Raw genomic sequence first — 288,358 nt, forward strand, 5'->3', positions numbered from 1 at the left:
TTAAGAAAGCTAGAGCTACTGAAAACGTTATTATGTGGATTTTATTTTTGCAAATAGTTTGCAGTGAGCCAATCGTCCTAATCCTTTGAGATGGAAGAACTAGTTAGATTCCTATAAATGTTTGTGTACACCATGATCCAAATCAAATAGTATATACCTAGTTGCATTAATACTTAATTTGAATTATAATGTAGAGATTTAGCATGTACATACAATTTGCTGTTTTTTGTATTGCACACTAACTACATAAATAGGTTAACATGAGCATTATGATTGCTTTGAATCAAATAATGCAACTGACCCTTTTGTAGCATTTTGTTCTGGAGCTGCTTGGTTTTTACAGCTAATATAGTGAAGCATGTCGAATCTTGGTGCAAGCGCCACAGAGGGTTTTAGATTAGCATTGAAAGATGGCGAGAAATTCCCTAAAGACTTCATTTGTCACTGTCCCCAGCAACAGACTGCTTGCACAACTGAATCTGAAAGGGAGCTGTGTGAAAGGTCATTTCTAATTGCAAAAAACACAGAAGGGTTTTATCACATGAACAAAGAAACATGGGCATCACTGGAACTTGATGTACTGATTCTACATACAGCTGTGCGCCTCTCAAGCATGCTCCTAGCAAATAGCGTCCTGTGTCAGAAATTAGTTTTTTAACCCCCTCGAGAGGCAATCTGTTTTGCAGCATGATTCTTTAATGCGTTTTATACTCTACAAAAAATGTTTGACATAACTTGTTTTGTACACATACCTTTTTAAAAGGTGGTATGTGGCCTTTTCAACATTTCACAAAATGCACTACTTGTTGAACATGAAACCTGTACAGTAATTGCACATCAAGTTACTGGGCCATAAGAGGCAACACTATATGGCACCACATCATAAGACAATGGCAGCTCTAGTAGAGATGTCATCTACCCTTGTTTGTTGTTCCTATTACTTGCAAATCCTGTATATGTTGCTAATTTCTTACTCTACTCAACTCCTGCTCTCTCTTTGTTTTAGAGAAGGGGATGCTATTTTGTGCTGTGCCCAATCCTCAAGCAAGGAAGGAAAGCAGGTGATATGGTATCAAGCCTCTGCCAATGTCAATCTATGACCAGCTGGTAGGAGGTATGCAGGACCATCCTAAATGACTCTTATTTTTCCTCCTCCTTTGTGGGAAAGCATCTGAACCATCCTCTACAGCTCCCATTCAGAGACCTCAATGTTTGGGGGAATCACAAGCTCAGCGAGGGTGGCAGAATGGGGACTGCAATTGGCTCCATTACCCTTAAGAGGGAGAAAGAAAACCAGCCAGGGTTCCCTCTTCTCATTGTTATTCAGTGATCCATGCTAGAAGGTGCCCTTGGGTAGAAACTGGATGAGGACAAGATCAGACTCGGCAGGAATTCTCCCCAAGAATGAATAGCCTGCTGGCACTTTCTAGCTCATGGAATTGAGGGCAAATTATTGACCTCGTTAGGAAATTGGCTGAGTGGCAGGAGACAGAGAGTAGGAATAATGGGCAGGTACGCAAATTGGCAGGATACGATTAGTGGTGTCCCACAGGAATCTGTGTTGGGGCCTCAACTATTCACTGTATTTCTTAATGACTTAGAAAATGGGATAGAGAGCCACATATCCAAGTTTGCCGATGACACAAAAATAGGCAGCATTGTAAGCGGTGTAGATGGAAGCATAAAATTACAGTGAGATATTAATAGATTAAATGAATGGGCAAAACTGTGGCAAATGGATTTCAATATAGACAAGTGTGAGGTCATCCACTTTGGACCTTAAAAGGATAGATCAGAGTACTTTCTAAATAGTGAAAAGCTCGAAACAGTGGAGCTCCAAAGAGACTTAGGGGTCTATGTACTTAGATCATTAAAATGTTATGGACAGGTACAGAAAATAATCAAAAAAGCTAATAGAATGCTGGCCTTTATATCTAGAGGACTAGAATACAAGGGGGTGGAAGTAATGCTACAGCTATACAAAGCCCTGGTTAGACCACAGCTGGAGTACAGTGTTCAGTTCTGGGCACCACACCTTACGAAGAATATATTGGCCTTGGAGGGAGTGCAGCGTAGATTTACTAGAATGATACCTGGCCTCCAGGAGAGAGTACGCACAGGGTTGTATTCCCTGGAATTTAGAAGATTAAGGGGTGATTTGATCGAAGTTTTCAAGATATTAAGGGTAACTGACAGGGTAGATAGAGAGAAACTATTTCCGCTGGTTGGGGAGTCTAGGACTAGGGGACAAAGCCTAAAAATTACAGCCAGGACTTTCAGGAGTGAAGTTAGGAAACATTTCTGCAAAGGGTGGTAGAAGTTTGGAACTCTCTTCTGCAAACTGCAGTTGATGCTAGCTCAACTGTTAATTTTAAACCTGAGATTGATAGATTTTTGTTAACCAAAGGTATTGAGAGATATGGGGCTAACCGGGTATTTGGAGTTAGGTCACAGATCAGTCATGATCTTATTGAATGGCGGAACAGGCTCAAGGGGTTAAATGGCCTACTCCTGTTCCTATGTTCCTATTCAGGTTCACACATGGAAAATGGCCTTTTGGCAGTCTACCAGCAGACACCCAGCATTCGCGGTACTGCAAACAGCAAGAGTTAGCAGAGAAGGCAAGAGAAAATTATTAAATAAAAATGATCCTTTATGAAAATGGAAAATCATGTGCACGGAAAGTAATGGTGGCGCACAAGCTGCCCAGGATTTTTCCTCCGCTGAAATTAATGGCCAATGTGTGATTCTGGCAGACAAGGTTCCTCCACCATCTGCATGTACTTACAAAATTATCCCCTGTGAACATAGCCCAACTCACCAGGCAGAATACTGTCTCTTTCAAATGTGCTGTACAATGCTATCTTTGGTGTCATAACTAGGCCATGTTCTTTTTAGTGCTAAAGCCAATTAAATCCAAACCCCTTCAGCAAAAATGTAATTTGCTTGATAAACCTCATAAATCTCCAAAATATATTAATTGGAAAATAACATAATGATTCTGAGTGAAAATTATACCAAAACAGGTAAAATAGCTGGGTATATAGTTTTGTCGTTACCATAGCGGTCAATTATTGTTGATTAAATTCTGAACTTTGACAATATCAATATAATTTTCAGACCTGTATAAACATGAATATATAGATTCCTCATTGATACAATATTTATATTTATTTTGCCTTGTTTAATTGAAATGTAAGTCTGTCTCAAAATTGACCTTAAAATTTTTTAAAAACTCATGATTATAAAAATAAGAAAATAGTGAGGAAAAAGAACTCTTATCAGTCGTACTGTCTGTGAATGTAATTTTCGTGTTAGGTTTGCAGAAGATAAGACGTGAAAAATGATAATTAGATAGAGATATCTGTGACGACTAGAGGATAGTATACATAATGAGGATCTGCGGAACGTGCTTCCTTTCCCCCTCCCTTCAATTATCTCTCTATTTCTCTCCTGAATCTTTCTGGGTAAAAGTGCCACAGGCAGCTTCAGTCTTGAAGTACTTCTTCCAAGTGTCAATTCTTCATTTCTGAAGCAACCCAGTGAGAATCAGCAGCTTATTTGACTGCAGGGGACATCACAGCCAAGTTAAATCCTGTGCTCGTCCTCACCCAACATCCAGCATGTGTATATTTTCAGTAGGGGTCACTGGACAGCAATCAGGAGCAGGAAATCTGGCTAATTTTTCCTCTTCCTAACCTCAAGGGGAGTCAATCCAAACTGATGTCCTGGCTGAGATAAGGTATCTTATCACAAACCAGGGATTTACAGTGTAGTACTGAATCCTATGAGAGAGGAAGACATAGAACAAGTGTGTTGAAGACGTGCTAGATTTTGAAACATTTCTCGGGACATGCACGGAAAATAAGTACTACCGCATACTGTTAGTCTATATACAGATATAAAAAGAGCAATATCATTTGATTCTTGCCCTTTGAGTGGGCTGATATGGTAAGTCATTGCAGGTGAGTTATTGTCAACGCCATGGGTGGAATATGAGGCTTCATTATGTATTCTGTTTATAAGGCTGATTTTACTATATTGCACTCCCTTGCCCATGGGAAGCACACAATGGGTTTACTCCCCACTTTAATGTCCATCATGCATGGAAAATAGGGGGATCACATCCATCATGTTTTAATATAGAATCCTGATGGGCCAGGCTCCATATTAGGAGCATGCATTTGGAATATCAGCCCTTATACATAAAAGCGTTTATAAAATTTGTTAAGTACCATTATTTTATTAGATGTGTATGGGGCACTATATTCTGTTTTCGACTGCTTCTAGTGATATTATTCTGTGATGAGTGAAATAACTGTTCCAATTTATAAATAATTCCAATAGTAAGAATGTAATATGATAACAAAATGTCCACGATATGTGTAAAATATTTAATGGAGGTGACATAATCACATTAGGTAATCATATATTAATAATTTATTGACCCATTAAGGAGTTTGAGATTGGTGATTCATTATTTTTCAGCACCAGGGTCCTAGAGCACCAGACAATCAATAATTTCTTTAAAATACAGGTACTTGATTTACTAAATCTCTTCTATTTTTACATTACCATGGGGATTTTTACTTTGAATCATTTTCATATTTCTGTCAAGGAAGCCCAAACCATTATTTCTTTGAGCAAGAGCAAAATGATGCTATCAAAATGAGTAAAGCTATTTACTGTTTCTCAATTGTGCAAATGTGTTGCACGAGAAGGATGGCCATAGTTTAAGAAAAAATTGAAAAAATGATTTCCATAATAACACACAAATTGGTAGTGGTGAAATAGGGGGAAATGCGGCCATGTCTGGACCAAGTTGTGATCACATTCATTCTTATAAATTTGTGTACGACACAGATCTGAGTCGTTGCTCTATCCGTTATAATGGGATTTGTTATAAATACAAATACTACCTAAGGCACTTTGCATATTGATTAGATAAAATACTGAAATGCCTCTGTGGTTTTTAAAAGTGTATGAACTGTACGGTTCTCATTTATATTTTAGTTTTAGAACATTTCATGTGATTGGCTTTACTGATAAGAACATCTTAAACTACTTTCCTCGATCCAGTCTTATTATATGCAAATTGTATCTGTCAGAAAATACCCTCCAGAGAAGACATTTTCAGCATTTATCACTCGTGCGTGGCTGGTATCAGCTCAATTTTGCTTCTGTGCAATATGCAAATATGTTACTATATTCGTATTCTGGAATTTAGGTCAGTGGGTTTCCTAACACTAGCAGAATTCAGGAAGGAGTTCCATCATATACTTTAATATAGATACCCAAATCTTCTCAATTCCTAGAATTCCATAGGTTTCTTAAACATTTCTGCAACAAATTTAAATGAGTCTTTCAGCATAAATTGTATATTCTATATCATCAGATTTCAAACTGGGGTCCTCAGACTCTCGGGTCCACGAGGAATCCTAAAGGATCCGTAAAGTTATTGGAATCCTCTCCATCTGTCAACACATTTCAGAATTTTTCTCTATTTGAATTATTAGCAGATTATTACTGTTGCTGTATACTAATAAAGTAACACATTTTCTACAATGACAGCACCATTTTCCTTTAGGTAGCGGGCACTCTTTTAAAAGTTTGGACAGGGAGTTTTCAGGGGTCCCCTGAAGTGTAATAATATTTACAGGGGATTTGAAATACAGAAAAAATTGAAAGCTACACTTTTCCCTCTCTCTCATGAAAGAGAGAGGGGAAAGGAAGTGTGTGTGTATATATATTTTTTTCTTCTTTTCCCAAAAAATTAACTTCCTGCTGTCACAATCTTTGATTAACACTTCTGTCAACATTTCATCTTTTATAATGGGAAGTTCCTATTTATCTCGATCAACTGTCACAATTCAGGCCTCCATCCAGGAGCCAGCATGGTGGCAGGTTCTCTGTCCATCTCCTAGCAGCTATGAATGTCCTCCATTCTGCTGCAGCTTGTGCTGTTAAAATTCATTTTAACATCCATTTTTTACAAGTACCATGAGCAATGTCATGGGAGATTTGCCAGTTAATATAAAGATGGTGTAATTTTCCAAGTGCATGCTGGCAACTGAGAAATTTGCCTGCTGCCAGCGTATAGCGGAAAATCATGGGCACACTGCCCACAAAGGACAGAATGGGCCTTGCCTACTGCGTAATGAAAAGTCATAGGCACACAGTTTCCTGATGTGAGCTGGTGGAGGGTTAGGTTGCCCGCTGTCAGCCTGTACTCTGAAAATTTAGATGCTAGTGTCTGTCACGCTTAGAATCATAGAATGATACAGTACTGAAGGAGGCCATTCAGCCCACCGTGCCTCTTTGAAAGAGCTATCCAATTAGTCCCACTCCCCTGCTCTTACCCCATAGCTCTGCAAATTTTCCCCCTTCAAGTATTTATCCAATTCCCTTTTGAAAGTTATTATTGAATCTGCTTCCACCACCCTTTCAGGTGCATCCCAGATCATAACAACTTGCTGTATAAAATAATTTCTCCTCATGTCGCCTCTGGTTCTTTTGCCTATTATCTTAAATCTGTGTCCTCTGGTTACCAACCCTTCTGCCACTGGAAACGGTTTCTCCTTATTTACTCTATCAAAACCCTTCATGATTTTGAACACCTCTATCGAATATCCCCTTAACCTTCTCTGCTGTAAGGAGAACAACCACCGTTTCTCTAGTCTATCCACGTAACAGAAGTCTTTCATACCTGGTACCATTCAAGTAAATCTCCTTTGCATCCTCTCCAAGGCCTCAATATCTTTCCTAAAGTGTGGTGCCCAGAATTGACCACAATACTCCAGCTGGGGCCTAACCTGTCTAACATACTTCAAGGGCAAGATTTTCTGAGACACCGTTCCATTGGTGAGGCCTTGCATTTAACAACTGGCTCCCTGGAAAACTAGGGGCTCGATTTTCGCACCCCGGCTCCAACCCGCCCACTTCCGGGTTCCCCAGTGACCCGCTGACATGGGTGCGCAGCCCCCGCATGTGGGACACCCGCCGGCAATTAAAGCAGGCGGGGTGCCACTTAAAGTAATCATTAAGGTATTTCAGGTTGTTTAGAGACCTGATTAACATGACATTTTAGGAGGGGTGGGATTTTGCAATGAACGGAGACTGTTTCCCGTACTGGGGGAAACACTCCCAGTTCACAGGCTGGGAGCTGCAAAATGGACTTTTGCAGCTCCCAGCCTGTGGGAGCTGCAAAAGTCCATTTGACAGGTGTGGGGGGAGACCCTCATTCATTGCAGGAGGCCACTCTGTCACTTTGGACAAAGTTTGGCCTCCACCACCCTCCTCCTAACACTACAATTGACAAACTTGGAACGTCAACCTTGGTGTGCGGATACATTTACCTACCTTGTGGACCCCCTCAAACGTACACCTTCCGGATGGGGGCCGCTGTAGTTGCAGTCATGACCTCTTCGGAGGACGAACAGCATCACCAGCCTCGCCTGCGACACCGTCCACCTCTGACACGTGAAGCTCCACAACACAGTGCTGTGACACATCCACCTGCAAATCAGGAGGGAGGGCAACCGCAGAGAGAGATGCGTCGCCGAAGGCACTACCCTCGCCACAGGGTCTACAGACCGAGGCTCAGCTTCCTGGACCTCTCTGAAGAGCAGTGCACACGGAGGCTCAGAGTCAGTCGCCAGGTAGTCGCGGACATCTGCAGCCTCCTTAATGACGAGTTGCTCCCGGATGGACCAAGCAGCATCTTCTTACCTGTCGCTGTCAAAGTCACCACTGCCCTCAACTTCTTCGCCTCCAGATCATTCCAGCGTGCCACCGGGGACATCACCGGGGTCTCTCAGTCGTCTGCAGACAAGTGCATAAGGCAGGCCACCGACGGCTTGTTTCACAGGGCCTCGCACTATATCAACTTCCCCATGGATGACCTCAGCCAGATGGAGAGGTCAGCGGGAAGCCAGCCACAGTGTGTAGGGTGCAGGGTGTAATCGATTGCACCCATACAGCAATATGAGCACCTCCACACGAGCCAGGACTGTTCGTCAACAGGAAGGGCTATCACTCCATGAACACTCAGCTCATCTGTGACCACCGCAAGAGATTCCTTCACGTGTGTGCCAGATACCCTGGCAGCTGCCACGATTCCTTCATCCTCAAGGAGTCCACCGTGCCGCCCCTCTTCCACTCCAACACTCGCAAGGGCTGGCTCCTCGGGGACAAGGGATATCCCCTGCACACGTGGCTTATGACACCTCTGAGGAACCTCACCATCGAGCCACAGCGTCGATATAACTACAGCCACATCGCTACCAGGTCTACAATTGAGCAGGCTATAGGGCTGCTGAAGATGCGCTTCAGGTGCCTTGATCATTCTGGGGGAGCGCTCCAATATGCGCCACACAGAATTGGATGCATTATAGTCGTGTGTTGTGCTCTGCACAACACGGCACAACAGAGAGGGGTGCCCCTGGAGGAGGCCCCATCCACATCTGCCACCCATATTGAGGCCGAGGAGGAGGAGGCCGAGGAGGAGGAACAACCCATGGGCAGAACAGCGGCTCACCTGGCTGCTTGTGAGGCCAAGGAGTCACTGATATGTGAACGGTTCTCCTAACATCAGACTGTGAAGAGTCCAGTCCTCATCAACTGGACAGAGGAGCGACCATACCAGCCCCCTCCCCTGCCCTCTGCACAAAACAGTGGTGCAACTACACCTACACCCACTGTAGAATAACCCAATGGTTGGCATCAAGTGTGCGTGTTCATGGTGAACCCCATGAAAGGGACCTATTCCACAAGCCAGTCAAGAATGGGCAGGACGTGGCAGTAGTGGTGATAATAATAGGATTTATTGTGCATGTGGCAGAAAACAAATTATAAATAAAAAACATGACAAATCGTCAAGCACCCTTGTGCATTCCCTTTGTGCTCACAAAACCTTCGCCTTGCGTTTACGGGAACCCCTACGTGGTGCTACCCCTGTGGCTTCAGCAGAGGTAGTGGCAGGTTGCTCTTGTCCATGCCCTGACCGATGATATGCTTTGCGCGGACGTCCTCTGGGTTTCGGTGCCCGTGAGGGCCCCTCCAAAGAATGCTCCACCTGCACCTGTGCAGGGGCAGACCCGGCCACCTGGACAGGGGGCAGCATTGCGGGTACTGGTTGAGAGGGGGGCAACGGGTGAGACGTGGGAGCGCTTTGAGTGGCGTCCCCACTTCCATGTCCCCTTTCACCATCAACCCTCTCCTGGCCCAGGCTCACATCACTCCTTCCACCCTGCTGGGCGACAGTTTGGAGGACTTGTGTGAAGCCTTGGAAGGCCACTTGTAAAGTATCTGTCAGCCTGTGTAAGGTGGCAGAATGTTGCTCACCCTGAATCCAAACGGCCATTGTCAGGGCCTAAATGGACTCATTGTTGAGCCGTGCTTGACGCTTGATGGAGGCTAGCCTTTCCTCCATCGCAGACATTCCCACACCCACCCGCGACACTATCTCAGAGATGCCTTCACGTCCCTGCGACACTATCTCGGAGATACCCTCCTGTACCTGTGCCACCATTCCCCTTATGCAGGAGTTGGACTCCTCCATCCTCTGCACGATTGTGGAGAGTGCGCGTGGCACCTGTTCCAGCACCTCAGCAATGTGCTGCTGCCCCTCGATGACTCTCCTTTTCACGGCTGGCCCCCAGGGTTCAGCATCTGGGTCCAGCTGAGCAGAGCCTGGAGAAGAGTGCTCCCACCGACGCGGACTCTCCATGGCTGCCCCTGCCACCAGGGTCTACTCCTGCTCATGTGCGTGTTGACTCACCATGTGCAAGCCCAACTAAGTGAGGACGGGGACCCACCGAGGTGTGTGTATCTGCGCTGGTGGATGCATGGCTCAGATGTGACGATGGACCCTCAGAGGCTGGCAGGTCCTCTGAGGAATCGCCCTCCATGGTCACGGCGCTCGCAGATGGGCCTGCAAGAGAACAGAAAGCAATATTAGGCATGTGGACAGATGTTGAGGTGCTGCAGATGCCAAGTGATGCTAAGATCATTCGCTATCATGAGTGCTGAGTGTTAGCTTTCTGTCACCAGCCACTTGTGCAATCCCAGCCTTGGCATCCGCCACGGACAGGCAGTCCAGCGTGCGGCTGATCTCCAATGCCTGCTGCTCCGCGTCTGTTGGTGCCACCTGGTGTGGCGGACCCCCTCCGGTCCTTGCCCTCTCCCGAGTGTTCTGGCATCTCTTCTCCTATCAAGGCAAAACACAGAGGCGTGATTGAGTGATGGTTGCATGGTGACCCGCTGCATGCATTGGTGTGGGTGGGGTTGAGCGTGAGGGAGATGCATGGGAGGGTGCATGTGAGACATAGCCATGAGATTGTATGAGGATTGGGTTGCGTGGTAGTGTTCGAATGGGGACGGGGCGGTGAGTACATGCAGGCAAGGTGAGGATGATAGTTGAGTGGATGTGAGGAGTGATGCGAAAGTGTTGTGGTGGCAGTGCAGAAGGAGTTGTGTGGTGGTGGAGGTGATGTGGAAGACGGTGTGGGAGAATGCGTAAATATACTCACTTTGGCTGACCTGGTTAGGTCATTAAATCTCTTCCTGCACTGTACCCAGGTTCGTGGCACATTGCCACTGCTGGTGACCTCCTCGGCCACCTCCAGCTAGGCCTTCTTCGTGTGGAGGGAGGGCACTTCCTCCCATCGGATGGGAAAAGGATTTCCCTCCTCCTCCTCACCCCATCGAGCAGAACCTGGAGTGAGGAGTCCGAAAACCTTGGGGCAGCCTTTCCTCTGGCCTGCTCCATGGTTCAAAATTGGTTGTTTGCTGCAGGAGGAGCATTGGTGGACTGCCCCTTTAAATAGGTCTCCTCCAGCTGCCAGACTATGCTGCGCATGCTCAGTCCGCCTGCTGCACAGCTTTCCAGCGTGAAACCCGGAAGCAAAGGTAAGTGGCTTCAATTAGCCTGCGATTGCGTGCGGAGCACACTGATTTCACCGGGCGCGCCCAGTCGACCCCCTCGCTACGAACCCGTCACCCTCCTAATATCAGGCCCTAGGTGTCCACTGCTGCAATTTTCTGATAAGCTACCTGCTACATCCCTAAATTAAGACCAGTGTACCCACAATTCTTGGATAAACCGCCCACTGGTGGCGTGCGGTCACCCCGGGTGTCAACTCAAATTTCCATTTCCAATTTCAGAGGTAAATATAAAGAAACTAAGGAACTTCTCAGGACCAAAAATACCACAGCTTCTTAGTTGACCTCTGTATCAATTAATCTACTGTTTATATAACAGCACATTGATCCTTGGCTTTTTCTTCAACATTCTAATCTGTAGATGATGACTTAACAACTTTAGATCTTGATAACTTCAGATCTTAATCTCGGACAGCAGGTGCTGGTAATGGAGGATGGCTGCACCAGAGCCACTGGGAGCGAGGAGGTGTGGGCTGGTGCTTGGTGTAGGGATCGCCTATCAGCACATTGCTGGCGGGGTGGTCCGCACCCCTGGGGTCCACCTGCTTTTCTTCCGCCACGTTCCTGGGCCTCGGCAACCCTCTCCACTTTGCCAGATTTTTCATGCTTCCTCCACCTTTGCTATTCTGTTTTGACCATTTACATCTCCTCTGGAACCATGTTTTGTTTTTTTACTTGTCCCATTATCATCTCCTTTTTACTCGCTTTTTATCATTTAATCACTCCTTCCTTCCACGCTATCTCAGACCTTTCCCTTTTGTTCCTTCCCTGCCCCTCTTTTCTCTACCTCCTGTACTTGCTTAAAAGTTGTTCATCTCTGATATCTTCCAGTTCTGATGAAAGGTCATCGACCTGAAACATTGGGGATGATTTTAAACCCCAAGAACGGGTGGGTTGGGGGCGGGTGGGAGTTAAAAATAGTTGTATTTTTTGGGTCGAAACTGCAAAATCTTTGGACTTGCCATTCCCAGTGGGAAGCCTGTACTTTTACGCACCCAAGTTAAACCCGGAAATAAAGCCAGGTTGCGGTTGTGACCCCAAAAAACAACTATTTTCAACTCCCACCCGCCCCCAACCCACCCGTTCTTGGGGGTTAAAATCACCCCCATTAGCTCTGTTTCTCCGTCTACAAATGCAGATACAGATTTTCTGTTTTTAGTTCAGATTTCCAGCATCTGCAATATTTTGCTTTTTTTCCCCCCTTAAGTACTGTGTCCAGTTCTGGCTATTGAGAAACAAAGAAGAACATAAGAAATAGGAGCAGGAGTAGGCCATACGACCACTCGAGCCCACTCCGCCATTCAATAAGATCCTGGCTGATCTTTTACTTCAACTCCACTTTCCTGCCCAATCCCCATAAGGCCATAAGAGAAGAACCATGAGCCTGATCCTTAGTTTCAGACAAGGAAAGTTATCGGGAAAGATAGTGTAACTTGGGCTTTTCAGCCTGCAAAGGAGGTATTTGAGAGGTGATCTTAGAGGTATATAAGATAATTAAGTGATTGCATGAGGTAAATCTAGAATATTACTTTAAATTAAATTAAATTGTGATAGTATGACAAGGGTACACAAGTCCAAATTAAGAAAGGTTAACTTTAGGATTGAAATTAGAAGGTGTTTCTTCACGCAGAGAGTGATCAACACTTGGAATGGATTCTTGGATAGAGCCATAGGGCATGATTTTGACCTTGAGCCGGGAAGGAGGCGGGGTGGCGGGGGGGGGGTCAAATTGCGGACGGGAAATCCGGCAGTACGGGCTTCCCAGTCGGTTTGCCGTCTGACTGGCCGGCCTGATTGACAGGCTGGTCTCAGTCGGACGGGAGAGCAGCCTGGGAGTGGACGTCATCAGGTAAGTCTTTGATTGTATGGGGTGGGGACAATGATGGGCATGGGTTTCTGATGGGCATGGGGGCACCAGTGGGCATAGGGGTCGGGGAAGTGAGTCATGGGGGAGTGGTGTTGGGATTGGGGTTCAATGCGGGGGTCCACGATCGTTGTGGGGGGGATTGGAGGTTATCGCGGGAGTCCACGATCGTTGGGGGGGGAGCGGGGGTCATCGTGGGGGTCCGTGATGGATTGGGGGAGGAGTCAGAGATCGGGGGGGCCACGATTGTTTGGGGGGGAGCCGGAGACTGGGGGAGTGGGGTCTGTGATCGTTGCGGGCGGTGGGGGGTGGGGCTTCGGAGTTGGGGGAGTCCGCAATCGCTCGGGGGTCATTACAGGTAGGCTTGTTGGGCTTGGGGGAAGCACTCCTGTTCCCGGGGCCCACAAGCTGTGCCAGGAAGGCACTCACCTGCAGTTTTGGGCCTTCTCGCCTCCTGTCACGAGGTGAGGGAGAAGGCCCGGGAATCCCGGTCCCCAGGCTTAAAATTGCAAACTCTGCAAAAATGGAGGCTCGAAGCCTCCTTGAAAGGTTTTAGTGACCAACCCACCTCCTGGGAGCAGGTTGGTTGCCTGCCCCTCGTCCTGCTCTGGTGAAAACCGGAAATGGGTGGGTTGGGGGCGGGTCTGAAATGGTTGCGATTTTGAATGGCCCCCACCCCAACCCACCCATTCCTCAATGTTAAAATTGTGCCCATGGAGTCAAAAATCCTGGAATTATTTAAGAAATAATTAGATGCTGAAATGGGAGGGTCATTCTATAGGGATTAAGATGGCCCCAGTGGCTTTCCACATCTACCATTATCTTGTGAGGTCTCAATCATATAGCAAACTTGGTTTAAATGGTGGAGTTCTTCAGTGAACAGCTTGCAGGCCTCACAGTGCCTGTTTTATACAGGAGTTCAGTGAATCAAGAGCTGCACTGCAAAGATACATGGGGAATACAGAGCGCCTTCACTTACATTAGTTAACATAACTGCTAGATGCAATGAGGCTAGTGCATGCTCAAAGCGCCACCTCAAACCTTCTCTGGCAGAATTGGGAGTTCACCACTGAAGGGGGAATTTTAACTTGGAGCCGGATTTTGGTGTGGGGGAGAGCGCTAAACGTGACCAACGTTGGCAGCGTGAGGCCCGGGCAATTTTAACTCCTCAGCCTCATCTGCATGCCGCCGGTCAGCTGCCCGCTCAAAGCGGGAATAAAGCAGCAGTTGGCCATCATGCAGGAGCAGAGGTTTGAGCCTTCACTCCTGGTCTTCCTGGTCCCACAGGGAAAATAAATAAATGGACCTTAAATGGCCTCTTCTGGTCCCGGATCCTTTTCTCAGTGACTTTCACTTTCACTTGACAGGAAAGCAACAGTGGTTTCTCGCTCAGGCTAGAGTTAAAATTACAGTCGGAGCCCAATGGCGTAATCAGAACGCCGATCTTCCCATTTAAAGAAGGACCGCGCCGTCCTCAGGTGGGTGCTTTTGCCACTTGCTCAGAAGAGCAGGTTAAAATCAGGACCGGCGGGAAGTGGGCGGGTAAATCACCGGGGCATCCTAATTACTCACCTGCCCAGTTTCTGCTGGGTGAGTAGGGTTAAAATCACCCACTGAAGGTACTGAGTCCCATTTGCCCAATTCCACGAGCTGTGCTTGCTGCTGCTGGAGGGGGGCTGAGCCCCCAACACTCCATCATGGAATCAGCCCTCTAATTAAATGTGCCAAATTAAATGGCATGCTTTTGTAATTTGCTGCCTAATTTTAGTTTTAGTATGGTTGTAATCTTGGCATAATACAAGCCTAAAATATGCACACGTCTCGCATTGATGCTTTTATGTAGAATTTTTCCTTCATTATCTCTTCCCCCCTCCCCCCCACCCACCCAGTTGCCTCCATTTGAGAGAGGAAACTAGCTGGACTGCAGAGTTCTTCATGTATCTAAGCCCTGAGTTTACATTTAAGATGCACCATATGGTGGACAAGCTACCAATCTCTACCTGGAATCATACCTTGAGTCGCAATTCCTACAAAATTCATGGACAGAGGTTATTCCTTTTAAGATCTGTCATTTACTTTTTTTTAGCCAATCCAGTTTTCCTGCCAGTCTCCAAAGTGAGAAAATATAAAATGAGACAGAAAGCAAGATGAAAACCAATAACTGTACCATGCTATCAGTCCAGCAAATCAATGCCTGTGGAGATAGCAGAGAGCCCATAGAGATATTATCCCCAGTTGGTTTGGACTGGAAATCACTAACATACTGGAAATTATTCACAATCAGAATTAATTAGCCAATTAAATTGATGAACATAAATAAGTTTGTAAAGATGAAATGAAATTAAGATCTAGCTATAGAAATGAAGAGTGACACACAGAAAGAGCCTTAGAGGTATATATATTTAACTCAAAGAACAGGCAAATTTAAGCTAATATATATTTATGAGGATATTTGTAGAGCTAGTGGCAGTCAGTCATCCATTGTAGGAAAGGACATGCGTAGCTGAGGATTCAGGTTTCCTTTCTTTATTTGTTATGAAAGTTTTATTCATCAAGGTGGGGGATATCATACTAGGGAATTAAAACCTTTCCATATTTACATCCAATAACAGCAGCAGGGTAGATTCTACCACACTGTCCCAACAATATGGCTTCATCCAACAGCAGTAGATTATTCCTTCCTATGGGCATAGGGAGGGAAAGTGGAGTTGAGGTAGGAGATCAGCCATGATCTTATTGAATGGCGGAGCAGGCTCGAGGGGCCGTATGGCCTACTCCTGCTCCTATTTCTTATGTTCTTATGTACCAACTTCATTTAATGTATTGGTGATCTTATGGTTTTTCTGAGCGAGATATGGGGGACAAAAGGAACTAAGTTCTGGTCTCTTGTGCATCTCCAATTCCCTTTGTCTCATCACTGATGGCCGTGCCTTCAGCTATCTAGGCCCTAAGCTCTGGAATTCCCTCCCTAAACCTCTGCCTCTCTATCTCCTCTGTCCTCCTTTATGATGTTTCTTAAAACCTATCTCTTTGACCAAGCTTTTAGTCACCTGTCCTAATATCTCCTTATGTGGCTCGGTGTCAAATTTTGTCTGAAAACCCTCCTGTGAAGCGCCTTGAGACACTTTGCAACGTTAAAAGTGCTATATAAATGCAAGTTTTGGTCATTGTTGAAGTTGGAACTGGTGGTTTGCACAAAATAATCCAGTGAGAGACCCATCTGCATAACTCACGAATGACTCAGTGCAACAAGGTTTATCTAGTGTTCACCCAAACCCTGGTACTTCGCACTTTCAAGCTTGGCCTTAATTATAATTTTAGGAGCATTGAAACTGAAATTAAATAATGAAGGAACAAATTCAGATCTCTTGCTACAGCAGTTCATCTTTGCAATCATTTGTTTAAATGAACCCAGGAAATGGACAAGAAGTTTTACCCTGACTGGCATGCACAACAGGTCACTTGTGAATTTAGGCTAGACTGTAATGGATACGATTCCACATACAAAACAGTTCTACATTAAGAGGTTTAGAGACACAAGGGCCCAAGTAACCCTACAAGTCTTGTGACAACATTCATCTTAATCTAATCCAAGATCTAATTCCGCTATCCTGGGCTCCCTCTAAAGGAGTACAAGTTAGAGTTAGGGTTACAACATTGTAGCCCCAATTCTACGATTCACGCTTCCTACAAAGATGGCTCCCCACTGGAAATTTGGAATCTAATCTAATCTCCTCACCAGTGACTAGCCATCCAGAGGAGAACTTTTTGTCCGTTACCTTGGTTGATTTGAACACCTTGCTACAATTGGTGAAGGGCGGTAGCGATACTGAAAATTTTATGAGATGGCAAAACAAACTGAGTTGTTGTGCTATTGAATCTGGAGGCACTGATAATCAATCTGCTAACACTGTAATGAAGATTAGTGACTGTGGACTTTCTCACTGTGTGTACATTTACATATATTGGCCAGGATTTTCCAATTTGGTGGAATCCCACTGCAACTTCGGCAGAGTGGGAGTTCCAGCCACCATCATGGCCCAGACCAATTTTCCTATGTCAGGGTAATTGACATATCTTTATCGAGTACTTGGCAGGATTCCCACCCACACTGGAGAGTCCAACGAGTGGGAGGGTGGGTGTGGGGGTAAGTAAGAATTGTATGACTGGGGGCCTCCAGCACTGGCCCTGAAATTATATATATTTTTAATTCCCCCCAACCACTTTAGGCTACGCAATCGATTACCCTCCAATCATTTATGTAGACTGCCGTGACCATTTACATTTTAAAATGCTTCTGATCCTAGCAATCTTGGATGCTAAGAATGCAACGGTGTTCCTAACACCCAGTGTTGCTAGGGTGCAAATGACAGGAAGTACGTTGGATGACATATTTCTGTCATTTGCATGTCCTTTGAATATTCTCACATATATTCTATGTTCCCTGTCACTTCTGGCAGAAAATCACACAAGAGATGGGTGAACTGAAAGCTGCTCAAGTGGCCCCCCCTGAAGAATTTCCCGCCTGTGTCTGCAGGACTTACAACAGCTCCCTAGTGTAACTTAAGGGGAAAATCCTCTTCATTGTACTTTTAATATTTGAAATGCTTCTTCACATTGCTATTTGAATTGAAAATAAATATATTAGTTGCTTTAGCCTGTAAACCTCTGACTGTGGTATTATCTGCCGTTACAAAGAGAGTTTGGCAGCATAATACTGGAATATATTAGATGCTCAAAGTAAATTATTGTGAATGAGGTAATTGTTCATCCCTAAGGCATACACGTCTGTAGAAAAGGTACATATCCAAATCCTAATACACAAGTAATGTCTGCTTTTAAACTATTTAATAAAAGTTCAAAATTGCAAACATGTCCAAGTGGTTTACTTTGCTTGCACCATTGCTCCCCATTGTGTGTTCTAGTTATACAAACGCTTCAGTACAACATTATTTTATAATGTTTAATTGATTTCAAATGGACAAGTACCTGAAGATAACTGAAAAAATACTGAAGGCCAAGTATGAATGGTTTTATCTCTGGATTTTAAAGGATTAAATTAAACAGGGGTGAAATTGGTGTTGGGTGATTGTGCAAAATGGACTATAGCGAATCAACAGCCCGTTCTGCATCCAGCCTAATTTTTCTTTTCCATTGTGGAAAAGAAAATCAAGCAGGGTGTAAAACAGGACGCCAATTCGGTAGCGCCTGTTTTGCGCAACCACTAAGACTAGTTTTACCCCCATTGCATTTAGACTGATCAGGCTAGTCTCCAGTCCTAGTGGACTGAGAATTAAATTATCAGCAGATGTAGTTTTCCTAATCCTTCTAAGGGCTAAATTTTTGGGCTGTGCTCCTGGTCTAAAGCCTCCCTGGTAAACGGGCGTGGATCATGAATTTAGGCCGTGATCTCACACACTGGCTTTGCAGTGTTCTGAATATTATAAGGTGCAATTTTGGCGGCCTAAATAAGGTTGTGGTTATTTAAATTTAAGGGCACAACATTAAAATTAGAGCGAGGCCATTTAGGGGTGATATCAGGAAGCACTTCCTCACACAAAGGGTAGTCGAAACCTGGAACTTTCTCCCTCATAAAGCTGCTGAGGCTAGGTCAATTGAAAAATTCAAAACTGGGATAGATAGATTTTTGTAAGGTAAGGATATTAAGGGATCTGGAGCAAAGGCGGGTAAATGGAGTTGAGGTACAGATCAGCCATGATCTAATGGAATGGCGGAATCAGCTCAAGGGGCTGACTGGCCTATTCCTGTTCCTATGTTCCTATAAATGAAGAATGATTTAACTAAGGTCCCATGCTGAATTTCACAACTGCCAGCCAAGATCCACACCTAGTGTGTACCTTCCTCATGACTGTTCCCAACAGAGCGAGTTCCTGACCCTGGCCTTTGCCCACTCTCTCTCTCACATGGGATCATATATGGGGCTGATGGACGTTCCACCTCAGGCAAAGCCCCCCCAGAAACTCCAAGAAAAGGCCAGGACCCGCCTTGTGACTTGAATAACAAGAGGTCGCCACTGGTGCTGTCACATGCTCAAAGGCTGATTACAGTGTAGAAAACTGTTGCATCTTGACAGCACGGTCCATATTACCTCTCTCTATAGTGGTCTCCAATACATCTCTGGTATGAAAACAAGCCCATAGAATCCTGTGTCCCCCTGAAACTAAGAAGCTCCCCACCTTGTATCAATTGATGTCTTATTAACCCCCGCTATTGTTACCCATTTATTGCGAGTACTCAGTGACTCATCTTGTGTTTCTTCTTCAATATCAGTATTAAAATCGGCCATAGTATGTTTGTTTGCTGGTATCTATTTAACATGAGGGTGTTGATGGTTGGCTGGTCTGCTGAGTGATATTCTTTCAGTTCCGGTTGAGGATGCCTGGGTTCTCCTTGCTCTGTGAAGAGAGCAGATGGTACAATATGAGGGTAACTTCCTTCTTAGAGAATCTGTCAAATGGGAGTGAATTTTTTTCTCTCCTTACCTTTTTAGCATCAATCACAGGAATACACTACTTTACTCAGTACTCTCTGTGAGTTTGGCTGTATTATAACCAACACAGCTGAGGAACCAATCAGGACACGCCTGCATTTAATGGTGGTGAATCGCTTATTAACCATCAAAATAGGCACATAACCGGTATAAATAAAACATAGTGGGATTATCCACCTGCAGAGAGTGCAAATTTGAGTGTTCGTAGAGTGAAGGCAGAACATTCAAATAGACCATTTTGTTGATGAGGTTCTGCTGATTATTGTAGACACTGTGAGCATGGCAACTTGCCCTTTTCAGTATATAAGGGCAAACAATTAATAAACAGAGGGTTGAGCAAGCCCTAGTGTAATTGTGCAGGGGGTGCATGCAGTGGCTCCCATTGACTGAGTGTGGAAGAACGCGTGCAAGATGAAGTCTGATTTAAAGTAGCAAAGTAAGCAGTGAGATTGACTGTCAGTTATCTTACATTGTTATATATGGATAGCCAAGGAGATTGCAGGTTGTCAGAAATGTGTTCCAGAAAAGCATAAGAGTGTTGCTGAATCAAATTTATCCAGTAACATGGTGGAAGTAGAGCACTGAGGAGAGATAAAGAGGATGTTTCAGATTTGCTCAAACAGAAATGGAAATATGCAAAGTTGCAGGTGAGAAAGATTGGTGGCTTATCATTATGCACAGATAGAACTGACAGTACAAAAGTAATCACTCTGCTCTTCAAAGTTTGGATAGCAAGGTACTTCAAATGTTACTCTACTATGCCTACCAACAGACATACTATGCTGCAACTTTCCCATGTCTGCTAATTTCATTTCGTGCAATGCATGCCATTCTTTTTTTTGATGAAGAAAAAGGGCCTTCAACAAGTGTTGGTGTCTGAGGAACGGTAGTGGGTCTCACCAAATGAAACTCTTCACAAACTTTGAGGAGGTCATTATAAACATTATAGGCTGGGTGTACAAGGCCTTTGAAATGCAGAAGTTTGTGAAGGTTTGTGCAATGATTTTGACATTCATCAGGATAAAAGCTATGTTGTGGTCTGCCACGAAATGTAGCGTTTACTGCCAGTTCACCAGCAATATACAGAACAATGCCTATGTGCTTATTATATGGGCATTCTTTGATTTTGCACTCCCGGTGGGGATCCTTGCCCACCCAAGTACACATTAGAAATTCGGGTACTCGCTGTTGACGATTTTCCGACCATTTAAAATGAAGGTTGGATAATTGTGTGCAGCATCTGCTCAAATTCCCTATGCGTATTCTCGGTGGGTGTAATTTCCCACTATGAGTGCAAAGTTTGAAAATTACTTCTGATGTGCCATCTGCCCTTTTCCCAGAAAAGTCATGAACCAAGGGGTAAAGACTACAACTGCTGCATCAACACTTGAAGCATGCACCCGACTATTCAGATACATACTTTGGAGGGTATTATTTAATTTGAGGAGAAAACACGGGAAGAATTATAGATCAGGTATCATGATGGAGCAAATGAAGCTTGAAGATGAGCAGACTTTTGGGCAGAAGGTCAAATTGGACCCTCTGCTAAGTTGATTTGTGATTTTGACATTATTGGGCCAGCACTGAAGCAGAGAATAATTCTTGGATATGAATTGTTAAACTAGTCACTTGTTTCCTTGCAAAACTCGATGAAAGCTATAATGAAAACAAAGAATGCTCGAAACACTCAGCAGGTCAGGCAGCCTCAATGGAGAGGGAGGAAGTTAAGGTTAACATTTCAAGTCCTCTCTTCACAGATGCTGCCCGACCTCCTGAGTGTTTCCAATATTTTCTGTTTCCATTTCGGATTTCCAGCACCTGGAGTATTTTACTCAATGAAAGGTGGTCTTGACAGTGTTGCACATACTCCACCCAATTCTGCACAGTAATGGACCAAGGGTTGTCTACTCTGCAGGCTGCCATTGAGCAGCAAGCAACATCAGTAGCATCTCCATGGAAGACTTCAAGCATGCAGGCATTAGCACAATTGGAACATATCTTAGGAATGATCCCACTGATGATTTTGAAGAGTTTGTAAGGATCGTTAAAGTTGGGTTTTACGAATAAATTCCCAATTTTTTTTCGGTTGGTGGATAGTAACTGATCCCCTTCTGATTCTGATCTGTGTCGGTACAGCCTTTTTTATGCATATATCTAATAACACATACTTTTCTTCATGTCCATTTATGTTCTGTGGTGCTACTTTACAGTACTATCCATGCCTTACTTTCAGCTATTTTAAGCTGTTCAGCGTCTTTCGGACCTCTCACAAGGTCCTCAGAGTCACTGACACTGCATTGACCCTATTTGTAACTTCCTGGTACGCTTGTCACCTTTGCCTTGTTAGGTGCCAATCTCTCAAAAAGATTTGCTGATGCCACTCCACTACAGCAGTTACCAGTGCCTCTACGGCATAGTCTGTAAAACCAGCTTTTAAAATTCGCTCATCCATTTCTTATGCTTTGCACTCCACAGCTGGATGAAAATAACAGATCAATTTTCTGTACTTTTTCCATTAATAATTTTTCTAGGTTGAAGAGCACCATCACTACTTCACATTATGATAAGATTTCCCTCTTGAAACTGTTGAAACATTTACTGTAAAACTCACAGATAACCCAATATGTAGGCCTTCTTCTTCGATTTTATTAGATTGGTTCCTCTGTGATACTCAAGCTACCCCAAATAACACGTACAGTATATTTCTGGTCGCCACAACTGAGCAATTATATCAGACATAAAGAAAGAACCTGCATTTATGTAGCACCTTTCATGACCTCAGGGCATCCAAAAGCACTACAGAGCCATTTAAGTACTTTATAGTGTAGTCACATAGGGAAACATGGCAGCCAATTTGTGCACAGCAAGGTCGCATAAACAGCAATGTGACAAATGACCAGTTAAGGTGTTTTTTAGTGATGTTGGTTGAGGGATAAATATTGCCCAGGTCACAAACGTGTGGTTACTCACTTGAGACTGCTGTAACCAGAAAAGCAAGTTTAGCATTCTGGCCTCTTGTGTATCCTCGATTTTCTTTGCTCCACCATTGGTGGCCGTTCCATTAGCTGCCTAGGCCCTGAGCTCTGGAATTCTCTCCCTAAACCTCTCAGCCTCTCTACTTCTCTCTCCTCCTTTAAGACGCTCCTTAATGCCTACCTCATCTGTCCTAATATTTCCTTATGTAGCTCGGTGTCAAATTCTGTTTGATAATTGCTCCTGTGAAGCGTCTTGGGATGTTTTACTACATTAAAGACACTATATAAATTCAAGTTGTTGTTGTTGAAGAACAGTTATTCTACACGCATAATATATTCATATTGCAACTAATTGTTACATCTGTCTTATAAATGTACAATTGTGTCACCACTAGATGTCACTATTTTACTTACACAATACCTACAAGTAGGTCCCCTTGTTATAATTTGTTTTTATGAATTATGACCTGCGCATGATTTTTAAAACCTATATGTACAATGTAACGCTAGGAGTACTTGCATCATTTACTCCACTCGGAAGTAAGCTAGCTAAGGGCTAAACATTAATGTACATGTACTACAGTGGATTGCCAGGAACCCCGGATATAACTGGAATAATCTGAGAATTTACTTTAATTGTCTTTTTTCCCAATTTCACCATTGTGATAGTAGACTGAATAATCTTACTAGTTTATATGCAATTTCACTGTCCGTGTATGCTATACTTTATACGTTACCAGTATGTTGGATGTTTAATTTTATAATGAGCAATTGATATCCTGTAGGATTGCACACGGACCAAAAAATTGTGTCTCTCTTCATGTAAGGGTCTCTCTGTTTCCTCTCAGTCTCTAGTCCTTTGTCAGTTCCCCTCCCTCGTTTTCTTCCGCTTTTTCTCTTACACATTTTTCTCATTATGGTTTTTGTAACTCTGTAGAGCTAAAAACCTGCAGTGGCTGCATTCCTGCTTAAGTGCTGATATGTGCTTTTTGGGAACCTCCGCTGCTGACCCCAGCAGGCCATAAAGGCTACATCTGGTCCCCCTCTAAAGGAGGCTGCAAACTGAGGAGTTGGTTGCCAAGTCTGGTGGGAGTGCCAGGTCCCCCTCCAGGGGGAAGGAGGACAGAAGTGTCGCCTTTGTAATGGTGCCAAAATATTTTGTACAAATTTGGCTCCTCCTTGGGAATCCAGGCCAGGACCAGCAGATGGGCCCCACTTCTGCAACTTGGTGGGCTGGCACATCAGGCCTCTCCCAGTGTTCCAGCCACTGATGAGCCACCCGGTTACTAAGAGGCTGAGGACGTGGGAGTTCCTTCCTATGCCACTGACTTTGTTTGGGGTGGGCAGAGGATCCATCCCTTAAAAGGCCCCACAAAATCTCCACATAAGGCCAGACCCATGGATTTTTGGTTCTTCTGAGTCTGGTCCTTTTTCTATCTCTTACTTTTGATGAAGTCAGGACACACAAGATGGTAGCCAATGTGTACTGGTGGGAGGTAGATTCCAGGTTCAGGCAGGGAGAGGGTAGCAGGAGCACCCACAGTTATACAGGCAGCTCTGTGTGCAACGTTAAAAGTCTTGAGTACACTCAGATTGAATTCTTGAATCTTTTGCTAGCAATAAAATTTTTTATGGAGTGGGCATATTTACCGATGATTCCACAGTGTTTAGCTCCATTTACAACTCCTCTGACAATCAGCCCCTGCCATCTTACAACATCCATAGAACATTCACATCGCATAACTACCAGGTAATGACCATCTCCAACAAGAAAAGACTCAGTCACCTTCCCTGAACTTCAACAGCACCACCACTGTCGAGTCCCGCACTATCAACATCCAGGGGGGTGATCCATTGACTAGAAGATTAATTGGATCAGCGACAACAATGACATGGCTACATAGCAGGACAGATCCTGGGTACACTGCGACGAGTGGCTTCTGACCCCTCAAAGCCTCACCACCATCTATAAGGCTCAGGTCAGGACTGTGATGGAATACTCACCATTTGCTTGGATGGGTGCAGCTTCAACAACAACTTGACATTATTCTGGACAAAGAAGTCTGCTTGATCAGCACTGTAACTGAACTTAATATCCACTCCTCCACCACTGGAGAACTGTGGCAGCAATTTATCAATCTTACTTTCACAACACCTCCCAAACCCACAACCTCTGCCATTAAGAAGGACAACACCATTATCTCCATATTGCCTTTTGAATCACACACCATTCTGACTTGGACATATAACACCGTTCCTACATCATCACTGGGTCAAAATCTTGGAATTCCCTACCTTGCACCATCCTGGGAGCACTATCACCACAAGGATGCAGCAATTCAAGGAGAAAGCCCACCACCACTACCTCCTCAGAGCAACTAGGAATGGGCAATAAATACAGCATTATCAGTGTTGCCCACATTGTAAGAACAATTAATTTTTAAAAAACTGTGCTCTGACCACCTCTCTCCCAGGGCCAGGACATAGCAGAAACACCATGCTGACTAATTTGAAATCAATACTCTTTGCAAGCTAAACTTTGAATTGCTATGTGCCAGTTTACTGTGCCCCAGTGCAATTGTGCCCTCCACCTTCTGTTGTATGAAAGAGTGATGTGAGAAAGCATCTGCATACTATCTCCCAGAGAGTGCAAGGTAGAAATATTGACAGTGGTGCCATGCCTTCTGTCGAAGAAGAGTAAGCACGTATAAAAAGTCGAGTATATTTCCTTAGTACTTTTCCTGATAACAGCAAACTTCTTTCTTATTTTCCCCAAGCTTTGATAGACCTGGCAGACTGCATTGACTCACTCCATGACCTTCACCCATGAGGTTTGAACCTTTGCTTTAGTAGGTGGGTGGTCTTGACTCCAAAGAGGGCCAACCTCCTTCACTGCACCTTTTGCAGCAGGACCTCCAATGATTCAGGGCTACATACCCACAGCCACATATTTTTGCAAGGAATGCTTGATCTCCAACCAACTTTTGCACTCATGAACTTTTCTATAATGACGATTACTAGCCCTCCATGTGCTACTGACTCATTCAGTTTTGTACTTTACAGACAACTGGAATGCAGCTTACCTCCCTGCACATGTGTTCCATATGCTAGGAACCCTTTCAAATGGAGAGGAGAAACTTGCCTCACAAAACTTAATAACGTTGCCTGTTTGGAGGGACCCACACTATGGGTTTGGGAAAACCCAATTTTGCTGCACTTGAAAAATTATAAAATACAGCGTTTTGTTTTAAGAAATCAAGAGCTATTGCTTATTTTAGGATAACATACATATTTTTTTTGCTTTTATCCTGCTGTAAAACTTTTGCTTTCTAAAATAATAACCAAAATGTTATCATTTATATGAATTTCTGTGATTTTTACCATGTACCAGGATGACAGTTTTATCCTGTACTCAATGGAAATTCTAAAGACCAGGACACATCTATGGCTCACTCACATGCAAACATACCCACTCTTCTAATCAAGACAATGGAACTGGTGATTATTGATGTGCAGACTATGTGATATATATCTATATATATATTTGCCTCAAATTAGGAAAGAACTTGTATTTAGATAGTGCCTTTCATGTCCTCAAGACACTACAAAGTGCTTCACAGCCAGTGAATAACTTAGAATTCAGCTGGGGTCATGTTACAGAAGGACAACAATTGTGTGTCCCTAAGTCAGGGAGAGAAAAATCAGCCCTCTATGTTGACCCCTTCATTGGTAACATATTCCAGAATGAGCAACTATCAATGTAAGATTGACACTGATGCTCAAAATTCCAAATTGTTATGAGCAATGTTTGATGTGTAAGAGTACATTTATTAAGGAATATTTCTTTAATGTTTTAAGAACATAAGAAATAGGAGCAGGATTAGGACATATGGCCCCTCGAGCCATTCAATAAGATCATGACTGATCTTCGACCTCAACTCCACTTTCCCGCCCAATCCCCATATCCCTTGATTCCCCTAGAGTCCAAAATTCTATCGATCTCAGCCTTGAACATATTCAACAACTCAGCATCCACAGTCCTCTGGGGTAGAGAATTCCAAAGATTTACAACCCTCTGAGTGAAAAGATTCCTCCTCGTCTCAGTCTTAAATGGCCGACCCCTTATCCTGAGACTATGCCCCATAAGCACATAAAGAAATAGGAGCAGGACTAGGCCACATGGCCCCACGACTTGGCCATACGCCCCTCGGCTCCTAATGTTTTAGATTAATTTGATGATATTAGCTAGTAGCTGTACAATCTGCACTTCCTAAAATACTCATAAAATCACTGGAACTGTCAGATCTACAAAATATTCTTATTCAGTTTTGCAAACCTTCTTAAAAATAATTTGACCCTAATTACACTATAATGAGAGCTGTCTCATCCAGATATTTCTGTTTGACATTTAAAAATGGCATCAATGATTGACCTGGTCACCACTATGATGTGACTATGTCAATCTCCAAAATTGTAGGCTTCCATTGTAAAATAGTGTTTAGAGTGTAGTCATCCAAACAGAGGCCAAATCTTTTCAATGTGCCCTACTTCCAAAACGAATGGGGGATATGGGTGGTACTGGGGTAGAAGGTAAGAAATTTTTTTAAAGGGTGTAGAGCAGGTAGTTAGGATATGATCGAAATCACAAATTAGAATGAAACAAAATAAGAGATAGGGAAAAGACATAGCAAGCAGAAGTACCTTTTTGGCTTTTAGTTGTTCAACATTATTATAGTAATAAAATATTGCTTATAGAATAAATAGATTTATGACTGTGACAGGGGTTTGTTCCAGCATAGTTGTGCAGGCGAGAAGCAAAGCATAAGGAGAAGCACCTGGTCTAAGGAGAATGATATTTCTCCGGAGTTGCCAGGAAGGATTTTGAAGGCAAACAAAATGATCTTGTCACGGTAAAAGCAAGCCACTTTTTTTGATAGATTGTAAAAAAAAATTAATAACATGTGAACTGAACTAAAAATAAAAACAAAGTATTTGGTTCATCGGATTCTACTCGTTTTGGAAAAATAAACAAAATACACAATAGGAGATGACACAAGTCCATAAAAAAAGACGCTACCAACACCAATCGTTTGCAACACTTGGGTATTGTTTGAAAGCTCCGCCCGCAGCGTGACCGTCGATGGTTAAAGACGGTGTGACATGTGTGGCTGGTGAAGCCCAGTATTGCGGCACATCACGGGGGGGAAACACACAGCAAAGGAAGCAGCAGAACTACAAACGGGGTACAATGTAAGTCAGCTTCCTTCCGGATCACAAAGCGTTATTTGCTGAATGAGAGTAACAGCAAACGGTTCTTTAAAAAAAATCATATGCATGAACGTTTCCTGTTTGTAACGCTTTCCGGATCCGACGTTTTGGGCTAAAATGACAGTTATTAGGGAAATGGGAAATAACGTGCAGGAAACGCAACGTAGCCTGGCCTTTTGTGTAGTGACTCTCTGGATCCTAGTGCTACTGAAGTAAAGGGTCTAATTTAGAGCAACAATACCATTTATACGTATGTAATATACTCGCACTGGAAATAGGTAATAGGTGTGTGTGTGTATGTATATATATGTATTTGTATTTATATATCTATATATATATATATATATTCCTACATTACAACAATGACTACACTTCAAAAGTACTTAATTGGCTGTAAAGTGCTTTGGGAGGTCCCGAGGTCATGAAAGGTACTATATACATACAAGTCTTTCTGTATTTATATATACATACATGATTTTTGAATCAAATATTAAGTACATCTGAAAAGTAGGATTAATTTGACTGCAAAATCAATAATTTGTAAGAGGCTTGCATGTTTCTGTGTGTCTGTATTAACATAAAAAGAACACAGAAATTATAACTCCTTTGGTCTTTTAATCTTTATTACTTTACTTCAGAATATATATGGTAGAATGCATGTCAGGGATGGGTAGTTTATTCAGAGTAAATCACTGAGTAGTGACAACTGTGTAACTACTGAATGCTGAAGGCATGATGCCAGTGATTTATTTTAAATAAACCACCATTCCCTTACTATGTTTTCTGTCTATACAATAGATTGGGATTTATTATTTTTCCTCTACACTTAGCCTAACATTTCACTCATTTTAATTTAAAAAACTTTTTCAGGGGGACTTTGTGGTGCTTATGTAGTTAGAAACTGTAGTATGGCGCACATTATGATGTTGAGTGCCACAGACCTAAGCATTTCTGGAGTTGTGTTGCCAGTTGAGACTGGAACTTGAGGAGTGAAATCATATAATAAGTTTCATTAAAATATTGCCAGTAATTATTTTACTTTTCTCATTTTTATGCCAGTTTAATACTTAAAGATAAAATAAATACAATAATAAAATAAATTATAATTAAAATATTTGTTGTGGTAAAGATTTAGCATTGCATTTCTTATGTGGCATGATTGCTATTTGCATGTAGCTTAATGCATTCATAAACCATCACAATTAATCTACAGCAACAATTGGACAATTAGTGGGAAATCATTCTTAATTGTTAAAATTAGTAAACTTATTGTGCATAAGTTATGAAAATACAAGTAAAGGTTTATTTGAGGAGCGCTGACATGCCATTGGCATGTATTCCTTTACGGTTAAATCATATAGGAAATTGTTTATTAAGATGGAGTTAAGACATTATAAGCTGCATTTGTATGATAATTCAGGAGTAAGTCTGAATGGAGTTCAATAACTTCACTTCATTGTGGTTTTTCACTTGCATTACTTCAAGAACAGGAGGTTCAAGTTTATATTAACATTGTGACCTTAATTTGTCATTCATGCAGAGGCCATGCTGAATCTTAAAGAGAATATTTAAGATTGTATTATAAGCATACTCCAGTAATGTAATAGGTGTAGACTGGTTTTAGTAGAGAAATGGTCTGATTATAAGTTAGGTTATCACAGATTAGTAAATGTAGGTTACAACTAAAAGTAGTGTCAGTACTGAGTGATTTCTTATAGATGTGTGGTTATCCCGTTCCAGGTTGTATTGCTGATTTATGTTGAATCAGTGATATATCTGGTATGAAAGTTATCTAAGAAATGTCCAGAACCAATTATATTTGCAGTTGAACTGTAAAAATACTAAAGACTACTGTTGCATTGGATAGACCATTCTAATCTAGGCAATTTGAAAGCAAAATGTATGTGGTAAAATGTGATTCAGGAGACTAAGCAGAACAAAAATATTTTAAATACTTCTTCTCCAACATTTTTTTTGCAGTTGAAATATCCTGAAGTAAATTACAACCCCTAAACACACAAGGAACAGTATATACAGTAATAATTAAGTTGTTTTCAGTGACATTTTACTTGGCCAATAATTGCAAACCTTTTATGTAGGATGCACTCTCACCAAACCTGAGGTAGACGCAATGATTACTCTTATGGGTCTAAAGTCGATTTAAATTCTGGTAAAGCACCATTTTGTACATAATTAGTTGATCTTATCTGATGTTGTACATGGAGAGTCAAGATTTGTAAAGGGTAAGTCATGTCTAACGAACCTAGTTGAATTTTTTGAGGAGGTAACTAACATGGTAGATAAGGGAGTGTATGTGGGTGTTATTTATATGGACTTTCAGAAGGCATTTGATAAGGTTCCACATAAGAGACTGTTAATACAAATGGGAACGCGTGGAATTGGAGGCAACCTATTGGCTTGGATAAGGAATTGTTAGGAAGCAGAAAGGGATAATGGGTATGTACTCAAATTGGCAGGATGTGACTAGTGGTGTCCTCCAGGAATCTGTACTGGGGCCACAGCTTTTCACTATATTTTTAAATGACTTGGATGAAGGAATAGAGAGCCTTATATCTAAGTTTCCTGATGGCATTAAGTTAGCTGGCACAGTAAATAGCATAGATGTGAGCAGAAAGTTGTAAAGGGACATATATAGATTAATTGAGTGGGCAAAACCGTGGCAGATGGAGTTCAATGTGGGAAAGTGTGAGGTCATGCACTTTGGACCCAAGAAAGATAGATCAGAGTATTTTCTAATTGACAAGAAGCTAGGAACTGTAGATGAGCAGAGAGGTTTAGGGGTCCAATACAGAAATCACTAAAAGCTAGTGGACAGGTACAAAAAATAATTAAAAAGGCTAATTGAATGTTGGCCTTTATCTCCAACATAAAGAAGGCTGGAATACAAAGGGGTGGAAGTTATGTTATAGCTGTACAGAGCTCTGATTAGACCCCCATCTGGAGTATTGCATTCACTTCTGGGCACCGCACCCCAGGAAGGATATATTGACCTTGGAGGGGATGCAATGCAGATTCACCATAATTATACCGGGACTAAAAGGGTTAAATTATGAGGACAGGTTGCATAGACTAGGCTTATATTCCCTTGAATATAGAAGATTTAGGGGTGATCCAATTGAAGTGTTTAAGTTGATTAAAGGATTTGATAGGGTAGATAGAGACAAACTATTTCTTCTGGTGGGAGAGTCCAGAACAAGGGGGCGTAACCTTAAAATTAGAGTTAGGCCGTTCAGGGGTGATGTCAGAAAGCACTTCTTCACATAAAGGGTAATGGAAATCTGGAACTCTCTTCCCCCAAAAAGCTGTTGTGGCTAGGCCAATTGAAAATTGCAAAACTGAGATTGACAGATTTATGTTAGACAAGAGTATTAAGGGTTACAGAACCAAGACTGGTAGATGGAGTTAAGGTACAGATCAGCCATGATCTAATTGAATGGCGGAACAGGCTCGAGGGGCTGAATGGCTTACTCCTGTTCCTATATTCCTAAAACCAGGTGTAGTGTATAGATGAAGCGGGATTAGAGGGATAACTGGTCCAGGAAGCGTAGATATAATTTAGTCCCTATTTTAAAGTCATATATTTTGCCCTTTTTCTAATGTATTGCTTTGGTTTTATATTTTATAGTTAAATAGTAAAATGTAACAGACTCTGGGGGCTAAATGCCACTGCCACTTGCTGCCTCCTGTTATGCGCCACCTTCTCCTGCAAGAAAGTGGAACGTGTGTCTGAATGATGTGCCTGTCATGAGTGAGTAGCTGCCAGTGTGTGTGAAACCTGTGAGTTGTGGATGGGCGGCTTGCAACAGTGTAATGTGTGAGGGTGAGAGGAAGCATCTGATTGGAAGAATTGAGTGCTGATGGAAAGAGTTTGTTGGTATGTGGGTGATGGGGGGTGTAGTGCGTGGAGCAGTGGATGTGGCTAGTGGTGCAGTCGATAGGAGACGCCACTTGACAATTGACCTCACTCACCTTGACCACTCGTGTCAAAGCATTGAACTTCTTCCTGCACTGCATCCATGTCCGTGGTGCTGTCCGTCTGGCATGACTTCGTCCCCCGCTGCCTCCCACTGCCTTTTGGGCATATGTCTGGAAGGTCTCTTGCCCTTCCCCCCCCCCCCCACCCCCCCCCCCCCCCCCCCCCGCGGATATAGGATGTCCCTCCTTCTGTCTACCTCTTGCACCAAGGCCTCTAGTGTATCATCTGAGAACCTTGGTGCATGCACACTTGTAGGCCTGGTACCAACTCAGATCGGCAGATTGGTGAGATCTGGCATGCAGATCGGAGGATATGGGATTTACTGGCAAATAAAGTTAAGGAAAACCCAAAAATGTTTTATAAATACATAAAGAGCAAGAGGATAACTGAGAAAAGAGTAAGGGCCTATTAGAGACCAAAAAGGAAACCTATGTGTGGAGACAGAAGATATGGGTATGGTTCTTAATGAATACTTGCGTCAGTCTTCACAAAAGAGGGGGACGATGCAGAGATTGTGGTTAAGTTGGAGAAGGAGTGTAAAATATTAGATGGGATAAACATAGTGAGAGAGGAAGTATTAAGGGGTTTAGCATCTTTGAAAGTAGATAAATCGCCAGGCCCAGATGAAATGTATCTCAGGCTGTTAAGAGAAGCAAGAGAGGAAATAGCGGAGGCTCTGACCATCATTTTCCAATCCTCTCCGGCTACAGGTGTGGTGCCAGAGGATTGGAAGACTGCTAACGTTGTACCGTTGTTTAAAAAGGGAGAAAGAGATAGACCGAGTAATTATAGGCCAGTCCGTCTAACCTCGGTGGTGGACAAATTATTGGAATCAATTCTGAGGGACAGCACAAATCGTCATTAGAAAGGCACGGGTTAATCAAGGACAGTCAGCATGGATTTGTTAAGGGAAGGTCGTGCCTGACTAACTTGATTGAATTTTTTGAGGCGGTAACAAGGAGGGTCGATGAGGGTAACACGTTTGATGTAGTGTACATGGATTTTTAGCAAGGCTTTTGACAAGGTCCCACAAAAAAGTAAAAGCCCATGGGATCCAAGGGAAAGTGGCTAGTTGGATCCAAAATTGGCTCAGTGGCAGGAAGCAAAAGGTAATGGTTGACAGGTGTTTTTGCGACTGGAAGGCTGTTTCCAATGCGGTTCCACAAGGCTCAGTAGTAGGTCCCTTGCTTTTTGTGGTATATATTAATGATTTGGACTTGAATGGGGGGGGGGCTTGATCAAGAAGTTTGCAGATGATACAAAAATTGGCCGTGTGGTTGATAGTGGGGAGGAAAGCTGTAGATTGCAGGAAGATATCAATGGACTGGGTCAGGTGGGCAGATACTTGGCAAATGGAATTCAATCCAGAGAAGTGTGAGGTAATGCATTTCGGGAGGGCAAACAAGGCAAGAGAGTACACAATAAATGGGGGGATAGTGAAAGCTGTAGAGGAACAAAGGGACCTTGGAATGCATGTCCACAGATCCCTGAAGGTAGCAGAACAGGTAGACAAGGTGGTTAGAAAGGCATTCGGGATACTTTCAGTTGAGGCATAGACTATAAGAGCAGGGAGATAATGCTAGAACTGTATAAAATATTGGTTAGACCACAGCTTGAGTACTGCGTACAGTTCTGGTCACCACCTTACAGGAAAGATGTGATTGCACTAGAGAGAGTACAGAGGAGATTTATGAGGATGTTGCCAGGGCTGGAGAATTTTAGCTATGAGAAAAGATTGGATAGGCTGGGGTTGTTTTCTTTGGAACAAAAGAGGCTGAGGGGAGATTTAATTGAGGTATATAAAATTATGACAGGACTAGATAGAGTGGATAGGGAGGACCTATTTCCATTAGCAGAGATATCAGTGACCAGGGGGCATAGATTTAAAGCAATTAGTAGAAGGATTAGAGGGAGCTGAGGAGAATTATTTTTCACCCAGAGGGTGGTGGGGGTCTGGAACTCAGGGTGATAGAGGCAGAAACCCTCAACTCATTTAGAAAGTGCTTGGATGTGCACTTGAAGTGTCATAACCTACGTAACCTGGGCTACGGACCAAGTGCTGGAAAGTGGGATAAAGCTGGATAGCTCTTTTTCGGCTGGCATGGCCACGATGGGACGAATGGCCTCCTTCTGTGCAGTAACTTTCTATGATTCTATGACTTAGTAGTGCTCAACCTTTATTCAATGTTTTAACATAACACATCAGTGTCTAAATATCTGTGCTTTATGTGTGCGATGTCTGATCTCCGTTCAGACTCCGTGCAGACAGCAGACTGTTATTTTTAGCAAATAACAGGTACCGGCTACTTTTTAAGAGATTTTAAGCGACATCCTCCCTTTAAGAGATTGGGGCTCCCCCTGCTGGTGGAAAGTGCATATTGCACTGAATCCTCGCTTCAATGCTGATTTCCAACGCAGTTTGCAGGTAAGTCCTCAGGCCGCACAAAAGTCTCATCCTGCCTGCACAGGGGCCATTGGGCGCAGGTTAATAGCAGATCACGCTACCTACGCCCAATAATAGGCCTTATCGAATTCTTACCCTTGGATCTCTTACGGTGCTGCTCATGGATTTGAAAATCTGTTAAAAATCTATCATTATATTAAAAATTTTACTTCTATATACACTTCTGGTCTACAAAACCTTACTTCCTGTTGTCATTTTTTTTGCCTAAATCCCTCTGCCTCTCCACTTCTCTTTTCACCTTTAAAAGCATTCTCAAAACTCATCTTTACAAGTCAGCTTTCAATCACCTCTCCTAACTCTCATGCCATGGCTCAGTGTTTTTAAAATTTCTTTTATCTATTTTTCCTATTCTCTTCCCCCCCCCCCCCCACCCATGTAAAATGCTTTCTACATTATAAGTGCTATATAAATAGTACATTATGATACAGCACAGGAGGCCCATCCTATGCCAACTCTTTGAAAGAGCTATCCAATTAGTAGCACTCCCCTGCTCTTTCCCCATAGCTATTGAATCTGCTTCCATCACCCTTTCGGGCAGTGCATTCCAGATCATAACAACTCGCTGCATAAAAAAATGTTTCCTCATGTCGCTTCTGGTTCTTTTGCTAATCACCTTAAATCTGTGTCCCCTGGTTACTGACTCTTCTGCCACTGGAAACAGTTTCTCCTTATTTACTCCATCAAAACCGTTCATGATTTTGAACACTTCTATCAAATCTCCTCTTAACCTTCTCTGCTCTAAGGAGAGCAACCCCAGCTTCTCCATCTCTCCACATAACTGAAGACCCTCATCCCTCGTACCATTCTAGTAAATGTAAGTTATTGTTGTTATTGGTGATGCTGGGTGCCTGTTATCTACCTGGTTGGAACATCGAGATGGAGGGCAGCATGGAGGCTGAGGGTGGTGGAGTGGACAGGTGGCGGGACAGATCTTGTCATTCAGGTCGGGTGGCCAGAGTTGTGGGGAATGCACACACACAGTAGGTGAGGAGCTTTTTAGTGAAGTGTGTTGATTAATGCAACCTCCTATCACCAATCAAAAGGATATTATTTTCTGTGGAATGTGACTGGTCAGGTAGGGAATCACAGTAACATAGCAGGCAGGCTTACTAATGTAATATGATTGGCCATTTTCCCTGGTGGGATATGCAGGTGGGATAACCAAGAAGAAATAAGAAAATGCAGACACTGCACGTAGAAAAACCACAGTCCCTATAAATATATGAAAAAATATTCCCATCCTAAAAAATGGTCCTGCAGTATTAATTTTTACTACCTAAGCGCTACTATACAATTCATTATAAGTAATTAAAAATTTGTGCAATCACTTATCTTCGTGTTGCCTTTGTGGACAGGATTCTATCATATATAAATTATGGCAAACTACACAGCGCTGTTGAGGTATCATTAATCAAATAACAATTTTACTTTGGACTTTTCAGATAGTATACAAAGATCATATGTTTTCTGAAAAGACAAACTTTTTAATGGTCCTTTGCAACTTTAGAGAGAGTTTTAACTGCTTTAGAGATGTGTTATTAAGCTAACCAAGTGTTTTGGAACTCTTCAAAATGCTTTCTATTTATATGTATAAGTAGTGTTATTAGGTTCTAAAATCATAAACTTCCTCCTTTCAAAAAGTCATAGTTCAAAGATTATTCTTGTAGTTATTGCTGTTCATTAGAGTTACATGTGGTACAAAGTTCCACATGTGCATATAATAACCATTAATGAGTAGAAATTAAAAGTAATTTATAAACATAGATGGTCCATATTTTGCCTCTTAAACTGTAGTTAACAGTGAATTTTAAGGTGATGGGAAATTAAACTACATTTACTTGATCATTTAGTGTTATTTATAATCAAGATCTAACACATATTTTACTTTTACATTGTTCTATTTTTATTCTGACAAACAAGCTAACTGGCAATTCACTTTTCACACAATTTTTGCAATAATGGACACTTTACTACAAGGTAATATTGGGGCTTTATCATTAGTACAACATTTTATATTTGCGTATTTTCCTTATTTTTTCAGAACTTCGGAATTTTATTTTTGGTTTCCTTTCCAAGAAAGTCGTTGTCACGAGCCTTCAAATGAATTCCATTCGAAGTTCGGGTCTTGCTCTGTTTCAGATATATTTTGATAAATTGAGGTGTGAAATCTGTACACATGAGAAATAACATTTGGAGAGGAGCGAGGTTAGAGTTTAGATTTTTACATTCTTTTCAGATAGGGCTTACGAGGAAAATGTATCTGTTCAAATAAGTGAAAACGTAAAAAAATGCAAGCATATTATGTAGGGTAAAATGTTAAGTAGCATGTACGTTGTAACTTCATCCGGCGGACTGTAGGACCCAGTGAAAGCCACTGTAGGTTGATAATGCAGAAGGATCAAGCGATCAGCATTTTGCGATCAAAATGATGCAATCAAAGGATTAAATACTTGCAATCCATCACACGGCGTGCATTCTTTGATCTTGCATTCGGTGATTTATTCCCGGGATTTATTTTAGTCTTTTTCTCCCCCCCCCCCCCCTCTTTTGTAGATGGAGGACTATCAACGAGCCACACGATAAACCGCCTTCTTTAGGTCGACAGAATGCAACCATGAGCCTTATCCTGTAGTATTTTTAACGTGCGATCGGAAACTATGCAGCTTTGGAGAAGGGAAGCGCTGAATTAAACATGATGAAGACCGAGACATCATCATCAACGACAACAACAAGCCTAAGGAGTCCTTCTCCCCACCGCAATGCCTACGAAGCGGAGATCCAGGCTCTGCAAAACACAAATGAGAACAACCCCACGGCAAATGGAGAGGAGAAGCAAGCGGAGGATGTGGAGGGGAGAAGGCAGAACCGAGGCAAGAAATATGGATCCAACGTTCACAGGATCAAGAACATGTTTCTGCAAAAAATGGGCACCACCCCTAACGAAGCGACGGGCATCACAGCGAAAGGGAAAGAGAGGTCGGTCCGCCTGTCGTTGCCCAGAGCCAGCAGCCTGAATGAAAATGTGGACCACAGTGCCCTTTTGAAGCTTGGCACCAGCGTTTCGGAGAGAGTGAGTCGTTTTGACACCAAGACTGAAAGACCCTTTTCCAAGCTGCAGGAGACGAGGAAGATTTTTGAGAAGAATATACAGGAGAAAAACGTTTCCAATAGGATTTTGCTCAAAAAGGAGAGGGCTGGGTTTAAGGACAGCAAATTGGATGTGGTGGTTCGATTCAATGGGAGCACTGAGTCACTAGACAGCCTAGAAACAGAGGCCATTTCCCCTACAGTCAGTCAGCTAAGTGCAGTTTTTGAAAGCAGTGCCAATCAGAAAAAAGCTGCAGCCCTTGACAAAACCGCAAAGCAAGGTGTCTGCCCCCTCAATTCAAAACCAGTCTCTAAAAAATCAAAATTAGTTCTTAAAAATCAAAAAGATGCACTTAAAACAGAAAGTGGGAGTAATAGTGATGGAGACCTCTCTCTTGATCTGGCTGAGCCTGGCCAGTTCAGAAAAGAATCCGAGGAACTACAAACTGATAAATCGCTGAGTGGTTCTCCATCTAGAAGTAATTTAGCCAGTAAGTTAGCATCTCTTGTGAAACATGGGGACAGTTTGAAAGAAACGAGACCTGCATCATCTGCACAAAGGTCACAAAAAATTGAGGAGGTCAGAAAAATTAGACCAATGGAGATGGAAGACAATGTAGAGTCGGACCAGGAATCTGGACCTCCAGATGATGGAAAAGATCCAGAACTTGCTCTTAAGGACCCTGAGAATGGGTCCGGCCTCCAGCAGGGAGATGCTATTTTAGAAACTTGTGAGGCTAAATCGGTTGAGACTGAAGCACTGCTCCATGATATTAATTCAGAAAATGGAGATCTTCCCAAAGACTCTTTGGATCATTTCCAGCCCCTGTCTTTGGAATCTGGAGAGGGGATTGTGCATCAGGTAGAGGAGTCCTTGTCCTCTAAAGCAGATTCCTTTGAAGATGGAGAACAGGTTAAAAATGACCTAGATCTGTATGATCATTGCAAAAAAAATGAAGACTTTTCTGAGGCAGATATGGTGGATATTAGCGCCTTTAGTGGGGTAGGTGATGAATCTGAAGCAAGTTGTCTGGATGATGACGAGGATGATGCATTTGAACCTGAAAGTGGCTACTCAGAGATCAATGGATTATCTGATGAAGAGGAACCCATCCCACATAGAAAAATTCGCTTTAGCACAGCATCAATTAAAGTAAGTCTATATTAAAAGAACTTGACCAGTAGTTGCAAATGTCCATTAAAGACTGGAATCATGTCTTGAAATAACTTCATAAAGTTTCAGGAAAGGATAATTTTACAAATGTTATAGTTGTTATTAACATTTAATTTTAAGTATTTGGTGAATAAGAGGGAAGCTTATGATTTTTATATCCAGAATAAATATTCTCAATTGTTCTGCATCGTTGAAGTATGGAGTCATTCATAAATAATACTTATTGCATTTTCTTTGTCATTGTCTGATAATTACATCAGGATTAACCAACTTAATAATAAATTAGTGATTTTAATCAACTTTAGTGGAATACAATTTTATCTAGCCTACGAACTTTATGGACTTAAATTATTTTTATGACCCACTTGTAACTGGCTAGTATGGATTTATAGTCACTTTTTAATGATACTGCAGTCTGAATTTTATTTCACAGCAGTAGATTGACATTTTATAAACCTACCGGTAATTCTTAAAGGCTGTTAACTCCAGGCACCATGTCATCTGGAAATTACTAACTGCAGTCAGCGGTGTTTCTGAGGGTAGGTGGGATGAGCTTGACTGCATTCGCACATATCAGCTGGTACTGTTATTAAGTTAATTCCATATATTGAAAAATGAACATTAAGTTTCAAGGTAAAAATGAAGTTCATTCATATAGTAAATATACTGATTCATATCATTATGTGCAAGTACTGTATGTTTTAAGTAAGTTCATTGTTCATCTAGCACTGTAAATTTAGTCAAACTATTACCTGTGGGGATGCCATTAGCTGCAGTTAGGTATTTAATGGCTAAAGGAACCTGGAGTCAATAAACATTGGCCCAGATTTTGCTATGGCAGGGCATCTAATGGCATCTGCCATTAGTTAGACTTGCCCTTGCACGTTTAGGTTTTTAAATTTTTTGGGTGGCAAGTTGCTGAAAGTGCGAGCAGATCACATCGCAGCAAGGGAAACAGGGCATCTGGGACCTGAGTGAACAGGGCAAGCAACTGTGTATCTCCTTAACAAATCAGATTGAAGGGTTGTGAAATTAACAGCACAGGATTGAGAAGGAAGTGTAAATTAGAGAGGGCGAATTCACTGTCAAATCAGGTACAGAAAGAGAGGGAAAGAAAGATTAGATTAAAAGAGAGAGAAAAAATAGGCAAACGAAAAGTAACATTTTTAAAAAAGTTTACATTTTTAAAATCTCCAACAATTCATACCTGAAGGGATGAGACTCCACACTTAATAGTTAATTTTCAGTACCAGAGAGGTTGTTTGGCAGTAATTAACACTTATCACATCGTTAAAAGCATACTTAGACTGGAATGGACAAGACCTGACTTTCTGTGGCGAGTTTAGTTTGTATCTACCATGGAAATATAGCAACTTCACACCAATGTATTTCAGCGGTGAGGCAGACAGCACAATGCAGTTTTCGCGAAGCTAACGGCGGAACGGCGCATTTCAAACTGCAACATTTGGATATCTGCATTTAACCATGCATCTGCCCCTCGCCTGAAGTTGCTGCACCATTCGTGCATAAATAATGGCAAGCACCATTAGCCTCCCTGTTATTTTGGCAGCAAGATCTGGGTCAGTAAGTTTTTCTTTCATTATATAGGAAGTGACTTAGAAATGTAAACATTTCACAGTCACTGAGTGAAAAAATAAATTAGGTGTTTTTTTTATATATATAAAGCCCATTGGGTGGTTAGGCTTTAGAATTCATGAGCACCTCTTGTGAATTAGTTATTGTGAGATTACCTGGAATTTTTAAGTTTGTGCTCAAGATATTTTTGACTTCTAAGCAGCCAACTGAGAACGGTTGAATATTTGAACTATGGGCATTTGTCAATTTCCCCGCTTTTGTCATTCAGAATCAGTCCAGTAATTGGTCACCACAGAACTTCTTATCTGCAACAGGAAGGGGCATAATAAGACTTCCTGTGTAACAGTTCCAAGTGCAATAGAAAACGGAGTTAAATCTAACAACAGCTTTTGATAACAGTAGCCTTGTTTAGTCAGGAAGTGTACCAAATAAGCAAAGCGGTAACTTTCAGATAATGTGCAATGAATTGGAATATTGTTGACCTTTAAATCCAAAGAAGTTGTTGTTTTATCTACTTTAGCTGTACCTTTACTTTCCTTAGTGAATGTTTATGACGAGATCAAAAGATGGTTATGGTTGAGAAAGGTCAATTGGCCTACCCAAGCTTATCCATCCAGGAAGAACGTGCAGCCCCCCATCACAGCATCCAGTTGTGTCTTAAATAATCCCAGATTTATCCCGAAGTCGAATGCGCATCTGATCACTGTTTGCATTATGCAATTGCATTATAATTGTATATTTTCTGAATTCGGTGTTTGCTTTACAGTTTTAAAAAATTCCAAAAGCTTTAGAGTGAAACTTTTTGTCTGTGGTGTAATCAGTAAATAATAATGAATTGTGTAGATCTTCGTAACAAAAGGTAAAAGCTAAATATGACAATTTATAATACTTGTATTTATACAGTATGTTGTACCTCAAAGAGCGTAACAACGAATGACGTTTGAAGTGCAGTCATTGTTGTATGTAGACAGGATGTGGTGCACTAGTGAAAAAAGTGTCCTTCATTTTCAGTCAACTCATTGAGAACTACAGTAGTCATTTTGTACAACAAAAAACATTGCAAGTAGCAGCAGCAGTATTTTCATGCAATTTTAATATTCTGACATATTTTGTTGACTATGGAAAAACAAAAACAATTATCAATAAATTGAAACTGATTTGTATATTTGCTTTGCTGGTATTTAAATGTAGCTTTAAAAACAAAAACTTAACCTGTCTAACACATCCATCTTCCAGTAAACTTAATATCTGATCTAGTATTTTGAATGTCATATTCAGCCACAGTGATTATTGCAGCTTGCTCATTAAGCTAGTATTATTAGTACTTGATTGATGAAGCTTTTTCTGCTCAGTAATTAGTTCTTTCAGTAGACTATTCTGTCCTATTTTGCACTTAAGAAAAATAGCAAACAAACTAAAATTTGAATCTATGACATAAAGGCTGTCTCCCGAGGGACAGCCTGTTATCAGTGTTGTTTCATTGATGTGAGAGACCTATAATTAAGGCCAGTGATGTGCCATGGAGTGACATTCCACGTCAAATGCAGTGATTTTTATAACCCACAGTGAGGATTGTGATTTTCCCTAAAATATTGTGTTTTTCGTGATTTTAAAGAATGTAATAAAAACAACTTGTATTTATATAGCACCTTTAACATAGCAAAACATCCCAAGATGCTCCACAGGAGTGTAATTAGACCGAGCCATAGAAGGAAATATTAGGAGGAGTGATTAAAAGCTAAAGATGTAGGTTTTAAGGAGGGTCCTAAAAGAGAGCAGAGAGGCAGAGTGATTTAGGGAGGAATTCCAGAGCTTAGGGCCTGGATGGCTGAAGGCATGGCCGCCAATGGTGGGGAGAAGAGAGTGAGGAATGCAGAAGAAGCCAGAGTTGGAGGAACACCAAATTCTTGGAGGATTGTAGGGCTGGAGGAGGTTCCAGAGATATTTGAGGCGTTGGTGGATTGGGAGTCAATGTTTGTCAACGAGCAAAGGGGTGATGGGTGAGCGGGACTTGGTTCGGGCTCGGATATGGGCAGCAAAGTTTTGGATGAGCTCAAATTTATGTAGGGTGGAAAATGGGAGGCTGGCCAGGGGAGCATTAGAATAGTCGAGTCTGGAGGTAACAAAAGCAATGTTGAGGGTTTTAGTCGCAGATGGGCTGAGGCAGGGGTGGAGACGGGTGATGTTAGAGGTGGAAGTAGGTGATTGGGTGATAAGAGATTGGAAGCTCAGATCAAGGACAAATAGGATCAGTCTGATTCAGCCTGAGACAGTGATCAGGGAGGGGGATAGAATTGGTGGCAAGGGAACAGAGTTTGTGGCAGGGGCCGAAGCCAGTGACTTCGGTCTTCCCAAAATAACAGTGTTTCTGGGCAGAATTAGGAGGGAGAAAACATTGCCAGCATCTAATTTGGGGTGCTGATGCAGAGCAGGAATGTTAAGCGGGCACAAAGCTTTGCTAGATGTTGCGACTGGAAGATCAGCTCATTTCCTAGCAATGATCCTGCCTGCTGATTTTTCCACAGAGATTTCTGTTTCTCTGAATTACTTTATAGTCTACAACTTTGTCAAAGAAATTTCAGTGTTAATCTGGGCACTTCAGGTGTTTGAGCGCTCAGAAAGTCAGCTGAGAAAACTTGAAGCAGTGTCAGAGAGAGCAACTATCAGTCATGCACATGCTGTCAGGGTAGGTTGTGAATGAAGGGCTTGAAGAATGATTTTTCCAGTTTTACTTCACTAACGCACAACTTTCAGCAACATGTCCCATGACAGATGACTAGCCATATACGTAATTCATGAATGCCGCAAGGACGTGTTAATTATTCTATATATTTTGGTTGTGTTTCCATGGTACTATTTCGAAGACGAGCCGGAGGCTTCTCTGCACTGTCCTGGCCAATATTTATTCTTCAACCAACTCCACTAAAAACAGATCATCTGGTCATTATTTAATTGCTGTTTGTGGGTCCTCGCTATGTGCAAATTGGCTGCCGTGTTTCCTACATTACAACAGTCACTACACTTCAAAAGTACTTCATTGGCTGTAAAGCGCTTTGGGACGTCCTGAGGTCGTGAAAGGTGCTATATGGATACATATAGCACCTTTCTTTTTTCTTTCTCTCTTTTTTCTCTTTTCTTTTCTGTCTTTCTTCCCCTTTTAAAAAAAAATTGGTTTGTTTTATGCCACATCATAATCCATGTGGAAGTGATATAAATGTGGTGCTTGCATTAGTTAGTGAGACATATGAAGAATAAATCATCGAGCTATTCATAGTGAAGAGTAAGAGCTCCAAATTCAAATAGGTTACTGACCTGAGCCTAGAAATTACTGTTGGCGATATTAGTGGGTGTATGCTTAGTGCGGTCATATAACATTCCTCTTGTCCATTTTAACGGAGGCCTTAACCTATTTAAAAATAAACGGGTTAATACATGAATTAAAATAACTGACAGGGCACTGCGGTTCGCTATAATTTAGAAGAATCCAAGGAATGTGGATTCTTTTCTCTCATCATCAAATGAGTTTTGGTGACCAACGGTTTAAACCTGGAGATCCCTGTAATTCAAGCTGTTTTTATTCCTCTAGCTAGCTGATCTGTCATGGCATTGCTGGCAGGAACGCTGGGCTCTGCAGCACAGTCATGATGTTTGGCTGCTAAAGGTGGAGTATGTTTAATCTGGCCTATTCCTTTAAGGCCACTGCTCAAATACTCCCCACATGCGTACGTCTGTATGAATATAATATATAATACAGACCTCTCATGATGTTGCTCATGGTAAATCAGATGTTATGTTGGTGACGAGTGTTATATCATCCAATGCATAATATTTCAGTGAAGAGGCCTTTGCAGGGTTGACTGGGCTGAGATAGTTTTATCCTGATACAACGCCAATAGGTTTCTTGGGATTGCTTACAACAAGGGTGGCTTGCTAGGCCACTTCAGAGGGCATGAAGAGTCAACCATGTAGTGTGAGACTGGAGTCACATGTAGGCCAGACTGGATAGAGGTGGCAGATTCCCAGCAGTGAAGGACAGTAGTGAACCAGTTAAGTTTTTTAAGACAGTCCAGAAGCTTTCATGGTTATTTTTCTGGTACTACCAGATTTCTTGAATTCAATTTCACAACTTGCCAAGGTGAAATTTGAAATAACAACCTCTGGATTGGTAGTCCAGCACCATAACAACTAGGCTACCGTACCCTATAATTTAGCTTAATTGCTGTCATGCCACGTCAAAATTCTGGCTTTTTTTTTGCTTTTTTAATGTGTGATTGGTAAAATCAATGAAGAGTTACAGCCCTCTATCAATTAAACTATTTTCAATCGCTAGCAAAGTAACTGTTGTTTCTTTGTATATTTTTTTAAAATATGAAGTGTGATTGACAGTAAATGCTTATGGAGGTACCATTTTATTGTATTATAGCAGCTCTGCTGCAGCATTGCTCACAGTAAGCTGGATGATCTGCTGTTTTATAAGGACAGAGACGCTTTGCTGTGTAATGCACAATGTAATCTTCTGCTGGTAAAATGGACCTCTGTCCTTTTTAAGGACACAAAATTTAATTGTTAAGCAAACAAAGTCATGGGTCATATTTGTTGTTTGGTCAAGGAACTTTGCAAATTGGAATATGCTTGCCTTAAGATTGTTTTGCACCTGAAACAAAGTGTGACGTCGGTGATGTGAAGCCTGCATGTGCTAAACATTGCAGCACATCCTTGACGGGGCAGGACCTCCAGGGGAGTTGGGTTGGAAGGGGGACAGTGACTGGCTGTGGTAGGTGTCTGTGCTGCCTTGTGAAGTGGGGAAAAAAGTTTGGAAAATTTAATAAATGGGTCAGCAATTGGTTCTATTGGCTTTTTTGCCCATTTAAATCCTAAGGACCCCTCCACCTCCTACAGTAACGCAAATGATGGGAAATGCATCAGTTGATATGTTTATTCGTTGGCATAGCATTACAATATGCCCGCCTGAATATGGGAAGATCTATTGTGTGCCCTGTAACTCGGCAAGCGGGAAATCCCAAAAGTGAGCGGGGAGCTGGTGGAGTGGCTCCTGAAGAAGCTATCTCCTCCATCCATGAATTAAGGAAGGTTATCTTGTGAAAATATTCTTTCTAGTGTCATCAGTAATCAAGGTTGCAGATGTTTCTCCTGTTGGGCACAGTTTCACAGGTAATGGCATTCCTCTGGTAACCTTGAACAAGGGAGAGCCTAAACAGTGAAAGCTATTTGACTGTGGGAGAACCACAGCTGAGCCTGATCTTATCCTCGCCTAATAGCTATGTAGGCATACTTTACAATAGGTGTCACTGGATAGTGATCAGGAATAAAGGCGAATTTCTTTTTCTTTCCTAGCCTAAGGACACTGAAGAGTATTACAAAGCCCTGGGTAAGATAAGTTAACTCAGCAAAGAATAGGGATGGAACCTGGTACTCAATACAAAAGCATTCACGGTGTGCACTTACTCCAGAGCCAGAAGGTTCCCAAACTGGGGGGCTTGCCTCCCGGGGGGGCAACGAGGTTATCAAAGGGGTGCATGGAGGATGGGCTAGTTTATACTCACAAGTATGAGAGTCACCGATGCAGCCTTGTATAGTCAGAGGAGGTGCACAATGGGGCAGTCTCAGCACCGTGTGGGATGTTTGAATCCCGGCTGATTTGTAGTAGTGGACATCGGATTTATCAGAGCTGCTTGCTATTACACCAAAAGCAGCTGTGATAGGTCCAATATCGGCTTCTACAAATTGATGGGGATTCACACATCCCACCCCATAATGCACCTCCTTTGGCTACTCAAGGCTGCAGCGATAGTGTTCGTATTCACCAGGTATGCAGCATCGTTTGACAATATTATAGCAGTTTGCTTCCAGTCTAGATAGATCCTTGCCTGAATGAAGTGACAGTGCAGATTGAATTAGACTTTATAGTAGAGATATGGGGGTAAAATGCAACTTCAGTGGGGGCGCAAAATGGGGAATAGTGGATCGGCCGGCTAGTATACCCCCCATCCGTTTTTCCATTCCATTGAAGTCAATGTGTATAACGGGTGGTCTATCCGCTACCGTCCATTTGGCAGCCCCGTCAAAGTTATTTATTGTTTTATATATTTTCAGGATATGGGCATCACTGGAAAGGCCAGCATTTATTGCTCGTCCCCAGTTACCCTTTGAGAAGGTGGTGGTGAGCCGCCTTCTTAAACTGCTGCTGTCCGTGTGGTGAAGGTACTCCCGCAGTGCTGTTAAGTAGGGAGTTCCAGGATTTTGACCCAGCGACGATGAAGGAACGGTGATATACGTTCAAGTCAGGATGATGTGTGACTTGAAGGGGAACCTGGAGGTGATGGTGTTCCCATGCACCTACTGCCCTTGTCCTTCTAGCTGGTTGTGGGTTTCGGAGGTGCTGCTGAAGAAGCCTTGGCGAATTGCTGCAGTGCAGCCTGTAGATAGTACACACTGCAGCCACAGTGGGCCAGTGGTGGAGGGAGCGGCTGTTATCCCCTCTCTTACTTTAATAAGCAGGCTCAAAGAAGAGATTGTATCTCATACTTGGAGTCTTGTAGATAAGTATTTTAGTATAACATTAATTAAAATTCAGTAACAACGACGTGTGTTGCAGTTCCAAAGACTGTGAATTCTATTTGAATTTCAGGTACACTTTGACATGTGATCCATTGACAATTCATAGAATTTACAATTTTTCCATAGAAAGCAATTCTGTGCGGTGGTGGGGGAGGAGGAGTCATTTATGCATAACCTCATAAGGGAATTTATCGTGCAATTTCACCTAACTTTTTCATTTGGTGTTACCAGAATTTGGACTACTACTACTACTGTCTGATAAAGGTTGTTTCACTACTTGATTTGCTTGTTCTATTTTCCCTCCCCCACATATAGTTTTTCTTTGCCTCAGCATTTCCTTGGCAGTGTTCCCTCCCTCTCCAGGCAACTCAACCAGAATTGGCAAAACTTAACCTGAAGAATATAAGTTTTAAATGGTAACTGAGGGCTCTCTCTTGGGCTGTTAGTTAGGAGTCTCGTATTCTACTTTAAGTTTCCCCTTAGTAAAACTCAACCAGACCATTGTGGTATTGAAAGTTTTAAGTAATTCCCACATCTGTACTTGAAGAAGTGTTACTGTCCTCTAGTAGATACTGATATTTTTAAAAGAACTTAACTATATTTTGTTTTTTGCTTTCATATATATTTTGATCACTCCATCTATATTTCCTTTGTTGAATACACCTCAGGGAGATTGGCCTTTTTCTTTTCAGCTTCTGGGGGCTTGTTCTGTACTCCCACTTTATCTTCCAGCTTCCAGTTTAGACAACGTGTTAAAATGTTAGAAAAGGGTTAAAACCTGGGATGTTAACCTGCCTTTTCCTCTTTACAGATGCTGGTGTACCTGCTACGTGTTTCCAACATTCTTTGTTTTTATTATTTATATATATTTCAGGTTTCAGTGCAAAACATGGCCATTGAAATGCCACATCTGTTGTTGAGAAGTAAAAGTTGAACATATACAAGGCTGTGCTGATGCCTTGTTTTGCTGATTTGAAAGAAAGCTATTTGGATATATGAAACCATTGCAAAAGCATTGCTACTTTCCAGTTAAGCATGCATCCACCATCATAACCTGTTGACAGGTTTATTCTGAACACATTTTAAAGTGAATCTAGTAGTGTAAATTCTACTTCTTTAATATGATCTACACCATGCAAGTTAATTTTTTGTCAATTTCAAATTAATTGATCATTGGAGTTTTGTCTGAATTAACTGTACTAATTTCCTATTCTTTGACTCATTTTATGGAAAAGAGTCAGAATGTCTAGTTGCTGATGTGAGGGTTTCTCACAGTGGAGAAAATAATGCACTCATTCAGCATACCTGGTTTAGATTTAAATGAAAAGTCTTACTGGATGAGCAGCTATCAGAATTGTATGATAACAGCATTGTCCCAAAATAATTCCACACTTTTTTAACCTTTCTCAATAAAGGATACATTTTGGTGAGGAATTTAAGGCAGACAGATGAGGTAATGAAATGTCCTCAAGAATCAACCAATAATGTTCTAACATTTTGCAACAAATGTATTTCACTTAAAGGATGCACCAATGGGAAGATTCCCTCTTTAAGATGTGACTGTTGTATAATGTTTATTTGGATGAAATATTAGGACAGTTACCTTTTTAAGTGACTAGAAAATAGCACCTAATCTTTGTCAGACTAGATTGTAGTATCTTCTTTCACTTCATTGCCATTGAACGCTGACTCATATCCCAACTCTTTATACTTTCACCAGTCTGCCAGTTGATTCCCTCTTTGTGCTGTGTCTCGTTGCTCACCATCTTCTGCCTCCATTACCCCTACCTAAAACTGCCATTAAGTATGATAGAACAGGAGTTTGTTACATCTAATCAAATAGTTAATTAAAATATCATTAATATGAATTCTTTTTTCTCAATCAATATTGTGTACATTTACATACTTTGAACTCTAGTTGCCTTTGTTATTCATGTGCAAGTATCGGAGGATGATTATTACCTACTGTGCATTTTATTGATAAATATTTAATCCATATGTGTCTATAAATGCTAAAGATAAATTGACATTCACATTAAACTCTTTAAAAACTGTAATTTCTGTATTGGCAATTTCTTAAATTAAATTATCCAGCATCAACACAAATGATTTGGTCCATATCATTAAAAAAGGTTCTTAACATAATCTTGAACTGCAAAATTGAACTGCAGTGCATACTGATTAAAAGGTTACATATTGATATAAGTGAGATCACAATGGTGATGCTTAGTAAATAAATAAATATTATATAATTATCAAATAGTGATGCATCAAGTTTATCATTGGAAAGACAATTCCATTTTATAATTTTCATATGATCATCAGCATTCATATTCAATGTGCACAACACACGTATTTTTTATGTCAGTAATACTAAAATAATAATCTGTTGAAAAATGAAGTAAACAATCCTTGAAGCTGTAAGATTTTAAAATAATAAAAATCCAATTATGTTTTAAGCCTCTCAGAAATGAATAAAAGAGAGCCTACCTTTATACCGAGTACAAGAATAAATCCGTTTATTGAATAGCAGCAGTGTTTACGTATTAAGGAATTTCCTTTCAGCAGTTAAATATTTTGCTTCTTGAATAAGATGGATGTGTATTTGTGCTCATGGAGTGAAAGAAGGTCGTATCATGGATTGGAATAATCACACATTCTTAGCCCAGGTAAAGCATGGGACTATTGAGCTCATAGCTTCCCCTATACGATCCTCATGGTGTGCTTAAGTCAAACTTTAGAAGAGCAGAAGAATGCTTATTCTCATGAAATCTCTGAGATTGCCAATTGTAATTGCAGTTGTGCCCTGCTATTATAGCATTTTTGTGTTGTGTACTTATGTTCCCTTGAGAACTGGATTGAGATTGCCCAAACGACTGATGTTTAACTTAGGCCCCTTAGTCATCAGAGAGAAGAGACTCCATCATATTTCTCTGGAATGGGTTGAACTCAATTCCTGAAGGTAAACAAATATCATCCAGTGAACCACCCAATCTCACAAAGATAAATTATTTTAAATGATGCTATGGTCCTAATGCCAGTTTGTGATTAGTGCCTTGCTGCTGAGCCAGTCAACTTTGAATGAAAATCACACTTACATAACAGTCACACCAAAGGAAGGATGCAGTGAAGTTTATGTGTGTGTCAGGGGTAAAAAATGCAATTTACTCTATAATATAGATCATGAATGGATTTCTGCGACGCAAATAGTGACCTCGCTGCTTAAGAAAGGAGATTAACCATTTGCTCTTATCAGAAGAAAAAAATAAAGTTTCTATTGGTGTATTTTCTTGTCTTGATGGCCAGTGGATTGACAATAAATATCAAATCATTGAAATGATTTCTAGCCCTGTTTTATTAAGGAATGGTGTTTGTGCCAAGTCTGGGGCAAAGAGCCTTTAATTGAATCTCCATGTATTTAAGATTAATGCTAACTTAGACTGTGTCAGACAACATTGCAGTATTTTCTCCCCTCAAATTTAATTCCCTATTGACCATGACCTATTTTTTGGGTCCCCCGACAACTCATTTCTCATGTTGCATGAGTGTGTGGCCTTTTTCTCACCTTGTTTTTCAGCCACTTGACTGCACTACTCCTACCTAAAATTGGGCAGTTGATGTAGCACAATGTTAAAAAAGTAAGCAAATCCACCTGTGAACTGGATGATTTATTTATAACATATTTATACATGCACCTCAGTCAAAGTTCTACTGCTTATTTTTTCGTCTTCTAAACGCAGTTCTGGTTGTAATGTACAAGCGTTCTTTGATGATTAAACTTCTAATAATTGGAGCTATTGTAAGATTTTGAGCCGTTTTAAACTTGGCCAAGGTGGCAATGATGAATAACCTCAAAATGGAGTCCGTAGACTTACCGTCCCATAACACCAATGCTCTGACTGCCGCTATTTTTAAAGGGACCTAACACTTGTGTGGGGGGGCAAAGTGCCGCCTATTTCAGGCTGTAGGCTCTTTTATTATGCAAATTGATGTCTTATGACGAACATAGGACACCGATTGCCATTTTAGGACGGAACTGAGTGGAGCGTGGGCCATGCACTCTCCGACCAGTTTTACCGTCTGTACAGCAGAGGAGACCCCAAAACGGTAAGTTTTAAATTATTTTTGTGGTTGAGTTATTTTAGCAGGGAGAGGAAAATTGGTTGAGCAGAGGGATCCCTTTCTTCCCACTCAAGCTAACCTCTTGATTGGTACTGAGATCATCCATGGAGATATGGAAAAAGTCAAGCTGTTCTGAGCTTCCATCCAAGCAGAATGGGTGGCAAAGGTCACCAACAGGTGTGAAAAAGAATAAAATTATCATATTATTAATATGCACACAATAGGTATCAAACCTGTGTCAGTGCAGTTACAAAGCTTGTATTCATACATAGCCGAGTATCAAATCAGCTAGTTTTATTTAACAACTTTGAAATTAAGATCCCAGGTTATTAAAATTAACTTATATTTTAAAAAAACTGAAGTGGTCTATTAAGTTAATCTGATAGCATGACTAATATCCCACAAGTTACTTACTGTTTACATTTAAAAAGTTATTTGTAATATCATCCAGACCTTGCATGCTTATCTAAAGGATATCAATAGAGCCACTCACTGATGGCCGTTTGGTAACATCAGTAGAATGCCTCTATCTGTGTACGGAGATCTAAAATTGAGGCTCCGTAGGAGAGGTAAGTAAATTAAAACCACCAATATCTCTTGGCAGGTAGGGTTTTAATTTTTTTTCCATAATACCTAATTGGGGGAATATGTGACATTGAAAACATGACCCTTAAAATAATGTTTCTCTTTAGAAGCTTTCCCAGACATACAGCTCGTTTGCTCTTTAGAATTACAGTTATATCATTAAAAACTGATGGATTTTTTGGGTCTTTCTACGTCACATTGATTTTTTTCTATCTTTATTCCATGATTAGAACACATTTGCACTCACTTATTTAGGTCACCTAGGTTGCCATAGCATTTTATTTCCTGTTAGTTTCTCACAGGAACTGCAAGTCTTCAGTGGCGTCATTTATCCATCATTTTTAGCATGAGAAATGTTATAGCAACCCAGGTGAATTAGAAACAGCTGAGCAAAGGAAGAGTGAGTAATGTAATGTGATGAACAGTTTCTCCTCCGGGGCAGAGGTCCCCTTTAAAATTTGGTTCATTCAATACTTTTCAGTTGAGAATGAACATTTTAGATTAGAACAATCTGAGGCATTGGAGGCATTCTGGGATAATTGGGTATCAATTGCTTCTTCCAGTTTTGCCTGTTCTCTTCTGATATTCAGCAGCTGGAAAGGAAGTGGAAACCTGATCATGGAGAGGTTTAGGGGCAACTATTGAAGATGCCATGTCTACTTTTGACCATGTAGATAGAGCAGTTATTTCCTATTCAAAGCATTTTACAGAAACCCTGATGTGAACATATGTTGGCCTCCCTCATGTGATAGAGATTTTGACATCTACAGCTTGAAAATAAACTGATCAATACTGTAATTCTTTCCCTGATTGTGGTCAGCAAAATTGCCACGGTTCAATAAATTGTTCTTTCTAATATAAATTCAAAAATATTTATAACAGTCATAACACATGTAAGGACATAACCTACCTTTGATTGTAAAATGTAGTCTTAGATACTCCTGAAAAAATATCAGTGTTGGTACAACCAATGATGAATAATATTCATGAAATAAGTAATGTTATTTCACTGACCTACTCTGCCCCAGTTCTCAGCTCAGTGCTAAGTCACATTGGAAATCTTCCAAATGAGAAGAAAAATTGAAATATTGGTATTTACAGCCTCAAGTGGCAAGTATTTTCATAATAGGTCATAGTTACATCAAACTTTTAACTTCATGACAAAAAATTATTTTAATATTTACAAAATATATCTTCTGTATGTATACCTTGTATATGTATATCTATAATATATCAGAAACCTTGCATATAATGTGCACTTCCTGTAAGTGTCACTAATTCATGTAATACTTTCCCCATTACGCTTTGTTGTTAACACCACTGTTGTTATAAAAATGCCTATCTTCTACCAACTATGAGCAGTGGGAGATCCACTAGTATAGTTTTATGCCAGTAGGATGTGTGATTGTGGAGAACTTTGTTCATTGGTTTATTTCCACCACGTGGAATTAGTCACATGGTCAGCACTGACCAACAGATACCAAGCAATGTAATACAAACAAGGGGTTTGGATGATTATTGACATTTAATTGCTTTACACTCCTGGTAACACACTGTCAGGAATTTAACTTCCATTGAATTTAACCACATGACAGTCAAGTTTCTTTTAAGTTACTGGCTCATTTTTGTTGTGCAGTTATTCCATGATTCAAGGTCATTGGGAGGAACCTTGGGAGGAACCTTGCTAAGTAGAGGTTGTTCTGGCATTTCCCTGGAGTACATTTTTTACACTATTCAGTGCAAGTGGAGTGGAATAGAAATTAAAATTAGAAAATGAGGTTCAACCAGTATTATGATCAAAGACTGCATCATGTGACTTGTTACTTTCTACAATATTACATTTTTCCCCTACTTGATGCATATATTATCAGATCTTTTGGGATGCTATGGTTTAAAAAGGTGAATATTTTTTCAGCAAGGCATAGCTGATTCATGGCGCAAATTTCAAAAGCAGTTGCAGCAGAAAAATAAAATTGTGCGGCATAATCATTGTAATTATCATCTTGTAACTGTTGCATACATTATAAGAGGATTTCACGTTATGAAGAAGGCATAGATTTTTAAAAATTAATTCTGGGAATATGGGCGTGCATTTATTACCCATCCCTAGTTGCCCTTAAGATGGTGGTGAGATTGATTTGCTGCTAACTACATGCTTAATCACATATTTAAAAAAAATTATGACTTGCATATTCGGGTTATGTGGTGGGCCACTTTTTTCTTTATTCGTTCATGGGATGTGGGCGTCGCTGGCAAAGCCAGCATTTATTGTCCATCCCCAATTGCCCTTGAGAAGGTGGTGGTGAGCCGCCTTCATGAACCGTTGCAGTCCGTAGGGTGAAAGTTCTCCCACAGTGCTGTTAGGTAGGGAATTCCAGGATTTTGACCCAGCGTCGATGAAGGAATGGCGATATATTTCCAAGTCAGGATGTTGTGTGACTTGGAGGGGAACGTGCAGGTGGTGTTACCATCAGCCGATACTTTAGGAAGTTTCTCACACATTTTCATACAATGGTTTCTAATATTAACAAACAGACTCACAGGGTCAGATTTTCTAACTCCCTCCACCTGGCAGAAACGGGGCAGCAGTGGAGTTAAGATGGTGGTGGTAGATTTGCTGCCCCATTCCTGCTCCGCCGCCATTTTTCCTGGGGCTTTCCACTGGGTGGCCGTGGCGCAGGCCGGAATCAGGCGGGAGCCTCATTAATCTTTGCCAATCGGGGTCCTAAGACGTAGGTAGGATCCCAGTGCCATTTTAACTGCCTGCTGGGCAGAGTGTGTGGTGTGGACACTCTGCTCAGTAAAACCTGGCGGTACAGCAGAAGGGGCTCAAAAAGGTAACGTTATATTTGTGGGGTCTGGAGGAGCAGGAGTGACCCTCGGGGCTCCACAAGAATACTGTGACTGCTGTGCTCCGGGTTTCCCCCTCTCCTCAATTGCAATCCTCTCCGTATCTCCCATTTTCTCGACTGGGTCAACCTCGGGACCACCCGATGCTGTGTGTGTCAGAGCCAGCAAGCTGCATCAGGATGGTCATTTGGTGCCCGCAGTATATATGTTAATGAAGCCTGGCCCTTGGAATGGACTGGACCTCGCGCCGGTTCTAATGGTCAACTAGCCCGCGCTCCGCCAGTCGGACATCCCTTAGCTACAATCTACCTCACTGTGTCAGCGTTTCCCTGGTCCTGACTGAAGCAAACATTTCCTGGAGCTCTAATGATTATAGTGTATACATCCGAAGAAAAACTGCCTTCCATTTACAATTATTTTCTTCCATGAAGTGCATTTTGTTGAAACTCTGTTGGAATTTACATTGAAACAAGAACACTAGCAAAATAAGTCCTGTAAAAAGGCCACATTAAGAACACATAGATAAATCCAAACGAGATACCAGAAATGTGTCTTTTGTTGTGTTGTCCAGTTTTTAAAAAAAATCAGCTAACATAATGCCTGAATACAAAGATTCTATCTTGGGATAGGGAAGAATTTGTTAAAGTATAAGATAGCAGCAAAGTGTTTTACTTACCTTAAGATACCTTATTTGACATAGAATTTTCAAGCTCAGACAGAGTAACTAACCATAGTTGCTTTAAGAGCCCACATAATGCTGCCTTTGAAATTCAATCAGCATCCTATGAATACAGGACTTTAACAGGGATTAATAGCTGCTCAGGAGCCAGTCAAACCACATAATGGCAGCAATCTATCTATTGGTGCAATGGTTTGCAAACCTGCAATGCAGTGTCTGATTTGATTTAACTGAGAAAGTGTATCGTGTCTGTACTTTCAAATTGATATACTATAGGTATATATTGGCACCGTGGACCCAGTAAACCCAGACTGCTGCTTGTGAGAGCATGAGCAGCAGGCGAGTATAACGAGGAGAGCTCCCAGCCTGACCAGCTGTGAACAAAGAAGAAGCATACAAGGAATGGGGGGTGAAGAGTTAAGCGTGCACGGGGTGGGGTGGAGTGGGATGCTAAAAAAAAAGTGCAATGGAAAGGTGTGATTCATACAGATGGAGACGGGAAGACCAGCATCTGACCTTTGCTCTACTGGTCAGGTCATTAAACCTCTTCCTACACTGAACCCATGATGTCTTTGGATGATGCTGCAGGTGCTCATGACCTCAGCAAGCTCCTTTCAGGATTGCTGCTGTGTGTGCTTTGGGATCTTGGTACCAACTTTGAGGAAGAGGACCTGCTTTCCTTTGCCGCACTTGCTCCACCAGGACCCCTATTGCGACATCACTGAACCCTAGGAGCTCTAGTCTTTGATAGTAGAACTTTTCTCTTCTCAGGGCCACTGAACCAATGCCAATTGCTCAGAAATCACTACAAATCAGAAGGACACACTTTTGTCTGAGTGACTTTTTAAATAATTCGTTCATGGGATGTGGGCGTCGCTGGCAAGGCCAACATTTATTGCCCATCCCTAATTGCCCTTGAGAAGGTGGTGGTGAGCCGTCGCCTTGAACCGCTGCAGTCCGTGTGGTGAAGGTTCTCCCACAGTTCTGTTAGGAAGGGAGTTCCAGGATTTTGACCAAGTGACGATGAAGGAACAGTGATATATTTCCAAGTCAGGATGGTGTGTGACTTGGAGGGGAACGTGCAGGTAGTGCTTTTCCCATGTGCCTGCTGCCCTTGTCCTTCTAGGTGGTAGAGGTCGCGGGTTTGGGAGGTGCTGTCGAAGAAGCCTTGGCGAGTTGCTGCAGTGCATCCTGTGGTGAAGGGAGTGAATGTTTAGGATGGTGGATAGTGTGCCAATCAAGCGGGCTGCTTTGTCCTGAATGGTGTCGAGCTTCTTGAGTGTTGTTGGAGCTGCACTCATCCAGGCAAGTGCAGAGTATTCCATCACACTCCTGACTTGTGCCTTGAAGATGGTGGAAAGGCTTTGGGGAGTCAGGAGAGAGTCACACGCCGCAGAATACCCAGCCTCTGACCTGCTCTTGTAGCTACAGTATTTATATGACTGGTCCGGTTGAGTTTCTGATGTTGATAATGGGGGATTCGGCGATGGTAATGCCGTTGACTGTCAAGGGGAGATGGTTAGACTCTCTCTTGTTGGAGATGGTCATTGCCTGGCACTTGTCTGGCGTGAATGTTACTTGCCACTTATGAGCCCAAGCCTGGATGTTGTCCAGGTCTTGCTGATACCTCTTTAAGTGGTGCATTCACCCTTTAAATACTGGAGGTCTCAAAATCGTCTGAGCTTTCCATCCACATAATAGGGTGGCTGGAATGATTACTCTGTCCATCCCACTATTTTAGGTAGAGATGCAGTGGAGTCACCTGACAGGAAGAATGTTTTTTTTAAACTGAAACCTCTATATATTACATAAATGTGTCTATTTTAAAAGCTGCACAGCTGTCAGTGTTCAAAGGATTAACAAACCACAAGTAGATAAGTGACAGTTCTCTACAAAACCAAAGTGCAACATCAGACTGTAAAGATGGTGACATTGCTAGCGATTATATGAATTTTTCTGTTGCTACATAGAGTACGTTTAATGTTTCGTTGAAGAAATTTCTAACCTCGGTGAATGATGCCCAGTTATTGCCACTTTTTAGTTGGTGATAGGGGAATTCACTTGTTTCATTTTATTTTCAGTTGTGAATTCTTTTAACATTTGTTCTGTATATACAGTTTATATTTCTAAGAGAATTTACACATAATTAAGTCTTAGTGATATACAAACAGAAAATGCTGGAGAAGCTCAGCAAGTCAGGCAGCATCGGTGGAGAAAGAAACAGAATTAACGTTTTTGGTCGAAGACCTTTTGTCAGAACTGGAAGGTGTTAAAAGAATTAAAGTTTTTAAGCAAGTACAGAGGCAAGGAAAGGGAGGGGAGGAAAGAACAAAAGGGAAGGTCTGTGATAGGGTGGAGGGCAGGAGTGATTAAATAACAAAAGGGATGATGGTACAAGGCAAGGAAGGTGGTAATGAGACAGGTTAAGAAACAAAAGATTGGTCAGGAGTAGCTGTAAATGACAACAGCAGAAGGTGCTGTGGGGAGGCGAGCGGGTGTTGGGGGTGATGGAAGAGTGGACCAGGGTGTCGTGGAGGGAGCAGTCCCTTCGGAATGCTGAAAGGGGAGGGGAGGGGAAGATGTATTTGGTGGTGGGATCACGCTGGAAGTGGTGGAAATGGCGGAGAATGAGGCTTTGAATGTGGAGGCTGGTGGGGTGGAAGGTGAGGACAAGGGGGACCCTATCATGGTTCTGGGAGGTAGGGAAGGGGTGAAGGCAGAAGTGCAGGAACTAGGACGGACACGGTCGAGGGCCCCGTCAACTACAGTGGAGAGGAATCCTTGGTTAAGGAAAATGGAAGACATATCAGAAGCACTGGTGTGGAAGGTGGCATCGTCGGAACAGATGTGACGGAGAAACTGGGAGAAGGGAATAGAGTACTTACTGGAAGCGGGTTGGGAGGAAGTGTAATCAAGGTAGTTATGGGAGTCGGTGGGCTTATAATAGATATTGGTTGACAGCCTATCCCCAGAGATGGAGATAGAGAAGTCGAAGAAGGGAAGGGAAGAGTCGGAGATGGACCATCTGAAGGGGAATGATGAGTGGAAATTGGAAGCAAAGTTGATGAAATTTTCCAGTTCGGGGCGAGAGCAGGAAATGGCACCGATACAGTCATCAATGTACCGGAAAAATAGGTGAGGGGGGATCCGAGTAGGACTGGAACATGGAACGTTCCACGTATCCAACAAAAAGGCAGGCATAGCTGGGACCCATACGAGTTCCCATAGCGACACTTTTTATTTGGAGGAAGTGAGTGGAGTCAAAGGAGAAGATATTCAACGTAAGAGCAAGTTTAGCCAGGCGGAGGAGGGTGCTAGTGGATGGGGACTGGTTGGGCTTCTGTTCAAGGAAGAATCGGAGGGTCTGCAGGTCGTCCTGGTGGGGGATGAAGGTGTAGAGGGACTGGACGTCCACGGTCAAAAGGAGACGGTTAGTGCCGGGGAACTGGAATCTTAAAGTGACGGAGGGCATCAGAAGAGTCGCGGATGTAGGTCGGAAGAGACTGGACAAGGGGAGGAAAAATAGAGTTGAGATAGGAGGAAATAAATTCCGTGGTGCAAGAACAGGCTGAAACGATGGGTTTCCCAGGGCAGTCCTGTTTGTGGATCTTGGGAAGGAGGTAGAAGTGGGCTATGAGGGGGGGAAGATCTCCAGAGGAGATGAGGTAAGTGACGGTCTGGGAAACTATGGCTTGATGTTCGGCGGTGGGGTCATGGTCCAGGGGTAGGCAGGAGGAGGTGTCGGAGAGTTGGCGTTCAGCCTCCGCAAGGTAGAGGTCTGTTCGCTACACAACAACAGCACCGTCCTTGTCAGCAGGTTAAATGAAATTAAAGGGTTGGACCTGAGAGAACGGAGTGCTGCAAGTTCAAAGGGAGGTAGGTTAGAGTGAGTGAGGGGAGTAGAGAAATTGAGATGGCCGATGTCACACCGACAGTTCGCATTGAAAAGATCGAGAGGGTAAGAGGCCAGAGGGAGGGGTCCAGGTGGAACTAGAATTCTGAAGATGGGAGAAAGGGCCCGCTGTGCGGGGGGAAGACTCCTGGCCAAAGAAGGGGCGCAGAGGCGAAGGTGACGGAAGAAGAGCTCAGCATCGTGTCGAGCTTGAAATTCATTGAGGTGGGGGCATAAGGGGATGAAACTTTGCTGAGGACTGATCGTTTGGGGTCAGAGAGGGGAAGGTCAGAGGGGATAGTGAAAACATGATAAAGGATGAGATTGGAGGGAAGTTAGGGGTCAGAGGAAAGTGAAGGGGGAAGAAGGATCAGGAGGGGTGTTGGTATTTAAGAGTTGTTGAAGCTTGTGATCCTCGTCACCTGAAACGAAGAAAAAAAGTTTTTTGTTAAAGCGCCGGATGAGGTGAAGGATGAAATGGAACTGCAGAACAGGACAACTCTGAAATAGAGTGAGTCAGCGCTGCTGGAGAGAGAGGTCGAGAGTGTGCATGTGACAGCGCATGGCATTGAGCGTGGATCTCAGGAAGTGGCGAGAGCTGTGGTTCGAGGAATGCTGAATGTCATGGAGATATCTGTAATCATGGGTAGATCCGAAACGTGAAGGGTGGAATTTAAGTTGGAAACCATGTGGAATAAGTTGGAGCTGGAGACAGCTGTTGAGGAAAGAGATGTGGCTGTGAAAGCGAGTTTTAGAAGAAACCTGATCAAACATGTGAAGGGAAACAGAAAGCAATGAAGGTGAACAAGGTAAAAAAGACAAACCAAATCCCATCAGAGAGAGGAGCAGAACTTCTTCAAGGTGGGACATTCCTGGAAGAGAAGTGGCCGTGAATTAAACACTAAATCAAAAGCAGAATACTGCGGATGCTGGAAATCTGAAATAGAAACAGAAAATGCTAGAGAAGCTCAGCAAGTGAGGCAGCATCTGTGGAGATAGAAACAGAGTTAACGTTTCAGATCGAAGACCGTTCGTCATTTACAGCTACTCTTGACCAATCTTTTGTTTCTTAACCTGTCTCATTACCACCTTCCTTGCCTTGCAGCATGAGGGGGTTATCTTATGAGGATAGGTTGGACAAGTTGGGCCTGTATACATTGGCGTTTAGAAGAATGAGAGGCATTATTGAAACATATAAGATCCTGAGGGGACTTGAAGGGGTAGATGCTGAGAGGACGTTTCCCCTTGTGGGAGAGACTATAACTAGAGCCCACAGTTTAAAAATAAACAGTCTCCCATTTAAGATGCAGATGAGGAGAATTTTTTTCTCTCAGAGGGTCGTGAGTCTATGGAACTCCCTTCCCCAGAGAGCAGTGGAGGCAGGGTCATTGAATATTTTTAAGGCTGAATTAGATAGACTCCTGATTAACAAGGGAGTCAATGGTTATAGTAGGTAGACGGGAAAGTAGAGTTGGGGTCATGATCAGATCAGCCATGATCTTATCAAATGGTCGAGCAGGCTCGAGAGGCCGAACGGCCTAGTCCAGCTCTTAATTCGTATGTTCATATGTATCACTTTTGTCATTTAGTCACTCCTGCCCTCCACCCAATCAGAGACCTTCCTTTTTGTTCTTTCCACCCCCCCCTCCCTCCCTCCCTCCCCCCCCCCCCTTTCCCTGGCTCCCTCCCTCCCCACCCCCCCTTTCCCTGGCTCTGTACTTGCTTAAAAACTAACTCTTTAACATCTTCCAGTTCTGACGATAGGTCATCGACCTGAAACATTAACTCTGTTTCTTTCTCCACAGATGCTGCCTCACTTGCTGAGCTCCTCCCAGCATTTTCTGTTTTTATTTCAGATTCCACCATCTGCAGTATTTTGATTTTGATTAAGTCTTAGTGATGAGCGTGTAAGAATAAATAGAAATGTTCCCTTTCCTATCAGCAAGTCAGCCCAACCTCCAGGATTCCATTTATCTTCCTTCTCCCAGTCCTAAGTCCAGCCAGCCCAACCTGAAATAGGAGGAGAGGTGACACTATATTAGCCCCAGAACCCTGCTGCCCAGGATGATAAGAGCAGTTCTCAAAACCCCCTTTTCACAAAAGCAGACCAGCTGCTTGTGAACTGCCAGACTGCCTTTACTAATTGTGTAACATCCTTTCAATGGACACTGTGGCGTAAATAATGCAACTTGTCATATAACAGTATATCCTGGCAAAGCATTTTATACACCGGATTTATCATGATTGAATTGCTAAATACCTGCCAAATATCTTGATAGCCTGCTGAATGACCTACTTCTTATATTCTAATTCTTCCTAAAATCAGAAAATGCTGGAAACACCCAGCAGGTCAGGCAGCATCTGTGGACAGAGAAACAGAGTTAACGTTTTTGGTCAATGATCTTTCATTAGAAGCAGTACATTGCTCTTTGGCATAGTGGCATAGTTTCCAACTAACAACAGCTTCTACGGCTTTTCTATTTGTATGATGCATCTGTTGCCCAAAGTCATACAGCACTACTTTAGTTACATTACATTAAATACTGTCTTTATGGTTCTTATTGTCTAAGGCTTGAATAAAATCTAATGCTTGTTTAGAAAAACTCCCTTGGTATTGAGCAATGAGCAGACATATATTTGTTAACCAACTTAAGGTGGAGTAGTAGAGAGATTAATATTACAAATTGAAGTCACCAACATAGCTTCAGTTGTAGCATTTTTGTCTCTGAGTCGGAAGATTGTGGGTTGAAGCCCTACTCCAGAGATTTGAGCACATAATCTAGGCTGACACTGCAGTGCAGTATTGAGGGAGTGCTGCATTGTCAGATGTGCTGTCTTTCGAATGGGACATTAAACCAAGGCCCCGTCTACACTCACATGTAATAATACACTGTGGAATATATTATAAGCAGCAGCTCAGGGCAGACTGATATAGTTGCCTATAATGTGTTGTGCATATAACAGGAATGGCTCAACATTAACTGTCGCAACATGGATGTAGGAGTAAAGTGAGAAAGCAACTTGTCATGTTTGTTCCTGAAAAGTGTTAGTGCATCACTAAAGGTGGGCCAGACTCGATGTTAATGTACCGACCTTCAGAGGCACCGCTACTGAATTAAGAACATAAGAACATAAGAACATAAGAACATAAGAAATTGGAGCAGGAGTAGGCCAATCGGCCCCTCGAGCCTGCTCCGCCATTCAATAAGATCATGGCTGATCTGATCCCAACCACAAATCTAAGGAACACAAGAAGTCGGAGCAGGACCCGGCCACATAGCCCCTGGGCCCTCTCCGCCACCCACAGGGCATTGACCGATCCGAACTCAGCTTCATGTCCAATTTCCTGCCCGCTCCCCATAACCCCTAATTCCCTTTACTTCTAGGAAACTGTCTATTTCTGTTTTAAATTTATCTAATGATGTAGCTTCCACAGCTTCCTGAGGCAGCAAATTCCACAGACCTACCACCCTCTGAGTGAAGAAGTTTCTCCTCATCTCAGTTTTGAAAGAGCAGCCCCTTATTCTAAGATTATGCCCCCTAGTTCTAGTTTCACCCATCTTTGGGAACATCCTTACTGCATCCACCCGATCAAGCCCCTTCACAATCTTATATGTTTCAATAAGATCGCCTCTCATTCTTCTGAACTCCAATGAGTAGAGTCCCAATCTACTCAACCTCTCCTCATATGTCCGCCCCCTCATCCCCGGGATTAACCGAGTGAACCTTCTTTGTACTGCCTCGAGAGCAAGTATGTCTTTTCTTAAGTATGGAGACCAAAACTGTATGCAGTATTCCAGGTGCGGTCTCACCAATACCTTATATAACTGCAGCAATACCTCCTTGTTTTTATATTCTATCCCCCTAGCAATAAAAGCCAACATTCCGTTGGCTTTCTTGATCACCTGCTGCACCTGCATACCAACTTTTTGATTTTCTTGCACTAGGACCCCCAGATCCCTTTGTACTGCAGTACTTTCCAGTCTCTCGCCATTAAGAAAATAACTTGCTCTCTGATTTTTCCTGCCAAAGTGCATAACCTCACATTTTCCAATATTATATTGCATCTGCCAAATCTCCGCCCACTCACCCAGCCTGTCTATATCCCCTTGCAGGTTTTTTATGTCCTCCTCACTCTCTACTTTCCCTCCCATCTTTGTATCATCTGCAAATTTTGATATGTTGCACTCAGTCCCCTCCTCCAAATCGTTAATATAGATTGTAAAGAGTTGGGGACCCAGCACCGACCCCTGTGGAACACCACTGGTTACTGGTTGCCAGTCCGAAAATGAACCATTTATCCCAACTCTCTGCTTCCTGTTCGATAACCAATCCTCCACCCATGCCAGAATATTACCCCCAATCCCGTGATTTTTTATCTTAAGTAATAATCTTTTATGTGGCACCTTGTCGAATGCCTTCTGGAAGTCTAAATACACTATGTCCACTGGTTCCCCTTTATCCACCCTATACGTTATATCCTCGAAGAACTCAAGCAAATTTGTCAGACATGACTTCCCCTTCATAAAGCCATGCTGACTTTGTCCTATTAAATTATGCTTATCTAAATGTTCCGTTACTGTCTCCTTAATAATAGACTCCAAAATTTTACCCACCACAGATGTTAAGCTAACTGGCCTATAATTTCCAGCCTTCTGCCTACTACCCTTTTTAAATAACGGTGTTACATTAGCAGTTTTCCAATCTGCCGGGACCTCTCCTGAGTCCAGGGAATTTTGGAAAACTATCACCAAAGCATCCACAATCCCTACTGCCACTTCCCTCAAGACCCTAGGATGGAAGCCATCAGGTCCAGGGGATTTATCCGCCTTGAGTCCCATTATTTTACTGAGTACCATCTCCTGAGTGATTTTAATCGTATTTAGCTCCTCCCCCCCGAGAGTCCCCTGTTTGTCCAGTGTTGGGATATTCTTAGTGTCCTCTACTGTAAAGACTGAAACAAAATATTTGTTCAGCATTTTTGCCATCTCCATGTTTCCCACCATTAATTTCCCGGTCTCATCCTCTAAGGGACCTATGTTTGCCTTAGCCACCCTTTTTCTTTTTATATAACTATAGAAACTCTTGCTATCTGTTTTTATATTTTTTGCTAATTTCTTTTCATAATCTAACTTCCCTTTCTTAATCAATCCTTTAGTTACTTTTTGCTGTCTTTTGAAGAATTCCCAATCTTCTATCCTCCCACTAAATTGTGATGGATTTTATAAGATGGAATGGCCTCAGTTACCTGTGTCAAACATTGCAGCATTTCGGAATGTTGTACAAGTGATGCATTGCCACAATATAGACAATTGACTACAATAAATAATAATTTACCTACATAAGCCTTAATGGTCAGCAGTTTACTGTGGTCTTGATGCTTTGTTAAGCTGTTGCTTCACTAATCCAAAGAGGATATTGTATTTTTCCTGTGTGATGTGAGCTATTTCCTTCTCATGCCTTTATGTAATTCCAGCATGCTAATGCAAATGCATGCTGGAAACACATGACAGTCAGATCATGCATTTTAATTTAACAATGCCTTGCACTGATGGTCAAAATATTTGTTTGAGGGACATAGTATATAAAAATGCGTAGTTGATGCTCCAAAAATGGCAAGATACTGCACGACAGCTTGGAAACAATAAAGACTTCTGGATTGCATTCAGTGCACACTATCACATCAAGGATAAATGTACAGAATTAAAATTCTTCTTAATATTGAAAGTTTAAATGAAAACACTGCATCTTAGCCATTTTCAGTGCTCGAAGAATAGAACGATTCATTTTAAGTTAATTACTCTCAATAATCGTTCCAAAAATCCCTGGGTCACTGCCTGGAATTCTTTATCACTGCTTTCTACTATGATCAAACTACAAGGCCTTACAGGGGATGTGGGCAGAAGCAGGCAGTGAACTGCCCCCCGCACCCCCCCACCCCCGTGAGGCCTGGAAGGTTTTAATTCCTAGGCCTCAATTGTACACCCCAACTCTGACTTCCGCCTGAAGCCGGCGGGAATGACGTCACAGCCGGTGGGCGGGAGGCAAAATTGGTGGGAGTCAGGCCGCCACCAGGGACCCACAGAAATGGTCTTCAGCAAGATAAGTAGGGAGTCGGGGGGGGGGGGGGGCGGCAAGTCAGCGATTTGGGGGAGGGGGGAAACCCAAGGTATCCTTGTTGGGCCAGGAGGAGCACTCCACAAGGATCTTTTAATAATGAAACAAAACGTACCTGGGCCTGAAACCTTGCTGACCCCAGCTTTTGCTGATGGGCCGGAGACCTGTGCAGGCTGTAGTTGGGTCCGCAGTTAAAATGATGTACATACCCTGGTGACATTATGGTGCCATTTAAATTAGATCCCTGCTCCTCTGGGTGGGTGGCCTTCCTGTGCCTGAAGTCAGATAAGTAAAAATGGCGGGGAGGGTTTGGAACGTGTCACAAACTCAAGATCAACAACACAAGATTGCCAGATATACCAACAAGAGTTATTCTGTGAGCCACCTGATCAATACTAAATAGAACAGAAATACTTGCTGCCATCTTGTTTCTAAGTCCACGACGAATATAGCTACCATGTAGAATGATTGATTGAAAGTTTAGAGCTTAATACATTATATGGAATTTTACACTTTCAATCGTATGCAGTGATCATTAATTTTATGAGATCTAGTCCTACACATAATTGATTATGTAAATAAATCCCATCCCAGTATTAACAATCTCTCAGCATTGTGATAATTTGCTTAATTACAGGATACAAACATACTAGCAGAAGAGAAAAATCTTATGCGATTTTAAGCATTAAAATAAAAGTTCACTAATAGCTTAAACTCAAATCAATCTTTTATATGTCTTCTGTGTTCTATGTTTGAAGTATTTGGTGACTAACCTAGGTTAGACTCTTCCTTCCCCACATATGTACTCACACAGAATGCTGTCTCACTCTTTTATTCTCTTCAGAATACTGTAGCAATAAAGATTATGCACACCAGCATTCTGTTAGCCGTACTGGGAATTAGTTCTGTTAAACTTTGCTCCTTTAGATTACCTCCTTTTAATTGCTTTTTTTCTAATTGTCTTTTCAGGACCACTAATCAGGGGAAGTGTTAGTGTTGGCAAGTCAATGGCAATCAGTTAAATAATAAAATGATCAGAGTTTTAACTTGCCTCTCTCATACTTGCCACTGGAGGAAACTCCTACTTGTTTAGCGATATGTAGACTTGTTTTACAAGTCCTACAGTAAGATTGATTTATCTTGTAGATATGCTACTCTAAGCACTTAATCAGTGAAGTAGCATAGGTGTCAAAAGCTGTCTTACCAATGTAGGAGATGATGTTTGATGAACAGCTTGTGGGAAGAGGGAAGTATGTATAAATCATAAGTTCAGAATCTTGTATTTCTATTGAAGCCAATCCATTATTTAGTTATTTAGCCTATTGTATGTTACTAGTTAACAACTAGTAGTATAACTGTCAGCCAGTTCATTTTTGACTTTTAAGCTTGTGCCAACTCACAAAAATAATTCTGTGATGAGCCATTGTGGTATACTTCCTCCTAATATCATAAAGCATAGCTCTTGGCATTTCTCTCCCAAGGAATGATAGATCCTGAATAGCTCTGTCCATATTAAGTAAATGATGAATAAACTGCAGAGAGCAGTGAAATGTAACTATGAGATGGCTCATCACAGAACAGGTAAATGACTGAGTAACAACTGTCTTTCTCATCAGACTTTGCAACATAATGGGGAATGTTCTGGCTTTACAGTAACATTACTGTTTTATCTAGCCATAAGTAAAGCACTGAAAATCATTTCTTGACAGGTAAAGTGTAGTAAGAAATTAGATGCTAAGATTCAGGTTAAAAAAAAGTCAAAGATATGTGAAACATGAAAAGACTGAAAACTAATATCCCTATTGTCTGTCATATTATATATCTAATAAATAGCCAATGTAAATATATATTTACATTATAATGATTTGAATGGAGGCAGCTAGTCTTATATTATAACTTGCAAAACAATGAAATTGTTCTTCATGAACAAACTAGTGATTTTTTAAAATTCATTCATGGGATGTGGACGTCACTGGCAAGGCCAGCATTTATTGCCCATCTCTAATTGCCCTTGAGAAGGTGGTGGTGAGCCGCTTTCTTGAACCACTGCAGTCCGTGTGGTGAAGGTTCTCCCACAGTGCTGTTAGGTAGAGAGCTCCAGGATTTTGACCCAGTGACGATGAAGGAATGGCGATATATTTCCAAGTCAGGATGTTGTGTGACTTGGAGGGGAACATGCAGGTGATGTTCCCATGTGCCTGCTGCCCTTGTCCTTCTAGGTGGTAGAGGTCGCGGGTTTGGGAGGTGCTGTTGAAGAAGCCTTGGCGAGTTGCTGCAGTGTATCTTGTAGATGGTACACACTGCAATCACGGTGCGCCGGTGGTGAAGGGAGTGAATGTTTAGGATGGTGGATGGGGTCCCAATCAAGCGGGCTGCTTTGTCCTGGATGGTGTCGAGCTTCTTGAGTGTTGTTGGAGCTGCACTCATCCAGGCAAGTGGAGAGTATTCCATCACACTCCTGACTTGTTCCTTGTAGATGGTGGAAAGGCTTTGGGGAGTCAGGAGAGAGTCACTCGCCGCAGAATACCCAGCCTCTGACCTGCTTTTCCAGCCACAGTATTTATATCATAGAATCATAGAATCATAGAAGTTTACAACATGGAAACAGGCCCTTCGGCCCAACATGTCCATGTCGCCCAGTTTATACCACTAAGCTAGTCCCAATTGCCTGCACTTGGCCCATATCCCTCTATACCCATCTTACCCATGTAACTGTCCAAATGCTTTTTAAAAGACAAAATTGTACCCGCCTCTACCACTGCCTCTGGCAGCTCGTTCCAGACACTCACCACCCTTTGAGTGAAAAAATTGCCCCTCTGGACCCTTTTGTATCTCTCCCCTCTCACCTTAAATCTATGTCCCCTCGTTATAGACTTCCCTACCTTTGGGAAAAGATTTTGACTATCTACCTTATCTATGCCCCTCATTATTTTATAGACTTCTATAAGATCACCCCTAAACCTCCTACTCTCCAGGGAAAAAAGTCCCAGTCTATCTAACCTCTCCCTATAAGTCAAACCATCAAGTCCCAGTAGCATCCTAGTAAATCTTTTCTGCACTCTTTCTAGTTTAATAATATCCTTTCTATAATAGGGTGACCAGAACTGTACATAGTATATGGCTGGTCCATTTAAGTTTCTGGTCAATGGTGACCCCCAGGATGTTGATGGTGGGGGATTTGGCGATGGTAATGCCGTTGAATGTCAAGGGGAGGTGGTTGGACTCTTGGTGGAGATGTTCATTGCCTGGCACTTGTCTGGCACGAATGTTACTTGCCACTTATGAGCCCAAGCCTGGATGTTGTCCAGGTCTTGCTGCATGCGGGCACGGACTGCTTCATTATCTGAGGGGTTGCGAATGGAACTGAACACTTTGCAATCATCAGCAAACATCCCCATTTCTGACCATACGATGGAGGGAAGGTCATTGATGAAGCAGCTGAAGATGGTTGGGCCTAGGACACTGCCCTGAGAAATTCCTGCAGCAATGTCCTGGGGCTGAGATGATTGGCCTCCAACAACCACTACCATCTTCCTTTGTGCTAGGTATGACTCCAGCCACTGGAGAGTTTTCCCCCTGATTCCCGTTGACTGCAATTTTACTCGGGCTCCTTGGTGCCACACTCGGTCAAATGCTGCCTTGATGTCAAGGGCAGTCACTCTCACCTCACCTGTGGAATTCAGCTCTTTTGTCCATGTTTGGACCAAGGCTGTAATGAGGTCTGGAGCCGAGTGGTCCTGTCGAAACCCAAACTGAGCATCGGTAAGCAGGTTATTGGTGAGTAAGTGCTGCTTGATAGCACTGTCGACAACACCTTCCATCACTTTGCTGATGATCGAGAGTGGACTGATGGGACGGTAATTGGCCGGATTGTATTTGTCCTGCTTTTTGTGGACAGGACATACCTGGGCAATTTTCCACATTGTAGTAGAGAAAATACTGTAGAAAAAGTAGTTAACATGATTTGGAAATGGGGAGGTGCTGGATGACTAACCTGCTTGACCTTTTTGAGGAAGTCACATTCCAAGTGACTTCCTCAAAAAAGCCAAGGGTGCTTCGGGAAGTGTACTGAGTGGAGAGTTCACAGGGCAGTGCTTGTCTGCCCACTGTTGATAATCTACATAAACGACCAAAGTGCCATTTAGTCAAATTCACAGGTGACACTCGGTTGACAATACAGCCAATGATCAATGGAAGTACCTGGACAAAATTTGCAAGTGGACAGAATGATGATGGATGAAATTATATATGGATAAATGTACATTGGAAGAAAGAATGGGAGTCACACTTACTAAATGAATGTCGTTGAATTAGCTGAAAGGGACCTTGTAGGCTGATTATAGACTTAATTTTTCTCATGTTCAGTCATTGTAGGGTAGAAATCAATAAAAGTAACAGAATGCTGAGCTATCTTGTCAAAACAGTGGAGTACAAGTTTGAAACTTGTCAAGCGACACCTCCTGTACTGAGTTCAGTTCTAGTCACTGGGACACAAGGGAAACATCCAACCCCGAGAGGTGGTGCAGAGAAGGGCCTCGGGGCTGATCCCTTGTGTCAGCTAACTTAGTTATGAGTTTAGGCTAGACACTCGCCAGAAATTTCCTGGAGCCTTCTCCCACTCTACCACAATAACTTTGGCAGAAAATTCGTTTGAGCACTTAAATGGGCTTTCTGACGAACTTCCGCCGAAATTACAGCAGCGCAGCAGGAGAAGCTGCGAGGAAATTCCCAGGGACTGAAGCCCACACGTTTTACATTATGTGGAGATTATGGTCTACTTGCCATTGAATTTATCACCACTAAGCCTGCTTATCAGTAGATTGTATCCAATTTGGAGTGCTTGTTGTAATTTGTTCCAGCTTAAACGACAACCACTATTAATGTGAATGTAACATGAATACACCTGTCCCTTTCACAGCTTTGCTAGGTGCGAATGATCCCGTCAATAGCTTTATAAATAATATGCACTTTTATATTTGAAAAATAGGTTGTTCTGTTGAAAATTTCGAAACTGAGATTAATAGATTTTTGTTAGGCAAGGGTATTAAGGGTTACGGAACTAAGGTGGGTAGATGGAGTTAAGATACTGATCAGCCATGATCTAATTGAATGGCGGAACAGGCTCGAGGGTCTGAATGGCCTACTCCTGTTCCTATGTTCCTGTTTGTCTTGGTTGCTATTGCTCGAGAATCCTACGTATTTACATGGCAGTGTGGATTTCAGAGCAGTGGTGGAAAAAGTTGAACTTTGCTTGTCTACAAGTGTTTAAAAGCTGCAATCGTGATTTTTGTGTTCTGGCCACAGATTCCCACTGGCTGGAAAAGGCCCGTACAATGCGTAAACAGCATTGCCGCTCTCCGCACTCTGCCACCGGCGGCTAGATAAAATGGTGGCCAGCAGCTATAGTGTAAATACAGAATTTGTGAAGAGAGCAGCACATGACTTGAATTGATCCTTTTGGGCGTAGGAATTTACATCATGCTTTTTGGACATGAGTGTTAATAAATATGGCTGAAATTGTTACTCAACTTTTGCTGATCAGAGTTAAATATCAGCCAAGTTCTCCTCCCCCCACACTGCTTCACACAGACACAAATAGCGGGTGCTCATTTATAAGATAAAGTTAGTCAGAAATGAAAATCAGTAAATATCAAGTGACATTAAAAAAGAAATCAGCCATACTGCTTCTCTAAATTCCCTCCTCTCCTTCCTCTGCCTTGAAACAGGAGTCTGCCGACCACAGTGTTGCCAATGCCTCTGTATGTTTTCACAGATAACCGGTTGCTGGTTAATGACATCCTATCATTTCCCATATTGGGCTACGGAGTGTGCACTTGTAAGCCATACTTTGCATATTGTGCAAAATTTTCTGCTGGCTATCTCAAAACTTGTATTTACATGCTCACACTGAGCAACACATTGTTTCTACTCCTGTGTCATTTTCAGATGGGTGTTTACTCTGCTTTGTGACTTGCGATAATGATGTCTAGAAGTATACGGGGCAAGATAAAGCAGAAAAAGAAAGCTTATGACTGTCACAGAAAACTAAATACTGCAGAATGCCTAGAGGAGTATAGAAAGTACAGGGATGATGTAAAAAAGGAAATAAGGAAAGTAAAGAGAGGGCATGAAAATATATTAGCTAGTAAGATTAAAGAAAACCCAAAGATGTTTTATCAGTACATTAAGAACAAGAGGATAGCTAAGGAAAAGGTGGGACCTATCAGGGATGATAAGGGTAACTTGTGTGTAGAAGCAGAGGATGTGGGTAGGGTTTTAAATGAATATTTTGTCTCCGTATTCACAAAGGAAAGGGATGATCCGGACGTAGTAGTTAATGAGGAGAAGTGTGAAATATTGGATAGGGTAAACGTAACGAGAGGGGACGTACTAGAGGGACTGGAATTCTTGTAAGTTGATAAGTCACCAGGACCGGATGGATTGTTTCCTAGGCTATTGAAGGAAGTCAGGGAGGAAATAGCAGATGCTCTGAGGATCATTTTCCAATCCTCACTAGATACAGGGGAGGTACTGGAGGACTGGAAGACTGCAAATGTAGTACCATTGTTTAAAAAGGGTACGAGGGAAAGGCCGAACAATTATAGGCCGGTCAGTCTTACCTCGGTGGTGGGAAAACTATTAGAATCAATACTGAGAGATAGGATAAACTGTCACTTGGAAAGGCATGGTTTAATCAGGGATAGTCAGCATGGATTTGTTCAGGGAAGGTCATGCCTTACAAATCTGATTGAATTCTTTGAGGAAGTGACAAGGAGGATTGATGAGGGTAGTGCAGTGGATGTTGTCAACATGGATTTTAGTAAGGCATTTGACAAGGTCCCACATGGCAGACTGGTCAGAAAGGTAAAAGCCCATGGGATACAGGGAAATGTGGTGAATTGGATCCAAAATTGGCTCAGTAATAGGAAACAAAGGATAAAAGTCGAAGGGTGTCTTTGCGAATGGAAATCCATTTCCAGTAGTGTGCCACAGGGCTCAGTGTTGGGTCCCTTGCTGTTTGTGGTATATATTAATGATTTGGACTTGAATGTAGGGGGCATGATTGGCAAATTTGCAGACGACACAAAAATTGGCCGTATAGTTGATAGTGAAGAGGAAAGCTGTGTACTCCAAGAAGATATCAATGGGTTGGTGGAGTGGGCGGAAAAGTGGCAAATGGAGTTCAACCTGGAGAAGTGTGAGGTAATGCACTTAGGGAGGGCAAACAGTAAAAGGGAATACGCAGTAAACAGGAATATATTGAGAGGGGTAGAGGAAGTGAGAGACCTTGTAGTGCATGTTTACAGGTCCCTGAATGTGGCAGTGCAGGTAGATAAGGTTGTGAAGAAGGCAAATGGAATGCTCTCCATTATTAGCCGAGGTATGGAATACAAAAGCAGGGATGTAATGATGGCAAAAGCAGGCATAAAACGCTGGTAAGGCCACAACTGGAGTATTGTGCGCAGTTCTGGTCACCACATTACAGGAAGGACGTAATTGTTCTGGAGAGAGTGCAGAGAAGATTTACAAGAATGTTGCCAGGGCTTGAAAACTGCAGCTACGAGGAGAGATTGGATAGGTTGGGTTTTTTCCCTTGGAGCAGAGGAGGCTGAGGGGTGACTTGATTGAGGTGTACAAAATTATGAGGGGCGCAGATAGAGTAGATAGGAAGGACCTGTTTCCCCCAGCGGAGAGTTCAAGAACTAGAGGACATAAATTTAAGCTGATTGGCGGAAGGATTAGAGGGGACATGAGGAAAAACTTTTTCACCCAGAGGGTGGTGGGTGTATGGAATTCGCTGCCCGAATTGGTGGTAGAGGCAAGGACCCTCAACTCTTTTTTTTAAAAAAAGAACTTGACCTGCACCTTAAGTGCTATAAGCTGCAGGGCTACGGACTGGGTGCTGGAAGGTGGATTGGAATGGGCACCTGGTTGTTCTTCGAGCCGGCGTGGACACGATGGACCGAATGGCCCCCTTCTGTGCTGTATCTTTTCAATGGTTCTATGTGCCTCAGCCACAAAGTCTACACATGTAAACATATTGCCAGCAGCCACAAATTTGTCTGTGGGTGTGTCAGTATAGCTACTAACCATGATGCATGATGTAGAAAAATTTAGAGGATAGATTGTGAATCCATTGACAGCTGTTTAAAGGGTTGTATGTCACATAGATGACATGCAAGTGCAGGTCGTATTTATGAAGCGTAAGGAAGGAGAATGGGCAGGTCTATTGCAGATGCTCCAAAGATTGTGTGCTCTATGACTTGCAGCTGGCCAATTTTGTTACTCTAGTTATTGTTACCATGGAGATCGTATAAGAAAGAGTAGAACACTGGCTTGCTATGAACTAATTGATTGAGTGCCAAAATCGAATTGAAGAAAACCTGTTCAGAGTCATGTTTTTTATGGATCAGCTCATACTATCTGTGAACTTGTAATACAAGAGTTATCTGATAAGCATCAGTGTCGAGATATTTATCATATTATATTCCGATCATGACTTACCCTTTATAACAGTAGGAATTTTAGCAAAATTATTTCAGACTATAGCTTAGAAATTACTGTTTGCAATATTATTGGATGTGAGTGGTACAACTAGTTAATATGCCATCTTTTGACCTTTCTGGACTTGGGCTGCAGTCTAGACCAGACTGATGTGAGGATGATTTCCATGTGCGACTTTTGAGGGTCCTATATGGAATAAGTTTGAACAGATTCAATCCAAATTCCCATGGGCACATACTATATGGGTATAAAATATCTCTGAATTGCCGGTGTCATTTAGAATGACTATAAAAATGGTAATTGTGAGAAATAGAAGAAAATCACACTGATGAAACAGTCCTGTGCTAAGGTTGGGGGTTAACACAGATTAGAAGAATCTTTGTCTGACTGCTACACATGACCTGGGAATGCTTATGGTAAAAGTGTTCAGTTTATTATGACTGACATCATTTAGTTAGATATACATAAACTAACATAAATTGCACCAAAAAATGCATAGCAAAATCCAGGACCCAGTGCAGATGTGTTTTTACACAATCACAGCTGATTGGTGAAAGACTAAAAACAGATACAACTTGCACTTATAACTAAATGTCCCAAGGCGTTTTACATGAGGGAGAGAAGTTTGGTAGAGGGCCAGAAGTACGGTCGGAAAGGTAGGTTTAGTGGAGGATTTTGAAGGTTGGGAGAGAGCTTGTAAGGTTGAGTGGTTTAGGAAGAAATTTCCACAGTCCAGGGGTACGATGAAAGCTCTGCAGCCAAAGGTGGAGCAGGGGGTGGGGGGAACACAGTAGACCAGAATGGAGGGTGCATGCTGTGACATAAGTTTGGAGATGTCCAAACGTTCATAAGTACGGAGGAGCAAGGCTATGGAGGAATTTGAAAATAACAATGTTAAAGATAGTGCTCAGGAGGGGACAAGGAGTACATTGGAGAAATCAAACTTACAGATGATGAAGACGTAGTTGAGAGTTTCAATGGTGGTGGGGGTGAGATAGGTGTCAGAGGCAGGCAGATATTGTGAAGTAGGCAGTCTTGGTAACGGGCTTGATGTGGGTATTGAAGCTCAGCTCAAGGTCAAGCACAACACCAAGGTTGGGCACCATTAAGGTCAACCTCAGCGAGTTGCCAGGAAGAGGAACTGAATCTGCACTTGAGGTGGCCAGTTTCTAGTGGGAGATGAACAGGATGGCTTCAGTCTTGCTGATGCTGAGCTGGGGAAAGTTCTAACTCATCCACGATTCGATGTCAGAAAGGCAGTCAGCCAGCACAGTTAAAATTATGGTGTGGTGGCAGAGGGAGAAGTTAGGTGTTGTCAACATATATATGGAAATTAACCCTGTGCTGTCGCTGCGTTGAATCGTGGCACAAGGGCAGCATTTAAATGTGGTTCTGCTTTAAGAAAACTCCAGTTGTTGACTATTTCTCACACTGTTCTCATTGTCTTAATCTCACAGGCCATGGTAAATTTCTAGTAAAGTACTTTTTGCCAGAGTATCTAATTGCTAATTGACAGAGTAGGTAGTAAAGGCCAAGTAGCAAAGGGAGACAGTTCCTGTGACGAGGGTAAAATAGTTCTAATGGGACCAAGTCCTTAAATTGGATCACTAATATTCAATTATTTTATAATAAACTTTAGTTATCCATTAAGGTTAATTAGAAAAAATCAAAATGAGTCAGAAACTTGAAGGTTGAATTCTTCTACAATTCGTTTCTTTAACCTTTTAAACTGAATATTCACAGCAGCTTTTCACATAACAGCTGCAGATTTGGTGCTTTGTAACACAATAATTGTTATGTAAAATTACAGTAGAATGTACTTCACTAAGAACATGTTTCAATTAGCTGTAATGTTGAACAAATAAAAGTATTTAATCTCGTTCTGTGTATACCATACTGTTATCGTATTTGTTCGTATTGGTTCGTGGTGGGCCGAATGGCCTATTTCTGTGTTGTAAATTCTATGTAAAATTCTAATGTTATATTTATATCAAGGTGTTATGCCTCCCTAAGTTATTTGCAGACAATTACTTTTCACCTCAATAACGTAAAAGACTGAGTATCGAACATACGGAAAACTAAAATTAAAAATGAAGCTTCAACATAAACAGTTTTGTAGTTTTGCCCTGAGTGATTTCCCATTCCTGCTCTTCAATGTCCTCCACTAGCCAGTAGAACAAAACAGTCTCAGATCATCAATGCAGTCAACTGGCAGGAAGAATGATTTAAACTGGGAGAGCTCAATAATGTCATCTTTTGCCCTCCCCTAGGATGGAGTGCTTCATTTTCACATGATGCTCCATTTAGTGTTCAGGCTGATGAACTGATTAAACTCATTCAACTGAAGCACTTGAGCTGAAGTGACAGGGTGCCCAGGAACTTGAACAGGAAACGTCTAATCAACTTTACATAAAACGTGTTACAGTAACTACTTCACTGCGGGGAAGAGGGTGGAAGAGGAAAAACAGTGCAATGAAAGATCACTCGAGTAAAGATGGTTGCTCCCACCAATTGTTTTTCAGTGTTATCTTTAGTGTCATTCTTTACAAACCTCAGTGGATTTACGCTAAATTGAATGAGTACTTTTTTGTGGACTCTTTTTAAAAAGAATCACTTCATTAAAATTCATGACGGCCATGTTAATTTTTAGTACCACTTTAAGAACGTGATCAGTCTTTTTGAGATTTACACAAATTCAGCATGCAGACAGATATCTCTCTGGGCATTTTTCCCCTAAATTCATCATGGCAATATTTACCATACTAATTTTCAATTTCACCCGAGTATCATGGTAGGTACAGCACAGGAGGAGGCCATTTGGTCCATCATGCCTGTGCCAGCTCTTTGAAAGAGTTATCCAATTAGCCCCATTCTCCTGCTCTTTTCCCATAGCCCTGTAATTTTTTTCCCTTCAAGTATTTATCTAATTCCCTTTTGAAAGTTATTATTGAATCTGTTTCCACCGCCCTTTCAGGCAGCGCATTCCAGATCATAACAGCTCACTGCATAAAAAATATTTCCTCATCTCCCCTCTGGTTCTTTTGCCAATCACCTTAAATCTGTGTCCTCTGTTTAACGACCCTTCTGCCACTGGAAATAGTTTCTCCTTATTTACTCTACGAAAAACCCCTCATGATTTTGAACACCTTGATCAAATCTCCCCTTAACCTTCTCTGCTCTAAGGAGAACAATCCCAGCTTCTCCAGTCTCTCTACAGAACTGAAGTCCCTCATCCCTGGTACCATTCTAGTAAATCTCTTCTGCACCCTCTCTAAGGCCTTGACATCCTTCCTAAAGTGTGGTGCCCAGAATTGAACACAATACTCCAGCTGAGGCCTAACCAGTGTTTTATAAAGGTTTGGCGTAACTTTCTTGCTTTTGTACTCTATGCCTCTATTAATAAAGCCCAGGATCCCATATGCTTTTTTAACAGCCTTCTCAACTTGTCCGGCCACCTTCAAAGATTTGTGTACATACACCCCCAGGTCTCTCTGTTCCTGCACCCCCTTTAAAATTGTACCATTTAGTTTATATTGCCTCTCCTTATGTGTCACTTCACACTTCTCTGCATTGAATTGCATCTGCCATGTGTCTGCCCATTTCACGAGTCTGTCTGTGTCCTCCTGAAGTCTGTTACTATCCTCCACATTGTCCTCCTCAGTGTTAACCACACCCCCCAATTAGGTGTCGTCCGCAAATTTTGAAATTGTACTTCCGATTCCCGAGTCCAAATCATTTATGTAAATGGTGAACAACAGTGGTCCCAGCACCGATCCCTGTGGAACACCACTTCCCACCTTTTGATAGTCTGAGGAACTACCTTTGACCCCTACTCCCTGTTTTCTGTTTTGTAGCCAGCTTGTTATCCATTCTCTACCTGTCCTCTGACTCCACATAGAATCATGACAGCACGAAAGGAGGCCATTCAGCCCATCGACCCCGTGCCGGCTCTTTACAAGAGCAATCCAGTTCATCTCATTCCCACTCTTTCCCTGTAGCCCTGCAAATATTTTTCCTTCAAGTATTTATCCAATTCCCTTTTGAAAGCCACGATTGAATCTGCTTCCACCAACCCCTCGGGGAGTGCATTCCAGATCGTAATTACTCGCTGTGTAAAAAAGTTTTTCCTCATGTCGCCTTTGGTTCTTTTGCCATTCACCTTAAATCTGTGTCCTCTGGTTCTCGACCCTTCCGCCAATGGGAACAGTTTCTCTTTGTTTACTTTATCTAAACCCTTCATGATTTTGAACACTTCTATCAAATCTCCTCTCAACCTTCTCTGTTCTAAGGAGAACAACCCCAGCTTCTCCAGTCTATCGACGTAACTGAAGTCCCTCATCCCTGGGACCAAAGATTTGTCCACATATACCCCCAGATCTCTCTGTCCCTGCATCCCCTTTAGAATTGTACCATTTCGTTTATATTGCCTCTCTTCGTTTTGCCCACCAAAATGTATCACTTCGCACTTCTCTGCGTTAAATTTCATCTGCCATGAGTCCGCCCGTCTAGCCTGTCTATATCCTCTTGAAGTCCATCACTATCCTCCTCACTGTTCACTACCCTTCCAAGTTTTGTATCATCTGCAAATTTTGAAATTGTGCCCTGTACACCCAAGTCCAAGTACCTTGATAAAGCATTGTCTGATTTTTACTATCTTCAGTTACTAGTGAATCCCCTGCGGTGTTGACTATATTGAGCCTTGTGTATCTGTGATTTTTGTGGCTGATTTCTTATGTTAGTCGAGATCTCTGGTTGTGTGCGAGTCATATCCTGTGAATGTATGTCTTTAGTGCTGATGTTTGTTTCTGACTGGGATCTGTGCATGCGATGTTTCCTTATGTCCAATATCTGACTATGTGCGTAATCTCTTTCTTAGTCATGATATTTCTGTTGTGTATGTGCATCTGTGTCTCTACCGATGTGCGATCTGATATGCTCATTGATACTATCTGATTTGTAATCAGTTTGATGCGATGTGTGACTGTGGTTATTTGTGGTTTACTTACAATATAATTGTTTTCTGACTGTGATATTTGTGGGTTTTTTGCACTGACTTGTGTTTGTGGTATTTTTCTCTGTAATAACGGGCTCGATATTAGCACCCGCTATCAGGTGCGTTCCTGGCGGGGGGGCTCCAAAAATCGGGGAATCCCGGAGAGGGTCGGGAGCCCGGCTCCAACCCGCCCACTTCCGGGTTCCCCACAGACGCGCTGACGTGCGCGCGCAGCCCCCGCATGTGGGACTCCCGCAGGCAATTAAAGCCGGCGGGGTGCCACTTAAAAGTATTTATTCTGGTATTTCAGGTCGTTAACAGACCTGATTAAGGAGATATTTCAGGAGGGGTGGGATTTTACAAACAACTGGGACTGTTTCCCGTACTGGGGGAAACGCTCCCAGTTGAAATGGACGTGTTGCAGCCATCAGCCTGTGGCAGCTGCAAAGGTCCATTTGACAGGTGGGGGGGGGGAGACCCTCACTCATTGCAGGAGGCCACTCTGTCACTTTGGACAAAGTTTGGCCTCCACCACCCTCCTCTTAACAATCAAATTCACCAACTTGCACACTTACCCCGGTGTCCAGACACATGTACCTACCTTGCGGACCCCCTCAGATGTACATCTTCCGGATGGGGGCTGCCGTAGCCGTAGTCATGACCTCCTCGGAGGGCGAACAGCATCACCAGCCTCGCCGGCCACGCCGTCCACCTCTGACACGTGGAGCTCCACAACACAGTGCTGTGACACATCCACCTGCACAGCAGGAGGGAGGGCAAAGGCAGAGAGAGATGCATCGCAGAGGGCACTACCCTCGCCACAGGGTCCACAGACCGAGGCTCAGCTTCCTGGACCTCTCTGAGCAGCAGTCGTGGACATCTGCCGCCTCCTTCATGCCGAGCTGCTCCCGGCTGGCCTGAGCACCATCTTCTTACCTGTCGCTGTCAAAGTCACCACTGCCCTCAACAACTTCTCCTCCGCATCCTTCCAGGGTGCCACCGGGGACATCGCCGACGTCTCTCAGTCGTCTGCACAAAAGAGCTCTGCAAATACAACTACACCCACTGTGCAGTGACACAGTGGGTGGCATCAGGTGTGGGTCTTCATTGTGATCCTTAGGAAAGAGCATTATTGCACAAACCAGACAAGATTCGCAAAGACATGGCAGTAGTGGTGACAATATAATATGTGATGTGAGTTACTCAGAAATTAAATATAAGTAAAAACCATGACAAACCCTCAAACACCCTTGTGCATCCCCTTCATGCTCACGACACGTTTGCCTTACGCTGCCTTCTGCACGTTTGTGATGCATGTCCTGTGGCTGCAGCACAGGTAGTGGCAGGTTGAGTGAGGCTGACCGTTCAAGAGATGCATGAGAGGAAGAACAGGTAAGTGGATCCAATTAGCCTGCAATCGCGCGGGGGGCAGACTGATTTCACCAGGCGCGTTTCCCACGCGCCCAATAGACCCCCGCCGCCTTGGTAATATCGAGCCCAATGTGTGTTTGTGCGGAATGCAATAGCTATTTGTGTGCTTTAATTTTGTAGCTTAATGTATTGGTTAGTACCTGTGCTGGACATATCTATGATCCCAATATGCAGCAATGTTATTTAGGAAGACTTTTTTTCTTTGTTTTGCAGCGATATGTTACAACCATTTGTGTATCTAAAGTGCTATAGTTGGATATGTTGGTTTGTGTCCAAAGGACAGAAAGAACTTGCATTTATATAGCGCCTTTCACATTCTTGGGACCCAATGAATTACTTTTGAAGTCGAGTCATTATTCTCATGTAGGCAAATGTATGTAGTCCATCTGTTATGGTTCCCTTTCCTCGGGTACTGCCCCCCTCCCTTTCAAAACTGTGGTCATCCTCCTCCTCAAAAAACCTACCCTTAATTCTTCTGTCCTTGTAAACTACCGCTCCATTTCCAATCTCCCTTTACTCTTAAGTCCTTGAACATATTGTCTCTCAAATCTGTGCTCATCGTTCTTGCAACTGCATGTTTGAATCAATCCAATCAGGTTTCTGCCCCTGCTACAGCACTGAAATGGCCAGGAACATAGGAACAGGAATAGGCCATTCAGCCCCTCGTGCCTGCTCCGCCATTTGATAAGATCATGGCTGATCTGTGATCTAACTCCATATACCTGCCTTTGGCCCATATCCCTTAATACCTTTGATTGCCAAAAAGCTATCTATCTCAGATTTAAATTTAGCAATTGAGCTAGTATCAATTGCTGTTTGCGGAAGATAGTTCCAAACTTCTACCACATTTTGTGTGTAGAAATGTTTTCTAATCTCGCTCCTGAAAGGTCTGGCTCTAATTTTTAGACTGTGCCTCCTACTCCTAGAATCCCCAACCAGCGGAAATAGTTTCTCTCTATCCACCCTATCCCTTCCCCTTAATATCTTATAAACTTCGATCAGATCACCCCTTAACCTTCGAAACTCCAGAGAATACAACCCCAATTTGTGTAATCAAAGTTACAAATGATATCCTTCGTGATTGTGGTGTATTTTCTCTCCTCCTACTCCTTGACCTCTGCAGCCTTTGACTCAGTCAACCACACCATCTACCTCTAACGCCTAGTTCACTGAATGAGACGGTCCAGGCTTGGTTCCACTCTTGGTTCCACCTATCCGATCGTAGCCAGAGAATCCTCAGTAAAGGCTTCTATTCCCATCTGCCCCAATCAGAGAATCATAACAGCACAGAAGGAGGCCATTCAGCCCGTCGAGCCCATGCCGGCTCTCTGCAAAAGCAATCCAGTTAGTCCGACTCCCCCGCCCTTTCCCCGTAGCCCTGCAGATTTTTTCCCTTTGAGTACTTATACATTTCCCTTTTGAAAGCCACGATTGAATCTGCTTCCGCCACCCTTTCAGGCATTGCATTCCAGATCATAACCACTCGCTGCATAAAAAAGTTTTCTCTCACGTTGCCTTTGGTTCTTTTGCCAATTACCGTAAAATGTTAGCTCCCAATGTTATCTCTGGATCCCAAAGGATTTATCCTTGGCCCCCTCCTCATCCTCATCTATGTTCTGTCCCTTGACAACATCATCCACAGACATGGGGTCAGCTTCCACATGTACACTGATGACACCCAGGTCTATCTTTCCACCACCTGTCTTGACTCCGCCACTGCCTCTCTGTTGTCAGATTTCTTGCTTGACATCCAGTCATGGATGAGCCACAATTTCCTCCAGTTATAGAAAGGAGTCATGCAAAAGTCAGGTGTTTTCTCAAAAGAGAAAAGGGAAAATGTGAAGGAAATCATGGAACCCCTTAGTGATAGTTACCTGGGGGCAAGTTACTTGGCTCACTTCTCAGCTGAGTTTGATGCAAGGCAGGAAAGCAATAAAGAGGGAACGAGGAGGTAGAAATACCTTAAGATGTAAATGGAAAAAAAAAGGAAGTTATTGTGAATAATCCATTCAGTACTGAGCTAAAAGTTACACGGTCTCATAATTTGTGGGACTGCAGCTACTTAAAGATGCAAAACAACATCCTTCAAACTTGTCTGCCAAGTCAGCTTGTAAAGGGTTTTAGTGGCTTTTGTGCCAAAATGTACTGTACTTGGTTTCAAGGAATCCTAAGTGGCACTTAGTGAGTTAGCTGACTTTGCACCAATACTGTAATAATCTTTACCGAATATACGACCAGAAATGTACATTTCCTGTGGTGCTTCTCCCGTGTAGTGGAAAAAGGGGCAGAGCTGAGTTAATTTTCAGCTGAACCACGGTTGTGCCTTAAAAAAGCTAAAAGAAACAAAAAAGAATGGCAAAGAAATTCAAAAGTTTTTCTTATAAAAATGTTTTTTTAGAGAATCGTGAATAAAATGCATCTTAAAAAAAACTTTACGTAGGAGAACAACTTTAGATCAAATTAGTTCTCTGTGTCTATAGCTCCTAGGTTTTCTCTTGGAATTTCTGCAGTTCTGTCTGAAAATTGCCTGTGCTGTTGAATAGTAGAATTTGGAGCTTCTGTATCATACTTGGTTATCACAATTTATTTATCTGTCAGGCACATTGAACATCCTTTCATCCCCATTTTATTAATAGGACCACAGTAAATTGTTGCTGAGACCAAAAGAGGCCTATTTTCCCAAGGAATTTTCTTACCTCCTTGACATTTAGGTGTGCATTGTTTAAGGGTACTCCTGCAAAATTGTCTTATTTTTCATTCACTTTTTATTGAGCTAAAATCTTTACTTCTTGCAAAACGGGAACAACTATTACAAAAAAGCTTGAAGTTTCAGCCACTCTTTATAATGAAATTTCTTTTGTTCATCATTGAGTTTGTCATTTATGTTTGAATGAAATTCCTTTGTTCGCTGTTTTAATGGGGGTGTTAATTGTATTCCAGCAAAACAAATCTCTGAAAATCCGTCCCTGTGATATTTCCTCAAGTACCCGAATATTGACCCTTAAAAAGAGAAAATTGATCACATGACAAACACATAGAAATTTTAGCAAAAAGTCAGAATCTTATTCGGAAATTTGTTCCACAACTCCTCCCTCAACCCCGCCTGTAAACCAGCAAGACTACAATTCATAGGAGCCACCACATGATCAGGATTCCAACATGTACACAAACTGGCACGCTGACTCTTGACGTTCCGAGGCCTAACAAGGTTCCCAATGCACTCGATTGAATTCTGAACTGTGTGGTTGAGGGAAATGAATGGAAAGCAGAGTATAATAGTAACCAAGTCAGAAGAGGTACAAATGAAAAGCAAATCAAGTTAGAATCCAGCTGTGAAGTGGAAAAGAGGAACTATATGAATTAAAATGAATAATGAGAGAAAGAAAGAAGCAGAGAATAGGCTCAGAGAGAGAGAGGGTCAGCGGCACGGGGAGTAAACTGGGATAGCAAAGATTTCACTACAGATTGTGATATACTGAGCACCTCTACCTGTAGCAGTGGAGTGAGGTAAGAGTCCAATCTGTGCAAACCATGAGCAACACCATGAGAGGTCAACTAATTGCAATAAATAATTGATCTCACAAAAGTAGCTCCAGACTTTGAGTAGCCAAAGTTAAGTGCTGGTGTTTATTTTCTGGATATTTCAGTGTATATTCATTATTCTGGAATAACAGTCCACAAATACTAGTATGTGACATTTATCCTCTTTAGTCTTCTCACACATCACACACCAGCCAAGGCTGCAACCTGTTATTAGGCCTTTGCTAATACTGTTACATAACCAGCCACTAGGGTTTTTTCTCTAGACAACATGCCACTCTGTTCACTATTTTTAATGATTTGGTTAGCACACTTGGATGAAATTCCTCTCTTCACTATTTTCAGAAAGTCATTAACCAACTTAAAACAAACAGGGTACTTAAAATAGTGAACAGAGGAATTTCACTGAATGTTTTAACCAATTTGTTAAAAATAGTGGATGGGAGAATTTCTACTTCCTTGTGCCCCTACCTCCCTGTCAGGATGTCAACATCCTCCCCCTGATAAATTTCTCTGAATACTCAATCCTAAAAGGACATATGAACTGCTGAATTATGTAAAAAGTTAATAGCTTAACAAGACCAATTATCAAAATCCATTGTTTTTTTTTAGATGGTATATTTCAGTCACTGTTATATTTTCCAAACTGTTTCCAGACCAGAGAGCTCTGAACTTTCTCTAAAGGAACTTGGTCGCAATATTTAATTTTATTCATTATAGTGGATACAAAATACCTTTTGATAAAATCCTGTGGGCCACTTCATTGTTATTAATAGGCTGATTGCACTGCAGAATGTCTTCATATAACCTATTAGATTTTACGTCAGACGGCAACAGTTAATGGTAAGTTATTGGCACATTTTATTTTGGAATAATGTTCTTGTTAAAGAAAAAATTCAATCTCCAAAGTATATTTAATACATAGGACATTCCTTGACCCAGTAGTATGTAGTAAGAATGATGCAAAGTGTGTATTAACTGCTTTGGAAGCTCATCAGCCCCATTATGTTGATGATGTCATAGTGCTGGGTAAAATACACAAGGAGCTAAAACTGTCAGGATAAGTGGATCGATTTTAATTAGATTTCATAAAAAGTTTTATTTGAGCTGAAAATGAATTAGATAAGAAGTTTGTTCTTGTATCCTTATACTCTTATGAAGGGCGAGGGGGAATAAAACCATTTTCGCGCCACAATGGCGGAGGGTTAGCTGCATTGTATGGTGTGGTCCTGAGCTATTCAGATCATTGAGGTCCCACATTGACTCCTGGGCTGTGCAGGATTAGCTGATCTCAGTAGTGGAGGTGATAGGATCATCATAATTGGCCTCAGCATCTACAGGGGTAGAAACTTATTTAGAGAACAGCTCTACTTTTCATCGTGGTGAAGAGGAATGATGCATGTTTTAGTGAGATACAGAAAATTGCATCTAAATAGCTTGAGGAATATTTTGTAGTTCTATGAATATAGACTAGCGTTGTTTAAAAAGAGAAAAAAGAAAACTGAATCTCTAATGTTTCTCACAATATAATGTGTAACTGATTTCCATCATTTACATACATCATGTTTGCAACTCTATATTTTTCAAGTTATTTTTACCAGCTGCTTATATTTAGGGCAAGAAAATCAGGGTGTGTGATCCGCTTCCAGCTTCCATGAACACTGCTCCTGGCTTAGCAGGATCTCACTGATTTTCCCTGATGCAAAAGTTCCTGGCCTCCACTCTACACCTCCCCAGACCTCAGATCAGGAAATTGCCAGACTGCTGGACTGCAAGCACATACTCACATTCCAACACTGCACGCTGCCATATGTTGAATCTCTAGAAGGGAGTGCAACCTTGCAATAACCCTTGAATGTTGATTACTCCAGTAAGTCATTGGCTACACTGGAATTAGAAAATCAGTGGGTCTAGGATAGATTCTTGAACAACCTCACACTAAACATCTTTGAGTGCAGTCAGACAGGTACAGTTAACTCTAAGTAAGTACATAGCTGATTTAAGTACAACATTCCAATCTAATAAACCACTCCTATATACAGTCTCCTGATAATTCAAAATATTTTTTGCACTAAAAAAATCTTTGATTCGTCCAATAATTTGAATTGAGCTATGTAAGTTACAGAGCAAAGTGGGAATTTAGTGCTAAAAATAAATGATCAAATAATTTGAATTAAGCAACTTTAAACTAGGAGCAATGGACTGTACTATTTCACAGAATTCTTCATCCAAATACATAATGCATTAAATATTACATTCTATTCCAAGAACTTATTTGGTGTTGAATTTTATCTAGAGACAATGACATATTTGAGAAGTCTAATCACTTCTGTGTAAAGTGCACAGAATGAAATGTTGAATGAGTTATGATATTAAGATTAACAAATTTGCTGATTAAATCAGAAGTCCTCATCCAAGCACTGCTTGGCAAACTAGTTAAGCATTTATCAAGATTCAGCTCCACCTTACTTTCAAGACCTGGCTCTTGTCCATGAAGTAGCTGCAGAAGCACTTTATGGTGATGCAGTCAAAACAGTATCACCACTTGGCAAGAAGTATATTACACACTCAGCAAACCTTGCTGTAGGCGATCAAATCCATATATCCATCTTTTTAAACCTTTAGTAAACAACATTTATCATTAACCCCAGCTGATTATCATTCTCTACTAATTTGTATTTCTAATTAAATTTTCAAGGTCACTAGACTGGAAAGACAGGAGAAGATCCAGTATGTTTGCCAGTGTAGAGTCACTTTTACAAACAGAGTTGATTAAGTTGTCATTCTCAGACATGTGAAACGCTGTAGGTAGTTATAGTGTATGTTAGGCAATTTACTAAAATATATGTTCAAATATGGAGGTAGAAGAAAATTTAATTGGCCAGTATTCCTTTTTTTCTATAGGTTGCTGGCACAATTATTATTTTCTGCCAGTTCAGAATTATACATAGACATGTTTATATGTGATTATATATATATATATATATATATATATATATTTAAAAGTATTACTAACAGTTCGGCGGTGGCGATGCTCCTGGTGAGTTGGAAATTGCTGCTTTATAACAATCGGGGTATTATGCTGTGACTTGGGCAATGTAGTATTATCAGGTCCACTGACTCGTTTTCTTGGATCTTTACTGGTGTTTTGAGGATCAAGTTCCTCAATTTTATTTTTCCATAAAACTGTAAATCATTGGATTTGATTATTATATGTCACTTTACCTATGCTGCCAAATTTTATTTCTTACCTTTTTTAACACACAAGATACACAGCAAAATGATAGGTGCGATGCACCAGGTTGGAAGTAGATGCCTGGAATTCAGGAGCACAAAAGTCATTTAATTTAGCAGCACTGTGAAGGGTTAGATTTTGCTGGCAGTGAGGATGGAGGGGATGCTGGAGTTTGGCAGAACTGGAATGGAGGAGTTGGGGTTTGACCACATTGCAGTGGGATTCCTGCATTTTTGTAGCACTGGGGAGGGTCTTAGGATTTGGTAGTACCGTACAGGGAGAAACTGGACTCTGGTAGAACTGGAAGTTGGAATGTGGGGTTTGATTCACTCTGAGGTTCTTGCGATATGGAAGAATTGGGTGGGGGCAGCCTTGAGGTATGAGGTCGGGGCTGTGACAGGGAAGTCCCGGATTCTGGCAGGATTGGATTGGCTCTTCGGGTTCGAAGAATCAGGGTGGGAGATCCTGGGGCCTAGCAGGATGGGTGCAAGGGGCCTGTGAAAATTGGATCGTGGGGTCTGACATCACCTAGGGCCTGGCAGCACTAGAGTAGCCTGGCAGAGATTCACTGTACTACCTTGCTGTTCTCATACCCACCCAGTTCTGGTATCTCCTTGGAACTAACTTCTGCCAGTTTCCCTCTACTCTCATCGATCCACCTACTTCTAATATCCCATCCAATCTCCAGCCTTCATCATTATCCTTCTATGCCGAGCACTGGATGGACGGACCACTGGCATTGGTGAATGGCGAGTGGGTTGGGAGGAAGGTGGACAGAGTGGGAGGTCAGAGGGTAGATAAGGGTAGAAGGGGAGATGAGGCTGGGAGTCTGGCAGAAGTAGGTTGAGAGGGAGGGCTGGGGCTGGGTGGGTAGATGAGACTAGAGGAATGGGAGAAGTAGAATCTGCCAGTATCGTGAGGGATGGATGGAAGTCAGAAAAGTGGGACAATTGAGCCTGAAGGACATGGATGTGACAGGAAATTGTTACAGGAAGTAAGTGTTTCATTTATGGGAAGAGTGTACATGTGTAATACTTTTAACATTTTGCATGAATGTTTACTGTTTGATGCAGTGATTAAAGTCAATGGTTGAAGGGGATTTTGCATACGAGACCCTTCTGTAGCGCATGCAAGATAATTTAGGATTGTTCTCAGAAAGCTAAAGACATAACCTTTTGTGTCTATAGTAATCAACCCTCCAATTACAAAAGGTCTTCTATTAACCCAGCTAGCAACACTTCTTGCTGTACCACTATTTCTTGTTGCCATTGATACAATGAGTGTGCACAGAGGACTTTCTGAGCATGAAGGGAACTTGAAATCCACACCAAATCTATGGTGGACCCAGTGCTATATTGTACAATATAAGTAATGTTTTAATCCTGGTAGCAATATTGACTAGTGTTATATTGACAGTGTTTTAAACAAACTTTTCAAGCATTTCATTGAATGAGGATCTGACTTCTTGAGCTGGTCCTCATCTACTTTATGGACTTACTTTAATAACTAACTGCAACTGGGATAAACAAATTGTAACGTGAGGGAATATTACATTTGTCCTTTACCTGGATGCTGCAACTTTATCTTTGCCTTTATTTCTCATGAGTACCTATGAGTTCACTGATATTTCCAAATAATTATTAACTACTAAAACTAATTTAGAAAGCAGTTTTAAAAAAATGTTTAGTGCATTAATGACCACAAGACTGGCAGCTTATGTTTCTGAATGCTTAACCCTCAATCAAAAGATAATGAGCTCAAGCCCCAGGGCTTTAGCTCATTTGTCTTAATTGGGTAAGTTTAGTCAATTTTTGTCTAGGCTACCGCTTTGGAAAGCAGTGTGCAAATTTGGTGTTCATTTGGAAGTTATGGGAGTCAGAAACTGAGATTGTCCAGTTTGCACTGTTTGAATTGTACATACTGCTAAATGATCATGGATGGTGATAGTTATGGAGTAGTGCAAACCAGGTTGCCCCACCTTCCTGGCACAGAAACATATCGCAATCCAAATGATCTGCAATTTCATGTTTCCATTCCCAATTGAAATCCAAAGTAATTGGTAACAAAGCTAATTAATCATACATACATTGTTCAGGCTGGCTGCTATATCCTCTAAGGACTAACATAACTGAGCAAGAAACCAATCCCTGCAAGAAGATGTTCCTTAAGCAATGTACCATCAAGTATTATGTGAGTCAACACTACTAATGTCCCCACATTGTTTTTGTCTGACTGTTTATGTGCTTAACCAAGACATCAGAAGATGGGAAAAGTGAGGGACAGCCTGTTGGAAAATATACGAACTAAATGTGAAATTCATTGGTCAACGCGTTCCACTCAATGATGCTTTGACACAGTGCTATTTTTTGGCTAGATTATTACCAAATGTAAACATACTTTGCCACATAATGCCACGTTAGCAGGTTTTTTTTTATTCGTTCATGGGATGTAGGTGTCGCTGGCGAGGCCAGCATTTATTGCCCATCCCTAATTGCCCTTGAGAAGGTGGTGGTGAGCCGCCTTCTTGAACCGCTGCAGTCCATGTTGTTCTCCCACAGTGCTGTTAGGAAGGGAGTTCCAGGATTTTGACCCTGCGACGATGAAGGAACGGCGATATATTTCCAAGTCGGGATGGTGTGTGACTTGGAGGGGAACGTGCAGGTGATGTTGTTCTCATGTGCCTGCTGCTCTTGTCCTTCTAGGTGGTAGAGGTCGCGGGTTTGGGAGGTGCTGTCGAAGAAGCCTCGGCGAGTTGCTGCAGTGCATCCTGTGGATGGTACACAGTGCAGCCACAGTGCGCCGGTGGTGAAGGGAGTGAATGTTTAGGGTGGTGGATGGGGTGCCAATCAAGCGGGCTGCTTTGTCCTGGATGGTGTCGAGTTTCTTGAGTGTTGTTGGAGCTGCACTCATCCAGGCACACTCCTGACTTGTGCCATGTAGATGGTGGAAAGGCTTTGGGGAGTCAGGAGGTGAGTCACTCGCCGCAGAATAGCCAGCCTCTGACCTGCTCTTGTAGCCACAGTATTTATATGGCTGGTCCAGTTAAGTTTCTGGTCAATGGTGACCCATTGATGGTGGGGGATTCTGCGATGGTAATGCCGTTGAATGTCAAGGGGAGGTGGTCATTGCCTGGCATTTGTCTGGAGCGAATGTTACTTGCCACTTATCAGCCCTAGCCTGGATGTTGCCCAGGTCTTGCTGCAAGCGGGCACGGACTGCTTCATTATCTGAGGGGTTGCGAATGGAACTGAACAAATAAGTGTCTCATGGCACAGCAGAGTTAGTACCTCCCGATCATGTATTCTTTTTTGAGGTCATGACTCAGCTAATAAATACATACTTCACTATTAAGTTACAATGACAAATAGTATCATTGTGTATCCCACATTAGGAAATAGGACATTTCAGGAAATTGTACCCCAGGAGCCGGAAAAGTGACATGTTTTGAATATATATCCCTTGTGTGAATGCCATTTTTGTCCAGCCTTTCTAAAGCTGCAGTGACCATTGATTAGTATTTTGCAGTGCAAATAAAAAAGCTTATCTGGTACAAGTCGTGTTTCAATCACAATCTGTTTCGGTTAGCGATTGTACTTATTTTGTGCAGTAGTAATTAAAATGAGGAACCACTTGGTTTGTGAACATATGGTGTTGACCTCATACTCATCATCTTAGCTCCTGCAAATGGAGGAGCCAGAATTAGGGAACTGTATTTGTTAACAGTCCTTTTGAGTCATGATCTTAGTCATTGCTGTTAAAACAAAAGGAATTTGTTTCCTGAGGGGGTGTAATCGGGAAGTTACACCCGAAATAACACTCATTCGTGTGCCATTTTGCCGATGTCTATTCACACCCAAATTTCCTGCCAACTCATTAACATTTGCTGGAATGTAAAAGTAGGTGTAAACAAGTAGAAATCAGTGTAAACAATTGGGATCGAGGAATGTGCTGAACTCATATTCCTTTTTAAGCATGAAATTAGTTTCAAGCCATCTATCTATCATTCGTGCACATTAGCCACAGCATGCTTAACATGCAAGCATGGAAGCTTTTCAGTTTTTAATGTGACTTAAACTGTTGCCATAAAAATGCATTAAAAGAAACAGAAAATACGGTGCTGGTCTCAGTGAGGATAAATTAAAAAAAATCACTCAGAATTTGGCAATAAAACACCAGAAAAATGATTTTGTTTCCTGCTGTACCTAAAATTCTGGGTTTAATTTTATACCCGTTTTGAACCAGTGTAATTGCAGGAAATTTGCATGTACGGCTCTTTAGCCTGGGGGGCGGAACTAATGAGCTGAGATGTCTTCAGGGGCAGGGATCAATAGACTGACGTAAAACAGCGAGGAAGTTCGGGCGTAGCGTAATTTTGCGCATGACACGTGTGAGCCCTAGTTTACTCAATCTTTTACGCTGGGTATTTGGTTTACGCCGGATTACATGTGTCTCTGGGTGTAAATACACAGGAAATTCCACCCAAAAAATCTTTTCAAAATGGAATGGGCTTACAAATATGTATTAGGTTGGCAATTATATCCTCCAAGTGCACACAACTCATCCACTTGTGTTTGTTTATTTCTTTAATTGATTTGTAGATAAATCTGTTTAAGTTAATTTTTTAGCATTGGAATATATTAACTGATGGAATGCTGCATCTTTAACACTCATTGTGCTGAGTTTAATATATGGTTTTTCCCTCCACTTTTCTCCCTTTTGTACTGTTCCTTTCCTGAGGGCACTGATCCTTGGTGGGGCCTTGAAGTTGACTATTTAGCTACAGCAGTATCAGTGGTTGTTCTTCCCTCTCCCCATTAATAATGGCTCCCACTGAAACCAGCAGTTTCAAAGTTCTTATTTGGAGGCTTTTGTGACTGCTAAAATGGACTGGATGAACCCCATAGTTGCTGCAGCAAAACCAGTTCCATTAATTTTAGATTGGCCAGCATTGTGACCCAGTCCAAGTTCTCTGTTTCCTATGAATGGAAAACATTGTGTTGTAAATTGTAGCGTGTGACATTCTGATCCAGTGCACAGAAGGCATGTTTGAGTGCAGCCAAATGCTTCTTTTTATTGCCTGTTTGAACTTACTTCGTACCAGAAGATATAATCATTTATTTTGTATGTGCTTGTTTTACTAAAGCCCCATGTTCAATGAAAGAGGTTATTTTGGGGTGGGATGGGGGTGGGGAGGAGGGTTGGAGAATTGAACAACTTTGAAATGCATTGTATTAAGTTCCCCTTAAAAGAGAGGTTTTATTTGTTCAAAGTACTTTAGATTTCCCTTTCCCTTTTAGCATTCCCTTTTACTGCCCAAGTGTTTTTATTGGGAATTGATCCGTGTAGGGAATTGTGTCCAACAATAATGCTATGATTGGCTGTTACTGTTTTATACAGTATTATAAAAACACTTTATTAATGTTTCAAAACAAATAAGTAATTTAAATCAAATACTGTTAGCAAGCCAGTTACTAAGAAGGGAATTAGTTTTGACATTTTATGCGGCTGCTTTCCAACAATAACTTTCCATCAGTTGACTCCCAACAGTGTTACCATATTTTCCAACTACCTTTCTACCTGGATGAGCTTGAAACTTCCTTCAGTTCTATTTATTCAAACCAAAGCAATCTCTTTTGGCTTCCACCAGCACGTACAAATCTAGTGACACCACCCCATCAACCTCTCTGACTGCCTTCTCATGCCAAATCTGATTGTGCACAACCTTGGCATCCTGCTCCACTCCTAGCTAAGTTTTGATTTATCACAAGACTGTATATTTCCACCTCTCCCTCACTGAAGCCAAAACTCAAACCCCCTCCTTCCATGTTTCCACCCTTCAAAAACTTCAGCAAATCCAGAATTCTGCAGTCTGTGTCCTCTTCCACAAACCCCTCATCTGCATTCTGTCCACCTACCTCCTGCATTCTTTACCCCCTTCCCTCTCCTTAGGACCTGTCCCCCTACCTTTCAAAACCATTGTCATCTCCCTCCTCAAAATAAACACCCTCGACTCCTCTGTCCTCACTAACTTCTGTCCCATCTCCAAACTTCCAATCCCTCCAATAAAGTTTCCGTCCCCCACCCACCCACAGCATCAAAATGGTCATAACCAAAGGCACAAATTACATTCTCTGTGACTGTGACCATGATGCATTATCCCTTCTTGTTCTTCTTGATCTCTCTCTAGCTTTTTCCACAGTTGATCACACAGTGCTCCGCCATTATATCTCCTTCATTTGTCTAGCTCCGTGGGACTGGCCTTGCTTGGTTCCACTCTTACTTATCCGATCATAGCCAGAGCATCTCTTCCCACGTCCGCTCCGTCCCATCACCAATTGAGTCACCCAAAGTCCCATCCTTGGGCCCCTCCACTTCATCTACATGCTACCCTTGCGACATCATCTAAACCATGGGATCAGACTCCAGATATACACCGATGACACCAAGCTCTAACTCTTCTCCAACTCTCTTGACCCCTCCACTGCCTTTGTGCTTTCAGACTGCTTGTCTGACATCCAGTTTTGACAGAGCTGTTATGTTTTCCAGCCAAACATTGAGAAGACCAAAGCCATCATTGTTGGCCTCTGCCACAAAATCCATACCCTCGTCATTAACTCCGTGCCCATCCTTAGTGTATTGTTTGATCCCGTGCTGAGTTTCCAGCACATATCCTCTCCATTACGCAGACCACCTACTTCCACTTCTGTAACATCATCTGCCACTGCTCCTACCTCAGTCCATCTGCCTTATCAACCCTCAGCCAAGCCTTTGTCACCTCCAGCCTCTATTACTCCAATGCACTCCTGGCTGGCTACCCAACCTCTACCCTCCATAAACATAAGCTCATCCAAAGCTCTGCTGCCCATATCCCATCCCACAGCAAATCATGCTTGCCAATTACACTGCTCTTCAATGACCTATATTTGTTCCCGATCTCCCAATGCCTCAGATTTAAAATGCTCATTTGTTTAAATCCCTCCATGGCCTTGTCCCTTCCAGCCTTCACCACACGGACTGCAGCGGTTCAAGAAAGCGGCTCACCACCATCTTCTTGAGGGCAATCAGGGATGGCCAATAAATGCTGGCTTTGCCAGTGACGCCCACATCCCATGAACGAATAAAAAAAAAGCCACTGTAACCTCCTCCAGCCCTACAATTGCCTCCCGACCCCCTCCTGAACTCATCATTCCTCTAAATCCAACCTCCTTATGCATCCTGTCCTCCCTTCATCCCACCATTGGCGGCTGTGCTTTCTTTTACCAAATTTTTGGATACCTTTCCTAATCGCTCTTTCTTTGGCTCAGCATCCATTTTTCTTACTCCTCTATGATGCTTTTCTGTGTTAAAGGTGCTGTATAAATTCAAGTACATCTTGTTACCACCACTGCTGAGCTCCATTAGCTTCCTGTGCCCCAGTGAATTGACTTCAGGATCTTTCTCATCATCTTCAATGCTGTGTGGAAATTTTTCCAGAATGTTTCACTGACTGCCTTGAGTATTTTTCAGCTTCTGACTGGGTTCTAATAGACTGTCCGCTTCAGATTGGCAGCTAAAAGTATATTGAATCGATGTATTTGCTGAATAAAAATGCACCACATTCAAAAGGAAAATAAGTTCCATAGTCAACAACTTACGATTGGGGGTTCTGTTATATCACAAGTATGGTGGTTTCTGTAGTGAAACAAAATAAATTCTTCGTTTGGTTTTGTTTAATACATGGTTTTGTTTGAACTATTCTTTGCGGATTTCAAGAGCGATCAGGCAGAAAGACATGATGTCAAGGTGAAAGGATCACTTTGAGAGAATATGTTTTGAATTTGTAAGGTGACAATTTACTGCTATAAGTAGGGGGTTCATGAATTGAAAACTAAGCACAAAACAAGGCTTTCACTGGGCCTGAGATCATTGTTAATTTCAGACAGAGAAGATGTTTATTAGTTTGCACACAAAGAGTTTTATTGGTGGAGACATTCTGGTTTTACCTGACTGGCTGGAAATTTATGCAAATATGAGAGAGTTAAATCGAAACTCCGTGATTACGCATTTGCGCTGTAAATATTATAGAAAGCTAGTGAGAAGCTGAGGTAGTGAGTTGAAATATCCTGAAAGAATTTTCACGGAGCACGGAAGAGAGGAATAAGCTGCAAACGCAATTTACCACTGTACTGGGAAACTTTCCATGTGTGCACCTGCGTGTTAAATGTAAATATGCGTAGACATACATACATGCCAGGTTCATATCACCCACATCATAGCATGGTCCCTGGCAGCAAAGCAATTTATGTATTATTTAAGTCCAAATTCTTAACACGTGCGTATCAAATTCCTCAATCTGCTATTTTAATGGAGATGACAATCTTTTTCAAAATAAAATTACATTAAAATAGCAGTTTAATATGAACTCTTAAGCATTTGTACGATATCGCATGGCACAATACTCAGGCAATAATGAAGTGCATGTTTTAGTCAGTGTTGTAGAACATAGTAGTAAATGTAAAATAAATTGGGCATGAAGATCCAGTAGTTCTATAACCAAGTTAATGTTTACTGAAAATCTTATGATGGGGAAATATAAACTATATATAATATATACATATATCATATAACCATTTCATAACCTGTGCATATTCTTCATGAGTCTGTGGAGAACCGGCAACTACAAACTGCTACAAATTCCACAACTCACTGTGCAGCCAGTTTCCTGTTCATTCTTGTGGGCTGAAATTTGGCAGTGCAATATTAATGACAAATATATTAACACATTTGTATGAGATTCCTTTGCTATTTTAAAATAGGCTTAAAAGGAGTTGACATGTTTATTTTAAAGGGGGTTAATGCCACCAATAAAATAGCAGATAGAGCAGTTTTATGCAAATGTATTAACATGTTGGTTCCTAATATTACCCAGTGTCATTTTACTCCATTAAAGACATGCTGATCCGACGTCTATGGAATCCAAAAAAAAATGTATATAGTTGTGGTACATTTTGTAATCCCAGGATTCTTCAATTACTGATGGGAACTGACTGTGGTGGCAGCATAAAAAAATTAGCTTCTTGCATGAATTAAGTAACTATCAAAATTGTACTGCACAACACCCTGTATATTGCAGAAATTGGTAGAACAATATAATTATTTATGTCATTGAGAGATTTTCCAGGACAGGAATCCATTATAATAGTGTCTCCCATACTTTGTTACATTTAATGATGTAGCACCTTAATGCACTTTCCTGTTAATTGTGATGTGTTTCATTTCACTGAAACTTTTCTGCTTACTGTAAATTACAGAAATTGCCTCAGTCACTCAGTGTTCTTGCTACAAACATTTTTGCTGTTAAATTAGATAAAAATCTTTCCATACCAAAAACCCAGCAGAGCATGTTATATACTACAGTGTGTCTTGTACAACAGTGTGACGGAAATTGAAAATGTCCATTAATAGTACTCTGTCCAGTCACTGAGAGATTCTTTCTGCTATAATGACGTAATTGAGCCTGGAAAATGTATCTTTAGTGAGATATGAAAGGACTCAACTTGAATGCTCTGGACCTTCTGTGTGCAGATGTGTCAGTAATTGAAGTGGATGACAGCTGTAATTTCTCTTTTACCTCAATAAATTGGGTTGAATAGTGAGAATTAACTCCTCTCCAAAAAAAACAGTTTGAATTTCAGAAAATTTATTAGTGCAGTCAAGACAGAACTTTGTAAAACATTTAGATTTTCAGTCCCAGATTTTTTGATTGTATACCATCTGGCAAGCAACATACCATTTCTCAGCTGAGAGGCAGGTGAGGTGTTTTGAATCTTTGAGCTGGTCTCTAATTTTTCCTAACTGCAAAACGAAATACTTCTGGGCATCTAAACAATGTATTTGCTTTAGGATTTTATGGGGGTAATTTTAACCTCCAAGGAGGGGTGGGTTGGGGGCAGGTGGGAGGTTAAAATAATAACTTTTTGAAGTGGTGCACAACAGACACCAGGAAGTCCTGCCCCCACTTAGAGCCGGCGGGCTGATACTTAAAGGGGCATTGTATCTCATTGAAATACTTGAGGTACATAATATTTTGTGTATTACAAAAGTAAAATGAATTTAACTGTACCTGTTCGAGTTTCCCTTTGCTTCCAATTTGCATCAGATGAAAGCAGGCGGAAGGGCTGGGTCCATGAGGTGAGTGCCTTTATTGCACTGCTTGTGGGCCCGGAGGAGCAGGAGGAGCTTCATCCAGGCCCAACAAGCTCACCTGGCCGACAGGACGCCTATGACTGGCCGAAACCCCCCTCCCCCACCCCGATCCCCATTGCTGGTTGGCCACCCAATGTCGTTCACAACCCCCAAACCTCCCCACTCTCTGATTTTTTGCAGTGCCGATGATTTCTCTCTCCCTCCCACCCCCTCTCTGATTTGCAGCTCCTTTCACTGCCGACAGGCAACCAGCCTGTCAATCTGGCTGCCTGGCATGTGGGAAACCTGGAAGCACAAATGCTTACCTTTGATTGAGTTGCAATCGCAGATTGCGACGCACTCAGTTCACTTCCGGGTTCCCCACATGAATATCTGCGGACATGTGGGGTACCCGGTTCAGATTGAAAATTATGCCCTATATGTCTACCCTCTAGTCCTACCATCCTTACCACTCTCTATCCAACTTATCTCACCACACTGTATCCAATCATTTTAAAAATCTCAATCATCTCCTAAGCCTGTGTTTCTGTAAAGTAAGTAGCCTTAACTCTTAGGGCTCAATTTTAAAAGGATGGCAGGATGGCAGCGGCGGGGGTGGGGGGTCAATGGGCGTGTGGCAAACCCGAAAAATAAAAACTTACCTTTCCCCACCCGATCGTGAGGTAATTGATACTCATTAATCTTGTTTCCGGGTTTTGGGCTGACAGGCTGGCTGCTGACAGGAGCTGCAACATCGAGGGGGTAGGGGGGGGCGGAGAGAGAGAGAGAGACATCATCCGGCGCTGCAAGAGAGAGTGGGGGGATGTACAAAGATCGGGGGGGGGGGGTCATCGAACATTGGAGCATGGGGGGTGCAGGTGACACCATTTCAAAGGTAGGTTTGTTTATTTTTTTATGTTGTGAAATGTTTTTTTATTTCATTTATTTACTTTATTTTTGACTGATCCGGCCCTGGTTTCACGAGACGTGAATCGGAAGCTGTGGGAAAGCCGCCCGGGGAAGTTGAAAATCGTTTTAACCGCCTAATATGTAAGAAATCAAGTACCTAAAGTACCGAGGTACATTTGCTTTTTTTAAATATCATCCCGCCGGCTTTAATTGCCGATGGGACTTCCGGGTTCAGGAACGGCGCGTGCACCCAGATGCGTCTGTGTGAAACTCAGAAGTCGGTGGGGTGGGTTGGAGCCAGGTTCGTTTCCCCGATTTTCGTAGCCCCCCAACGCACCCGCACTTCCATTTTAAAATTGAGCCCTCGGAGTCTATCCTGGAAACCAGGAGGCCTGAGGTCAGGTATCGATACGGTTGCCCACCTCTGCACCTTCTCCAGTATCTTGATATCTTTTCCCATGTAGGGAGACCAAATCTGGACACTTATAGTCTAAGTGCAGATGTACCAAAACCTTGTATAGTCTTAAGTGTCATATTCAGTGGTCCTCATAATATACCCTAAAACCGTATTTGCTTTTCCTATAATTATCTCACACTTTGTGCATTTTTAACAAGTTATTATCCCCCCCGCCCTGCACCCCCACCTCGGATCTTTTTCTTGATCTATGTGCTTTAGTGGGTACCCCTCTATGGTATAAAAATGCCTGGAGTTTTCCCACATGAAATGTACATCACTGCATGTGTCCATATTGAAAGACATCTGATACAATTGGACCCATTCCCCAAACTTAACTAAATCAGCCTGCAGTTTATTAATTTGGTCCAAATTGTTTACCTCTACGTGCACATTTAAGTGGCATCAGCAAATTTACGCATGGTTCCATTCCAATACTCTCCATTGAAGTCAATCGAGAGTATAATCAAACAGGGCTAAAGTCTTAATTCAGGTACATTTGTGTGTGTGTGAAAAATGACTAATGTTTCCCTGCCTGTTGTAGCTTTTGTTTTGGTGTTCTATAAACTTCAGAAAGTGCAGTAAGCTCAGAGAGAGATAATGGGGTGAAATTGGATAGCGCCAGCCTGCCGGAACAATCCCTGTGCCAGAACGGGCAGGCCTGAGACACATTCGATATTGGGCCTTGGGCTTCATTTAAATTAGACCAGCGAGGTGCAGACTTCTGCTGCGAGTTGCTAGGCAGCTCGCCGACAAAGTGATTTTTAATTTCGGGCCTGATGGGCCGCTCCCATCAGGTAGATCCTGGTGGGGGGTAATTGGGAGGGGGCTGAGAGGGGGCCGGCAATAGTCTTCGGGACTGCAGTGGAGTCAGGAGTACTTAGTTTTAGAATTTCAGCCTCAGTGAATTGACAGAGTATTTTTTTTTTGGAGATATAGGAATCAAACCATTTAAACCAAAATGAATGAGACTTGATGGGTTTGTATCTGTTACCTGTCGTCTAAACGGGTAAGAATTTTCAACGCGGTATAAGGAAAACCGCATGTGAAGAAACAGTTTTAACTCTGGGAGTAATATGAACTTGGTTTTAGTGACCTTGCTGATAGAACTCATCACACACGTGGCTGGCAGATATCAGCATCAGGACTCCCACTGTGATTTTGAAGTGCACTTGTCTTAAATTCTGTTCAACTAGATTATTAATGAAAATGTCTGTTCAAATTCATGGGGACTCAATGTAATCTATAGTAGGATATAGCATTAGTATTCTATAAAGGCCTGAATGAGATGGCCACTTAGTAATCAAGGAACCTCAGTATCCACCAGCTAAACGAATAATATACAATGCAAGAACAATCCAATTCCGTGACGTGTTTTTCATGAACATTAACAGATCTAGCTGATCAGATTTGCCCATTTATATGTGCATATGGAAGAATACTACTGGCAGGGATGGCATTTTTAACTCAGAGTACTGAAGGACTTCTTTCAGGGGGTTCTTTTTTATTGTGCAGCTCTTTTTCGTTTCACAAAGCACTGACAAGAAAATTACTTTATGTTCTAAAATGGATTTAGAAAAATGTACAGAGACAAAGAACATTGACTGAACAAAGGGCACTTCTAGAGTTTCCTTCCTCTTTGGACTAGACTTGGTTATTTTGCAAAACACATTGGGTTGGAACACAAAGGTGTGTGTAATGATATCATTGGTGACACATGTCAGATTACACCTGCTCCAAAAAATTGATAAACCTTAATCAAAAACCAACAAAACAACAAAAGAGTTCAGGTTTTTGCAGCGGCAGAAGACTCACTCTGGCAGAAAAGTAGACAAAGACTGCTGATTGGTTGAATGATTTTTTTTGGGTCCTCAAACGTGACTATCTTCCATGATCGATATAATACAGGAACTAATCTTATTTTATTTCTGAGTTTAGTGCTTAAATTATACTGTAGTCAAATGGTTTTAAGTTAGAATAGTGGATCCGAAGATTAAGTGAGTGACCGGTATGTTGAGTTGTGCCTAAGCAGTCTGATTTCATCATCTAGGAATCAAGAGCTTGACAGAAGAATATAGATTTTTACATCAGGAAGGAAACTCGAGCACCATCCAGTCTCCTGTGTTCTTATTTGATCAATTGCTGGTGGATAATGGGAAAGGTAGGGAACGTTAGCTTAGAAAACAGGGTAGTCTGTTTCTGGCAAGATAGCGTGGCATTGGAGAATTTCCTGTTTTTTTAGAGAGGCTGTTCAAGTGATCTATCCTACTGTTTTACGGTGTAGCTAAGCATATAGGTTTAGTAATCTTTTCATTTATTTGCCCCTCTCCTCCACTCATTTTTCAGTTGTGATGGTCTGGCTGCAAACCTCTGTATGTTAATGCCACTTCATCACTGGCTGACAGAAGTGGTCCACTACACTGCAGGATCCGGGGAGGAGTACTCCCCTGCCAGGCAGTGATTCATCTAGCAAGCTGACTAATACTGGTGAGACTACCTTAATAGATGCAGGTGAACTTGAATGGCAGGCATGATAGATTCAAACTGGTTGCTGTGGATTGGGAATTCTGTAGAGCACAAATTAACTGAAAACTCCAGATGCATGCACAATTTGTTATTCAGTGGGTAATTTTCCAATGAAACAGAAACAGTATTGTGTTTTTTTACACATTGGTATTGAACTGGCACTGCTTACACTTTATGGATTTGTTTCAGATAATGAAATCCTTAAGCAATTTTATTTTTGAACACTAGTTTTGGGAGTGCAGTTCTAAACGGGATTCTCTGCTTACGACCTTCACCGATGCTGTTCTCCCATCAGGCACTGGACAAAAGCAGAGCAGGAGGATTTTCGGCAGTTCTTGAGACCCCACGGAAAAGTAGGCCAATCCTACCAGCAGAATAAAGGAAGTTGGCACGTTTACATTGCTAACTGCAGCTGGTGGAGAGACATGCACGTGTTTGCCACCAGCTGCAGTTTTTAAATGTTAAAGTGCCCAGAGATTGCTCTTAACACTGGGTGGAAAAAGAAAAACAGGAAAAAATAAACCTAGAGAACCTGTGGAAAGTAGAGTTACCAACATGCCTGATTAGTGATGTGCTACAGAAATGCCAGTAACGAAACAGAAAATAGCTTTTGCTTTTGACAGGACTTGTCAGGGAAAGGTAAATTAATTCTTCAGAATCTCAGTAACATTTTTCCTTCAAATTAAAAATGCACCACAAGGTCTACATCTGTATGTTCAGTTTAAAATATTTTGTTTGAATATCACAAGCAGTTTCATTACACATTAAATTGAGATGCACATATTGGGATGAAAAGAATGCATTCTTGTGTTAAAATATATTTGTTTAAATTTCTAATTTGCTATCTAAATAAGTTGATTTCACCAGGTACTCCTGTCCTCCTTTGTTCCTTTTCGCTTTTGGACTAAAATAATTCAAGTAATTCCTGTCTTGCATTCAGGTTTGATGTAACATTATCACAAGTTATATTATTTCAGAGAGGGAGTTTTTCACAAGGAGTTTAACACTGAACGGAAAGGAAGATTCACCGTTTCTGTTTGCTGTTTCTCACGGTTTTCATATGATAACCTCGGGTAATTCCAGGCAACAGGCATTGAGAGGCAGGTAGGAACCTGCAGGTAGTAACCCTCCATTAACTAGCATTAGGGGCCTCAAGAAAAGCTGTTTACCACTGAGATCATTTAACTTGTGAAGAAATATTATGAAATAAGCTGTGGACTATTTTGTTTGATAACACTCCTGTGAAGCGCTTTGGGACGTTTTACTATGTTAAAGGCGCTATATAAATGTACGTTGTTGTACTAATTCCATCCCCAATTTTAAAAGATTATGAAGAAAATATTTTCTAATATCGCTATGTTATTGTTAGGAAAATAAGAGGTTATATAATGTGCAAGAAATAGGACAGTTTATCAGACTACTATATACATTTCTTTCAATTAAAAAGCACAGATTCTAATTTTTCACTCTTGTAATCAAGCTGCTAATAACAGTTCTCGGCAAATTCCATTACCGAAATGGCTGCTCTGTTATTTCAACTGAGATGAAGGCTCATAGCGCATGTTTGCACTGGTCTTTCTACATAAAACCACTTTGCTGTGCCCTTCTAGTCATTTTTTGGAACACGCTTTCATGCTGTGAACCACAGAACCTACTTTTCCTGTTGTCAACACTTTAATCATCATTGTAAGATTTTCAGAGACGAAGTTGTCAAATTAAAGAGTGCAGTCTGCCTTTAAGCTGTGTAATAGTATCCAAGGAGCACTGGGCTCTGGGTAACCTGATATTAATTTGCTTACATCTTCTAACATCTGTTAATTTTAGGCTACTCCGAGGTGGAGGATAATTAACAAGACTGGCATCTTAGCTAACCTTATCTACTCCTCCTTCAAGAATCCTGGTTCCTCCATAGATTTTTGAAGATGAAGCAGTCCACTTCTTCAGAGTAGTTACCACTTCTTCAGAGTAGTTAACACAGATTATTTTATTTTATATTCTATTTCTCTTTAGAGATTAATGTGTTGTTCTGCACTCTAATTTTTATTAAGAGGCGTAACACCCTAAGGGAGAAAGGTTCAATTCTTTTGGGTGTTTAAAAATGCAAAACATGTCTATGATGACATAAGAGCGTAAAAATACGGCTCCATGTTAGAACAAATGCAAATATTATGCAAAACAGTGGCAGGAAGTTAGAAAAGTCATGAACTCAATGTCTTAATGCACTAGATTTCTAATTATCTTAAATTCCAATTGTGAAAGCCACTTGTTAACCTATGTACTGTTCATTTGCTCCACGGTAATTCCAGTCCAGCTTTTCTTCACTGCTACATTGACAATTATTGAAGTGCAAGTCTGGGAGCAGAGTAATACATTTTTAATACAGTGAAGCTTGCAAACATTAATTTTGTATGTTCTGTTATCCGTTCCTTCACTCCAGTGAGAGAATGTAAACAAAGGGTCTATTGAATACACACATCTCCTACAGAGACCATTTTGTTAAATAAGTTTAAATTGGCCATGTGTTTTACCCTGCTGTGGTTGACTGATTGTGTTTCAGCAATAGCTTACAGTTGAACGCGCAAGTTACAGTACTGAATTTAGTCAATTTGGCCAGACTTCCTGTTGGCACAGTGTGCCAGTGATGTTAAAGCATTCCTCTTTGGAAGAAGGACATTGCACTTAATGAATTTCATTTCCTTGCAAAACTGTCGATAATCAACAGAACAAGTGATTTATAGTGACAAGTGATTTGCTGACACTCAGAAACTGATATTTTTACTGCACCTGAGAATTTTTTTTATGTGGGCGTCGCTGGCGAGGCCGGCATTTATTGCCCATCCCTAATTGCCCTTGAGAAGGTGGTGATGAGCCGCCTTCTTGCACCGCTGCAGTCCATGTGGTGAAGGTTCTCCCACAGTGCTGTTAGGGAGGGAGTTCCAGGATTTTGACCCAGCGACGATGAAGGAACGGCGATATATTTCCAAGTCGGGATTGTGTGTGACTTGGAGGGGAACATGCAGGTGGTGTTGTTCCCATGTACCTGCTGCTCTGGTCCTTCTAGGTGGTAGAGGTTGCGGGTTCGGGAGGTGCTGTCGAAGAAGCCTTGGCGAGTTGCTGCAGTTGCATCCTGTGGATGGTACACACTGCAGCCACTGGGCGCCGGTGGGGAAGAGAGTGAATGTTTAGGGTGGTGGATGGGGTGACAATCAAGCGGGCTGCTTTGTCCTGGATGGTGCCGAGCTTCTTGAGTGTTGTTGGAGCTGCACTCATCCAGGCAAGTGGAGAGTATTCCATCACACTTCTGACTTGTGCCTTGTAGATGGTGGAAAGGCTTTGGGGAGTCAGGAGGTGAGTCACTCGCCGCAGAATACCCAGCCTCTGACCTGCTCTTGTAGCCACAGTATTTATATGGCTGGTCCAGTTAAGTTTCTGGTCAGTGGTGACCCCCAGGATGTTGATGGTGGGGGATTCGGTGATGGTAATGCCGTTGAATGTCAAGGGGAGGTGATTAGACTCTCTCTTGTTGGAGATGGTAATTGCCTGGCACTTGTCTGGCGCGAATGTTACTTGCCACTTATGAGCCCAAGCCTGGATGTTGTCCAGGTCTTGCTGCATGCGGGTACGGACTGCTTCATTATCTGAGGGGTTGTGAATGCAACTGAACACTGTGCAATCATCAGCGAACATCCCCATGTCTGACCTTATGATGGAGGGAAGGTCATTGATGAAGCAGCTGAAGATGGTTGGGCCTAGGACACTGCCTTGAGGAAGTCCTGCAGCAATGCCCTGGGGCTCAGATGATTGGCCTCCAACAACCACTACCAACTTCCTTTGTGCTAGGTATGACTCCAGCCACTGGAGAGTTTTCCCCCTGATTCCCATTGACTTCAATTTTACTAGGGCTCCTTGGTGCCACACTCGGTCAAAGGCTGCCTTGATGTCAAGGGCAGTCACTCTCACCTCAACTCTGGAATTCAGCTCTTTTGTCCATGTTTGGACCAAGGCTGTAATGAGGCCTGGAATCGAGTGGTCCTGGCGGAACCCAAACTGAGCATCGGTGAGCAGGTTATTGGTGAGTAAGTGCCACTTGATAGCACTGTCGACGACACCTTCCATCACTTTGCTGATGATTGAGAGTAGGCTAATGGGGCGGTAATTGGCCAGATTGGATTTGTCCTCAGGTGGATGTAAAAGATTCCATGACAGTATTCGAAGAAGAGCAGGGGTGTTTTCCCCAGTGTCCTGGCCAACATTTAACCCTCAACTAAAACATTTAAATAGATTATATGTCATTTATTTCATTCTTATATGTGAGACCTTGTGTACAAATTGGCTGCCGAGTTTATTTATGTAGCAACAGTGACTACACTTCAAAAGTGTGAGAACATGAACGGAGCTATATAAATGCAAGTTCTTGCTTTGATATTTTTGAGGTCCGTACGGCCTGCTTCCTCAACTTTCAGTAGACCTGTAAAGGGTAAGATAACAAATTCAGGAATCTACTAAATGCAATAAAACTGAAACATTTAGCAGGAATACTCCTATCAAATCCACAGTACTACTGTGGGCCACTGCCAATCCGTGCTCAACTGGCCCGTGTTTTACTCCGCACCCCCTCACAGGACTTACCCAAAAGCCGCTGCTGGCGAGGCAGCAGTCCCAAATTCAATCACTGTTGTCGGGCGAGCTGCCTCTGGACGCATCACCTCTATTACTAAAATGAGGCCCGAGACCCAGTTTCGGGTGAGCCTTAGGCCTCCGGCATCTGGCGCGCATTTGTAGCGTGTCGCCTATTTTAGGCCAGAAAACGGACCCAAGCAGAGTTACACCCCAGTGCCTTTGGAGGTGCCAATGGACTAGACTGTCCTGTTCTTCCAAATGGACTATTTATTATATGTAAAAAAAAGCATATTTTATCCAGTTCTAATACAGATAGGAAGCACAATTCAGTAGAAACCTCAGCAAGGTCACTTGTTCTGCAATAAAGAAACCATGTGATCAAGAAGCCAATATTTTGTATTGATTACAATAGAAAGAATAGTTTAATGGAGATAAAATGAGTTGTCCCATGAGCGAGCTTCCATAAAAGCTGTTCATGCCACTGGATAGACACCTTCAGCCTGTATCTTGGCAACTTTCCAGCACACTCAATTTTTGTGATCTGATACGCTCATGAATAATGAATAACAATTAAGTGCAGATGAATGCTGATGAATGCAAATTAGTTTGTCAAGAAATGTTATCTTATGTTGAATTAGGATTAGGCATTGATCAGGATTTCCATGGAAATTTTAGGTAAAACAGCCAATTTGTAAATGTTTCTGCCATAATCCATTTAAACTGGATAGATCTTATCCTCCACTGTCTTTCATTTGCCACATTGCTTAACCGACACCTGGATGAGCAAAAATTTTCTCCAATTAAATATTGGGAAGACCGAAGCCGTTGGGCTCGATTTTCGGACCCCCGAGCTGGCGGGTTCGTGGCGGGGGGGATCCAAAAATCTAGGATTCCTGGGGCGGGTCCGGAGCCCGGCTCCAACCCACCCACTTCCGGGTTCCCCAGTGACGCGCTGACATGCGCGCGCAGCCCCCGCATGCGGGACTCCCGCCGGCAATTAAAGCCGGCGGGGTGCCAATTAAGGTAATTATTTTGATAGTTCAGGTCATTAGCAAACCTGATTGACATGATATTTTAGGAGGGGTTGGATTTTCATCTCAACTGAGACTGTTTCCCGTACTGGGGGAAACACTCCCAGTTGAAATGGATGTGTTGCAGCCATCAGCCTGTGGCAGCTGCAAAGGTCCATTTGACAGGTGGTGGGGGCGGGGGGGGGGAGACCTCATTCATTGCAGGAGGCCACTCTGTCACTTTGGACAAAATTTGGCCTCTGCCACCCTCCTTAACAAAAAAATTCACAAACTTGCACACTTACCCCGGTGTGCAGACACATTTACCTACCTTGCGGACCCCCTCAGATGTACATCTTCCGGATGGGGGCCGCCGTAGCTGCAGTCATGACCTCCTCGGAGGACGAACAGCATCACCAGCCGGCCGCACCGTCCACCTCTGACACGTGGAGCTCCACAACACAGTGCTGTGACACATCCACCTGCACAGCAGGAGGGAGGTCAACAGCAGAGAGAGATGCATCGCAGAAGGCACTATCCTTGCCACAGGGTCAACAGACCGAGGCTCAGCTTCCTGGACCTCTCTGAGCAGCAGTGCACACGAAGGCTCAGAGTCACTCGACATGTAGTCATGGACATCTGCATCCTCCTTCATGCCGAGCTGCTCCCGGCTGGCCCGAGCACCATCTTCTTACCTGTCGCTGTCAAAGTCACCACTGCCCTCAACAACTTCCCCTTCGCACCCATCCAGGGTGCCACTGGGGACATCGCCGACGTCTCTCAGTCGTCTGCACAAAAGAGCCCGGCGCATACACCTACACCCACTCTGCAGTGACACAATGGGTGGCATCAGGTGTGGGTCTTCATAGTGATCCTCAGGAAAGGGCATTATCGTACAAACCAGACAAGATTCCAAAGACGTGGCAGTAGTAGTGACAATATAATATGTTATGTGCGTTGATCAGAAATCAAATATAATTAAAAACCATGACAAACCCTCAAACACCCTTGTGCATCCCCTTCATGCTCACGACACGTTTGCCTTACGCTGCCTACTGCACATATGTGATGCATGCCCTGTGGCTGCAGCACAGGTAGTGGCAGGTTGAGTGAGGCTGACAGTGAAAGAGATGTATGAGAGGGTGAGTATGAAACAGAGCCATGAGATTGTATGAGGATTGGGTTGAGTGGTAGTGGTGGGATGAGTACTGGCGAGGTGAGTAAGTGCAGGTAAGATGAGGATGAGCTTTGAGTGGGTGTGAGGTATGATGTGATAGAGTAGTGTTGGCAGTGCAGAAGAAGATGTGGGGTGGGGGCGGTGATATGGCAGACGGAGTGTAGGGAAATGAGTAAGTGTACTCACTTCGGCTGACCTACTTAGGTCATTGGAGCGCCTCCTGCACTGTATGCAGGTGGGCGATATGTTGGTGGTGCAGGTGACATCCTCTGCCACCACGAGCCAGGCCTCCGTGGTGGCAGAGGCAGGCCACTTCCTCCCGCCTGCCGGGGAGAAGATCTCTGTCCTCCCCCTCCTCCTCACCCCATCCAATGAGACTGGAGTGAGGCATCATTAAACTTGGGAGCAGCCTTCCCCCTAGGCTGCTCCATGCTGTAATTTTGCCTATTTTCTATAGCATCAGCCAGTGGAGGACTGCCCCTTTAAATAGAGCTCCTCCAGCTGACAGCCTATGATGCGCCTGCGCAGTCCGCCCACTGCGCAGCTTTCCAGCGCGAAACCCGGAAGCAAAGGTAAGTACCTTCAATCAAGCTGCGATTGCGTGCGGAGCACCCTGATTTCACTGGGCGCATTACCCACGCGCTCAGTCGCCCCCCACCACCGCCCTCCTAATATCGGGCTCATTGTCTTTGGTTCCCGCTGCAAACTCTGTTCCCTAGCCACCGACTCCATCCCTCTCCCTGGCCACTGTCTGAGGCTGAACCAGACCATTCGCGACCTTGGCGTCCTATTTGACCCTGAGATGAGCTTCCGACCACATATCCGCACCATCACCAAGACCCCCTACTTCCACCTCCGTAACATCGCCCGACTCCACCTCTGTCTCAGCTCATCATCTGCTGCTGAAACCGTCATCCATGCCATTGTTACCTCCAGGCTGGATTATTCCAATGCTCTCCTGGCTGGCCTCCCATCTTCCACCCTCCATAAACTTCAGCTCATCCAAAACTGTGCTCCCCTACCTTTGGGAAAAGATTTTGACTATCTACCTTATCTATGCCCCTCATTATTTTATAGACTCCTATAACATCACCCCTAAACCTCCTACTCTCCAGGGAAAAAAGTCTCAGTCTATCCAACCTCTCCCTATAAGTCAAACCATCAAGTCCCGGTAACATCCCAGTAAATCTTTTCTGCACTCTTTCTAGTTTAATAATATCCTTTCTATAATAGGGTGACCAGAACTGTACACAGTATTCCAAGTGTGGCCTTACTAATGTCTTGTACAACTTCAACAAGATATCCCAACTCCTGTATTCAATGTTCTGACCAATGAAACCAAGCATGCTGAATGCCTTCTTCACCACCCTATCCACCTGTGACTCCACTTTCAAGGAGCTATGAACCTGTACTCCTAGATCTCTTTGTTCTATAACTCTCCCCAACGCCCTACCATTAACGGAGTAGGTCCTGGCCCGATTCGATCTCCCAAAATGCATCACCTCACATTTATCTAAATTAAACTCCATCTGCCATTCATCGGCCCACTGGCCCAATTTATCAAGATCCCGTTGCAATCCTAGATAACCTTCTTCACTGTCCACAATGCCACCAATCTTGGTGTCATCTGCAAACTTACTAACCTTGCCTCCTAAATTCTCATCCAAATCATTAATATAAATAACAAATAACAGCGGACCCAGCACCGATCCCTGAGGCACACCGCTGGTCACAGGCCTCCAGTTTGAAAAACAACCCTCTACAACCACCCTCTGTCTTCTGTCGTCAATCCAATTTTGTATCCAATTGGCCACCTCACCTTGGATCCCGTGAGATTTAACCTTATGTAACAATCTACCATGCGGTACCTTGTCAAAGGCTTTGCTAAAGTCCATGTAGACCACATCTACTGCACAGCCCTCATCTATCTTCTTGGTTACCCTTTCAAAAAACTCAATCAAATTCGTGAGACATGATTTTCCTCTCACAAAACCATGCTGACTGTTCCTAATCAATCCCTGCCTCTCCAAATGCCTGTAGATCCTGTCTCTCAGAATACCCTCTAACAACTTAGCCACTACAGATGTCAGGCTCACCGGTCTGTAGTTCCCAGGCTTTTCCCTGCCGCCCTTCTTAAACAAAGGCACAACATTTGCTACCCTCCAATCTTCACCTGTAGCTGTTGATGATTCAAATATCTCTGCTAGGGGACCCGCAATTTCCTCCCTAACCTCCCATAACGTCCTGGGAGATTTATCTACCTTGATGCGCGTTAAGACTTCCAGCACCTCCCTCTCTGTAATATGTACACTCCTCAAGACATCACTATTTATTTCCCCAAGTTCCCTAACATCCATGCCTTTCTCAACCGTAAATACCGATGTGAAATATTCATTTAGGATCTCACCCATCTCTTGTGGTTCCGCACATAGATGACCTTGTTGATCCTTAAAAGGCCCTACTCTCTCCCTAGTTACTCTTTTGCCCTTTATGTATTTGTAGAAGCTCTTTGGATTCTCCTTTGCCTTATCTGCCAAAGCAATGTCATGTCCCCTTTTTGCCCTCCTGATTTCTCTCTTAACTCTACTCTACTCCGGCAATCTCTATGCTCTTCAAGGGATCCACTTGATCCCAGCTGCCTATGCATGTCATATGCCTCCTTTTTGACTAGGGCCTCAATCTCCCCAGTCATCCAAGGCTATAATGATAGCTACAGGGGTCTCCCATGGAACTCTTTGTTCATCCATATCAGAGGACCAGTTCCGAGGTGATGCTAGATGAAGTGATACCCTTTCAATGTATCTGACCATAATCACTGGTATCAATAGGATTGGAAAATTGAGAGGTTGATCCTCAGACCGTTTCTTTATTCAGTTCACTCCCATGCCCAGAACTTGCTAAAGTTTAGTCTGTACTCAAGAGAAATTGCAATCACAAAAGTGAGAGATCGGACTCGAATGAGACACATTTTGTTGACACATTGCAAAAGGAACTCGTTGCCCAACTACATTTTAGCATGGCCAGTTGCCTTCATTCTGTAGTCTTCACTTACTGTAGGAATATAGTTAGCTTGATGGATTTTGGGGAAATCAGGAAATCATGTTGCGGAGAGGCACTGCTGAATGTGGCCTCCTGCACCCATGTCATATAAAGCCTGAGGACTTAGGCCATTTCATTTTCCCCAGCTAAAAGTTCTTTGCTGATTTCATTGGTTCTCTTACCACCAAAGGTTTGAGATATCCCACCCAAGGGGCAAGAAAATAGACAAAGGCCTATTGCTACAGTCTCACCCCAATCCCAATTTTCCTCTACCCCCACCTCCCCCCCCCCCACCCCCCCCCAACCAGAAAGGCTGCCAGCTACCTCTTCCTTTTCTGTCGCATGTAAATACTGGTGGAGAGCCAGGGCCCAGCAAGCCTAGACATTTCCTTTCCTTCTGCCGTCGATCCCACTGGCTCCAGGGACCATCAGGAGAGAGGTAGCAGTAGTCACGGAGGCATTAGCAGAAGGCCCGTTGATGCCTCTTTTGGAGGGAGAGTACCCATTACTGGATACCTACCTCCGCTGAAGCCCCAAGGGCTCATCTTTTAGATGTTAGCTCTGGCTCAGTGTTAACATTCTCGCCTCTGAGTCAGATGGTTATTGGTTCAAGCCCCACTTCAGTGCAGTACTGAGGGAGTGCTGCCTTGTTGAAGGTGCCACCTTTTGGATGAGATGTTAAACCGAGGCCCTGTCTGCCCTCTCAGGTGGTCATAAAAGATCCCATGGTACTATCCTGATAAAATTTACCCCTCAACCAACATCACTAAAACAGATTATCTAGTTATTATCACATTGCTGTGTGTGGGACCTTGTGCTCCATTTGGTTGCCACGTTTCTTTACATTACAACAGTGACTACACTTCAAAAAGTACTTCTTTGGCTGTAAAGCACTTTGGGACGTCCTGAAGTAATGAAAGACGTTTTATAAATGCATGTCTTTCTTTCCTTCATTCTTTCTTTCTTTTTTCTATTAAATAATGTTTCTATGATCTTAAGAGTTATTCTGATCCCTCTAAGTGGCTTCCTTTGCATCAAATGCTTCAGCTGCACCCAACTTTTCCAGCTTTCAGTGATTCGCCTCTCTCTTGGGAGTCTGCCGTGCATATGTAATGACCTTCGACACAGGAAATTGGGTTGGGGTCATGGCAGGGCCAGGGAGGCGGGCAGAAATTCTGCCCCATGGCAATACCACCGATGGGAGGAGAATGCAACCCAAAATCTCTAAACTAACGCCAGGAATAGACTAAGTTAGTAAGGCACTAGAATATAAAACATTCTGTTAACTTATCCATCCTTTCTGAATTTTTGTGCTTTTTCAGTTTTCCTAAGAGACTAATGTGTCAACACCATTTGTACTGGGTGGTGAACCTTCTGTAAATACCATTTTTCAAGACAAGCATACAAATTAAAGAAATGTTATGTTGTTTGGTGACCAATCTTGTGCTGTACAGGCAGCCAAACAAAGAGCAAATAAAGTAGGCAAACAACAAACAAGAGCATTAGAAAGAAAGAACTTGAATTTATATAGCATGTAAGGGCTAAGGCAGTGCCCCAGTTGTGCTGTGGTTGTATGCACTGACCCGTGAAGTACATTGCATGCATCAAAACAAACTAATTGCCTCCACCCTTGGGTCACGAAGACTGCACTAGCATCTGTTAAAGGCTTTAAGTACTGTGCAAAATACAATAGTCCATTCACAATTGATGCTGTTCATGATTGATGCACAAAATACTTATTGCCAAACTTGCCAAATTTGTCTGAAGTTCACAAAATGCATTTACAAGGAACAGCGGCACCATGTTTCTCAGACCAGTCAGAACAAAATAAACAAGCAGTTAGCCTAAGAAATCTCGGTTTTGGACCTCACATCATAGTCACATGAGGACAGTGTACTATAAGGAACCTTCTTTGACAGCCTCCAACACAATTAATAGTGGTAACAGGCATGTCCCTGATAAGATGAGGTGCCCACCTACAATGGAACTGAGCTCATCGCCAGTGGATGATAGAACAGTCCACATAGTATATCAGTCAATTGGAACTAAGGGCAGTAAGGTTGGCTCTGGGAACATTTCTAGACACACATACACTGGTCTGCTACATAACAAGGCCCGAGAACTCACTCCTACTCTTGTCAAATTGCAGTCTGGTGTTTGGGTCACACGATTACTTTTTTGGCTCAGCATTTATCCAGGGAAGATACATAGTGCCACATGCTCTCCGTTATCTTACAGTTTGCTGTTGTGAATGAAGGATTCAGCCAAAGTTATTTCAGGACACCTTCAGTGGTTGAGAAATCTGGCAAGAGACCCATTTACCTCATAAGATACCGATCAGCTCGCATTTTTCTGTTCAACGTCAGAGGCCATGTCATCCTATAGGCTGGACAGTCGCTTTTTTTCCAGGACATGTAGGGTTAGACTTTCCGCAAGAGTTTCCCTGATTGTCCACCCTAACTGTGGCAGAAGATCTGCAGAAGTCCCGGAGGAATGGTGTAAACAGTGCTCATGCTGTTTCTCCAAGCTTTCCATGGATCTTCTGCCGAAGTTACAGTGGACGATCGGGAGATGCCCCACAGAAATTAATGGCGAGAGTTTTCTATAATGAAGTACCCATTCTCTGGGTAGTTCATAGATACAATCAAACATAATGAAAATTATATTGATTATCCTTTATTAAGCTGCAAACTGTATCTTAGAATCATAGAATGGTTACAGCACAGAAGGAGGCCATTCGGCCCATCGAGCCTGTGTCGGCTCTTTGTAAGAGCAATCCAGTTAGTCCTATTCCCCTGCTCTTTCCCCTTAGCCCTGCAAATTTTTTCCCTTCAAGTATTTATCCAATTCCTTTTTGAAAGCCACGGTTGAATCTGCTTCCACCACCCTTTCAGGCAGCACATTCCAGATCATAACTACTCGCTGCGTAAAAAAGTTTTTCCTCATGTCGCCTTTGGTTCTTTTGCCAATCACCTTAAGTCTGTGTCCTCTGGTTCTCAACCCTTCCGCCAATGAGAACAATTTCTCTTTATTTGCTTTATCTAAACCCTTCATGATTTTGAGCACTTCTATCAAATCTCCACTTAATCTTTTCTGCTCTAAGGAGAACAACCCCAGCTTCACCAGTCTATCTACGTAACTTGGTTCCACCGATGTGGAAATTCTTCTAGTTATTACCACTGCTGCAGGCTGCTCAGCAGCAGCTGGATTTCTGCCCGTTTCTGGTGCAAAGCACTGCCAAGAGATGGGCCTCTACCTGAGTGTAATGGGTCGAGGCAACTCATCAATACGGTCAGATCAGGCGGAGTTCACTTAAGGAGCGCTCCACCTGACCTTGGCGGCGGGGGGGGGGGGGGGGGGGGGCGTGGAAATTGGCTTTTAAGTTTCTTACTTAGTGAACTACAAGCCCTTATAGATCGGGCGTATTTGACTTGGCATTTTGTCAGGCTGACCGTTAATACTCACTTTTCTTAAAGGTTGTTTTACATTTTCATTGTTTTATCTGCTGCCTTGCAAGTCAAACTGGAACATTGCTTGCATTATGAAGAGCTCACAGAAACCTAAATTATAATGCATGTCATACAGAGCAATAAGCAGTCTTGATAACTATTTATTTCCTATGGTGCAAGGTCCAAAGCCAAGCCAGTGATTATGCAGCAGATAAGCAATTAGATGATTCAGTGCACCCTACGCTGTTACCGTTTTGCATGGAAGAAACCCAGGGGACATGGTTGTTTCTTGGGTCTCTCTCAAACAGTTTCCGTTGATAGGATATGCAAGGCTACCACATGGAGTATTCCAAGGTTAAGACATTTACCCAACATTATATTTGGATTTAACTGAAGCATATAGCAATACCTGATAGCTGGTGTTATTGTTTCTATGCAGGAGTCTCTCCTGTCTAAATTTATGCTACTTTGAGTTCTTTGAATGATACGCATCCTCCACACACCGCCATCCCAACTATCCATCCCCATAAGCTCTGCCGGAGTATAGTTTTGGCGAGGCTTCATATAAAGTGATTGCTTTGACTTAATGTTAAACTAAAACTAAAGTGACACAATGGCACAGGTCCTGGGATTTTCTATGACACGGGAGAAAGAGAACAGAATCATCGAATTTTACTGCATAGAAGAAGCCATTTGGCCCATCACATCTCTTCCCAGCTTCCTGAAAGAGGAATCGATTTAGGCCAATTCGGAATGGAGTCACAGCTAATAACAGTCTTCCTAAAACCCACTCTAAAAGTCTTGATTTAAGCCTGCATTTTGAAATAGAACATTTTAGTGCTTTGTTGCGGAGGTACGTTGTAAAGAAGCAAAGATTCAAATCAGTTTAATCTTTTCTTACGTTTTATATATTTCTGGGTGTTCACTATAAAACCCAATAGGGAGGTGAGAGAGATTTCAGAATTCAGTACCAGATATGCACTGCCTAGTGCTAGTCCAATACTGAGATTTTTGATATTTTGCTTATATCATAAAGGAGCAAAAAAGGATGCCAATCACTTGCTGACAAAGCTCCTGATTCCATCAGCTGTGCAGAGTTTAAGATCCAGGATGGCAGGTCTTTACCTCACCATGGGGAAAAGATTAAAACAAATTTTGTTAAAGGATGGCAGTTTTGAAAATAAACGTTCTAATTGTATGAGAAGAATATTTTACATTGATTTCCCCTACACTTCTCCCTTAAATGGAGGCCTGGAGTTTGAGCACTGCCCTTTGTTAACTGCAGTGCTATAGGGACAGCTACTCAAATGAATCAGAGCACTTGCGCAATACATTCAGTCTTGCAACTAAATTGCTTTTATTAAAAACCCAATGTCTCTTTGACCAAATAAACATGTCAACCCATTAGTCTTCTCACATAGTTTTTTTGAGTGCTCAAGGTAACAACTGAAGCTCTGCCCTGAGTAATGCAAATGGGCTTTCAGAGGAAATGCAGTAGCCTTTTGAGACAAGGTTCCGCATAGAGGCACCTTGTTACCATAGGCATTGAACAGATTGGTTATTAGTGATACAGCAATCAATTTCTTTAATGATGGCCAAAGTCATATTCAACAAATTGAGCCATTTTTATCAATTAGTTTGGTTGTTACACTTTCAGCCATCAATTTGTCATGTTTCCTATCCCTTGTATTTTATGAAAATGACATTGTGGTAAGTTGGGATGCCCTCAATGTATGCAGTCATTTTTAAGCTTGGAGTTAGTAGAAATGGAAATGTTTATAGACCTAAATAGGACAGAATAGAACCATTGGGTTTGTCAAAATTATGTATTTGAACAGGATTTCAACAAACCTCTTTGCAACTTCTTTTCTGGGATTGGTACTGAAAGGCCTGAGGATATGTACTTTTTCTCTTTACATTTCTGGTGAATTTTGTACATAATTAAGGAAAGATGAAACATAATGCGTTTGACACCCAGTATCATCAAGTGTCCCTCACAGGCCAGATGTAAAGAGAGATTATCTCTACTATGCCTCAGGAAATAATCTGTCGTTAATGAATGTGAAATTCTGTCTCCTATTATAACTTTGTAACTCACTAAATAGGACACTGTCGAAAACCCTTATGCCACTCACATGATCAGTATCTTGGATTTGCTTGTGCCAAACTGGCTTGTGTCTTGAATTTCCCATTGCCTAAACAATAGGGTTAAAAGTATGCCACCTGTGTTGTTTTGCAGTGCATGCATCTACTGAAAAATTAGCCCATTGGGGAAATGGTTTGCTCTAGTTGTGTTCTTTTATAACAGAGCCCAAGATGCACCTATAGTTGTGCACGTGACTGTGGCCCCATGCAAATGAGGTGCCCTTCCACTGATCTGCAGTCTCCAGCGGTGGAGAGCGCTGGTGAGTGTGATCCCAGTTTAATTGACTGATTGTGGCTTGTAGATTTCAGGCCCCTATGTAAGAATAATCCAGCTAGGTCGCTGCTCCTTTTACCTTGCTCCTTGTGGGTTAAGTGCTGGTCTCTGCACACATCATGAGAGGCGCTTCACTAGTGAATTTGAAATTCAGCTCATTTAGTAGCTCTTAATTATAATCACAAGAAATGGATACAAGGAGCAGACTATGCTGCTGACCCATTTATCTGATTACTGTGTTTTTATTGTATCATTAGTATTCCAACACCTGTGTAATTGCTGATTGTGTTTAAACAAGCTCCATTTACACTACTGGTTTATTTTAGTAGTCGTTCAGGAACATGATCTTTCATGCTACATTCATTTTCTCAACCTTTCTTGTAGCCCCATGACATTTAAACAGAACTATGGTCAGATGAATGGTGTGTTTACTTGTTGTTGACATTATTGTGCAGGAGCTGCGTTGCCCATTCCAGAAATTGGAGCTCCTCCCACTTGCATTGCAAGTGTGTTTTTTCTGTTTCAAAAAAGAAAGCGTAGCCTAGAGACCACAGAATGTGTGAAGGACAATCACAGCAAGTGGGCACTCTAGTAATGGTGCACATTGTTTTACTAACTCATTGCATCACAAATTAATAAGGCACAAGTTTGGTCTCGTAATCCACCTGCATGAACCCATATTACATCTGAAGTGTTACAGAGACTTCCAGAAGAGGTGAGGCACTTTCGTCTGATGTCAGAGGGAACATCAGAGGGCATGTTGAGTCTAGCCATTCTTATGTACTTCCTAATTGTAGATTGTTGAGCAGCAGTTGCCTAGTCTTGAGAGAAAGTCACTCAACTGCCTTCTTAGTCCAGGGATGGAGTGTAGCACAGGAGAGTGCAAAAGAAAGGAATTAAAACAAACAAGAAATTTGTGGGCAGGGAAGTTATACCATTGGCACCTTGAAATAATTGTGTCCCAAAAGTTGTAGGGATCTTGGTTCCTTTATGTTTCTAGTGGTCTGTTCGGAAGATTGAGGCATAATTTTAAGTGTAGATTCAGAAATGAAGAAAATGCTTAGATTCTTAGGCAACGTAAATTGTTTGTTTCAAACATGTTTTTTGTCTTCTGTTCCTATGAATTATTTGCTTTTCTAATTTATAGCATTTCCTTTAGAAGCAACATTAAAAATGTGTTCTGACGAAAGGTCTTCGATCTGAAACTTTATCTCTTTCTTTCTCCACAGATGCTGCCTGACTTGCTGAGCTTCTCCAGCATTTTCTGGTTTTATTTTATATTAAAAATAGAGAATGCTGAAGAAATCATTCAGCCCATAATGACATTGTGGCAAGAGTAATTATGCATCGTGCTTTTTTTCTATCAGCAAGATAAAGTTACCGTTGCCTTCATAACACCACACTCATTACAGGACTTGGCCATACAGCTCATTCTGCTGTTTGTAACAAGTAGGACTAAGTGGAATGTTGAACCAGACTCGTCAAAGGTAATTATCAATATAAAACATACCAGATTTGCATTTATTTGGTTGGTTACCTGCGTCATGGCTGACACTTGGGCAACTTGCCCACAGTAGTTAGCACCAATGTCCATCAAGCCTAGTCTCTCCTGGAATTCCAGAAGAGCTGACTTAAGTGAAAGATCTAATTTTGCCCTGTCAGAATTGGTATGCAGTTAATAAGCAGGCATTCCATTCTTGTAGTGTTACAATGGACCATCTGCATTAATCAAGCGAGCGCGGCTATTTGATATTGTGTAACATGGAAATGTATTTCTGCTTTAAATCCTTTGGGTACTGAGCAGTCTCACCAGATTTCTGTTGTATGAGCATTAAATGGTTTTACATACATTCTAAATGCACAATATAAAAATTTGGGTAGGGTACGAAACTCTAGAGCATTCCCTTTTTAAACTATCATTTTGAGCTTGATTCTCCCTCCGTTCCTTTTCGTCACCTCCTTGCAACTAATCATTTCCCAGCAGAATGGGAAGTAGCTTGGGCCTCTGCCATTTTCATTTTTGCTCCGGCACTAGGAAGCACATGACAGCTGCTCAGGAACCTGGACTTCTCTCCACACATTTCCTCCAAAGAAACAACCAAGCTTAGAAACTTGTGGGCTCACATTAGAGCTTCTTTCCATCCAGAATGTCATAAAATCTTACAGCTCAGAAGGAGGCCATTCGGCCCATCATGCCTGTGCCGGCTCTTTGAAAAAGCTGTCCAATTAGTCCCACTCCCCTACTATAGAATCCTGAATTATTTTTGTAAAAAAGGGTTTCTTTGCTTTGTTGCAGGAAGATAACTGTAGTCCTTAAACAGCTATAGACCCCAGCATAACAGGCAACAGGAAAACAGGAACCTGTGTTGTATCAGGTTTCATGACTTGCCGCCCGGGATCATTTGTGAGTCTGGTCAGCATTTCATAGCACTCAACTGTCGAGGCCACTTGGACAAGGTTACCAGAGGACTGCTGGTTTGATGCTGGTGGAGGAGGAGGAGAAAAAAGACAAAAGTGATAGGACGGAAAGAATGACGGAAGTATTCGTATCCCTGGATAGATCCCTATATGTCTTATAAGGGCATAAAATGAGCAAGGATTTGCCCTGCAGACTGGATTTTCAGAATGAAGCTAATTGATTTTATAATTTCCAAATGAATTAAAAGTGAATTAGAAAAATACTACACCATTAATATACGAGGTGTAATAGAAGCTGTTAATAAATGAGCTTTTGTGTGAAGTAGATGCTTGGTTCATTTTAAAAACAAATCCTGAGAATCTGTCAGATAAATTAATGCAGAATTTTGGTGTATAAAAATGACTAATAAGTGCAAACACAAGCAGGATAAAAGGTAGTTTTTAATTACCAAAATCATGAATCAATATATCCATAAAAATAAAATTGTGATCAAAATTAATACACACCATTAATAATGCAGTTCTTGGTGCCAAAAAGTAGAATTAAGGCCCAGTGATTGTGTCAATATTCTCAAACCCATGAAAATTAAATCCACAAAATGAAATGATTTTATAGTGCCTTTTACTGCACGTCATTACAAATTGTAGTATGGTTTCACATTGTTGTTTTCCTTCTGATTTACTTTGCTATTGTAAATTGCTCTTATTAGAGAATTAAGCTCCAGCTATTGTTTTTTTTCCAAAAGACCATGAGGTGGGTTCCTGGGGAGTTGTGTGGGGGAGGGGGTAGAAAGAGGGGGTGTTGAAAGAGCACTACCGTAGTATTTAGATTTGCAAAGCATTTCAGCGTAGAGCTTTATTAACAAGTGTAGCAAGTTTTCAGCGGTGTTGCAAGAAGAAGCTGTGTGGTAGTGGAATGATGCCATCTCAACCCCATAAAGACAGCTTCATGTTTAAATGGATTTGTGATCTGACTCATTCTTTTTGGACAGATATCTTGCTCGTAATATTTGCCCAATGTTAATGGCTCTGCACACACCAATTCCCAGTTGAGAGACCGAGTGGACAGATAGTCTGGTGCGACGCCTCTTCCAAATCTGCTCTGCAGCTAGTCATGAGGAGGTGGATGGGAATGGCCTCACCATTTACCATCCCGCTTTCCATCACCCTGACTGTCTGCCTGAATATGAGCACTGATTCACCATGTGGGGATTTGTGGCCACAAACACGCATTCTATTACTGCATGGTGCAGTACATTAGAACACCAAAACATTACTCTGCTAGTCCACCTCACTTCGGATGCAAATCAATAGCCACAGTAAAGCTAATGACCATAGTACTTTCTGTCTCCTAACTAAGTGAGGAAGTGAGATGGAGAGAACTCACACAAGAGAAAAGTATGAATCAGTGTCAAAAAAGCACATGAATGCCAGAAGTGCCATCTGAATGTATAAGGGCATCAGATATCGAAAGCGCATTTTCAAAAATGATTGCCTTTTCTATTGTATTTACATATATAAAATATTCTTAAATTTGCCAGTGCTTTGCCTCTATTTCAATGCACTGCAGCATTCTAAATTAGTTTAATTGGAAATTATTTTATATGGGCTGTACCCTGAGGAAGGGATGTACATAACCTGAAGACGCTTTTGGGTCGATTCCCAACTTGTCACCTAGGCATAAAACGAGCGTTTGCATACCGCGATGGAAAATAAAATTGAGCGCGGTGTAAAACGGACTACTGATTCGCAATGAATTTATTTCGTGCTACTGATGAAGACCATTCTGTTGGCCAGTCAGAATGTGTAGGTTGCCAGTAGATTGGCCTCCAGTGTTTGATGCCAGCTTTTTGAATACTAAGCTGCCCACCTCAAAAGGGTGGTAGCCATTTTGGGAGCAGCAGTGGGAAGAATATCAGAGCTGGCAGAACAGCAAGAAAAGTGGGATTTAACCAAAAGCTGCAACAGAGGTTCACAATGGCGTCAGTTGGCCTTCTGGCTGCATAATGACTACCTCTTGCCTGTATTATATAGCACAAAATAATGGTTGATGATGGGTGTTTTACAGACAAAAAATTAGGTTCTTCTTTGGACATAACTAATATGTGTACAATATTGACCCAGAACCAACTTATTTCTGCCCACCACTATCACCTCCCACCTGACTCACATATCAACACATACATGTTGATCTCCTGGCTGTTGGTTATTTAATATGTCTCAGAGGACCACTTATTTCCTTATTAACTATGTTGCTGTTTATCATGAGTACAAATGCACATCAATAAATCCATAAAAGAAATATTTCTTCATGCCTGTGGCAAATTAGATAATGCCAAGACCAGGAAAGCGCTTAAATTGTAACGATGGCCTAGAATTTGCAGTGCAGTTAAATCCTTCTCTGCTCATTTTTGTAATTTCTCTTTTTAAGTCTTTATTTCTGCAGTTTTCTCCCCTTCTGATGTATGGCTATACAGATATTGGTACTGTCTGGTACCTCAGTGAAATTGTCATTTTTAAATGTGTGAGCTTAGATAATCATGGGGGGACGAATTTTCCTGCACAATCCTGTAAATGGCTGGGATCATGGCGGAAATGGTGGGGAAATGGTGTGTTGAGGCCCACTGCTACCTCATCTCTCTGACTGCAGGTTTCCTCTTGACAGCTGGAATCTTGCCAGGGACCCCCCCCCCCCCATGCAACCTTTTTGAGCCCCAATCCAATGAACGGGGCTGGGGCGGATACGGAGGGGCGAATAGAAGTTCCCCCACACCGAAACTCTGTCCCAAAGAGAAGAATGCCCCTCGAGTGTCCATGCACCTGTACTTTCCAGCAGGGGTCACGTTATAGGATTAAGGAATAGGAACCCAGCCTGATCTTCCTTTCCCGATGCTGGACCGCTTCACCCAATTGCAGCATCCCCAACTGCTGCCCCGGTTGAGATCAGTTAATTCAGCACAGATCAGGAGTCAAACCTGTGACTGTGACATTTGTGCTGCTTGGTTTCACATTGAGGCACCAGGGGAAGCTGATATTTTCCAATACTCTTGGTAACTGCCATGCTTGCCATATAGCTGACCTGTGATAGTGTGGTAATCATATTGCAGTCACTGCCAGTGAACTGGAGAGGTGAGTGGGTGGAAAGTTGCAGCAGATGAAATAAAATTTGAATGCATGGCTGGAGTCCCACCTGCTGTGGCTAGGACTTCACTTGTTCCCGGTAGAAGCAGGGTTCTTTTTGTTAACAAAAGATGGTGGCAATAAGAGAACCCTTAACTGACCTTATCTCCTGTGACATTTAGAAAAGGAATTGGGTAACTTGCTGGTAATCCTTTGAATCCAGGCCTTATAATTTTTGAACAGCTGGCATCTTGGAAATGCCATGTCAAGGAGACAAACCAGTAATGGATTTAATAGATTAGATGGGTACTCTGGATTATTGCTTTATTTACTTGGGATGGGGGAAAAGGGAGAAACTATGTTGAGCCTTTTTCTCAGGATATAAAATGCTTGGGTAGAATTAGTTGTACACGGTGTGTGGCGGGAATGAAGCTGACAATTAAATAGCCTCTTATAATTCAGTGCTTTCTTATGTTTTAATGATGTTACCAGTGGATCATTGCTCTTGGTAAATCAGAGGATATACTGTTTTATAAGAACAGAAGTATCATACCATTGAACACACATTGCATTATTCTGCTGCTAAGATGCAACTGGCCAGTCCCTTTAAGGCCACAACATCTAATTTCACATCCCGAGATGAATTAGATGGCAATTCCTCCTTCTGAATGTCAGTTTGGAGGGTATTTGTTTCGCTGTTGGTTAGCAGCATGAAAAAATGATCGTTTTTGCATCTGTAGCGATATGTGACACTTTGAAGTGTGATATCTAAGGTATGATGGATTCTAAATTTTTTAGGCAGATAAATAATTAAATAAATAGAGGTAGATAGACAGTCAAGACAGGAAGGCATGGTGCTTTCTCTGGTAGCCACATAGTGTTGCCTTCAGAAGTAGAGGCAAGAATTATTCTAAATTGGGCCAGGACCTACTCCGTTAATGGTAGGGCGTTGGGGAGAGTTATAGAACAAAGAGATCTAGGAGTACAGGTTCATAGCTCCTTGAAAGTGGAGTCACAGGTGGATAGGGTGGTGAAGAAGGCATTCAGCATGCTTGGTTTCATTGGTCAGAACATTGAATACAGGAGTTGGGATGTCTTGTTGAAGTTGTACAAGACATTAGTAAGCCCACACTTGGAATACTGTGTACAGTTCTGGTCACCCTATTATAGAAAGGATATTATTAAACTAGAAAGAGTGCAGAAAAGATTTACTAGGATGCTACCGGGACTTGATGGTTTGACTTATAGGGAGAGGTTAGATAGACTGGGACTTTTTTCCCTGGAGAGTAGGAGGTTAAGGGGTGATCTTATAGAAGTCTATAAAATAATGAGGGGCATAGATAAGGTAGATAGTCAAAATCTTTTCCCAAAGGTAGGGGAGTCTATAACGAGGGGACATAGATTTAAGGTGAGAGGAGAGAGATACAAAAGGGTCCAGAGGGGCAATTTTTTCACTCAAAGGGTGGTGAGTGTCTGGAACGAGCTGCCAGAGGCAGTAGTAGAGGCGGGTACAATTTTGTCTTTTAAAAAGCATTTGGACAGTTACATGGGTAAGATGAGTATAGAGGGATATGGGCCAAGTGCAGGCAATTGGGACTAGCTTAGTGGTATAAACTGGGCGACATGGACATGTTGGGCCGAAGGGCCTGTTTCCATGTTGTAACTTCTATGATTCTATGATTCTATAAATAGCAGTAGTGGATGTCAGCAAATTAAAAAGCATTTCAAAATTTTCTATTAACAACAAGAGGGTAATGTGGGCTAAACTGAATAAATGAATTGAATGACTATTGAAAATGATTTTTATTGAGGAATGTTAATAACAACATTGCGGCAAAATCACTGATTTTGAGAACCCGTTACAAAAGCAAAGCATTTTAAAACACTTCCACTGTTTCACAACAAAATTGAGGTCAAGGTGTTTTGTACCATCATAATGGCACGTTAGAAAGACAGTATTTTATTTATTTTTAGCACTATATTCAAGTTAAAATGGCTGGTAGCTTCACTTTTGTATTTTGAAAATGTATACAGTCTATTCCTAACTCAAAGTCACTTAATTCAAACTATCTGATAATACTAATTTCTTCAGTATTAAATGGCCACTTTGTTCTGTTATTTATATTGCTTAATCCAAATGATTGGATAACTCAACATTCTTTTTGTACAAGATGTGACTTTGAATTATCTGGAGTACGCTATTCCCCCCTGTGCTGTTATGCAGAATTTAAATGTACTTCAAAAAGGTCAACCTGGGAAAGCTTCATTTAATGGACAATTTAGAATTTTATCGTAACATTTTTTTTTCATTTGAATTTAATTTGAACTGTGATCCTACAGTGTTGGTATTTTTAAATATGCTTTATACTGCGATCTGGCTGGGACACGATGACTGGGACATGTGTGGGTGGTACAGTGCTAAAAGTAGATTAGATAGGAAAAATACTTCACATTGAAGTGGACACTTCCCATAGTAATTGTGTAGTTTATGTTCCAGTACTTTCTGTGTAGCATTGTTCTTGCTTAACAACAGACTTGTTGGAGTATCAAACTGAAATGTAAATTATAATCATTAACCTAAGACAAAGAGCCAGAAAAGATACAGTGAGGCTGACAGGGAATCCATTCATTATTACGCATATACTTTTCTGACAATGAATGAATCCTGAATAAGTGCAACTGCACATTAAACAGCGTTGGCTGAGGAGATGGTTCAGACAAGCAACTGGAAATATCAAGAAATGCTCATCAGGAAGCAAAATTGTCTGTTATAGTGTGGATAGGGTACTACGGTTTTAACTTTTGGGATCAAACTGGTCACTTAAATTAAACCTCGGTTTACACTTTCGCTTTTTTAGATCTAGAAAAATTGTGCAACATTAAGGTTTCAAATAAAATTATTTCATAACGATAATGGGGGTAAAATTCAACTTTGGCAGGGGCGCAAATGGGGCGGTAGTGGATTGGCTGCCCGTTAGACACCCCGGCCGATTCTCTTTTCCATTGAAGTCGGCCAATTTTCTGCCCTCCAATTTGCACCCCTGCCAGAGGTGAATTTTGCTTCCTATTTTTCTATTTTCTTACTGATTGTAGCAGCAGTTCATTGTCAAGAAAAAGACTACCCTGCATTAATAATTACTCTATTAGGCAGTTTTACATGCTTAATATAATAAGCAAAACTTGCCAGCCACCCAGGTTAATTTAGTGGAACAACCAGATACAATGGGCTCGATTTTCAAGCCGAAGTGCGGGTGCGTTGGGGGCGGGGGGGGCTTCGAAAATTGGGGAAATCCCGAGCGGATGAGGAAGCCGGCTCCAACCTGCCGACTTCCAGGTTCCCCACAGACGCGTCTGTATGCATGGGCGCCTCATGAATGTGGAAATCCCACCGGTAATTAAAGCCGGCGGGATGATAGTTAACACAGTTATTTAGATACTTTAAGTATTTGAAGTAGTTAATTTCATGGTGATTGAGGCAGGGGACCGATTTTCATTCAGCCTCAGTGTGTTTCCCATGCTGTGGGAAACACTCCATGTTTTAGGAGACATGTTTCAGCCAGCAGCCAGTTGAACATTGAAATGCTTGTTTGACAGATGGGGATAAAAGGTGAGTTATTGCAGCAGGGCACTCTGTTCTTTCACACAAACTTTTGGCTGGGAGATCTTTGTGTTTACGCTGAAAATTCTTAGTTTCCACCCAGAATTGTTCTGTTGACACATTTACCAACTTTTCGGACCCCCTCAAACTGACACCATCAGGATGGGGGGGGCGCCCTGGCTGCATTCACCACTGCATCCGAGGACGAGCAACATCACTAGCCTCGCCAGGCATGTTGTGCACTTCTGCCACTTGGAGCTCCACAACACAGTGCTGTGCCACAGGCACCTGCACAAGAGCATAGAGGGCAACAACAGAGGGAGCGACGTCGCAGGAGGGACTACTCTCGCCGGAGGGTCTACATACCAAGGCTCAGCTTCCTGGACCTCTTTGAGGAGCAGTGCATACGGAGGCTGAGATTGAGTTGCCAGGTGGTCGCAGATATCTGCAGCTTCCTTCATGCCAAACTGCTCCCGGCTGGGCCTGGCGGCATCTCATTACCCATCGCTGTTAAAGTCACCACTGCCCTCAACTTCTTCGCCTCTGGATCATTCCAGGGTGCCACCGGTGACATCGCCAGGGTCTCTCAGTCGTCTGCACACAAGTGCATAAGACAGGTCACCGACGGCTTGTTTCGCAGGGCCTCGTAATACGTCAACTTCCCCATGGACGACCTCAGCCAGACGGAGAGGACAGTGGGATTCCACTCTGTAGCTGGCTTCCCACGTGTACAGGGTGCAATCGATTGCATGCATATAGCAATCTGAGCACCTCCACACGAGCCAGGAGTGTTCATCAACAGAAAGGGGTATCGCTCCATCAATGCTCAGCTCGTTTGTGACCACCGCAAAAGATTTCTTCACGTGTGCACCAGATTCCCTGGCAGCTGCCACGATTCTTTCATTCTGAGGGAATCCAACATCCTGGGGTTCTTCCATGCACCGAACACCCTTAAGGGCCGGTTCCTCAGGAACAAGGGATACCCCTGCACACGTGGCTCATGACATCTCTGTGGAACCCCATCAGCGAGCAACAGCGTCGATACGACAGCCATATCGCCACCAAGTCTGTAATTGAACATGTGATAGGGCTTCTGAAGATGTGATTTCGGTGCCTCGATCGTTCTGTGGGAGCTCTTCAATATGCACCAACTAGAGTGGGTCGCATTATAGTAGTGTGTTGTGTCCTGCACAACATGGCACAACAGAGAGGGTTACTGGTTGAGGAGGCCCCAGGCCCTCATCCACCATCCACATATGCCATCCACATTGAGGAGGAGCAGGAGGAGGAGGAGGAGGAGGATGACGGACCCATGGGCAGAGCAGCGGCTCGCCTGGCTGCTCGTGAGGCCAGGGAATCACTCATTTGTGAATGATTCTCATAAGACCAGAAAGTGAGAAGAGCCCAGTCCTCACAACACCTGGAAATACCAGCGCCAACACCAGCCCCCCGGCCCCCCCCCCACCACCCTCCACAAAACAGTTCTGCAACTACACATACACCCACTGTAAAGTGACCCACTGGGTGGCATCAAGTGTCGCCGTTCATGGTGAAGCACGTGAAAGGGCGCTATCACAAAAGCCAGTCAAGAATGGGCAAGACTTGGCAGTAGTGGTGAGAATGATAACATTTAATGTGACTTTAACAGAAACCAAATATAAATGAAAAACATGAAGTCTGTCAGACACCCTTGTGCATACCCTTCGTGATCACAAATCCTTAGCCTTTCTCTTCCTACCGCTTCTACGTGGTGCATCCCTTGTGGCTGCAGCAGAGGTAGTGGCAGGTTGCTCATGTCCATTGCCGGCCTGCTTAGATGCTTTCAGCCTATGCCCTCTGGGTTTTGGAGCTCATGAGGGCCCCTCCAAAGACTGCTCCACCTGCACCTGTGCAGGGGCAGACTCGACCACCTGGAGAGGAGGCAGCATTGCGGGTACTGGTTCAGAGGGGGACAATGGGTGAGACATGGGAGCGCTTTGGGTGGCGTCCCCACTTCCATGTCCCCTTTCGCCATCATCCCTCTCCTGGACACTGCTAGACAACAGTTTGGAGGACATGTATGATGCCTTGGAAGCCCAGTTATAAAGTTCCTGTCTGCCTGTTTAAGGCAGCAGAATGTTGTTCACCATGAGTCCGAACGGTCATTGTCAGGGCCTGAATGGACTCATTTGTGAGCCATGCTTGAAGCTCAACGGAGGCTAGCCTTCTCTCCATCACAGACATTCCTGCACTTACCTGCAACACTATCTCAGACATTTCCTCACGTCCCTGTGACACTATCTCAGAGATTCCCTCATGTACCTGTGCCACCATTGCACCTACTGCAGGAGTTGGACTCCTCCATCCTCTGTGCTATTGTGGAGAGCGTACATGGTACCTGTTCCAGTACCTTCGCAAATATGCTGCTGTCCCTTGATCATTCTCCTTTTAAAGGATGGCCCCCGGGGTTCAGCATCTGCGTCCAGCTGAGCAGAGCCTGGAGAGGAGTGCGCCCATTGACGCGGACTCTCCACAGCTGCACCTGCCACCAACGTCTGATCGTGCTCACTTGCGTGAGGTGACTCACCAGGTGCCAACCCAACTAACTGACTAGTAGGACCCACCGATGTGTCAGTATCTGTGCTGGTGGATGGCTCGCCAAGATGTGACGGTGCACCCTCAGACGCTGGCAGGTCCTCTGAGGAATCACCCTCTACAGTCACTGAGGTTGTTGAGGTGCCTGTAAGAGAACAGAAGGCAATATTAAGCTTCATCACAGATGTGTCATGTTGCGATGAGCATACTGAGGTGCCCAACATGCCAAGCAGTGTTAATATCAATTCATATTGTGTGTGATGAATGTTAAAGTTGTGTCATCAGATGTTTGTGGGTTGCCAGTCTCGGCGTCCTCGACGAACAGGCATTGAGGGTGCGGCTGATCTGCAGGGCCTCCTCCCCTGCATCTGTAAGGACCACTATTTGTTGTGGCCCCCCTCCAGTCCTCGCCCTCTCGCATGCATTTTGCGCTCTCTCCTCCTAGAAGGGGAGAAAGCACAGAAGTGTGAGTGAGTGATGGTGAAGTGGCCAACCAATGAATGCATTGCTTTGGGTGAGGCTGACCATGAAAGAGGTGCATCAGAGGGTGAGTATCAGACAGAGACATCACATTGGATCAGGATTGGGGTGAGTGGTAGTGGTGGGGTCACAAATGGGGAGGTGAGGAAGTGCTCAGGAAGTGAAGGTAAGTTGAGGATGAGCCTTAAGTGGGTGTGATGAGTGATGTGATGGAGTAGTCTTGGCAGTGCAGAATGAGTTGGGGGGGGGGGTGGGTGGGTGATGTGCAACACGGAATGCAGGAGAATCAGTAAGTGTACTCACTTTTGCTGACCTAGTTAGGTCATTGAAATGCTTCCTGCACTGGACCCAGGTGTGGAATATGTTGCTCCTGCTCGTGACCTCCTCTGCCACCTCAAGCCAGGCCTTCTTGGTGGTAGAGGCAGAGTGCTTCCTCCTGTCGGCCGGGTAAAATAGTTCCCTCCTCCTCCTCAGCCTGGCCAGTAGCAGCTGAAGTGAGGCATCACTGAATCTTGGAGCAGCCTTGCCCCTGTGCTGCTCATTGTGTCTTCTTGCTCTTTGCTCCAGCAAAATCTATTGGAGCAATGGCCCTTTAAATACAGACCCTCTAGCTGACAGCCTGTCATGTGGGTGCACAGTCCGCCCACTGCGCAGCTTTCAGACGGCAAACCCGGAAACAAGATTAATGGCCACCAATCAAGTTGTGATCGGGTGGGGAACAGTAAGTTTTTATTATTCGGGTTTTCCGCGCGCCCACTGACCGCTCCCGCTGCCATCCTGCCACCCTTTTAAAATCGAGTCCAATAATGCAAAATTGCTGTTCATTAAAAGATAAATTCAATGAACCCACATTCCCAACGGCGAGCTGCACTCAAAGAGATGACTGGGGAAAAGGCAACAACACTCTAGCACTGGTTCTCCACCCGAACTTCCTTTGAACACAACTCCCTGCAGTGATCATGGGATGATCATTTGAGGTTGGAGTGTCTGTATTGATAGCAGTGTCATTTTGGAGTGTCTTTGTTAAAAGCAGCGTGAAATGCAGTGTCTGCATATAAGAATGTTTTGATTCTCATTAGTTATTGAGTTTCAGTTCAATCTAGCATCCAAGGCTTTGTGATTATCAAAGTGATTTGTTAAAAAGATTAAAATCGATCAATAAAACTGAGAAAATCGGATAGCGTACAGAAATTCCTGAATAGAAGAGGAACAATAGGGGGAGAATGTGTGTTAGGAAGATCTTGTGGCATCTGTGACCAGCTTGGTTACAACAACTGACTGCAATTGTTTTGTCAAATGACATTCTAGTCTAAAAATTAAACATAGGAACTGCTAGACGAATAAAGACCAAGGTCAATTTGGTTCACCTTCTACCATCCAGGTGGTTGCAGGATACAGTGATAATGTATCCTGCATTGTTGTTGACTAATGATAGCAATCGATCTCTATCAATTAGTCCACAACAGACCCAGACATGAGGCGAGGAAAGCCACATTGGTGGAGAGCTTTGGGAACCATGGGTCCAAAGTCACCTTTTTCCTCCCAAGCCTGTTACACTTACCACATGTCATGTCTCAAATTACTCATATACTGTATCCCAAAATGTTATTTTCTGAAATAAAATCTATCTAATTTGCATTTGAATGAATCAGTACTAACTGCTTCCACCGTCTCCCTAGGGAGCCTGTTCTAGAGATTGACCACTCTCTCACTGAAATATTGTTTCCACAGATTAGATTTGAATTTACCCCCCTTCAAGCACAGGCCATGTCCTTTGGTTCTACTGTTCTGGACAAGGTGAAATAGCTTGTCATGATCTACGTTATCTAGTCTCTTACAAATCCTATTAATAGCAGTCATATCACCTCTCCAACTTCTCTTTTCTCATTGAGAACATTCCTAATTTACATAATAACTATTTCAATATTAATTTGAAATAGATTTGCATGTAATGAGAAATTGTTGTTGTTAATTAGGTTGATTTGCATTTATATAGGCCTAGAAATTCGACTGCACGGTGTCTGTTTTTCAGGCGCTAAATGGCCTCCAATATGGCGGGCAGGAAGCGCACGCTCAATATAAGCCAGAAGCGCGGTGCCCACCATATTGGTAAAGGCTAAAAAAGTTGGCATGCACTGCCCACACCTGAAACAGGCATTAAGTCCATTTGCATATGCAAATAAGGGCCTAACGCATGTTTGAGGACAAGTTTGTAAGTTTGGTTTGCCTTGAGGCAGCCAGCGCCAGTGCCAGCTGCAGTCAGGAAATCAAGGTTTAAAGAGATGGTCCTTAATGGGAGGAGTGCTACACACGACCCCACAGTCAAAGAACGTGGGCTGCTGCTGGTCACCACTCCCCCCCCACCCCCTCACCATCCCCCACCACCCCCCTCCACCCCCGGCACTGCTACGTCCTGACCCATTCGGCCACCGCTACCTTCCAATCCGATCACCCGCCTTTCCTTCCCGGTCGCCCACTTTCCTCCTTTAATCACTTATCTGAGCGTTGCTGCCGTGTCACATTTTGCTTCATCGGGGAACTGCCTCTTAGTGTTGGCAACTCACCAGCTCAATGGTAATGAGGTCCAATATCGGGTGCGCCTTGGACCTCACCATTCATGCGCAAAGATTGGAATTTCTAGGCCATAGTGTCTTATCATATCACTCAGAATGTCCCAAAGTTTATCATATTCAATAAAGTGCAGCAACTGTTGTTGTATAGATAAATGTTGCAGCTATTTTGTGCCAAGCAAGATCCTACAAACAGCACTGAGATGAATGACCCATTAATTTGTTTTCTGGCAGTGTTGAAGCAGGAATGTGGGCCAGGACAGTGGTGGAACTCCTTGTTTTTCTTCAAATAGTTCATGGGATCATAAAAATCCACCTGAACCACTGGGACTGCCATACAGGGCCTTGGTTTATATCTCACCTGAAGGATGGCATCTCTGACAATTGAATACTCAGCTAGTTCAGTGCTGAGAATCAGCCTAGAGCATGGACATCCAACGTAAAGTCCTTAGGGCCACATGTGGCCCCTCGGATCATTTCAATCTGACCCTAACACCTAGTCTATTCAGTCCTATTTGCACTTATATTTCTTACGTGGTGATTGCCCCGTTTGAATTTTGTGGGCCTAGAGCTTTGGAAATAACGATGTTTAGTGCTGTTGCTTAATTAGTGGAAAAATCAACACTATGATGCCAGCTACTTGAGATATATGTAAATTAATGGAAACATGGAGTTAAACTTTATATATGACCCCAGAAGCTCCATTTAACACAGCCAAGCAGCCCACAAAGACAAAAGCTTGGACATTCCTGGGCTAGATTGTGCTCAAATCCTGGAATGGGGCTTGAACAAGCACCAACATAGTCCAAATCTTTAAAACCATAAGAATATACTAATTTTAGCCCTATAATTTATTTTGCTACAAAATAATGTACTTATTATACTCAGTTGTGAATTATACATTAGTATATCTGACTGAATGTTAGCAATACTACTGGCTATGAAACTGCGCACAAATCTATGGTAAAAGCCTGAATTCCTAGAATAAGCTCTACCGGAGCAGCTCAGTAGCTGGTTACTGGTTATCAGAATGAGTGATCCCACTACGTTACGGACTGCTCTCTGTCCCTTATTCCAGCATAATTCATTACCGACATCATCATATTATTCTGAAGCTATCACCGTTCTCTCTCCCAATTTTCAATCAATCTAATTTCAACCCTTTGTTCATCCATCATTAGCATCGGGGCTGCAAATTAATGCTGGCTCACCATTTAAGACCAGCAATTTTTCAAATGGTCCACCACGGTATCAGTAATCACTAGATGTAACCATGGTAACTTTCTCACCACGACTACTCCTAAGCATTATGCAACAGCAACAGTGCAGGAGAAAATACAGTCATTGCTGCTATGCGACTAACGCATCTAAACACTTGCAACAAACGTTTGCAAATACTACCTAAATAAAATCATAGAATGGTACAGCATGGAAGGAGGTCATTCGGCCCATCGAGTTGTGCCAACTCTCTGCAAGAGCAATCCAGCTAATCCCACTACCCCATCCTTTCCCCGTAGCCCTGCAAATTTTTTCCCTTCAAGTACTTATGCAATTCCCTTTTGAAAGCCATTATTGAATCTGCCTCCGTATAGAAACAAACAGATATCTCCATCCAGATAAGGTGGCCAACTGCTCTTTAGTTTAACAAGGAAGCCATTGTATTTAGCCACCAGTTAAAATTATTAACCAGTAACCAACCGCAATTTCCAAAACTTTGCTGGGTTGATGAAATACTGTCCAGGTGGCAACCATACATTCAGGTAAAATCTTAATAATCAGCACACATACATGGTCATCCTACTGCCTCCTTGTTTAATGATCAAACATCAATGTATGATGATGACCAATATCACAGTTACTCCTAAAAATTCGGAGGCAGTAAGATATGCTACATCTGCATCAGAAAAACTATTATAATGGAACAAAATGAATCAATCATACCATGCAAGTTTATTTTCAGATTTTGTACCACATAATAGTAATATGTACACATAATTCAAATTAAATACTGTATATGAAGTTGCTGAAACACGTTATTTATTTCACTCCTGAAGGGATCTATATCACTCGATGATTGGTTTCAGGAATCTCGAGTTGTGTTGTTTCTTTAAATCATGAAATACAACTCTTGCTCAACACTTTCCTTTTTTGTGACCTCCGATAACTTGGTAAAAGATGATTAGCATTCCAGCAGTAATAAGCTTTCACCGTAAGAATTTGCATCACTACAATATGATATCACATTTATGTCTGTACAGTAACAAGGTGATTGAGAGCCGATATATGAGCCGCAGGCTAATGAGGGCCCTGATACTAGAGTAAGGGTATTGCCCCTTTAAGAACCTCGCCTTTAAGAGGTAATTGCTACTAGAGTGGGTGGAGACCGTCCCCATCCAGGTGAGCATAAAAGGGCGAGGTTCAACAGAGTAAAGATAACTGGAAGAGGCTGGGAGTTAGAGAGTTTTCTCAGTCCTGCTGAATTGAATGTACTGTGTAATCTTGTTTTGCGTTCTGTAAACTATAAAAAGAGTTTCAAGTATGGATTGTTCCAGGACTACTGTTTGCAGGACAAAGGAGGCTCCAAGACGGTAGTGCCTTGAAACGGTACATATCGATTCTTTTTTTACGGAACATTTCTCATTAAAGATGCCTCAATGCCTTTTCACACCAGCTCGCTCAGTCACTCTCAGGTATCCATTATCTCCATTCAATCCCTCCTAGGTATCTATTATTCTTTGCATATATAGTTATTATCATAGTAGGTACAGCACGGGAGGAGGCCATTTGGCCTAGCATGCCTGTGCCAGCTCTTTGAAAGAGCTATCCAATTTGTCCCATTCTCCTGCTCTTTCCCTGTAGCCCTGTAAATTTTTTTCCCTTCAAGTATTTATCCAGTTCCCTTTTGAAAACCCAGGATCCCATATGCTTTTTAACAGCCTCATCACCTTGTCCTGCCACCTTCAAAGACTTGTGTATGTGCACCCCCAGGTCCCTCTGTTCCTGCACCCCCTTTAAATTTGTACCATTTAATTTATATTGCCTCTCCTCATTCTTCCTACCAAAATGCATCACTTCACCCTTCTCTGTGTTAAATTTCACCTGCCATGTGTCTACCTTTTTCACCATTCTGTCTATATCCTCCTGAAGTCTGTTACTATCCCTCCACATTGTTTACTATATTTCTGAGTTTCGTGTCATCTGCAAACTTTGAAATTACCCTCTATACCCAAGTCTAGGTCATTAATAAATATCAGAGAGCAGTGATCCTAATACTGACCCCTGGGGAACACCACTGTATACTTCCCTCCAGTCTGAAAAACAACCGTTCACCACTACTCTCTGCTTTCTGTCCCCTAGCCAATTTTGTATCCATGCTGCCACTGTCCTTTAATCCCATGGGCTTTAATTTTACTATCAAGTCTATTCTGTGGTACTTTATCAAATGCCTTATTGAAAGTCCATATTCACAACATCAACCGCACTACCCTCATCAACCCTCTCTATTACTTCTTCAAAGAACTCAATCAAGTTAGTCAAACACGATTTTCCTTTCGCAAATCCGTGCTGACATTCATTTATTAGCCCATACTTTTCCAAGTGCCAATTTACTTGTTTCCCCACCACTGACGTTAGGCTGACAGGCTTGTAATTGCTGGGTTTATTCCTCTTCCCTTTTTTGAACGGTGTGTAACATTTGCAATCCTCCAGTCTTCCGGCACCATCCCCATATCTAAGGAGGACTGGAGGATTGTGGCCAGAGCCTCTGCAATTTCCACCTTTATTTTCCTCAGTAACCTGGGATGCATCCCATCTGGACTGGGTAACTTTTCTACTTTGAGTACGGCCAATCTTTTAAGTACCTCCCCTTTATTTTTATCCTATCCAATATCGCTACTACCTCCTCCTTGACTGCTACAGTCCTCTTTAGTGAAGATGAATGCAAAGCATTCATTTAGTGCCTCAGCTATGCCCTCTGCCTCCGCAGGAAGATCTCCTTTTTTGTCCCTAATCAGTGCCACATTTCCTTTGACTACCCTTTTACTATTCATATGTTTATAAAAGACTTTTGGGTTCCCTTTAATGTTAGCTGCTAATCTATTCTCATACTCTCTCTTTGCCCCTTTTATTCCCTTTTTTAGATCTCCTCTGTACTTTCTGTATTCAGCCTGGTTCTCTACTGTATTATGAACCTTACATTCATCATAAACCTCCTTTTTCTGTTTCAATTTAATCTCCATACCTTTAGTTATCCAGGGAGCTCTAGCTTTGGATGCCCTTCTTTTCCCCGTCATGGGATGTGTCTACTCTGTACACAAACCAACTCCTTGAAGGCCTCCCATTGTTCAATTACTGTTTTGCCTATCAATTTTTGATTCTAGTCCACCTGGGCAAGATCCCTTTTTAACTCACTGAAATTTGCCCTCCTCCAGTTAAGTATTTTCGCATTTGATTGTTCCTTGTCCTTTTCCATAACTATTCTAAACCTAATGATATTATGATATATTGTCCCCCAAATGCTCCTCCACTGAAACATGCTCCACCTGCCCCACTTCATTCCCCAGAACTAGAACCAGCACTGTTTCCTTTCTGGTTGGGCTGGAAACACACTGTTCCAGAAAGTTCTCTTGAACACATTTCAGCAATTCCTCCCCCTCTTTGCCCTTTACACTGTTACTGTCCCAATCTATATTGGGATAATTGAAGTCCCCCATTATCGCTACTCTATAGTGCTTTCATCTTTCTGTAATTTGCCTGCAAATGTTCTCTTCCATCTTCCCACTATTCAGTGACAATAGTATACATCAGTAGCATAATAGCTCCTCAATTGTTCCTTAATTCTAACCAGATAAATTCTGTCTTTGACCCCTCAACTACATCATCCCTTTCCAGTGCTATAATAATTTCTTTGATCAATACTGCCCCCCCCTCCTTTCTTTTCTTCCCTATCTTTCCTGAATACCTTGTAGCCAGGAATATTAAGTACCCAATCCTCCCCTTCATTGAGCCAGGACACTGTTATTGCCACTATATCACAGTCCCATGTGGCGACTTGAGCATGTAGCTCACCAACCTTGTTTACTGCGCTATGCGCATTTACACACATGCACGCCAATCTCATCTTAGACTGCCTTACATTTGCCCCCTGTCTGATCCCTCTTATTTCTGAACTGTTCTTTACTGTAGTGCTACTTGTCCCTTCCAGTCCTCTGTACACCTTGGGGGTGATTTTAAACCCCAAGAATGGGTGGGTTGGGGGCGGGTGGGAGTTGAAAACAGTTGTTTTTTGGGTCGCGACCGCAACCCGGCTTTATTTCCGGGTTTAACTTGGGCACGTAAAAGTACAGGTTTCCCACTGGGAATGCAAACAAGGTGGGTTTAAATTTACCCCCCTTGTTTCTCCTCTCTAATCACCCCCCTACTTTCTTTAAACAAAACTAAGGACTGCTTTAGTTCAGAAAATACTTTCCAACAATTCGCAGCCCAATTTGCAAGTATCCGTCAGTCTGCACAATCCTTCTTTGAGGCACTGAAGTGGAAAGTAGCCTTAGATATAAAATGAAAGGCTTGATCTGCAGGAGAATTATGTCATGTTCACACCCAGCCGTCAGTGCCAGTATAATCCATGTTGCTACTTGTTGACTAGAACATCAACAGTTTGAAAAGTCCAGGCTCCAATTGAACATTTGGAGGCTATTTAGTAATTGTTTTAAAACTAAAGCGTTAATATTTTTATGACAGGTTTTCACCACCTACTCAAACGAAGACTATGACAGACGAAATGATGATGTGGATCCTATGGCAGCATCAGCAGAGTATGAACTGGAAAAACGAGTAGAAAGACTGGATCTCTTTCCTGTGGAACTTGAAAAGGGTAATTTATAGCTACAAAGAAATTACAGATCTTTTTTAATGTTTAGTATGTACTGAAAATAATAAGTATTTAGATTTAGCATAATGTTCTGGAGTACTCTGATTTTGGTATCTGGTTATTATGCTGCGAAAATGATTAATAGAAGATGGACTAGACTGGACACATGAAGCTACTAATTTGCTGGCCAGCTACATAAGGGTAGAGATTGAAAAGTTCCATGGTCACCAACTTTAAAAAATATTGGGCCAGAACTTGCGCAGAGAGGAGTGGCAACGCTCACCGCAGCTTCTGCGAATTAAATTAACGAATGTACTTACTGCGGGCTCTGCAGCATCGACTTGCTTGAATTTGAACATTTAAAAATTTGTGCGCTATCAACTCAGCCTCTGAGCAGCGGAAGTTGTTGCGCATGGAACAGTCTGTGAGAATAGAAGACACGCCCACAAAATCCGTCAGGAAGAGAAGTCTCGCCCACAAGCCGGCAAGCAGACTTCATTCATTTAAAGTTAGATTCTGGAATTCATTGTAAATAAAAATTAAGGGAAAAGTTTTTTTTAAAATGTAATTTTTAAATTTAATTTTTTTTTAATGACCAAAAGCTATTAAAATAAAGAGTAATATGAGACTTCACATTTTTAAAATTTAATTTTTAGTTGTTTGGCAGTCATTTAAAACTTAGTTTAGTCCTGGTATTTTTATTGTACCTGTTTGGCGTAATTAGTTACTTTCCAGCTGGGCGGATGAACAAGTTGGCGATTTTTCATTGATTTCAATGATTGCAGCGTGCGATGGTCCTTTAATTCGAAGCTGTCAAATCGCCAGCGAGCAAGTTCACTATTTCCGTGTTTTAATGCGCGTGTGCAAAAGCGGGAACTTGCTCCTTCCATTCACCACTAAAAACGGAGAGCACTATTGAGCTCCTCCATCGTTTCAGGAGCAAATTCTGCCGCATGTTAGTATAAATTAGCAGAAATAGCTGTGGAAATTCACAGTACAATAATGCATTTCAACATTAAATCAGTCATTGGATCATATGTTCACAAAATTTTAGAAAAAGATATCAATATGCTAAGATTTTTCAACAGAAAATTCCAATGAATAAGCAAATATATATATGTGTGTGTGTCTATATATGTGCGTGTGTGTCTATATATATATAGTATGTATACATGTGTGTATGCGTATATATATATATAATATATGTGTGTGTATATAATGGGGTCAATTTTCAAAGGGTGGTGGGATGGCAGCGGGGAGGTGATTTGCGGGCACCAAACCCGAAAGGCAAGTGGGGGGGTGTTGATTGCAACCCTAATGAGGCCAATTGAAGCCTCTTCCGAGTTTGGCGCCCGGCAGCCAGCCTGATTGACAGGCTGGTTGCCGACAGGAGCTGCAACTCCTAGGGGGCTGGGGGGAGAAAGAGAGAGTGAGAGAGACCTCCTTGGCCATTGCAAGAGAGAGTGGCGGTGGGGGAGATAAAGATCGGAGGGTGGGGGGACATTGGATATCGTCGGAGGGGGGGTGGGACATCGGAGAGACATCGTCGGGGGGGGGCATCGGAGAGACAGCGGAGGGGAGAGGACATCGGAGAGACATTGGAGAGACATTGGAGGTGGGGAGAGACATCGGACATCGGAGCAGGGGGGTGCAGGTGAAATCATTTGAAAGTTGGTTTATTTTTTTTACATTGTGCAGTGTTATTTTATTTCATTTATTTACTTTATTTTTCATTGAGCCGGCCCTTCACATCTGGTTTCACCAGGCGTGAATCAGAAGCCGTAGGAAAGCTGCCCGCATAAGTTTAAAATCGTTTTGAGTGGCCAATATGTAAGAAATAAAGAACCTTAAGTACCTCAATGAGGTACATTTGCTTGTTTAAATATCGTCCCACCGGCTTTAATTGCCCCCAGTGCACCCGGACTTGCATTTGAAATGTGTGTGTATATATAATATACGTATGTGTATATAATATACACGTGTATATGTGTGTGAAGATATATGTGTGTATAATATATATATGTGTGCATATATAATATATATATGTATGTCTGTGTGTGTATGTATATATAATGTGTATGAGTCTTCAGGTGCAAGGGGGTTAGAGGGTATGGCATAATTGCACCAGGGCATGTAGATGGAATTCATTCCTCATTTTAAAGTCACATTTTTTGTTCTTTATATTTATACAAAACTTTGACAAAACCTATGGCAATTTGAGAGGCAGTGCAGTAAAGTTGATTGGAGGATCGGAGTTTCTCTGCAGTACAGCGCCACCACTCAACCTCTCTGCGCCATTTTACACCGTTGACCTGAACATCTTCTTTCACTGACTGTCCTCCTTGTATTACCCCATTGTGGATCAACATTTACCCGCCCCACCATAGCCAGCAGATCCCCTGCAGTAGTTTCACTCCTATCCTTGCACTGTCTCTTCCAGCATCATTGGCCCTTCCAATTCATCAACTGATTGCTGCCTCTTGCTGATGCTACCTATAAGCGTGCAATCAACTTCCACATACATGCTGACAAACTCAGCTTTATTTCTCCATGACTGTTGCTGTGCTGTTACTCATTGTCTAAATCAAGTTTGGATGATGCAAAACTTTCTCCAGCTTAACATTGGTAAGATTACAGCTATCCTGTTCAGCTCCTACTAGAAACTCTAATCCCTGATTCTGTCCCCCAACCCAACCACTCGTTCAGGCTGGACCTGACAGTGGATAACCTCAGCATCCTGCTTAACCCTGGGCAGAGCTTCAAATCCCGCACTCTATCTGATATCAATACCCCCTCCATCCATAAGTAACATAGCTCACCTGTGCCTGTACATCACTGCTGAAACTTTCATTCATGCTTTCATCACCTCTAGGCTCAACTTTTCCAATACCCTCCCTCCCAGCCTCCCAAGCTCCATTTTACACAAACTCCAACTCATCCAAAACTCTATCGCATACACCCTATATTGTTGTGCTATCAAAGTCTCTGCTGACCAACACTGGCTCCCCATCCCACAAAACATTGATTTCCAAGTTTTATCCTCATTTACAAATCGCTCCATGGCCTCACCGCATCCTACCCCAGCAACAACCTCCAGCCCTATTCCTTAGCTTGGCATTATCTGCTCTGGTGACTGGCTGACTGTGAGCCCCCTCTCTGTCCACTCCAACAGTGGTGGTAGAATCTTCAACCATCATATCCATATATTCTGGAATTTCTTTCCTCAGCTTTCTGCCTTGCTAGCTCTCCCTCCACCTTCAAAAGCCTCCTCAAAATGTACATATTTGACCATGCCATCAATCATCTTCCCTGACACTTCTCCTAACTCTTGCATGGTGTCAGTTCCTTGCCCCTCCTCCCACTTTATGAAGTACCCACATTATGTTAATAGTGCTGTATAAATGCAAATTATTTCCTAAATTGAAATGTATCTCTTTCCTTACTGTAGATGGTGATGGTCTGGGTATCAGCATCATCGGAATGGGAGCTGGAGCAGATATGGGATTGGAAAAGCTGGGAATATTTGTGAAGACAGTAACTGAAGGGGGAGCAGCTCACAGGGATGGCAGGTATAGATTGATTTGTTTTAACCAATAACATAGTTTTCATAATATTCTAGAATGCTGTGTACCTATGTATCATACCTGTGCATTTTATAGTACAGCATGAAATGCTAATTATTGGCAGTCAATCATGAAGACCAAGTTTGATTCAAAAAGTGAAGGATTGTTTAATTGCCAAATATTAAACAATTTGCTGTGATATTTGTATGCAGCTGAGGAGATGTTAAATATTTTAACAAATACTTAATGAAGGCTGGAAAAAAACCACAAGAGCCTCATGATTAATTTCTAAAAAGATTACTTTTTTAAATGGAGAGGTACTTTACTGAGACTTACTTTTGTACTGTTCACTGGTAGAATGAACTTCTATTTAAATCATAATTGTTTGCTTATTAAAAGGAATAGCCCTCTCATCTATATCTTTGAACATAAAGCATATAACTTGCTAACCTCGCAGGAATCTTATCATGTGATAATTGGATTTAATGGTTCAAATTTCCATCATGCTGTTATTGTAGGCGCTGCTGTATCCTTTACTGATGTTACAATAATTTGCTGATGGTTAGCGAGACTGGATTTGGAAATGAGGAGGGTCCTATGAAAAGAAAAGGTGCAAACCTGCTGACAGATTATCCTTTTATGGAGTATACCAGTAATTATTGGAATAACCAAACAGACAGTAGCCCACAATTTTTTTTTAGTTTGGACTGCAGTGTTATGAATATTTTTCATGAGAAGCTCACAATACTAAATGAAAACAGGTATTCCTCAGGGCAGTAGCTTAGCACTATCGGCTTTAACAGCAGTCACCATTTCCATACCAAAATTAATTTACAAATGTATTTTTTCCAAAAATGGCTAGCAATTTTTGTGAGTTACCTGAGCCTTGAAATATATTTTAATGACATTTCACTAAATCTGAAAGGACAAACCATGGCTGCCTATCAGGGCGAATCGTTGAGCCATTTAGTAGGGAGTTGCAATATTTTTAAAGATATAATGAATAGATAAGATTTTCAATACATTTATCATGGAATATGCATGTGAAAAAGACAAACTGTCTTATGAATAATCTATTGGCACCACAATTTGATTGCTTTTGAACAGGAGAAGCAGTAGGATAAGAAAATGAGTTGTTGATGAAGCCTAATATACTCCAGCATTGTACCTTTAAGACAGAAATATATAGAAATGTTTGTATGCTACAGTTAAAGGGAACTGCCATGCACATGTGTTGTGTCTCAGGATGTGGCTTCAGGACTGTATATTAGAACTTCTCAGTAACCCTGCTTAAGGGAACTGTAAATAAAGAAGTGGATGGCTATAAATAAATTACGGACAGGAAAGGTGAGAATTTCTTGCCCAGTAAAACAAGGATGCTAGATATTTAGAATTTTTTTTAATGTTCTTCATTTTAACTGTGTTCTTTGAACAATTTTTGTCACATTGATTTGAATTCAAATTAAAGGGGTAGGTTTATGAGTAAATGTTAAACTGATCAGTGTTTACCCACATAATGGGCTCTATTTTAGCACCCGCGATCGGGTGCGTTCCTGGCGGGGGGGGCTCCGAAAATCGGGGATTCCCGGGGCGGGTCGGGAGCCCGGCTCCAACCCGTCCACTTCCGGGTTTCCCACAGACGCGCTGAAATGCGCGCGCAGCCCCCGCATGTGGGACTCCCGCCGGCAATTAAAGCCGGTGGGGTGCCACTTAAGCTATTTATTTTGGTATTTCAGGTCGTTTACAGACCTGATTAACGGGATATTTTAGGAGGGGTGGGATTTTACAAACAACTGGGACTGTTTCCCTTACTGGGGGAAACACTCCCAGTTCAAATGGACGTGTTGCAGCCATCAGCCTGTGGCAGCTTCAAAGGTCCATTTGACAGTGGTGGGGGAGACCCTCACTCATTGCAGGAGGCCACTCTGTCACTTTGGACAAAGTTTGGCCTCCACCACCCTCCTCCTAACAATAAAATTCACCAACTTGCACACTTACCCCGGTGTCCAGACACATGTACTGACCTTGCAGGCCCCCTCAGATGTACATCTTCCAGATGGGGGCTGCCGTAGCTGCAGTCATGACCTCCTCGGAGGGCGAACAGCATCACCAGCCTCGCCGGCCACGCCGTCCACCTCTGACATGTGGAGCTCCACAACACAGTGCTGTGACACATCCACCTGCACAGCAGGAGGGTGGGCAACCGCAGAGAGAGATGCGTCGCAGCGGGCACTACCCTCGCCACAGGGTCCACAGACCGAGGCTCAACTTCCTGGACCTCTCTGAGCAGCAGTGCACACGGAAGCTCAGAGTCACTCGACATGTAGTCGTGGACACCTGCAGCCTCTATCATACCAAGCTGCTCCCGGCTGGCCTGAGCACCATCTTCTTACCTGTCGCTGTCAAAGTCACCACTGCCCTCAACAACTTCTCTTTCGCATCCTTCCAGGGTGCCACCGGGGACATCGCCGACGTCTCTCAGTCGTCTGCACAAAAGAGCCCTGCAAATACACCTACACCCACTCTGCGGTGACACAATGGGTGGTATCAGTTGTGGGTCTTCATAGTGATCCTCAGGAAAGGGCATTATTGCACAAACCAGACAAGATTCGCAAGACGTGGCAGTAGTGGTGCTAATATAGTATGTTATGTGAGTTGATCAGAAATTAAATATAAGTAAAAACCATGACAAACCCTCAAACACCCTTGTGCATCCCCTTCATGCTCACGACACGTTTGCCTTACGCTGCCTACTGCACATATGTGATGCATGCCCTGTAGCTGCAGCACAGATAGTGGCAGGTTGAGTGAGGCTGACTGTGAAAGAGATGCATGAGAGGGTGAGTATGAGACGGAGCAATGAGATTGTATCAGGGTTGGGTTGAGTGGTAGTGGCGGGATGAGTACTGGCGAGGTGAGTAAGTGCAGGTAAGATGAGGATGAGGTTTGAGTGGGTGTGAGGGGTGATGTGACAGAGTAGTGTTGGCAGTTCAGAAGGAAGTGTGGGGTGGGGGCAGTGATGTGGCAGACGGAGTGTAGGGGAATGAGTAAGTGTACTCACTTTGGCTGACCTACTTAGGTCATTGGAGCGCCTCCTGCACTGTATGCAGGTGGGCGATATGTTGGTGGTGCTGGTGACCTCCTCTGCCACCTCGAGCCAGGCCTTCTTGGTGGCAGAGGCAGGCCGCTTCCTCCCGCCCGCCGGGGGGAAGATCTCTGTCCTCCCCCTCCTCCTCACTCCATCCAGTAAGAGCTGGAGTGAGGCATCATTAAACCTGGGAGCAGCCTTCCCCCTGGGCTGCTCCATGCTGTAATTTTTCCTATTTTCTGCAGCATCAGTCAGTGGAGTACTGCCCCTTTAAATAGAGCTCCTCCAGCTGACAGACCTTACTGCGCATGTGCAGTCCGCCCACCGCGCAGCTCAGCAGTGGGGAACCCGGAACAAGAGGTAAGTGGATCCAATCAGCCTGTGATTGCGTGCGGGGCAGACTGATTTCACCGGGCGCGTTACCCACGTGCCCAATCGCACCCCCCCCACCGCCGCGAACCCGCCGCCCTGGTAATATCGGGCCCAATACCTCCCAGATCTTGTTCTATTTTTAAAAACATCTCCTATTACAGGACTGATTTCTGGAACTCTGTAATCAGTTGTTTATTAATTTTTTTTGCTTTTTAAGTGTTTATAAAATCCTTTACTATTGCCCTTTATGTAACCTACCACTCTTTCTTTCTTAGTCTTTCTAACCTTTTTTGCTTCTCCTGTATGTTTTGTATAGGTTGCTTTTGTCTTATTCACTTTTTCAATCTCAGCTGAGAATTTACTTATTGTTAATACTGACCAATAGAGTTTACAAGAGGCAAAAGTAACAGTAATGGATAGGAATGAACAGCCAGACTGCAAAAATGCTTTGGAGATAATGTACTGCTGGGACTTTCCTGTGCTCTGTAACTGCAGCATGGCCACTCCACTTGGCTGTATATGATATATCTAAACACACAGCTCTGCAGATGAGCCATTTGGTTAGAGATTTTTTTACGGTAGTTATATAGTTAATTTCTTATCAGTGCTAGTATTTGTGCTCTTCACCGTCCCTCTTTAGTGAAAAATTAGTAGAAGCAAAATCACCACATTTCTAGCCACGTTCTCCTTGAAACATATTTTCAAATTCCTTTCTTAATTTTCATCCATTAGTGAGTTTGGCTAAAAGGAAAATGAAAGTTGATTTTAAAAAAAATTGCCAGCAGTAGTTTGTTACACAACTACTGGAAAGGACACAGTAGTTACTGAAAATACTTACATGTTGTATTTGGTTATTAAAGTATAGCAAAATGATTGCTATCCAGAAAATAGAAATCTCATTTACATTTGTGTTCTAATCTGACCATACTCATGGCTGATTTAATGCAACCAAAGCTGATCATAAAAAGAAGCCTTTGATTTGGAAGTTTGTTCTTTCTTGCAAAAAGGAGAGGTCCTGGCCGTCGACATTGTGCCAGCTGCTCCAGAAATGCAGTTTCCACACACCACCAATGAAAACTCCACCTCCCCTTTAAGAGGTGCAGTCTCGCTTTAAGAAGTGACAGGCTTTCCGGAATTTCCGCCCTCCCAAACGAGCTGCCCATAAGTAGTGTGACTTATGGGCAGCTGCTCGCCACTCTAATTTAAATGCGGCACAACCACAGAAATCAGTCAGGCCTCCTGGCCGATGTCATGGGGCGGGTAGAGTGGACGGAGACTCCGCCTGTCGGCCACCCAGTGCAAACAGCCATCAAAGTTGACTCCACTCAGTCCTCACGGATTAGACTAAGCAGTTCCCATGTCATTCTAGCTGTAGCTTAGTACTGAGAAATAAAATGGGCAAGAGCTGTTGTGTTAATATTTTGTCACCATGATCAAGACCAATGTTCTCTATTATCTCCATTTAATCCCTCCTAGGTATCTATTATTTTTTGTGTATACAGTATAGTTATTATAAATATAATTTGTGATCAGAATAGCAATGCAGCCATTATTTCTATTCGCTGAAACTTACTTGAATGCAAATAATTACATAAAATGTAGAGCACAGAAACAGGCCTATTGGCCCAACAGCTCCATGCCGATGTTTATGCTCCACACGAACCTTCTCCCACCCTTCCTCATCTAACCCTATCAGCACATCCTTCTATTCCTTTCTCCCTCATGCGTTTATCTAGCTTCCCCTTAAATGCATCTGTGCTAGTCGCCTGAACTACTCCTTGTGGCCGTGAGTTCCACTTTCTAACCACTCTCTGGATAAAGAAATTTCTCCTAAATTCCCTATTGGATTTATTTTTATATTTATGGTCCCTAGTTCTGGTCTACCCTGCAAGTGGAAACAACTTCTCTACGTCTACCCTATCAAACCCTTTCCTAATCTCAAAGACCTCTATCAGGTCACCTGTTCGTCTTTTTCCTAGAGAAAAGAGCCCCAGCCTGTTCAATCTTTCCTGATAGGCATAACCTCTCAGTTCTGGTATCATCCTAGTAAATCTTTTTTGCACCTTTTCCAGTACCTCCATATCCTTTTTATATATCCAGAGGGCTGTGGATGCTCAGTCGTTGAGTATATTCAAGGTTGAGATCGATAGATTTTTGGACTCTAAGGGAATCAAGGGCTGTGGGGATAGGGCGGGGAAGTGGAGTTGAGGCCGAAGATCAGCCATGATCTGATTACATGGCGGAGCAGGCTCGAGTGGCCGTATGGCCTACTCCTGCTCCTATTTCTTATGTTTTTATGTTCTTACAATGTGAAGACCAGAACTGTTCACAATACTCCAAGTGTGTCGTAACCAATGATCTATACAAGTTTAACATAACTTCCCTGCTTTTCAATTTTATCCCTCTAGAAAGGAACCCCAGTACTTTGTTTGCTTTTTTATATGGCCTTATTAACCTGCGTCTCTACTTGTAATGATTTGTGTATCCGTATCCCCAGATCCCTCTGCACCTCTACCCCATTTAGACTCTTATTTTCCAAGGAGTATGTGGCCTCCTTATTCTTCCTACTAAGATGTACCACCTCACACTTATCTGTATTGAAATTCATTTGCCAATTACACATCCATTCTGCAAGTTTATTAATGTCTTTCTGTTTGTGACCTGATGTTCATAGTCCATTGGTGACTTTACTGCTCATGAAGTATGGAATCAGGTCAGTTCATGAATATTTTTCATATTCAGTGAATTTCATCTCCTTATGTATTTTAAATATTTAATTTTTGTTTAGCCCTATTCCCTACTGTTTAACAGTATTTATCCTTAATTCTCCTCTGCTCAGTTTATAGGTGTGCTGAAAGAATCATTAAACAATAATATATTTTTCTGAAGTAAGAATTGTCTCTCTCACGACACATTGTTATGTAACAATGAAAGTCAGTCAGTCACTCCATTGATTAAATTGTGCAATGACCAGGGTCATGCCTGAAGTCATACAGAAACATTCACACTGTTTGAACTTAGCACAATGTTACACATACATAATTAAAATACTAATAAATAATAAATAAAGTACTGTTACATTTCAAGGAGACTTGTATGTAAAACTATAATTAACCCTTTCGGTGTTATGCTTAGGTTTTAATCAAATATTGTGCAATATGTAAAATCTATACTTTGGTCTGTACCACTGGCTCCTTTTCCTATTCTCCCCCTTACGTCACAGGCCATAGCTTACATGAGATTAAGCGTGCGGCATGTGTCCACGCCTATTGTAGGCTTGACTGGGCTCTAAGAGGTGAACGAGAGCAGTTAAGGAGGGTATATCATCTAATTTTTCCCTCGTCTGTGAGAAAACACCTGACCTCCAATTAGCAACTTGTCTCTGAGAAAATATTTAAACTTGGGTGCTTTACCTTGCCCTGGATTTCTGGGGCTCTCCCTGGGCAAAGCTGGTGAAGCGTCTGCACCCACAACAGGTGCAGGCATTGTAGTATCATGGAAACAAAGTGGGAAAGGCAAATTGGTACCTCCTAGTTCATTTTCCTCTGGGAATGCCAGTTAGGTACCAGTTCTGAAGGGCTCACAAAGAAGCTGTTGCCAGCCCTTGTATCTGGCGCTACAGATTGGAGGGTCTTAAGCAAGCAACAAATTGAAGAAGGCCTAAAAAAGTAAGTGGCCCATTGGATCCTCAGTACTAGACGCCTTCTGGCTGCTGTTTTCATCCTGGCACTGTCTTCATAAAACTGAGTACGCACAGTCAGGGGGAGGTTCCATCATTTAAACATCAGTGGCAGGTAGCACATCAGGTGCCCGACAATCGGCTCTGGGCCCTTTCTCTCTTCTGGAAAGATCCCATCCATGCCCCATTGACCCCTTTAATATTGTGCCAGCTCTGAGTACCAGCCTCCTGCCCTCTTCTCCCTTCCCCAGTGTGAGACTCTGTACAGTTGGCCCAACCTTTCAGGAACTGATACAAAACTCAGAACTTTATTCTTCTCTCTCTCAGTCTGTTCTCGCAGCCTACCTGGTTGGGGGGTTTGCGATTGCTCCTATTCAGTATTTTTCTTTTCTTTGTCTCTCAATCTTAGTAAAAGAATGCAACGGAGGTATGTCTATTCTACCATCCATAGCCTAAGAGAGAAAAGGCATTTGAACTGTCAAAATTTGATTTACCAACAAAGTCCATGCAAGCAGAAGAAGTGGTTTTATCGCCATTAGAATTGGATCATCTTAGACACTCTAGCACACTTAATCCGTATTTATACATGCTCCCCACTGGACTACCAGTATGTGTGGATACATACCCATCATTGGACCTCCTGTTTATATGAATGCAATTGTGCCATTGGCCTTCCAAGGAAAAACTTGCATTTGTACATTAGACAAGAAAGAATAAAACAAGGATTCAAAAAACCTCAGTTTAGTTGAGGCTGACCCCTAACTGATCCACTGTTCAGGATGATTGGGACTTTTGCAACCAGCATTTTCAAAGAAGAGCTGATCCCCATACTTCATATTTACTGCTATGGTTTACTGTACTGAGTGCAAGGATCATGATCATACTTGGGATGAGAGTTCAAATGGAACCGTGCTTATATCTGACTCCATTGAACAGTTCAGGATTGCACTCACAGACCACTTGCAGCCTTGAAACAGAAAGTTGCAGCTTGCCATCGAGTAACTCTTTGGCCATCAAGATTAGTTGCTGAGCTCTGATTGGTCAGAGGTGTGTGATTGACGTTAGCTGGGATTGCTCGGTCACACACAGTCCTGGGATCCCAGCATTATTTTGTTGGTGGTTGCATCATTGTTGAATTTTCTCTACAGATTTTGTATTTAGCCCTTTAATGCTCCCTCAGATGTCACCACCGCTGGAACATGATTTGAGGTAATCCTGCATCATGTTGAGTGTCAAATGCAATAGTGAATCTGTCACACTAGTTACATGACTTTTCGCGAGACATTATGAAACAAAGGATTGATCTTGTCCCTTTCAGTTTACTTGTGGTACAGTAGTCATAACAATCTGTACTGCTACCAAATCACCTAAGAATTGTTCCCTTAAATGTATATTGTTAGAATTTGAAGCCAAAAGCTTAGTTCCTTTCTATGTAACCACATTCTGTAATGATAAAGCCAGATTTTGTTCATGTGTATAAATTTGTCATCTTTTACATGCAGTCCATTTTACGACAGATTATCAGCTCCTATTCTCAATAGATATTATGATACAAAGATACGTTTATTATCTAAACTCTCATCTTAAATGCACACATTATTCTGGAATATCAGGTATGCAATTAAGGGGGCTGCACTATAATCCCAACTCCACTCAGGTGCATGGCAACCATTCAAAGTAGGCTTTGAATGGAGAGTATTCTGTGATAATTATTTGTCTTGCAATGTCAGTTTTTATTTATGTTGAGGTTTGAGCTAAACAAGCCTCTCGAATTGTTCTTTGCTGCTTGATTGTGATATATTTTAGACTTCAACAGTTATGACTGGGCTGGATTTGGATGAGCTACTGCAGCGATAGAACAAGCTTATTTATATCCAGAAAATGCTGACTTTCCTCATTTTCTTTTATTCAGAATCCAAGTGAATGATCTAATCGTGGAGGTCGATGGAATCAGTCTAGTTGGTGTGACCCAGAGCTTCGCAGCCTCGGTCCTTAGAAATACGAAAGGAACTGTCAGGTAATATACACTCATGGAAAAAGTCCCGGAACAACTGGGTATTAAAAATAAGCACCTGGAATTTCTGCAGAGGTTCTTCCAATCTCCTGCCATAACTTCGACAGAAGCCCCGGAGAAACAGCATAAACTATTGAAGTCACGGTGGGAGATCAGGGAATCCCCACAAAAATTCTACCCCAAGATTTATTTCAAAAATGTTATATTCAGTAACTACTTTCCGAACACATTTATCACAGAGGTAACAGCTACTGTTACTAGTTGGAAGGTTAACAGTTCAATGTTACCTTTTGTGTATAATTCAAGAGGAAGTAGGATTTATATATTATATTACTATTAATAAATGGTTTGGAATGTTATGAAGTTTTATGTAAAGCACTGAGCATGTAATACTCTCTCAAAAGCTGAACGCTATATAATGTTTCTCTCTCGAGTTTTTCTTTACTGTCATCTCAGTATTACAACTCGCACCCTTGTATAAAATTCACTTCTAATTCATAGTTAGCATTTCAGTAAAATGCCTATAAGTTCATATTGAATATGCCATTTCCTCAGCTTCACATGACATTAAAACATTTTACTTGCCCAAAATATTCTTAGCATTCCTTCAACAGCATTTTTCAGTGAACAACCATATAGGCGCTCTCACATATCTGTTGCTACTTATCCAGAGTCATTCAGTCTCAACCCCTCGTACACTGGACTTCTCTCCAGTCGATCCCTTCGCTTCACCTTTGGCAGCCACTCATTCAGAGGAAGTCAGGGCATCTGGTATGCATAGCCACTGTAACCTAGCTGGGAAATAGTTTCCTCTACTCAACACATCAACCGTTGATCCAAACAGTTGGACTTACACTAGTAGGTAATTGTAAATAGCACCATCGATGACTGTGACGATGTGCGATGTTACTTTAGTTCCTATGGTTACACTGATGCTGACACGTGTTAATACAGTGCTATCTTGGCTAAATTTTGGTGGAAGCAATATAGTCAGGAGAGTTATGAAATAGGGAGGAGCCTATAAATAGGGATTTGCACCATATTTACAATTTTAGCAGTTTAAATATAGTGTGAAAGGATTAGCATAGACATTAGGTTTTCTTCCAGTGGAAACATGAAGCATTGTCTTCAAAAGAGAAAGAGATGCCAAAGCGTCTTGTATAGAGGGATGCTTGAAGGAAATCTCTCATTTAAAAAAAAGTCACAACTTCATTTTAGAACTTAATTGTTGAACAAATAAACATGGCTTGCCATAAAGGTAGCTTCCCATGAATTTCAGTGTATAGGGCTCACCTCTGAATATGTTACTCATTAATTTATTTGCCATTTCAATATAACAAATGGTCCTCTGAATTACTGCCCATTTTGAGGTGGATTTGGAGTTGTAAATGGAGTTAAATGGGTTCTTAGAGGCTACTGTGTCGAATCCACTATATTAAAAAAAACTGCACTCGAATAATCCTCCCAAAATCTGCTGGAGCCTTGCAATATAGCCCAGTGACAGTCTGAAGAATTACTGTGGCTTGTTGTGCCCTGCATAATATTACAATGAAGAATGGCATGCTGCTTCCGGAAGCTGAAGGCAATGATGATGAAGAGGGAAGGGAAGGATCTCCCTCTCCACCGCATAAGGAGAGTTAACAGGATGAGGAGGTCGTGGGACTGGACTGCCAGAGAAAAGAGGGCACAGCTGATAGCCTAGTGCTTTCAATAAATAACGGTTCACGGACCAAAACGTAGTCTCTTCACATCTGCCTGTTCCCCGCCCACACCGTCACTCCTTTACCAACAAAAACTTCTGCCAAGTTCCTTCTTAAGACGGAAGTCTACATTTCCCCTGACATCACCCCAACCCTATAAAGCTGAAAGCGTGTGCAGAAATGAATTCAGAACTCAATGTTTACAAGCCTTGTTTACTTCACACAACATATTCTTCAAAAAGTGCCAAAGAATTCCAATCACCCTATCTACAAATACTTCTTAACAACGTGTCTACCCTTTGTGCCAGTCATCTCGCTTGTTATTACAAGGTGCTGCCTGAGTGAGATGAGATTGAGAAGTGGGAGGCGGAGCTGGTCCCCCTGGAACCTTAGAGGCCTGAGGTGGTTTTCGTTTCGGGGATGCAACTCTCCCAGACGGACCAGCTTCCGGCAGCCTTTCTCTTGCAGTGACCAGGGGTTTGTCGGGCCCATGTCTGAAGCTCCCTCGTATAGGCATCGGAAATGGCCTTAAGGTAGCAGGCTCAATGAGCCTCACAGAGACAGTGACATCAGTCCTTGCAGCCCATTGGTGCTGGACGCAGGTTCAGAGGAGCTACTGGTCAGTTTCAGTACAGACCAAATAGACCCAACCAGCTTGGAAGCTCTACGTGAATGTGGCATTCAGGTTGACTCGCAAGGCACCTATTGATAGCTGTTACTTGGAAGCCACCAATGTCCTTAGAAGCTGTTCCTAATGTGTTGTTGTCACATAAATCTCCCATGCTGTCACAGTCTCCAGGGTGCTCTACAGGTCATGCGAAACTTCCTGCAGTGTATTGCAGATGTGGGTAGTTGGCTCCACATTTGTCCTTCATCTCAACCGTGGAAACCGTCTCCACTGCCTGCAAATGGGATCAATGTTTCTTAATAATCGCTGTTTTGAAGGTGGGGACCCTGAGATCTGGGTCCCGAGGCTCCTCAACTGGGAATGGCCATTTCTCCACCCTCCCTTTAGGAATGGCACTTTCTCTCTTCTTCCCAAGATGCTGATGTAGTTGGTGAGGAAGTGGCAGCAGTTGAAGCCATGGATCTGGCAGCTATTTCCCCAGTGGAAGTGACTGGGTGGTCATCATCGTGGCTTGCCTTTTCCTGCAAGGTCACCCCATATGATGTGAAACACAGAAAAGTTGTTTAGTTGCATGCAGTGATATTTCCCTTTGGAGAAATAGTTGCTGAGTGTAAGAACATTGCAATACAATGAGAAAATGTAAAATACTGAGACTACCTATGATAATCATTTGCCAACTTTTACCAACCTGTTGTTGCCACCTCACCCTCTCCTATTTGCCTGTCCACGATTTGCATTGCTCCTTCTCATGTGCGTTCAGGGTTTTCAACACTACTGCTCCTGTATTTCTTTATCTCTTTGTCTTTTTGTTTGGAGGGAAAAGGGGAAGAAGACAACGTTAAGGACCTGTTAGTGGCACGGACACTTTCCTTTCTTCATACGATGCATGCATCCGATGATGATGAGATGTGGAGGTGCTTTGGCCCTTTAAATGAAGTGTCCGTGAAGACTAGCAGTAGTCCTTGTGGCGGACAATGCAAGTTGGCAGGGTAGTTTTGAGAAAATAAGGTGTTTGAGTGCTTGCAGAGATTGCCCTTAGCAGAAGTGAGTTTCCTTGACACCCAGGGGCTAAAGAGAATGAGTATGAGAGGTAAGGAGGTGAGTGAAGGCTTTCCGAGTGGTAGAGGATGCGTGTTGGCAAGAGTACCTAAAATTAGCTTAGCTACCTTTGTGAGGTCATTGAAACTCTTCTGGCACTTCTTCGCATGTTGGAGGTAGCAATGGCTGCCTCTGCCACCTCTTTACAGACATCCTGAACCACCCTTTTATGGGGCTCCCTACCCTCAATGCCCAACAGTTTTTCTCTTCTGTTGCTCTTCTCTCTGTTCCCCCATTCCTCCCCCTCCTCTTCCCTGTTCTTCCCTTCCTTTCACCCAGTACCATCCTCTCCCCCCCACTCCCTGTTATCTTCACGCCTCTCCTCCAGTTCCTCTCTCTGCTCTCCTCTTCCTGCCTCACTGCTCATCCCCCTCTTCTCCTCCCCCTCTCTCCTCCCATCCTCTCGTCCACTCCTCTCACCCTCTATCCCTGCTCCTCTGCTCACCTCTTCTCTCCTATTCCCTGTCTTCCCCTCACTCCTCCTTTCACTCTTTTCCTCCACTCACCGCTCTCCTCCTCTGACTCCTCTTCTCCACTCTCTTCCCCTCTTCTCATCTCCAGCTCGCCTCCTCTCATCTCCCTCTCTTCTCCTCCCCCAACCTCTGTCCTAAAAGTGCCCTTGGTCTTGACTCTCCCTGTGCAATGCATGTGGGATTGACTAGTGAGAAATTGAAACATATGAAAGTGCAGCTTATGCATCAGACTGTACAGAAATATTATAATAGCATTGGAAGCCTCAGAAAACAACCTAGCTTTGCCCTTGATCCCGAAACCTCACATTGTTCCACAGCTTATTATAGCAATGCACAGGAAAACCCAAAGGACCTGTGGTGCATTTAATAGCAAAACACTGCAGGCTGGAGCATGCTTTATATAGAAAACTGTTTTGGATGAAAAACTGCATTTCAGAGGAAACATAAAACAGTTCATGAAAAAATGACATATTGCCCAGGAAATGACTTTAATTAACAGAAAACAGTTTGTGCTTATAATTATAACTGATTTAAAATAATGATCCATTTCTAATGATTAGTTGAAGCAGAGAATATAAGTTACTTATCTATTCAAATTCACTAAATCCAGTTCAGGGACAGGTCTTGTTACAACAACAGCAGTTACAACAACTTGCATTTCTATAGCACCTTTAACACCCTAAAGCATTTCACAGATTTGCAATCAGACAAAAATGGAAACTGAGTCAAAGAAGATATTAGGAGGAGTGACGAGAAGTTTGATCAGAGGTGGTTTTTTAGAAAAGGTCTGGGGGAGGGATGACTGTAGGGCTGAAGGAAGTTACAGAGCTGGGGAAGGGTGAGGCCATGCAGGGATTTAAACACAACAATGAGGATTTTAAATTGGAGGCAACAAGGGGCTCAGCCTAAGGCACAATTGTGCAGCCCTGGTTACAGGATTCCACCTCCTGCCTGGGATCAGGGCAGCGAATGAGGGAAAATTCAGGCAGTGAGGCTTACCGCTGACTCATTGTCCCGACTCTCCCTGCTCCCACCGGAACTGCCACTGGCCACCCCATACATATGGTGATGAGGGAGCGAGGCCCAGATCCCCAGTGGCTTTACCTCATGTCTGCCTCACCTGCCACCACTCCCTGGTGCTGTCTTGCGGTCCCCACCTCCTCATTAGTGGAGGGAAAGGACCTGTAGGTGACGATCCGGATTCTTCCCCCTCAGTCTGGTTCAGTAAAAACTGAAGTCGAATACATTTTAAAGTTCAACACAACTTTAATAGCAGGTCTTAGTCTGTAGCTTCAATTCAGATTCCTGAGAGAATCCGAACGATTCTAACAGAATAAGGAGAGAAAGACAAAGACAAAAACTCATACCTTTATACAGATCGATAGGGGTTGGAACATCATTAACACAAGAGTCAACACCAATCATAAGCCGGGCACAGGTTGCCATGCGAGGTTACATTATTTCCGGCCAATCATAGATAATCATGTGCTGACCATGTTGCTGTTAGACATCAAAGGGGATACTTCCTCACCTTCCAACTTGGAATGTTCTTCCCTGTTCCTTCTGTTCCTTATCTCCCAACCTGGAATATCTTTCAACTTTGGCTAAGCTCGTTACCTATATTGATCTGCCATAAACATGGAGACATTCAGACCAGTCCTTGAATCACATCAAAGACTCTACATTGATAAGACCATGCAAACCTGCTGACTACGCAAACATATGGCCCAGCAGGAGGCCAGGCCACCTGTACCAATCTCAGTTACTAACTAATTAACCCTTTCTAACCATTTTGCATTCTGCTTCTTTGCCACATAGGCATCTTAATATTTTACTGAAAACTGACCACGTAGGGATTCTCATTCCCCCCTTTTATCATTTCATGATAACCAATTATTACGGTGCTCACTGGTTCTGCAGGTTCTGCAGCGCAGCAACATTTAAGTAAGCAATAAACTATAAGAATTATAACAATGAATATGACTAGCCCTTGAACTAGAGAAGTCCCAATAGAACACAGACATGTTTCATCAATACGCCTTTGTACTCTTATCTGTTCTCAGGAACAGACTCCTTCTAAACATCTCTCAAGTAAGCTGCGAATGTCCTTGGTCAGCTAAACCTATTCATGTTAGTTTGAAAAGGCTAACATAGTCAAATATCTCATGGTGCTTTATATTTTGTTTCCAGCCTAACGAGACTGAATGGTACCTTTCAGACCATTTTACACCTGTGAATTGGTGCCCTCCCCATTATATCCCTTAATCCAAATTCTCCCTACAATATCCCGTTAGATGCTGTACCTCAACTTAACCAGATTCCCTTCGTGTTGGCCACCAGTCCGGGTGGAAGAGAGGCAGAGCAGCTGATAATCCTATCAAACTACAATTGTCTTCCCTTTTACATGCACCTTACCCCAGCGGGTGCTACTCCCGGTACCATTAAGATGTGTTCTTAGTTGAAACCACAGAGACAATGGGGACATTCTCACCCAGGCTCTGTTTTACTATCTTTGCCAAACCCTTCATCCTCTGCTTACATTTATTACATGCAATGAAAATCAAGAAGCACATTACAACAAACTGCACTACGACTAATACATATGAAATTAATCTAATCCAAAGATGGATCTGTATATTCAGTCCCAAATTCCAGAGGTCATTTCACCAGGTGGTGACTTTAATTTGGTCAGTGTCATGCTTAATGTTGTTATTGTCCTGTTGTAGGCTATAATAAACCTTCTGGGAGAGGCGTATCTCCATTCGCAATGCTTTCAAGTATTTAGGCAACAGGGGTGTCAGATACCCAAATGTGTCCTGATATGCTTTTAAGTCCTTTCTGACATTCTCAGAAACTTGTACGGTGGTGAGGTTATGCCGGTGTATCTCTACCAGTTCCTCGGGTCCAATCCGAACCAGGACTTCAGAAATGGAGTAGAATTCTGGACTTAAAATATCACAAGTTAGATTGGCATATTTAAACGTTTTCAAATTAGTTGTAACACAATATTCGCCCTCTCCGGCATATGCCACTTAAGTGGGTTTTAGATCCGCCTCGAGGGCCTCCATGGTACAGTTAATATCCGGATTGGTACCGGTATTATTAAACCCACACTGTGCTTCTAGGCTGTGTCCAACACTATGTGGACACACAGTGACAGCATGTCTAGTAACACATCCCTTTAATTTTGTTCCAGCCAATCAGCTTAAATCTACGTCCTCTAGTTCTTGAACCCTCTGCTAGGGGAAACAGGTACTTCCTGTCTACTTTATCTGGGCCCCTCATAATCTTGTAATTTTGTATCCATCGTGCGGATATCTTCTAAATATTGTTTCTCCTAATTTTATTGTTAACTGATGGGAACCTAACCCTGAATTTTGGAAATCCAAATTACTGTGTCCCTCTTTAATTTCAGTCCTTTTGATTGATACCAGTGTTTCCTGACTGTTTCATTAATTAGTTGGTTTCTCTATGGACCATGTGTCAGTGCCTTGTTTAAAAGGATTTCTCACTCGCCTGGACCACATTAACCATTTTCCTGTTGTGCTGTTGTCAAGTAACTGAGCCTGTCTGAGACTCATTCTTCAATGTATCTTCTTCATGTATCTCCGCATACTAGCAGCATCTCATAGGAATGAGCTTAGTGTTCTTGGATATTAACTTTCTGCTGGCCAGTCTCTTCTTCCTCATGGTATTTCCGAACATTTTCCATGGCACACATCATATGTCCTGTAGGATTCAGTCCTGTAAAAGCAACTGGTTTGTTTAAAGAGTGGTTGCAATAGCTCACCAGGCCATAGGCCTTTGTAATCATGTTCTTCATCCTGATCTCCGTTTCAGATGATGGCAACATACATTTGTATCTTTTATGTCCACTGTAGCCATTCTTAGGTTTTCAGGTTATCTTATCAAAAAGATCAGGGGTGTCTAGAGTGCTTATCTCCCCCTGCATGGTCCCGATGTCAGGGTAGTGGCCAGGCTATTGAGTGTAGTTTTCTCATTATTCATTATAGGCAAGGACACAGATATCTCCATGAGAAAGCTATCAATTTACTATTCTCAACTACACTTTCCTGACTTCCACTAGATTGTATATTTATGCCAGATTGATTTTTTTATCATGCCCAATTCAATGACTTTAGAGAAATTCCCATATCTCCCCACCTCGAGCATTCTGTCTCGGAAGACAATAAATAGGTTAAAACAAAACAAATCAAAATGTTTTCAAAAGAAGAGAATCAGGTTGATATCACCACGCTGTGACATTTGGTATCCGCTGATGTCTGCAGCTAAAGTCTTAAATCTTTAACACCACTGGATCGTTTCCTGCACCAAATTTCTCCAGCAAAAGTTGCACCGTAACTTTGTAACTACTCTTGGTAATCCTGCACCATCAACACTCACGTGGTCCAAAAAAAAACCAGGGTCACCTGTTTTAAAAGAAACACAGAAAATCCATTGCGGCTCTTTTTGAGAGCCCAAGTGATTAATTTGGCAAATCTTCATTTATTATTTATTTATCCAAAGGAATAATCCCTTTACCCGAAACAAATTCAGAAAACAAAACAGGAGAAAGAAATTGCCTAGTCTCTCTCTCTCTGAAGCACGCAGCCTGTCTGAAATAAACACCGTCTCTCCCACATACAGATGTACGCAGGGCTGCAGACTGGAATTTCTAACTCCACGTCCTAATCTCTGTGTTTTCAAGATGTAACCACATTAAGCAGATATCATTAGCAGCCGCCTGCTAAGATACGTTATATTCCTCTTTTATTAATTTATTAATGGTTTGGGCATGTGTTTCTAGCACTGTAGCTATCCTTTGCAAATATATGGTCAGCATTTGATCCTCAGACAATTCCTTATCTGTATTTTCATTTATTTTTTAATATATCTTTAATGCGAGACCCTAAATCTCTGACCTTTTGATCTGATGTTGTCAAATCAATGGTGTTAACAACTGAGGCAAAGGCAGTTGCTATATCACTTATCACAGATCTTTACGTCTCCATATTTGCCTATCTCTTTTTACGATGTCCACCTCCATTCCATGTCGCTCTTTGTTTTAACACTTGAGTTAGGAAGTGTTGATCTAATTGTTGAGTTTTCTTAGCATTCTCAATGCGAGTTATATAATTTGTCAGGGAAGGTCTCCCCTCTTTGGTCAGATCTTGTATTCTACTATTAATTTCAAATAAAATTGAATAGCCCCAGAACTTGTCAAAACTTCCTTATCATACTGTGGCAGGGTAAAACTGATAGGCATTTAGTACCCTGTGTCAGTACATAGCTCAAGTAATGGACTTCCAATTGTCTAACCTATGCTTCCTTTTCATATGATTTGTTTTACATTCCTTTCTTATCAATTCTTCACTGTAGCGTGAAAACTTATATCTCAGTCAATTGTAGCCTTTGGCATTTCTGAGTGATTGGGACAATTTTACTAATATAACCTATACCAATTATCACCTCATGTTCACCTGTGTTCTGGGCAAGCCTCAGACAGTTCTCAACGACTGGGTCATTTCTATCTGTTTGAACTGCTCTTGGCATGACAGTCTGGCTTCTTGGGATGGAAGGGGTTAATATTAACTTGCTCTTGTGGTAGGAGTAACTTGATCCTTCTCCCTTTGACATTAAGTTTCCACCTTCAAAATTTCTCTTCACACAGGTTTGACTGATTTTTTACTTCTCACATTTGTGGATTGCTTTATACTATATTTTTGCACACTATTTTTTCACATACTTTTAGTGGATGTGATTATAATCAACGCTCCGAGCTGTTCCAGCTTTCCGACTTTTCCTATCACAGTGATACCAGATAGTTTTTTTAATGTATCCCGTTAATTTATAACCTCTTTTTAAACCACAGCCAATCACAAAATAAACATTCAAAATGCCAATTTTTTTGAAGATCCCATGTCTGGAATTTAACATGCCCACACTTTATAAGAACCAGAATTTAATAGGTCACTTAACCTCAATAACTCCAATTTTAATTCAGCAGTATCAGAATTAAACACACGACAAGACAGATACATTACACAAAGGAAGAAAACACACAAGACACAGTAAGAAGGGGGCGTGGCCCACAACACCGACAAAAAAAACACTGATCAAGACAGGCTTTTTAAAGGGACAGTACACTTAAACAACAGAACCTTTCTTTTTCGGGTCTCTGTCTTTTAAACATTTGTCTAGTCACTTAATTCTATCCATATTTTTTTTTTGACAGTACTGTCTCCATAAAGCAATTAGTTCTTTGACTGTGGTACCTCTGTTATTTTTCCAAATTAATTCCTGAGCCTTTTTGGCGGCATCTAAGTTTTTAGTCAGTGATATTTTGATCACTAGTTCCTGTTTATATCCAATCACCAGGAACTTAAACTCTGACTACCCTCAGTGATATTAACCACTGACCTACCGCTTACAAGTTATTCCCTCAGTGATATTCGACCACTGACCTCTTCCTGCTATTTCTGTGTATTCGCCAGACTGACCTGAATCTTGTAAGGACGTCACACGAGTGTTAGCGATTGGACGATTCGTCGTCAGACTGACGGATTGGAGGAAAACCGACGTAGTAAATTAAGACTACTTACATCGGGGCGCCATTTCCTTCCTCCGTGTCTGAGACAATCCGCCTCTTACTCCGCGAACTCTTGGTGAACGACCGTTAAGATCCCCGTATGGGCCACCAAATGACAATCCGGATTCTTCCCCCTCAGTCTGGTTCAGTAAAAACTGAAGTCGAATACATTTTAAAGTTCAACACAACTTTAATAGCAGGTCTTAGTCTGTAGCTTCAATTCAGATTCCTGAGAGAATCCGAACGATTCTAACAGAATAAGGAGAGAAAGACAAAGACAAAAACTCATACCTTTATACAGATCGATAGGGGTTGGAACATCATTAACACAAGAGTCAACACCAATCATAAGCCGGGCACAGGTTGCCATGCGAGGTTACATTATTTCCGGCCAATCATAGATAATCATGTGCTGACCATGTTGCTGTTAGACATCAAAGGGGATACTTCCTCACCTTCCAACTTGGAATGTTCTTCCCTGTTCCTTCTGTTCCTTATCTCCCAACCTGGAATATCTTTCAACTTTGGCTAAGCTCGTTACCTATATTGATCTGCCATAAACATGGAGACATTCAGACCAGTCCTTGAATCACATCAAAGACTCTACATTGATAAGACCATGCAAACCTGCTGACTACGCAAACATATGGCCCAGCAGGAGGCCAGGCCACCTGTACCAATCTCAGTTACTAACTAATTAACCCTTTCTAACCATTTTGCATTCTGCTTCTTTGCCACGTAGGCATCTTAATATTTTACTGAAAACTGACCACGTAGGGATTCTCATAGGAGCCCCCTTTTTCTCCACTGTGGCCACAGACATCTACATGCTGAAGGCCCTGGTCTCAACCAAGGCTTTAAGTGGGACTGCGATTCCAATCTTCTGCCCCTTTAAGATCTCTCAGCAGCTCCAATGGTGCTATAGCAGTAACCCTGCTGCAGAACCATTGACATTTCCCTCTTAGCATTGGCGGCTTCCCACTTTGCAGTGGGAATCCCGCTGGGAGCCTGCCCTGCATATGGGATGAACCCTGACCCAGGGAAATGGGTCGAGGTTGGACGGATTCAGAGGGGAAGGCAGAGGTCCTGCCTCGCCAGAACTCTGTCCTGCAAAAAACATGTTATTTATATAACTCATGGTTGACATAATGCTAATTTCACATATTATACGTAGTCAGGTCCACACAGCATATAAATCGAGTGTGAACTCACTATCATTGTGTTCCACTAGAACTCATGAGGTGACTGAATAACTCAGATCACATGACACACCTGAAACATGACAATTATTTATTCCAGAAAAGACTGGATATTAAGCGTGTTGATCTTCAATGCTATGTGCCATTCATGTACCTTTGCAGCAAATTTTCCATTCATATTAGCTCTGGTGGCTCCTAATTTAGTGAAGATGTGTTTAAGTTTTGTAATAAGTGCCAAGATATAAATATAGGAATAGTGATAAAATGCATATTTCCATTTAAAACCTCAATTTTAAATTGAGAAAAGATGGCAGTTTCAATTTCAAAATCTGTAGCTCCTATATTAAGAGCATAAAAACAGCTGCTGAAAATTTGTGTGAGACATGGGAGGGAGAGGGGGAGGAGGGATGGAACAACTTATCACAAAGTTATTCTCCAAAATAGTGTATTTGTTATAATACACTTTCGGTGTCACATGAAGTGAGAGGGTCTCCAATTGGTGCCGGTGTGGTGATTTACTTGTGAATCTTTCACAACTACATTTTCTAATTTAAACTTAAAAATACCAGCTTTATAGTAAAGTTCACAGTAACTGGAGAAATAGTTTTTTTTTAATTGGCTGACACATGGAGGTGTACATCTCAATCCAAATAAAATTCTCTACATGACATTACAAAGCAAGAAAAGAGCTGTAGAATAATAGGCTTTGTAAAATCCACTTTGCTAAGTGCAAAATTAATTTTGCCCTTTTCAAAAATTTTGATTTGCTAGCTTTCTGGTATATCTGTACTCTTATATAGACCGATCATTCACAAATATTTCAACCACTATGCATAGCTTTAGGAGGTGCCAAATTATTGAGACAACAGATTGTCAAAATGTAGATAGCCATCAACTGTAGCAGGACTACCTATACTTTAATGTACCATAATGGGAAAAGGAACGATGATAGGCACCCAAAAATCGAGCAAATTTTCATCATCTGGGTGCTGCAGTGTTTGCTTCATGCAGAATGTTATCAAGATGCATGATTATTGAATAACAAAACTGCCTAAAACTGATTCAATTATCACAAATGAGCCTGCCTAGAATACTCCTATAGAATATTTATAAAACCTGTCCTATATCTAAAGCAAGAATTTTGTACGTGCTAAAAATAAGGAAAGACCTAATACAGAAGCAATTAAACTGCTTTTATAATTAAAGATTTATTTGTTCAATGTTTGTGCTTTACTATTGCTACATTATTAGTAGTTTTAAGTTGTAGGACACACAGGCAAACATAATATACAGTGAGGTAAATTTTAACCCCCAAGAACGGGTGGGTTGGGGGCAGGTGGGCAGTGAAAATGCTAAGTTTTCGGAGCGGGACTGCATCCCTGCTCCAACACGTCCACTTCTGTGTTAGACCCAGGCACATTTTTCTGCCTGTGGAGAGCAGACACCAGGAACTCTGCCACTTAAAGCCGGCGGGCCGATACTTAAAAGATACTTGAGGTACTTAATATTTTGTGTATTGCACAACTAAAATGAATTTAACTGTACCTGTTTGGGTTTCCCAATCGCCTCTGATTCACGTCAGGTGAAAGCAGGTGGGAAAGGCCGGACCCATGAGGTGAGTGCCTTTATTGCACTGCTTATGGGCCCGGAGGAGCAGGAGTGCTTCATCCAGGCCCATCAAGTTCACCCGGCCAATAAGACCCCCGCGATCGGCTGACTCCCCCCATCCCAATGCTGGACCTGATCTCTGATGCTTGCTGAGCCCCCCGATCCATGATGGTGGCTGAGCCCCCCCGATGCTTGCTAACCCCCCCGATCCCCGATGCTGGCTGACCCACCCCCGATCCACAATGGTGGCTGAGCCCCTGATGTCGTCCACGTCCCCCCACCTTCCCCCCACCTCTGTTTTTTTCTAAGCCTGATGATCTCTCTCTCTCCTTCCCACCCTCCCTCCCTGATGTGTAGCTCTTTTCACTGTCAACAGCCAGCCAGCCCCGCTACCATTCTTGTTGGAAGTTAAAATTTACCCCATTGTCTCTGTTAAAAAAAAAAATAAAGGAAGACTTACATTTATATAAACCAATCACAATCTTAGGATGTCCCAAAGCGCGTCACAGCCTATTAAGGACTTCTGAAGTGTAGTCACTGTTGTAACGTAGGAAACAGGGTCTCCACCCTAATTGAAAGTTTGACTGAGATGTCCTGACACAACTCTTGCTGGCTGGTTACAGAGCAGCATGGTCAGGGACCTAGGAGTAAGTCATCTGCCCATGATGCCAGCTATGGAATAGTGCACAGAGACAGGGGGCTTAAGTGGAGTTGGAAGAACAAGAAATGGGAAAGAAAGGATGTAATCCTGGATGTCGTGGTTGTAGAGGGGAGCCATGCTCGCAGGGATCATGTGTCAGAGAATCAGGGCTACATTGATGTAGTCCTATCTCCATCCCACGCCGCCTCCAAGCATGGCTCCTTGCTGGAAGTGCTATGCTGTGCAATTATCTCTAGAATGAATAATATTTGCATCTAATCCAATGTGATTGATATAATTGTGAACATTTTTTTTCTTGTTAAAAGATTTTCCTCCACAATTCTGTCTGACTTTTGTCAGAATAGAAATAAAAGCAAGGAAAACAAGTGGACTTTTTTTCCTAATCAATCAACTTAATCCTATTGTCAACCAGAAAACTATACTTATATTAGTTAATTCCATTCATCCATGTGACAGTATAATAGCTTAATTTCATGTAATGTGCATTTAAAATTAAATGTTAAAGTTTCCAGTTACAACTAGGAGTAGTGAAGCATTTTTATTACTCTGTAGTAATAAGTCATTAGTCTGCAGATTGTGATTCTATTTCCAGAGGAAGAATAGAAATGTCATTTAAACAAATGCTGTACACAACGAACAACTATCTTTCCACTTATTTATTATTAAAATCAGTCACATCTGAATTAGGACTCTGCAATGGTTCAGTCCCAGAATTGTTGTGGCTTAAAATAGGACTTGCAAATAATTGATGGCAAGTTGTTAAATGAATGTGGATGGCATACATGCCTGTGGCTCCAGAGAACAGGTGCCAAGAAGTTTCAGTTCATCTTGTTGAATGGTTGGTTGTTTTCTGCATTCACTCACAGTTCCCAGCCTTTAAAGGGACAGGGTAGCTACACTCCATAGTGAATATGGAGCCAACACCATGTAAACAGATGTGCAAAGTTACTCCAGGAAATACAGACATTATCAAAATAACATGACGACACGTCAGCCCCGAATTTAACTTGGGGCAGGAATCGTGCGGGTGAGGACCGTGGCAGGCGGCAAACCGTCCTGACCTCGGCAGCCTGAGGCCCAGGAGATTATAACTCCTGGGACCTCATCTGCAGGCCCCACAAAAAAAGTAAAAAAAAAAGCAAAAGGACTTGCCTTTATGGGCCTTCTGGCCTCAACTCCTCTTCCCGCTAGGTTGTCCTGGCTGGAAAGCCACAACCGCTTCCCCACTTCCGCTTCCTTCAGGCCCATGGTTAAAATGGCAATAGAGCCCCGATGACGTCATTACAGCCTGATCTGTATATTTAAAGAAGGACCAGGTATCCGCCGAATGCCCTTCTCCAAAATAACAAAAAAACAAGATTCCAAAATTCTCTATATTCTAGAACAGTCCCAGCGGATTGGAAGGTAGCAAATGTAACACCGCTATTCAAGAAAGGAGGGAAGGAGAAAACCGGGAACTCCAGGCCAGTTAGCCTGACATCAGTTGTCGGGAAAATGCTGGAATCCATTATTAAGGAAGTTGTAACAGGGCACTTAGAAAATCATAATATGATTAGGCAGAATCAACATGGTTTTATGAAAGGGAAATCGTGTTTAACAAATTTATTAGAGGTCTTTGAGGACGTAACTAACAGGGTAGATAAAGGGGAACCAGTGGATGTATATTTGGATTTCCAAAAGGCATTTGATAAGGTGCCACATAAAAGATTGCTACACAAGACAAGGGCTCATGGGGTTGGGGGTAATATATTAACATGGATAGAGGATTGGTTAATAGACAGAAAACAGAGAGTAGGGATAAACGGGTCATTTGCAGGTTGGCAGGCTGTAACTAGTGGGGTGCCGCAAGGATCAGTGCTGGGGCCTCAGCTATTTACAATCTATATTAATGACTTAGATGAAGGGACTGAGTGTAATGTATCCAAGTTTGGTGACGATACAAAGGTAGGTGGGAAAGTAAGCTGAGAGGAGGACAAAAAGAGTCTGCAAAGGGATATAGACAGGTTAAGTGAGTGGGCAAGAAGGTGGCAGATGGAGTATAATGTGGGGAAATGTGAGGTTATTCACTTTTGTAGGAAGAATAGAAAAACAGAATATTTTTTAAATGGTGAGAAACTATTAAATATTGGTGTTCAATCTGGGTGTCCTCGTACAAGAAACGAGAGAGATCTGGGTGTCCTCGTACAAGAAACACAAAAAGTTAACATGCAGATACAGCAAGCAATTAGAAAGGCAAATGGCATGTTGTCCTTTATTGCAAGGGGTTTGGAGTACAAGAGCAAGGAAGTTTTGCTACAGTTGTGTAGGGCTTTGGTGAGACCCCATAAGGGGATCGGGCGAGAAAGTGGAGTTGAGGTGGACCTTCAGCCATGATCTGATTGAATGGGGCTCGAGGGGCCGTATGGCCTACTTTTGCTCCTATTTCTTATGTTCACACCTGGAGTACTGTGTACAGTTTTGGTCTCCTTATTTAAGGAAGGATATACTGGCCTTGGAGGAGGTGCAATGAAGATTCACTAGTTTGATTCCTGGGATGAGAGGGTTGTCCTGTGAGGAGAGTTTAAGTAGAATGGGCCTATACTGTCTGGAGTTTAGAAGAATGAGAGGTGATCTCATTGAAACATATAAGATTCTGAGGGGGCTTGACAGGGTAGTTACTGAGAGGTTGTTTCCCCTGACCGGCGAGTCTGGAACAAGGGCGAATAGTCTCAGGATAAGGGGTCGGCCATTTAAGACTGAGATGAGGAGGAATTTCTTCACTCAGAGGGTTGTGAATCTTTGTAATTCTCTACCCCAGAGGCCTGTGGATGCAGAGTCATTGAATATGTTCAAGGCTGAGATAGATAGATTTTTAGACTCAAGGGAATCAAGGGATATGGGGATCGGGCGGGAAAGTGGAGTTAAGGCCAAAGATCAGCCATGATCTTATTGAGCGACTGGTTAGGATCTGGAATGCACTGCCTGAGGGAGTGGTAGAGGCAGATTCAATCATGGCCTTCAAAAGGGAACTGGATAAGTACTTGAAAGGAAAAAATTTGCAGCGTTACAGGGAAAGGGCGGGAGACTGAGACTAGCTGGATTGCTCTTGCATAGAGCTGGCGCGGACTCGATGGGCCGAATGGCCTCCTTCCGTGCTGTAACTTTTCTATGATTCTGTGAATGACGGGGCAGGCTTGAGGGGCCGTATGGCCTACTCCTGCTCTTATTTCTTATGTTCTTTTGTTCCCCTGCTCAGAAGAGCAAGTTAAAATCGCCCCTTTGGTTGATGTTTGTTTCTGTCCACTCCCTTGACATCTCTGTTGGCTGGCAGTGATGTCTCTGTTGGCCCCAGATAGTGCAAACAAAAGGAAATCCAAGGTGCTGTCCTATTAAAGTCAGGTGAGGTATGATTAGCAGACAGTAAAGGTCAGGTTACGAGTGGGGATTCCAATAGTCGAGATGGAGATGTTTGGGGAGTGAAATGGTGAGGTGATGAGCCAGTGAAGGGTCAGGGTTGGGTCATTAGCAAAGATCCAGTGGCAGGTACAGAACCAAGTGAAAGGTTGGGATTGGGACATCTGGTTGGGAATTCCAAAAACATTTAAAAATTGAATTAGGGAACAAGTGTGACTATTCTACAGATATTAAACAGTCAGATAAAAAAGAACGTCAAGAAGGTGGGATTCCAAGATTCAGCAAACATTTCACATGGGCAGCCAGTGACATCTCATTGAACATTCTGTGGAAAGAATCTGTGTCCCCACTGATCAGTAAGCTGGTCAGATCCTTAAAACCCTGAGAGCTAGCAGCCTACATCCTGGCCACAATACGTGGGTACTGTCTATTCTGTCCCCTACTGCCACCAGAGCTCCAGTCTGTGCTTCTGTGGAGGAGTAGGTACCGACTGGCCCCTGGCTGCTTATCTGAGATGTGCTGCAGATTCCAATGAAGCTGCTACACACTCTGTTTATGTCTTCAACAAAGAATAAGCTTCTCTGATGTTGCCCCAAATGAGGGCTGTGGACTTTAGGGTCACAGCTGTCAGTTGCCATACATCTGGAGTGATCAGTGTGTTACCTTATCTACTCTGGTTAGGTCATTGATCTTCTTGCAGCACTGAGCTGCAGTTCTGGCACGAGAGACATTTTTTGGAGGTATCCTCCTATGCAGATCCAGCAGTCTGTCTCTTCTGTGTTCACACTTCTCGAGAAAGGTTTGAAGGTCAGTTCCTCCTTCCAGTTCCCTTGTCCCTTTTTCGACTATGCCTGATCGTCCAGTGGAATTCTTGAAAAGTGGGATAAAAAGAGCGACTGAGTCATCGAGTGCAACTTCCTGACAGCCCAATGATCTGAACACTTTCCTACCCACCTGCTGCTCCCCAACCCCCTGCTGCAATCTTTAGCCAGACTGCACTCTAATTTCCAAGCATCCTAGCATATTACTCCTGTTTTACACGAGATTTGCACTGAAGATCCTCTAATGAAAATGCAAATTAGCTGACACATGAAATTCTGGCAGATTCAGTTCTATAGAGAGTTGATAGGTATAACTCCAAATGGATTGATGCAAATCTGGTACATCTCACTAGATGGAATTTTGGGGTTATAGAAACTATGATTCATTGAGAACCATTTTGTTTCACAATATGGGTCTCAAATAGAAACATTGGCCCAGAAATCTGTTAAGGCCCATTTTCAGTCTGAAATGGTCAGCATGCGCCAGAGGCCCGAGGCTTCCCTGAAACTGGCCTCGGGCCTCATCGGCATGTTTGAGCTGAGTTGCAGGCATGTGTCACGCCATCAGAGGACCAATTTGTGTCAGCTGCTCCAATTTAGAAGCGAGGTCCTGAAACATATGCAAGGGGCCTAATGCGTGTTTTAGGCCACCACAGGCTTTTTTGGCCTGAGTATTGCCTGATCCAACATGCGGTCAGACCCTATTTCAGGCATCTTTTGGCACGGAACAAAGCCTCGCAAAATTGGTCATTTTTCCTTCCATTTTACGCCCGATAAACAGGTGAAAGGGGGTTCAATTTCCTGGCAACTCAGTCCAGCAAGAGTCTACACAAATAGCAAGTGCACACTGGCTACTCATTTTGTTTAAAAACTTTCCCATTGTAAAATGTGTCTTATTAAGGATCAGACTTTATCCAGATAACATAGGTTGATTGCACAGTGTTCAGTTCCATTCGCAACCCCTCAAATAATGAAGCAGTCCGAGCCCGCATGCAGCAAGACCTGGACAACATCCAGGCTTGGGCTGATAAGTGGCAAATAACATTCGCGCTAGACAAATGCCAGGCAATGACCATCTCCAACAAGGGAGAGTCTAACCACCTTCCCTTGACATTCAACGGCATTACCATCGCCGAATCCCCCACCATCAACATCCTGGGGGTCACCATTGACCAGAAACTTAACTGGACCAGCCATATAAATACTGTGGCTACAAGAGCAGGTCAGAGGCTGGGTATTCTGCGACGAGTGACTCACCTCCTGACTCCCCAAAGCCTTTCCACTATCTACAAGGCACAAGTCAGGAGTGTGATGGAATACTCTCCACTTGCCTGGATGAGTGCAGCTCCAACAACACTCAAGAAGCTCGACACCATCCAGGACAAAGCAGCTCGCTTGATTGGCACCCCATCCACCACCCTAAACATTCACTCCCTTCACCACTGGTGCACTATGGCTGCAGTGTGTACCATCCACAGGATGCACTGCAGCAACTCGCCAAGGCTTCTTTGACAGCACCTCCCAAACCCACGACCTCTACCACCTAGAAGGACAAGAGCAGCAGGCACATGGGAACAACACCACCTGTACGTTCCCCTCCAAGTCACGCACCATCCCGACTTGGAAATATATCGTTGCAGGGTTAAAATCCTGGAACTCCCTTCCTAACAGCACTGTGGGAGAACATTCACCACACGGACTGCAGCGGTTCAAGAAGGCGGCTCACTACCACCTTCTCAAGGGCAATTAGGGATGGGCAATAAATGCCGGCCTCACCAGCGACGCCCACATCCCATGAATGAATAAAAAAAAAGGTTCATCTAAATAAAATCCATCACTTTTTTTTAATTAAAAAAAGATTTTAACTTTTTAATTAAAAAAAGTTGGCTATGTCCCTCTGTTAGTAGTGTTGCAGGATTTCATAGGATCATATGATTGTAAGATTTGTAGAATTTCTGCACTCTGCCTCAGGGAAGGTGCTAGGATACGAAAATCCACATTATTGCAGCACAAAAAACATTGGCCAAGAAAATTTGTTACTACTTCAGCATCACATAAGCTCAATCGGTGCTGCTATTCCTGCTGCTGAAACCATCTAAATGGTGGCAGAGACCAATAACCATGTATAAAAAGGCTAAAGTCCAAATGGATCAGAAGGCCATCTCAGTCTCTGGAGCATTGGTGAAATGGCCCTGGACTTATCAGTGCTATTTGCAGCCATTGTTCCCAAGCCATATAAATGTGCCATGGCATGTTAGTTTAGAATCTGCATTCCATATGAATGCTGAATGCCCCCTCTCCAAAAACCATTGGTTGGTATTTTACTGAAGGATTTCATTGTAAAATCAGCATGTTAATTCTAAGTGCAATTGATTTGGGAAACAAGGGTTAGTAGAAAAATTCAAACCTATGTTTGAAATCAGAACTGATAATGATAGGTGATGTAAAATAGGATAAAACAATATGTTACAGTTATATTCCACAAATAGACTTCCCTTAGGCATGGATCTACAGACATTTCTACAAATAGGTCATATGTTCCTTAGATGGACTGTAAAAGCTATTTGTAGGAGTTGGGAACAGACCCTCAACATTTAAACAAGATTTTCTTGCTCACAGTCATGGTGCTACTGTCTGATTTTTTAAAAATTCAATTGCATTTGTGAAGGCAAATTCTGATAGTAATAAAACTGCTGAGCTGTCTGTCTGCATAATCCCTGTATTTATAAAATGAGGTAATAAAATAAACAGAAAAATGCAACTAGATAATGGCCACTCTGTTACTGAAATGTTTGCTTAAGGCAGAGCATCTGCTGAACCATGAATTCATTCCCTGTACATTTGCTTAGTTTGCTTAAATGACTGGATGAAGAAAGTGTTGCTCGCTGCATAGACTTCCTCTTAAGAAAGTTCTAATTGTATGTATTTTGCGCTTCTGTAATCAGTATGTTTTTCTCTTTGTTTCTTCCCCAGTGGAGATGCTCATCAGTGCACCACCACTTCCTGCTGGTTGAGCAGGTGGTAGAGTGCAGGATGCAGATTAGAGTCAGCATTTCTCCCAGTCAGCTGGCAGGCCCCACACTTTATGCCAAGTAATTTGGGTTTTAACCTCCTCTTCCCAAGGAGGAATGCCATGTTGCTGCAAAGTGGCCCAGCTAGGAACTGATAAATTTCCCCAAAACCAAAGTAAAGGAGTACGGGAATCAGGATTCTCTGGAATGTCATGTCTTGTCATGTTGGTTGTCAAGTGTTGAACCACCATCATACTGTATGGGAGCCAAAAGAATGAGAGATAGGCAAGAGATGCTTATAGTTTTAAAAAAAACAGTGAGGTTGTTGTTGGCATACTCAAAACAGTCATAGCCCAGGAATTACCGTTGTGATATTGAAATGTGTTTGTGTGAAATTATTTTGTCTGCAATTTTATTGGAGGAAGTTAACCCACTTAACACCCTTGTTAAAGTAGCAAGGTAATTTCATACAAAGCCATTAACCATTCGCCCACTAGTATCACTCACTGTCATTTTTAGGCTTAAAGTATTGGAACAGCCATCAAGATTTGAGATATTTGTTATGTGAAAGTAATGTCTGCAAGAATGTGTTTTAACTAGAATAGTTTGAAATCCCTTCGTCAGTTGGAATTGTTAGCTAGGCCAATAAGAGGCAATTCTGGAGGAGTCAAACGGGGCTAGCCACACATACAAAAGTGAGATCACAGACCATGCTTCAGGAGCCGTGGCTCAAACGCAAGCCATGAAAATTCAACCTATCCGACCTCTGCTAGGTACTTACCTGTGTCAGTTGATGAAATAATTGTGCAGAAAATTGAAGATACACTGTTTACTTTCAATGTTTGAGAAAGGAGACAATTTCACTTACCAAATTAAGGATGTAAATGAATGGCTGGCCACCTGGTGTCAAAGCAACAATGCTACCTTCACAAATAACTGGGAACGTCATCAAAATAAAAAGGACTGGTCCAGGAAAGATGGGCTGCACTGTGATCAAGTAGGAATAAAGCAGTTTACAAGGAACATTGAAGCAGCAATTGAAAATCATTTAAACAAGATAGATTGGAGGAGGGCAGTGAGATAACCAGATCCCAGATGGGATGAACCATAGAGTAGAAATAGTCAACATGTGGGTATTAATGCCGTAACCCTGAGCTCAGGAAAAGCTAACACTGGGGACATGAAAGAACTCTACATTAAGATGTTTATATATGAAGGCCAGAAGCATTAGAAATAAGATTGGAGGCTGTTGTGGCAGTAGGAAACTATGATGTGATGGGAATATCAAACATGACTAAACCCAAAGGATGGAAATCAATTTAATATTCAAATGTGTAGAGTGTTGAAAAGGACAGAAAAGCAGGTGGTATTGCCATATGTCAGAGACTTCTGAGAGGTAAATGAAGCTGATCCTCTGGGAGGTGGTAAGTTATAGCAAGAACTACTCTTAGTATAAATCTCTAATGTTAGAAAATCCAGTCTAACATTAGGGGTATGTTACAGACCACCAGGTCATCACGAGAAGGAGGACAGTTTGCTCTGCGAAGAGATAAGAAGGGTGTGTGAGAACAGGAAAGTTATTTTAATGGGAGATTTCAATCAACCCAATACAAATTGGGCACACCCAAGTGTTTAGAGTCAGAGTTGGTAAATGTAATGGATGACTCAGTGCATAGGGAAGCCACAAGAGGCAGTGCTCATCTTGACCTGGTATTTGTCAATGACCCAGGCAATGTACAGGAAATGGAAGTCATAGCGCCACTGGGCACTGTTACCACAGTATGATTAAGCTTAACGTGATCTAGGACTCAGTTACACCACAAACCAGTAACCATGTTTATAACTTTAAAAGGCTAAATTTAAAGACGTGAGCAAAAAATTAAATGAAATATCTTGGAGGAGGATGTTTGTCAACATTTTGGGAGAAGACAAATAAAACCCCTTTAAAAGAATAATGCTGGGCATGCAGAACATGTCCCTATCTAAGATCAGTAAGCTCACTAGCAAGACCTTAAATGATTAACAAACAAATAAAAATGAAACAAAGAGGAAAAATTGCCTGTGCAAATTCTGCATGGAGAATGGGGAAGGGCTCACTAGGATAAATATAGAATCACGCAGAAACAAGTTCAAAGGGGATCAGATGAGCAAAGATGGACTTGGAAAGAAGCAAAACATAATAGAAAAATCTGTCAGGACTATAGCAGCACAAGGGCTCAGAGAAGAGGTGAAAATGTTAAAAGATGTAAATAGGCTTGAAACTGAATGATTATTTCCTCAAAGAATTCACAAAGGAAGACATGAAAAACATGTCCTCCTCAAAAAAAGAGCACCAAGGCAAAATTCAAGACTTCAATAGAAATGAGATGGAAGTCCTGGACAAGCTGAAATGGCTTAAAACCAATAAATCTCTGGGGTTAGATAGTCTCTATCCTAGAAATAATTAAATGCAGCAGTGGGGGAATGTTGGGTCTTTCTGGATGGATGAATTAAAATAGGCCAAATGGCCTTCCTCATCCTTGAGGATTTTGTGAAATACTGGAGCTCGCTAATTGTAATGGCACACATTATGAATATGTAATATGCCAAGAATCCCAAAATATGTGTTAAATTTAGCTCTGTCCAACAGCATCTACGCATACGCTTTGGTATTTTGATAGAAATACAATAGAAACGATGGAACTTATGGACAGCCATGGTTTGTCAATGTGTCTAAAGGGCCTCATTTAAAACATAAACAAACTTCAGTGTTCTACTGGCAAATGTTCTAATTTCTGTTGTGAGGCAAGTTGCAAGGTTTCCATGCTGCTCTACCAGTTTGCAGTCTGGGAGCACCATTGAGCTCATCGCTACATTGGAAACTTGTGCCTTTTGATCAGAATCTGGTCCAAACCCCTACTATATTCCGTTTGTCTTTTTGAGACGAGTTATTCAAATGAATCTGGTTTTGGAACTAGTTTGAAGTAAAAATGGCTATTAAAAGTAAGCTTTGTAATATTAGTGAATGGATTACAAATAAATATATTTACGATATATGGCATTGGTTTTAGGTTTCTGATTGGACGGGAGAAACCTGGAGAAACCAGTGAAGTGGCTCAGCTGATTCGTCAAACCCTAGAACAGGAGAGATGGCAGAGGGAAATGATGGAACAGCATTATGGGCAATATGTCGATGATGATGAGGAGGTAAGAAATCTCAGAAATATAATACAGTCTTAAACATGCCTTAAAGGGGGATCATTTTCAGTTCTCATTTCATTGGCACTGGAACTTCCACAATGTATCATATTAAAGAAGTAACGTTCTTTGTTCTGCATGCTTCACACACTGTATGACTAAAGCCTAGCTTGATAGGTTCTGGGCAAGTAATATGTTGAGCGTGCACATGAAAATGTTGTCATGATGTTGCAGATAGTCTGTTAGTCGCGCATTGTATAAAACCCCAAGACCTGCACCCTTGTGTCCGTTCAGTGTTCCCCAGCAAAAGGTTTCTTTCGTCAAACTTCTTGTCACCAACAAGTTTTCGACAAAGGGATTGAATTTCCTCGTGCGTTCTCCCCATTGGCCAACTTAACTCTGGAAGATTTGCGGAACCAGTAAAGAAAGGTTATAAATGCCGTCTACACCATTTCTCCGGGGTTTCCGCAAAACTTCCACTGAAGTTACGATGGCCAATCGGGAGAACTCCCGCAGGTATTCACCTCCAAACTCTCTAATTGTTCTACAGCAGTTGCTTAGATTAAACAGACAGAGTATCAAACATCCTGTCAATTAGTGCAGTCTTTTCAGGTTATGTTTCCTTTTTCAAGTTTCCCTGTAGCCTAAGATATTGACACTGGGTGACAAGCCTCCAGAAACTATCACACTTGTCCTTTTTGGTCAAGTACACAAAAGAAAGAAAAGCTATTCTCTTTGGGTTGTATGGTAACACCAATTACCCAACTTATGTTCATGACATGGCCATGTAGAAGGGAAATCAAGCAGTCAAAACTAAACAAGAGCATTTAGCATACAAGAGGCTAAGGCACAAATGGAATTTAACGCTCGTCACAGTGTATTCCAGCAGGACTGTTGTCATATGGTATAGGGTCAGGACTGACCCACGCAATGCATCTCTTGCATCTAAATTTATCATAATTGGGTCTGCATTTGCCAGAGGCCTTAAGTACTGTGCAGAATGCAGTAGCCAATCATGATCGCTGATGCTCACAATTCACCTAAACATGACGTGGGGTTCACAAAATACACCCGTAAGGATCTGTTGTCCAGTGGTTCCCACATTGCTGCAAATAAGCTGGACAAACAAAATAAGCCGAAGAAATCATTACATTCATTTTTTCTTTGATAAACACACCAATCAATGTTGAGAAAACACTGGCATCACTCCAGTGTCGAGGACTCAATCTAAGGTCACCTCCTACTTTCATTTGGACGAAGAAATTATTTCTCCATTGTTTTATCCAACACCACAAAAATTATGGCTAGAACATCATTCTCACTGTGTAGAAGTCCATGGAGTTCTATTATGTATCTTGCACCGGGTAATCTAGGCATCTCAACAGTTATTTGTTTCCCATAGTGCAAAGACGTATGGCAAACCAGTGACAAAATAGAAGAGATCAAAATGGATGGCCGATTGCATCATACATTGCTGCCACCTTACAGTAAAGAAACCCAGGGGACATTCCACCCACTCAGTGGCTGCTTCCTGGGCATCTCTCCATTAAGTTCCAATTGATACCATATACATGGCTTCACAGGGAAATTCTCATACATTTGTTTAATGTTACTTTCAAGATTTATTTACAGCATATAACAACATCAGTCCTGACAGTTAATGTTATGGCTTCTGTGCAGGGGTCTCCTCTTCCTACGTTTGTCCCTATACTTTGGATGCAGAATGAAGAAAAAAGATAATGTGCATCCTCTACACAACAGTCCCATCCATCCATCCATCCCTGCAGATCCTGCAGGAGTATAGCTATGAAGGGCAGGGTTTAGCTTTAAGTGGTTTGTTCGGTTTCTGTTCAGCTTCAGGTCAAAATCAGCTAGGCAATGGTGTAGGTCCTGGGGCTTTACATGATGACATTTTCAAATGCATGCCCAGCCCAGAGCTTTCCAAGCTAGGCTATACTCCTAAGGCGTGTGGAGGCTGCAAATCATTCGAAGAATGAAGACCCTACCAGGCAAATAATCTATCTTACTTATCATAAAAATTGAGTAAAAGTCTTGACAGTGATGTTGCTTGCCAAGTCAAGAATCAATGTGAGTGCATCTCAAAGAATGCTTTTCAATTTTTATGCTAACTCTAAACAGTACAAATTCTTGTTTAGTTGGCTGCTCGTTGTCAGCCCTGCATCCTCTGGTTTTGGATTTAAACTCTACTTAAAGACTGGGAAACTATACATTCTATCTAATACTGGGAGCTGGGCCATAAATAAAACGTGGCGCCCATCTCATCTGCTGCGCTTGCCTAAATAACGCTACTGGGCCAATGGCATTTATCATAAAGATGATTGCAACCTGTCCTAAAAATGCCCTCAAAGGTATCTGGTTCATTACAAGTATTCACTGTAATGTCCTCAAAATAGTTTAAAACATCCTGTAGAGTCACAATCCACATTCACCTGAGGAAGGAGGAAGCCTCCGAAAGCTTGTGGATTTTAAAATAAAATTGTTGGACTATAACTTGGTGTTGTAAAATTGTTTACAATTGTCAACCCCAGTCTATCACTGGCATCTCCACATCATAAGAAAGTGAAGCTGTTATATTTGAGAGTTTGCCTTTGCTGAAAATAGAAAACGGTGTGAAAGATTAACCAAACCTCTTGATCCTTTGAGGTCTTTGTCAGTCTTCGGTAAAATATTATAGACAAATTTACATGAGGTTATATTTGTCAATACGGTAATGCTGAATAGTACAAAACACAAGTCTCTTAAACCAGTGGATAGTTAGATTGGGTATATGTCTGTAACATTCAGCTGGCTTTTGACTCTATGAAATTAAAAACCTATAGATTTTTCTGTAAACGACCACAGACATCAAACAATTTTGCTTTTGGCTGTGAACACAATAAAAACCTTTACCTCTGTGACTGCACAGTCCTGCAACCATTTTAAAACGTAGATTAAAAAATCAGTTCCATGTTTTGCTTCAAAAGACAGAGGGGGTGAAATTGGTCTCGGGCGGTAGTGTAAAACGAGTGATAGCGAATCGGCAACTCCTTTTGCACCCTGCCCGATTTACTTTTCCATTAAGTGAAAGCAGTAGCAGAATTTACAATGTTTGCTGGTCACAGATCCAACAAAATGCAATGAAATTATCTCCACTTTTGGGACTATAATATGATGTGGAGATGCCGGTGATGGACTGGGGTTGACAATTGTAAACAATTTTACAACACCAAGTTATAGTCCAGCAATTTTATTTTAAATTCACAAGCTTTCGGAGATTTCCTCCTTCCTCAGGCAAATGTTTTAATAGTTCACGCAAATGAAATCAAGTGTAGTTTTGCGTTCATGTTTGTTTTTAACTTGTATTATAAATCGAGTTCTCAGTGAGTAACTGTGGGACGGTATTCTGATTGTGAAACTACTTACTGACTCATGAACATGTTAATTCTGAGACATGCAATCTCCCTCACTCTTGGTATCCCACATTCACTCAGTGAGTTCCCATCATGTATTTATAGTGGAGATTAAGAATGGAAATCAGCTTATTTTTGGACGTAATGTCACAAATACTAATGCAACCCTCAAAGGATTATTGAAATTCAAAATTTAAAATGATTTTGTTCTTTTTAAAAACAAAGTATGGCTAGGATTATGTGCATACAAAGGGGTTGATTTATTCATGTGTGTGTATTTCCTCTTAAAAGTTCGGTAGTTGAGGCTCCGGCGAAGGCTCATCCAGTGAGTAACTGAGCCAGATGGACCAGAAAAGTTCCAGATTTGATCACTGGTTCAATCACTACTCTGAAACCCCTTTTGTGCTGAGTTAGTTGCTAACAGTGGTAAACGTGTTACAGTTGTGCTCAGCACCCCCTTGGTCGAGGAGGCGAAGTCAGGCAGAGTTTCAGCTCCTAATCACTATTTGGCAACCCCTGCTGGAAGTGACCATCAGGTGAGGCCAGGATCCATCTTGGCTGGGATGCTCCCCCATAGTCAGTCGCCCGCCGACACCCACTGTCTAGGCTCACACGTGAATAGTGACCACTTGGACGAGGTACCAGAAAGCAACTGGCGTCTATGGCAAGCTGTCAGTGGCTTCAGGAGAGGAGAGGACAAAATCATCAAGAAAAAGGGAGGAAATCCAATAGTAAATTAAAGTATATTAATGAAAATAAGTGGGAGAAAATATTACAGGAGGGTGGGGAACAGGTGAAGTGATGCTTTTGGAATTTTGCTACTGCTTTTATGCCAACGAAAGTGTGAGTTCCCTAAGATCACGCATGTCTGGTATTATATCATGTCAGATATGGCATACCATTTGAAAATTCACCTGATCCAGATTGATTTTCAGTGTGTCATTATCTTTCTGTGCATAATAGTGAGCCCATTCTTTCCATCGTGGAATGGGTGGTCACCTCCATCAACACACCTGTGGAACACCCCATGATGCAGCATCTGATGGCCGATGTTGCGGCTTCCATTGCAGCACAAACCGACGTCATCAAAGATCTGCAAGTTATGATTGCAGCTCAGACTGCTGCAATGGAAGCTCAGACTGCTGCTTTCTCGACTCTGGGGATCTAGCAGTCTGTTCTCCAGCTGATCACCAGGATTGCTGAGACGCCGCCACGGTAGAGTGGCAGCGGCGCCATGGCAGTCGGACCTGCTGTCCTCTCTCAGGACCGTAATGAAGGGATAGCCCTTGTCGTCCAGTAGCCAGCCTTTGACTTGCCGAAGCAGGTGAAAGATAGCTGGCATGTTGGACTGCCGCATGACGAAGGCATCGTGACTGCTCCCAGGGTAGCGAGCATCGTCCTCCATGATTCGATGCGTGTGGTCGCACACCAGCTACACGTTCAGGGAGTGGAAGCCCTTTCGGTTGACAAAGACGGCCAAGTTGATATGTGTGTGCAGTCAATGGCACCCTGCACCATGAGGAAGCCAGCAATGCGAGCAAATCCCCGTGCTTACTGGTTCTGCTTGTCGCTGTCAAGAGGGAAGGTGATGTACCTGTTCCTCATCTGGTACAGTGCCTCTGTGACCTCCCTTATGCAGCAGTGCACTGCATACTGCGAGATGTTGCACATGTCGCCAGCAGAGGCCTGAAATGATCGTGAGCTGTAGAAATTCAGCACCATGGTGACCATCACAGCCACAGGCAGTGCTGTCCTTGCCCTGCTCTGAGGCTGCAGTTGTGGCCGCACCAGTTGACAGATCTCAGTCACGGCTTCCTTGGTGAACCTCAGGCACCGGATGCAATCCTCCTCAGTCATGTTGAGGTAAGAGAATTGATCCCGGAAGACCCTCATTGGATACAGCCTCCTGCTCATTGCCCTGCACCTCCTCATCCTTCCTCTCCTCGCAGCTTAATCTACTATGTGTGGCCTCTCTGCATGCTCCCAGTTGCACTCAGTGCCCAGCGGGAGCCCAGCAGACCACCCATGGTTGCCAGGAACGTTGTTCAACCACAGTTGTAATTTTCCGAACCATAAGGCAGTACCTGCCAAACCACTCTCAAATGTACTCTAGGAGCTCTCAGTAAGTATAGGGAGCTTCAAAAAACACTTCCTATTCCACCAGCAGCCAGAAGCAATAATCCAACAACTAACCTGCAACACCTGCATGGTCCCTTTAAATAGTGCTGGTGGGGGGTCCTGCAGGCAATCTAAGACACGTTCAGGTGGTCGCGGTTTAGACTGTGCGTTGAGTTGAGCGTTAAGTGCCAAAATGGCGTCTATCACTTTAAATCAGCGTTGCACACTGATTGCATGCATTTTCTCCCTACTTTACATGCTTCCGGCGTTCGGTATTTGCACATGCGCTAACTCTTGTACCAAGATGGCATCCAGCGCACATCATGCTGGAAACATGCATGTGCAGCCAAGACGCCATCTTGGATGTTGGAGACACGTGTAGCATTGAAACAACGCCCGCTGCTTGGCCCAATTTAGCACCCATTGTATTCTAATGCAATAGGTATTGAATATACAAATTGAGATGTAATGGTGAATCTATATAAAATCTTAGTAAGACCCCAGTTGGAGGTCTATGTGCAGTTTTGGGCTCCACAGTGCAGAAAGGATGTTAAAGCAATAGAGAGGGCTCAGTGCAGATTCATTAGGATGCTGCCTGGTACGAGGGAATACAAGAAACACTGGGACTGTTTTCATTAGAACGGGGGATTATCAGATGATTTGATAGAGATTTTGAAAATTATGAAGAGATGGGACAGAGTATAAAAAGAGACTGCTTCCAGTGATTGAGGGGTCTAGAATGAGGGAACATAGATATAAGATTGAATGTAAGAGATTTAGGACAGAGAGGAGCAGAAACTTTTTTACACGAAATTTAGTGAGGCTGTGGACTGCACTACCAGTTAGTGATTAAAGCAGAGACCATGTCAACATTCAAGAATATGTTGGATAGATGGTGGAAGGAAAAGGGGAAGAGAGCAGGCACATGAGATTAGGGCTACTGCTCATGTGGAGAATAAACATCAACACAGACTGGTTGGGCCAAATGGCCTTTTTCCGTGTTATAATTTCTATGCAACTTATTGAGTGTACACATTGCAGTGTATGGAATTCCTAAAAAAAAGACCACTGCATTGAGAGGCCAGATTATTAAGTAACAGCAAAAGAAAATCCCAGAAGCTCAAATTTATTAAAAGATCAAACATAATAAGACAATAACAAAAATGCCTTCAGTACAGAATACAGTCCAAGTCATACTTCGTGCAATGATATGTTCCACTGCTTCCATGCTTTCTCGTTTGCCGTATCAAGCCACATAACTGATAATTGCATTTTCTGTTCTGAACTGTATTGTAGGATGTAGAACTATTTTCATATGGCACGAGCAGCACAGCCAGTGACTTCTTCAACAGCAATAACAATAATAGCAACAGCTGTCTATTTGTAAAGGTTTGTTACAATGGAGTGGTTTTGGATTTGAAACCAGTGCATGGTGTGGTCTCTGCATTGCCTTGCTTTGGCCAGCTCTTTCTCTCTTGTGCCTTCTTTCCTATAGACATTAAAGGCTAGATTTTCCACTTTGGTGGAAGAACAGTGGAAAGTCAGCATGGCGGACAATATGCCTGCCCAATGTCTCCGTCAGTGACCCCACTGAATTTCCTGGGATCAGCCTAATTAACATCATTTTGATGAGCTCCAACCAGGATTCCTACCTGCACTAAGGAACCTGCCTCTGGGAGGGGGGAGGAAAATGGCTGCCCTTGGCCTAGAACACCCGTGGCAGCAAAACAGGTCTGGCTTCCTCCAGGGCAGCTGACGAGGAGGACCAGACTGATTAAAATTCACGGGGTTGGGGAGTGCTTCTGTGTTCCCCACAGTTGGTTGCACGCCTTTATTGAGCTTACTAAATTTTAAATGCCTTCCACCCCTGCTTTGGCAGCACTGGACTCCAGGAACATGCTGCCATTCCTTGCATCCAGTGTTGCTACTAGCAAAATGGGATGTAAGATATCACTCTCTCATTACTGCCCCCTTTGAATACGGTAATCCGTCTTTGAGAAGACATATTCAACGTTTGTCAACACCTTTGGTAGAAAGTCCCAATGACAGGAAGCAATGGGACATTCCCCAACCAATTCCCTCCACCCACCACCACGGAACTGCCTGAGATCAGGTGGAAAGGCAGCAGAAAATCTAGCCTTAAAAGTCTTTTTTTTGTGTAAATTTGTAAATCAATCATTAAGTTTGCAGCAGAAACCTTAGAGAAAGACTTCACCATCAGGAACCCTTTTTTAAAAAGGCTGAAACAGGTAATTGTGGTTAACTTGCTGCTGATATGTCTTTTTTTTTACTATTTGCCAGTAAACTGCAAGTGCTGATGTCTTTATCAGGGAAATTCTCTTGGAAGAATTACTGTTCAGTCTTCAAATTTATATATATTTTGGGTAATGAATGTCAGTTTTGTGGAACAGAACACAATTCCTCTTTTAGGAAACTGTCAACATCATACATCAAACACTTCTAGGTCACATTTAATGTAGGTCAGATACCGAGTAAAGCTCTTCCTGTTTCCCAGTAGTGACCAAAATTAAGCACAAGTTTTTTCCATTTCCTACTCCAGACGTTGATTGCTAATTTAATGCCTATTCTGGACAGTTTTGAACTTTATTAAGAACCAGATTGAGACTGCCAAACTTATTTCAGTTCCATCATTACAGCTGGCAAAGGGAGAGAGAAATACAGGCTGTGCTGGCTTCACACATGTGTCCAAGAGGTGAAAGATCACCTCTCCACTCCATCATGTCATTTGTCATCTTGCAGGAAGTAGTAGGGCCGTTTTTTCTCTCCCAACCCCCCCCCCTCCCCCGCCCTGCCAGGAGCACCATACCTGAGGTGCATTGTGACTGTTAAGGGAGCTGTGGACAAATTTCCTGGCCCGGTGCCGGGCAGAGCCTAATGATGGAAATGGTGGGGGGAGAAAGAGGAGCACAACTGCAGGCTTCATAGGCTTGCAGGTGTGCTCTTGGCCACTGGCTTCGGTGCCAGAAGATCCTGCTTTAGAAGGAAGAAGAGGACCTCTCCTTTAGCCCGGCTTCATCTTTAGAGTGCTCCCCAGGACACCAGTCGACTCTCTGGTTTGCAGAGGGTCCAAGCTCAAGCCCTACCACTGGCTTTTTACGGAGCTCCTCCGTTTGGGCGCCCCACGTGTGGCCGCAGTGGAAAGTGAAGCAAGAGGCTGGGAATGCTCCTTCCAGCCTCATTTGAAAACTAATGCTGGGCCTTCACCTATTGCAGGTGCCGGGCCAGTTCCACTCAGTTGAGGTTGCCAGGAATTCCTGAGGCAATATAGTAGGGGAGGGGTGTGGAGACCAGATGTAACGGGTCTCTCTGCCTCCTTTTCTTCTTTGCTGCAGCTGGTAACTCAGTCTTCCCCAGGCGCAGCAAAGAAGAAAATCTCCCCCAGTGAGAGAGCTGAATTCATACAGATAGTTGAGATAACGCTGGGATAATAATTGAATCAATCAATGTTAATGCAGCTCCCTCACGCAGTCAGACTCAGAGTGGCCCAGATTTTCTGCTTGTCTGCTTGCCACCCCATAATATCCCCCATTCATTGTAATCAACAGGAAAATCACGAGCTGGCGGCATAGCAGGAAACCCAGGCCAGTAACTCCTTCACACAAGTTGTCCCAAAGGTCATCAGCATTCTCTTCAGAAAAAGTATTCAGAAAATGAATAGAATTAAAACAAAAGTATGCTGAATTTAAAAGAAAAGAAAATCCTTTGGTGACGCTGAAACATTGTTTAGAAATGCCAATAGATGAACAGTTTTGAACAACAAGTAGTCACTTGATGATTATATCCCATCCACACCGAACTGTTTGGACATGTAACCCACCATAATAACTCCTTTGTCTACCAAATGTTTTGCTGTATTTGTTGGTTCACCACTTTGAATTAAATTGATTTTACTCAACCATATTCACTGAAATCTTTTCCGAATCAGAGTAGAGCTGCACAGCTTCAAAACGTGGCCCTTTTCTTAAAATAATGAACAACATTTTGTGTTTGGAAATTTTAAAATATTCCAGACAGTGTGTTAGTGTAGTGCATCGTAACACCAACAGATGGTGCCACAGAATGGTGTGACTGAGTATGTGCCTGTAATCCCACTAACAGACTTCCCGACTGCAAGTGTGTCTTTACAGTGACGCACCAAATGGAGGTCAGACACTTCCCCAAAACAGGAGGGGGGAATCAGAGGGAGAGTCATCACCAGATTGTTCTCTCAAACTTCCCAGCAGTTAGTTCAGAAGGGCACAGGCTGAGGCCTAAAAGCAGGCCTCTGCACTAGGATGGATGCATGGTTTGAAGAAGAAATAGAGGAAGTTTTTTTTCAAATTAAACACATGAATACAATTAAATCGCAATTTGTTAATAGTTGTTCTCACCGCACAAAAGAAATTCTATCTTTACGGATGGCAGACTTTAGTTGTTTTACACTAGACACTCCTCAATAAGTTTAAAATTGATTCTGTATATATTGCTTTCCCTTCCTTACACATCTCTAAACTGCAACTTTGCAGCAATGAACTGTAAAGGTCTTTTCTATATCACTTAGACTGCCACTACTTCCCTACCACTTCTGCACTGACGCAAAATTGACAGTATGATCTAGATAGCAGATCAGCAGTATTGGCCCAAGCACTAAAAATCACCTCAGAAGGTGGTTTCACACCCATCTGTCTTCGCATTTGGTGTCATAACTCAATTCCAGTGCAAAGTCACTTTTAAAAAGTGTTCAAGTGGACTGAAGCAATGATTTCAATGTTATGAGGTTGTGAACACTCCCGCACATGCTTTCAAGACATTGTGGGGGTGAAATTCGGCCATTTAGCACCTGTTTTTTAGGCACTACACAGCCAACTAAGCCTCGAAAATGGGATTTAAAGGGACTGCTGCTATCCTGGAACGCCACACTCCGTCCAACGCACTGTCTTAACCTCGCATAGCTGAATATGACTTAAAGGACATGAAGGACCCCCAACCAGCACTATTTAAAGGGATCATGCAGGAGCTACAGGTTAGTAGCTGGATTACTTCTTCTGGCTGCTGGTGCATTTGTACGTATTTTTGGAGGTTCCCTATACTTGGATAAAGTTTCATTACTCTACAGGGAGTGGGCTGGCTGGCTGACAGGCAACAGCAAGGGCACTGGCAGAGTGGCAGGGGTGGGAGCAGGAATGCTGTCATCCTGAGAGAGGACAGCAGATTCGTGTTCCATGGAACCACTGCTACTTGCTGCTTCCTGTTACTCCCCACCTTCTGCAAGAAAGAGGGAAGTGTGTCATTGAGTGTCCTGCAAAATGTTTGGGTGATGGCTGTTCTGGTTGAATAGCTACCAGTGTGGGTGAACTGTTGAGTTGTGGGTGTGAGGCTTGTAACAGTGCTAAGTGTGTGAGGGTGAGATATAGCATATGATTTGAATGGTTGAGTACTGACCGAAAGAAATTGTTGGTAGGTGGGTGATGGGGGTGTAGTGAATTGAGCAGTGGATGAGGCTAGTGGTGCAGTTGGTACGATATGCCACTTGAAACTTGAACTCACTCACCTTAACAACTTGTGTTAAATCATTGAACTTCTTCCCGCACTGCATCCATGTTCTCGGAGCTATGCTACTGGCATTTACCTCCTCTGCTGCTTCCTCCCACTGCCTCTTCATCATTTGTCTGGAGGGCCTCCTGCCCCCCTGCGGATACAGGATGCCCCTCCTTCTCTCCACTCTTGCACCAAGGCCTCCAATGCATCATCAGAGAAACTTGGTGCACACTCTCCACTCTCTCCCAGGTGTAGCCATTCTTCAAACTATTACATCACAGATTCAGTTTTGAAACGACCCCCACCACTTCTTGCAGCCACAGTGCGCCTTCCATCTAAGAGGTGCAGGCTGCCTTTAAGAAGCGCGAGCCACTCGCAATATCGGGGTGCCCTGCTGATGCGTGCAGCCAATCAACAGTGCAGGTAGTGCTGGCTACACGCAACAATCATTTAAAACAACAGGCAGCACGAATGTAACATGCTGCCTGCATCGCAACAACCGAGCATGAGTTATTCGCGAACAGCGATCCCAGCACCTGTTTTCAGGGGTTATCCAATTTAACTCCCTAAAAATTTATTGGGAAGGGAGTGCAGCGCTGCGCATACATCTAAGTGAACATGCATGGAGCTTCCTCCTGCTAGCCTCAGGGGAAGGCCTGATGGCATGCACCTTGTAGCATAACTGTGATCTGTGGGATATACATCACAATCTACCTAACAGGGATAGGGATTCAGAACTCTACATTCAGATTTGGGGGATCCAAAATGCAAGTCCTGAAAATCTAAAATTTTACACAAAGGCTTTAGATGAGTGGGGAAGAGACTGCACCAGTTGGTCCTTGCAGATATGCCCATCACTTTATTGCACACACACATTCTGAAAGCACAACAAATTCAGTGGTATGAAAAATGTATACATTTTTAAGGCCTCACTACCAGTATGAGAGACCATCATTATACCAACTAATTTGAGTCAATCACATGCAAATTGGACCCACACCGAAGCCTGCAATTTTTCTCAGTTGTTTTGCTCCATTCGCGCTACTGACCCATACATATGGGCTCCTGAGAAATTTGACAGTCTGGCCTTTAGAAGTTGGCTTCTTAAAGGTACGTTGGAATTGTTATTATAAGCTCAACTGCAGCATCATGGCAATTCCTTTGGCACTCCTAGATTTGGAGGAGGTCGAGGAGTTTCTATGGAAGGAAGAAAGGGAGATGCTATTACATCTGAGGTGTTTGTCACCAATTCACTCTCTCCCCAGGAGCTGTTTGTTAAGGCCCATACATAACTACCCAGGTATGTCAAAAGAAGCACTGCCTTTGGTGCCTATGCTTCACCAGGGAGACAGTCAATGAATCATGCTGTCTCCTTGAGTTTGACCTCAGACTACTCCCACCACAAGTGACAGCTCTGCCCATGACTGGAAAGGTGACCACAGCTTTAAATTTCTATGCCACTGGATCCTTCCGGCCACTACCAGGAAAGTTTGCCAAAGAAGTAAGTTATCTGTACACTGATGCATCAAACAAATGACAGAAGCCTTGTTTGCCGGGGAAACAATTTCATCACTTTCCCCATGTGAAGGAGGTGGCAGCACAAGATGGCACAGCACTTTTTTCCAGATTGCAGATTTCTCAAAAGTACACAAATTTGTAGATGGCACAAATATCGCCAACCCCATGCCCTGCTTGAATGAGCAAGGGTTCTATTCCAGTAATGTCCAGGAAGTGTCAGGCCACAGAAACTGAATCAAGCAAGTGAATGCCCGATATTTTGATAGCAGTCACAATGCCTTTATGTTGTGCCAATCCGCCATCCCAACATTTGAAGAAAAATGGCACCCTCCAGAGTTCTGGCTGATGACCCCTTTTGAGAAACTCATGCACTGCTGCAGAATACAGATACAATGAGGCTCATGTCTAACAGAATTCTGATGGAACATACCATTGACATGCTCAAGGAGAGATTTTGCTTTTTGGAAAGATCATGGGGGTCCTTCTGCAAAGCACTGTCAAGGTCTCTAAAATTAAAGCCATTTGCTACAACTTGCACAATTTCAAGGACGCTATGCTTGAATGATTCAGCAGCCCTCAGTGTATTCATGATTAATGTGAAAGCCCAAAGTGATGTAGGGAATGTACATCTGTGGAGGCCAGCTCATTGCTGTACCATTGCATGCTTGCATTCTCGTACGGCATTCCCAATGGGACTTTTTCCAGGATCACCAAATCACCCTGTATACCCATCACTAGATAGCCCATGAGAAGGCATTTGTCTGATACTAGATTACTAAATACAACATGTGTATCCCCATCAGATTCCAAGGACTAATGCACATCCGTCATTCAATTAAAGCTACATGATTAAAGCCCTCTGTATTAGTTAGTATTACCTTAATATAAGTCACATGATTTCTTAGTTGTGCAGTAAATGTATTTCAATCTCACTAAAAGGACAGCAGGTCCAATCCTAATGTGGCACCGTCTTGTCTCTGCTCAGATTTGTTGCTAACATCATTCTTCCTATCACTCCCAGCCAGCAATAGAAAACCAAAGTCTAAAGGAATACTTTTATACATAATATAAATATATATTTTAGCAAAAATGATAGAAACAAAAGCAGGTGACAAACTAATATGACACTTAAGTGCTTAAAATCACCAAAGCAAGAGAAAGCCATTGAGTAATTTGTGCTGTTACATGTTATTTTTAGCTATATTGCTGGCTATGACTTTTTTCATTATGCTATATATTTTAGACATACTTCAAGGATGAGCCAACCTTTGTGATATTTTCACTGACTTCGAAAGTACTTTATACTCATGATTTAAATGCCTCACTTCAGTTATCAAGTGTACCTGGATTTCAAAATTTTATCCCAAAGCACTGTATAATCTTTTGCTGGCACCTAGTGGTAAAATAAGGAAAGTTCTTCAATATTCATTATGCCTAACGTGGTTCTATTGGGAACATTTTATTGTTCTTAAAAAAAAACCTACGGAGCAGGGGTAGCCAATCAGTCACTCAACAACTAGAAAAAGAAACTGTATACCAATGTAAAGCTGCAAGTTTCAAATGTAGCACATTGACAGTCTCACTGCAACCACAACCAGCAGAAGCATACTACGCACTGGCTGCATATACATCAAATTTGTGTTATTGATTTCTGAGCAAATCTTTTGCTGAATTCACACCGTAGTATAAACAGAACAGATTTGGCAACGTAGGAACCAAGTTATATTGTGTGCTTTCAATAACATAATATTATAAAGGGGATATATAGACCTGGAATGACATCAGCCATGATCCTATCAAATGGCGGAGCAGGCACGAGGGGCTGAATGGCCTAGTCCTGCTCCTATGTTCCTATGACATTAGGGAGATGCAAAAAAATTTTTTTAACTAAAAACAGAAAATGCTGGAAAACACTCAGCAGGTCCGGCAGCATCTGTGGAGAGAGAAACAGTTAACATTTCAGTTTTTTTAAATTATCCAGTTGATGGGAGAATACTTACCCTACATTGTGCTTTAAAATGGAACGCTTTTGACAGTATAGAAAATTGAAGGAGTATAGGAAAAACCAGAAGGAAGAAGCTAACCCTGCCTTTTGCTAATTGTCTTTTTGGTTTGCTTAAAGTGTATTCAGCATATATCACCTATTGGGAGGTTACAGTAGTAGTGTTGAATACAAGCATTTGGAAGATGTGTGACGCTTCTTATATGCAGATCATTGTAAACAAAAGTCACATGAGTTCGGCGTAAAAGAAAAAGAACTGCTAGAGATTGTGGGGCAAAAAATTCTTTTACATTTTTTTCAATGGCTGAAAACTAAGAAAAGAAATACATGTTACTTCTGAGCACAATATTTCAAGTATGAATAAAACTGGTGAGAATCTTTAAATTTTCTGGTTGTTATCTGCTTCATGTAATATCCTATTCGAGGAAATAGCTTCATTGGACTGACTGGCCTTTTATCATTTGTGATTTTCCTTATGTTCTTATCTTGTCTGAGAAAGAGAGCCATAATGGTGGTTCTTTCTACTTGCCTGTCTCCCTTTCTGCGCCAAAAGGACAAAAATTAAATAGCTCAAGAATTAATTCATCAGCTTTTACAGAACTAGCTACCTGAAGGGTAAGCTTTTTAAATTGATATTTTGCTAGATGTTTGGCAAGGTGGAGCAACATGGTAGATAGTTTTGTAACACCAGGTGGGGGATTTGTGGGTGTTACGTTTAAAGGCACTATATACATGCAAGTTATAGTTGTTATGGTCACTTTTGGTTTAATTTGCAGCAATTTCATCATGTCAAAATTATTAAATTATTTTAGAAGAAGCAGGATGCTGCATCTTCTAAAATAATAAAAAGACAAATGGTGTTGATGTTGCAAAAACAGCACAGCACTTAAGAAAATGGAATTCAAACCTGTGTACACGGTAGCAATTTATAAAACCTTAAACAGTGGAAAGTCTTTCATTAATATTATCTATAAGATTGCAACTTCAGGCAAAGTCCAGTTTGGCACAGTAGAGTAAAATATGTCACTTTGAGGTCTACTTTTAGTTATAATAAATTGTTGGGAATGCATATAGTAGTTTCCTTGGTGGTAGATATCTTCAGGAGAAATAGAATGAGCTACAAACTACTCAGTAGTCACCTAGCTAAAGAAAATCACATATTTAACAGATTAAAATTAAAATCTGAGCAGCAAAATAAGAAAATGCACTAAAAGTATTTGATGTATTGAAGTAGCTCTTAACAGATTTACTAGTAAAATGTCTGTCTATTCTTTTTCTGCATGAAAAGCATGTGTGTGAAATATTCAACACAATCCCTGGCTACACAACAATGCGTACGTGTTACGGTGGTGGTAATTTTGAAACTAGCACCGTGTAGTTTGTGGAACAAAATAGGCAGGAGTTGTCCACCCTTCATGGCAATGTCACCAGACTTCACCAGACCAGCATCTCTCAGTGCACTTCCGAGTTAATGAGTACCACAGATTCAAGCAATTTCAATCAATGTATTTCCTTTCAGTTACAAAATATCTTACAAATATCATTGTTTCCATTGGTGCACTTTCATTTACATGGGTATGGAGGAAATACACGGAGAAAGAAATAAAGAAGCACAGGAATAATGTGTGCAGTATTCAGAAAGATTCTAATCATATCCTCTTGCATTGTGTGCTTTGTTCTCATTCTTTCCCTTCCCATTATCAAATGCATTCATCTTAAATAGGCATTGGGTTAGAGTTAATATGTGCTTTGGACAAAGCTTTCCACGTCTAATGTATGCAGACTGACATTAGCGCTGTTTCCCTGTAATCTTCCACTGTTCTTTTGACTGATTTTGTAGATAGGTGAAAAAAACACTGCTCATAAAATGTCTAATGTCACCACCAGACCGGAGAATATGCAACAGATGAAGAAGAGGAAGAGATGAGCCCTATGTTCGCTAACAATGACATGGCAATTGAAGTTTTTGATCTAGCAGAGAATGAAGATATGCTTTCACCGGTAGAAATGGATCCTGAAAAGCTGGTGCATAAGTTCAAGGAGGTACGAAAGATTTATTAATTCCCTAAGCATTTAGCATTCTGTTAAATGCATCTTTATATTGGTAATTTGTTTCCTTTTCCTTTTCTCCCCTCTGCCACTTCTTTGTGTCTCCCCACAGCTATCTTTAAGCCTCTGCTGATGCCATTCTGTAGCCAGCCCCTGGAAGGTGTAGAAGAGCAGTCTAGGATTGCTGGCTGTCCAGTTTTTCCTCCCTGTGGAGAAGTGCTTGGCCTCCACATGGTGCCACCCCTGAGTGGCAAGATTGAGATCAAGAACCCATTGCAGACGTAGACCATGTTTTTCCATTTTGCTGCAGCATGTTGGAGTTCCTGTGCACTGTGCCATCTTGGTGTACTTAATCAGCTATTTGTAAGATAGTAGATGACATAATTGCACTATATCTTGTTAGTCTACATCATGACAATTGTTGGAGGAATCAAGTGTGTGAGGGGAATGATCTTTGATGATGGACTAGTACCATAAAAGGAAAATCTACTCGCTTTGGCAGTAGCTCAGAGAGTTTATCCAACGAATCGCCGATCTCAGCCAGAATGACAGATGCTACAATTGGCCTCAGTGCCACTCGTTTAGGGAGGGGGAAATTGGCCAGGATTCCCACTCCTCAATACTGCTTAGTGACCTCTGTTGGTGTGTGTTAGTTAGCTGAGGACAGGATCGAGCTCAACTTTATTGCCTGCTGAGGTTAAATAGCCTGCCAACACTCCGTCAACATCTTCAGGAGAGGAGGAGAATGGAGAAAATAATAGTAATAAAGAGAAAATCCACATTTTGTCAGGGAGCAAAGTTGCTCCACAGACAGGAATGTGACCTTTTACCTTGTTTGGTATTGAGTTATTATTTTCCCAATTGTCGCTCAGCTACTACTGAGATATCTTAGAAGAAGCTGAAAAAGTAAGAAAACATCTTTCTCAGCTGTACAAAACAAATGGCTACTCTGATTATATAAAGATAGGAAAGATGGTTGTGGGGATATTCGCGCTGGGTAAGGATCACATGAGGCTCAACCGTGAAGCTTCCATTGTTGAATAACCTGCTAAGACTAAAGCTTAGATTTTTTTATTATTCATTCTTGGGATATAGGTGTCACTGGCAAGATCACCATTATTGTCCTTGAGAAGGTGATGGTGGGCCTCCTTCTTGAACGCTGCAGTCCGTGTAGTGACGGTGCTTCCATGATGTTGTTCGGTAGGAAGTTCCAGGATTTTGATCCAGTGACAATGGGGGAACGCCGATATATGTCCAAATCAGAATGGTGTGTGACTTGGAAGGGAACTTGGAGATGATGGTGTTCCCATGTGCCTGCTGCCCTTGACCTAGGTGGTGGAAGTCGTAGGATTGCAAGGTGCTGTCGAAGAAGCCCTGACAAATTGATGTAGTGCATCCTGTAGTTAGTACACACTGCAGCCACAATACGCTGGTGGTGAAGGAGTTGGATGTTTAGATTATTGGATGAGACGCCAATCAAGTAGACTGCTTTGTCCTGGATGGTGTTGAGCTTCTTGAGTGTTGTTGCAGCTGCACCCATCCAGGCAAGTGGAGAGTATTCCATCACACTCCAGACTTATGCCTTGTAGGTGGGGACAGAGGCTTTGGGGAATCAGAAAATGAGGCAATCTGCAGAAGACCCAACCTTGCACCTTCTCCAAAAGCCACGGCGTTTTTGTGGCTGGTCCAGTTGAGTTTCTATTCAATGGTGGCCCCCAGGATGTTGATGGTGGGTGACACAGTGATGATAATGCCATTGAATGTCATGGGGAGGTAGTTAGATTCTCTCTTGTTGGAGATGGTCATTGTCTGGCACCTGCGTGGCGCAAATATTACTTGCCACTTATCAGCCCAAGCCTGGATCCTGTCCAGGTTTTGCTGCATACGGGCACGGTCTGCTTCATCATCTGAGGAATTGTGAATGAAGCTGAACACTGTGCAATCATCAGCAAACAATCCCACTTCCGACCTTATGATGATGGGAAGGTCATTGATGAAGCAGCTAAAGATAATTGGGCCTGGCATGATGCCCTGTGGAACTCTTGCATTGATGTCCTGGGGCTGTAAATCAAGTAACTCTAGTTGGAAAGTGCGGTAGAGATCCGTTACACCAGACCACTACTAACTTTTGCAGCCACCCTATTTTCTGTCATAATTTCTGGTAGCTGCAGAAAGCACCCACATATTTTGGGCAGTTCCATGCAAATGAGGTGGAAATATCATCTTATTTCCTATTTTCCATTATGTCCACCTGATTTGCTTTGTTCCCCCTTCTATAAAACAGGCATACAGGGTTGCTAGGTGCTGTGGAATAGGTCCAACCAAGTTTGAATAGCCTCGCTTCTACATTCATAACAGCGGTATAGGTGCAGCCACAGCCTGAGCAGGATATAGAGGGCAACTCGTTGTGTTACTGTGGAGCCTTCTGGGACTAAGTTGGGACTCGTCTCGAGTCCTGAGATGAGCCTGATGTAGATTGCTGCTCTTATGCTTTTGCCACATGTGCAAGCATCGAGGGAGCATACGCTGCCATGCTGAGATACAGCATCATCATCTGTCCCCATTCCTGCCATGTCACTAGTACTACACACTGGCTCTGCATGCCCACTGATCTGCATATAAGCAGATCTAACAGTCCTAATGAGCCCTATGTGATGCCTGTCTCCAATCTAGCCCCAATCGTTTGGCGGCCAGAAAAGACAGCCCACTCCAATGTGGCTCTCCATACTTCTGGTAGCAGTATGAGCATCCATAGAAGAAGCACAGACTGCTGTTAAGATCTCCATCATGGGAGCCTCCACTGCAGATGTCCCTGGAGCACCCACACGTTTCATCGTGGACTGCATAGTTGCATATCCATCCTCGAATATACTGCTCATGCTGCTGAAGAACTTCTCCAAATGAGCTAACATCTACAGCACACTGACGGGCCACCACCGACATTATTCTTTTGAAAGCGGGACTGCGAGCTCCAGATAGCCGTGCTCATAAGCCAAGAGAGATTTGAGTTTTGTGGGTCTCCTCCTGTTATAGCTTTCTCTAATGTGTTATGGGCTAATTTGTAATTGAAAATGAAGTAAAAAGTGAGACTTACCTTTTGTTATCATGACATGCAATAAGACCCAGTTAGCATACAGCTCATAATCATAGAATCATATTTTATAGCACAGAAGGTGGCCATTTGGCCTATCATGCCTGTGTCAGCTCTTTGAAAGAGTTATCCAATTAGTCCCCCTCACCTGCTCTTTCCCCATAGCCCTGCAGATATTTCCTTTTCAAGTATATAGCCAATTCCCTTCTGAAAGTTACTATTGAATCTGGTTCCATCACCCTTTCAGGTAGTGAATTCCAGATCATAACAACATAATGATCAAAAGCAAAATACTGCGGATGCTGGAAATCTGAAATAAAAACAGAAAATGCTGGAGAAGCTCAGCAAGTCAGGCAGCATCTGTGGAGAAAGAATCAGAGTTAACGTTTCAGGTCTAAGACCTTTCATCAGAACTGGAAGATGTTAAAAGAGTTAAAGTTTTTAAGCAAGTACAGAGCCAGGGAAAGCGGGGGTGGGAGGGGAGGGAAGGAAAGAACAAAAGGGAAGGTCTCTGATAAGGTGGAGGGCACGAGTGATTAAATGACAAAAGGGATGATGGTGCAAGGCAAGGAAGGTGGTAATGGGACAGGTTAAGAAACAAAAGATTGATCAGGAGTAACTTTTGCAATCTTTTGTTTCTTAACCTGTCCGATTACCACTCTCCTTGCCTTGTAACATCATCCCTTTTATCATTTAATCACTCCTGCCCTCCATCCTATCACAGACCTTCCCTTTTATTCTTTTATCCCCTCCCTCCCCCATTTCCCTGGCTCTGTATTTGTTCAAAAACTTTGATTCTTATAACATCTTCCAGTTCTGATGAAATGTCTTCAACCTGAAAAGTTAACTCTGATTCTTTCTCCACAGATGCTGCCTGACTTGCTGAGCTTTTCCAGCATTTTCTGTATTTATAATCGACGTGATGACCGGTGTTTGGAACAAACAATTACTTTCCATGCAAGGCTTTCTCGTGTTAAATGAATTTAAGGATGTGAGTGATGGCTGGTAGTGTAAGGGCAATATGCTGCCTCCTGGACAATGATAGTAAGCAATTATAGTACTTTTCACACTGTGAGGGGAGATCATTGTATATGGCAGACATGTTAGTACAATGCTTTGTTGAAAGATGTGACTGGCTTCTCTTACTTTCCCTGAGCTGGCAAAGTCATTAAACGTCTTCCTGCACTGTGTGCCATGTGTAGGGTGGTGGAGTCAGCACACACTGACCAAGCTACCTCCCATTACACCAGGGCAACTCTCTTTGGGGCTCTCCTGTGCAGTGCAAAAGAGCATTTCCCTCCTCTGCTTCACTCTGCAACACTCCTACTGCTCCATCTGAGAATGTGAGGGTGGGAACTCTCTGTCCTCTTGCAGACATTCTTTATTGACTGTACTTTCTAGAGCCTTTGCTCAACGGTAGCACTCTTGTCTCTGAGTCAGAAGGTTGTGGGTTTGGTCCCCAGTCCAGAAAGCACATAATCTAGGCTGACACTTCAGTGCAGTCCTGAGGAAGTGCTGCACGGTCAGAGGTGCCGTCTCTCAGATAAGACATTAAACCAAGGCCCTCTCTGACCTCTCAGGTGGGCAGAAAGGATCCTATGGAACTATTTGAAGACGAGCAGGGGAGTTCTCTCTGTTTCCTGGCCAACATTTATCCATCAACAACATTACTAAAACAGATTATCTGGTCATTTATCCTATTGTTGTTTGTTGGACCTTGCTGTGCAGAAATTAGCTGCCATGTTTGCCGACATGACAGAAGTGACTATGCTTCAAAAGTAATTCATTGGCTGTGAAGTGCTATGCGATGTCCTGAGGTTGTGAAAGGTGCTATATAAATGCAAGTTCTTCTTTCTTGACCAAAAACAATTGTCTCATTAAGCTGTTGCAGTCCTTTAAATCTTGCAGCAGCCTGTGCCTGTAGGTGAGCTCTAAATCAAAGGTGTCGCTGATGCCTGAAACTCACCAAAAATTATAGAGATGACTCCAGAATTAAAGTATGGTCAGCTGTAATTATGTCTTGCAGATTTGAATTGTAATCCGCCCAACTTCTGGTCTGAAATTCGAGAACAATTTACCATATTAGTAAATACTGAAGTATATGCATACGCAAATAAGGGGTCTGATAGCTATTTCAGGACCCCTAACTGAAATTGAGCTGCACAGATTGCAGCTGACCCCATTCAGAATAACCAAATCTAAATGGGGCCCAACCGGCAGTCTTTAAGGAGACCGCTTGAGGCCACCACCAAAAAGGTACGTTTTTAAAAAATGCTTGCCTGAATGTGTAGCAGGAGTGCTCCTGCCGACTCCACAGCAGTCCCAAAGACAGTTGCCAGCCCCTGCTCAGTTCCCTCCCGATCACCTCCTCCTGATCGCCTTCCCCTCTCCCGACCGCCTACCCCCCCCACCCGATCACCTCCCCCACCCCTCCTCTCTCCTGATCGCCTCCCCTAATCGCCTTCCCCCCCATCCCGGGACCTACTTCTGCCGGCAAGCTCCCTGGGGACACGCAGGCATCCACAGCTCGTCGGTCTAATTTAAATGTGGCCCAATATCAAGTGTGCCTTGGGCCTACTCATTCAGCGCAGGGATTGTTCCCTGCACCCAGCTCACTCCTGGCAAGCCAGCACTACCTAATCTCACCCCATGGTGTCTGAAATGGAAAAATATTCCATTCCTTAATGCTAACATTCCCTCATATTGATTGACACAAAAAAATTGCACTGCCGCCCAAGCTTTAGTATTGGTATTAAGTAACTTGACAAATCATATTATCTAATGTCTAGAAGATTAATGAATAAACAGAAAATGCAGATGTGTGATATCAATGATAATGTTGTTTTTTTGATTGTCAGCTTCAAATAAAACATGCTGTAACTGAAGCAGAGATTCAGCAACTGAAAAGAAAGGTATGTTTTCTGGCTTTCCAGTGACATTTGTATCCACAAGCAGAGATTAGAATATTTGATTTTAACCTTTGCTGTTAAAGCAATGGCTAGCACATAAAACCACATTCTGCACTTGATGGGTTTTAGTGAGCATTCCAGATATCTATATAATACATTAACATGTACTTGCATATGCTCTGCAATTAGCCTGAAGGTTATTAAAAAGAGTTCCATTTCACTACGACGGTAGAGCTCTGCATTTTTGGATGTTGTCATTGCTGATTTAAAGAATTCGGCATTTTCAGACTGTAATATATTTCAAATGCAGCAAAATGTAACTTGTAGAACGATTACATATAACTACCCACCTCAGAACTAACTTTATTGCCACAATTCACACGTACAGTACAAAATTATCTATTGTTTTAATCAATACAGTGACATTGCTGAGAACCAGACATTTCTTTATCGGAAATCTGACTTCATTGGTTATCTGTCCTTACTGTGATCCTAATGGGATTATTATATATAATGGCCTAGAAATTTAATCATGCTGCTCCCATTTTTCAGGCGCTAAATGGGCACCTAAGCCTCCATTATGGCGGACAGGAAGCATGTGCACATTTCGAGCCGGAAGCGCACTGCCCATCATATTGGATCAGGCTTCACCGTAGGTGTCCAGAGCGCATGCCAGAACTATAGAAAGCACTGAAAAACTTATTCAAATTAGGGTCCTGCGCTTCTTGGGAGACCCTTTTCCGATTTTGGGCTGCCCCAGTGCCTGACTCGCCATGTGCTAAACTCGCCCAGCAACTTGTGGTTATAACAGGCAGACAGGAAGGACTCTTCACCAGCGCTATTTAAAGGGATCATGCAGTTCTTAAAAGTTAGTTGTTGGTTTGACACTTCAGGCTGCTGGTAAACTTCTGAGCGTTCTTTTGATGTGTTTTCAGACTCTGGAAAGTTAAGTTTGATTGCTGAGATGAAGATTTTGCTGGTGTTGCATTGTTGTTGGCTGCCTTCTAAACAGTTTGACTGTAGTTTTGGGGGGTCTGGTAGGGCTGCCTTAGGGGCTAGAGGAGGAGGAGGAGGAGTAGCAGCAAGGAAGATAACAGAGCAGGAGCAGCTGCAACAAGAGGGAGGAGGAGGAGGAGGGCATTGCGCAGGAGGCCATATCTACAGCAGGTATTCAGGGAGTACTTCTCCTGCAAGAACTTTACTGAGGAGCAATGTTTGTGGTGCTTTCATTTCATAAAGAAGGCTGTCACTGAGCTATGCCACCTGTTGCAGGCATGTAGCTATCAAGGTCAGGAGAGGCTCCATGACAGCGGGCATCACTGTCGTGTTGATGGAGCTGCCCCCTCAGTCCATGCTGGAGAGAATGGACTCAATGCTCTGTGCAAAGCATTGACACAAGTTAGAGCTGGACTCCTCCATGCTCTGTCACATTGTGTGGAAGTTCACTAGCAAACTGTCCAGTGCACCTACCATTTCCTGGTAAATGCCCATCAGCCTTTTTTGGTAGGCTGGGCCATCAAAGTTAGCCTCTGAGTCCTTTGCAGCAGAGCTAGTATGGGACCTCGCCCTCTGGCAAGCTGACGCATGTGTTGTCCTATCCCCACTTCCCTAGCTCCTGCACACTTGTACCCAGTGATTCACCATGTGAAGACCCCTCCTCTAAAGTACCTGTGGGGTAGTGTCTGAGCTGGTGTTTGCGATGGTGAGATAAAGGGGGTGATTTTAAACCCTAAGATCGGGTGGGTTGGGGGCGGGTGGGAGTTTAAAATAGTTGTTTTTTGGGTCGCGACCACAACCCGGCTTTATTTCTGGGTTTAACGTCTGCGCAGAAAAGTACAGGTTTCCCACTGGGAATGCAAAGTTCGAAAATTTTGCGGTTGCAACCCAAAGAAACAACTATTTTCAACTCCCACCTGCCCCCAGCCCACCCATTCTTGGGGTTTAAAATCACCCCCAAAGTGTCGCTGCATCTTCAGGAAGGCTGACCTCCTCTTCCTCCACTGGCAGGGACAAGGGTTAGCTTTTAGTGTAAAGGGAGAGCAGAGAGAGACTAGTGGCTGGTTAAAGCATCTGCAGTTTTGTCATGCAGAGTGTGTAGAGTGAGACAGAAGTAAAAAGGGAAGAATAGAAGATGGTGTGAAGAAACCCTGCGTGACGTCTCCTCCAGAATTGCCAGTCGCCATGACCATGGCTCTGCCCCGCCAATGTTGGTTAGCTCGCTTTCTTCGAGAGGGGAGAGGGTGTGCAGGCAGGTTCGTCCTTCCCCACTGGCAGTGTGCTGTCTGGAGTTATGGGCGACCTTCTCCCGCAAGAAAGACGGGAGTGTGTTAGTAACAGTCTTGTAAGGTGTTTCGAGAATATGGTTTATCATGGTGGAATAGTTGGTATGCAGTGTGTCGTATGTGAGGTGTGGGGAAATGAGGGTTGCAATAGTGGTGAGTGTGTGAGTGATTGTAGAAGAGTGAAGGGAAGCGGGGAGGGAGTATTGTGAGTAGTGAGGCTGGAGGTGGTGGAGTTGTAAACAGTGCATGAGAGAGCAGTATTCTTACCTTGACAGCTCTGGTGAGATTATTAAACTTTTTCTGGCATTGCAGCCATGTCCTTGGAGCCAAGGTCCTGGTGTTGACCTCCTAAGTGACATCTTCCTTTTGGCAGTGGAGTTGTTGCTCGGAGGGCTTTCTGCCCCCTGGCGTGAAGAGAATCTTCCCCCCTGCTGTCCACCGCCTGGACCAGGGCCTCTAAGACAGCATCTGAGAACCTTGGTGCCCTCTCAGTGCTTGCTGCAGCCGTTTCTCCATTCACAAGTCATTCCCTGGTGTCTGCAGCCAGAGGTGCTAGCTGCCTTTAAGTGGCGTCAGAGACATCACTATCCAGCCCCCCCCCCAAGCAGATGTGCAGCCAATGAATAGCCACCAGGTAATGGTGGCTGCTCCTTTGAGTTATAACAATGAGCAGGCACATGAATATTTCATGCTGCCTGGGACAACACTAACAGGCATGTGTAGTGTGTGCCCTGGCCCGTGCGCTCATTTTTGGGCGCGATCGAATTTCTGGGCCAATGCCTCCACTTTACACTCAATTGCACTGGGCAATCACAAAATACAGATAACTTTAAACAAAAATTACTTTGGCCCGTTTAGGCCTCAGGAGGAATCTGCTCTACCATAGAAAGGCAGATTAGCTCTGATTGAGGCACCCCTGCTGATGTGCCCTTGCTTGGGCCAGCGAGCCAGCCCGGCTATGCAATAACATCATCCCCGGAATTTGAGGCAGGGTCTCTAGTCTTGGGTGCAGATGGGCAGGAGTTCTACTCCGCTGCACTTATGCCGGCAGAGCTTGACCCCAGGAAATTTCAGGTCATAATCTTTTTCTTTGTATCTCTATCGACTTGTTAGTTTCCCATACCTCCATCTGTCCCATTGCCTTTCCGCAGCTCAACTCTATTACACAGGATCCTGGATCTCTGAGAGACTAAATAGAGCCAGGGAAGGCATGCAATCAAACAAAAACCTTAAGCTTACACCAAATCCTACTTGCGACATCTGGTTGTCACAGGGGGTTCCACGTGGCCTTGCTGCATAACATGTTTTACTGAAATCAATTTCTGATTGTATGTGGCAGAACTCCCCCTCCTTCAGGCACAATTGTAAGCCTGTGCCTAATTTAGTGTGGTGAATACTGATTGAATTATTTCTGCATACTGAGAGGCCAAAAGCCTCCATCAGACAATTTTGTGCACAGCCCTCTCTCTTCTCAAATTGCAAGAATTAGCTTACAGAGTTCTTTCATCTTTGTCATTGGTATCAAAGTATACCAAAGCAAAATCCATTCCTATGCAAATCTGCTGAATGCAAAACCCATTAACTGGAATTTACATGACGTTCCAATCTTCACTTGCTCATCCCTATATTATTTGCAATTGTTTACATGCAGGTCTGTGTAAACAAATCTCACTTGCATGCAAATGAAAAGATTAGGAACAACTAAGCTCGTGTTTAAAATCTGCTTCTATATAAATGAAAAGTGAGGCTAACATCTACTCCTGTTTGTGCCCTTGAAATGAGCTAAGCACTTATGCAATTCGTATGTGCCAGGAGTGAGGTGGGATTCTACGATTTGTGCATTTGCTCCTTCTTTCAAAGACAGACTATGGGGGGAGAAAAAGCTATTCAGCATAGAGCTAAACATACTACACTATATATTCTGTTACATAGAATCATAGAGTGTGACGGCACAGTAACAGGTCTATGGTCCATCAATGAAATTAGTGGACAGTAAATCACAGGCACCTGTAGTTTTCCAAAAAGACCCCTGCTGCGTGGAGGACCCTGCCTGTGACTTGGGGGTCACAGAAAATTTCATCCTGTGTGTAAAGTTAAAAGCATAATAATTTTATTAAACTGTCATTGTAAACCACTTTTCACACACTGAGTGGCCCCATGATCAGTGTGATTTCCCACCTAATGGGGCAGTAATGAACCATAGCAACATAATATAGCAATGCCAGGAATCCGACCTCGTCATTAGGTTCTGTCAGGTACCACAGCACTTCCACCAAATTAATGGGCCAGATTTTGCTATAACAGGCCATCTAACAGTGTCTGTTGTTTGTTAGACTTGCCCCTGCAACCTTCAGCTCAAAAAATATTTGCCCACTAAGTTGCTGAAAGTGCGAGCTGATAACGGGGCAGTGAGGGAAACAGGGCATCTGGGATCTGAGTAAACAGGGCAACCAGCAGGGTATTTCCTTTACCATGAGATTTAAGGATTGGGAAATAAACAGCGGAAGGACTGAGAAGGAGGGTGAATTGAAGGGGGTGAATTCAATGTCAAATCAGGTACAGAAAGAGAATTAAAGAGAGGGAAAGAAAGATTGGATTGAGAGAGAAAAAAGAGACAGAAAGGAAAAGTAAAAAAAAAAAAATTTGATGTATTTAAAAGCTCCTAAAACAATTCATAACCTGAAGGAATGAGACTCCACACTTATAATAGTTAATTTTCGGAGTCAGGGAAGTTGATTGGCCGTCATTAACACTTATCACGTTGTTAAAAGGGTACTTACACTACCAGTTACTAGCCCTAAATATCTGCAATGGGTTTAGTTCATATCTACCGCACAAATACATCAACTTCTCAATGTAATTCGGACATGTGTCCTGGGATAATATGGTTATTATGAATGTTGCTGTATATCTTATACTGGGGAACAGGGAGCTGATTAAAGGGCTGTGCTGCACCTCATGCTTTAATTATCTCTTTGCCCCTCTTCTAGCATAAAAATACCAGAATACTCAGTATAACTATTAGCAATAAGATAAGACAAAAGTAGTAATTGGACAGTAGTTCTCAGTTCAGAACTCTCTTGGTCTGCTGAGTTTGTTCTAAGAATTCACAATTTTAATGTACATTAATGCTGCATTCCTTGCCCAGTCAGAGTTGTTGGAATTCCTCTGTGTGCTGTTTTACCCTTACTGATTAATGCATTTGTGTCAAAATTTATTTCTAACATAATTATTTATTGGTTTATTTTAAATGATTAATGGCTTTATCAAACTAGCTCAACTCAAACATGTTAACCAGTGTTCAAAAATTCATTGAGCAACTTCAATTCCACATTGATTTCTCCATATGCTAACTTTATGTAAATGATTGAATACTGGGCACAAATAATGTATATTGACTCTCCATTTGTATTTTATGTGAATATGAGAACAGCTTTATTCAGTAGTTACTGTACTTTATGGTGCTTCTGACTAAACTGCATGTTTTTCCTCCCTTTTTTTGTCTCTGTTCAGCTTCATTCAACAGAGCAGGAAAAAATGCGTTGGCGAATGGAAAAGGCTCAGCTTGAACAAAGCGTTGAGGAAAACAAAGAGCGTATGGAGAAGCTGGAGAGTTACTGGATGGAAGCCCAAACTCTCTGCCAAGCAGTGGATGAACATCTGAAAGAGACACAGGCTCAGTACCAAGCCTTAGAGAGAAAATACAGCAAAGCAAAGCGCTTGATTAAGGAATACCAGCAGAAGTAAGAAACGCCCCCTCCCGTATGTTCACATTGGGTTCGATTTTCATCTTCACCACCTGGGTGGTGATCTGCTGGAGTGGATTACCTGCCCATTGTAAAATCCGTCTGATTTTCATTCCAGTAAATGGAAAGAAAATCAAGTGGGTTCTTCATTGAGTGGATGGTGATCCGCTCCACCAGATTACTGCCCAGGAGGTGAAGACAAAAATCTAATCCATTAGCTCGCTTATGCATCCAACAGAGAGAGCACTATAGTAATCAAAAGGATGAAATTTGTTCTTAGTGCTTGGGGAGTGCATTAAATGAAAGTAAATATATTCCTTTTTTTTAAGCACACTTACAGGGAAACGCAATTTTACTCTGTGTGCTTTCCATGAGATCACATGCTTTACAACAATTGCTCCAATGAAGATCTAATCTGAACAGACATGCAACAGTACTTCTGAGCTGCTTCTAAGCTGCTAACCACTCAACTAATGAGCTCAAACCCACAAAGGTTGGCTAATGCTGCTTGTGGATTGTGCATCTCTGCAATGCTTTTTGTTCTGATTGGCTCGAGTAAAAGTGGTGTTGGAAAACGTACCCCGCCTTAGCTCGTGCCCAAAATGCCGGCATTCTGCTTTTTACATATAAAACTTTAGCTTATGGTGGTGAAACAGTGATTTACAGGAGCACCCCTTGCTGTCCATTCTCATATGCTTTATTAACAGCTACAAAATACATATGGCACAAGTCGGTAATTTTCAAAACTTAGCGAATGAAATTATTTAACAGGCCTCAATCAAAGTCATGTGTAGGGGTGTAAAATGTTATTCTATCATACTCAGAGAATGATAGTTACATGATTGAAAGCAAAACTGCAATTGTTGGAAATCTTAAATAAAAAAAAGAAAATGATGGAAATACACAGCAGGTGAGTCTTAGGGGTCGGTTTTAGGATGGCTGAGCGGGTGCAGGGGGGGCTTGTAAAATCGGGGAATCCCGGAGCGGGTCCGGAGCCCGGCTCCAACCCGCCCACTTCCGGGTTCCCCAGTGACGCGTTCGGGTGCGCGGCAGCTCCCGCATGCGGGACTCCCACTGGCAATTAAAGCCGGCGAGATGACAATTTAAATATTTACTTACCTAGTTGAGGTCCTTGACAGACCTCATTGACTGGAGATTTTGGCAGGGGTGGAATTTTCAAGTCTTCTCAGCATGTTTCCCGTGCTGTGGAAACACTCCCTGTTGGAGCAGACGTGTTTCAGGCAGCAGCCAGTGGGAGATGCAAAGGTATAATTGACAGGTGGGGGGACAGCCTCATTTATTGCAGCAGGGCACTCTGTCACTTCAGACAAAGTTTTGGCTGCAATACCTTTGTCTTTCCACTGAAAATTATTAATTTATACCCTAAACTCTGCTGTGCAAACACATTTACCTACTTTGCGGACCCCCTCAAACTCACACCGTCAGCATGGGGGGGGGGGGGGCGCCATGGCTGCATTCATCACTTCATCTAAGGATGAGCAACATCACCAGCCTCGCCAGACACGCCGCCCACCTCCGCCACGTGGAGCTCCACAACACAGTGCTGGGCCACAGGCACCTGCACAAAATAGTCGTGCAACAACACATACACCCACTGTAGGGTGACCCAATGGGTGGCATCAAGTGTGGGTGTTCATGGTGAGCCTCATGAAAGGGACTTATTACACAAGCCAGTCAAGAATGGGCAAGACGTGGCAGTAGTGGTGATAGTAACAAGATTTATTGTAAATGGAAAACAAAACAAATATAAATAAAAAAACATGACAAAGCACCAAACACCCTTGTGCATCCCCTTTATGCTCACAAAACCTTTGGCTTAAGCTTCCTACTACTCCTACGTGGTGCTTCCCCTGTGGCTGCAGCAGCCGTGACCGATTAGATGCTTTGGGCCGACGCCCTCCGGGTTTCGGTGCCCATCAGGGCCCCTCCAAAGACTGCTCCACCTGCACCTGTGTAGGGGCAGACTCGACCACCTGGAGTGGAGGCAGCATTGTGGGTACTGGTTGAGAGGGGAGTAACGGGTGAGACGTGGAAGCACTTTGAGTGGCATCCCCACTTCCATGACCCCTTTCGCCTTCATCCCTCTACTGGGCAAGGCCCACATCACTCCTACCACTCTGCTGGACGACAGTTTGGAGGACATGTGTGATGCCTTGTAAGGCCAGCGCTTGTGTATCTGCCTGCCTGTTTAAGACGGCAAAAAGTTGCTCACCCTGAATCCGAACGGCCGTTGTCAGGGCCGCAATGGCCTCATTGTTGAGCCGTGCTTGAAGCTCGATGGAGGCTAGCCTTCCCTCCATCACAGACATTCCCCTGCTGCCCCTCGATCATTCTCCTTTTGATGGATGGCCCCCAGGGTTCAGCATCTGTGCATAGCCTGGAGAAGAATGCTCCCACCGACGCGGACTCTCCACAGCTGCCCTTGCCATCAGTGTCTGCTCGTGCTCACTTGCGTGTGGTGACTCACCATGTGCAACCCCAATTAAGTGATGATGGGAACCCACCGAGGTGCGTGTATCTGTGCTGGTGGATGGCTCGCTCAGATGTGACGGTGCCCACTTAGAGGTCGGCAGGTCCTCTGAGGAATCGCCCTCCGCTGTCACGGCAGTCGCTCAAGGCCCTGTAAGAGAACAGAAGGCAATATTAAGCATGATGACAGATGTTGAGGTGCTGAAGATGGCAGGGCGTATTAACATCATTTGCTATTGTGAGTGCTGAATGTTAAAGTTCTGTCACCAGCCGTTTGTCGGGTGCCAGTCTCGGCGTCCCCCACGGACAGGCACTCAAGGGTGCGGCTCAGTTCGAGAGCCTCCTGCTCCGCGTCCGTGAGGACCACCAGATGTTGTGGCCCCCCTTCCGGTCTTCGCCCTCTCCTGTGCATTCTGGGCTCTCTACTCCTATAAGGAGAGAAAGTAGAGAGGCGTGAGTGAATGATGGTGACGTGGCCAACCGCTGAATGCATTGGTTTGGGTGAGGGTGACCGTGAAAGAGATGCATCAGAGGGTGAGTACGAGACAGAGCCATGAGATTGTATGCGGATTGGGTTGAGTGGTAGTGGTGGGATGAGTACTGGGGAGATGAGTAAGTGCAGGTAAGTTGAGGATGAGGTTTGAGTGGGTGTGAGGAAAGACGTGATAGGGTAGTGTTGGCAGTGCAGAAGGAGTTGTGGGGTGGGGGCGGTGATGTGGAAGACGGAGTGTAGGAGAATGAGTAAGTGTACTCTGGCTGACCTCGTTGGGTCATTGAAATGCTTCCTGCACTGTATCCACGTGCGCGAGATGTTGCTGCTGCTGCTGACCTCCTCTGCCACCTCGAGCCAGGCCTTCTTGGTGGCAGAGGGAGGACACTTCCTCCCATCGGCCGGATAGAGGATGTCCCTCCTTCTCCTCACCCCATCCAGTAAGACCTGGAGTGAGGCATCACTAAACCTGGGAGCAGCCTTTCCCCTGGGCTGCTCCATGATGCTGTTTTGGTTCTTGGCTCCAGGAGCAGCATTGGAGGACTGCCCCTTTAAATAAGGCTCCTTCAGCTGACTGCCTGTGATGCGGGTGTGCAGTCCGCCCAGTGCGCAGGTTTCCTGGAAGCCAAGGTAAGTGGCATCAATTTACTTGCAGTCGCTTGGGGAACCCACTGATTTTACTGGGCGGGTTACCCACGCACCAAGTCGACCCCCGCTGCCAACCTGCCTCCCTGGTAATATCGGGGCGTTAATGTCTAAAGAGAAAAGATCAATTCTAATGAAGGCTGAGCAATTGAGGGTGCAGGGACCATGTTTTTGATCAAAAGCTCATTGACACCTCAGCTTTGCTAAAAATGTAGGGCTCGATTTTAGGGTCGGGTTTCCAGCGGGGGGGCCCCTAAAATCCCGATATGAGGTCACGTGACCGGGTCGCGCCGCGATCCCGACCACTTCCGGGTTCCCCGATGACATGCGGGGCTGCATGCGTGGCCCCCGCTGGTGGGAATCCCGCAGGCAATTAAAGCCAGCGGGGTTCCACTTGAGAGTACTTACCTTGCTTGTTGAGGTCAGTTAATGAGCTGAATCAGCTGTCAAAAGAGGAAGTGTGGGATTTTACCTGCATCGCAGACTGTTTCACACACTGGGGGAAACAGTCTCTCTCCAACCAGGCGTGTTGCAGCCAGCAGCCTGTGGCAGCTGCCAAGGTGCACTCCACGGGGGAGAGCCCTCACCCACGCAGGAGGCCACCGCGTCACATAGGGCAACCCCTGCCCCCCACCACCCCCCGCCAAGCCAGAGGACAGACCGACACGAAACCGCAGCCCCAGTCCGAGGAACCACCCACCTACCCTGCACAACCCCTCAGACCAACACCTGCCAGATGGGTGGTGCGTGGACACCCTCGGAGGACGAACAGCATGACCAGCCCCAGCAGCCTCGCAGTCCACGCGGTCCGCCGCAGAGACGTGGAGCCCCCCAACACGGTGTTGTTGCACGCCCACCTGCACAGCAGGACGGAGGGCTACCGCAGAGAGAGACGCATCGCAGAGGGCACTACCCTCGCCACATGGTCCACAGACCGAGGCGAAGCTCCCGGACCTCTCCGAGCAGCAGTGCACACGGAGGCGCAGATTCGCTCGACATGTAGTCGTGGAGATCTGCAGGCTCTTTCATGCCGAGCTGCTCCTGGCTGGCCCCAGCACCAAGTGCTTACCTGTCGCTGCCAAAGTCACCACTGCCCTCCACAACTTCTCCTCCGCATCCTTCCAGGGTGCAGCCGGCTACACCGCCGATGTCTCTCAGTGGTCTGCGCGGAAGAGCCCTGCAAATACACCTGCACCTACTCTGCAGTAACACGATGGGTGGCATCAGTGGTGGGTCCTCATAGTGATACCCAGGAGCGGGCATTATTGGACACAACAGACAGGATTCGCGGAGACATGGCAGTGGTGGTGCCAATATAATGTGTGCTGTTTGTTGCTCTGAAATTCAATATAGGTAACACCCATGGCAAACCCTCGGACACCCTTGTGCACCCCCTTCATGCTCACGAAACATTTGCCTTACGCTGCCTACTGCACATATGTGATGCATGCCCTGTGGCTGCAGCACAGGTGGTGGCAGGTTGAGTGAGGCTGGCTGTGAGGGAGATGCACAAGAGGGTGAGTATGGGATAGAGCCATGAGATTGTATGAGGATTGGGTCGCGTGTTAGTGGCAGGATGAGTACTGGCGAGGTGAGTAGGTTGAGGTAAGATGAGGATGGGGTTTGAGTGGGTATGAGGGGTGATGTGACAGAGTAGTGTTGGCGGTGCCAAAGGAGATGTGTGGTTGGGGCAGTGTTGTGGCAGATGGAGTGTAGGGGAAAGACTTCGTGTTCTCACTGTGGCTGACCTACTGAGGTCATTGCAGCGCCTCCTGCACTGTATGAAGGTGGGCGATATGTTGGTTGTGCAGGTGACTCCCTCTGCCACCTCGAGCCAGGCCTTCTTGGTGGCAGAGGCTGGCCGCTTCCTCCCGCCCGCCGGGTGGAAGATCTCTGTCTTCGCCCTCCTCCTCACCCCATCTGATGATACCTGGGGTGAGGCATCATTAAACTGGGAGCAGCCTTCCCCCTGGGCTGCTCCATGCTGAAATTTGTTCCATTGGTTGCAGCATCTGTCAGTGGAGGACTGCCCCTTTAACTAGAGAGCCTCCAGCTGACAGATCGTACTGCGCATGCGCAGCCCGTCCGACGCGCAGACCAGCAGCGCGGACCCCGGAGGAGCAGGTAATTGATTCCTATTAGTGTGTTGCCTGCTACGATCGCGCGGGCAACCCACTAATTTCACCGAGCGTGTTGACCACGCTCCCGAAACCCAACCCGCCGGAAACCCGCAGGCCTGGTAAAATCGAGCCCGTACTGTTTGGCATTAATCCCCTTTTATGAACACTTACAAATGTATTGAATCCACATACTATGGGAATACAATTTAGCGTGCTAGGTTCTTGGGAAATCAGATGCTGAGCAGACTCATGAAAGTACTGTGACAACATAGCAGATAGGTAGTGCCGCGCATGAGCATAGAGCTATTGGGGTTATAAGCAGACAAATGCTTAACACATTCCTCTGTCCACTATTTTAGCAGAGGTGCTAATTTGTTAAATGCATTGTGTTAATCTGCTAATGTTGCCAAGAGTAATTTCTAGGTTATGATCTTCGACACCTCTGCCAAATAAAGCCCCAGGACCCGCGCTGTCGCTTTAGTTTATCCCCAGCTAAAGCTCTTTGCTCCTTACGTTGCACTTCTTGTTGCCGGACCAGCTGCTGAGTGGATGCACCAGCTTGCTGCTCCTGCCAGGAATTTCAGAGCTACTTTTCAGAGCTCTTTAGATTTTGTAGTAGCACCAGCAACCAATCTTTGGTTCCAAGACTGCAGTATAGGGGGAGAATTTTCTTTTTACCCTATATATATCAAATTCATTTCTGATTTTACTGCATATAGTGCACAGAGGAAATCTTCCCCTACAGGCAGCAAATAAAGCAAGCACAAACAAATGGTGAATTAGCATACAAGGGGCTGAGACACAAATTGGGTTTTATTCTGAGTATGGAGAGCTTGTCCCGACTGGCTATGCTCATATGGTACGCCCTTTGGCACCGACCCATGCAGTAACTTCACTTGCATCGAAACAAGTGAAGTGCCATCATAGTTAGCTAGGGTAGCATGTTTGCACCGACATCTACCAAAGGGTTTAAATATTGTGCAAAATGTAATTGTCCATTTACAATTGCTGACACACTGATCATTGCATAAAATGCTACCTAAATAAGATACCTTAGCTTGCCAAATTTGCTTCAGGTTTGCAAAACATACCCACAGGGAACAGATATGCCATGTTTTTGACATTACTCAGAAGAAGACAGACCAAAATAAATCTAAAGAATCCATTAGTCGGGTGACCCTGAATACACATCAGCAGCAATCAATGGCAGACACTCTGAATCATCTCACAGTTCACTCTTATTATTGCAACTGGATTTTTGGAAGTGGGTCGTTCCAGAGGTGGACTTGTTCACCTCTCCCGACAGCCATCCATTCCAGTGTTTCTCCTCGAGGGAGAGGCTATGTTAGTGTGGAACACAAGGCTTTCTGTATCTGTTTCATCCGATCCAATGAGACGTTCAGAAGATAAATTCAACGGGAACAAAGTTAAACTGATGATGACCCTTTATTGGCCCAATACATTGTGGCTGTCAGGCATCATGGCGACGAGTAGAGGCAGGATCCCATTGCATTGTGGGAGGGAAGCCCTTCCACAGTTTGGGGGATGGGAGGGGGGAATATTGGAACCAAACGTGTATACATAGACAATGATTGTTATATGAGGATCTCCGGTCCCCAATGTCAGGCACCTTCTTTAGTTCACACAGAACATTCACTAATGGAACTAATATACCAAATACTGTAAATACTTTTTTTTAGTGGTGTTCTACTAAGTCATTTAGTTCTATCTCATATGATGTCCCACATATTCCAAAGTCATTCCAGGATCTGTTCAATATTAGTTTAAAACCCAGCTCTATTCGGGTTTGTGTTGTGTCTATTTCAGATTGTCATGTACGCTAGATATTCTCTCTGGTTAAGTAGACCCTGCAACTCCTACGATCAGGAGTTTACTTTTACTGCCCAATATCTAGTCATAAAGATAGCATGATCCATCATAACAATGAAAACCCTTATTATGCAAACTAGTTAATATAATCTCACACATGCCCTCACATTCATTTCTCCTATACAATGGAAGGCAGACTGATAAACACTGCAGTGAGGAGAGGCCAGTTGTAAACTGATAAACTGGATTATTTTATTAGTAATATATGAATGAACAGACTGTAGCTTTCAGTGAAATTAAATTTAATCATCTTTGGTCCCTGCCACAAACTTAGTACCCTGGCCATCGATTCTGTCCCCTTCTCCGGATACTGTCTCAGGCAGAACCAGGCTGACCACAGCCTCAGTACCCGATTTGACCCCGAGCTGAGCTTGTGAGCCCATATCCTCTCTATTACAAAGACTGCTTATTTCCACCTCCATCACATTGCCTGCCTCTCCCTTACTTCAGTCCATCTGCTGCTGAAACCTTCATCTATGCCTTTGTCACTTTCAGACTCGACCATTCCAATGCTTTCCTGGCCGGCCCCAATCCAGCACCCTCCATAAATGTCAGTTCAACCAAATCTCTGCTGCCCATATCCTATCTCGCACTAAGTCCCACTCACCCATTAACCGTGTCCTCGCTGACATACATTGGCTCCCATACAATTCATAAATTTAAATATCATCCCTTCATGGCCTCCCTCGTCCCTACCTCTGTAACCTCCTCCAGCCATACAACCTCTCCCCCCACAAACCTTCTGTTCCTCTGACTCTGATCTCTTGTGTATCCTAACCCCCCCCCCCCCTCTTTCACCCCAACATTGTGCCTTCAGCCACGTAAGTCCCAAGCTCTGGAATTCCCTCCCTAAGCCCGTAGCCTCTCCACCTCCCTCCCCTCCTTTAAGGCCCTGTTTAAAATCCACCTATTTAACCAAACTTTTTGCCATCATTGCTAAAATCGGTGTCCTTTTTTTTTGTTTAACCTTCGTGGCGCAGCCTGAGATCCCACCGCAGCCACAATTTCTAGCACTGCTTATTTTTTTGTGCAGGAAAATGGCGTTGAGGAAGAAGATCAGCCATGATCTTGTTGAATGGCGGAGCAGGCTCAAGGGGCCGGATGGCCCACTCCTGCTCCTATTTCTTATGTTCTTATGAGATGTTTTTCTACGTTAAAACCACTCTATAAATGGGAACTTGTGTTGTTTTAATCCCTATCGCTCCTTATAACATCAAAAATAACACATTGCGCACTCTTAGCCCGTGATACAGGCCTAACTTCACTTTTACAAGTCAGTAGTCGTGGAACTGACTGGCTGTAAGCTTAATAAGAAGAGAGTTCTCTGCCTCCCTTACTGTCTTCACATCAAATTTCTGCAGACTGAGTCATGACCAGCTAGACAAGAAACCAAACACTTGAGCTCTCCATAGCGCTCCATGCCTGGGGATTGACCAGTTGAGCTGTCAATCAAGCCAGCTACTCCCCACTAGGCTCAAATGAACTAAGGCGTTCCAACATGTTAGCTGTTAATGCCATTAGAATGTCTTAACAAACACCATTGTTTCAAACTGATATGGTACTGAAGAAAGACCATCCTGGACAGGTATTTCATTTGGATTTAATTTGCATTCCCAGAAGCAGACCGTATTGTGTGGATTTAATCCTTTGTGAGCTGCATTTAATTTAATAGCATAGTTTTAATATAAATTAATCCGAAATCCCTCATATGCCAAATGGTCAAAAATTCCAAAATGTGAAAAGTGACCTATTTGCATTTCGATCATTAGGGATCATTTGTTTAGTGCAAACTATTTGGTAATTGGACACAAGATTCTCACTGGTTCCCATTTGGGATCTTTGCTTAGTTGCTCACAAGCTAAAATACCATCACTTGATCCTCTGAATAAGTGAGTTTAAGGGCTCGATGTTAGCAGGGCTGCGGGTTTGCGGTGGGGGGGGCTATTGGGCGCTTGGGTAACGCGCCCGGTGAAATTAGTCAACCACCCGCGTGATCGCAGCCCAATTGGATCCACTTACCTTGTCTTCCGGGTTCCCCACTGCTGATCTGCGCGTCAGGCGGACTGCGCATGCGCAGTAAGATCTGTCAGCTGGAGGAGCTCTATTTAAAGGGGCAGTCCTCCACTGACAGACGCTGCAACAAATAGAAAAAATTACAGCATGGAGCAGCCCAGGGGGAAGGCTGCTCCCAGTTTAATGATGCCTCACTCCAGGTATCAATAGATGGGGGGAGGAGGAGGGGGAGGACAGAGATCTTCCCCCCCCCGGCGGGCGGGAGGAAGCGGCCTGCTTCTGCCACCAGGAAGGCCTGGCTCGAGGTGGCAGAGGAGGTCACCTGCACCACCAACATATCGCCCACCTGCATACAGTGCAGGAGGCACTCCAATGACCTCAGTAGGTCGGCCAAAGTGAGTACAATTACTCATTCCCCTACACTCCATCTGCGACATCACCGCCCCCACCCCACACCTCCTTCTGCACTGCCAACACTACTCTGTCATATCACTCCTCACACCCACTCAAACCTCATCCTCATCTTACCTGCACTTACTCACCTCGCCAGTACTCATCCCGCCACTACCACTCACCCAATCCTCATACAATCTCATGGCTCTATCTCATACTCACCCTCTCGTGCATCTCTTTCACGGTCAGCCTCACTCAATCTGCCACTACCTGTGCTGCAGCCACAGGGCATGCATCACATATGTGCAGTAGGCAGCGTAAGGCAAACGTGTCGTGAGCATGAAGGGGATGCACAAGGGTGTTTGCCATGTCTTTGCGAATCTTGTCTGGTTTGTGCAATAATGCCCTTTCCTGAGGATCACTATGAAGACCCACAACTGATGCCACCCATTGTGTCACTGCAGAGTGGGTGTAGGTGTATTTGCAGGGCTCTTTTGTACAGACGACTGAGAGACGTCGGCGATGTCCCCGGTGGCACCCTGGAAGGATGCGGAAGAGAAGTTGTTGAGGGCAGTGGTGACTTTGACAGCGACAGGTAAGAAGATGGTGCTCGGGCCAGCCAGGAGCAGCTCGACATGAAGGAGGCTGCAGATGTCCACGACTACATGTCGAGTGACTCTGAGCCTCCGTGTGCACTGCTGCTCAGAGAGATCCAGGAAGCTGAGCCTCGGTCTGTGGACCCTGTGGCGAGGGTAGTGCCTTCTGCGACGCATCTCTCTCTGCGGTAGCCCTCCCTCCTGCTGTACAGGTGGATGTGTCACAGCACTGTGTTGTGGAGCTCCACGTGTCAGAGGTGGACGGTGTGGATGGTGAGGTTGGTGATGCTGTACGCCCTCTGAGGAGGTCATGACTGCAGCTACGGCGGCCCCCATCCGCAAGATGTACATCTGAGGGGGTCCGCAAGGTAGGTACATGTCTCTGGACCCCGGGGTAAGAGTGCAAGTTGGTGACTTTGATTGTCAGGAGGAGGGTGGTGGAGGCCAAACTTTGTCCCAAGTGACAGAGTGGCCTCCTCCAATGAGTGAGGGTCTCCGCCCCCCCCCCCCCCACCTGTCAAATGGACCTTTGCAGCTGCCACAGGCTGACAGCTGCAACACGTCCATTTCAACTGGGAGTGTTTCCCCCAGTACGGGAAACAGTCCCAGTTTTCTATAAAATCCCACCCCTCCTCACATAATCCCTTAATCAGGTCAGTTAATGACCTGAACAAGCAAGATAAATACTTTCAAGTGGCATCCCGGTGGCTTTAATTGCCTGTGGGATTCCCACCAGCGGGGGCTGCGCGCGCACGCCGTCGCGTCAGTGGGGAACCCGGAAGTGGGCGGGTTGGAGCCGGGCTCCGGTCCCGCTCCGGGATTCTCCGATTTTCAGAGCCCCCCCTGCCAGGAACGCACCCGATAGCAGGTGCTAAAATGATGCCCTAAGTTTCTTACATGGTAACCTGTGCTATTATTTATATTAGTTTCAGTGAACTGCAAATTCTTATTGTAAATCAGTCATAATTGATTTAACCTTCAGGCTGGGTGGTCCTTAGGAATCACCTTTAGGTTTTACCTAATGTCATTCCCCAGTTTTATTTGAGGCCGGCAATTGTTGTCCCGTTGTTTTATTTGTCATCACACAAGTCAGTAGTGGAATGATGATTTCACTATGTAGATGCTTGCAGAATCCTAAGGTATAATGTCTCCCACAAAGAGCAATCTAGACAAACCCAAGGGAAGCCAATGGCTCAGCAGTGGATAAGCAAGTGGATGGTTGAGTCCATCTCAGTGTTATGGTCCTACAGGAAAGGAACCCAGCTAGTATAAGCGTCATTCCACCTGATCAATCCTGCTTCCCAGGCATGTTTCAATTAGGTTCTAATTGGTAATTTTGTCAAAGCCAATCGGGTATGCCGTCTTCATTCTTTCCCATGTTGTTAGATGGGGGTCCAGTTCAAATGTGATCCTGTCTAATATTGTGTGCACTGACAGGATTTAGCTACATTAAAACAGTGTAATCCCTACATTACAACAGTGACTACACTTCAAACGTAAAGCGCTTTGGGAAGTCCTGAGCTTGTGAAAGGCATAATATAAGTGCAAGTCTTTTTTTCTTTTTTAGCTGTAATACATTAACTGTCAGTAAAATCTCTGAAAATTCTTGGAACAGGTACAAATGAACACCAAAGTTAAATCTGCAGCACCCTTTGTTGGGTTCAATCTGTTTGTTGATTTTAGGCTAGTTTCAGACTTCAGTATTACTAAAAACCTGCCAGTCTCTAATCCCTGTATATGTGCATGGAATTTGCTACAGGACCTTTACCGAATAAGTAATTGCATACAACTTACAGCAAATATTCTAACTCAGGCAATTATTTGAGCTTGTGCAATAATGGGCATTTATTATGGCATTTCTGTTGAAGAATATTAAAAGGAATATCATATGGACAGATACTAGGAAAAGACTTTTAATTGGCGAAGTTTGCATACAAACATTTAATGCACTCAAACTACGTTCCTGTGTGCACTATTTTTATGTAGGCATTAAATAGATTAACACCTACACAACAGTAGAACACACTGGAATGTAATATGAGCACATTAAAAGTTTGTATGTGAACTTTGCCAATCGGGATAAAAGAAACTCATACTTTGTCTGGGAATCTCAAGTTGGAGTTTTTAATTTCTGTTTCATGGCTTTTTAAACTTTCTTTTAGGGAAATAGAATTTCTGAAAAAAGAAACAGCTCAAAGGAGAACATTAGAAGAAACTGAAAATTCACATAAGGAAGACATTGAGAAACTTCAGAGCAAGGTATGGCTACAGACTGAGCATGTTCTAAACTTCTGCAGAATATTACTAGTGACATTTGTAACAGATCTAATTAAACAAGTCTCATTATGAATGCATCATTTGTATACCTTAAATAATATTGTCTGCCTCAATATTGTATACCTCAAATAATCCTTTTAGGAAGTTCTAATTAATTTTAAAATACATTCACTCTTTGGGGTAGAAATTCATCCTGGGCAGTAGATGCATAACAGGTGTTATCACATAGGCCACCTATTATACGCCCCGCTTGATATTCAGTTCTAGGGCACAGCATGTCAGGGCTCTAAGATGCACAATCCATCGTACGTGTTTTGAAACTAATTAAAGAAAGGATACTGATGGTGAAGCTGACTCTTAACCTATAAAGGGAATGCATGGTTTTGGGAAAGCATGTCCACTGGAGGGCACTCTTACCTATGAGATACAATTACTGTTCACGCAGCTGTATGCTTCTTTTTGGATCTTACATATTCCATTCATCTGCTTTGCTACAGTAGCGTCTTTTAATTACAATTCAAAAGTACTTCCCTAGACACCTAGAAAGCACAGACCATATGGTTGTAAATGATAAACAGATGATGCAAACAAATAAAATGAGTTGTCTGACAATGTGCAAACTGTTCACTGGTGTAATGCTGCAAACCCACTCTCAGCTGAACAATACTTTATGTTTGGGTAACTTCTGAAGATTATCCCTTTCAGAACTGAAAGACACTTATTCAGCATTCAAGATACACGCACACCTGTGTATGTCACCGTACACATTTAATACTGGCAACTTCAGCAAAAGCAGTATACAGAACCATAAACATTTAACTTCTAACACCCTGAAATGGTTCAGCGCTGTTCAAATTCTGAAACAGAAAGTTTTCTACTTCCAAAATAATATGAGTCAAAATATACATACAGTATAGATAAGTTCTGCAAGGCTGTGCTCCCAGCACGGGTTCTGGCACTTTCTACACCAATTTTCTTTATAATATGTACATTAATAATTTTCCAAAACAGTGAATTAAATGCTCAACAATAGAAAACTTGTACAGATTTTGAAACTTCAAAGGTCATTTGGATCTCGGGAGTGTTACAGTGTTTGTGTCACCATTCAGTGATTGCTATATATATATATATACACACATAAACTATCTAGCAGACAGAACCTTCCCCTTTTGACAAAGAGAAAGGAAATTGTGCTCCAGGGATTTGCACAGATGAAAGGATATTAATCTAGAATTTACTGCTGGTAATATTAGCGGATGGGCAGTTAATACATTTGTGTGACATTCCTTTGCTATTTTGGCGGAAGGATTGAACCATTTAAAATAAATGGTTTAACAGCTGCATTAAACTAGCGGAGGAATGTCATGTGAATGTTCTAAGCATTCATCCACTAATATTGGCAACATTAATTTCTAGGCTATGAATTATTAGAAAGACACAAACACACCAAGGTTGTATTTTCCTCTTCACTAATTTCAGCAAAATGTTGATATGAGTAAACAGCGATGCAAATACAAGTTCTAGGATGGGCAACGGGCTTCAGCTAAACCAGCCTAGTACCTTTGTCCTGCTCTTCTAGCCGTAGTGTTGATATAACTGGATCAGCCACTCGTTATACACCCCAACCAATTTTTCTTTTCCATTATTGGAAACATATTAGAACTGGGGAAGGGGTAGAGTGAAAATTTACTGGAATAACACCAGGAGTGAAAGTTTATAGTTATGAAGAAAAACTGGAACAGAGAAGGTTAAGCAGGGATCTAATAGAGATTTCAAAATTATGAAAGGTTTTTACAGGGTAAACAGTGAAAGATTGGTTCCACTAGTTGGCAAAGCAGCAACAAAGTGGCATAGGGCCTGGAAAGCTGCAGGGTGCCTCTCTCGGGATAAATTCTGTGTAACGTTACTGTGTTATTGTGTTAAATAAACAAGGAAACACGCTGTCCATTCCAGGGGACCAACGGTGCTTTCCCATAATTAGTGTTTTTTTAAGTTTCAAATTACAAAACATGCAAAATCAAACCTATTTTATATTTGTGGAGAAGGGGTCGTTTCTGAGGCTCCAGCATTACTGCAGAGCATCACTAGATCCAAGTACAGATTCAGGATGGGACTATAATATTACAGCTCTGATTCTCCAACCCATACTTGTCATTAGCAAGGTTACATACATACTGTATGTTGTATATTTAAATACCGTTTTGTCAATATCCATCCAGCACTGGAACCTCACAAAATTACTCCTCGAATCTCTGTGCAAAAGGCTCAGTGCTACTCTCTGTGATTGCTTTTATTATTACTACTAATTTTTAATGCCAGAGGTACAGATCCAATCCCTCCCGCAGCTGCTGAGTTACAAGCCCTTTGCAGCTATTCAATTTTTGAAAAAGGTTACAGTTGAAGAAAATTGATTGTGCAACAGAATAAACCAATATTGGATCTTTTGTTAGGGGACAATGAATACAGTTTCAAAAAAATATGGGTTTCAATTCCCAGGAACTGAGAGGGACATACTGCAAGGGAAAATATCTACCATCCATATAATTCCAGATCACAGCGTTCATCCATTGTCTGCAGTATTATATATACAGTACTTCCCCAGAGTACATTCGGAGAAAAAGATTTACAATGAGATATCTACCTGAGCCATTTACCTCAGTGGCACGAGATAATATAAATCCGAGCGATTAGGATATGCAAAAATTATAAAATATTTGAACAAGTAAATTTTATATACGCTTCTTCATAAATATATATTGACATAAAGATGTTTAAATATGTACGCCTGGAATTTCGGTGGGGGTCCTCCCAATTGTCCACCATTTGGTTAGTAAGTTTGCAGATGACACCAAGATTGGTGGCATTGTGGACAGTGAAGAAGGTTATCTAGGATTGCAACGGGATCTTGATAAATTGGGCCAGTGGGCCGATGAATGGCAGATGGAGTTTAATTTAGATAAATGTGAGGTGATGCATTTTGGTAGATCGAATCGGGCCAGGACCTACTCCGTTAATGGTAGGGCGTTGGGGAGAGTTATAGAACAAAGAGATCTAGGAGTACAGGTTCATAGCTCCTTGAAAGTGGAGTCACAGGTGGATAGGGTGGTGAAGAAGGCATTCAGCATGCTTGGTTTCATTGGTCAGAACATTGAATACAGGAGTTGGGATATCTTGTTGAAGTTGTACAGGACATTAGTAAGGCCACACTTGGAATACTGTGTACAGTTCTGGTCACCCTATTATAGAAAGGATATTATTAAACTAGAAAGAGTGCAGAAAAGATTTACTAGGATGCTACCGGGACTTGATGGTTTGACTTATAGGGAGAGGTTGGATAGACTGAGACTTTTTTCCCTGGAGAGTAGGAGGTTAAGGGGTGATCTTATAGAAGGTAGGGGAGTCCATAACGAGGGGGCATAGATTTAAGGTGAGAGGGGCAATTTTTTCACTCAAAGGGTGGTGAGTGTCTGGAACGAGCTGCCAGAGGCAGTAGTGGAGGCGGGTACAATTTTGTCTTTTGGACAGTTACATGGGTAAGATGGGTATAGAGGGATATGGGCCAAGTGCAGGCAATTGGGACTAGCTTAGTGGTATAAACTGGGCGACATGGACATGTTGGGCCGAAGGGCCTGTTTCCGTGTTGTAAACTTCTATGATTCTATAATTTCGGTGGAAGATCTGCAGAAACTCCAGAGAAACAGCTGTTTAATCTATTTCACTGGGTTTTCCACTGAAGTTAGGACAGACAACCAGGAAAACTCTCACAAGATATAAATGTCAGCTTGTAATAAATTTATTTCTGTGGGAGTTCAGATTCCTTTCCTAAATAGGCAATGTATAACCAGAACCAGCTGTCATTAGATTTTTTAAAAAGTGATCACAGTTCTAATCTGAGGAAAAACTTACGTTAAAACTAATTAAAGTTATTTAATTAATCATTTAACATTTTCAATTGTTATTTAATTTAACTTGCAAACTTTCGCTGATACAGATTTTATTTTCTGTTATTTTTCAGTTGGGGGATGGTGTTTTCTGTTCCTTTTTATTCTATACAAAGGCTAATTGGAATGGTTGCTTGTAAACTGGGATTTGACCAGTTATACAAATTGGCATGAAAATCCGCAACTGGTCTGTCGGAATTGCTAGAAACTGGGCCGGGACCCGATTCTGGCATTACACTAATGTTCCCTGTATGGCCTTGTAGAGGTGGAGCCTCTCCTCACCCCTATGAGGCTATCAAATTAAAGGGTTGGACAAGGAGTTCCCACACTATGGCCCTCAGTCTGGTCCTGGCGTATGGTCTGTGCAGGTACGCCTGGTCTCACCAGGCATACCTCGCCAACAGGGGCAGTGGGACTTTCCAGCCGTTTCGGTGTGGAGATGCCCAGATGTGACCTCAATCCACCAGAGCCCTGCTATTTGTCGCCTCTCGCTACAAATTTCGGGCGGGGTCATGGTAGAGGTTGCAGGCAGGAGCATCCTGACACTTGTGCCAGGATGCGACCCCTCCCCATGCCCTGCAGATTTTCAGGACTAATGTATTTGTGAGGTGTATAACACCCCTCCCCCTTTGATACACAAAGATACCAGCACTTCACCTAAAGTCAATAATTTAAGCCTTTTGACAAACTTGGAATTATCTGAATAATTTGGGGTGATTACAATCTATATTTACTATTTTATTTGTCTCTCACATGGGCTTTCAACAGAGACAGAGCTGACAATGCACATGCAGGGTCTCATGGTAAAATGGGGGTTTTCAAAATCACGATTCAGCCATCACACAAAAATTGCATAATCTACTGCATTAACTATCTTTCCAACATTTTAGCTGCTTGAGAAGTGGTGAAGGATCCTTATTACAGGTGCTCTTTTTATATTCACTCCCGCCCAGAAAACACATCCTCATTTCAAAACCATGCAATCCCACAATTTTGTCAGCAGATCAAAAATAACTATGAGAAAAGGGGCATTCAACTTGTTTTTCAATGAAGAAAGCAAAATATGGCATTAAGGGATATTATGTGCAGTACCATGTAAATTTATTTTCTTTCTTCAAATATGAACATACTGAGTCAGTGTTTTGTTTATACGGTGACGCAGTGCAGAGGTTACAGCTCAGACAGAGATATTAATTGTATGTTCCTGTCTCCTGGTCATCTTTTGAGTCGGGACTTGGGGAGGATCTAGCAGCTGCTGTGGATCATCACCGTACTTTCTCTGCCACAGAATATTATATGTTCCAATGGGACATATGCCTGATATATGTTTAATCCTTTTATAGTGTTCTCCCATTTCTGCATCATGTCCACTGTGAGGGTCTTGAATATTTTTCATCTGGTATGATATAGCCTTTGTTTCCAAACACCAGAAATCCCTTGGTCCTGGGAAAATATGTCTAGTCCCTTTTGTGCCTACTGGCACAATACCTTACCCATCTTCTTTGGTACATGTTCCTCATGATCATCTAGTGCTTATCTGGCACCATGCTCTGTGATTAGCATTACATTGTATCAGTGCCTACCTGGTACCTACCTTCGGTGCCCGCCTTTTCTGAACTGACAACTAATTAGTTTTCCCCTTTCCTCTTTGAGTTAGGCTTTGACTCCCTTGCACATAAATGAATTTGAATTGTCCAGCTTAATAATATAATTAACTATTACTTCAGTCCTGATAAGACTTGGAATTCAACCCACTGAATTAATTTCTCAGAGCCTTTCAATTTCTGTTGATTCAGTTGATTCCCTCAGGCTTGGCCCCTAAGTAAGGTGTTTACTATCGGCACATTATCTTTCAGACATACCCTTCAGTAATTCAGACCATTTAATCACAACCTTTGCATGTTGTAATATGTGTCTGAATGGTAAAAGATCAGCTCAGCCAAGTTAAAAATTTGAGATGTAAATGAAATTTCTGATTTATTTATTCTGTTTATATACCAATTCTAAATGGAAATAAAATATAGCACTTCTTAAGGGATTTATCCTCTTACGGGGTTCGACACCATGAGAGAGGCAGGTAGCGAGTCAGTACAGCTCTGACCATATCAATGTACACCTCAGTAATCACAGGCCTACATCTTGGTGGTGACCAGCACATTCCAATCTGCTAAAAGATAGGTCATTTTTCTGCCAGCTACTAGGAAGTTGAAATACAGCAATAGCCACAAGTAAAATCTGCTTAGACAAGTATGTGAATGGATACAAGCTGGTTGGTTGCAAATGGGCTGATTCAGGCAACGTGTACAATTGGAACAATTCTTATTGTTCTTATGCAGTTCATTGGAAAGAAAACTTACTTCATAACTAAAATTACAGTTGTTGGATTAACATCACAATGTTATTTGTTTCTTTTATCCCTGGGAAATAATTTCATTTCTGATTTCATTTCCAGGTACAAAAAATAATCAAAAAGGCTAATGGAATGTTAGCCTTTTTCTCAAGGGACCCGGAATACAAAGGGGTGGAATTTATGCTAGTGTTGTATAAAGCTTTGTTTAGACGAAATTTAGAGTACTGTGTTCCGTTCTGGGCACCGCATCTCAGGAAGGATATGTTGGCGTTGGAGGGGGTGCTTCCCAGGCTAACCAGAATGAAGCTAAAAGGGTTAAATTATGAGGACAGGTTGCATAGATTAGGCTTGTATTCCCTTGAGTACAGAAGATTTAGGGGGTGACCCAATTGAGGTGTTTAAATGATTGAAGGATTTCATAGAGTCGATAGAGAGAAACTATTTCCAGAACAAGGGGGCATATCCTTAAAATTAGAGCTGGGCCATTCAGGGATGAAGTCAGGAAGCACTCCTTCACACAAAGGGTAATGGAAATCTGGTAAGGGTATTAATGGAACCAAGGTGGGCAAATTGAGTTAAGATACGGATCAACCATGATCTAATTGAATGGTGGAACAGGCTTGAGGGGCTGAATGGCCTACCTATGTTCTTATTTCTGTCAACAAGTGAAAAACAAAATATCCAGCATCAGCATGTGTGTACCCCCCCTAACAGCCAGTTAGAGGATGGCATACGGAAAGGACTGGGATCAGGTCACCTAGATATTTAAAAGAATTTTTGTATATATTTATTTGCATATTCTTACCATTGCCCTTATGTGAATGTTTTCCAATTCATGCCTTTTTCACAGGTTACAGAACTGGAGACAAGGCTAGAATCACTGAAAAATTCCAATGCAATTTAGATGAGAAGATGGCTTTACACCACCTGTACTTTAAACAAAACCTTCATTTAGGAGCAACAGGCCTTGAAATATTGACATTTTCCTGTTTGTTTTCCTCTGGAAGGTTTGTACCAGTTGCACTCAGTGCAAGAGATTGTGTTTAAGGGAATTTTTGCATTATTGTCTTACATATAACAATTTGCCAAGTCACTTTCAAACAGATGGCCAAATCAGAGTTGTTCAGTAAAGTAGGAATGGGCTGCAATGAACTGGTCTGCACTAGATTGGACTTGCTTCTCAAGCCACAGAACTAGTAATTTCCCATTCGGTTTATTTAGTTTATTAAAAAATATCAAAAGGCTCTAACAAATGAATGTTCACCGAGGGCATCATCATTACAAAAATAAATTGCAAGATTTCTGTTAGTCACAAGACATTAGTGACCTATTACTTTGAGAATACCAAGAGGTGTAACCTGCCATTATGTCATGAGTGAGAAGGGCCATTTAATGCACAAGTCTTTCTTATGATTGAAATCAAAGGCAGGTTAAACCAGCAGTGTGTTTTTCCTTATTACATGTGTGATTTCTTTTCACAAATCAAAGTAAACCATAGTTCTTTTGTTTATTCATTTTAATTTTTTTCATTCTGTAATGAAATGCATTAAGACAGCAACAATGATCTTTTCACTTCAGTGATGGTGTCATTTTTTTCTGCATAGTGTGAAGGTACCAGTATCTGTCTTAACAAAGATTGTTATTAGAGATATAATTTTTAAAAATAAACCAAATTTCATTAATTTGTTACTGAACAAGTGAATATGAAGTGGAATTAAACAACATGTATAGTAAACTTGGAATGTAAAGTTGAATAGGGGTCACTGTAATGGACTAATGAAGTAGATGGTTGCTAAGTTAAGGATACTGAAAATATTGCATTAATGGTATATGGCTTTTTTTTAATGTATCTGCTTCTTTATACCACGCTTTATCTACTTGGGTCTACCAAGCTTTTCATTCATTCCTATCGTTATTCATTGTGCCATATTTGGTAGATCTTCCCACTTATTGTCATTACATGTGTACAGAAACGAAGCTGGGTGTTTGTGTAGATGTATAGCTGAAGTCCATGTAATTTGTAGTATAAAATGTAAGAAGAACAAAAAAAAAAGATGCACTGTAAAAGAGGATGTTACATGGTCGGATCAGTTTCTAGAGCTGTGTATTACACTAAAGAGTCTGATATTGTGATTGAATGATTTCTCCACAGGGTGGAGGATGGTAGTGCAAGGAATATACTTATTAAACCATTCCGGCATAGAATATTTTTTAGAATGAAGTTTACCTCGCTCTGCCCTTTATCGTCATAGGTTTATGCCCTAGAGAAAACCTATTCTCCATCTTACCTGTCATGTGCTAAACGAATATAGCCATTTGTTTAACAAGTTCAAATGGGGTAGGGGTGTCTCCATAACCCAGTCAAAAACTAATGGCTTGAGTCACATAAATTTGCGTTTGGAAAAGGGAGAGAAATGCATGTCTCTTCAGAGAGCTTAATAACACTCAGACGTGTGGAGGAGTCCACAGTTCTGTTTCCTGTCTGTCACCATTCCAGCAAGAGTGAAGATAAGTGTACACATTGTAATTAATTTAACACTGGAGTGTGTATAGCATGGTGTGGAGGTGATTGCTGCTTTGTATGGGCCATTTGTACAGTTGCTATACCTATCTGTCTAGCATTTCAGACGGGTACCATTCCATCCATTACCAACACAGCTTGTCCCAATCTCAGTACCAGCTACTGTGATATGATGGACATTCAGCTTGCCCAGCCTACAAAATACATTTAGGAGCTGACACATAGACACTATCTACATGTTGTTAGCACCACCAGATGCACATGGATGGTCCCATTACCCAACAAGTACTGTACATAGTTGAGTTCCATATCAATTATTGATAATAAAACTGTTGAGTGCCTGCAGCAAACGCTCAGCAATCAATCTTCTTATACTCAACTGTGTACTGTATTTATTTGTTCTTTTTTTTAAAATGAGGTGTCGTCACTGAATGCAACAACTGAAAGTGGCGAGTGCTAACAAGGAACTGTTTTTAAAAGGGTTCCTAAATGGATAAAAATTGAAATAACATCGCAAATATTTTTTTGTATATGACTAGATTGAAAGGATTTTGCAGAAATTGCTACGGTCATTTAAGTGAAAAAAGTTAGTATCAAACCGGATAACCTTGCACTTAACAAGATATTGGGGCCGAAAATCTGATAGCAAACCACCTGCTCCCTTTATTATTGGGCATGAAGGCCTGAGGCTTACAATACCCCCGAGGCACCCAGCGAACCCTAGTACAGGTGGCCAGCATAAAGAGTGCTTGTGAGCCTGCACACAAGCTGTGCACAAGATTCATTAAGCCCCAAAAAGTATCCAAATTAGGCATCCGCCCCATTTAGAATGAGCACTGAAGGGGATGCCACCATTTCTTTTAAAGACGCTGATATCCCCCAAATGCCACCTAGCCCCCATGCCCATCAGCTCTGTCCCCTCTCCATCTATGCCACAAAATCGTCCATACGGCACAGCCCTTCATTGGCTGCTGGTGGCCTAAATTCGGGCCCTGGCACTCCCAGCACATCGTAAGCACCATGCTCAGAGTCTCAGAAGATTACGTAAATGACCTCATGTTATCCGGCAAGGTCAGCATATTGGGGCCATACTATTGGTCCCATGGTGTTTGCTATCCTTCGAGACCAGTTGAAACTTTAGAACAAAAAGGCAGAATGTACATCGTGGGGTAGAGCACTGGACACCTATCAAAAACCCAAATTCAAATCACAGTCTTCCCTGTCAGAGGATTGCTCTTATTTTAATTTTGTTACGCTCAATGATTAAGTTTTCCAGATGGTCAGCTGAGCCTCTGGAGGAAGCACTTTGCAGTCTGTTAATAGTCCTCAGCGAAGGAAAGCTAGCAAGACTGGTTCAACCCCAATCTGCTTGATCCTCCAAGACAAAGAAGGCAGCTTGCCAGCGGGTGGCAGATCAAGAGGAGCTGGGAAAAAATTTTTTTTTTTAAACAGAAAATAAATAAAGCGCTGTTACTTACAAATGTAGATTTTCCATCTGCACTGAGGCAGTCAATAATATTTTAGAAGGGGCTGGGTGGTACACTGCGATAACACACTATCCTTTCACCTCAGGAACCTGGTCTTGAATCTTGCCCAGCCTGATGGAGTGAAAATCTCCTTTCCCTGCCTCTTAGGGTCTAAAATGAGATGACTTTGGGCATTCTGAGCCCATTTCCTGATCAGCATGAGCCAATAGCACAAAATTTGCTATTTTTCAGCAATAATTAAGATTAAATTACAAATCACACTCAGCGAGAGGTCATAGGATAGCTGATGTAGAAAATGAGAGCATGGTTAAGGGACATTATGGGAATGGTGTAGAGGAAGCTTTACTCTGCATCTTATTCACATCCTGGGAGTGCTTAATGTTATTACATGGGTGCAAAAAGTAGTAAAATATTCCACATCCCTGGCACCGACATCCCTCACCTTGATGAGCACAAAAATGTCTCTTAATTTTACTGGATATGACAACGAACATTTGCAGACAAACGTTTGAAATATCGAGCTTGAGCAGCAAAGCTACGTGTCTAACTCAATACAGATTCTTGTTGAGACCTGCCAGTTACTCCTTCAGTTGGGGGGAGCGGTAGAAAACAATGAGCCATATTTGGCTTTCGATAAATGCGTACACAGATGCTTTTTGCTGCTGATTGTTACAGTTTAGAGGTTTCAGCAGCCAACTGGTTTGCATGAGCCTTGTGCCCACTGTTTGAGATTGTATTGCGATTGATTGATTTCACTTGTGTATATGTGATAATTGTATTTGGTGAAATGTATACAACTTCAGAAAAGTTAAATTGTTTCTTTTATGGGTTTCAACCATGTTAGCTGTATGTTGATTAAATTTCCTGTTAAAAGGTATTATCTAGCTTATATGAAATTATTAACCTTCTGTTTCTTTTTAATATGATTAAACTTTGTCCAATAGATTATTACGTAGTATAGCAAGGATCATATAAAGTTTGTTTCAAGAATATGATAGGAACTAATGAGTTTTTAATGTTTGTAGGATGTTTGCTAATGATAGGTAGGCTCCTCAAGATGTTCCGCCCTGTGTTGAAATTGAATGTCATCTCTCAAATCTTACTTTTTTTGAATGTATATTGAACATATCTGAACTCATTTTATCATATCTTCTAATGAAGTGTAGCATGAATTCAAACAACACAGAATAAAGTTGACAATACCACTTTTGTAGGATGTGCCCTTTTAAGTTTATATATATTTTTTGTCCTTATTCAGGTTTCATTATTTACAGGAAGTGACGTATTATCACTTTCAGTAAAGTCATTGTACTAATGTTAAGACCTGGATTTTTAAATTATTTTTGCACCAAGGACATTAAACAAAAATGTAAAGGAGCTGCAAATCCCCACACAGTGTCGACTAAGTCATAGGGGAGGCACTGAACAGAGCTCAAGGGATGCACTGACTTAAGGAGGGGAAAACTGAGGCAAACTCATCTTCCCTTAATCTAGTGCCTGTCCACAAGGTCTGCTGAAGAGCGGTATTGGGAGAGACCTACAAGTAGATCAGCGGCTCGTCCTTCAGTCAGCAAATGGCATGTGGTATGGGGAATGGGGAACCCAAAGAAGGACCCAAAAAAAAAAGGAACAGCAAAAATGAAGTCAAGAAGCTTCCCTAATGACTCATTGTGTAAATGAGCTACACAGATTGGGAAAATTCCAGGGTTCGATGCTGGGTCTGTACTGAGCTGATCTCAGCCAGCAATGGGGTAAGTGCACTGTAATTGGCTACAGTACCACTGGGCTAGGAAGGAGAGAAAAAATCAGTCAGGGTTTCCTGCTCCTGTGAGAATGACTTTCTCTTGTCTTTATGTGTAGCAACTTCATAGACAAATATAAGACTTTGGGGGTGATATTAGTGTACACCAATGGCTGATAGAGAATCGGCAGCTCAATTTTCTTTTCCAATGGGCGCGGTTTAAAACGGACTGCGGATTCACTATCAGCCCATTTGTGCTATCAGTGTTCACCCCTATTTCTGGTGGCGAATTTGTAGCAAAATCATAAATCCATTCATAAATGATTTATGATTTAACTAAACGTGGCTGCCAGAGGAAATCCTCCCACATGTGCTTATAATGCCAATACACTTAGAAATTAGAAAAAGTCATGCTACAAATCACTATCCAGCGACTTTTACACGAAAGTGCGTCTATGAGGATATCCAGTGAGGACAGGATCAGGCTTGGATGTGCTGCCTCCGTGGAAAAAATAGCCGGACAATACTCATTGTTCAGGCTAACACTAAAAGAATGGCCACTTGAGCTACGTACTGATGGGCTGCTGCCCCCATAGAAACATACCCCAGCATTAGTCAACAACTTCAGGAAAAGAGGCTTGAAAACAGGAGAAAATCAGGTTGAAAAGGTCAATAATTAATAAACACAAAGAAACGTAGCGTTGTTTCTCCAAAACATAATTCAAATCCTTGGTTTAAATGGAGTGGTATTGCTTTTCCTCATTCTAAGAAATTCACATTGACAGACCTCCCCTGCCTATTTCTTGTTGGACACTTAATCCGTTAACTTTAAGGACTTAGATTACTGTTTTTGCAGCAAGATTAGACGATGCCAAGAAGATTTCAACTGTTAGTGAAGTCTGTGAATGGAGCCAGTGAATAAATGGGCTGCATTTTTGTACCTTTGGATGAAACTTATTTACTATAACAATGTAGAAATATTAAAAGACAACATTTTGCATATTTCAAAAACTGGAAATAGAGCTTCTGGATGGGTTCAACATCATTGGAGATTCATCAGTATTTAGTTCCCTTTTTCTCACTACAGTTTGTGAAGTATCAAGACACAAAATGGAGCCTTAAACCAGAAATATTGTGTAATTGTAAGTATTTTATATCAATTTGTGATACTGTATACTTGAACTAACCACATCTTGGAGTTATCGATTGTTTTGAGGATCAAAGTGCTGAAAGGATGGGAAATTGACTGGTTCAAATGGAATAAAAATCAGGTAAAGATATTACTGATAATGTTAGCAACAGTAGCGGAAAACACTTAATTATGACAAAGTACTTGACAAAATAACTGATAAAATTCTAGGAAGCACTACCCTGTAAATATGCATGTCAATAATGCAGTTTGCATATGAAGCCAGCTAGAGTTTATATTTAATCAATGTGATCATTAAACAAGCTAGCCTAGACTCAAGTTACAGTGGAGCCTGACTACTTCATTGAGCCAATGATGTTCCAATTTACATAAGTTATTCTTGCTGTTTGACATTCCTAATTGATCATTTAATGGTGCTAAGTAAATAATAATATTAATTAATCATTATGTGTTCCTAAACAAAATATGACGTTATAGCTCCATCTTTTATTGTTGCTATTGTACATATGACATCGCAGTAAAATTTAAAACTGTGGACATGCATGACACCCATTTTAAAGTTTGATTGTTCCCAAGATCATAATTAGCTGAAGTTCAAACTCAGCTTTTTGTCTGTATTAATCTAACGTGTCAATTTAATGAACATAGATGAGATATTCCATAATTATCAGTCACTGATGCACTTACAGCCAGGTAAGGGTAGTATGGTGATGAGTGCTTTTGGACCTCATTAAAACAAAAGTTAAATGAGTTAGGGGGAATCTCAGTTAAATTATTAGTAAGTATAAACAATTGCAGCAAAATCCTGACTTCAAATTTGGCAACAATGTTATAATTTCGTTCCAAGAGGCTCTATGGACACAAAACAGTAAATGGAAATGTGTTCCTGTGGTAGTCGAAGCTGCTGGCTCGATCTTGTGATTGAAGTACATTTTCTGAGTGATGCAGGGCATCTCACTGTTACGCCAGGCTTAGGAATACTTTATATGGCCAGAGTATTCAAACTGTTTCTATCCATTACCTTCAAAAAAGCCCGCACCCCACCAACTGACACTTATTTGAAACTACTTTTTGTTGTGCTGATATGTGGAGTAGATATGCTTATGCCTCTGTTGAATAAAGAGTCTATTCTGGGAAAAAGGTCAGTTTTACACTTGTAATCTTGCTACTATACTGTAGTTCTAAAGTTATAATTCTTCCTGGTTTATTACAGGATTTATTTCTATAAATTTTACATGAATATTTATTTTTTTAAACCCCAATATATAGAACCAATAGAACTTTTAAATAAGATTTCCGACAAAATACCTTAGTGAGTAGAATATAAGCTGGTGGAGCTGAGTGCAAATGGAACTTCACCGTATTACATGTGATAACGGGATGCTGTAGTGTAATTCTCAAGAGCCTCAGTGTTATGCACTTGGTTTCACGTTCAGATCAAGTTTACTGAGCGGAGTAGACCAGTAGCTCAAGTAATTGGATATTTTCTCACCCTTAGGCCCTGAGCTGCTTGTTATTTGTGTGCACCTGCATCAGTTGAGTGAGTTTTCTTATGTTCTCAGCTCGACCACAAGAGGGAGCAGTACCTTAATGCAGAAGAAAAGTAGACATTCCCTGAATCATGTTTAGCCAGCCACGTCAACGGTATTCATATAGACAACCTTCACCCCATGGCCTGAACCACTTTCCCAGCTTGGGTCACTTACATTATTTCTGGGAGACATCAACCACTCCCCCCCCCCCCCCTTCATATCATAGAATCATAGAAGTTACAACATGGAAACAGGCCCTTCGGCCCAACATGTCCATGTCGCCCAGTTTATACCACTAAGCTAGTCCCAATTGCCTGCACTTGGCCCATATCCCTCTATACCCATCTTACCCATGTAACTGTCCAAATGCTTTTTAAAAGACAAAATTGTACCCGCCTCTACTACTGCCTCTGGCAGCTTGTTCCAGACACTCACCACCCTTTGAGTGAAAAAATTGCCCCTCTGGACCCTTTTGTATCTCTCCCCTCTCACCTTAAATCTATGTCCCCTTGTTATAGACTCCCCTACCTTTGGGAAAAGATTTTGACTATCTACCTTATCTATGCCCCTCATTATTTTATAGACTTCTATAAGATCACCCCTTAACCTCCTACTCTCCAGGGAAAAAAGTCCCAGTCTATCCAACCTCTCCCTATAAGTCAAACCATCAAGTCCCGGTAGCATCCTAGTAAATCTTTTCTGCACTCTTTCTAGTTTAATAATATCCTTTCTATAATAGGGTGACCAGAACTGTACACAGTATTCCAAGTGTGGCCTTACTAATGTCCTGTACAACTTCAACAAGATATCCCAACTCCCGTATTCAATGTTCTGACCAATGAAACCAAGCATGCTGAATGCCTTCTTCACCACCCTATCCACCTGTGACTCCACTTTCAAGGAGCTATGAACCTGTACTCCTAGATCTCTTTGTTCTATAACTCTCCCCAACGCCCTACCATTAACGGAGTAGGTCCTGGCCCGATTCGATCTACCAAAATGCATCACCTCACATTTATCTAAATTAAACTCCATCTGCCATTCATCGGCCCACTGGTCCAATTTATCAAGGTCCCGTTGCAATCCTAGATAACCTTCTTCACTGTCCACAATGCCACCAATCTTGGTGTCATCTGCAAACTTACTAACCATGCCTCCTAAATTCTCATCCAAATCGTTAATATAAATAACATATCGTGTCATCTGTTTCATAAGTGAATCTGCAGTTTTTACCCCCACTCCTCTACCTGGAAGACTATTCCAAGAATTGATTACTGCATCAAGAAATTCTTCCTGACATCTGTTCTAAATTGTCCTTTTACCAGTTTTAAACTATACCCCTCTGTTCTTGTACCTTGGCATACCTTGAATGAGTGCCCTATCTCTATCTTATCTGCCGTTTAACATCATTTCCACCTCTTTAGGCTCCTCAGTCATTTCCTTTTAAGAGTAAAAAGCCCCAGTTTCTCCAATCTTTCGTCATAGCTCAACCCTTTGACATCGGGGATCAGGCGTTTGGCTCTTCCCTGCAACTCTTCCCTGGCTTGGACATTTTTCTTATGTCTTGGTGACCAAAACTGAACAAAGTACTCAAGGTGTGGTCTGACCAGAGAATTCTATATTTTTAGCATGAGATCATCTTGCCTATATTCAGCTGACCTGGCAACACAATTTAGTATTCTGTTCACTTTGTTTATTGCTGCACAGCAGTGATTTGACATGTTAAGTGCTGAATGTATTATCACCCCCAAATCACTTTTCACTTCACCTTTAGCTATTTTGATTTGTGGGCTCAATTTTTCTTTCCAATGTGTTTTTCCTTGTTATGGGCCCCTTGCTGCTTCCTCCAACTTAAATGTTGCCCGCTCCATCCCAGTTTTGTATGATCTGCACATTTGACCATTTTGCATTGGGTTCCTGAATCCAAGTCAATGTAGAGAGAACTGTAGGGCCCCAGCGCTGATTCCTGGAGCACTCCGCTTAATACTTCATGCCCCACCTTGACATCACTCTCCTAACAACACCTACTACTGCCTTTCCGTCAGCCCATTCTTTATCCCTATCTAGATTTCATCTTGAATTTCTACTGCTTTCCGTTTCAGTAGCAGCCTTTTTGTGACAAAGTATATCAAATTTTAGAAACCTACTACACCAAATTATATGGTTTTCCATTATCCACTTGTGATTTCACTAATGCAAAAAAAGTGAAGGAGGTTAATTGGCAGAATTTTTCCCTTCTGTAGCCATCTTGGTTGATTATTCTCCAAACAGGTAGATCTCAATTGATAATTCCAGTATTTTACGAGATATTGATGGGTGTCCTCTCGTGAATCTGAGTACTGCATTAGCTTGTTTCCAATTTAATGGGACCTCCCATTATTTAGTGACTCCCTCGTGGGAATTGCTGACATTTCACAAATTTCATCCCTTGTCTCTGTTTCCCTTGGGTACATGCCATCGATTTTGTTGATGTCAAAGGTTATAGGAATTGCTAGATGAAAAAAGACTAAGGTCTAGTTCATCTTTTACCATCTTTGTAGTCGCGTGATACCACAATAATGGAGTTGTTGACTAATCGAGGCAATAAATCCCTAACGATTAGTCTATAACAGACCTAGACATGAGGCGACAAAAACCCCCAGTGGTGGAAAGCTTTGGGAACCTTAGGTCCAAAGTCACCTGATACTCCAAGTATGCTATACTTAACATCTATCATGTCTCAAATTACTCATATACTGTATTCCAAAATATTTTCATTTGCACCTTCTCTCCAGGGAGCCTGCACCATAGATTTGTGTCTCACATTTGTCACCATTCGCTCACACAAATGGGCATGGGTTATTTTCATTAATGCAGTTCATGTTACTGTAGACTTGTGAATACTTCAAGAAAATATTCACTATATTGACTATTCTCCACTCTTTCTCAGTTTAATTTTCAATAGCATTTTTTAAGGGATTCACTTCTTCCCTTACTGCCCTCATGAAGTTACAGCGCCAGAAGGATTTATTTCTGTTACATTTACTGTCTGCGGTGATACTAATTTCCAATTCTCTTTTTTCCTTTCTGATTGCCCTTTTGACATTCCTCTGAAATTTCTTGTAATCTTCCCAGTGATCTCCACCCCATTCCCTCTACTGGCTTTGAAAAGATCATTTTTCTTGAATATTTCAATTCTGATTGTCTTGTCCATCCATTTGAAGTCATGTTTTCTGAGTCTATACTTGCTAAGCTTGGATATGTATTTGTCATAGGCTTTATTTCATAAACCATTAAATTCATTCCTAGTCATTTATTCCCTATTTTAATTGTGTAGAAAGCACTCTTTATGTTACAAAGATCCTGTGGTTTTCAAGTAAAATAGCCTACAGCTGAGATATGTGCATTATAGACATGATTATGCATAATCCACATTTCTTTTTAAAGGAGATTGTTCATTATACCATGCACAAAAGTTTTCTCAATGATTTATTTCCTTTAAATATTTTGGTGAGAGTGCAACTGTTTTCATCAGCACTGTGTTCCTGATTTCTACCTATTTAACCCAAGTAGAGGTTGTCTGGTTCAGGGAAATGGTTCTGTAATGCACAGACATAGTCAGTCATGGATGATAGCCGTATTGTCACTGTACCATAATCTGGGATGTAAAATGTTCTATTTGTGAAAGTAAATGCAAAATGGCTTAAGTGGACTTCATTTTAAAGTAGAATTTCTGCCTTTTCTGGGGAGGGAGATGTCACACACAAGCAATACTACAATATTTTCACAATACAATGATGTATTTTGACATGAGTTACACCACTAAATTGTATGTTTGGCTAATAAAAAGAAAAGGTTTGTTGCTTTCCAATAACGATGAGGTCCCTTTAAGAATCTGAATTTAGAAGTAATGTATTTTATTTCCTTATTCATTTAGCTCTCCAAAACCCCTGAACATTCCTATTCTTTTAGCCTTGTGAAACATATCTAGTACTACAAATCTAATTGTGCTTCATTGTTGCAATTTAAAGGTATTAACTGTTACAAAATTTGATAAATAATTAACACCTTTTTTAACCTGGCAAAACAAAAAGTACTTTACGTTTCTTTAACATTAATTAATTCATTACTGAGCATTGGGTGAAAAGGTTGATTTTGGAATTGCAAGACAATTACTTTGGAAATTTCTCCAGAACAAGGGATCTGGTAGTCCAGCAGGAAGGCATGTGATCCAGGGTTCCACTGGCCACAGATACAAGTCTTGGTAGAAGGACTTCAAGCTGCCAAATATGTGTTACTGAGCTTCTGTGCTGGATTACTGTGAAAATATGGAAGGAATCTAGATCACATCAATTTTGGGAGAGCAAGACATGCACCTTTTAACAGACAACACACATGGGCATACCAGCACTGAAGCTCTTTGACATTTCCTAGCTGGTAGGGGGAAGGCAAGACTTAAATAAATAAAAAGATTGATAAAACAATTCGAATTTAAGCAACAATAAGTTGAAGCTCATCAAACCCTTTTCTCTAATTAATAAAATGTTTGTATGTTAACTGTGTTAGAGAAGGTGCTACAAGAAGTACCGAAGTGAAGATAGTCTCACACTCACTAGATTTTGCTTTAAACTTTTTGTCAGTAGTAACTGTCCCATCAAAAAGATTTGAAATGTTTCAGCAATTTTATGGATTGTTTTGGAAATGTAATGATGCAGAGCACTACATTGTTGTGCCTTCAAGACAGCACTGATTTGTTACCTCACTGTCCGATAATGTGCACATCCCGCACAAGATATAGTGGGCGTATTTAAAGGTGAATAGTACACTTATGTAGCATACAACGCATTTGCACAAAAGGAAATTTGCTAACATCTGAAAGTTTCATCTTTCTCTGTAGCTTAAGCATTGTGCTGCCAGGTTCATGGTGATTGCACTGTTTCCAAAAGCTTTCACTTCTTGGCCAGCTAGCTGACTTCTCAGATATCCTCTTCATATTTGCCAACTCAATTTTGTAAAAAATGGATGTAGGTTTGACTCCTTCGTCCATTACAGTTTGGATGATTATTTTCAGTATAAAGGAATAAAATTACTAAGATCATATTGCTTCCCCGAGCTTAACCCTTTGAGATCTATAGTAAAATTTATAATTCAGTGTATTTGAAACATATCAATGAAGACATGTATATCTCCAGAGCTCGTTAATAATATTAATCATTAAAAATCTATGATAAAAGAACCTGCTTTGCCTATACATATATACTGTATTACTAATTGTGTCTATTTCCAAATCTGCATGGGAAATGGTAGTACTCAAAGGGTTAACCCTTTAATTAGTCAGTCTGTCATTTGATATATTCCTTAGTGGGTGAGTGATGAAATGTAACTTGCTTTATTTTACTGGAAGCGGAAAAGTCAAATATCAATAGTTATCGAAAAGTAAAAGTCCGCAACATAAAATGCAAGAATTCATTAATCCAGCACCAAACACTTAAAGCAAACATTTAAAGAAATTATGAATAATAATGAAATGACTCTGGACCTAGCAGCAAAATAACCCTACAAGTCATGGTGGTGTGGTCTACACAATAGGTTTGTCTCCAAACTATAATAACTTGCAATTTAGCAAATCACAATTTGCAGCTGGCCTGCAATTTTGTGTGTGTGTGTGTGTGTAAATTTGCATTTTACAGCAAAATTGCTAATGTATGGATACTCTTTTTGACCATTGTATCCTCTGTAGTTTTATGTGCATTTGTTTAAGCTGGTTGTACTGAATTTTATGTGTCTGTAGAAACTTAATTTAATAATTTGCTTTCCAGTTTGAATTTCTGGAATAAGGAAGTACCTTAAATGTCCATTGTTGTTATGGGGAAATATTACGCTGTGTTTATCACTCAGTGTAGCTCTATATCCTGGATTTTTTTCAGTGTTTATTCTTTGAAACAGCAGCTCAGTCTTTAACTGCAATTTTATTTTTATTGAACAGTCGAGCATGCTTTAAATTAATTCAGTGCTATCCTGACCTATCTTGTCATTTGGTTTATTGGTAGAGAAGATTAAATGGGTTGAAGGGCCTTATTTATCTGAATTTATCTTGTGACCTTCACTTGAATTGGTGGTCAAGTAAAGAGATGACAAAATAAATGTATTCCTTGTAACGACTTTGGCAATTTTGTGTGAACATTTTTTTTTCATTTCGAAAGTACCGTGAGCAGATTTTTTTGTTTCTTCATGGGACATAGAAGGAAAGTGTCCTCTGATTGCTATGTGTTAATGACATCATAAACATAGTGGAAGGATTTCCTCTGGTCATTATTATTAGTGGAAATGCAAGCCTATTTTTAGAATACTTTTGATTTCTCTAGAAATGGCAAACTGTTCATGATGTTGCTAACACATAACGATGAGAGAAAATTTTCACCTACGGTATTTTGGCTGATAATAGTATTTTCATTGCCACGTCTAGTCTACAGTCTCTGATTCCAGCCTTCTATTGAGTACCACAGATTGGAAATACACTGATCAGCTCCAAATGTTACGTTCTTTTCTCTCCCTATGGCTTTTGAAAGGCCTTCACAGAAACCTCTATTGCTGTATGGGGGTACATGGCTTGCTTTTTGAAATGCTTGAATAGTTTAACGCCTTTGATAAAAATATTGTGTCAGTTATATTTTTACTAGTCCTTGTGTTTGTAATTAAACCTCAGAAGCACACTGGCTGTTTGATTTTCAATAATGCCTGTGAAAGCTACTAAAATGCAGTTCTTAAAGGCCAGTAATATCCTTCTGTTGTAAAATTTGTCACAGCGCTTCTAACATCAAACAATACTCCCAATGAGCAGAGGTGACTGGAAAATGCACTCTCACCCGAAGAGCGTTCGCTTTCTGTACCAATTACTGTTAACATCTGGACTTTTTTTTCAAATTGTTATAGTGGTATCTTTACATTAGGAGGCACCTTTCTTGAATTGATCCTGTGCACCAGCAGACGAGGTTTACAACTCGCTGTTGCAAAGCAGCAGAGCAGTCGCTACAAAGGGCACTTCACAGAGTTGAGGAAAAGTGTTCCCATGTACTGCCTTACAGTCATGCAGTGTGCATTCAGCAACACAGGTCTGCAGATTTAAGTGAAATCCTGGAAACTTGATCAATTCCGGTTTCACAATGTGAACTGTTTCTCTTTAAATACTGTTCTGCTTTATATTTTTGACAGTTTGCGAAAAGAGAATCTTTTTTCTCTCGCATTCTTCCCCAAACTGCAATATTGTTGAAGGTACATCCTTATAACATTACTGTAAATGCAAACATTCTATGTTACATTGTTTTACTCTTTAATCCGTTGCTCTCCAATCCATGTGCTGTATATATATTTGGGCTTCCATTGTTAAATTCATATTCACTACTAATGATGCTAAAGCATTTTAACACTTGACGGTATTGTACAATCTTTGTGGAAAATAAGCATTGCTGTAGCTGTGGGTGGTGATAGCATGTTAATTAATAACGTTTTTTCTCTGTTGCAACTCTGTATATTGTAATTTGTGTTGGCGTCTAATATAAAATGATAACATTTGATTGATCTGGGTTTTGTGCTTAATCCGCACTGCAGAAGCCCCTAGTTTGTGAGTGGAAAAGGTCAACAGAAGCTTTGTAGCAAATCTGAATAAAATATAATTCATAAACCTAGTGTCCTTGTATTTGGATATCTTCTGCTCATTAATGTAATCCCTTTCACCACCACTTAGCTCCATGCAGAATCACTTTAGCAAGGAAATGCAAGCAGATGAATCATGGGTTTTATTGTGGCTTCTTAGAAAGTAATACAGCGGTTCTAGAATGTCCATTTCCACTGACTGTGGGAGACTACCGCCTAGGATCAGACTGCCTCCCAAGTTTCAAGAGGACAAAACTTTATTATCCTTGCTAATAGTACCAACACCAAACAAATGAGAAATGGGTGGGGGCTGCTCGGAGCACTTGCTTACTCGACTTCCCAATTCCTAGGTTTAACGTGTTATTTTTTGTTCCTTTTTGATGTTCTCTCCTCACCTGACGGGTGCTCGCACTGGCTGGGGTGCAGTTCTCTTGGTACCAGTTGTTTTCCTGTATCTCACCCAAGTGACCATTATTTATTGAGCATCAGCAGGCTAGTCACTGTCAGAGTATCACAGCCAAGCCCAATTCAATCCTCACCCAACTTCCACACACACACACTTGCAACAGGGGTCACTGGATACCGATCAGCAACGGGGACATTGGCTGATTTCTTCACCTTTCCAGCCCAGCAGTACTGAGGCCAATTGTAACACCCATACCACCAACCCTGCAAAGATCGGCTGATTCTACAGAGACTAGGGATCGAATCGGGGACTTTTCTGGAAATGTTTGGTTCAGATACATACTGGATAAACCCACTGAGCCATTGTGGACTCTTGGTAATGTATTTTTATAACTATCACTGGAAAAAGCACAATTATATCCATAATATATTCCAGATTTGGTGTATGATCACATATTTCCTCTCAACGTTTGCGAATGACACCAAAACACCAGGGGTGGTTAATACAGTGGAAGTATTGTGTGCAGTTCTGGAATCCTCACTATAGGAAGGATATAGCTGAGCTGAAAAGGATGCAGAGAAGAGCTGCTTGAATGATTAGGAGACTAGAGAATAAACACGAAGATCAACTCAGAACTTGGACTCTTATTGGAGTGGAGAAGACTGGAGGGAATATTCAAATTAATGTGGCTGAAGGATTTAGGGGCTCATTCAAGGATATTTGATGTGGTAAGGATAGCAGAGCAAGAGGACACAAGAATAAGCTAAAAAGCAATGGATTCAGGCAGTATGTAAGAACGCATCAGTTCACTCGGAGGTTATATTCTGGAATAGTTTACCTAGGAAGGTTGTAGGGGCAAGTAGCTTAGATCTTCTCAAGATTATATTGAACAAGAGTCTTGAAGAAAAACACACCATCGGGTTCAATTGTTAGGATAACAGTAGGGTGGACCAGATGGACCTGTGGTCTTTTCCAGCCTTGAGATTTTCTATGTTTCTATTTTACCTAAATTTAATTCTAAATTTTAAGGAGCACTACATATATTTATAGTTAATATCATTTATTCCCATAATCCTTTCTGTGCATTCCTAGGCAGTTACCAAGTCACGCACCAATTGGTTGTTGCAGATACTTGGATAGGGTGATGTCCCAGGTCAGGCTGGAGAGAAATAGTTGACAGAGTATTCTTTACCTTCACACTTTGTGCAAAACTCAAAGTGTCACTATGCAGTTGATGGCTAGCATCTATATGACACCTTCTCCCCAGCTGCTCACGACAGCACTCTCGTATTGTTACTTGTATTGTAAGATGCACCGCTTAAGACCCATTCACTAATACAGGTGGAAAGGCGTATTACAATAACGTGTAAACGCAATTGTTATTTTTTTTGTCACGTGCACTCCTGACTGCAAGTCATCACTTTCAGACTGGCTTGAATGTCAATCGACAGGTGCCAATTCCAGAAACTGCACATTTAGTACTGACTGAGTGCACAGTCATGGATCCAGTTGGACTGTTAACCATTACCCTGAAATTCCCGGAAAGTGGGGGGGTGCTACAGATTAAGTGTGGAGTGCAACTTCCATCTGCATACTGTAAATGACCCTGACCCCATCGGAAATCCTGGGGTCAGGGTCAATTAACATACTTGGGGAGGGGGAAGGCGGTGCCTGCTCCATTTCCAGCATCGGGGGTGGGGGGAAATCCATGAGACTGGAAAACCGTCACAGAATAATTTCAAAAATTGTGGCTGTCTTCTCGTTTTGGCAATGCAATCGATCAATTGCATTGGAAGCCCAGAATTTTAAATTTTGGACCCAAAGCAGCCCTGGCAATGCTGAACTCCAGGGACTCTCAGGTGTTAGTTACCCTGACGTCCATCGTTGCTACGTGTGTCGTATGATGTAGTTTCCTCATTTAACATGTTATTGCAATATGTGGGCAGTGTATTATGGGTCTGCACTGCCGGGATTTCTGAGTGGGTGAAAAGGATGGAACTCTAGCGATCTGGGTTGCGCCTGAAATTCCGGCCCCTCCACATGCGACCACCCTCCTCAGCCCCAGGAATCGCTGTATTTTCAGAGAGATGTTGAATATCTTCAGCAGCTCTTTTTGCGATGTGCACATCTTGTCATAACACCTCCATGTCCCTGTCATTGTGGCGTCTGGCTTCGTTAGTTAGGGCGGTGTTGTGACAAAATAGTACCAAGGGTTGTATTTCCCTTTGTCATGTACGAAGGTAAATTACAGTGCAACCTCGATTGCAGAGTACCATGAGCTATCCGTAAGAAAAATATCAATGTAACAACCACCGCAATTGTGAAAGACTTTACTATTTTAAGCAGAGGTATTTTGTTGATTTTAATATATTTTGAATTTGCATATTTTTTTCCATTTTATGTATGTGGGCGCACGAGTGGCATCCCATGTTATCTTCTGATACCCTGGACGTGTTCAAGAATGTTTTTCATCCTCAGGCGCCAGAGGCAAAAGGTGGACAGTGTAAATCAACACGCAAGTACAATGTTTATTTCCTAGACTTAAAATCCAGTCTTTCAGTGGAAGCAACTCTGCTGTATTTCTCAAGTGAGAAAAGAATGTAAACCTAACGAGCAACTACAGTCACGAATGAGCTATTTTAAGCTTTCTCGCAAATTAAACATTTAATGAGAAATACGAACGATTCCCTCTAGTTTGAAAACATCAATATCAGAATTTGTAACTAAAATCAAAGTCTCCAACAAATATAAAAGAGTATGCATTCATTACTGTTATTTTCTTGATTCCTACCAGTAGTATTTGATAGTGAAAATAAAAGTATTACATACATGAGAAAGCATTTTTTCTCTAGCGTCACATGCTGCACTCTCCACACGACCCGCTAACATTATTAAAGTGGCTGTGCAATGGGCGACTTTTACGAAGATGATTTATTAGCCTTGAGCAGTTTTTTTTCTGAGCATGACAAACCTTCTAGCCACTAAGAAGAAAAGGTACACAAACGCTAGAGCCTAATCCAGACACAGCTCAGAAGCAGTAAACAACACGCTGCGATTAAAGAGGGAGAATGGCCCAGTTTTCTTCTCAGTGACAATGAATACTCAATTTTTTTTTCCAGACATTTACACAGTAATGAGCATGTAATCAAAGAGAAGGTTGCACCAGTAGCATTTCATTACTGGGTTTGCCTTACCTTGAAGAAAACCCTTATAGTTTACACCAGCAGGTAGAACTAATGATGTACAGACTTTCACATTAAAATAATGCATCTCAATTAATGCATTTATGTATTATCAGTATAGTTTCATGAAAAGATATCTTTTCACATAATAATAAGAGCGAAATACTTTGTTATATATATCACTGATCTAAACCCAATAACTGATGAAACACTCATTAACCATTCAAATATCGTAACAGTGCGTTTAATCACAGGTATTCCACAAAGGGAGTCCAGGGCGGCCTGGCCACTGGCTGTACAAACGTATCCCACGTACCATCTATCATGTTTAACACACTGTTTAATTGACTGAGGGTGTCCAACGTTAGATGTATTGTTCCCACATTAGGGGAGCGATGGTCTGCTGCCCTTCAATCGCACCAAACACACATGGAACTGTTTTGTAACAAAGCTGTTGGCCTTCCGGTTGAAGTTTGGAATGACACTTTACAGCCCAAAGGCTTGAAAATAGAAGATTATAGTATATTTATTCAAGCCAATGTGTGCTGCATTCTCTATTAGCGTTTGTTTATTGTGCTTTGCAGCAGATGTTAGCAGGCTGTAACATCAGAACATGACAGGGCTCTCTTTCCCTGTGCTACATACATGGCTTCTTCCTGGAACGTGCTTGCTGAAGTTATCCATAAATGCACCAAAGGAGATTTTTTTTTTGCTCCATTTAAAAAATAACACATGATTTTGGAACATGACCTAACTCGACACTCCTGATGACTCTTGGGCCCTTGTCAATGTTTCTGCAGTGCAAGTTCTTGTCTCTGTTTAGAACATTTTTTTAATAAGTTTTTTCTGATGAAGTGAACCAGAATGTTATTCCGTTGACTTATCACTCAGATGGTCATGGGATTCAGACCTCAGAGCTAGGACAAGTAGCTAGACAGATGAAATGACTCAAATAATGTGGCATTTACCCTTCGGATGGGTGGGAAATGAGCTCTTGTCATGAATTGCTTCCTATAAGGCAATGTTTGTGGCTTCAACCACTTTGCCATCCTAATTAATCGGGACGCACGTCTGGTGCCCTACAGCTTGTCGGCCCGATGTAAATGAGACCAGGGCCTCAACATCGCAACCACCTCTTTGCTTCGAGTACGGGCGACCGTCCGGTGTGACCAAAAGTCAAAATTAACCCCTATGAGTCACTCTTTGAACATTCTATGGCAGATATGGTGCACAATCCGAAAGGGCATTCCTAGGGAGGAATTCATTTCCGCTTCCTCGGCTCAGTCGGGCCCTGGCGTAGAACTAGAGGTCAATACATCGAGTCAGATGAGGCATACAGAAAACTGGCATTGGGCCCAATAGGGGTGGGCAGCAAGAAAACGACCTGGACCTCCGAAGTATTTGTGATCTTTTTCATATACTTTTGATCAATCCTCTTGCTCAACGGGCTGAAGGGGAGATGTTTGGAATCTCGGAGGGGTGAGTGGTGGAGCCTGAGCAACACCCCTCAATGGAAGGCAGGCGTCTGATTTTCCAGCAGCATAGGATGCCGGAGATGTGCCCATTATGGCGCATGCATCTGCCGGCCCCATGCAAACTCTTGCGGGATCAGCGCTGGAAGGCACCAGCTGAAACATAAATAAAGGCATTATTCCCAATGACTTAAAAAAAAGTAAAGCGTAAAATGGCCTCTTCTTATCCTTTGCCCTATTGCTGGGTTATAAGGAATATGTGATGAGTATCATCTTGGGTTCATGACTTATGATTATACTGGAATTTTTCACTTGATGCTACTATATCAAACTCTGTTTATATTACAGCCCCATGTCCAGATGCAGGAAACTCTACCTCATGAAGTAGTTTTGTTTCCTGTAGCAAAGTGTTGGCAGTAGCAAAAGTAATGGCTGGTGACAGGACCACTTGCCATTTTATTCTGATTGTGAGTGAAGAGAGCTCTCAGCTTCCTTCCCCTTTCACTTAATCCCTTTTGGCCCAACACTGTGATTTTGACTCTTGGCCTACACAGACCTCTGTCTAACATCTGGGAGGATGCACAGTCAGAATGGTGAAGACACAAACACAACTTTTGAGCAACTATACATACATAATATTTGTACAAGTGCTGATTTCAGACCCCAAATCTGCCCACTTTATAAACAGCAGTAAAAATAGTGGATTTTTGGAGTGGGACCATTGCCTGGCTCCAACGTGCCCACTTTCAGGTTTAACCCAGGTGTGTTTGGATGCACGTGCACAATAGAAACCTGGAAGTCCCATCCCAACTTAAAGCCGGTGGGCCGATACTTAAAAGAGCAATGTACCTCATTGCGATAGTTGAGGCACTTAATTTTTTGTGTATTAGAAATGTCAAATTACCTGTTTGGGTTTCCCATCGCTTCTAATTCACATCAGGTGCAAGAAGGGCCAGATCCATGAGGTGAGTGCCTTTATTGCACTGATTGTGGGCCAGGAGAAGCAGGAGCGCTTCAGCCAGGCCCAACAAGCTCACTTGGCGTGATCGAACCCCTGCAATCGGCCAACCCCCCCCCCACCCCCCACCCCCCACCCTCCACCCCCCACCCCCCACCTGACGAAGGAGGAAAGCTCCGAAAGCTTGTGATTTAAAACTGTTGGACTATAACCTGGTGTTGTGCAAGTCCTTACATTTGTCCACCCCAGTCCATCACCGGCATCTCCACATCTTGTTTATCAAAGTCAGAGATTGATGTGTTGGAGAATTGTTTTTTTCTCTACATCTTGATGTCTACTCAGTAACAGCGCTGAGCACTCCCAGGTTAGGCACAGCATACAGAACATACAATTTTGATTTCTGACATTCTTTATCCTCTCATTGTGACTGCCATTTGATGTTGGTAGTGTTATGTGTTTCTGTGTACTGTGAACTTATGTCCAGAGGGAACTGGATTGTCAATGCCGGGTTCTATTGAAAAGCAGCTGTCTTCATTCCTTTTGTCTCGAATCATTTGAAACTGAGGTTGAAAGGTAAAAATAAAAATGCAGTTTTCTAACACAATAAACCACTGGCACAGAATTCCCTGCTGCATTTTTACAGATGTAATTTTTGTTGTGCTAATTTTAAGAGATAAGCGAGCTTGTATTAACAGCAAATGTGCTGCTTTAGTCACACATCACTGACCTGGGGCAGCAAATGCTGACTTTCCCAAACTCTCAACGAGGCAATGGTGGGAGGCATGTAAATGATTGGTTTCCTTTCAATAATGATGATATCCAGTAACTTTTAAACTTCTATTTTTTTAAAAACTCCATATCAGGGTTAAAACTTAATATCAGCCCAAGGCCACTTACAGCCCACTCACTGGAATGAGTGAAATAATCATTATCCATAAGTGGGTAAAGGAAGAGATCGCACCGCCAGTGAAATCCTGAAGTTCCATTCTCTGCAGATGCCTGGTTGCACTACCTCTACCAAAAAAAAACTATATGTAAAAATGGCAACTATCAGCTACTCCAGTCCAGAATTTAACCATTGCTAATACATATAACTTCATAATAAATGTGAATGTCACTCAATGCTTCAGTGCAAAATTTTTGCAACAGAAGTTGAGGTTCTTCTTCTGAACCCTAATGCTCAGACAAAGATGCAAGGGCTGGAAAATGGTGATATCTACATATCGGTATAGATGTAACCGATATCCACACAGATCACTGGTGCTTAATATCAGCATTACTGCCACATCCACCTATGCTTCCTTCTTCTCCAGCAAGGTCTCGTCTCCTTTTCAGAACACATTCTATAGCCTCACTTCCCTACACTAGATAAGGGTTTCCAAATGTCCGGTTTTGAATCAGATATCCACTTTTATACTGGAAATTTTTTAAATGTAAAACTAAATGCCAATTGCTGGATTTTTCTTAATCTGCCTCAACAGGGTCAGGGCAGGACTTCTGCCTGCCCCTCACACCCCATTTTCCTGTGTCAGGGGTCATTCTACATGCAAGACAGGCTCCTGATGAGATTCCCACCACACAGAGGGAACTCACCACTGCAATTCAGGAAGCTCCTGGTGGTGCTACGATGGGACTGCTGCTGCTGCATCTGAAGAGGAAGGAAAGAAGTAAAGAATGAAAGAACTTGCATTTATATAGTGCCATGCACAAGATCAGGATGTCACAAAATGCTTTACAGCCAATGAGGTACTTTTTTTGACATGTGGTCACTGTTGTAATGCAGGAGGAACTCAAAGGGCTGAAGAGCCCGAAAAAAATTTAGCTAAAGTTTTTGTCGATCTTAAGCAAGTCCAAGGCCTACAAAGGTAAGTGTTTGGGGCCAAATTGGAGGCAGAGGAGGCACTCTTCCTTTATCTTGTAACTTCAGGGACTTCCTACTGCTACCACACAGAATATCCTCAGGCTTCTCCCTGCCATCCCAGAGTGTAGCAGTAAAAGCAGCAGATGGGAGGCAATTGGGCCTGGAACCTGGGCCTCTCCTCCCTGTTGGATTTTGCATGTGGCGGGCAGGGTTATGGCCTGGTGGAGGGGAGGAAAATTAAGATCAACGGCAGTAGGCCTCACTACCCAATTTTCCTTGCTGTTTTGGGGCAGGATAGTAGAGGAAATTCCAGGCTCAAAAGTCTGTTATATAGAAGCCATTTTTTTCTGTTTTGCCTCTGAGGCATTCCATTTGGTACGTGGAATTCCTATTTGGCATTGTATAAAATAAACTGTTCCAGCACTTCATAATTTCTTTACGAAGAGCTTTAAAGAATTTCCTGTTTAAAAGCAAAGTTAAAAAGTAAATCCTCATTAGATAAAGGGGCGGTCACACTACTAGGAGTGTAGTATAGACCCCCGAATAGTGAAAGGGAGATAGAAGAACAAATATGTAGGCAAATTTCTGATTGCAAAAATAAGAGGGCAATAATAGTAGGGGATTTCAACTACCCGAACATCAACTGGGATTCAAACAGCATGAGGGGCACAGAGGGCGCAAAATTCTTGATCGGTGTCCAGGAGAACTTTTTTAGCCAGTACGTGACAAGCCCAACAAGAAGGGACACAATTCTAGATTTGGTCCTGGGAAATGAAGATGGGCAAGTGGGTGACCTTATTGGGCAGACCTGGCAGGTAACACCTGTCTGTCTGCACACTGATTGCCTTGGCAACGGGCAGTTGAAAAAACTGTCTGTACTCACCAAGCATTGTTCTGTGAATTATAAATGCGATTTCATTTCGAGGATCTCATTTCACATCGTTCACCTGACGAAGGGGGAAGCCTCCGAAAGCTTGTGAATTTAAAATAAAATTGCTGGACTATAACTTGGTGTTGTAAAATTGTTTACAATTGTCAACCCCAGTCCATCACCGGCATCTCCACATCATGACCTTATTGGGGATAGTGGCCACAATTCAGTTAGTTTTAGCATTATTATAGAAAAGGACAGAGTTAAATCAGGAGTTAATGTTTTAAATTGGGGGAAGGCAAATTTTACAGAACTAAGAGGTGATTTGGCAGAAGTCGATTGGACACAACTACTTGAGGAGAAATCAGTGGCAAGCCAGTGGGAGGCACTAAAAAGTGAAATTCTACGGGTACAATGCAGACACGTCCCCTCAAAGAAAAAGGGTGGCACTGCCAAATTTAGAGCCCCCTGGTTGTCTAGAAGTATACGGGGCAAGATAAAGCAGAAAAAGAAAGCTTATGACTGTCAACAGAAAACTAAATACTGCAGAAAGCCTAGAGGAGCATAGAAAGTACAGGGATGATGTAAAAAAGGAAATAAGGAAAGCAAAGAGAGGGCATGGTAAAATATTAGCTAGTAAGATTAAAGAAAACCCAAAGATGTTTTATCAGTACATTAAGAACAAGAGGATAGCTAAGGAAAAGGTGGGACCTATCAGGGATGATAAGGGTAACTTGTGTGTAGAAGCAGAGGATGTGGGTAGGGTTTTAAATGAATATTTTGTCTCCGTATTCACAAAGGAAAGGGATGATCCGGACGTAGTAGTTAAAGAGGAGAGATGTGAAATATTGGATAAAGTAAACATAACGAGAGAGGAAGTACTAGAGAAACTGGAATCCTTGAAAGTTGATAAGTCACCAGGGCCGGATGGATTGTTTCCTAGGCTATTGAAGGAAGCCAGGGAGGAAATACCGGATGCTCTGAGGATCATTTTCCAATCCTCACTAGATACAGGGGAGGTACCGGAGGGCTGGAAGACTGCAAACGTAGTACCTTTATTTAAAAAGGATACCAGGGAAAGGCCGAACAATTATAGGCCGGTCAGTCTTACCTTGGTGGTGGGAAAACTATTAGAATCAATACTGAGAGATAGGATAAACTGTCACTTGGAAAGGCATGGTTTAATCAGGGATAGTCAGCATGGATTTGTTCAGGGAAGGTCATGCCTTACAAATCTGATTGAATTCTTTGAGGAAGTGACAAGGAGGATTGATGAGGGTAGTGCAGTGGATGTTGTCTACATGGATTTTAGTAAGGCATTTGACAAGGTCCCACATGGCAGACTGGTCAGAAAGGTAAAAGCCCATGGGATACAGGGAAATGTGGTGAATTGGATCCAAAATTGGCTCACTAACAGGAAACAAAGGGTAAAAGTCGATGGATGTCTTTGCGAATGGAAATCCATTTCCAGTGGTGTACCACAGGACTCAGTGTTGGGTCCCTTGCTGTTTGTGGTATATATTAATGATTTGGACTTGAATGTAGGGGGCATGATTGGCAAATTTGCAGATGACACAAAAATTGGCCATGTAGTTGATAGTGAAGAGGATAGCTGTAGACTCTAAGAAGATATCAATAGGTTTGTGGAGTGAACGGAAAAGTGGCAAATGGAGTTCAACCCAGAGAAGTGTGAGGTAATGCACTTAGGGAGGGCAAACAGTAAAAGGGAATACACAGTAAACGGGAATATATTGAGAGGGGTAGAGGAAGTGAGAGACCTTGGAGTGCATGTTTACAGGTCCCTGAAAGTAGCAGTACAGATAGATAAGGTTGTGAAGAAGGCATACGGAATGCTCTCCGTTATTAGCCGAGGTATGGAATACAAAAGCAGGGATGTAATGACGAAACTGTATAAAACGCTGGTAAGGCCACAGCTGAAGTATTGTGCTCAGTTCTGGTCACCACATTATAGGAAGGACATAATTGCTCTGGAGAGAGTGCAGAGAAGATTTACAAGAATGTTGCCAGGGCTTGAAAATTGCAGCTACAAGGAGAGATTGGATAGGCTGGGGTTGTTTTCCTTGGAGCAGAGGAGGCTGAGGGGAGACTTGATTGAGGTGTACAAAATTATGAAGGGCCTAGATAGAGTAGACAGGAAGTACCTGTTTCCCCTAGTGGAGAGTTCAAGAACTAGAGGACATAGATTTAAACTGATTGGCGGAAGGATTAGAGGGGACATGAGGAAAAACTTTTTTACCCAGAGGGTCGTGGGTGTATGGAATTCGCTGCCCGAATTAGTGGTAGAGACAGGGACCCTCAACTCTTTTAAAAAGTACCTGGACCTGCACCTAAAATGCTGTAAGCTGCAGGGCTATGGTCCGGGTGCTGGAAGGTGGGATTAGAATGGGCACCTGGTGGTTCTTCGAGTCAACACGGACACAATGGGCCGAATGGCCCCCTTCTGTGCTGTATCTTTTCTGGTTTTCTGGTTCTAAAAGTAGGTCTGTTAGTATATTCCAACAACAAAAAAATTAAGGCGGCAGCAATGCAAACATGAAAACTCAAATCATGAACCCACCCTTGCCTTTCCCTTACCATGTGCCCTATCTAATTTTGGATTTAGCAAAAAGTAGCACCTCTAGTACTAGTTGCAAACACTCATTACTGACGGTAAGTAATGTAACACTTAGGAGCTTTATAAGATTTTTCTAAGTCATCTTAAAGCTCTTGAAATAAATAATAAATAAATTGTAAACTTATTCTGAACCTTCAAAAGGCATTTGGCCAGCTCCTGGTTCTTTGATTCACTGTTGAATTAATAATCATATTTGATTATACCTTACCAGCAATCGTTAGCATCACTTGCCTTTTGCGCATCCCTGATTTTAATCGCTCCACCATTGGCGGCCTTGCCTTCAGCTGCCTAGGCCCTAAGCTCTGGAAATCCCTCTCTAAACCTCTCTACTGCTCTCTCCTCCTTTAAGACACTCCTTAAAACCTACCTCTTTGACCAAGGTTTTGGTCACCTGTCCTAATATCTCCTTATTTGGCTCGGTATTAAATTTTGTTTGAAAATCGCTCCTGTGAAGCACCTTGGGATGTTTTACTACATTAAAGGTGCTATATAAATGCAAGTTGTTGTTATCGTTAAGAGATAGTACACTACTCCAGTTGGTTTGCACTATTTTACTTGTTTGACTTCCTTTTATTAGTCCTTTAATCAATCATGATAAATATCATAAAACTGCACAGAACATAGAATTACATAGAATTTTGCAGCTCAGAAACAAGCCATTCGGCCCAATGGGCCTATGCCAGTGTTTATGCTTCACATAAGCTTCCTCCCACCTTGCTTCATCTCACCTTATCAACATATCCTTCTATTCCTTTCTCCCTCATGTACTTATCTAGCTTCCCCTTGAATGTGCCTGTGCTATTTGCCTCAACTACTCCATGTGGTAGCAAGTTCTGCATTCTAACCACTCTGAGTAAAGAAGTTTCTCCTGAATTCCTTATTGGATTTATTAGTGACTATCTTACATTTATGGCCCATAGTTTTGGACTCCCCCACACAGTAAAGCAAACTGCATAGAGTTAGACCATCATGAGACCATCGATGTACTTGTATGCTTGCACACCAGTCTCTTTCTTATCCCTCCAGAGCTAAGACATAAACTCACTTCACTGCTGCTTAATGTAATCTTCTATTTAAAACTTCACTTGATTGCAATTATGCTCTGCATTTATTCCATTTTAAAATGTATTTTCCTCTATCTAATCAACAAAGACAAGTGGCAATCAACAGGAACCTTGCATTTACCGTTCATTCAGATTCTTCATTTTAGCCAATACAGAGTTAAGAGATAGTTAGCTTTGTTGATTAAGTCAACATTTAACATAGAGACATCTACAATAAATATTAATAGCAGTACAGAAATTACCAATATTTTTATTTATCAATTTGTAAGTAACCCCATTACAGTAAAGACTAAAATCTGTCTCCAATGCTTTTGATAGTTTTAGGACCCCTTATGGTAATTAATTATCATAATCAATAAATCAACAATATTTTGTACTCATGTCATACCCAGAATAACAGTTTATTTGTGTGTACTTCATACTGATCATCCAATGAAGCTCAAGGTAAGCTCGAGGAACAGCACCTCATCTTTCATTCAGGCACTTTACAACCTTCCGTACCCGACATTGATTTCAATAACTTCAGATCATCACCACTGCTCCCATTTTTTCACACAGCAGGTGCTGGTAATTGTTCTGCTATTGCCATTCACAGCTACTCTAGACCGATCTTTTGTTTCTTTACTTGTCCCATTACCACCTTTCTTGCCTTGCACCATCATCCCTTTTGTTATTTAATCACTCTTGCCCTCTACCTTATCACAGACCTTCCCTTTTGTTCTTTCCTCCCGTGCCCACTTGCTTAAAAACTTTAATATCTTCCAGTTCTGACGAAAGGTCTTCGATCTGAAATGTTAACTCTGCTTCTTTCTTCACAGATGCTGCCTGACTTGCTGAGCTTTTCCAGCATTTTCTGTTTTTATTTCAGTTAGAGAGCAATATGTTTTAGTTTTCATTTGTTCTTGGGACATGGGCAACACTGGCAGGGCAGTATTTCTTGCCCATCCCTAGTTGCCCTGAGGGCATTAAGAGTCAATGATGTAGTGTGGGCCTGGAGTCACATGTAGGCCAAACCAGGTAGGAGTGGCAGGTCATGAAAGAATTAGTGAATCAGTTGGGCTTTTATAACGGTGAAGCAGCATTCAAGATCAATTTAGCACACTAATTACCAGATTTATTGATTTCAATTTTCACAACTTGCCAAGGTGGAATTTGAATTTATGAGCTCTGGGTTGCTGTTCCAGTACCACAACCACTAGACAAACATTCCCTTATTATACTACAGATACCATTTTAAGATCAGCACCTATTTAGAGTGATGAACTGCTGAACCTGAGTTATACCCTTTGACCAGGAAAAATTGAACTTTTGTGCAAGTAGAGCAAGTGGGCGGTCAGCACTGTGTTAACATTGCATTGGTTTAAATGACATTTAAAAGGTTCCCAGGCTTTCAACTTTTTAGTAAAAATAGTATCTGTAATGCATTAAAACTTAACATTTTAGTGTATTTTTCTACATTGCGCTTGGAAAGTTGTAAAGCACTCTTGTCTATTATCCATAAATCACTGGAAGGAGAAATTATAGCTTAATGTTCACAGCTCAATCTCACTGCACCATAGGAAATGGATATTTTCTGGCAGGTAATGTACTAAATAGGAAGATTTAAAAATATGCCAGGGTTCTCCTTTAAGATAAGGGAGTTGAATCTGGATTATACTTTTACAAGGCAGAAATACAGTGCTTATAAATCTTAGGTCCCAAAATGAGGAGTGTGTTGAGGTTATCAGGGGGACACGAGGATGAAGGGCTGGTCAAGAACAAGAGCCACCGATACAGCCTCGCATAGTCGGAAGAGATGAATGTGCTGAGATCGCCCCATAATGCACCTCTTCTGCCCATCCAAGGCTACATCAGTTAAGATGAAAGACATTTCTGTGGCATCTCCTGGTTGCTGCATAAAAGTAGAGATCCTTAAAGTAGTTGGCTATTTGAGGCACACAATCCCTACATGACTGAAGGCAGGGTGAACATTTTGAACGATCTCAATTTTGTCCCAGTTTTTGAAACCAATCTATCAAAGCCATCTTCAAAATATTGTTTCTGAGAGAAAAGTGGGGGGTGGGGTGTGAATGGGATATTAATCTCCAAAGGAAGGCTCAGCAAAAATAGTTTGGGAACCTCAGGTATGGTATATTTATTATAGTGTTATACAGTAATATATGCCGTCTCCACTTGATTTAGTCCAGTATATGGCAAAATCCTCACGAACACAGCTAAATTGCAAGGAAAATTAGAATATATCTGCAATTCTTTCCATAATCAGCTGTTATTTTGTATAATGATTACCAGGAACTTACGCTTTGCTTCTTTGCTTACAGACATAAAAAAAATTGCCTGTGCAAATTAAGTGAGTTGAACATATGGGAGAAGGGAGTGGGAAGGAAATAATGAACAATGGATGATGTCTAAATGTACTATGATTTACAAAGAACTGTTAACTTCAAAATTTGCAGGAAGAGGTAAAAATATGCAGACTCCTAGGATATAACTTCCGGAACATACAAGGGGATTAAGTATGTTGAACATTTCATCAATAATACATTGTCATATGAATAATATATCTTTCATCTTAAGAGGTGAACTGTGGGCATCTCTAACAACTCAGCAAATTTGCCTACTGAGTAGTTGAGTCATACAGACCAGGACGGTTCTGAGTTCGATTTCTGGTCTGTCCTCAGTTAGCAAATGTCAACCAAAGTGGTGATGAGGAGATGCTACAACTGGCCTCAGCACTGGGCAGTGGAAAAGTGACCAAACTGCCAACTACTATCAAGTGACCCTTTACTAGAAGTGTGCTGTGTGGACGTCAGATGAGGACAGGAATTAACTATGATCTCTCGCCTGCATGGCCAAATAGCCTGCTGACACTTGCAGTCAAGGCTCTCTCATGAAAAATGGTTGTTGGCAAGGTACAAGAGGGCAATTGGCATCTGTAGAATTCTACCCCAGCAAAGAGTCAATGCCTTAAAAATGTGAGGGGAGAAAATTAACAGAAGGGAAAAAAGGAAGGTGGCCTGAATGATCATCAAAGTCAAGAAACAATTCATAGAATCATAGCAAAGTTACAGCATGGAAGGAGGCCATTCGGCCCATTGAGTCCATGGCGGCTCTATGCAAGAGCAATCCAGCTAGTCCCACTCCCCCACCCTTTCCCCGTAGCTCTGCAATTTTTTTCCTTTCAAGTACTTATCCAGTTTTCTTTTAAAGGCCATGATTGAATCTGCCTCCACCGCCCCCCTTGGGCAGTGCATTCCAGATCCTAACTACTCGCTGTGTAAAGAAGTTTTTCCTCATGTCACCTTTAGTTCATTTGCAAATCACCTTAAATCTATGTCCTCTGGTTCTTGACCCTTCCACCAATGGGAACAGTTTCTCTCTATATACTCTGTCTAGACCCTTCATGATTTTGAATACCTCTATCAAATCTCCTCACAAGGAGAATGTTGTTCCAAGGAGAACAACCCCAGCTTCTCCAGTCTATCCACGTAACTAAAGTCCCTCATCCCTAGAATCATTCCTGTAAATCTCTTCTGCACCCTCTCTCAGGCCTTCACATCTTTCCTAAAGTGCAGTGCTCAGAACGGACACAATACTCTAGTTGTGGCCAAACCAGTGTTTTATAAAGGTACATCATGACTTCCATACTTTTGTACTCTATGCCTCTATTTATAAAGCCCAGGATCCCGTATGCTTTTTTAACCGCTTTCTCAACCTGCCCTGCCACCTTCAACGATTTGTGCACACATACCCCCAAATCTCTCTGTTCCTGTACCCCTTTTAGAGTTGTGCCCTCCAGTATGTGTTGCCTCTCCTTGTTCTTCCTACCGAAATGTATCACTTCGCATTTTTCTGCCATGTGTCCACCCATGCCACCAGCCTGTCTATATCCTCTTGAAGTCTATCACTATCCTCCTCACTGTTTACTACCCTTCCAAGTTTTGTGTCATCTGCAAATTTTGAAATTGTGCCCTGTACACCCAAGTCCAAATCATTAATATATATCAAGAAAAGCAGTGGTCCCAGCACTGACCCCTGGGGAACACCACTGTACACCTCCTTCCAGTCCGAAAAACAACTGTTCACCACTACTCTCTGTTTCCTGTCCCTTAGCTAATTCTGTATCCATGTTGCTACTGCTCCCTTTATTCCATGGGCTGCAATCTTGATGATAAGCCTACCATGCGGCACTTTATCAATTCGGGTATTTGTGAGACACGTTTTACCTTATCAGTTATCAAATGAAAATTCTGTGCAGTCATAAAATTATTACTTTTCCTGGTATCTGGCTAATAATCAATTCTGAACATCAATTATTAAAATAATATACTTAGCATGGCTCTATTATTGCTTTCTCGCTGTAGATGTTAATTACCGATAACAGATAAATCAATTGTGACCCATCATGATCCTGTTGTCGAAAGCCTGCAAAAAGCCAGTTAGAGCTGAGAATTCACAGTACCATGTGCTGCTTTGAGCACCAAGCACATGTTATTGGGAAGCAGAAGAGAACTGTCAGACAAGGGTAGGGGGAATGGAATAGGTCAAGGCAAAATCTTTCAATCTAAATTAACTGGATAATAAATGACAACCATCATTGCATCTTCCACTATCTTAGTCATTCAGTAAAAATGTTAAGTGCTGACTTGTGACAAAATATTGCAAATAGGAGCAGGCAAACATAATCACAGATATACAATATTTCATATTTCAGTAAAATAAAAATAACTAAGATACACAATATATAGAATATAAATCATTTATCTGTTTTCTATGTCTATCGTTCATTTCTATTTCTATCTCGTTTCTTATTATTGTTCATTCTACTTAGCACATAAAATAATGAATAAGAAAAGTCCATTTGCCCTATCAAACCCACTTCTCCCATAGACCATGTACAAAATAGCCTATTATGGACAACTCAACTTATTAAACACTTGAGGAAAACAAGTATAAATATCCGTGATCATCAAATGATAACGCTTCACCCACTATGCCCCTGTGTGTAACAACATCCTTCAGTGTCTCCACCTTGCTACCTTTCTCACTGTTTCAAAAAGCCTTCTTAAGATGTTTCTCTTCGACTATGCTGTTACCTCTTACTGGCCCTCTTCCTTTTCTCCATCCCACTTATAGTCCACTATCCACAGCTCTGTAAAGTAATCTGAATGCAATGAGCGCTATGGAAATAACTCTATATTATCTATTTACTCCAATTCAATTATTCAGCACTGAGCCTGCAGCCCTCATAAATGACACCCCCACTCCACAAAGAACAAGAACCATTGTATCCTGTGGAATATTTGATCATCTCAATCTATTATTTAGTTCTATAATTTTCAATCCCAATCCTAACCAGGTATTCATTATCTGTCTAGCTCGTTCCACCCTCCCTGAATTTTTCTGCCTTTTTCCCTTCCTCTCCTGAAGGTGGTGACTCTTGCTGGGGTACTATTCCATGGGCATCTCACCCATGTAATCAATTTTAACGTGTGAGCTTAGAATAATGAGTGTTTTCAAGCTCATTCAACCGTGGTGGGGATCACAGCAAGCCAATTATGCCCTCATTCAATGTCTGCACATTTATTTTTCCAGCAGGAGAGAGAGAGAAAAAGAAAAGGGAAGGAAGGAAGAAGAAAGAAAAGACAGACAGACAGACAGACACTGGCTGATTTTTTTGTGCCACCTTTCTAGCCCAGGGGCACTGAAGCCAATTGTAGGACTCAAACTGTAGCTCCTTTCAGACTTTTGCGAGTGACATATTTGATTTAAAAAGTTCTCACTTTCAGGGGAGGGAGAGTGGTAACATCAACACAACCCGAGAGATATACGAGTGCTTTGCTGTGATTTTATCAGTGTGACTCCACAATTAATAATTTTGCGGATGCTTCTGTATGTGAGGCAGGATTAATCCTTGTTTTATTAGCGTGTATTTAGTTTATCTCTGTGAATGTTCATGTTTACAATTTAGCAGTACAAGCTGGGACAGTGCATTCCCTGTTGTGTAAGGTTGATTTCAAACAATGCGGCATGCAGGGCAAAATAAAATAATGACACCTCCCTCAGGAAGGGAGCAGCTGCTGGTAAACTGTTTTCAGGTGAAGTCAGCCCCAGAGTTCAAAGCAGTGGAATTGTTCCATTGGCTCAGATTGGCAGTACGGGAGAGATATGCTGATCCCTCTCTTGCAGTTCGAGAGAATCCTTGTAGGGATGAAGCAGAGAGTTATAACCACCACCTTCATTGGTCTGCAGGTGGGAATTTGTTGATTGTGTAAAATAAATGTGTGTTTGATATGATCAAAAGTTGGGTCTGTTAAGAAGAAGCCTGTTCTTCCTGTCCTCAATGATGTGGTAAAGCTGTGCATTCTTATCTTTGCCTGAACTGGAGTTATGTTTAAGAAATTCCTATGTGGTGTTATAAATAAATCAGGTTCAGTTGCGTTAAGAAAGTCTACATTTAACTACTGTCACTTGCTTTGCACCTTCTTAAATTTAAGACCTTGGGTGAAGCTGGCCCCCTAATTATACTCCCAATAAACAGACCTCCCTCCCCTTGCACGTATTTCAGCTCCATTCTGAATAAGAGTTTGGAATTAAAATAGTGTAGAAAATGCTGGAAATGTGCGGCAGATTAGTCAGCATCTGTAAAGAGAAGAGACAAGTTAATGTTTGGGGTCTTGGCCTTTGTTGGATACTCGCTGTTCTGTGTATTGCCAGCATTTGCAGGTTTTACATTTTAATTTTTCACATCATAATGTATACAGACTCACACCCACACGGGTTAAAGCTCCATTATGGAATTATACACCTCAGCAGCACAGGTTCAATTGGTCTTTATGGACAGTAGGTTTAAGGTGGTCTTTAGAAATAGTTAATTGTTAAACACAGGTCCAAGTCTTATTTATTTATTGTTAAGGCTGATGTTACCTGATCATTGTAGACAGTATTTTTTTAAAAAAGAGGAATTTTGTGCTCAAGACAAGGGATGTAAATGCTGGGTAGTAGAGTATTTTCCTATTTCAGGCACCAGAATCAGGACCAACTGCAGATCAGGTACAGCACCACCAGCTATCACTGACCTGTCTTATGAGCTCACCCTCAGAAAACCAACATATACTGCACTTGAACAGCATTTCCATTTTCCATCATCCAATGCTGTGGTGTTTCTGAGTGAGGTGCCAATTTAATATCAAATTGTGGGCCATTTTGTGCTGTTCTTCATGCTTATTACCATGTCAGTTCATAATGTCCAACCTTGTTTAATGTAGGACCTTTATAAATAATCTAATTGACTGGGCTGGATCTAAATCCTGGTCCCAGGGGTGAAACAACATTGTACTATCACAAGGTGCCATCCAGTCCTCAAACAGTTGGGACCAGATTTTGCTGTCAACAGTAAGGCTAATGGTGCTCACCGTTATTTATGCGCAAATCGTACAGCAACTTCATGTGAATATCCAAAAGTTGCTGTCCCAGATGCACCACCCCACCGTTAGCTTTGCGAAAACAGTATCCCGCTGTCTGCCTCACCATTGAAATGCAATGAATGGCTTGACGTTGCTGTATTTGCCCAGTAGATACAAACTAAAATTGCTACAGAAAGTTAAGTCTTGTCCATTCCAGTCTAAGTTCTCTTTTAATTACTGTCAATAAAACTCTCTGGCACTGAAAATTAACTATTACAAGTCTGGAATCTCATTCCTTCAGGTATTAATTGTTGTTGGAGATCTTAAAAATGTAAAATTTTAAATTTTAATTTTTTTCTACTTTTCCTTTCTGTCTTTTTTTCTCTCCCTCTTAATCCAATTTTTCTTTCCCTCTCTTTATGTACCTGATTTGACATTGAATTCCTCCTCAGTCCTTGCACTGTTAATTTCTCAATCCTTCAATCTGATTGTTTAAGGAGGTACACAGTTCCGTGTCCTGTTCACTCGGGTCCCAGATGCCAGCTCGCACTTTCAGCAACTGGCCATGCAAAAAATTAAAAACCTAAACATGCACAGGCAAGTCTAACGACAGACGCCATTAGATGCCCTGCTACAGCAAATTATGGCCCCTACCATTGGCCCAGAAATTGCTTAAAAAGCTCAACAGTGCTCACCGTTCTTAGTGGCAAAATCGAGGAGCAAGTTCTGTCATTCGCAGATGCGCAATCAAATGCAGAAATCCAGAACTTGCTTTTCCTGGTTCACTGGCGATATGACAGCTTTAAACTAAAGGGATAGCGCCGGTTAGAATCAGTGGAATCAACGGACCAGCGCCAACTTGCTATTCTGCCCAGCTGGAAAGTATCTAATATTGCCACAAAACAGGTACACTAAAAATACCAGGTCTAAACTAAGTTTGAACAGCGTGGTAAGTCTTAATGATTGCCAAACAACCAAAAATGTGGAGTCTCATTACTTCTTATTTTAATAGTTTTTGATCATTAAATTTTTTTTAAAATTAAATCATTTTTTTACTTTTTCCTTCTGTCTCTTTTATTTAATTCAGTTATTTCTTACCCTCTTTTTTTCACCGTTTATAACTGTTTTTACAAATGATTTTAGTTTTGTACCTTTCACTTCCTGGATTTTACGTTCCAGCCTGCAGAAATCGTTTGCAGCTTGTCAAAAGGGCTCTTCTCAGCTTCCTATTAGAGGAAGTGCCCGCAGTAAAGACCGTGGTAAGTTAGTGGATTAGTATAAGCGGGGAGCATTATTGGTTTGCTGGTCCAAGCAATTTCTGGGCAAGTGTAAACAAACAGCTATCTGCTTAAAAAGTGCACATTGTGCTTAGATCTACACATGCATTTCTATGAAAAGTCTCAGAGAACATACTTGGTAACTTTTTTTAAACCGACACAGTCTTAGAATTTCTGGAATTTGGCCAGTTTAAAAACTAAAAACACTTTGCAAAAATATCAAGCATTAGAAAAATTAAACCCATACCTTGGTGCTTTTGGGTCATTGTTAGGGAATCTATTCTGAAGTCTCATTTATAGGATGGTCTCTGGGCAGACCAGTTCCTAGTAGAGTAAACATGCATTGGAATATTGATGATCTGATTAAAATTTAGTTTAATTTACATTTTTAAAAAATCTGTGTGGCAGTCAGAATACAAAATAATAGTTATCAACCAGACAGGTGATTTATATTATTTTGTGATTTTTAGACAAATTAACAAATCATCCCACTGTGTGAGAATGAATACTTACTGTATGCCACAGGCAATTTGTTATTTAACTGAAAAGCTGTACCTTTAAGATCACTGAGCAATGATGGACTCTAATTTCAATGATTTTACTAAACCTTCACTTGCACACGTGGTAGAGTTTGTATACAGTGCCATGAAAGTGCATTCTACTCAGTGAGGAGTGGGGCTGTACTGAAACTCTCCGAGGAAGTAAAAACAAATGAATGGAAAGAGATTAAATCAACAAGCAAAATATGAAAACAGTAATTAGACTGCTTAAAAAGGTGATTTTGTGCTCCAGATGTGGAACATAAATAGAATGAACAGATGGTCTCCATGGTAACTGAAATTTACGACTGATTACTAAAACCTCATTTCCAGCTTAGTGATGAGGTCAGGTTGTGTCACTTGGAATCACACATTGCGATTAACTGTCATGTAGTATCCGTTAGTCATGAAATACTGAGTTCCTCTTGAGGTCACTTTATTGGCAGACTGAAGATACTGTAATTTTATCAGGATTTTGCCTTTAATGTTAAACAAATACCATAGATGATTTTTTTAATTGTCTAAAAATAACAAAAGTTACAAAAATTATATTATTTAAAATATTAGAATCATAAAATGGTTACAGCACAGAAGGAGGCCATTCGGCCCATCGAGCTCTTTGTAAGAGCAATCCAGTCAGTCCCATTCCCCGCTCTTTCCCCATAGCCCTGCAAATTTTTTACCTTCAAGTGTTTATTCAATTCCTTTATGAAAGCCACAATTGAATCTGCTTCCACCATCCTTTCAGGCAGCGCATTCCAGGTCGTAATTACTCGCTGTATAAAGAAGTTTTTCCTCACGTCGCCTTTGGTTCTTTTGCCAATCACCTTAAATCTGTGTCCTCTGGTTCTTGATCCTTCCACCAATGGGAACAGTTTTTCTTTATTTACGTTAACTAAACCCTTCATGATTTTGAACATTTCTATCAAATCTCCTCTCAGCCTCCTCTGCTTTATGGAGAACAATCCCAGCTTCTCTAGTCTATCTACGTAACTGAAGTCCCTCATCCCTGAAACCATTCTAGTAAATCTTTTCTGCACTCTCTCTAAGGTCTTCATATCCTTCCTAAAGTGCGGTGCCCAGAATTGGACACAATACTCCAGTTGTTGCCGAACCAGTATTTTATAAAGGTTCAACATAACTTCCTTGTTTTTGTACTCTATGCCTCTATTTATAAAGCTCAGGATCTCGTATGCTTTTTTAACCGCTTAATCAACCTGTCCTGCCACCTTCAGAGTATTTGTGCACATATACTCCCACGTCTCTCTGTTCCTGCACCCCGTTTAGAATTGTACCATTCAGTTTATATTGCCTCTCCTGCCAAAATGTATCACTTCACACTTCTCTGCGTTAAATTTCATCTGCCATGTGTCTGTCCATTCCACCAGCCTGTCTATGTCCTTTTGAGGTCTATTATTAGCCTCCTCATTGTTTACTACACTTCCAAGTTTTGTATCATTTGCAAATTTTGAAATTGTGTCCTGTACATCCAAGTCCAAGTTATTAATATATAGTAAGAAAAGCAGAGGTCCTACTACCGACCTGTGGGGAACATCACTGCCTACCTTCCTCCAGTCTGAAAAACAACCATTCACCACTATTCTCTGTTTCCTGTCACTTAGCCAATTTCGTATCGGTGCTGCCACTGCCTCTTTTATTCCATGGGCTTTAATTTTGCTGACAAGCCTATTATGTGGCACTTTATCAATCGCCTTTTGAAAGTCCATATACACAACATCAACCACATTGCCCTCATCAACCCTCTCTGTTACCTCATCAAAAAACTCAATCAAGTTAGTTAAACATGATTTGCCTTTAACAAATCTGTGCTGGCTTTCCTTTATTAATCCACTCTTGTCCAAGTGACTATAATTTTGTCCCAGATTACTGTTTCTAAACTGACTGGCCTGTAACATTTGCAATTCTCCTGTCCTCTGGCACCACTCCTGTATCTAAGGAGGATTGGAAGATTATGGCCAGCACCTCTGCAATTTCCACCCTTACTTCCCTCAGCAACCTAGGTTGCATCCCATCTAGACCAGGTGACTTATCTACTTTAAGTATAGCCAGCCTTTCTAGTACCTCCTCTTTATCAATTTTTAGCCCATCCAGTACCTTAACTACCTCCTCTTTTACTGTGACTTTGGCAGCAACTTCTTCCTTGGTAAAGAAAGATGCAAAGTACTCAGTTAGTATCTCAGCTATGCCCTCTGCCTCCATGCCTTGATCACCTTTTTGGTCCCTAATCGGCCCCACCACTCCTCTTACTACCTGTTTACTATTTATATGCCTATAGAAGAGTTTTGAATTGCCTTTTATGTTAATCGCCAGTCTATTCTCATACTCTCTCTTTGCCCCTCTTATTTTCTTTTTCACTTCTCCTCTGTACTTTCTATATTCAGCCTGGTTCTCACAAGACGGAACAGTTCACTTGATAGGCATCCCTGTCACCAATGTACTACAGCTGCACTATGTATGATCTGCAAGATGCAATGCGATGTACTCACCAAGGTTACTTTGACAACACCTCCCTCCCCTGTGACCTTTACCACTGAGAAGGGCAAGAGCAGCAATTTTGTGGGAACACCATCATCTCCAAGTGCCTCTTCAAATCACGCTCCATCCTGGCTTGGACTTATATTGCCACTCCTTTGTCGTCGCTGCGCCAATATCCTGGAATTTACTACCAAACACCATTGTAGGGATGCCATCATCATGAGAACTGCAGTGGTTCAAGGAGAAGGCCCACCAACACCTTCTCCGAACAACTAAAAGAAAAAGCTATTCTCGACAAAACCATGCATTCCACCCATTTTGATTTGAGTTTGTTTCAGATAGAAAAAAACAATGAACACTTCATTTTTTGAAAGAGAAAAATATAGGCAAAAGTGAGATTGCTAACTTAGTGCCAAGTTAGGGGCAATTTTATGCTGTGCATCTGCATCTCATAGGAACTGCCCAAAATCATTTCACAAAAGGGTCTTTACAGCCAGTAAATCAAACTTTCATCTCATCAATTTGGCCTAGATTTTAACCCAGACCCTAGAGGTGAATAAGTCACTATGTCACCCATTCCTCCAGTTTGTGTGATTTTACATTTACTAAATATTTCTGCATTAAGGATAATCTGACATTACACTGTGTGATTAATTTCAACCTTCTCTTTTTGAGAACCCTCTCCTCCATCCAGCACTCTCCAGCTCAGGTAGCATGCACTTTGACCTTCTCCAAGGCATTTGCCAATCCCACTCTTGAAAAAGCATAAATCTCATAGGTTGGTTTACTTTCTTTCTTTCCTTCTCTTTCTGTCCTCCTTTCTTTCTCTCTCTCTCACTTTTTCGCTCTCTTAAAAGTCTTTTGGTGCCTCCCCAATGACCTCACAATATCAGGAGCTGTATACAGGAAATCATGGTTGTGAACTGACATCATATCACTATGTGGCGTAATATTTTGTAGCATCAACACATTAATCTCATGATCACCCTAATTACATTCCTTTTGCTGAGAATTACACTTTTAATAAAGTAATCCCAATGTAAACATCTTAAATAAATAATAAACAAGAACCTCTCATATCTCAAGTGTTATAATAGTTAATATTATAGAACATTTTGTAGGGCTGTTGTGGCTTGGATCATATGAATAATTAATATCACATTTTGAGCTTGGTGATTTGATTATTGAAGCTATGTCATACCCTTCTATGGCATCACACTGTACAGATGATTAATGCTATATTGTTTTCCCAAGCTACATACAGATGAGAAAGACCATTTGGCCCATCTTAGCTTGTGGATATAAATATGAAGATAAGCTTTGAGCCCCCATCACATCATCCAACTGAATGTTGAACAAATCCTAAGTTTTTGCCTCTCAGTCCATATGTTGATTTCAAAGTATTCTGTTACATTAAAGTATACATATAGGATACCACTACAGTGTTTTACAAGGTGATAACTTATAGCGGGCGTAAGATGACATTAGAAATTACAGCAAAAAAGTTGGAGCAGCTTACAGCATCATCTGAACCCCAGAAGTATATTCTTGAAGCACACTCAAATCTGTGTCCTTCTTTATAACGTATACAAGGGGAGCAGTTTTATTCTATTTCAGATTATTTCCCTTTGAAAAGATTTCTGTATTTATTTTTATGACTTTAGATAGACAAGGTAAATATATTTTAAAAATTGGCTTAGCCACCTATATCTCTAAGAAGAGCTCATTATATCTGTAGAAAAAGGGTTTCTTTGGGCTGAATCCCAGTCACCTTTGAATTCAATGTAATCAAGTTACTTGCAGGAAAATTGGCATTTTATATGTTAACTCCAGCTCATGCCAATCAGACAAAAATTGTGATTTCAATTACTATCAGTTGTTCAAAAGCAAACAGTCTATTAGACGGACAAGGGGCTATAGGTTACATCTTATCTGTTTAAGTTTTAAAAATGGTTAACATTTTAATTGCTTGACCATTGAGAAGAAAACATTTTGATCATCAAATGGGCTTTCTTCAGTGATATAATTGAGGAACATCTTGTGGTCCTTAGAATCCTACTTTGCACTGTCTCAGCCACATGAAGTGGCTAGCAGGGCCCCTTGACTGAATGCATCTTCTATGTAATGTCTATCAGAAGTTGAATTGGAAGCTACCTGGAAGAACTAAGAAGATTTCCTGTCTCTTTTATTTTGTACTTTTAGTATCTCACTACATAATGTGACATCTGCACATTCTACTTGTGAATAAATCTATGTTTTAACTATGTGTATTGGTTTGAAGGTATGCCATTTACCACCTTTTGGAGAAGATTAGAGAATGTGGTGGGTATTCCACATGGTCTCCATGCATCAAGAGATCATTGATAGGCCCACGTTATCCCACTCTTGGCACATATACAGGTATAGCTTTCAGTTCATAGGCAAGTTGACCTGCTGATGGAAACTACTTTTCTGCGGTGGGCACAAGACAAATGTGTTGCGAGAAAGCCCAAACCGTAAAGTGCTTCTTGTTGTGGGAAAGCAGTAGTGTTCATCATAAGTAGGGAGGCTGTACAGTAATTCAGTCACATGATTTAAATTAAGGTCCTGTCAGGTTGTATTGAACTATATGCTATTGATAAATTGCATATATTATAATCAAATCAAAGTTATCCAAAGGGGTGTATATTACCATATTCAAATGAACAACCAAACTATTGATTGTGTAGTCCACTATAGCAGCAGTATTAGATTGTCATCTGCAATTACTTTGTTACTTTTAAAAAAATCAAAATCAAATAGTAGATTTGCATTTACAACCCTCATTTCACATGAGCTGTACTAAAAATTGTACAGTTAATAAGCTGTCTGAATTAGACACTCAGGTCCTTTTAATTTCAGTTTGAAATAAGAATTTAAAAAGCTATTTGAAAATGTCATTGCAATACAACAGCATCTATAAAAACCAATTAATAGTCCAAAGTGTCACGTGAAACAGACATCTCATTTATCTGAAGCAGTATTAATTCAGATTTTAGAAAGATAACACTCACAGTGTCTACAGACCAGAGCAAGTTTATAGCTGAAAGTGTAAATCTAATAAATTAGGTGTCAGATGTACATAAATATTTGTTATTTATATTTTTCCACTTTCCACTTTCCCCTCCCCATTTCTTCTGCTTCTAACATTTGTGCTCGCCTATTCAGCTCAAAAGAAGACACAGATTTTTCAGTCGCTGCTAATGCCCGTGAAAGAGCTACATTTGGGTAGAATGTTTCAGACAATCTTTTTCTCCATTATGAAATGAAGATTGCTGCTAGACAAGGTGCCATTTAGACTCTCTTGGCTCAGTCGGTAGCATTTTCACCTCAGAGTCAGAAGATTGCGGGTTCAAGTCCGACTCCAGAGACTTGAGCACGTAATCCAGGCTGACACTTCAATGCAGTACCGACGGACAGTACTGATGCTACACTGTTGGAGGCACCGTCTTTCGGATGAGACGTTAAACCGAGGCTCCATTTGCCCTCTCAGGTGGACATAAATGATCCCACGGCCCTATTTCGAAGAGCAGGGGAATGCTTCCTGGTGTCCTGGCCAATATTTATCCCTCAATCAACATCACTAAAACAGATAATCTGGTCATTAACTCATTGCTGTTTGTGAGGCCTTGCTTTGTGGAAATTGGCCGCTGCGTTTCCTACATTACAACAGTGACTACACTTCAAAAGTGCTTCATTATCTGTAAAGTGCTTTGGGACATCCTGAGGTCGTGAAAGGCGCTATATAAATGCAAGTTCTTCCTTTCTTTCTTGCTGCGATCTGGGGATGGTCCAACATTCTGTGCCATGCAATGCTAGGAAGCAGTTTGATGCCTGAAATTTCTCCCCATGTTAACCCTGGAGTCTCAGCTGTACAGTCAGACAGATGTGGTAAACAGAAGTCAGCCACTTACCTACAGGGAAAGAAGGGGGGTGAAAAGTAGGCATGTTATCCTTGACAACCCTGAGAGAAGTATAGATAGGAGAAGTGTGAGGAAGTTAATAGCTTCATTCAATTGGACAATTCTGTGGAGATGTGCAGAGAGAGGAAAACGATAAAAAACACAATCCACTTAAAAATGTTGGGGAGGAACAAATAAAATATATACATAAATAATTTATTAGTTCCTTGCAAGTTTGTAATAATGAAGTTTGATCATATAAGCAAATTGTGGGTTTTTTTGCATCTAAAAAAACAAGGTCATAGAATTTAATTTGTTGCACTTTATTGCAGCAATAAAGTAAAGAACACCAACGGCCAGAAAACCTATAAAATCAAACCTTATATACTAAAATTCCATTTGTTGAGCACTGCTGTTCGCTGTATAATGTCTTCATATGAACAAATTCAGCCAATGCTTTACCATGATAGCCAAAAAGTTCACTTACAAAAAAAAGGTGAAATTATACTGTGGAACCAGTGCAAAGTAACTGGGACTGTAAGTCTTATCATCAGGGCTACCTTTTTAAAAAATAGTTGACTATCATTAGTTTTAATTCTCTTTTTGCTACTTTTCCGGCCTACTTTCCTGAAGCTGCTGACTGTTCCTGGGATATAGTTCCAAAGGTGCCAGGGTTCTCCAATACCTTGCCCAGGTGGCCAGTCTTCATGTGTGAGCCATTGTTTTTCAGCAGACTATTTAACTATAGAGGGCATCGCAGCCAAGCTCAATCCTGACCTCGTGACATCTGGAAGTGCACATCCCAGCAGGAGTCATTGTAAAGCAATCAAGAGCAGGAACCTTGGCTGATGTTTCCACTTCCTTGCCTATGGGAACTGAGATCAATTGCGGCACACCAACCTCCAGCACTGGCTGAGATCAACTAATTTAGCTCAGATCAGGAATCAAATCGGGAACCTTTTTGGTTTATAAGTGGTACACTTATCCACTAAGCTATCAGGGCAGCTTTCTTACTCTTAATCATTGGCCATTAGTGAATGTCCAAGAATACAGAAAAGGCTATTCTTTCTTTGAGTTTCTCATTTTCCCTGTTAGAAGCAGTTGTCTCGTCCTTCCGCTGGCATCAGGCAGCTCCTCACAACAGCACAGCCAATATTGGACTCTCACTTTTTTGGGAATCACAACCACAGATCCACATCCTGCCAGTCCATGGCCTAACGTGATGGAGTTCCAGCATCCTGTGCCACTGCACTGTCTGGTCCACTTTGTGCACATTTTTTGTTCAAAGGGGCACTATGTTCAAACAAATGTGTTTAGTAAGCTTTCCCTTAATTGTATAGAAACACACAATGCAATAATGAAAAATTAGTTGAAATATATCATTGTGGTACTTCTGCGTGGGATCACAATGTTCACCTGAGGAAGGAGGAAGCCTCCGAAAGCTTGTGAATTTAAAATAAAATTGCTGGACTATAACTTGGTGTTGTAAAATTGTTTACAAGTACTTCTGCGTGACATTATTCTGGTGACTTGTGCTTCTAACATTTTTACATGGAAACAAAGTTCCTTTTTAAGCAGTGACTGTGAATGGCATCATCAGAGGACCAGACTGGAAGGAGTTATTAAGGTTGATGGAGTGGGGGAGGAGAATTGACAACTGACATTAGCAACCAAGCCAGGAAGGAAGTGATGCTGGTTCAGCTTGAACAGTGTGTTAATTAAGCGCCTTTGGCCTGAGGGTTTATAACATCCTCAAACTGGACCTCTTGATGATGTTATCAGCACTCAAATGATTAGCAAATTCTATTTTTTTTTAAAAATCAACTCAAAAACATAAAATTAAAAAGGATGTGTAACTTAATAATTCTTTGTTCCCGATTGTTAAAAATGGGCACCGATGGGTGCATTCAATCACTAAACACGTGCAATAAATCCCTATATTGTCACCCAGTGTGACAAATTACAGATTTAAAAAATTTGGTTGTTGTTTTTATTGAGCATCTGCCAGACGAGTTGTTGATCTGTATAGTGCTTGAAGGGGTTAAACTGAATTTGCCTGGAATCCAGGAGCCGTGAAGCCATCCAATTGCAATTATGATCTACTGTGTGAACAAGCTGCCATTCTGGGAAGCCAGACATCAAACGCATAGAAGTGAGTCTGTCAGCCTCCCAGAAATGCCTGCTTCTTTTCAAATGTGGCTTTGAGTACATCATGCACTGTGGAGCACAGGCTGAAAGCTTCTTGCATAATCTCCACGTAATAATATTGTGATTTTATTCTTTTTTAAAAACAAGCTCCTGCAATACCGACTTCCATAGGTCACAGTGCTGTATCATCTTCCCCTGTTCAGTGACAAAATAATGCATCACCGAAAACTGAATGACTCTTAGTGGCACTCGAGGGACCACTGCATCCATAATGTGACAGTCGGAGAGCAGCAGTGTTCATTAATGACTTACCACAGCAAAAGAGCAGGCTCTTCCGGGTACTTACAGACCTCCTCCCATCTGGACCCTGGACCCATCCCATTCTGGATGTATCGAAGCACGGACCTCACTTCATATCAACAGCTCCCTCGCTGAGGTCCCCTTGCCCGAATGAATCACAGACATCCCCTGAATATTGCTGATGAAAGGAATCTTGCTGGAGGAGAATCATTAAAAGCCCTGCTAACCCACAGAGTACAGTTGTTGGGCGATGCTGTGATTATCATGCCGTGAATCTGCCACAGGTAAGTTCTGATTAATTATTATGGGTATTTTTTTCCCCAGTAAGAGCTCACAGTTTGCATGCCAGCCTCTGTTGCTCCACTGGAGTAGAGTTGTACTGATTATTTTAGTTGGCCCTGTATGTTAGGCCAGAAATAAAGCCCCTTATCTGATGGCCTGCTTTTCTTATCCACAGTCCCAGCTGCAACATGTCTACCACAAAAGCAGGTGATACGGATGAGGTTTTTGGTGAGTAGATGCTGGGGTATTTTTCAACTGAGCATGTTAACCATTTATAGAAAGCTCAGCAGGACAAATTCTTACTAAGAGGCTTGTTTCAGCTCTTGCAACCTGACTGATGGCAATTTGCTCTTATCCACTTAATAATTAAATCATTTTTAGTATAAGACAAAGAAATCTATGGAAAACAAACAATTCCTATGGTCCAAGACCATACTAAAACAAAAATATTTGGAAGTATGAATGGGCTATTGATTTGATGTCTAAAAGCACAGAGAATATATTGCAAACCTTTAACTGAAGGAAGAATCCAGATAAGACAGGGTAATGAGCAGTAATTTATGAGAAGTAACTCCATATATTTGTATTATGTGTTCAGAGTCAATGGTTGATCTTGTAATTGTTCCTTTTTGAACAGATGATACTGATGTATTGTGCTCTGTGTTGATGGATATGAAAATGAACTTTATTGAGACTGGAGAGTATGGTTCAGCCTCATCTGGCAGTGTTCTGGCTGTGCTAGTGAAACAATATATTGTTTAACATGAAAGAGCTTATGGTAGGATACTATTGTTAAGTTGATTTACAAGGTATCTTAAATGATTGATGAGATGAAAGCCACTCACTGACAGCCACTTCATAGTTATTCGGATAGCGGACCTGTATGTATATGTGCGTAGACAGTGAGAAAAGTAGATAGAAGAGATCAGATAAAATCTCATGTCTCAAGATAAATCAATGTCCAAAATTCAGCAATATTCATGGTGAATATTTTAGTTACAGTTCATTCCCCTGTTAGTGTATATGAGTATCTGTTATACTAAACATTGTCCGTGTCACTAATAGACAGCGGTAATCATTTCAATGGCTAGAATGAATTAATAAAATAACTTGTAAAATTAATCAACCCTATTGTTTCTTGAATGGGTTAATCTATTACCTCTCCATCTAGTTTGTGGCTCTTGTTTCTCAAACATAGTTTGTTATATTCATGTAAACAACTGGCCTGTCCCTTTAAATAGATCCTACATTAAAAAGATGGGAACTAGATTCCAGCTCACAGTCATTGCAATGTGGTACTGTGATTCAGACTGACTGATTTTCTGTGTAGTTGGTAACATGAGAATACCCTCATCAAAATGGGGCTAAATTGAATTTGTCTAATTCCCAGAATATTAAACTAAATGTATGGGCATCTGAAGTCTTCCCAACAGAGACGATCATTACTTGCTGTTCTGAGAACACTGCTTATTACTTTTCCTGAGACTTATTCACCTCCTTATGAAACCATTTCTACTTCAGAATCTGAAACACCAATTAACAAATGTCATTATCATTTTGCATCTTTACCAGCTGCCTTAGGCCCACAATAATAGTTTGCAAATACTGTATCAGTCAACAAAAAGCAATATATTCTGACACAGAACAAATGCTGTTCATATTTCTTCAGGCACTGGAACATCATTTAGCTGGTATTGTGATAGAAGAGAGTTGCATTAATACACAAACCTCGGAATTAGATCTGGTTTTATTATAGATATTTAAAACCATGCAAATTTTCTACCAAACTACTATATGTGGAAGTCATTTTCTATCTACTGCTGGCACATTTTCTTTTTCACAGTTTTCCCTGACAACAGCAAACGCCACTGCTGTCTTAAAATGCCATCACAGCCACAAAATTGTTAATTGCATTTCCAGTAATTAACCTGTTGTATTATAATGCAGTTAATAAAATGAGCCCTTTGAGTGTCGAAAGTTCACTGAGGCTTTCAAATTAAGTTGCACATTTTCATCACTGAATAATAGAGCAGAATCAGATCTGCAGGGATTGTACCAAAAGATCACCCCTGCACCTCCTAATGTATGATATTTTGTCTAAATAGTTCATGTGTATGATTCTGTTCAATTGGGGTTTATGTGTAAAAACAGGTGCCTTGTATTGACTTTGGAGGGCATTTTGGGACAGTTCTGGATGGGGCAGAACTTCCATCTTCCCCCTGGAGGTGTCCATGAACCAAGCCCAAATCCCAGGGTCAGTGTTGATTTGCATATTGCAGGTGGATGCCCACATCAGTAGCAATGCAACTGAGGCACCTGCCTCGGCTGTGGGGGATGGATTTAGCAGCAGATCTTGGCCGCTGCAAAAGTGTCCTTCTAGAGTTTTTAAACTCCCCCCCACCCTGCCTTGAGCAATGCTGGATGCCACGGTTGTTCAGGCATCTCTTGTGATCAGCACTGCAATGGCACAAATGAAGGAAAATACATTGTGTCATATACTATCCTCATTTGCATTACATCATAATACATCTGCCCATTTGTGGGTGGGCGTATTATGCACCCACCCTCAAATCCACAGGAATTTCTGATGGGTGGGAACTCTGTATAACTGGGTCCCTGCCCAAATTAGGGCATGCTAGCCTAGTGGGTATAGTACTGGACCAGCAACCCCAAGGTCATAAGCTTAAATCCTGTGGTGGCAAGTTGTGAAACTGAAGTCAATAAATTTATAATTTGTGGGTTGGCACCAGAAAAATAACCATGAAAGCTTCTGGATTGTCGTAAAAACCCAACTGGCTCACTAATGTCAGCGTGGCCCTTATCATCTAATCACACCTTGGTCTCTCTTACTACTCCTCTGGTACCTTCTTCTCTTACAAACACCTCACCTTGTTCCACTCTTCTTGCTTCTCCTTTAAAATCCTCATTCCCTACTGCTCCTCCAAGCCCCATCCTGAGTTTCTCCTTGCGATATCGTCCTTCCTTTCCTCCCTCAGCCTTTGCACTGTGACAGCTCAACCTTGGTGATTTCAATCAATATTTCAATTCACCTTGCCCTCTCCCCTCTCATTTCCATGCCCTTCTGTCCTCCTTAACTCCCTTCCTCCATATAAACTCCTACCCATATTCATGGCCTCCCCTCAACTTTGCCATATCATGCTCCCATGTTCTTGAATATAGACAAGGCATATCTGACCACTTCCTTGTATCCCTCACCACCCACTTCCACCTACCTCCTTCCAACCTGATTTCCTTCTTCTTCCACCTCTGGAAAATTTCTTCTCTCAAGTCACTTACAATTGAAATTTCAAGCTGCTAACTACTTAACCATTGGCCTTCCATTTGCAATGATACTTCTGAAGTTGCGATCTGCTCAACCACACCCTCACCTCCAACTTTGATGCCCGTGTCTCCATGAAACCTTTATTCTCACCTATCCTGGTCATTCCCCAGGCATGGCCTCCATCTTCGCTCCCTCTAGTTCAAGAGATGCAAAGTTGAGCGTATCTGGCACACAACTGATTTAGAATCTATCATCACATCTGGCTAGACCACGTCAAGCACTGTTGGGCCTCACTCTCCTCTGCCAAAACTGTCCACTACTCCGGGATCATGCTGTAGAACAAAGAATACCCCTGGCTTCTATTCTCCACAACCAACCATTTCTTTAAATCCCCCTCCCCTTCCCTTCCCTTCCCCCTTCCACCCTAACGTTGAACAAGTGAAAGGAGCTCATCACTTCTTTGTCACAAAAATTGAGACCATCCGTTTAGCTGCCTCTGTTGCTTTCCCCTGTTCCTCTAACCCTGATCTTGTGTCTTTCTGTAGTTTCTCTCCTATCTTCCCTCATGTGCTCTCTGAGCTCATCTCGTTCATGAGACCCACCTCCCGCTTTGGGGTAGAAATTGGACCTCATTATATTCGTTTTCCAGGCATAAAATGGGCACAACAAGGGCCAATTTCAGGAACCACATCCCACGCCCTAAGTATGCGTGAAAGATGTCTAACCCAATATTGGGTTGGGCCATTTATCAGGCATCCCTGGCGGCCGCCTAAAACAGACATTAGACTCCTTACATATCTAAAACGCCTGTTTTAGGCCCCCTGCGGCCTAAGCAACGGCTTAAAAAAAAGTTCAAAAATCGTATTGTAGATCCAAGAGGAGCAAGAGTGCTCTCCTGACTCCACAGTACCTCCGATCTGCATCCTCGCACCCCCCCAATTGGCGCTCCATCCATTCTTCTAGGACTTACCTTCAGGCCGCTGCCGGCAATATATTAATGAGGCCCGATGCCCAATTTCAGGCTGGTTTCAGGATTCCCGGTTGGGGTGTGTGGTCCATGCACGGCACCCATTTCAGGCCCGGGAACAGGCCTAAAGGAGTTTTCACTCCTATAGTGTGTGAATGAGAAATTGTAGACTGATCCACTGGAAAACATTTCTTTCTTTGCTCCATTTACTGAAACAATGAAAAAGGTAATTTAAAAAAATGATTTAAGTGTTGGTGTTGTAATACTTCTTTGATACTCAAAGAATTAAATATAGATTCACTGCAAATGCTGGCTGTAGGATGGCTGGGCTCCAGCTGAAGGGAACTTTCCATATTTTGGTAGTGAGCAGTCGGAGGTCAATGAGTGCAAGAGCTTCTCTGTTTAATGTTGCATTCAGGAACTATTCAAGAAGCATGTTACTTACATTGAAGGTGTTTAATATTCTCCTATCAGTGGGGGAGCCCTAATGAGCTTGTTGGAGACTGTGCTATTTCTGAGTGTTATAGTGAAGAGCTATGGTATTAAGTATGAATGAACCAGAGTCAGGCTGTGTAAATTGTGGTAAATAGAAGTAAAATCCAGCTAAACAGTGAACTAACCACAAAGCTTCTTGAAAAAAATCAAACAGTTGAGCAGAAAGTCCCCTCTCTTAGGTATGAAAATCCTGATTCAAATGGTTATGGAGAGTTTCAATCTAGATTCCGCCTAATATGAGCCCACTACACAAACTATGCATAATTTAGCATCTGTTGGTACTAATTGGTTATTATAACCAACAGGTCCTAAGGATGGCTTGTAGGAGAAATGGAAAATGTCATGCTGGTGTAGCACAGAATGCTCCACTGAGAATTGTTTTGAGCTACAGGCTGTGCAGTTCTGAACTGCATTGACTACATGTGATACCTGACCCAGGTTGCTCCAAAAGTGGAGGTGGAAGAGGACAATGTTCAGTCTCCCCTGGGGCTGTTAGCCTTCACTTTCATGACAACAGGTGCATGTATCATAAACTCAATCATATAAATATTCATGCCAGCAAACGGAATACACACAAACACGTGTTTTGCATATCAACAAAAAAATATCAAAGGACCTGCACCATAAAAGCATAAATTCATTTACTCTGGATTCTTATGGGGGACAAGCTAGCTACAGAAATTGAATGCTGTTTGTTTTAAAATTATGTACGTCCTATTTCCTGATTAAGTTCAAAGATTGCTTGCCCAAGTGTTGAGTAGGTAGGAATTTGATATGCTATAACTCTTTCTTTCTATTATCAATATATAGTAAGCTGTAATGCTCCACAGTTATAACTATGTTATTTGCCCCATAGGCATTGGGAAAAGCTAAAGAACTAACATAGATACTTCAGTGCTTGTTTCCTCCCAATCACAGAGCCAGAATTCAGGACCAAATAGCAATGGTCACCAGTGCATAAAACTTGTAAGGCTGAAATTGAGTTCTGCTATGAAAATATATAAATCTTCATAATGAAGGTCAACAAGAAGAACATTTTTAGCAGGTTATCTCTTACCAATGAATCATAGAATGACACAGCACAGAAGGAGGCCATTCAGCCCGTCGTGCCTGTGCTGGCTCTTTGAAAGAACTGTCCAATTAGTCCCACTCCCCTGTTCTTTCCCCATAGCCCTGTAAATTATTCCTTTTCATGTATTTATCCAATTCCCTTTTGAAAGTTACTATTGAATCTGCTTCCACCACCCTTCCAGATCTGCGTTAAAAAAAAAATGTCCTCATCTCCGCTCTGGTTCTTTTGTGAATCACCTTAAATCTATGTTCTCTGGTTACCGACCCTCCTGCCAGTGGAAACAGTTTCTCCCTATTTACTCTATCAAAACCCCATATAATTTGAACACGTCTAATGAATCTTCCCTTAACCTTCTCTACTCTAAGGAGAACAATCCCAGCTTCTCTAGTCTCGTCACATAACTGAAGTCCCTCATCCCTAGTACCATTCTAGTAAATCTCCTCTGCACCCTCTCCAAGGCCTTGACAACATTCCTAAAGTGTGGTGCCCAGAACTGGACACAATATTCCAGCTGAGGCCTAACCCGTGATTTATAAAGGTTTAGCATAACTTCCTTGCTTTTGTACTCTATGCCTGTATTTATAAAACCAAGGATCCCATATGCTTTTTTAACAGCCTTCTCAACTTGTCCTGCCACCTTCAAAGATTTGTGTACGTAAGCCCCCAGACCTCTCTGTTCCTGCACCCCTTTTAAAATTGTATCAAATTATACCCATGAATGGGGGGAAATATTTTGTACCAAAATTCTTAAAACTTTAATTTAACAGTAAAACTAGTACATATTTTCTGCCTGTCACACTTCTCCATCATACTTCCATTGTCATACTTTAAATATCTGTGTCACATTTAGTAAGTAATTATAAAGAAAGTCAGTCATTTGGAATTTATGAAGTTCCTCCAACAATTGAAAATACCTTAATTAACACGGGACAGAATGTCTGTAACCCAGATTGAGTTTATCAATCACACTTTAAAGAAAAGAGAAAAAAACGCTAAGGTTCTGATCTACATCCTCAAGTGTGCAATTAAGCTCTGATCTCACTGAGTGTTTACTGAACAGCAATTAGATTTTGTGGCCTAACAGCTTTACCTTAGCAGCAGAGTAATATGCAATGCTATAATCTTCCTGTCCTTACAAAACATCATGGGGTAGAATTTCTGCAGAGCTCTCACAATCTCTCACAGTAACTTTGGTGGAACGTTGGTGGAAACCCCAGCATTTATGCCATTTCTCCAGGGTTTCAGGGAATCAGGTTTCCACCCCTGCCACAGTACTGAAATGGCCCTTATCAAAGACACAAATGACAGCCTATGTGACAATGACCGTGGTAAACTATCCCTCCTCATCCTTCGCGACCTATCTGCAGCCTTTGACAGGGTTGACCACACCATCCTCCTCCAATGCTTCTCCTTAGTCATCCAGCTGGGTGGGACTGTGGTCTGGTTCCATTCTTGCCTATCCAGTCATAGCCAGAGAATCACCTGCAATGGGTTCTCTTCCCACTCCCGCACCGGCACCATTACCTCTGGAGTCCTCCAAGGATCTATCCTTGGCCCCCTCCTATTTCTCATCTACATGCTGCCCCTTGGTGACATGATCCGGAAACACGTCAGGTTCCACATGTACACTGACGACACCCAGCTCTACCTCACCACCACCTCCCTCAACCCCTCCACTATCTCTGAGTTATCACACTGCTGGTCCAATATCCAGTACTGGATGAGCGAAAATTTCCCCCAACTAAATGTTGGGAAGACTGAAGCCATTGTCTTTGGTCCCTGCTACAAACTCCGTTCCCTAGTCACCGACTCCATCCCTCTCCCCGACCACTGTCTGAGGCTGAACCACACCATTCGCAGCTTTGGCGTCCTATTTGACCTTGAGATGAACTTCCGACCACATATCTGGTCCATCACCAAGACCGCCTAATTCCATCTCTGTAACATCGCCCGTCTCTGCCCCTGCCTCAGCTCATCTGCTGCTGAAACCCTCATCCATGCCTTTGTTACCTCTAGACTTGATTATTCCAATGCTCTCCTGGCTGGCCTCTCATCTTCCACCCTCCCTAAACTTGAGCTCATCCAAAACTTTGCTGCCCGTATCCTAACTCACACCAAGTCCAGTTCACCCATCACCCCTGTGCCCTGTGGCTCCCAGTCCAGAAATGCTTTGATTTAAAAATTATCAGCCTTGTTTTCAAATCCCTCCATAGCCTCACCCCTCCCTATCTCTGTAACCTCCTCCAGCCCTACAACCCTCCAAGATCTCTGCGCTCCTCCAGTTCTTGCTTCTTGTGCATCCCCGATTTTAATCGCTCCACCGTTGGCGTTCGTACCTTCAGCTGCCTAGGCGCTAAGCTCTGGAATTCCTTCCCTGAACCTCTCCGCCTCTCTACTTCTCTCTCCTCCTTTAAGATGCTCCTTAAAACCTACCTCTTTAATTAGGCTTTTGATCACCTATCCTAATATCTCCTTATGTGGCTCGGTATAACTCTCCTGTGAAGCGCCCTGGGATGTTTTACTATGTTAAAGGCGCTATATAAATGCAAGTTGTCATTGTTGTTATTTCTGCCGATCTTTGGCCAAAGTTACAGTAGGAGATTCAGAGAACCACCACAGAAATTCTACATGCATATCATCTAAATGAGTATGAACATTGGAAATCTGGTAGTAATATATTAAAAGTTATGTCTAGCACACATTTTCTGTTTTTTATACTTCAGGCGACATATTTCCTGTGTCACACATCTGTCACAACTAAACTTAAAGAAAATTGTAGGTAAACTCCTTTGTAACACTTGCAGCTGATTGACTCATTAGCAGATTTCTTTCAGCTGCTTAGCTTATATACAATTTTTAAAAATTTTCATAAAACACCAAGCCCAATAATAGCAAGCAAAAATAAAAAGGTTTATGGGTAAGAATAACATTTAGCAAATTTACGTTAAAGCTAATGTTTAGATCATAATGGGTCCATTAAGAATGAATCTGAATCTAAATAAAATCTTTAGTCTTAGTCATAGATATACCTCTGGATTTTTCCAAATTCCTGGGAAAACATTTTTTCGATCTCGTCTGCTACTCCCTTGCCAACTTTCACTTCAGTTTTTGCTCCCTTGCATAATAGTCTAGACTCCAGCTTTACCACTTCCTACCATGCAATACTCTTTGTTCCAGCTGCCCCCATTCCCTTACCCGCTCAGGCTCAGCATTGTGCCACTACCTCATCCTCGGTCCTTGTTCCCACTCACCTGCTTCCAATCCCCTGATTGTCTTCAGCTGGTCTTCCTGATCCCAACATTTTCAATGCTTTTCAATGCTTTTCACATCACCAGTGTCCATTTAGAGTCTTTGCTCCACATGTACGACCAACCAGCTCCAATACACCAGCACCCTTCATTTTATAATTCAGTTACTAACTCAGTAAATTACTCATCAATTTTATAGTAAAGTCGCTCATTCTATTTAATAAGTTACACACTCCGTTTTAAGTTACTTCAAAACACATTAATTTTTCAGCCACTTCTCTTCCCAGCTTAAATTTGAGCCTCAACTTATAACCAATCAATCCTAAACTCACTGTTATAATTAACTAAATGTTTCAGTACATTTTATAATTTACTCACTATATGTAATTAAATTACTAAATCAAATAAACTAACTAGCTCACTGAATTTTATAATAAATTATTATCTTTAATAATCTTGCTTCATTCAATAATTACGTTCCTTAGTCTCTCCATTTAATAATTTAATTTCTCTAAGAGGATTTAGTAATGGAAATAAGGTCTGTACCGTAACAAGGGATCACTGGGAAAATGAAAGGGTCATTTGAAATTCACAACATGGCTTCCAAAAAATACGTCGTGCCTAACAAGTTTTTTGAGGATGTCACTTGGATAGTGGATGAGGGAAATCCGGTAGACATTGTCTACCTGGACTTTCAGAAAGCCTTTGATAAGGTACCTCACACTAGATTACTTCACAAGATAGATTCTAGTGGTATTAATGGAAATTTGAAACGCTGGATTGGGAATTGGCTCCAATCCCACAGCCAGAAAGTTGTAGTTAATGGATGTGGTTCAGCTTGGAGACATATTACTAGTGGTGTCCTCCAGAGATCGGTCCTGGGCCCACTACTCTTCACTTTATTAACGATCTGGACAGGGAGTATGGTAAGTAAGTTTGCAGATGACACCAAAATCTGTGCAAGGGTTAAGATGGTACAGGAGTGCAATCAAATCCAAAAGGATTTAGATGTGTTAGAAGAGTGGGTCACATGTTGGCAAATGGCATTTAATTTAGATAAATGTAGTGTCATGCCTGTTGGTAGGGCCAACACAGAACACACGTATCATTTGCAGGGAACAATAGTGAAAGAGGTTGAGAGAGAAAAAGATCTTGGTGTTATTGTGACAGATCACTAAAGGTTCCTGACCAATGTAGAGAAACTGTAGCTAAAGCTAACAGGGTATTGGGTTGTATTAATTGAACCATTCGGTATAAATCAAAGGACACCATTTTGGCACTCTACAGGTCACTGGTCAGACCGTTCCTAGAGTGCTGTGCCCAGTTTTGGTCCCCCCACGTGGTGGGTGATATTGTGGTCTTGAAAAAGTTCCAGAGGAGAGCTACAAGAATGATTCCTAGCTTAATGAACCTCAGTTACTCAGACAGGCTCAAGGATCTTGGTCTATTTACTTTAGAACAGAATAGACTTAGAGGTGACCTGATAGAAGTCTAGAAAATAATTAAAGGGCTGGATAGCGTCCCTATTGATAAATTATTCCAGTTTAACAGATTGGGGAGGACCAGGGGACACAAGTTCAAACTATATAAGAGTAGGAATAGACTGGAGGTCAGGCGGTTCTTCTTTTGCCAGAGAATTGTGAGCCTCTGGAATACATTGCCGGCTGGTGTGGTGGGTGCTGGCTCTCTGTATGCCTTCAAGAGGGAGATGGACTGGTTCCTGACTGAGGCAGAGATTGCATCATCTAGAAGGTAAGTAACTTTGTAGATAACACATGGTCCATGTGATCTCCTGGACTGGTTTCGATCGTATGTGGGGGTCAGAGAGAAATTTTCCAGAGTATTTTTTCCCCTTATTGGCCCTAGGTTTTTTCTCTATTTTTTGCCTCTCCCAGGAGATTACATGGCTGTGGGGGTGGGTGAGAGGTGGTGGTGGGGTGAGGTGGGGTGGGGGGTGGTGAGAAGAAGTGTTTAGCCATGATGGCCCGGCCACCATGGTGTGGGGCAGGCTTGATGGACCAGCTGGTCTATTCCTGCCCATCAATTTCATATGTCCTTATATAAAAATTCTTAAATTCACCTGTACATACATTTGAAATACCTCCAACAATTATTTCTGTGCCTGTTTGAGAAGCTTTAGTCTTGAGTTCATGATTCCCATAGCCATAACTCTCAGCTGAAGAGATTCAAAATGGCAGCAGGCTATTGCTACAAACCATAGAGTTCTAAAAAAAAGTGATTGATAGCCAGGACTTGCTGTTTGTTGGCCCCAACCCCTCCTACATTCCTGAATATCATAGGAAAATTGTTGCAGATGAAAACCTCCAGGGGAACAATTTTTACGAGCAGTGGAATTTGTTCGTGTAAAACATCAAAAACAAGGCGGAGTATGAACTTTTCATCCTTTTCTGCAGTAACTTTGAAAACAAAAACCTGCGTGCTGTATATTTATTGATCTCTGCAATTACAGACAGCAAGTACTGACCATTTGGCAAATTAACAAGGGCGTATCACTAAGAGAATGAAGGGGAAGTTAAAAGATTTTCACACAGAGGTTACTAGAACATGGAATGCTTTATCATAGTAGGTACAGCACAGGAAGAGGCCATTCGGCCCATTGTGCCTGTGAAAGAGCTATCCAATTAGTCCCATTCCCCTGTTCTTTCCCCATAGCCCTGTAAATTTTTTCCCTTCAAGTATTTATCCAATTCCCTTTCGAAAGTTACTATTGAATTTGCTTCCTGGCAGTGCATTCCAGATTATTACAACTTGCTACGTAAAAAAATGTTTCCTCATGCCGATCACCTTAAATCTGTGTCCTCTGGTTCCCGACCCTTCCCCCACTGGAAACAGTTTCTCCTTTATCACAAGTGTCTATTTAGGCAGAGACCATAACATAATTTTAAATGGAACTGGACAAGTATTTGAAAAGGAAGAATATAAAACAATATGGGAAAAGAATTTTGAATTTTAGAATTAGAATAAATAGCTCCAATTAAAGAGTTACTATCAGCCCCTGCTGATTGGGCTGCATGGCTTCCTTCAATGAAACACAGTAAAAAAGCTAAACATAGATACAGCTGAGGAGAATGCTGACAAGTGGAGAAATTCAAAGTGGGTATGTGAACAACTCAGGGCAGGTCTTTATATTTTGTAATGTATTCTAAATGGTCACAGCAGCTGCATTTCTTTTATTTAATGTTCATCTCAGAACTCAATTGTTCCACAGTCTAGGTTATTATATTCAGGGGTTGTTTACAGCAGGTTACATGTGTGTCAAGTGAAACTTTGAATAACGTCAAATTTCAAAGTGGAATCTTTATATTCTGTCATATACTCTAAATGCTTATGCCATTGTTTTATTTAAAATCAGTACTCAAAATAATTGTTAATATAAGCAGTGGCAAATTCTGGAAGGATTGTACCATTATTCAGGTTTGCAGGGAGATTCTGAATATAAGTCCTGAAACTAAACATATTTGTTGAAAAAGAGCCTTTTGATAACACTGATGGTACTATTACAGTGATATTTTGCAAAGAAGGAAAGATGCAAATTAATATAAGCTTGTTGTATATAATTCTTGATGATTGCTATAAAAATCCATACCCTAAAAACGGTCACCCTAAACCGACAGACACTAAAGATGAAGAGCTGCTCCTTTATATTACATGTATTTATTTATATGTAAGGGCGGTATGTGAGGGGAATACATTTATTTATTTATCTATTTGGAATTGGTCAGGAGAACAATATTTATTTATTTCTCAATTAAATAAATCCTTAATTTAGTGTCTCTGAAATTTTTTAATAAACTTCTTTCCAATCCATTCAGTTGAGATTTGCAACTCTCCCCAGCTTCCACATTCCAGTATCTATCCCTTGCAACAGCGTAACTGCTGACTAACTGTGAGCAATGCCATGGGAGATCTGCTAATGGTTGATAATGAGTTACATCATAAGAGTTAAGATTCCTTTTCACCCCCTTTCTCTGCAGTTGGGTGTGTCTGTGTGTGCATCTTTTTTTTTATTTGTTCATGGGATGTGGGCGTCGCTGGCGAGGCCAGCATTTATTGCCCATCCCTAAGTGCCCTTGAGAAGGTGTTGGTGAGCCGCCTTCTTGAACCGTTGCAGTCCGTGTGGTGACGGTTCTCCCACAGTGCTGTTAGGTAGGGAGTTCCAGTATTTTGACCCAGCGACGATGAAGGAACGGTGATATATTTCCAAGTCGGGATGGTGTGTGACTTGGAGGGGAATGTGCAGGTGGTGTTGTTCCCATGTGCTTGCTGCCCTTGTCCTTCTAGGTAGTATAGGTCGTGGGTTTGGGAGGTGCTGTCGAAGAAGCCTTGGCGAGTTGCTGCAGTGCATCCTGTGGATGGTACACACTGCAGCCACAGTGCGCCGGTGGTGAAGGGAATGAATGTTTAGGGTGGTGGATGAGGTGTCAGTCAAGCGGGCTGCTTTGTCATGGATGGTGTCGAGCTTCTTGAGTGTTGTTGGAGCTGCTCTCATCCAGGCAAGTGGAGAGTATTCCATCACACTCCTGCGCTCTGTTTTCCCATATTTAGCATATGCTGGATAACCAAAGCACAGAACAAACAATCCAGTGTATCAGATGTCCAGACTATGTTGGAAAAACAGTCCACAGTTGTCATTTAACAGAGCTGTCAATATTGGACAGATTCTAGGTGTGAACTTTTCAGCTGCAAGCTGAAAACCCGGGCAGGCACTCATGTCAAAAACAAAGCTAATAGAATCAATCCGCAGTTGTCATGTTGACTGTAGGGGCCAGCCAGCTGGAATCAATGTGTGTTTCTTTTCTCTTTTTTTCTTGTTTTCTTTTGCCTGACTGTCTTTTCTTTTTTTCTCTACTCTAGTTTTAATATTTCTCTTTTGTTCTTCACTGCCTGCCTTGCTTTTTCTCTCTGGAGTAAGGAGCTATAGTTTTAATATAGGAGATTTACTATGCTGTAAGTGCTGGGATAGTGTGTCTTCATAGTGATCTCTTGCTTTCTCTTGCTCATAAATGAAAGAAAGTGGGAGAGACATCAGAATTTACAACGCAGGTCATACCCACAGGAGATTGCTGGAGGGCAGAACATCACGATTTCCTCCAGCATGAAACTCCCATTTAATGAATAGGATTCCCTTTAGTTATTTCATTTTCATTTTATTTGGTGAATGAAGTTAAGTGGAATTGATGGGTGCCATAAATACTGACATATATAATTGGATGTGTCTGATGCAGTGTATGGTCAATGAACCAAATCCTACTGCACAAGAAACCATTAAAACAATATTTTTTTTTTGTTTTCAGAGAACATGATGGAGAATCAATTAAAATATATTGTAGACCTTTTGCATAATTTTAAAGTGTGCCACCTTTTTATTACAATGAATATATTTTCATAGTGAAGAGCATATTAGATCTGTCATCAGGCACACTGTCCAATTAAATTAGTTATACTATTGATAATCAAGTAATAGGTTGTTGTAGATCTCTTTGGTTCCTGACCAGAGCCTTTTTATATATATATATATATAATGCCTAATTCAAAATGATAATGCTTTGAAGTATATCATTCAACATTCTACACTGTGATTCCATAGGATTTTTATAAATATAATCCTGTGGGTCACAATGCAAATCCCATAGCAACTGTCCATAACCGTTCTGTCAATTTCCTTTGCCCTCCTACGCATTCCAATCTTCTTCACTTTAATTTTCATTGCATTTTCCATTTAGTGACAAAGATTTGTGTGATGTATGATAACATTGCTCCTGAACTGTGAATCATACTGAAACTGATAGCAACTGTTAGACAAATACCAAATTGATATAACGAAGGACTGTAGACACAATTTCACACAAGAATTGAGCATTGCATTATATTAGCCATCATTTCCTTTTGGAAAGTTGATAATGGGTGCTGCACAGGAAGTTAAGTGTGTCATTTATTCCAGAAGTACAAGTGAACAAACAACTTGCAACTGGAAAAGCTGCCAATGAACTGTACAAGCCTCCCTATCAACTGGAATAATGGGTTCAAAAACCCTCGGACCTACTCCACGGCCATAAGTGCGGCAAAGTACGAATCCCGCTGTGCCTGTAACTTCTGTTCCTTCCCCAACTGAATATCCTAGATCAGGGTGGGGCGTGCTAATTTGAATATTTCTGACAGGCACACACTAGTGTGGACTGAACTTAGCACATACTGGGGGATGTGGAAGGAAGATACAGCACTGACAAGCTGGGGGGAAGAGTGGCGAGGGGCAAGACAGTGCCAGTGGCTTCTAAAGTCAAATAAATCTTTTAAACAGCCTCTTTTCTAAGAGGGTCAATTTAAAATAATCATCTTGAGGGACAAGTCCCCAGCCTTGTGGAGGAATTTTGTGTGTGAGAGGAAGGTGTATCGTGGGAATTGCAGTTTTCAGTCTGCTCCTTTGAAATTACAATCACCAGAATGTACCTTGACAAATCACGCAGAAAATTTACAAATGACCACTGCGAGGCATGATGAGTAGAGAAATATAAAATGATTTTTTTTAAGCCGTTAAATAAAAATTCTTAGCTAATGTTGCTGTTTGAGATAAACGGAGATGAAATTCGACATGGACGGGGACACAAAACATGCGCAATCGCGTCTGCTGCCAGTTATACGCCTCTCCCGATATTCAATTCCATTGAAGTCAGTGTCGAAGTCGAATTTCAGTCAGGGCCCGTGCAAGAGTTCACAGAGCGTTGCCTTGCACAGGGTGAAGAGGAGGCCATAAAATTTCATGAACATGGCTTCCACTTTTGCTTGCGGCATGGAACCGCAGGTGGTAGGTGGAAGTTCTCCTTCTTCCCCTCTTCCCCCTGCCCCCCCTCCCCCGGAGACACTCCTCAATCAAAAGAGGGTGGATGATCTCACCCAGTATGTCTATGAAGGTTTTACCTTTCACTATCAGCAAGATACGCAACATTTTTATTTCCAGTCAGTATTCAGAAGATAATTAAGGAGGCCATCTTAGTACATCCATCCAGAAATTTCCTGAAGTAGCCCCTTTACTGCAGCATCCAATTCGATCATAAATGATTGCAGGGTTTTCACCTCTGTTATTCTGCCTGTTAGTCTATTCCAAGTGATCACTCTCTGTATGAAGAAGAACTTCCTGATATTAGTCCTAAATATGCCCTCCATTTGTTTGAGTTTTTAAGTTTTTCTTTGAAATATTTAAAATAAGTCTACTAATAGAATTTTGGTTGAATTTCCCTTTGATTGTTTTTCTTTCTTGCACCTACAGTGAAGCAGTAACCAGAATATTTGACAATAGTTATCACCATGGTACACATGATTTTATTAGGTGGTTGTGGAAGAGTAATCAGGAGGGCGTGCGCATGTGCTGGCTGGTTGGTACGGCGTGAAGGAAAGGTTTGCATTATTCAGTTTTATTTTGGTTCACTGTTCAGTGTGAAGGACAGAAGGGGTCTATTCAGTTATTTATGGAGAGGGAACCCAGTGACAGCGAGAGTTGCTATGGTTACAGCTGGCGCTCTCTGGTGCTGAAAGAGAGTGCACAGCTGTCCGACTTTTGTTCACAGCTAAAATTGAACTTTAACTTTTTTTAAAAACAGATAAAATGATACACTTGAATCTGTTTATTAAGTTCATTTCTTCATAAGGCAGATTTGGTGTTCATGTGCGTAAACCCATGATAAGGTTGGTGAGCTGCAGGCACAAATTGCCACATGGAGACAAAAACTGGCAGAAATGGGAACTTTACCTTCCTGGCTACAATGTATTCTGGAAGGATAGGGAAGGAAAAAAAGGAGGGGGGCTGGGGGTGTAAGTATGGATCAAAGATACTGTTACAGTCCTAGAAAGGGATGATGCGCTGTAAGGTTCAAAGACAGAATCTATTTGGTTAGAGTTAAGGAGCAGAAGAGGATCTGTTACACTGCTGGGTGCATATTATAGACCACCAAATAGTCATAGAGTCATAGAGTCATAGAGTTATACAGCACGGATAGAGGCCCTTCGGCCCATCGTGTCCGCGCCGGCCATCAGCCCTGTCTACTCTAATCCCATATTCCAGCATTTGGTCCGTAGCCTTGTATGCTATGGCATTTCAAGTGCTCATCCAAATGCTTCTTGAATGTTGTGAGGGTTCCTGCCTCCACAACCCTTTCAGGCAGTGAGTTCCAGACTCCAACCACCCTCTGGGTGAAAAAGTTCTTTCTCAAATCCCCTCTAAACCTCCCGCCTTTTACCTTGAATCTACGTCCCCTTGTTATAGTACCCTCAACGAAGGGAAAAAGCTCCTTAGTATCCATCCTATCTGTGCCCCTCATAATTTTGTACACCTCAATCATGTCCCCCCTCAGACTCCTCTGCTCCAAGGAAAACAAACCCAGGGATGGAGATGGAGGAGCAAATCTGCAAGGACATTTCAGAAAGATATAAGAACAAAAGGGTCGTGATAATGAGGGACTTCAATTAAAAAATAAAAATTGAAAATGCTGGAGAAGCTCGGCAAGTCAGGCAGCATCTGTGGAGAAAGAAACAGAGTTAATGTTTCATGTCGAAGACCTTTGGTTATTACTCAAGTTTCAGATTTCTAGCATTTATTTCAGATTTCCAGCATCCGCAGTGTTTTGCTTTCAATTATCCTATTATAGACTGGGGGGAAAGCAATGAAAAGAGCAAGGAGGGGGAGGAATTTGTGAAATGTGTACAGGAGAACTTTCTTGATCAGTATGTTTCCAGCCCAATGAGGAAGGAAGCAGTGCTGGCACTAGTTCTGGGGAATGAAGTGGGGCTAGTGGAGCATGTTTCAATGGGGGTGCATCTGGGAAAGACTGATCAAAATATCACAAGACAAATCATGTTGACAAATTTGATTAAATTCTTCGATGAATTAATGAAGAGGGTTGATGAGGGTAGTGCAGTTGATGTTGTGTATATGGATTTTCAAAAAGTGTTTCATAACGTGCCACATAATAGACTTGTTGGCAAAATTGAAGCGATAGTAGCAGCGGGAATACGAAATTGGCTAACAGACAGAAGGCAGAATATAATGGTGAATGGTCGTTTTTCAGACTGGGGGGAAGTGTGCAGTGGTGGCCCCCAGGGGTTGGTATTAGGCCCACAGCTCTTTTTGATATATATTAATGATCTGGACTTGGGCATAGGGGGCATAATTTCAAAGTTTTCAGATTACACAAAACTTGGAAATGTAGTAAACAGTATAGTAAAATAGTTCAGGAAGACATAAACAGACTGGTGAAATGGGCAGACATGTGGCAGATGAAATTTAATGCAGAGAAGTGTGAAGCGATGCATTTTGGGAGGAAGAATGAGGAGAGGCAATATAAACCAAATGGTACAGATTTTAAAGGCGTTGCAGGAACAGAGAGACCTGGGGGTTCACATACACAAATCTTTGAAGGTGGCAGGACAAGTTGATAAAGCTGTTAAAAAAGCATATGGGATCCTTGGCTTTAATATATAGAGGCATAGAGTAAAAAAAGCAAGGATATTATGCTAAACCATTATAAATCTGGTTAGGCCTCAACTGGAGTATTGTGTCCAATTCTGGGCATCACACTTTAGGAAAGATGAGGTACTTCAGTTATGTGGAGAGACAAGAGATGATGGGATTGTTCTCCTTAGAGCAGAGAAGGTTAAGGGGAGTTTTAATAGAGGTGTTCAGACTTATATGGGGTTTTGATAGAGTAAATAAGGAGAAACTGTTTCCGCTGGCAGGAGGGTTGATAACCAAAGGACACAGAGGGGAGGCGAGGAGAATTTTTTTTTATGCAATGAGTTGTTGTGATCTGGAATGCACTGCCTGAGATGGTGGTGGAAGCAGATTTAATAGTAACTTTCAAAAGGGAATTGGATCCTTGATATGGAAAAATTTGCAGGGCTATGGGGAAAGAGCAGGGGAGTGAGACTAATCGAATAGGTCTTTCAAAGAGCCGGCACAGGCACAATGGGCCAAATGGCCAGCTCCTGTGCTTTATGATTCTATGATTCTATGATATTAGGCATATATAACCATTAACAATAATACCAGTTGACAAATCATCACTGTCTCACAGGAATGGAATAACAATGATCTTTTGTGTTGTGATTTAGGCCACATGTGATATAAATATCCTATGAAGAATTGTACAGTTTCTTAAATGTGCCTTTTAATTTTTTATGATCTATTTTGTTACCTTTTCCTGTAATTTATTTTTCCATTTCATTTACTGATGCCACCAATCTCGGTGGCCAGCTGATAAGTACAAGGGAGAAAAACAATATTCTGGACCAATTAAGCATTAAATAACATCAGATGGATTTTAATGTGGATAAATGTATGCTAATGCATATTGGAACAGGAAACAGAAAATATGTGCTCGAACCCATACCACACATTAGCATTCCAACATGCTGTGCCAATAGGCCACTATACAGTAGGATATATTTATGTGCATCCCATCAGAATTAAACAGAAAAAAAACAGTACCCATCCTGTAGGACTTTCTACTGGTATTAGAACATTGTGAAACTACTAGAAAGTTTACAGGGGAGAGTTTAAACACAAACATTTTTGCTTTTCAATTTAGAAGGGAAATTTCAGACACAAATTCAAGACTTATTCAACCACCAATTAATCAATAATTGCTGCACTGTTTTCATAA

At 42.2% G+C, this 288,358-nt stretch overlaps 1 protein-coding gene across 3 annotated transcripts; it reads left to right on the top strand.

Annotated features, from left to right (window-relative positions):
• Positions 1 to 27,460: 27,460 nt before the first annotated feature.
• On the top strand, positions 27,461 to 226,958 carry LOC137299956 (neurabin-2-like). Of its 3 annotated transcripts, none has more exons than XM_067968986.1 (11): positions 27,461 to 27,541; positions 36,574 to 38,260; positions 136,672 to 136,804; positions 140,250 to 140,370; positions 149,416 to 149,520; positions 173,749 to 173,884; positions 190,349 to 190,504; positions 196,460 to 196,513; positions 202,306 to 202,535; positions 215,338 to 215,434; positions 222,594 to 226,958. In XM_067968986.1, exons 2-11 carry the CDS (start codon positions 36,713 to 36,715, stop codon positions 222,645 to 222,647), a joined length of 2,634 nt encoding a protein of 877 aa, XP_067825087.1. In that variant the 5' UTR covers positions 27,461 to 27,541; positions 36,574 to 36,712; the 3' UTR covers positions 222,648 to 226,958. The 3 variants fall into 3 exon arrangements, with proteins under 3 accessions (XP_067825087.1, XP_067825086.1, XP_067825085.1); XM_067968985.1 differs by lacking the exon at positions 27,461 to 27,541 and adding an exon at positions 27,772 to 27,837; XM_067968984.1 differs by lacking the exon at positions 27,461 to 27,541 and having other exon boundaries at positions 36,389 to 38,260.
• The last annotated feature ends 61,400 nt before the right edge of the window (positions 226,959 to 288,358 follow it).

Source organism: Heptranchias perlo, chromosome 30, assembly GCF_035084215.1.
Source record: "Heptranchias perlo isolate sHepPer1 chromosome 30, sHepPer1.hap1, whole genome shotgun sequence".
Taxonomy (NCBI): domain Eukaryota; kingdom Metazoa; phylum Chordata; class Chondrichthyes; order Hexanchiformes; family Hexanchidae; genus Heptranchias; species Heptranchias perlo.

Coding starts and splice junctions, on each gene's coding strand:
- LOC137299956 (XM_067968986.1), top strand. CDS start 36,713: ATGATGAAGACCGAGACATCATCATCAACGACAACAACAAGCCTAAGG. Junction 173,885..190,348: donor ATGTCGATGATGATGAGGAG/GTAAGAAATCTC, acceptor TGTCACCACCAG/ACCGGAGAATATGCAACAGA. Junction 202,536..215,337: donor ATTAAGGAATACCAGCAGAA/GTAAGAAACGCC, acceptor ACTTTCTTTTAG/GGAAATAGAATTTCTGAAAA.